The 288,358-nt window shown below is 39.1% G+C and overlaps 4 protein-coding genes and 2 long non-coding RNA genes across 8 annotated transcripts; 4 read left to right on the top strand and 2 right to left on the bottom strand.

Annotated features, from left to right (window-relative positions):
- The first annotated feature begins 24,746 nt into the window (after positions 1 to 24,746).
- Positions 24,747 to 25,465, top strand: LOC145028745 (uncharacterized). The gene is made up of 3 exons (XR_013676161.1): positions 24,747 to 24,788; positions 24,859 to 24,974; positions 25,389 to 25,465. It is a non-coding gene; the product is annotated as an uncharacterized LOC145028745 (long non-coding RNA).
- Positions 25,466 to 28,872: 3,407 nt separating this feature from the next.
- Positions 28,873 to 38,358, top strand: LOC145028743 (uncharacterized). The gene is made up of 7 exons (XM_078977495.1): positions 28,873 to 28,980; positions 35,758 to 35,794; positions 36,194 to 36,680; positions 36,755 to 36,881; positions 36,954 to 37,265; positions 37,669 to 37,776; positions 37,866 to 38,358. The coding sequence occupies exons 3-5, from the start codon at positions 36,199 to 36,201 to the stop codon at positions 37,101 to 37,103; spliced, it is 759 nt and encodes a 252-aa protein (XP_078833621.1). The 5' UTR covers positions 28,873 to 28,980; positions 35,758 to 35,794; positions 36,194 to 36,198; the 3' UTR covers positions 37,104 to 37,265; positions 37,669 to 37,776; positions 37,866 to 38,358.
- Positions 38,359 to 75,448: 37,090 nt separating this feature from the next.
- LOC145030628 (uncharacterized) lies at positions 75,449 to 251,856 on the top strand. Of its 3 annotated transcripts, none has more exons than XM_078979006.1 (9): positions 75,449 to 75,587; positions 76,165 to 76,231; positions 76,859 to 79,559; positions 79,690 to 80,406; positions 81,977 to 82,639; positions 83,304 to 84,035; positions 84,720 to 85,838; positions 251,378 to 251,420; positions 251,559 to 251,856. In XM_078979006.1, exons 3-8 carry the CDS (start codon positions 76,884 to 76,886, stop codon positions 251,399 to 251,401), a joined length of 5,931 nt encoding a protein of 1,976 aa, XP_078835132.1. In that variant the 5' UTR covers positions 75,449 to 75,587; positions 76,165 to 76,231; positions 76,859 to 76,883; the 3' UTR covers positions 251,402 to 251,420; positions 251,559 to 251,856. The 3 variants fall into 3 exon arrangements, with proteins under 3 accessions (XP_078835132.1, XP_078835133.1, XP_078835134.1); XM_078979007.1 differs by lacking the exons at positions 251,378 to 251,420; positions 251,559 to 251,856 and adding exons at positions 85,968 to 86,010; positions 86,149 to 86,446; XM_078979008.1 differs by lacking the exons at positions 75,449 to 75,587; positions 76,165 to 76,231; positions 76,859 to 79,559; ... (2 more) ...; positions 83,304 to 84,035; positions 84,720 to 85,838 and adding exons at positions 218,693 to 219,114; positions 235,412 to 238,127; positions 238,262 to 238,786; ... (1 more) ...; positions 248,981 to 249,724; positions 250,409 to 251,248.
- Positions 130,709 to 131,556, bottom strand: LOC145028742 (uncharacterized). The gene is made up of 3 exons (XM_078977494.1): positions 131,332 to 131,556; positions 130,946 to 131,077; positions 130,709 to 130,872 (listed from the first exon to the last, which is right to left on the bottom strand). Exons 1-3 carry the CDS (start codon positions 131,512 to 131,514, stop codon positions 130,870 to 130,872), a joined length of 318 nt encoding a protein of 105 aa, XP_078833620.1. The 5' UTR covers positions 131,515 to 131,556; the 3' UTR covers positions 130,709 to 130,869.
- Positions 142,484 to 150,041, bottom strand: LOC145030627 (G2/mitotic-specific cyclin-2-like). Its single transcript, XM_078979005.1, has 16 exons — positions 149,934 to 150,041; positions 149,593 to 149,665; positions 147,737 to 147,949; positions 146,413 to 146,563; positions 145,613 to 145,753; positions 145,189 to 145,255; positions 144,921 to 145,068; positions 144,747 to 144,800; positions 144,583 to 144,658; positions 144,210 to 144,347; positions 144,005 to 144,118; positions 143,804 to 143,893; positions 143,492 to 143,713; positions 143,297 to 143,395; positions 142,929 to 143,107; positions 142,484 to 142,814 (listed from the first exon to the last, which is right to left on the bottom strand). Exons 5-16 carry the CDS (start codon positions 145,613 to 145,615, stop codon positions 142,661 to 142,663), a joined length of 1,344 nt encoding a protein of 447 aa, XP_078835131.1. The 5' UTR covers positions 145,616 to 145,753; positions 146,413 to 146,563; positions 147,737 to 147,949; positions 149,593 to 149,665; positions 149,934 to 150,041; the 3' UTR covers positions 142,484 to 142,660.
- On the top strand, positions 215,307 to 216,451 carry LOC145030629 (uncharacterized). Its single transcript, XR_013676668.1, has 2 exons — positions 215,307 to 215,469; positions 216,222 to 216,451. It is a non-coding gene; the product is annotated as an uncharacterized LOC145030629 (long non-coding RNA).
- Positions 251,857 to 288,358: the final 36,502 nt, after the last annotated feature.

The raw sequence follows: 288,358 nt of genomic DNA, 5'->3' as shown, positions 1-288,358 counted from the left end.
TTATCTAAAATGGCGCTTCATAGTTCAACAGAGTCTTCAAAGTTCGAGGGAGTTTTCGAGAGCTACGATTGCTGGTTGGTTCCTGAAGTTATAGGCAAATACAGTTATTAGACTTATCCAAGTGGGAGTCTGTTGGATAAGGTGTCTAAGTCCATAACTTATTTGGTATATACTTGAACCGACCGGCATGGTCCATTTGGGTTGCATCTCATCCAAACTATTATGGATAATTTTATGAGAGTTATACACATATGTTTATTAATATATTATGGGTTATAATATATTAATATGAAGTTACGTTATTTAATTAGTTTTAATCTTAAATTAATTATGAATTAATTTAGAGACTAAAAGGAAGACTAATTAAATTATGGGCTATTTGTTTTATATAGTGTGGGCTAATACTCATTTGCTAATGGGCTAGGCTTATGTGGAAGTCCATGGATATGGATCCTTGGAAAAGGAAAAGACATGGGTTATTAGGGTTTCACCCTAACCATGCACACTATATAAGCATGCTTATGGAGCATGAAATGGAGCCTAAGAGAAAACTAGTGAACTAGTGTGTGTGTGCATGTGTGTGGCCGATTTTATACAAGGTGTATACTCTCTCAAAGTTTTCCAAGAGTTTGTGGTGTTTGTGATTCCATTTGAAGGCATTCACACTATTGGTGCTTGGCCCTCAAACTCCTTAGAACCAAACTCACCAAAAGGTATGTAATCTCTTCTAACTCTTTTATGTTGAAATGTTCCCCATGCCATGTTAGATAGGTTATAAACCTTGGAAAATTATTATTTTGCATGTATTTAGACAAACATAGATCCAAGGTTTATTAGGGTTGCATGCACACTTAGGAAGTGTTAGATTGCTCAAAACCCAACAGATAAACGATAACCAACCTTTTTAAGAAAATATGGGATTTTCTTGGTGTGCGTAACATTTCAGAAACAGAAAGGAAACTTGAACAATTTCACAAACAAAAACCGCTTATGAACTCACCAGCGTTATGCTGATTTTCAAACCGCTTGTGTTCTCAGGTCAACGTTAGAACAGGTACCTGAAGATCCTTTTTTCTTGAAGACGGAGTACTCAGAAGACCCGTTTCATTTTGTTCATATATATATTCTATGTATCACAATTGTACAAACTTTACTTTTGAAACAACTGTAAAACTTTTCTTATGTAATGTAATGGTTGTTTTACTTTACTTACTATATGCATTGGATTTGATACTCAACGTGGAGTCCGCCTCGGAAATGTTTCCGCCTTCGGTTTTCGGGGTGTGACAGATGGGCTTATGGACTCTCAACTAAATATTGGATCGACATTTGGATCCGCCTCATGTTATTGATATATTTTGGTGAGGATGAAAAATTAGGTAAGAACAAAGAAACAAGGTTTCACTTTTTTTTTCTTGATGGATTTGAGTGATTAGTATTTTTATCATTATTATTATAGATGAAATGTAATTTTAATATATTTTTATCAAAACAGGGTTGGCCCAAACAATGAAAACCTAAACGATTGGGCCCATATTTCTAAAAGAGCCAAAAAATTTAGCTACATAGTGGTCATTTTATAAATAAAAAAAAGAACAAATTATTGAAATTGTCCATGTGGTTTGTCAAAATTATGTTTTTAGTCCATATCTTACTTTATGCATTCAGATCGTCCCTATGTTTTGGTTTTGTTACGGTGTAGGTCCTTACCTTATAAAAAATTTACTTCTAGTTTTTTGCCCATAATAGCAACATTCTTATACTTCTTCACCGATAATAACAATTTATTTTATATATTTTTACCAATAACATGCATATTCCACATACTCCACCTCCATCACTGATACAACCACTCATCACCACCTAAACGTTAAAAGCAAATATACCTAACACTTGCAATAAATTAAAATGACAACAAATATATCAAAATATGAAATTAACACAACCTTGAAAAAATCAATTGATTCTTCAACCACCCATCCTCGTCTACATTAGAATTAACCCTTATTTAGAAGAATCTATTCATTTGTTTTTGTGACCTCATGTTTTTCCAAATCACATTGTAGTCAAATTTATGGATTTACATACTTATTGAATAAAAAATGAAAATCAATAGAAAATATAACATCCATTTTGTGAATATGTAACATTTACATTCTCTATGTCAAAATGAACCATTGAGAAAACGGAAAACCATCTATAGAACAAAAGAAGGTGAAAAAAAAATAGTTTATATGGTTGATTCAAGTGTTCTACACGCAGAAACAATCATTTTCCAAATAACATTTGGCATAAACAAGATTGTAACAAGATAGAGTTACGAACATGTAACACTTGGTTCTTGGTATGCATTTAACTCAATAATTTATTCCTTTTAGAAGGGCAACTCGACGAGTTCGTGGCCCTAACTCGTTGAGTAGAGGGTAGAAATTGCACATGTCTTAAGCAGTCTACTCGAAGAGTTGAGAGCCCAACTTGACGAGTAGGGTTGTCAGGGTGATACCCTAATTTCAGGGCTTTGCACCCTATTTAAGCTCCTTAACCCCCACCTCTTAGCCTTATTTCTAGCCTCCAAGTCCCAAACCCAAATCCACGAAAACCCTATAACATTTTGTGAGTGTGTGAGCCATTTTTGAGTGATTTTGTGTACTCTTGAAGCTAGAAGAAAAAAAAGGAGCTAGAAGGTTCAAGGAGAAGATAGTAAATCCAAGGATTTCGTTACATCCTCATCATTTTCTGGTAATCAAGTTTCTATCTTGGTCATTATTTTTGTCCAAGAAGCTTGATTTATGGGACATGGACGTCCCAAGTTGATAATATTTTAGATATAGGATCATTAAGGGCTACTTTGGCATAAAGGTGCAAAATTTATGCCTTTGGAGCCCATGCAAGCCTTAAGGGCGAAATTATGGCCTTTCAAGCCTCAAAAAGACCATGCATGTAAGGAAAAGGGGGACTTTACGTGTCCAAGTAGTGTTAGGGGTTTAGATCTGGGGTTATAAGACTTAGTTTGGTGTAAGGATGGCTTAAGGACCAAGTTCTAGGTCCCAAGGAATTAGGGTTTGAGCTAAACCCTTTAAGAAGAGGTATTAATAGGTAAAGTTGGAAGATTTACCTTTAAAAGGACATTTTTTGGGTTTATGTGAGGTATGAAGCTTGGATCTGAAGTATAAGGGCTTAATCCATTAAGGTAGAAAAAACAGACATGGGAACTCGACAAGTCCAGAGTGGGACTCGACGAGTCGATTCGACTTGTCCCGATCATGTACCTGGTAGAACTCGGCAAGTCTATGAAGGGACTCGTCGAGTTGACTCGGTTTGTCACGAGTCTGAATAGTGTAGGAACTCGACGAGTTAGGAGATAACTCGACGAGTTGCGTCGACTGGGAGTTGACCTCGAATTTGACTTTGACCATGGTGTTGACTTTGACCAGGGGTAAAGTAGTCATTTTACCCTAAGTTGTATTATCATATTTTGACTAAGTGTTTTTGTGAAATCAATAGCCGAGGAGTCGTTGGAGCAGCCGTCAGAGATTCCTCATACGAGATTTCACGTTTAGCATACGAGGTGAGTTTTCTCCTTTAGGAACGAGTCTAAGGCACCAAGTTTGGCCCTTTTATATAGTAGTATTTCCAGATTACAATCAGATGTCAGGCCGGGCCCGATTTAGGTTATATGCTTTGTTGGGTTTCGCTCAGATGCCGGGGCGGTCCTGAGGAATGCTTGTATGCTTGATGTGTTTGTGATTCTTGCATGTGTTTGTGATTCTTGCATGTGTTTGTGTTTGCATGTTTTTGGGATCCGGACTGATGTCGGGGCAGTTCTCGAGGAATGTTCGTATGTTTCCGGATCCTGGTCCGATGTCGGGCAGGGCCTGAGGAAAGCTTATATGTTAGTGATATATGATTATGTTATGTACTAGTTGATATGCTCACATGTATGCCAAGATAGGCTCGATGTCGGGCGGGGCCCGATGCCGAATAGGGTTTGATGCCAGGAAAGTCGATGTCGAGCCTGACTCGATATAGCAGGGGCGGGCCCCAAGATATGTTTATGCGATATGTATATGGCATGTGGTAGTTGGGGAGACGCACTAAGTTTCGTGCTTACAGTTTTCAGTTTTGGTTTGAGGTACTTCCACCAGCAATGAACTTTGGAAGTCAATAAGATATGATTTCTAGACGTTTAGCAGGTTTTTTAATATGTGTTAAAGCTAGTGGGAGCATAAATGTTATGCTGGAATGGATATAATCATCATGTTAGTGGGAGCATGATTATTATTTTAAGTGTTGCAAGTTAGCAATATTAATTATAGAAAACAAAAGTTTCACTTTGCAAAGTTGCAGGGGTTAAAAAATTTGTTTTGCTATATTAAGGGAGATAATGTTATACTTTGTTTCCAATCTAAAAGCTTAGATCGAGAAATTTTAATCAAATTTAGTCAAGAATATATTAACTGCGTTCTCAAAAATTCGATTATGATTACGACATCCCTTTTCATAGTTCGAATTGTGAGAATGTGGCAAATAGGAATATTGTGGCAAATGGCTGATAAAGTATCATACGTTTATGTAAAACATTATGAATCGTGTCTCATACTCTTATGGTATAGGATCGATTGCATATGCTGTAATATTTGACCGTTCTAAAAATTTTTCAAATGCCTAGGGCATTAAGAGGGAAAGGGAGACTAGAACCGGATTGGACTAAAATAATTAAACAACTGTCAACGACAATCTAAGGTTCGCCAAGGATTGGTCGCTTGTGGAACAGTTGGAGGTATAGTCATGGATGGGCCATATTGACATTATTATGAATAGGTAAGATTCTATTTAGAATGATTTGTCATATGGCAAATATGGAAATGTTTCCATATTAGGAGTTGGACGTTAAGAATTTATGTCTAGATTAGAAACTTTTATGCAAGAAGGATGTTCAAAGGAATGTAGTTTGAATGTGAGACTTCACATATATGGGATTGTCTTGTAACAATCTTCAATAGAGTACTTTGTAATTTCATTGGTAAAGTCTTTGTGACTTTGGCGCTGTGACATTACAAAAGGACCGTTACATAAAATGTTAAATGCTAACATATTCTAGTAGTGGCAAGAATTTTGTATTCTTACACTAATGATTAGGATTAGGAATTGTGAAATAAGCATCATTGTAAATGTGTTCATTTGATGTATTTCACAAAGTAAGGACCATAGGTAAACATAGTGTGCATGCTTGATGCATGGACAATTGTTGTTATAATTCAAGTAAGAGGTTGATTACCTGAAACAACAAATAATGAGTAATCAATGTGGAGATTAAATAAAATGTTTTATTTATACCCAATGGTTTGGGGCAATATAGGATTAGTATTATTCTTGTGTTTCACTTTGCATGTTTTGACTTCCCGAATAATAAGATTATTCAAATCCTCCACAGTCGCGCATACTCTGAAAGTAGCTATGAAAGAAGACTGTCATGAATCCGTCTGTAGATTGTCTAAAGTGTTTAGACATAGAACAAGTTTGTTGCAGAGTTCATGAGTGCTGTTATAAGATTAGAGTAGTGGATTAAACCCACGCTCACTTGGATCGCTTCATGGATTTTATCACGAGTGATTGGTGAGATGATAATATCTTATATTCTTAAAACCGAGATTTGTGATTTGTATTCTACAAGTCGGTTGCACCTTGATAATATGTAAACGCACCAGTAAATTGGTGTTATAAAACATATTGCTGTGTGTGATTTGATGAGTAGGTACAAGCGACCATTTGAGTCGAAGTTTATCCGTTCCTTTTACCCAACGTGGGATAAAAGCAATATATGTGGGCCCCTTGATGATTTAGTGATGACACCCTAAGTGCTTGGCAAAGCCAGGACTAAGTTGATGTGTTCAATTGTAGTCTATTGTCAGTCATCATAAATCGGAAATCAGGAAACAACACATGAACAGAGAGTATGATTAAAATCCATGTCTCAGTTTATACGATATCTAAAATGGAGGAATATATGATCGCTTATCTAAAGGACAGGTTACTGATAAGATCAGAGTTCTACAGCGTCTTTGAGAGCTACGATTGCTAATCGGGTTGTACATGCAGTATAGTTACTACACTTATCCAAGTGGGAGATTGTTGGATTAGTGTCTAAGCCCGTAACTATATTTGGTATGTACTTGACCCAGTTATGCATGTTCCTTTTGGGTTGCCTTCACCAAAGAAACTTGATAGAATGATTTATGAAGAAAGAGGATTAATTATGATTTATTAATATATTGTAAGAATAATATATTAATGGAGAAATTGTAACGCCTGTGTTTCTGAGCTTGCCATTTTTAGCAACGTAATAGTCTAGGTTAACCTTTGTAACCCGTTTTGAAATAATAGAAGTGTATTATTTGAGTATTATGTGTTTTGTGCTTAATTGTTTAATTATGTGGTTTGATTAATTAAGAATAAAAATAAGCGCCAAAATTTAAGTGTAAAATAAACTTGATATCTTTAGATAACGTTGTAGTAGTTGAAACAAGGTTTCCGAAGATATAAAGAATGCCGAAATCCGAGTTATAAAGAAGAAGTTATGATCTGTTGAAGTTTCGCGACAGAAGCGGCAACGCTGAATGACGTAAAAAGTGAAATTGACGTTAGAGCGATATTTAGCCTTAGTGATCTAAACGAGAATCGAAGATCTCGTTGTTAGTATCAAAGCGATAAAAAGTTAGGCGAGAACGGACGTCAAACGAAGAAGTTATGAATTTATAACGAAATTTCCTGTCCTAGCCTACTAAAAATAAATAATAAAAATAAATTCAAAATTAGTCGACGGAATCTAAACGAGAGTTGTAGAGCGTAGCCTCACCTTCGCGTGGATATAAAGAAGGTCGAAAACGGAGTTCGTATGAAGAAGATATGATTTTCCGAAGTTTATTAAATAATTAATAATTAAATTTAATTATTAAATCCGGCCTTATCCGAAGGCGAGTCACCGGATTCATCCGGAGTACGCCCCGCGTACAGCGAAGAGTGTCGACACATCGGATGACGCATGCAGTGATGATTTCGGACGCCCGTACGCCCCATGTACAGGCTTACGCCCCGCGTAATCGAGGCTCCCAGCCTCCTATAAATAGGATGCGAGGGCAGCTGACTTCATTGCTATTTTTCTCCATTCTCTCTCCCGTTTTGCCTCGATTTGCGTGCCAGAAATACCCCGAAGCCCCGGTAATATTCCCGAGTCCCGAAGCAAGTCCCGAGATCCCGAAGATCCCGAGAAGCGCGGTTTCCGAGCCGAAGCTCTGCCTGCGAGAAGTTCGATTTTTGTAGAGATCTTCCAGATCTACTACTTTTGCAAGTCATAGTGTTGTCCGATCATCTTCTGATCAAGTGAGTGTATATTACCTTTCATAAACGCAATAATGAACTTGGGTGTTCATTCGTTGTATTCCATCCCCCTCATGGTTGCCTTATTTGACTTATATTGCTGAGGAACCCCTGCAGCATGTGTTGTCACCCCGATGAAAATATTCTTAGATTAGGTCCCTTGTGTTAGTTATTTTAGGGACATAAAGTGAGAATAACGGGAATGGGTAACTGGGTTATTGTTGGTTGATAATAATTAATTTAACTATTTATTGTGGGTTGAAAACCCTATATGCTCACCAGGCTCCCAAGCCTGACCCACTCAGTTTTATTTGTATTACAGGAAGTGGCGCAAGGGCGTAAGATGGATGAACCATCAAGTTGTTTTGTTTACAAGTCTGTATATGTATATATTTGTTGAATGACTTGTAATGTTATCGTTTATGCTTATTGGTCTGTATCGGAACATGACACCCCGAGTATTGATTATATAATGAAAATACATTTCTTTTATGAAATGCTTTGGTAAACATTGTTTTATCATGTTTGGTTTTTGGGAATAAATTCCGCAACTCTTTCAAATCAAAAGGGTTTACTCTGAAATTATTTTAAAAGCATAAATGAAAATCGGTCTTTTCTGGCCGAGATTTTGGGGATGTCACAGAAATCATATTATTTAAATTCATATTCGTCAAGAATTAATGAGAATTAATTATGCATGGTCCTTTTGGATTGCCTTCACCAAAGCAACTTGATAGAATGATTTATGAAGAAAGAGTATTAATTATGATTTATTAATATATTGTAACTTTGTAAGAACAATATATTACTGGAGAAATCATATTATTTGAATTAATATTAGTCAAGAATTAATGAGAATTAATTTTGTGGTTAAAAGAGATTAATTAAATAAAGGGGACTAAAACTGTCAAATGTATGATAGTTGAATTTCGGCTGTGAAATCCAAAGGAATAAGGGTGGATGAAATTTAGGAGGCTAGGCCATCAAATTTCGTCCATAGGGGCCTTATTCCAGAAGGTTCCTTGGACTGCTTAAGGCCTAAGCTATCCATTAGGGTTTTAGACCAAAAACCCTAACAACAAAAGTATATAAGGACCCCTAGGGCTAGGGAAATCGGCTACACTTGATCCTAAGGAACCCTAGAGCCGATTTTGCCTCTTATCCTTTTCTTCTACATCATTCTCTTGTTTGTGGTGTTTGTAAGCCATTAGAGGAGTGACACTTGTGACTCTAAGCTCCAAGACAAGAGCATTCAAGACATTCTTGAAGAGGTAATCATCTAGATCTATTCTTATATGTTAATTTCGAAATTCATATGCTAGATTAGGATTCTTGAGTCTTGGATGAATTGCATGTACAATAGAGAAACCTAGATCCAAGCATTATGGTTTGTATCAGCACGTAGGATGTTCTTTTGTATAAAACTCATCAGTGGTATCATAGCCTTGATTGCTTTCTATTGTATTGATGTCTTGTATGTTCATCTTGCTGGAAATCGTTTTTCTGCCCTCTGCCCGACCTGACTCAGCGAGTCCAAGGTCAGACAGAGGATATTTTGGGATTTTGAGCTATTTTGGCTTGCGATAATTACCAAAAACGTTTTTCATTAATAAAATCCGAATTTTATCAATATTTGGTGATTATCCTTACCAAAATAGAAGATAATTGTCAAAATTAAGATAATTACTTGTTTTATAGGATAAATATTAATTATGTGTAATTTTTTTTTTGAATTATCATGTGAGAAATTTAATTAGGTCAAATTTAGATAATTACCAATTATTTGATTAATTTAATTCTTTGTAATTTGATCTAGGTAGTTTTGAAAAGTTTTAAAACTTGTCCTCAAGTTTTGGAATTTATAAATTTTGATTAAAAGTTTAATTTTGAAATATTAAATTCTTAAACCCTAAGTTTTGAAATGTTTAAATTACACCCTTATGTTTTATTAAATTAATTAAGTGTATAATTAAAAGAGAGTTAATAAATCCATAGTGATATGGTTTACATTTAATTAAATTAAAAGTGTAATTTATCAGATTAGACCACCTAGTATTTTAAAGGGTTTAGGTCATTTTTGGTCACTTAACTTTTGGTTTTGTGTTCATTTGGTCACTTAACTCTTTTTAAGTTTTAAAAGGTCATCAAACTTTTGGCTTTGTGCTCATTTAGTCACTTAACTTTTGTTTTGATCACATTTAGTCACCAAACTTTTAAAATTATGCTCATTTAGTCACTAAACTTTTAAATTTTTTTAAAAGTGTAGTGACTAAGTGAGCATAATTTTAAAAGTTAGGTGACTAAATGAGCACAAATTTAAAAGTTAGGTGACTAAATGTGACCAAACCAAAAGTTAAGTGACTAAATGAGCACAAAGTCAAAAGTTTGATGACCTTTTAAAACTTAAAAATAGTTAAGTGATCAAATAAACACAAAACCAAAAGTTAAGTGACCAAAAATGACCTAAACCCTATTTTAAAAGTGTAAAATACACCCTTATACTATATATAAAATTAAAAGTCTAATAATATGTGTATAACTTAATGCTAGTCTTACCTTTAGTAGGCCTCATTCACGAAGCCGGTCTATAAGGGGGTATAAGGTTATGGCCTATAAAATGGTCGTTTAATGGGTGTCCACTCTCACCCACCGCTTCCTTGATTGGTGGAGGGTCGTTTGCCGAACGGGTAGGATAGGGCAAACCCTTTCCATTAAAAGTATAATGAATTATGAAGTAACTAAATGTTTTTTACAAAATTCCCAATCTTAGTTACATTAGGCAAAAGTGAATTTGATGCAATTCCATGAAATTACACTTTGTACCCTTGCGAAGACGTTAGTGGAGCATGTGTGGTTAACCGACACACTAAATGGTCACTAAGCAAAGGTGGCAAAGGGTGACTCGATGTTTGTCATAATTCGATGGAGCGTTTGTTTTTAACCGGCATGTCGAGTAGGTGACTGTAACATTGGGGGCACCATGTATATTTGTGTGGTTATTCATACCCTGTTTTGTGATCCTCGGCATCCCAATCACATATCGAGGGGCATATCGAGATTTAAACATGCCGTTGAAAAGTTCAATGAATGTCATAGGATCTAGGAGTTTTCAATACATTTAAAACTTAATCTCTTTTTCGTTTTTCATGGTGGAAAATTAGTGAATCGTCATTCACTTACCTTCAAGTGTTCTGCAATTTGGATTAAGGCATCCCTCTTCCAAATTGTAGAATATTATGTTGGGTCCTAGCCTTAATATCTCATTTGGGTGTTTTATTAAGGACTCATTCAATCAACTAACTTGAATTTTCTCCCATTTTGTAGATGTCAAAGTATGACAACTATTGTCTTCCCAAAACCTTGGAACAAGCTTTCCACATGAAAATAATATTCCACGATTCGGTCGAGGAACAAAAGATCATGCTTCACTTCCTCCACCTCCTCCTATTATTCTCCCTAACCCACGTGTTCGAAGACTTGAAAAGTTCAAGCTCACTCAAGCCCTTTTGGCAAGTAAGCACGAAGAAGGAAAATCGTTTTGAATGCATGTCTTAGGGATGAAGATGCACATTGACAGGTTAAGAATGTTGGGAGTCGTTGTCTGTGAGAAGCTGGCTGTTGACTGGGTTCTTCAATCGCTTCCTAACTCATATAGTGAGTTCGTTGGAGAGTACTATATGATAGACCACGACGTAACCTTCATCGATCTCACCTATTTGCTTGTTGCTGCTCACCTATTTGCTTGTTGCTGCTGAATCAGCAATGATTTGGCGCACTGGAGAAGCCAAGTTGATTGGTAGATCTGCCTTCCAAAACTCCATGGACATAGGCAATGGCAACGAAAGGCATGCCACGATCAAAATGTTTGACCATAAGAGAAAGGCAAAGTCTGAGGTAGTTCCGTGTGTTGTTCCAAAGGAGTCAATTTGCTTTTATTGCTAAGAGAAGGGGTATTAGAGATGAAGCTACCCTGTCTACCTAGTAAATCTAAGAGATGGGAGAGTCAAGACGTATGGCTCTACTTCAGGTAAAATCCATTAACTAACTTTGTAAGTTCCTATTTTTTTATTCTTAATACATTATGTGATAAGATTACATTTTTTGATGTTTTGTAGAATCGAAGAAAAGAGAGGAAGCTTAAAGGAAGAAGTAAGTTGAGTCTGGTCACGAAGAAATGGATTTTGATTGCATGATTCGATGATCGGATTTTTGGAGCTGCTACTTTTAGAGTTATGATAGATTTCTTAGGAATATGTAATAGCGTAGTTTTTCATTTAAGTTGCATTGTAAGGACAAGTTTTTCCGCACCTTTTATAAATAAAATAAATTTTGATTTTTGTGTTATTTATTTATTTCCTTGCAACGGCATGTATGAAAAATTGATGTTTGTGCATTTCTAGTTTTAGCAATGTTGAAATGGATGTGATTCTTAGTTATGTTATTTGTGGAAATATCGAGAATTTACCAAATAAGGAAAGATTCTTGTCGCCCAAGTTTCAATTGGACAGAAACTTGGAAATATACAACTTGTATTGTATGATGAATGAAAACCTTCATATTTGAAAATTTAAGACTAATTCCTTGACAAAGAGTCAAATGAAGGACTAGGAGAACTGGTACACAATGTTGTGCACTAGTTAAGCCCACCACATAGAACAATAAGATTATTCATCAGGATTTACTAAAAGTCTGGTAAATATAGTTATGCTTACAAGATTAAGTGTAATTCTGAATCATTGAAAAGTTTCAATGCATGGCAGAATGAATAAGAAGAATCAATTAGGCAGAAAGATAAAAAGTTTCTCCGATCTAAGAAGAAGGGAGAGTACTTTTGTATCGTGTTTTATGATCATCTTGTTGATTATAAAACCATATCACAATTGATCATCTTAGTGAACTAGCATGGCTAAGAAGAGAAATCAGAAATTGTTGAAATGGTTAAATCAAAAGGGTGAGTCATACTTCATTGATATGTGCATAATTAGTTAATTATTTAGCATATATTCTTAGTTATTTTTGATTAATTATGTGAATAATGTGGACAAAAGGTACTTAAAATGTTGTGAATTGTGTTTTCAGTCCAAAAGATATGCTTGGAAGCAAAAAGGAGAAAAGGAAAGCAATTGAAGATTAAAGAGTGAAAGAAGGAGATATACTCGGCGAGTAGATCGACCCTACTCGGCGAGTACACGAGGATATTCTAGAAGATAAATACGACTGCTGATTCAAGACGGATAAGTATGGATCTACTCGGCGAGTTGATTCTGCTACTCGCCGAGTACACCCTGTTTTGGGATATCTATAAAAGACGAATCCTTATCTCATGGGAAGGGACTCCTGGCGATTTTTGAAGGATTAACTGCGACTAAGAGATTCAGAAGGCGCTAAGGAACCCTAGGCTTAAATAGTTGGAAGAATTCAAGAAATTAGGTTAATTCTACCACTTAGACTTAAAAATTGAACATGTTTGCTTTAGTAAACTTTGTTTTTATGTTTGTTTCTACTGCAATTATGAGCTAAATTCGTTTTTGTTTCTGTTTGGGGAATACCAAAGAACTCCTATGGTTTAATTATTGATTTTTGCTTAATTGTCTATTGGTGATTTATTAAATTAAGTTTGTTAAAGAACCTTATGTATTAATCACTACTATTTTCTGTTAATTGGAAGGCAATTAGGTTGCATGAACATCACTTAATTGTTAACCTCATATGTCTATGTGAATGCTAAACCATATGCTTAGAAGTAATGATTATGAAACTAAGATTAATAAGAAAATAGGAAGATTAATGTGTGAGCTTGTTTGAGAAACCATCAACAAGAGGTTAATTGAATTAATAACTTAATTAACCATTACAAATCTTATTTAATCCAAATAATTAATCTAGGGAATTAATTAGTTTAAACACTTGATCAACGCTTAAATTAGTTAATTGTCTAAGGGTTAGGAGTAATGAATATGAACCTAACTATTATAATTGGTAACCAATAGCAATTAATCTACCTTAAACTTAAATAACCATAGGAGTGAATTGGTTGAACCTAAATAGAAACATCTTTATCAAATTTGGTGAATAGTTGTTGCTTTAGTTAATTAGTTAATTTAGTTTGTCTAAGTTTCTAGTCTTGCAAAACTAGAGAAAAACCCTTTACTTTTATTATTTGTTTTAGTTAAAATTAGCTATTAGTTTAATTTTCCGTTCCCTGAGTTCGATACCTCACTTATCAATCTATACCACTTAAAGACAGGTTCACTGCCTTTGTGTGCTCAAATTATTAATAAAAAGTAAGGATAAAACTAGTTGAATTTACACACATCATTCATTCCAAAATCAAGTCTTAGAATCGCACTCCAAGATTGTGAATTGAGTGAAACATCGTAAGAAGTTCTAACACACTCATCAAATGTGAAGTAGAAAATTGTTTTCCTTATTCTTGCGCGTTTGAAATTGGTAAATTGTGATGTCTTGGATAAGACAAAGACCAACCAATACCAATTGTGTATGTTGTTTATCTTGATAAGAATCCGTACTAACTCTTGAATATTTGTTTGTCAAGAAATGTTTTCTTGACAAGAGAATCTTATATGTCAAGAGATCAGTAGGAGTCTAAATGATCTTGAAAAGTTTCAAGAACTAATCAAAAGTAAACCGATTATTAAACACTAGCTCACGACTTGAGATTTGTAATCTATCATGTTGATGTATTCTTGTTTCTATTTCATTCCGGTTTAGCAAACTATGCATATGAGTTCCACAAGCTCTCAATAGACTACATAAGGGCAAGCACCCTGTTTAATGAAAGTACATCGACTAGTATAGGTGAGCTGCTAAATAACTTGGAAGCAATGGTGGGACCCTTGATGGCATGAAATCAAGCATGAAGAAGTTCTTTCCATAAGAGTTTGGATTTGTCACAAACATTATCTTATGATTAAAGTTATGACAAATTCACATGGATATGAACACATACACCATAAAATCTAAGTGTCATAAGGTTTCTCTCCTTCATGAAAATGATTGTGAGGAAACGCTTTCACTAAGAGAGATCTTAAGGAGATAGCGATTATGTAAATTGCATTCTCAAATTTGATTATGATTACGACACCCCTCTTCATAGTTCGAATTGTGAGATTTGGTGATTAGTCTGAACATTTGGGACTTAGTAATATAAGTTTTGAAATAGTTTAGACACACATGTAAGCTATATAAGGGAAGGTGTGTGAGTTTGAGAAGCTTGTATAAAAGCTTATCAAAGGATATCGTAATTGAAACAATGAACTTTGGAAGTCAATAAGATATGATTTCTAGAAGTTTAGCTGGTTTTTGAATATGTGTTAAAGCTAGTGGGAGCATAAATGTTATGTTGGAATGGATATAATCATCATGTTAGTGGGAGCATGATTATTATTTTAAGTCTTGCAAGTTAGCAATATTAATTATAGAAAATAAAAGTTTCACTTTGCAAAGTTGCAGGGGTTAAAAAAGTTGTTTTGCTATAAATAAGGGAGATAATGTTATACTTTGTTTCCAATCTAAAAGCTTAGATCGAGAAATTTTAATCAAATTTAGTCAAGAATATATTAACTGCGTTCTCAAAAATTTGATTATGATTACGACATCCCTTTTCATAGTTCGAATTGTGAGAATGTGGCAAATAGGAATATTATGGCAAATGGCTAATAAAGTATCATGCCTTTATGTAAAACATTATAAATCGTGTCTCATACGCTTCTGGTATAAGATCGATTGCATATGCTGTAATATTTGACCGTTCTAAAAATTTTCCAAATGCCTAGGGCATTAAGAGGGAAAAAGGGACTAGAACTGGATTGGACTAATGTGACATCCCCAAAATCACGGCCAGAAAAGACCGGTTTTGTTTATACTTTATTTCAAAATCAGAGTTATTTTTTTTATAAAAAGGGTTGCGGAATTTGTCCCAAAACAATAATATGATAAAGATTTATCAAAAGCATTTCCATAGAAATGTATTTCATTAAAAGACTCGGGATGTCATGTTCGTACAGATCAAAAGTATAAACAGTACAATATAAGCCTTACTACATTATTTCATATCTACAGGCCTATATCCGTAATCCCTCGTCCAAAACATCACACCTATGCTCATGCGCCACTACCTGTAATGCATAAAACTGAGTGGGTCAGGCTTGGGAGCCTGGTGAGCACATAGGGTTTTCAACCCACAATAAATAAGTTTATTAATTTCATCAATCAACAATAACCCGATTACCCATTCCCGTTATCCTCACTTTACGTCCCTAAACACCTATCATAAGGGACCTAGACTAAGGATCATCATCGGGACGGACACTACTGCTAAGGGGATTCCTTAGCAATAAATGTCCTAATAGGCAACCATGTGGGGGATGGAGTACACCGGTGAACACATCGTTCACAACACCTACAGGTTGCGAGCCTGCTAGTGTTCCACTGGACTGTCGAGAAGAGTCTGTGGTCGTCATCTATACTCCGCTAGATGACTGGATCAACAACAACAACATCGAGGCCTCTCATCATTTTATCACACATCACCTATTACATCTACCCATGTTTTACCCCAACATTTTCGTAGATATAAAATACATATACAGTTTAAATCATTGAAAACATGTATAACAACATTCATCTAACATAGATAGCAAGTATTCAGATAATATGCACACATAGCACGTAATTTATATAAAATACTTCATATCTATGTGTAAGCTGAAAGTAACTATGCACTCACCGGAAAAGGTGGTGATTCCGAACTCAGACAGCGCTTCGCTTCTTAAAAAGAATTTTTCTTCGACGAAACCTAGTATTATTACCACTAGAGTTTAGTTTATTATTCGTCGAGACTAATTAATAGTCTAGCTATTATTATTATTATTATTATATAAGCGTCAAAAAAAATACTTATATAACCCATAATAATAGCCCAAGTATTTATTATAAGTTCCTAATAACGTTACTATAATTAAATAAAAGTTATATTAAAAATAGCGTAGGCGTAGCTCACTTACAGCGGGTTTTATAGAAAACCGGGCTTTGCTTGGAGCAGCGTTCCCGAGCCGAAAAGCTCTTCTTCTCAGAGCCTTCAAGCACTCCGGGGCTTCCGCCTCGTGCTAGGGAGGTTCCCTAGGCTTTTCGGGGGATTTCGGGGCTAGAGAGAGGTTCTAGAGAGAGAGTAAAGAGAAGAAAGAATGGGAAAGGTGTGAAGAAAATGAGGGTGGGAGAGGTGGTATTTATAGGGTGAAATGTGGCTGAACTTAGTGCCACATGTCACCATCTGGTGGCAAGCCTTGGGGAGAAAGCAATGGCCAAGATTGTGCCACATCACCCATTTTCGCACAGCACACTTCCGACTTCTAAAATCCGTAACTTTCACATACGAACTCCGTTTTTGACGTTCTTTATATCCACGCGTAGGTAATAATAAGATCTACAACTTTCATTTTGACACCGTCAGCTAATTCTCGACCGATCTTAAATTTAACAGTACAAGGAGATTATACTGTTAAACGTCTGCGTAAAATTAATAACTTCTACATACGGACTCTGTTTTTGTCTGTCTTTTTACCGTTGAGTTCCTATGAATGAGATCTTCAACTCTCATTTAGGTCGCGTAAGCCAAAAACCGCTCGAACTAAAATTCGAGTTTCGGGTTGTACACTGCTAAGCCGAATCTTAGAAAAATCATAACTTCTTCATACGAAGTCAGATTTGGGCGTTCTTTTTATCGATGTTCTTAGTTTAACATATTCTACGACTTTTGTTTAGATTGCTAAGGCTAAAAAGTCTTCTATCGTAAATTCACTATTTACGTCTCCCAGTGCCGTGCCGGTTTTGCCGTAAAACTTCGGCGGGCCATAACTTCTTCGTTATAGCTCGGATTTCGGCATTCTTTATATGTACGGAAACCTTGAGACATATTTTACAACTTTATGAAGAGATATAGGGATTATCTCACACTTTAATTTTGACGCTCATTTTTATTCTTTATTAATTATATATTTATAATTAAATAATAAACACATAAACACACATAATTCACATAATACTCAAATATTTCATATTTATTACTTCAAAAAGAGTTACAATAGTTGACCTAGACTATTACATTGACAAAAATGCTTAGCCCTGAAACCCGGGCGTTACAACTAAAATAATTAAACAGCTGTCAAGGACAATTTAAGGTTTGCCAAGGATTCGTCGCTTGTGGAACAGTTGGAGGTATAGTCATGGATGGGCCATATTGACATTATTATGAATATATAAGATTCTATTTAGAATGAGTTGTCATATGGAAAATATGGAAATGTTTCCATATTGGGAGTTGGACGTTAAGAATTTATGTCTAGATTAGAAACTTTTATGCAAGAATGATGTTCAAAGGAATGTAGTTTGAATGTGAGACTTCACATCTATCGGATTATCTTGTAACAATCTCCAATAGAGTACTTTGTAATTTCATTGGCAAAGTCTTTGTGACTTTGGCGACGTGACATTACAAAAGGACCGTTACATAAAATGTTAGATTCTAACATATTCTAGTAGTGGCGAGAATTTTGTATTCTTACACTAATGATTAGGATTAGGAATTGTGAAATAAGCATCATTGGAAATGTGTTCATTTGATCTATTTCACAAAGTAAGGACCATAGGTAAACATAGTGTGCATGCTTGATGCATGGACAACTGTTGTTATAATTCAAGTAAGAGGTTGATTACCCGAAACAACAAATAATGAGTAATCAATATGGAGATTAAATAAAATGTTTTATTTATACCCAATGGTTTGGGGCCATATAGGATTAGTATTATTCTTGTGTTTCACTTTGCATGTTTTGACTTCCCGAATAATAAGATTATTCAAATCCTCCACAGTCGCGCATACTCTGGAAGTAGGTATGAAAGATGACTGTCATGAATCCGTCTGTACATTGTCTAAAGTGTTTAGACATAAAGCAAGTTTGTTGCAGAGTTCATGAGTGCTTCTATAAGATTAGAGTAGTGGATTAAACCCACGCTCACTTGGATCGCTTCATGGATTTTATCACGAGTGATTGGTGAGATGATAATATCTTATATTCTTAAAACCGAGATTTGTGATTTGTATTCTACAAGTCGGTTGCACCTTGATAATATGTAAACGCACCAGTAAATTGGTGTTATAAAACATATTGCTGTGTGTGATTTGATGAGTAGGTACAAGCGACCATTTGAGTCGAAGTTTATCCGTTCCTTTTACACAACGTGGGATAAAAGCAATATATGTGGGCCCCTTGATGATTTAGTGATGACACCCTAAGTGCTTGGCAAAGCCAGGACTAAGTTGATGTGTTTAATTGTAGTCTATTGTCAGTCATCATAAATCGGAAATCAGGAAACAACACATGAACAGAGAGTATGATTAAAATCCATGTCTCAGTTTATACGATATCTAGAATGGAGGAATATATGATCCCTTATCTAGAGGATAGGTTACTGATAAGATCAGAGTTCTACAGCGTCTTTGAGAGCTACGATTGCTAATCGGGTTGTACATGCAGTATAGTTACTACACTTATCCAAGTGGGAGACTGTTGGATTAGTGTCTAAGCCCGTAACTATATTTGGTATGTACTTGACCCAGTTATGCATGGTCCTTTTGGGTTGCCTTCACCAAAGCAACTTGATAGAATGATTTATGAAGAAAGAGGATTAATTATGATTTATTAATATATTGTAAGAATAATATATTAATGGTGAAATCATATTATTTAAATTAATATTAGTCAAGAATTAATGAGAATTAAGTATGCATGGTCCTTTTGGGTTGCCTTCACCAAAGAAACTTGATAGAATGATTTATGAAGAAAGAGTATTAATTATGATTACTTAATATATTGTAAGAATAATATATTAATGGAGAAATCATATTATTTGAATTAATATTAGTCAAGAGTTAATGAGAATTAATTTTGTGGTTAAAAGAGATTAGTTAAATAAAGGGGACTAAAACTGTCAAATGTATGATAGTTGAATTTGGGCTGGGAAACCCTAAGGAATAAGGGTGGACGAAATTTAGGAGGCTAGGCCATCAAATTTCGTCCATAGGGGCCTTATTCCAGAAGGTTCCTTGGACTGCTTAAGGCCTAAGCTATCCATTAGGGTTTTAGACCAAAAACCCTTACAACAAAAGTATATAAGGACCCCTAGGGCTAGGGAAATCAACTACACTTGATCCTAAGGAACCCTAGAGCCGATTTTGCCTCTCATCCTTTTATTCTACATCATTCTCTTGTTTGTGGTGTTTGTAAGCCATTAGAGGAGTGACACTTGTGACTCTAAGCTCCAAGACAAGAACATTCAAGCTATTCTTGAAGAGGTAATCATCTAGATCTATTCTTATATGTTAATTTTGAAATTCATATGCTAGATTAGGATTCTTGAGTCTTGGATGAATTGCATGTACAATAGAGAAACCTAGATCCAAGCATTAGGGTTTGTATCAGCACATAGGATGTTCTTTTGTATAAAACTCATCAGTGGTATCATAGCCTTGATTGCTTTCTATTGTGTTGATGTCTTGTATGTTCATCTTGCTAGAAATCGTTTTTCTGCCCTCTGCCCGACCTGACTCAGCAAGTCCAAGGTCAGACAGAGGATATTTCGGGATTTTGAGCTATTTTGGCTTGCGATAATTACCAAAAACGTTTTTCATTAATAAAATCCGAATTTTATCAATATTTGGTGATTATCCTTACCAAAATAGAAGATAATTGTCAAAATTAAGATAATTACTTGTTTTATAGGATAAATATTAATTATGTGTAATTTTTTTTTTAATTATCTTGTGAGAAATTTAATTAGGTCAAATTTAGATAATTACCAATTATTTGATTAATTTAATTATTTGTAATTTGATCTAGGTAGTTTTGAAAAGTTTTAAAACTTGTCCTCAAGTTTTGGAATTTATAAATTTTGATTAAAGTTTAATTTTGAAATATTAAATTCTTGAACCCTAAGTTTTGAAATGTTTAAATTACACCCTTATGTTTTATTAAATTAATTAAGTGTATAATTAAAAGAGAGTTAATAAATCCATAGTGATATGGTTTACATTTAATTAAATTAAAAGTGTAATTTATCAGATTAGACCACCTAGTATTTTAAAGGGTTTAGGTCATTTTTGGTCACTTAACTTTTGGTTTTGTGTTCATTTGGTCACTTAACTCTTTTTAAGTTTTAAAAGGTCATCAAACTTTTGGCTTTATGCTCATTTAGTCACTTAACTTTTGTTTTGATCACATTTAGTCACCAAACTTTTAAAATTATGCTCATTTAGTCACTAAAATATTAAATTTTTTTAAAAGTGTAGTGACTAAATGAGCATAATTTTAAAAGTTAGGTGACTAAATGAGCACAAATCTAAAAGTTAGGTGACTAAATGTGACCAAACCAAAAGTTAAGTGACTAAATGAGCACAAAGTCAAAAGTTTGATGACCTTTTAAAACTTAAAAATAATTAAGTGATCAAATAAACACAAAACCAAAAGTTAAGTGACCAAAAATGACCTAAACCCTATTTTAAAAGTGTAAAAATTACCTAAACCCTAACAACAAAAGTATATAAGGACCCCTAGGGCTAGGGAAATCGGCTACACTTGATCCTAAGGAACGCGATTTTGCCTCTCATCCTTTTCTTCTACATCATTCTGTTGTTTGTGGTGTTTGTAAGCCATTAGAGGAGTGACACTTGTGAGTCTAAGCTCCAAGGCAAGAACATTCAAGCCATTCTTTAAGAGGTAATCGTCTAGATCTATTCTTATATGTTAATTTCAAAATTCATATGCTAGATTAGGATTCTTGAGTCTTGGATGAATTGCATGTACAATAGAGAAACCTAGATTCAAGCATTAGGGTTTGTTTGAGCACATAGGATGTTCTTTTGTATAAAACGCATCATTTTATTATGATGTTCAATGAATCATGGTTTCCTTAATGATTTAAAACAAAAATTATGGACTGTATTTTTGGGATGTTTCGGAACAAGTAAATTCATATGAACTATAGGGATAATCATGCTTAATTTAGAGTTTAGAAAATTGAAAAACTCCTAATGTCACAAAAATGAAAAGCTCGAATTTATCCCAAAAATTAAGTCATGTAATTTAGGGTATATAACTTACATCGTAGATATAAAACATCACAAATCTACTAAAGTAAGTCAAGTAATTTGGTGTTTAAATAAAATTAAACAATGAGAATTAGGTTAACCTACTTGAAACTAGAGACCGAAAGATAGGATATTCAGAGTTCAGAGAGAAAGATATAGGTGAGACAGAGACGTGAGAGAACGAAAAAACTCGTCGAATCTGGAGTCTGTAGGCTTTGTACAGCTTCCTGGAATTGTGGTCAATTGGTCATATAAAAAAGGTTTTTTGACTAATTGTTGATGGGCCTATGGACTCTCAACTAAATACTAGAACGTCATTTGGATCCGCTCATGTTATTAATATATTTTGGCGAGGAAGAAAAATTAGGTAAGAATAAAGACACAATGCTTGGCTTTTTTTTCTTGATGGATTTGAGTGATCAGTATTTTTATCATTATTATTATTGATGAAATTTAATTTTAATATAATTTTATCAAAACAAGGTTGGCCCAAACAGTGGAAAACCTGACCTGGGCCCATATTTCTGAAAGAACCAAAAAATTTAGCTACATAGTGGATATTTTATAAATAATAAAAGAACAAATTATTGAAATTGTCCATTTAGTTTGTCAAAATTTTGTTTTTAGTCCATATCTTGTTTTATTCATTCAGATTGTCTCTAGGTTTTGATTTTGTTACGGTATAGGTCCTTACCCGATAAAAAAATGTATGCCCCGTTTCATAGTTGCTGACTAAGAAAATGCTGACTGGGAAATATATGTCTGGGTAATAAATTCTGACTTAGTAAGAAACCATGCTGCTTTATTACACATGTGACATTATTGCTGACTGATGCAAAATGTCCATTTTGCCCTGATGCTCTCTACGTTTATATGCAAAATAATAATAATAATAATAATAATAATAATAATAATAATAATAATAATAATAAAATTAATATTGATATTAATCAGCATTATACATTATAATAAACGTTTGAACGAATAAAACAAAAAAAAAGCTTCTAGCATAGTGGTAATGATGTTGCCTTGTGAGTATGAGGTCATGGGTTCGTTTCCCATTACCCCATTTTCCTTTTCTAGGCGCCAAACTTTTAAGGGTAGCATTGGAAACCCTTCTTTCTTTCCCAGTCAGCCATCTGCCAACCGAGTCATCCAAAAAACTCGGTCAAATAGAGATCAAACAGGGTCGTACTTCTAGTTTTCTACCTATAATAGCAACATTCTTATATTTCTTCACCGATAATAGCAATGTACTTTATATATTTTTACCAATAACATGCATATTCCCGATACTCCACCTCCATCACTTATTCAACCACTGATCACCACCCAAAGTTAAAAGAAATATACCTAACACTTGCAATAAACTAAAATGACAACAAATATATCAAAATATGAAATTAACACAAATCTGAAAAACATTTGATTCTTCAACCACCCATCCTTGTCTACGTTAGGATTAACCCATATTCAGAAGAATCTATTCATTTTTTTGTGACCTCACGTTTTTCCAAATTACAATGTAGTCAGATTTATGGATTTGCTTACTTATTGAACAAAAAAAAATGAAAATCAATAGATAATATAACATCCATTTTGTGAATTTGTAATAGTAAATCGAGGTGTATATATCCGCTCAAAACACTTGGTTGTATAACAATAACTCTTGTATCTATTGGTAGAATAGTACCATGAAAGGTCGTACTGCTTTGGGAGGAATTGTTGTACTATTAAGGTGTTAGCCTATAGACGATGTTTATCATTATAAAAGTACAACCTAATGAGGTTTAAATGCATATTTGTTTAAAAACAAATACTCACAACAATATAGAATGCATGAGCAAAGGAATCCGCTAAAACGGAGTCCGTATGAGAAAGTTATACATATTTGAAATTGAGGATTGAACTAAATTCGAACTAACGAGAGAAAACACTACCTAAAAGAAATGTTTAGGCAAAATTTGGAAGCACTACCATGCTTTGGTGTCAAGATGCTAAAAAGAGGGTAGAAATGGGTTTTAAGGAAGTACATTCCTATCCTTGGCATGGTTGGCCAAAATACGGTCATGTTTTGGAAAACTTCGCTTATGCTTTGGGTTCATACCCTCTACAACATTATTAATTATTAATACTTTAATTATTAATACTATGGATGACGATGAGTGAAAACCGTCATCAAAATCACAGCCATTCACACCCAGCTCCCGAGTTGTAGCAAAGAAAAGAAGAGAAGAGAAGAGAAAGTAATGAGAGAAAAGAAAAGAAAAGAAAGGAAAAAGAAATTGTCATTTGTGCTCCCGAGTTGGTGAAGAAATAGAAGGAAAGTTAAACATTTTGTTCTTTCTTTTCAAATCCTCCCAAATCGGGAGGAAAGTTAGGAGAGAAAGTTTTCCTTCCATTTCCTTCCACTTCCTTCCTTTAATGAAACTCGGGAGCACCGTTCGCTCTTACTTTCCCTTCATTTTCTTCCATTTCCTTTCTTTTCTCTCTTTAAGTTGAACTCGGGGGCAGGATGTCAAACTCCTCCAACTTTTCATCCCGGCCATAATAACTCAAGTTGCACAACCGCTAGCAGCGGTTCTGCGTCTTCTCCGACTTCTTCTCCCCACGTCCTCACCATCTATCGTTTTCTCCTCCCACGATTATCAGTTTTCAGTTTCCTTCCAAACACACCGTAGTTCTCCTTCAATCATCACGATACGAAGGCTTTTTACTCGGTAACTTCCATAACCACGACCTAGAAATCGGGCCTATATAATGATACGACTATCACTTAATCGATGAACAGAAAATTAGGTGCAGAGAACGACGAAGATAGCCAGTAGGTTTTATGGGGATTTCTATGAGATTTTTTTTGTATTTGTGTGGACATTTAGTCAAACATCTAGCGAGATTTCAAGTTCAAAATTGAATCAAAGTGGAAGACGCATGGCTAGGTTTAATGGTCCCTGACTAAAATAATAAAATTGCTTTCACACATGGAAACCTGCAAACATTTGTATAATGTTTCACGCATCAACTTTGTTTTCTTTAAATTCATCGATCTTAAGGTAATCCAATACATATTTTTGCTTCTGGTTCTTGCTTTCAAATTTATTTAAATTTCAAGTGAATTTGCTTGGTTATGTTCATGAAATCATGGAACCTAATGAAGGATATGGGATTGATTGGTTTATAGGTGCTAAACTAGTAGTTGACTTCACTTCATGTATCCTCTTATTCACTGGGTTGGGCTTCACTTCAGGTATTCCCCGATTTACCAACATGTGTTTTTCTTCAAATTATTATTTGACAGTAAATAGTGGTGATTTCAGGGTCATTATATAATTATTCTTGTGAACCTTTTAGCTCTTGGATGTGGGTATTGAAGGGTTGTGATGGTTAGTTGAATGAAAAATCACTGAAAGAGGCTTTCTCTCCATTTAGCAAGGTATATCATATACAAAGGCAAATACATTCTGATATAAAACAAAAAACATTTGATTTGATCTTGGACAAGAAGTAAACTAAAACCCCAATTTTGAAGATAAATTATGATTGCTTATGATAGGCTTGAAGTGTTTGATCTTGAGCAGTGTGTGATCTCAATCTTTCACACACACACACATTTAGAGAGAGAGAGATGCAAGTTTGGATTTTGACTTTCTTATAAACTTTGTTGATTATTTTTTATTGTTCATGCTTTGAAGTCGAGTTTTTATTCTTCCCTTCCTTCTGAAAGTTGTTTACAAATTTGTGATCATTTACATATACTAATTATTATTTCTTGGTGGAGTGGTTAACACTTAATAATATGTATATGACAGTCTCAATTACCCACTTACCCTTTTATGTTATTTTCTAGGGTCCTATTTTTCAGCATTCCTTGTGGACCTTCTACATTAATGGTGTATGGAGATTTGGATTCGGATGAGTTTCCTGGTTTGTAGCTGGTTTTATCATAATTATTGTTATTCAATATTATTCACTTAGTTCCGTATTGGGGTTCTTAATTAATTTATTTCTAATTGCAGCTAATGGGAATGGGAGAAACTATAAAGATGTTACTGGTAGGATTATCAAACTTTATAGATCTCTTTTGAAGATCTATAAAAAATCAAGTGATTAGGTTTTTTTGGAATTTGTTTTGTTCGTGTGCAGATGGAAAAGGTGTGGATTATATGAGTGAAAGGTTTGGCATGGAGTAGTCAGATGCTTATACATTTTGTCAGCTTGATGCATCTACACAGAACTTCATGATTTCTAATTTGATAGGAGAAGGTTGATTTGGAACTGTTTACAAGGACCAACTAGATTCAAGGAAGGTAAAATATGTACGATCTATCAATTTGTTTTTTCATATGGTGGAAGAATGAATTAGTGGAATTAGATGACTGGAAATTATCTGGTAAAATCATCTGGAGGAGCAGAAAATATGTTGCATGGGATATCCAATTTAGATTTAGGGCTCGGGGTATTATGTTGCTTGGTGTAAACCAGAAGATCCTGACTTTGTTGTTGGACTCAACTATAGTAAAATCATCTCAACCTCCTTCCCACGTTCTTACAGTTATCTTGCCATGGGTGCTACAATTCAGGCAGTTGAGTCTATATATCAAATTTTGGTTGTTTGTTAAATTTGTTAGCCTCAGTTGTCTATTCATGTTGGAACTCAACTCATTCTGCAACCGAAAAAGGTATATATGTTCCTCTTACAGTGGGTATGAAATCAATTTTGTTCCCTATTGGATCATTTTGTGTATGTTAATTTCTTTCAAGGTTGCAAAAGGTAGGGAAGACGCTTTCTTTGCGAGCACTTACAATGGTGGAGTTATTGTTGTTACAGATGGTGTTTCTGGGTATAATATTGCTTCCTTTGTCATGTTAAGCATTTTTGGAGCTCAAAACTTTCAATTTGTTAATAGTAAACATTTTCCCCAATTGCATACAACCATTTGATTTTCAATTCATGATCCTTCTTGTGGTAGGTGAGATGAAAAGGATATGGATCCAACACAATTTTCAAGAGAATAAGTGACTGATGGAACAAATCTTTGATTTGAGTGATAGCAAAAGTATTGGCTCATCTTTGACTAATGGCATTTAGAAATTAGTGGTTATACATAGTTTCATGGATGTTGTGTTGTACTTGTAGAACTTTCTAAAAGCTGAAAGTGGAAGTAGGATATGTACCGATGGTTATATGGTTTCTATGCAAGTGGAAATATGGATGATATAACTGTAATAGTCGGTGGAGTGGTAAGCAATTTATATAATCAATCGTTGCTTTAATGGGTATATGTTCATATCATCATATGTAACAATAATATAGATTTGGACAATGAATGCTTAGGGTACACCCTACATTTATAATCATATATTACAATTTTATTTGTCTTTTTAAGTATAAATTATTTTTTACCTTTTCATTTTATTACTCTTTTTTAGTATCATTCAACACAACATTTGTAGTAGCATTAAGATGAATGTAACGACATGATTTTTCAAAAAAAAATTTCAATTTAAAAACTCATAAACAAATATCTCATCATTAATTCTCAAAACAACCAACAAGTTTTCAACACAATTATTCAATTCCAAGATCCACAATCATAGCTCAATATCAAGAGTGTGTGTACAATCATGTCGGTGCCTTCCCGGCGATCCTTGGAAGTACCGGAAACACATAACGCGGTAAGCAGGAATGCTTAGTGAGTTCCCCAAAATACCACATACAACAATTCACCACTTGAGGCTATACTCTGTACGACCCTCTGGTCAATGTGTATCAGCGGGACCCTCCAGTCCTGTAGCTCGTTGGACCCTTTGGTTCGGTCTAGTTCGTTGGACCCTCCGGTCCGGTCTGGTTGAGGACCCTCTGGCCTCGTAAATCATTGGACCCTCCAGTCCGGTCAGAATAGCACATAGCATACATAATCACAAAACACATAATCTCAAGTAAACACATATGACCTTCTGGTCCACACATAGATACCACCCTAGGTAATGGATAGTGAGAAGACTCACCTCGGGTAACTCGAATGATCTCGAACTCGAAACATTGATCTAGCCTCCACCTAATCACATACAGAAAATATCTCTACTTAATAAAGACTCTCAAAGGCTAGACTAATCCCTTCCTATGCTCTCTCAGAAGGGTAAAAGACCATTCTACCCCTCCAATGGTCCAAAAGCCCATTTGTTGACTAAACCCTAAAAGTCAACTAAAGTCAACCCTAAGGAGTATGCGGCGCGTACCAGATCCATCCCTACATTGGGCGTACTCGACCCACTACAAGAAAAATGCTAAATAGATACGAAAAGTTACTATGGAATCAAAATCCGTTTCTATTTTACTAAGGAATATGCTACGGAACGACTTGTCGTAGCTATTTTGCTATATAAATCGTTACGGAATTGCATTACGTAGCTAAATCTTAAATAGCTACGTAAAGTTGTTACAGAATCGAAATTCATAGTTATTTCAATACGGAATATGTTACAAAATGGTTGGTTGTAACTAATTTGCTACGGAAATGACTACATAATTGCATTCCGTAGCTAAATCTTGAATAGTTGCTACGGAATTAAAATCTGTAGCTAGTTTACTACAAATAATGCTACAAGTTTTTTGGTTGTAGCTAGTTCTCTATGAAACTTGTTACAAAATCCATGTATGTAGCTAGTTGGCTACAAAAATGGCTACAAAATAAAAATCCGTAGCAAGTTAGCTATGGAATTAGGATCCATAGCTATTTTGCTAGGAAATTTGCTACAAAATAAAATTTTGTAGCTAATCTATTATAGAATATGTTACAAAAAAGGTGAATTTGCAAAATAACTACGAAATCAAAATCCATAGGTATTTGGCTACGGAAAATTTCGTAGTGAAATAGTTACGGAATATGTTTCCGTAGCAAAATATAGAAGATTTTTGAAAAGATATATTAAAAATGCACAATTATTTTTGAAAACTCAACAACAAAAACAAAAATGCACAATTATTTTTACATTATAAATATTTTAGCTTCAATTTTTAGATTTTGATGACATACATTTGCTAATTTTCTTATAATAATATTATCCCGACTTTGAAAATTATTACCTCTAAATCAAAATTTATTTACCCTCTATTGTACTAGCTGTTCTAAAAAAAAAGAATTAAAATGTTTTATTTTGACTTTTTAGTTAAAAAAATGGTCAAGTAATTGCCACATAAAGTTTTTTTCAATAATGTTTGAGTTTGTTTCAATAATGTTTCATTAGGGGCAAATTAGTAAATTCAATATCCCCAATTTACTTCCTCACAAATTAGGGGTATTTTTGTTGAGTTCAAATCCATTGCCGGACAATGGTCAAGATCGGATCTCTTCCTCTCTCTCTCTCAACCTGCTGCCGCTGCCGCTGCCGCCCGTTGCTTAGCCACGTCGTCGCTGCTCACAACATTCCGATTTCAAGTACTTCCCCAAACCCTAAACGATTTTATTGGTATTCTTGTATCACTGTAAGCATCTGTTCTTTCATGTTAATTAGGAAGAAAATTCCATAGCTAAAGCACTATTCTGTTTAGAAACAAAGTCTCCATGATTGGCTTCTCTGTCATGCATATAAACTAACATATTGCTAGGCTGGCATAAAAGTCTCCACCACAGTAAAAGACTAAAAGTCCATCCAGGTAGATATGATTTGAAACATGATAAAGAATCCTAGTTTTATCAATCAAAAACAGAAGTTTGATAAAACACGACTTTTAGAAGTATTAACCATCTGAAATCATGAGATTCAGTTTAACCTTAATATAATGGTAACTATTTTAAAAAAATGTATACACGCAATAAACAAAGAAGGAATATTTTTATGTTAATTTATAGAAAGTAGGATCATTTTGTCAATGTGATAAAACCATGCCCCCGAGGCTAGTTCGGCTCCCACATTAATCATTTTGAAGTCCATACTTATCAAAATACAAATTTGACAAGTGTTTATTATGCTGTTAGTAGATATAGCATAACATTCAGTTTTAATTTTCTTTAATAAAAAAATGTGGATTCAAGTACTGAAAGAATGATATGTACAACAAAAATCCTCAATAGACACAAATTTGGTAAAATATATAGGTTAAAATCACCAAATTTGTGGGCTTACTTTAAAATTCTCCATGAAAAGTAAAATCCTGGATGGCATACTCTCGGCCCAAATTTGGTAATAGACACAAATTTATAGCCTACTTTAAAATTCTTACTTTTCAAAACATAAAAGTCTACCGCAATAAAAGACCTTATGACTGAAGCCAATATCATGGGATGAATTTAGGAGTGAACAATTAAATTCATCATCTTTGAAACGACAATTAATTATTATTATTATTATTATTATTATTATTATTATTATTAGTTTCATATTGCACATTCTTGCAACTACTTTATCCTTGTGAAACATATAGTTATTTTAAGAAGATTCAATGGTGTTGTTATTATTGATATCTTTCTTGCTTTTACGTGGTTTTTGCTTGGATATGACTAATGGCATATACTTGTAATCTTTATGTTTTTAAATATTTGTTTATAGTACAAATGATGATCAAATGAAGTTGTCTGTAATAGCTAATCTCTTAAGGGCAGCAACAAGTAACTTGTATAGATATTCTATATTTAGAGCAAAGGGCATAACTAACAATTTTTCAAAGTATGATGTATTATAGGAAAAGAACTTAAAATTAGGATGTTTAATAGAAAAAAATTGAAAGTAGTGTAACACCGTAAATTTCAAAATAATTTTTCGCATTTTTATAAAAACATAAGTCATTTAATATTCATAAAAACACCCATGTTTGAAATACAATTCATGTCATACAAAAATCCCAAGATCTCATAACATAAAATCCCATGTGTGTGTACTGATCAAGTCGGCGCCTTCCCACGGTCGTCACTAGTACCTGAAACAAATAACACCAAACACTGTAAGCACAAAGCTTAGCGACTTCCCCAAAATACCACATATAACACATATTAGCCACTCGAGGCTATAACTCTATGGGTCCGTGCATCCAAACTCTGTGAATCCTCAGGTTCTAACTCTGTAAACATGAACAGCATAAATCACATAGAATAATGCAGCGCAACACATAACACATACATAACATACAAGCACTGTATCACATAACTCTAGTTACCTACTCAAGGTAAAGTATAGTGAGAAGACTCACCTCGTGTATCTCGATAACTCGCAAATCCCTGGAATCACTCGTGCTCGATCCTCCGCACTATAATCTTCCTATAATACAATATATCTCTAATTAACACTTTTACAACAAAAGGTTGACTAGACCTATCAAGTCAACATTGGTCAACTCTGGTCAACGGTCAACTTTGACCGGACTCGGCGAGTCCACCAAAGCAACTCGGCGAGTCTAACGCGTTCACTGACTCCCTCGGATCTTTCTTGGCACGTCAAGCACTCCCTTAACTCGACGAGTTTCCACCTGGCTTGAATCGCAGGGCAACCACAACTCAACTCGCCGAGTCCCAAGAACAACTCGGCGAGTTCCGGCTTGACTCATCCCCATATTAACTCTTCCTGACTCACTGGGTTATCCCCCAACCCGGCGAGTCCACTCACTGAACATATTATGTGAAACCCCAACCCTACTCGCCGAGTCCCAATAACAACTCGGCGAGTTCATGCCATTCACACACTTTTATTGAACTTCTGAGGTCAGATCTGCTTTCCCAAACCCTAGATCTAGCCTTCCCAAGCATGAATGTTACGTAAAGTTCGAAGCTTGATGCTTGTTTAACCCCCACAAGGCATCAAAAGGATATTTTGTCCCAAAAATAACCACCTAGGTCCAAAGACTCCATAATAACCCAAAAAGCTCCATTGGTTAAGGTCTCTGGACCTCTTTGAGTCTAGATCCAAGGCACAAACTCAAAGAGGGACCATTTGCTTCACGTAATCACTCTGCAAAAAGGGGTATAAAACCCTAACTTTAAAGATCAACCCTATAACTGAAGGAGATTCGAACCCTTACCTCAAAATGAAGCCTTTGGACTCTGGATCTGCTGTAATCTCCCCTCCTCCTTGCTCTTGCCACCTTCCTCTTTCTAGACAAGGAATACAAAGGCCCAAAAGTGACTTCCTCTCTCCCAAAACGAATTAGCTCTCTTAGGGTTCTCTCAAGGGACTAATAGTCGCAAATGGGAGGCTATAAGTGCCCTTAAATAGGCTCCAAACCCGAGGAATTAGGGTTTCATTAAACAACGTGGACTCACCGAGTCCACTCCTTGGACTCGCCGAGTCCAGACGCGAATCCTTGTCCAAATCGCGATCCTACTTGGCGAGTTTGAGCTCCAACTCGCCGAGTCTCCTCACAAAATACTAAAAATATAAGAATGAATAATACCTGGAAATCCGGGCTGTTACAATTCTCCCCCACTAGAACAGACTTCGCCCTCGAAGTCTCTCTCTGCAAATAACTCCGGATGCTGCTCGCGCATCTCACGCTTCGGCTCCCAAGTCATATCGGACCCCTTCCGATGCTGCCACTGAACCAAAACCAAGGGTACCTCCTTGTTCCTCATAACCTTGATTTTTCGATCCTTGATTGCCACTGGTCTCTCAGCATAATTCAGGCTCGTATCCACCTGAATATCCTCTAGTGGAACCACTGCCGACTCATCGGTTATACACTTCCGCAATTGTGACAAATGGAAAGTGTCGTGAATCTGCCCCAACTCTGCTGGCAATTCCAATCGATAGGCTACCCTGCCTATCCTCGCGATCACCCGAAATGGACCAATATATCGGGGCCCCAACTTGCCCCTCTTCCTGAATCGAATCACTCCTTTCCAAGGAGAGACCTTCAGGAGCACAAAGTTGCCGACCTGAAACTCAAGCTCGGACTGGTGTCTGTCCGCATAACTCTTCTGTTGACTCTGAGCGATCAATAACCTCTGTCTGACCTGCTGGATCTGCTCCGTCGTCTGAAGTACGATCTCAGTGTTGCCCATAACACGTTGTCCGACTTCTCCCCAGCTAATGGGGGTCCGACACCTCCTCCCATACAACAGCTCAAAGGGTGGCATACCAATGCTCGAATGATGGCTGTTGTTGTAAGAAAACTCTACCAAGGGCAAGTATGTATCCCAACTTCCCCCGAAATCCAATACACATGCCCGAAGCATGTCCTCGAGTGTCTGAATCGTCCGCTCACTCTGTCCTTCTGTCTGGGGGTGATATGCGGTACTAAAATGCAGTCTAGTACCCAGCTCCTCATGAAAATTCTTCCAGAATCTGGAAGTGAAATGTACATCCCGGTCTGAGACAATCGAGATCAGCACCCCATACCGAGATACCACTTCCCTCACGTACATCTCTGCTAACTTCTCTGTGGAGGAGCTCTCACTAATAGCAAGGAAGTGAGCGCTCTTCGTCAATCTGTACACAATCACCCAAATTGCATTGACTCCCCTCGCAGTCCTTGGAAACTTGGTGATAAAATCCATGGTAATCTGTTCCCACTTCCATTCGGGAACCTCCAACGGCTGCAACCTACCATGCGGTCTCTGGTGCTTGGCCTTAACCCTACGACAGGTTAAGCACCTCTCAACAAACCACGCAACATCCCTCTTCATACAGGGCCACCAATACTCCTTCCTCAGATCCAAATACATCTTAGTGGCCCCAGGATGGATCAAGAATTTCGACCGATGAGCCTCTTCCATCAAGATGGTACGCATTCCTCCCACAAACGGTACCCAAATCCGCCCCTGAAATGTCATAAGTCCCCGACCATCGGTAACAAACTCCGATACTAATCCTACAACTTGCTTTTTCTTCTGGTTCTCCGATCTCGCTGCCTCAGCCTGTGCTCCACGAATGGTGTCCAACACCGGAGCCATCACGGTCAAACACAAACAGACACCTCGCAATGGGGCGCTCTCCGCCCTGCGACTCAGGGCGTCGGCTACCACATTAGCCTTGCCTGGATGGTACAGGATCTCACAATCATAATCCTTAACCACATCCAACCACCTCCTCTTCCGCATATTTAGGTTGGGCTGATCCATCAAATGCTTCAGACTCTTATGGTCCGTGTATATCGTACAATGAACCCCATACAGATAGTGACGCCAAATCTTGAGAGCAAACACCACTGCCCCCAACTCTAGGTCATGGGTGGGATACCTCGTCTCATGTGGCTTCAGCTGCCTCGATGCGTATGCTATCACATGCCCTATCTGCATCAGCACCGCTCCCATCCCCAGGATCGATGCATCACAGTACACCACAAAGTCCTCCATTCCCTCCGGGAGGGCTAACACCGGGGCCTCACATAACCTTTGGCGAAGCATCTCAAAGGAGGTCTGCTGCTCGGGGCCCCATGAAAAAGCTACACCCTTCCGGGTCAATCTGGTGAGTGGCACTACGATCTTAGAGAAATCCTTGATAAATCTCCGATAATAACCGGCCAACCCTAGAAAACTCCTGATCTCGGAGGGTGACCTCGGCACCTCCCATCTCATCACTGCCTCAACTTTGGCCGGGTCGACCAATATCCCTTTCTGGTTAACGAGATGTCCCAGGAACTGGACCTCTCGCAACCAGAAATCACACTTGGAGAATTTGGCATAAAGCCTCTCCGATCTCAAAACCCCGAGGATCTCCCTCAAATGTTCCTCGTGCTGCTGTCTAGACCTCGAATATACCAAGATGTCATCGATGAAGACAATCACTGACCGATCCAGCATCGGCCTGTACACTCGGTTCATGAGATCCATGAACACTGTTGGGGCATTGGTGAGCCCGAAAGGCATCACCACAAACTCGTAATGCCCATAACGCGTCCTGAATGCTATCTTCTGGATGTCCTCATCTCGCACCCTCACCTGATGGTATCCAAACCTCAAATTGATCTTGGAGAACCAAGATGCCCCTTGTAACTGATCAAACAAATGGTAGATCCTCGGCAACGGGTAACAGTTCTTGACCGTCAGCTTGTTCAACTCCCGGTAATCAATGCACATTCGGTGTGAACCATCCTTCTTCTTAACAAAAAGGATAGGCGCTCCCCACGGCGAGCTGCTCGGCCGAATAAACCCCTTTCCCAACAGCTCCTGAAGCTGTGAGGACAACTCCTGCATCTCTGAAGGTGCAAGGCGATAAGGCACCTTGGCAATAGGTGCGACTCCCAGAACCAAATCGATACTGAACTCCACATGCCACACGGGAGGCACACCCGGAAACTCCTCTGGAAAGACATATGGGAACTCACGCACTATCGGAAACTCCTCCACTGACCTCGGCCTCTCGAAGTCAACCCGCGTATCCATCACGTACGCCACAAAACCCTTACAACCCTGCTGTAGACACTGCCTCACTCTAGCGGCCGAACAAAACACTGATCCAGAACGGGTACCCTCGCCGTACATCGTAAGAACTCCCCTACTAGGGTCTCGTATGGTCACCAGCTGTCGCTCGCAGTCGATAACCGCACCGAATCTGCTCAACCAGTCCATGCCCACAATGACACAGACATCACCCATCGCAATAGGAACCAAATCAATCGGGAACTCAACACCGAAAATCTCGAGTATGCACCCGCGGATCACCTCTGTGGCATATATCGCCCTCTCGTCAGCTATGGAAACTCTCAGAGGCCGACTCAGTGCCTCGCGACTAACACTAATATGATGACTAAAAGCCAAAGATACAAAAGACCGACTCGCACCCGAGTCAAATAACACCAAGGCAGGTACAGAATTCACAAGAAAAGTACCTACGCATAACATAATATAAGCATAATATCTCAATTATCAAAATAAATACACGAAAGAATACATACCAGCCATGACATCGGGCGCTGCGCGGATCTCCTCCACGGTCAACTGAAAGGCTCTCCCTCGTGCCCTCCGCGCCTCGGCCTTCACTGGCTGACTCTCGGTAGCTCTGATGGCGGCAGGGGCAGATCCCTGAGGTGCTCCCTGAGCTGATCCCCGCAACTGCAGACACTCCACCTTCCGGTGTCCGGTCTGGCTGCAGTGAAAACATACTGCAAACCCCTTGGGGCAATCCTTGGCCATATGCCCCTCCTTGCCACATTTGTAGCAAGATCCAGCTCTGCATACTCCATCATTCTACTGTTCGCATCTCAATTATAAGAAATATCTTTATAATCAGCATTTACCCTTTTATTAGATATATCAATTAATGATTTTTCTTGTTGGATAATGCAGGAGCCAGAGCCGATTGATTGGGAGTACTATAGGAAAGGTCTTTCTTTACCAACAAACAAACCTATTGATTGGTAGTAATTTTAATTGCAGTTTTTGTGCAACCATAGAAATCATTCCATTTGGGTTCCAATTTTTATTGTTTTTCTAACTTTATCTTAGAAAAAATTCAAAATATTTTATAGATAATTTTGAATTTTTGGTCCTATATCTTTTTTGTGTATTAGCACTCTTGTTTAAAATGATTTGAGTAATGGCCTCATTTTGTGTATACTATCTAGACACCCCTTTTTCCCTTCCTAACATTCCTTTGAACTATGTTATAATGTGCTAAGTTGGTGAAGGGTAAAACGGTCATTTATCATACTCAAATAGTCTTTATTTCTATAATATTTGTGATCTAACATATTTATAACTTCTTAAGTTTTTAAAACTTCAGGAAAGATGTCACAATTCTTATTAAGAGACACATTGAAACGAAAGCAACATACAAGTGTACGTTTCATAAACAAACGTACCAATGATGAAAAATCTGTTGGTAATATATCTGTCCCATTATCTACACCAACATTATCTACACCAGCATTGTCGTCATCATCATCTCGTACCACATTATCATCTGTTGGTATTGTATCTGCCCCAACATTTGTTTCACATGTTGGTACTATGGGTGCCACATCATCAACACATTCATCATCCTTACCTACATCATCCAACCAGTCATTTTTACCTACATCATCTACCCAATCATTTGTACCTACATCTATGCAATCATCTACACCTGCATCTACTACATCATCTGTACCTACATCCACAACAAATTGTAGTGAATCGGTTGAGGAAATTGTTGGCGTTCAACATCAAGAGTATTTACTTGGATCTACAGGACTGGATGGGCGTCTATATATTGGAGTGCGAGATAAGGAGTAAGTTAAAATTCTTACATTTTTATCAACATTGAGCTTCATGATTTTTACAATGTTAATTTTTTCTTTTGTAGGTTATTTCCTTCGGGCCCATGTTCTTCCGTTATCTATGAATCCTTTGGTAAAAGAGTTGATTTAAATGGGTATAGTTGGGCAACTTTAAGCGACGAGACAAAACTTCTTTATTGGGACGAGTTTCATGTATGTATCTCGTTTATGCAATTATTAGGTACTCATTAACTTAAAAACTCATCTATATATTTTGTATTGTAGAAAAAGTGCTATTGGGATGATGCAAAAACTCCGTTAGTCCAAGCTTGTTGGGAAAATAAGGCAAAGGAAAGATATAGACAATATATCTACAATATAAGCTCAAATGGAAAAAACCGACTCTTAAAAAAACCTGTTAATGTAACATCATAAGTGTGGACATCCTGGACTGCAAGATGGAATACTGAAGAGTTCAAGAAGAAATCAGAACAAAACAAAAAAAAAAAAAATAGGCGTAGAGGTGTAGCTAATGGACAAGCCCTTTATACGCATACCGGTGGATCGGCTTCTCATTCCAAGATTGCTTCTGATTTAGTAAGTACTCATTTAATTTTATATTATAGCAATCTACTTTCGTTTAGAAATACCATTATTTAGTTCTATTTTGATTTTTATAAGGACTAAGCCTAAATACATAAAATAGCAATCTACTTTCTTTTAGTTGTATGTTATAGTTTTTCTTGTTCCATTTTGATTTTTAAGAGGACTAATCCTAAAAAGTATGTTACTTTATTTTTCATTTTTAAAGAGTGGAGCCTATATGCAAAAAATAGCAATCTACTTTCATTTACTTTTGTATCATAGCAATCTAGTTCCATTTTGATTTTTAAATGGGTTTAGCCTAAAAGTAAGTTGCTATTTTTTCATTTTTAAATATCTAAGCCTAAATGTAAAAATAGCAATCTACTTTAATATTGATTTTTTTGTATATATGTAGAAGAAGCTTTGGGGACATGATCCGGCACACCATGAACTATTCTTGTATACACAGACTAAGAATCACGATGGAGTGACTTTTTTAGTTGACAAAGCTAAAAAAATTCATGTAAGTTTTATTTTTAATAATTTCATGTAAATTTTTTTTTTTTGATTTTTTTTGTATAAGTTTATCTCAACACAATTATAAAATTATAGGATATTTTATGGAACAATGTGATCGCTTGGAAGCAATAGGAGAGGAAATTGATGAGGACAAACTATTTTATGATGTTGTTGGGGGACATGATCGAAAAAAGAGATTATATGGAGTTGGCTCATATGGAAAGCGCATTCGTTCTAGTAAAGGATCTTCTGAAATGCATCGCGAACAATACGAGGATAACAATGCCGAGACAAAAGTCGAGATTGAGAATTTGAAGAAGTTAGTTGAGACACAACGCGAACAATATGAGGATATTCAACAAAAATATGAGGATGTTCAGCAAAAATATGAGGATGCTCAGAAAAAGAATGTGGAGTTTCAAGAGAAAAATGTGGATGTTCAAGCAAAGTTTGAACAACAACTTGCACAAGCAATGAATGTCATTAACACATTGAGTGAACAAATCAAAACTTTTATTAAATAATGATAGAATATTATGTATCGAATAATGTTTTACGTTAAATTTGTAGCGATTTTTAATTTTGAAATATGTATATTTTGATTTATTGGATATTTCTTTTAGTTTCTATAGAAATACTTTATTATTTTTGGTTTTATATTAATTGTATTTTTGTAAATTGATATAATAAGTCAAATTAAATAACCGAATTTTATAGAAAAAATGGTATTGAACGATTGTTATGGAATTGACTACAAAAAATTTGTTATGGAATTTGCAACGGAATGAATGGCTACGGAATTTGTTACGGAACGAATGGCTACAAAATGTGCTACGGAACAATTAGCTACGGAATTTGCTATGGAGCAAATGGCTACGAAATTTGCTACGACCAAATAGCTACGGAATTTGCTATGGACCAAATGCCTACGGAATTTGCTACGGAACAAAATAGATACGGAATTTGCTACAGAACTCATTGTTACGGAATTGTGATGGAAGTGTGTTGTAGTTGAAATGCTACGGATAGACGTCGTAGCAACGGCCATAGCAAAATTGCTACGGAACTATAATTTCGTAGTTAAACATTTTGCTACAAGAAATCTTACTATGGAATCTCATTGGCAAATTCCGTAGCAACTTCCGTAGTTATTTAGGTTTAGCTACGAAATTACATCATTTTGCTACGCAATTTTTCCGTAGTTAAATCGAAATTTTATTGTAGTGACTGTTACGCTGATATTGGGCTGCTTGAACCCTACGCCCCGCGTACTGGGATTTACGCTCAGCGTACGTCCCAATTTCCCTCTTATCTAACTTATGGTCTTAATCAGCGTACGAGGGTTAGGGCACACTTAGGGTTTTGCTCTCTGGAAAGGGTGGCTAAAAGTAAGGCCATAATGTTCCTTATATAGGGCTCACCCCCACAATTAGGGTTTCAATCTGAACCTAGTACGCCCAATGTACACTATGCTACACCCAGCGTATTGGGTAGTCTTCGCATCAAGAATACACTCATGAGTACGTGCAGCGTACTCTCCCTTACGCCCAACATACTCAAAAGCCAAACATTCTTTTCAAGGACTAATTTTGACAACTTGAGGAAATAAAAGGATCAAAGAGATATACCTAAATTCCGAGATGTTACAATTCTCCCCCACTAGAATCTCACTTCGCCCTCGCAGTCTTGCTAAATAACTCGGGGTACTGCTCCCGTATCTCCGACTCTGGTTCCCAAGTCAAATTGGACCCCTTCCGATGCTTCCACTGGACCTGCACCAGAGGCACTTCCTTGTTCCTCAGAACCTTCGCTTTCCGATCTAGGATCGCGATCGGCCTCTCAATGTAATTCAAGCTCGCATCTACCTGAATGTCCTCTAATGGCACTACTGCCGTCTCATCAGCCACACACTTCCGCAACTGGGTTACGTGGAAATTGCTATGGATCTGGCTCAACTCCTCAGGTAGCTCCAACTGATATGCTACCTTGCCTACCCTGGCAATCACCCTGAAAGGTCCAATATATCAAGGCCCCAACTTGCCCCACTTAATGATACTTTATAAGTCTAGAAAGTATTTCTTTTGTGGTTAAAACCATGTTTGATAAAGGAAGAAATCATAAGTAATTTCGTGATTGGAATGTTTGTTAAATAGTTAAACCACAAGTAAATCGATACTTAAAATATTTGATAAATAGATAAACCATAAGTAATCCATACTGAAAATGCTGGATAAGGAGTTAAACCATAAGTAAATCGATACTTAAAATATTTGATAAATAGATAAACCATAAGTAATCCATACTGAAAATGTTGGATAAGGAGTTAGACCATAAATACATCCATACTTAAAATGCTTGATAAAGAGTTAAACCATAAGTAAATTCATACTTAAAATGTTGGATAAAGAGTTAAACCATAAGTAAATCCATACTTAAAATGCTTGATAAAGAGTTAAACCATAAGTAAATTCATACTTAAAATGTTGGATAAAGAGTTAAACCATAAGTAAATCCATACTAAAAAAAATGCTTGATAAAAAGTTAAACCATAAGTAAATCCATACTTAAAAATGCTTGATAAACAGAGAAACCGAATACGTGGTTTCTAGTTAAAGAGTCTGGTTAATGCCTATAGTGAGTCCTATAACCGAGCTATGTGACCCGTTATAATCCCTGCACAACGCTTCATTAGACGTCGTAGTTATACTAAAGATAATTATCACTCGCTTCGATTGATCAGTCGAGGTTGTAGCTAGCAACAGCAGGTGGGGGTGTCAACCCGTATAGATCTATACATGCATATCTCGCTCCGAGGATTAACGGTTATGGTTTAAATGGGAATACTAAGTGGTTAAACTTAGGTAATGAATATTGTCTCACTATAGAGGCCATTAACTAGGTTATACGGTAAAGTTTCACTATAAAATCTGAGTAAGTTCGATAAATCCGTAAAAATGTATGTCACTCGCTTAAATAGATAAAATGTTTCTTCATATGCACGAAAGGTTTTCAAGATATAATTGATAAAATTCTTACGTAAATGATTAAAATATATGTTTGTACATGCTTGATATAAGTAAAAAAAATATTATTCGCAAGGAAGATAATGTTTTTAAACGCATGCATATCGTAAGAAATCGGTTTATAATATATTATTTTAACAATAACAAATATTAAAATTAGATATATGTTTTACATGCGTATTCCATAACCGATATATATAGATTTAGCATGTTTTTAAACACATGTCTAACCGGTAAATATATTTATATATATTTCACATGTATCCCACCCCCCCCCCCCCCCCAAAAAAAAAAAATAATAATAATAATAATAATAATAATAATAATAATAATAAAACAATAAAAAGGGGCCGTAACACTCACCCTTGAAGCGTGAACGAGTATCGAGGGTGAAACTTGTCGTGAAAGTCGTTTCGTTACATCCTGTGCCCTCAAAACGAATCATCGGTTTTATTTATTTTACCTAATAAACCAAATGGGCAGTTTTGGTATTAGTTATTAGGTATGGAGTGGTCTATATTAAAGTAGATAAATTCTAGGGATTTATTTTGTTAAAATTACTCAACAAGGGATTGTTCTTGTAATATATTTGCATGGCAGGGACTAAAAGTGTGCATTCTCAGCCTTAGGTGCGATTTCGGACTCATATTATTAATATTTTTCGAAGAGAGGGACTGTTAATGTCATCTTATTTGGCCGTTTGACCTAAATGGTGATCTATTTTCAAGAAGGGGACTTATTCTGCAAAAGTAACAAACCTAAGGGTTTAAATTAAATAAAATCTAATGAAGTTTTCATCGATCGTCTTCCTCATCTGGACGTGATTTACAGACGAATGGAGGGAAACGAGACCCATCTGCTGGGTCTCTAGGTCTTGGTTGCTCGTAAGGGCTAAAACAAGAATAATGGTGATGGCGGAAGGGCTTACAGAGGGTAGGCGGTGGTCGTGAGTGGTTAGCATCTGCAGCAGCAAGTCCGACGATAGTGGATATCGGCGGCGTTGAGTGGCAGGGGGGTGATCTGGCGACCTTCTGCTGCTTCGTCCTGGCTTATGCTTGACGGATACGGAGAGCGGAGGTAAGGGAGGGGGTGGTGGTGAACGGAAACAGCAGAACTACATAGGAGGGAGCTGTTGGGTGATTTCTTCACCGGAAATGGGTGGTGGGTGGCGATTTCGAGTGGTTATCGGTGGAGAAGCTCCAATAAAACGATAGAGGCAGTGGGTGGTGATGTTTTGAGGGTACTTGGCTGTATGTATGCGCAATAATTTTAGGATGGTGGTTTTCCGGTGGTCACAAAGGTGGCGGCAGTGGGTGGTTCGTTTGCTTCGGTCAACAGATAAGAAATGGGAAACGAAGATGTTGGTGTGACTCCTTGCTTTGCCGGAAAATGAGAAACAACACTTCCACCGGAGGTGTTCTTGAGTGTTACAAACAGAAAGAAGAACAAGAGATAGGATGGAATTGTTTGGGTATTTTTTTGGACAAAACTGCGAATTTGGTCCTTGTGGTTTGCCAAAACCTTTGGATGGGGTCCAAATAGTTTCCAACTTGCACCAAAGGTCCAAAATCAAGGTTTTCTTGGGTTTTTAGTCCATTCCGTCATTGACCGTTTGTTTGGGGCCGTTAGTGCCTACACGTGCCCTCCATGTGAGGGCATTTTGGTCATTTTAGGTACTTATTTTAAATAATATCATATTTCTCCCTTATATACATATACGCAATCCTCTTCCTCTTCTTCATTTTTATTTACAGAGAAGAATCCTCTTCCTCTTCTACTTCGTCTCTTCTTCTTCATCTCTCGTCTACTTCTACTGCTACGAGATTCAAAAATGGTGCTCTGCTTCTGTGGGAATGTTGCTGTTGTGCGAACCTCATGGACTTCACGAAACCCTGGTTGTCGTTTCTATGCATGCCCTAAAATGGTTAGCAAACTGATATTAGGTTACAGAGAAGTCGGTAGTTAAGCAATAACTCTTCTACTTTAATGTATTCTTGTAGGGATCCAGATGTGCATTTTTGGGGTGGTTCGATCCCCCTATGTGTCAAAGATCAACTGTTATCATACCAGGACTGTTGAGAACAATGAATAGGTATGAGGTTGAAGTGGGCAAGCTGAAGATGTGTTTGCTTGTCTCGTGGATTTTGTTTCTATTGTTTGTGCTGTTTTGGAAATAGGAATTAGAGGTTAGGACTTTTTTGTTGGTAGTAACCACTTAAAAATGTTGTCTTTTGGTGCTAGAAGGTTTAATTGTGGTTTATATATGTTTTTGTTGGTAGTAAGCACTTAAAAGTGTTATCTTTTGGATCATTGTATATGTAATGCTTTTATGACAATGGGAAGTGTAATGGTTTTATCCTTTTATGAATATGAAATTATAAAGGTTTGATCTTGACATGATATGCAAGTGTAATGGTTTTTCTCTACGTTTGAATATGCAATTGTAATGGTTTTATATGCATACATTAAGTACATTGCCATAACATCTTCATGCTTTGACAGTACAACATAAACAAATAACAAACAACATTACCAAAAGGGGACCATAACAGATAAATGCCAAAACACAATCATTACCAACAAAGGGCATTAAAGTACATTATCAAAAGGGCATCAAAGTACATTATCAAAATGGAACAAAAAAAAGGCAACAAAGTACCAACTAAAGTGCATTAACAAGTCTTGACAAACATAAAAAGTACTTAAACATCAATTCCCATCTTTGGCCTTGCAGGTCCTGGAATTGTGACCCTTTTGCTTACACTTACTACATGTAACAGTCAAAAACTTCCTGCTCAGTGATTGAGTTTCATTATCATTTTGACTTTGACTGTTTGCTTGCCTCTTACGTTGCTGGATTTCAATCCTTTCCTCTGCTGTAATCCTTCTTTTCTTTTTTGGCCTGCCTATAGCTTTGTTGTGTGGTGGAGGCACAAGAGTTGTTGGGCAGTCACTCTTAGGCCACATGGCTCTACCTTTGATAGGCTCCACCTTGAAGGAGTACATCTCTTTCCATGTATCAAGCCAATACACCTTATGCACATAGGTGTATAGTTCTCCTACCTTTTCATTGTTGTCTGCCATTTCATTTAGGCTTGCAATAGCATGTTTGCAAGGAATTCCAGTAAGCTCCCACTTTCTACAACTACACTCCCTTTTCTCCATGTCCACCACATGTTGATCATTCCATGGACCTTTAACCTGATACTTTTGTCCCCCATTCCATCATGCATGATACTTACTAGCTAGTGTTGTGTTTGCTTCCAAAATCCTAGTACCAGTTGGAGTTAATGGACCTTGACACTTGTTTAACACCTTCATCACATTGCATACTCTCTTCATAAGGTACTCTCTGATGAACTCCAAACAACTGATAATGGGTTTGTCTCTCCCTTTTACAAGTTTGCTATTGAACACTTCACAAAGGTTATTCAATAACATGTCTGAAATTGCCCTTCCTAATAGTTCATTAACAAAACAACAGTTAGTGTATATCTATACTACAATAAAAAATAAGACAACAAATTGAGAAAATACCAGAAAAATGACTTCTAGCCCAATGATGTGGAGGGATTTTCAAGAGCCATTGATATGCTTCTATGTCATAATTCCTTAGCTCTACCATTACAGCTTCAAACTCTGGTATGGTGGTGGCTGTAGCACACCTCCAAAAATACTCCTTGTACTCTGTAGTCTTAAATAACATCCTCATGTTCTGGTATATGTGTCTAATACAGAACCTGTGTTCTGCATTAGGGAACAATTGTTCTATGGCTGGTAGAAGACCCTGTTGTCACCAAAACAAAATAAGAAATTATCATTAGTTTGTAATGAAACTAGTATGCAATATTAAATGTAACTATAGTACCTTCTGTCTATCACTGATAAAGGTGAAGTTGGAATTTGAATACAAGTCAAGATCTTCTGCAAGACACTGAAGAAACCATTTCCAACTTGAAGTGTTTTCACTTTCAGCAACAGCATATGCCAATGGGTAGGTTCCATTGTTGGAATCAACACCAACTGCACTTAGTATTTGACCTGGGAAAGGTCCCTTCATGAAGGCTCCATCTAAACCTAAAAATTCTCTCAAACCTGCCTTAAAACCTTTCTTCAAAGGACCTAAACACACGTATATCCTTCTGAATTGCCTGGTTGGGGATGAAACCACAGGTTCTGAAACCACATCAATCTTTACAGTTGTACCTTCATTTGTCTTTTGTAGCTCTAGTACATAGTCTCTCAAAGCTGCATATTGCTTTACGTAATCCCCTGCAACATTTTTGGTGGCTAATGCTTTTGCCCTAAATGCTTTCTCTTCTGAAATACTAACTCCATAAGTTGATTGGAGTTGCTCTTGTAGGGCACGAACAGGCAGTCCAGGATTAGCTTCAATCTGATCCATAATACGTTTGGAAAGAAATGTTGCTGTGCAAGATCTGATTTTTCGTGTTTGGAGGCAGATGTGTTTCTGATTATACGTCTTAATAAACCAATAGTCCTGTTCACTTGACCTAGATGCATGAAGTTTCCATGTGCATTTAACTTTATCTGAGTTTACATCTTTACCCTTTACCTTTTTCCCAGAGGTAGGTCCACCTACCCCACTTGCATTTAAAACTACAGTTCCATCACAAACAGCTGTTAATCTACTCTTGTCGTTTTTTGTGAATGAGATATTCCTCCTTGTCTCTAAAGCATGCAGGTCAATTTTATCTTTCAATTCTTTCTTGGCTTTATATTTCTGCCCAATATGAAAAGCTACCTTGTGCACCTCACCAGCAGAACATAAGGTTTGTTTCCCCAGCTCTTTGATCATTTCTCTTCTTTTCCTGTTGTCCCCTGAGTCATCACTTAGTGAATCCCACTCGTCATTGTCAATTACCTCCAAATCATCTTCTTCAACACTATCTTCATTTCTTTGACCACCCATTCTTTGACATCCATTGAACTCTGCTTCTATATCAATATTTAGATTGAAATCCTCCATGTCAACGTCAACATCTTCAATTATGTTGTCCTCATCAATCATAAAGTCACTATCTTCATCTTCACTGTTTTGATTCTCAAACTCAATGTCATCAGGCTCCTCTTGTCTGCACTCATCATTGAAAGGAATATTATCTTGGCCTTCAAACCCATTAAATGGGATGCTATCTTCGTCTTCAAACCCTTCAAAAGGTTGAAAGTTTGTCATTAACTCATCATCTATGTTGATGTTAGTTGAAAATTCATTGACTCCTTGAGGATCATTATCCATGACAACTCTATACCCCTCATCTGCAAATCCTTCTACACCCTCACCATTGGATTTGTTCACATCAAGTTCTGCATTCACATCAATCTCTTTGTTTAACTCTTTTTCTGCACCAACTACAACAAATTCATCTACAAATCCTTCTACACCCTTACCCTTATCAACTTCACCACTTGCCATTGTTTTTTCAGCACCTTCCCAATCCAATTTAAGCATTCTACTACAAGACGATGCCCCTTTACTATGTTTCCAACCTTTAGACCTACTAAATTCAGGTGTTGCTGATTTGTATAAGGTTAATGCTAACCCTAAATCACCCTCACCAACATCAATTTGGATTGGAGTTACCACTTCATGAGCAACTACAGGTGATGAGGGTCTAATGCAATCCTGCTTCTCCATGTCTTCTATTATAACCCTTTTTGGACCAGTTGGGGACATAAAATATGTAAGCAAGTTCGTTTGACCATGCTCTGTGTACACTTTAATCATTTTGTTATTATGGGTAACATATCGTGAGAGATTACGCACAACATCATCGTTACCTAATGCTCGGAGTCCAAAGTCAAATCCTTCATTAGGCAAACGGAAATGGTAATACATGATTTCAGTACCATCATACCCTAATTCTCTCATCATCGAGTCTAGTTCATGAACAGAAAATTCATCAATGTCGACAACATCAAAGTACCTTACTTGGCCATTAATATACCTGATATTTGGAAACTTTGTGAAACTCCCTCCGTGATGAAGTTCAATAGAGAATATGTTGGGGTAACCATCTTCAAAACAGAAAGAGACGATTATTAGTTAGAGTTTTTCAAAGTTTGAAGCTTGATCATAAAATACAGAGTTTTTCTAAGTTTGAATCTTACCATAAACTTCTTGAACGTTGACAATCTCTCCAACATTTCTAAGTCCCCACATTTTCAAAGTTTCAGATGATCGTTAGGGTTTTTGCGTTTGAATCAAGAGGTATGAGTAGAAGACGAAGGAGTGAGGAATGAGTAGAAGACGAAGGAGTGAGTACAGTCTGAACTCTTATTAATTGAAGTGGCGGCAACGGAGGCTGACCTAAAATGACCAAAATACCCTCACATGGAGGGCACGTGTAGGCACTAACGGCCCCAAACAAACGGTCAATGACGGAATGGACTAAAAACCCAAGAAAACCTTGATTTTGGACCTTTGGTGCAAGTTGGAAACTATTTGGACCCCATCCAAAGGTTTTGGCAAACCACAAGGACCAAATTCGCAGTTTTGTCTATTTTTTTGCCTTGGTCAGATTATGGTTATGTACACTACCCTTCCCAATACATAGAGGAAAATATGAAGTTTGAATTAGGTTGAGAGGAGTGATCGACAAATGTTGGGTTTCTTTGTTTTTCTTTCACCATTAGAGTATGAAAATTTTGATCAGTGTGTAAAGTCTCCGTGGACATTTCCTAACTATATCTATGCTGCATCCATAACTTTTTTTTTTTTTTTATTTTTTTATTATTTTTTTTATTTATTTCGGTGCATAACATTTCATTTAACCTTAAAAACGGGTTTCGATTCGCATGTCCAATTCCCGACCTCGGGAAATTTTTCTGATACTACCAATTGATAGATTTTAATTGAAGGATTTTAAAAACCCGAACGGATAAATGTTTCGAGTTGTAGAAGACTAGGAATTTGTGTTTAAAGTTCGCGTGTAATTGGTTTGATATGCCTGATTTTTACAAATATTTTACTAAAAATATTGCGAGTAGTAAATAAAATATTAGACCGTAGTCTGAGTTCATAAGCGCTCTCAAACTTTCTATCTGAGGTGTACAAGTGTCTTAACGGATCAATTCGGTTTATGAAATCGGATAAATGTAGTGTTATACAGGTGTGGTTTCTTAAAACGGTCATATCTTTTGCACATGAACTCCGTTTTTAGCATTCTTTATATATTCACGATCAGGGAAACATGTACTACGAGTCTAGAATATTTTCTTTGTTTATAGACGTTTAATACAATATTTTAGTTTTTCAGTCGTTAACCAAAGTTACAATTTGCGTTTTAAGTTTCGGTCAATACTTTCCATAATTTGAGATAAGATATAATTTCATGTATTATTTTATTTGAAATGACACTATATTTCAATTAAAATATGCATTAAAATTTAATCGGTCAAGATACAAAAGGGTCTGTGGTGAACTAACCGTTTACAGATTCAGACCTAAATTCTGGGATGTCACATGCGCTGATCCCTGAAGCAACTGCGGGCACTCGGCCTTCCTATGGCCAGTCTGGTTGCAATGAAAGCAAACCAAAAATCCCTTAGGGCAATGTAACGCCGTAGATCCAGGCTAGTCAATTTAGAGGCAATAGGGGTCGAAAATAACTTTTCGACAAAAGATTATTTAGAATAAATAATCTTAACCAAGTTGTAGAATATGACACAAGCTTTCCGTACATATAAAGAGCGCCGAAATCCGAGTTATAACGAAGAAGTTATGGCCCGCCGAAGTTTTACGGCAAAACCGACACGGTACCGGGAGACGTAAATAGTGACTTTACGATAGAAGACTTTTTAGCCTTAGCAATCTAAACGAAAGTCGTAGAATATGTTAAACTAAGAGCGTCGATAAAAAGAACGCCCAAATCTGACTTCGTATGGAGAAGTTATGATTTTTCTAAGTTTGAGGGCTGATACGCGATAGAGGGTGACGTGGCACCACCAGAATTGGACACGTGGCACCACCAGAAGGCCACCACATGGACTGACTCGACGAGTCATGACTCAGACTCGACGAGTCCATCAGGTTCCTCCCCTATAAATAGAGGTGCCGGGTTCCCTCATTCTTCACACCTTCCTAAACTATTCTTTCTCTCTCTAGACTCTCTCTCTAGCCCCCTAACCCCCCCTAAAAGCCTAGGTAAACCCCCTAGCACCTGAAGGAAGCCCCGAGGCTCCCGGAGTCCTGAGTAAAGAGCCTTTCGGCTCGGGAACGCTGCTCCAGCGAAGCCCGGTTTTCGAGAAAAACTCGCTGTAAGTGAGTTGTACCTATCCTATCTTTAGTTTAGCTTATGTTTTAATATAGGAATGTTATTAGGTCCTTAAAATAATTATTTGGGCTATTATTATGAGTTATATTGAGTGTTATTAACGCTTATATAATAATAATAATAGTCAGACAATTAATTTGTTGCGGTTATCATTAGACTAAACCCTAGTGGCATCGATACTAGGTTTTATCGAAGGAATATCGTTTTGAGAGTATCGAAGCGCTGTCCGAGTGTTGAGTCACCACCTACTCAGGTGAGTGCATGGTCCCTTTCATCTTACACATAGATATGAAGTATTTTATATAAACTACGTGTTATGTGTGCATATTATCTGAATACTTGTTGTCTATGCTGGATGAACGTTTTATACATGTTTTAAAGGATTTAAACTGTATATGTATTTTATATCTACAAAATGTGTTGGGTAAAACATGGGTAGATGAAATAGTTGTTTTGTGATAACACAATGTTGTCAGTGATCCAGTCATCTAGTGGAGTATAGATGAAGACCATGGGCGATACTAGATGGTCCGATAGAACGCTAGTAAGCTCGTAACCTGTAGGTGTTTTTGAACTAGGTGCTCATTAGGTATTTTGAACTGAGTGTGTTCACTACGTATCTTTGAACTGAGTGTGTTCACTAAGTATTTTGAACTGAGTGTGTTCACTAAGTATTTTGAACTGAGTGTGTTCACTAAGTATTTTGAACTGAGTGTGTTCACTAAGTATTTTGAACTAAGTGTGTTCACTAGTTACTTTTGAACTAAGTGTTTACCAGATGTTTCGGACTACGTGTTCACCAGATATATTCTATAAGCCTTGGTAATGATGGACTTCGTGTCGATTCCTTAGGATGATCCTTAGGAATAAATAAACGAGGAATAGTTGATTCTTAGGGTAGATCCTTAAGACTAAAGAAGATAATGGGGATGGGTAATTGGGTTGATTGTTTGATTGTTTAAACATAATAATTATATTATTGTGGGTTGAAAACCCTATGTACTCACCAGGTTCCCCAACCTGACCCACTCAGTTTATTCACATCACAGGTGGCGATATGAAGTGACATTACACTGAGAGATTTAAAGAGATGTAGATCACTAGTGTAAATAATTGTAAGTTCTGTTTATGCTTATGTTTCTGTATTAACGATGACATCCCAAACGTTTTAAGACGAATAAAAATACGTTTCTTCGAAAATGTTTTAATAACGTATTTATAGTGTTTTTCTGGGAACAAATTCCGCAACCTTTTTATAAAATGAAGTACTCTGATTTTTATAAAGCATAAACAAATTCGGTCTTTTCTGGCCGTAATTTTGGGGATGTCACAGTTGGTATCAGAGCATTAGTTTAAGCGAACTAGGAATATGGATTTATTTCTAGACTTAAACTTAGAATGCTAAGCGATGATTGTGAGGAGTGTGTCAAATAGATTTAGGTAATGCACCTGAATAGACACAAGCACTAGCTTATTTAGGCAAAATTCCTAACATGCTTTTATGTGCTAAATGATTTATGATATGCATTATATGATCGGATCTATGGTCTGTTGCCGACCGGATCTGGAAATTTTATGTGCTCAGGTTTCTAAACGTTTAGTTACGATATTAGAACTGACATGTAACTTTTTGGAGTAATAAGGAGGAATACGCATCTAATTCTTCCTCTATCTATATTCTCGTTTCGATACACCAAACGCTTGCTTTGGAGAATAGAATGTCATGATAAGGACTCATAGATAATTGAGTAAGTGGAGGAAATGAAAAGGCTTACGATAGTGAATGACACCTATCAGAAGATATCATAAGAGTGGTATCTTGCCTTTAGAATATGTCATGAGGTACGTTTAGAGGAGTACAGTACGTCCGAAGTACACCTTCGATTGGTAGGATGATGGAATGATTGGCGTAATTCATGAAGTTGACCCATCGTATGGTATTTCCACCGAGCTGAAGCAGAATTGATGATTGAAGATACGCATAGAAGAAGTCCTAGTAGAGTCTAGGGAAAATCTTGTGATTGTTTGGACACATTTTTATGTGTTAAAAAAAATTGTTTTGTGATAATTGTAACGCCTGTGTTTCTGGGCTTGCCATTTTTAGCAATGTAATAGTCTAGGTTAACCTTTGTAACTCAACTTGAAATAATAAGAATGTATTATTTGTGAATTATGTGATTTATGTGTTTATTTTCTTGATTTTTATAATTTAATGAATTAAGAATAAAATAAGCATCAAAATTAAAGTGTGAGATAAGCCCGACATCTTTGCATAAAGTTGTAGTGGTTGAAACAAGGATTCCGGAGATATAAGGAATGCCAAAATCCGAGTTATAACGAAGAAGTTATGACCTGTCGAAGTCTCGAGACAGAACCGGCACGACGCCGAGTGACGTAAAATATGAATTTAAGATAGAGCGATAATTAGCCAATGGAGTCTAAATGAAAGTTGTAGAGTATGGTCAGACCTTCGTGTGGATATAAAGAACGTCGAAAACGGAGCTCGTATGCAAAAGTTACGCAAGTTTGAAGTTTGCTTAATAGCGTACGCCCCGCGTAATTTGGGGTACGCCCAGCGTACTCGTGAACCGCCTCAGCTACGCATGCAATGACGTCACTCGAACACATACGCATGCAATGACGTTGAGTACGCCCCGCGTAATCCCAGACCCAGCAGCCTATAAATAAAACTCGAATTCAACAATTTTTTCTTGTTCAAACCCTTCCCTCTCTCTAAGTTTTGCCTCGATTTGCGTGCCAATCATACCCCGAAGCCCCGGTAATATTCCCGAGTCCCGAAGCGAGTCCCGAGATCCCGAAGATCCCGAGAAGTGCGGTTTCCGAGCCGAAGCTCTGCCCGCGAGAAGTTCGATTTTCGTAGAGATCTTCCAGATCTGCGGAGGATTATTACTTTTGCGAGTCATAGTGCTGTCCGATCATCTTCTGATCAAGTGAGTGTATACTACCTTTCATAAACGCAATAATAATACAAGTATGGTTCGAGGGTATTAAGTTTATTGTCGTTTATACGTGTGAATGCGTTGTTACTTTCTCATAACGTATAACTATGAAGTATTTTATACGAGATACGTGTTATGTGTATATTTTGTTGTTATGTGTGTGAATGTATATTCACTTTCTTCTATCTTACAGATATGATTATTTTTATATGAAATACGTGTTATGTGTGTGTGCCTCATCTGTTATATGGAAAATGTTTTGATCAAGCATGCTATACAGGTTTTGAAAATATGTATAAAAAGTATGTTTTTATCTACTAATATGTTGGGTAGAACATGGGTAGATAGTTGGTGTGTAATAAACAGATGAGAGGCCTCGTTGTTGTTTGATCCAGTCATCTAGCGGAATTTAGATGACGACCACGGACTTTTCTAGATAGTCATGTGGAACGCTAGCAAGCTCATAACCTGTAGGTGTTAATGAACTTGGGTGTTCATTCGCTGTATTCCATCCCCCTCATGGTTGCCTTATTTGACTTATATTGCTGAGGAAACCCCGCAGCATGTGTTGTCACCCCGATGAGAATATTCTTAGATTAGGTCCCTTGTGTTAGTTATTTTAGGGACGTAAAGTGAGAATAACGGGAATGGGTAACTGGGTTATTGTTGGTTGATAATAATTAATTTAATTATTTATTGTGGGTTGAAAACCCTATATGCTCACCAGGCTCCCAAGCCTGACCCACTCAGTTTTATTTGTATTACAGGAAGTGGCGGAAGGGCATGAGATGGACAAACCATCAAGTTGTTTTGTTTACAAGTCTGCATATGTTTATATTTGTTATATGACTTGTAATGTATTCGTTTATGCTTATTGGTCTGTATCGGAACATGACACCCCGAGTTTTGATTATAATGAAAATACATTTCTTTTATGAAATGCTTTGGTAAACATTGTTTTATCATGTTTTGTTTTTGGGAACAAATTCCGCAACTCTTTCAAATCAAAAGGATTTACTCTGAAAATATTTAAAAGCATAAATGAAAATCGGTCTTTTCTGGCCGAGATTTTGGGGATGTCACAGTTGGTATCAGAGCATTAGTTTAAGCGAACTAGGAATTTGTAGGATTTCTAGACTTAAACTTAGAATGCTAAGTGGAATTTTGAGATGTGTCTGTTATGTTTTAAGACACAAGCACTAGTTTATTTTAGGAAAGTTGCCTAAAATGCTTTATGTGCTAAATGTTATATGTTGCCATATATGATATTATTTGTTTTGATCTATGGTCTGTTGCCGACCGGATCTAGAAACCTTATGTGTGTAGGATTCTAAGCGTACGTCTACGATATTAGAACTAGCATGTAAACGTTTCGGAATGATAAGGATGATTGGAATATCTATCGTGAATAAGGATCTAATTTCACCTTATTCGGTGTGTAGATCAAGATGGTGAGAACAAGAAGTGGAGTTGGAAATGTTGATGAAAACAGGAATCAACCACCGGTGATTGAACAAAGACCTGTTGTAGCAGCAACACCTGAGCCAATAACCATGGCTGGTGTGCAATTGATGATTCAGACGATGTTGGATCGTCAGATGGAGGAAACTAGACGGTTGCTTCAACAAAATCGTGAAGAACTGTCGATTCGTGTGGAAGAGCCTGAATTAAATGAAGGGCACTCGGAAGGTGGAAACTTCAGTGGATCAGTTGGTCAAGCCAACCCACCGATAGTTAGGCAAGATAACCGCGATGGAAGGAATGATGGAATGGGATGCAAGTACAAGGACTTTTTGACTTGCAAACCATCGACCTTCAATGGAAAGGAGGATCCGATTGGGGTTATGGATTGGATCTCCGAAATAGAGCTAGCCTTCATGACGTGTGGCTGCAGAGGTAAGTTGCAAACCATCTATGCCGTGCGTCAATTCCGAGGTGGAGCCGTTCGTTGGTGGAACACTCTAGGGAAGACTTTGAGCCCTAATGAGCCACTGCAATTGTCATGGGCAGAGTTCTTGGTGCAGTTTAAGCGCAAGTTCTGCTCGGCTCAAAATCTGTTGGAGTTGGAGAACAAGTTCCTGACATTGACTAAAGGCAGCATGTCAGTTGATGATTACACCAATAACTTCACCGATAAGATGGAGTTTGCCTTGCGTATCGTTCCAGACGAGCTGACGAAGGTGGACCGGTATGCGAAGGGACTTCCATGGGAGTACGAGGTGCCAGTACGTCAGGCACTTACTCTAGAGGCAACTATCTGGGCTGCCAAGTCTGTTGAGAACATGATAAAGGGGAGAACCACCAACAAGGTTGAGGTTGGTGAGAAGAGGAATTTTGAGGGAACATCTGGTTCCGGTAAGAAAAGTAAATTTTCGAAATCTGATTCGAAAAAGTTTGGTGGGGGAAAAGGAGGAGAAGCGAAGTGGTGTGAAAAGTGTAAGAAAAAGCACTTTGGGAAATGTAGCGAGGATGTAACTTGCTACAAGTGTGGAAAGGTTGGACATTTTGCCAATGAATGTCCGAACAACAAAAGGATGTGTTTTGGTTGTAATGAAGAGGGGCACATTTTGAAAGACTGTCCGAAGAAGAAGGAGGCAGCTAAGCCCAACATTCCACCAAAGCCAAAGGCGAGAGCATTCCAGATGACGCTGGAAGCTGCTAAGGATGAAGCTGATGTCGCTTCAGGTACCTTTCTCGTTAACAATTTGCCTGCCCAAATTTTATTTGATTCTGGAGCCAACTACTCCTTTATATCGCATGAATTTGGTAGAAAACTAGCTTTGTCTGTTGATAGACTAGATAATGCTTTATTAGTCGAAGTTGCTAGTGGCAAGTTTGTACCTGTTAGCCATCGTATGAAAAACATCTTATCGACTTGAATGGGAATAAGTTTCACGAAGAATTATTGCCCATCGAACTTAATGGTTTCGACATCGTGTTGGGAATGGATTGGCTTAGTGCCAATGATGCCGAAATTCTATGCAAGAAGAAGATAGTTAAAGTGAACCCGCCTGGGAGGGAATCGTTTATGGTGTATGGGGACAAACGCCGAGTGAATTCTGGAATCATATCCCTAATGAAAGCCAGAAAGTGTTTGACCAAGGGATGTACATCATACTTAGCATTCGTAATTGATGCTAAGAAGGAGAAAAAGGTGATGCAGAGTATTCCTGTGGTGTGTGATTATCCGGAAGTATTTCCCGAAGATCTTCCTGGATTACCACCTGATCGACAAGTGGAATTCCGTATTGACTTGTTACCAGGAACCACGCCAATAGCAAAAGCACCTTATCGATTAGCACCGACGGAGATGAAGGAGCTGATGATGCAACTTCAGGAGTTGTTGGACAAAGGTTTCATTAGACCTAGTTCATCACCCTGGGGAGCTCCGGTGTTATTCGTGAAGAAGAAAGATGGAAGTATGAGAATGTGCATCGATTACAGAGAGCTGAACAAGGCAACAATAAAGAATAGATATCCGTTGCCAAGGATTGATGACCTATTTGATCAATTGCAAGGTTCGAGCTATTTCTCGAAGATCGATCTTAGGTCAGGATATCATCAGCTGAAAGTAAGAGAGCAGGATATAGAGAAGACTGCGTTCAGAACTAGATATGGACACTACGAGTTCTTGGTTATGTCGTTTGGACTAACCAATGCTCCGGCAGCATTCATGGATTTAATGAATAGGGTTTGTAATCCGTTCCTTGATAAATCCGTGATAGTGTTCATAGACGACATTCTGATTTACTCAAAAAGCCAGGAGGAGCATGGCAGACACTTGCGAGAAGTGTTAGAAGTTTTGAAGAAGGAGAAGTTGTATGCTAAGTTCTCCAAATGTGATTTTTGGATTCGTGAAGTCCAATTCTTGGGTCACGTGGTCAACCAGGAAGGGATAATGGTTGATCCAGCAAAGATTGAAGCTGTAATGAAGTGGGAACAACCGAAAAGTCCCACGGAGATCCGAAGCTTTTTGGGATTAGCCGGATATTACCGAAGGTTTATCCAAGGCTTTTCTTCGATTGCTACTCCATTGACAGCTTTGACCCACAAAGGAGCTGCTTATGCTTGGAGCGAGAAGAATAAAGAAGCATTCAAGAAGCTAAAGAAGAAACTATGCGAGGCACCGATACTTTCTCTACCCGATGGAGTTGAAGACTTTGCTGTTTATAATGATGCGTCTGGGGTTGGATTGGGTTGTGTTTTGACCCAAAGAGAAAAGGTGATAGCATATGCCTCTCGACAACTGAAAGAGCATGAAAAGAACTACCCGACTCATGATTTGGAGTTGGCAACGGTAGTTTTCGCTCTGAAGATATGGAGGCATTACCTCTATGGCACTAAGTGCAAACTTTTCACTGATCATAAGAGTCTCCAATATCTCTTTAATCAGAAGGAATTGAATATGAGGCATCGACGCTGGCTGGAATTACTCAAGGACTACGACTGCGGGATACTTTACCACCCCGGTAAGGCTAATGTTGTTGCTGATGCTCTCAGTCGGAAAGTCAATCTTGAAAGGAAAAGGCCAAGAGCGTTGAGAATTGAAGTTGTCTCGACCATTGAGGAAAGTATAAAGAAAGCTCAAGAGGAAGCTTCTGAGAAAAATGACCGAAAGGAGGAACGTTTGGGTAAAACGTTGGTGTTTGGTACAAACGGTCATGGACTGAAGGTATTCCAAGATCGTATTTGGGTACCTAAGTCAGGAGGAATTAGAGATCTTCTGATGGAAGAAGCTCACAAGACCATGTATTCGATTCATCCCGGTAGCACTAAAATGTATAGGGACCTGAAACCCTACTACTGGTGGCCGACGATGAAGCTTGATGTTGCAAAGTATGTGGCCGAGTGTGTGACTTGTGCGAGAGTCAAGACACAACATCAGAAACCGTACGGGAGTTTAGAACCTTTACCTGTGCCTATGGGTAAGTGGGAAGACATTGCCATGGATTTTGTCACTAAACTGCCCAGAACAAAGAATGGTCACGACATGATTTGGGTGGTCGTTGATCGATTCACTAAGAGTGCGCATTTCATAGCAGCCAGGGAGAAATGGTCTATGGAAAAGCTTGCGAATTCTTATGTGAAGGAAATTGTGAGACTTCACGGTGTTCCGCTAACAATTGTGTCGGATCGTGATAGTCGTTTCACCTCAAGGTTTTGGAAAAGTCTACAAGAGGAAATGGGTACCAAGTTATGTTTAAGTACAGCTTACCATCCGCAGACTGATGGTCAGAGTGAAAGAACGATACAAACACTTGAAGATATGCTGAGAGCATGTACCTTGGAATTCCTAGGTAATTGGGATGAACATTTACCGTTGGTAGAATTTTCCTATAACAATAGTTTTCACTCGAGCATTAAGATGGCACCTTACCAAGCTTTGTATGGACAAAAGTGTCGTACGCCGTCTTGTTGGCTTGAGGCTGGGGAAAAGCAGTTTATGGGACCGGAGATGGTTCATCAGACTGCTAAAAAGTTGAAAATAATTAGGGAAAGAATGTTAGCAGCTCAAGATCATCAAAAGAGTTATGCTGACAAAAAGCGAAGACCGATAACTTTTGAGGTTGGGGATTCAGTTTTGCTTAAAGTCTCGCCGTGGAAGGGACTTATAAGATTTGGTAAAATGGGAAAGTTGAGTCCAAGGTTTATTGGACCGTTTAAAGTTATTCAGAGGATTGGGAACCAAGCTTACAAGCTCGAACTACCAGAAGAACTGAGTGGAATTCATAACACTTTTCATGTGTGTTATTTACGAAAGTTCACGGGGGAAGTTCCCGACATGATTCCACTTTCGGAGTTGAGAATCGATGAGAACAAAAGGTTGATTGAAGAACCAGAGGCAATTGTTGACCGAAAGACTAAGAAATTGCGACGTAAGATGGTGGAGTTAGTGCTTGTCCGATGGAAACACACGAATGGGACAAATCTCACCTGGGAGACGGAGAGTGACATGAGGAGTCGCTATCCGCATTTGTTTGTTGATGTGTGATTCTGGGGACGGAATTATTCTAAGGTGGAGAGAATTGTAACGCCGGTGTTTCTGGGCTTGCCAGTTTTAGCAATGTAATAGTCTAGGTTAACCTTTGTAACTCAACTTGAAATAATAAGAATGTATTATTTGTGAATTATGTGAATTATGTCAATTATGTGATTTATGTGTTTATTTTCTTGATTTTTATAATTTAATGAATTAAGAATAAAATAAGCGTCAAAATTAAAGTGTGAGATAAGCCCGACATCTTTGCATAAAGTTGTAGTGGTTGAAACAAGGATTCCGGAGATATAAGGAATGCCAAAATCCGAGTTATAACGAAGAAGTTATGACCTGTCGAAGTCTCGAGACAGAACCGGCACGACGCCGAGTGACGTAAAATATGAATTTAAGATAGAGCGATAATTAGCCAATGGAGTCTAAATGAAAGTTGTAGAGTATGGTCTGACCTTCGCGTGGATATAAAAAACGTCGAAAACGGAGCTCATATGCAAAAGTTACGCAAGTTTGAAGTTTGCTTAATAGCGTACGCCCCGCGTAATTTGGGGTACGCTCAGCGTACTCGTGAACCGCCTCAGCTACGCATGCAATGACATCACTCGAACACATACGCATGCAATGACGTTGAGTACGCCCCGCGTAACCCGAGTACGCCCCGCGTAATTTGAGTACGCCCCGCGTAATCCCAGACCCAGCAGCCTATAAATAAAACTCGAATTCAACCATTTTTTCTTGTTCAAACCCTTCCCTCTCTCTAAGTTTTGCCTCGATTTGCGTGCCAATCATACCCCGAAGCCCCGGTAATATTCCCGAGTCCCGAAGCGAGTCCCGAGATCCCGAAGATCCCGAGAAGTGCAGTTTCCGAGCCGAAGCTCTGCCCGCGAGAAGTTCGATTTTCGTAGAGATCTTCCAGATCTGCGGAGGATTATTACTTTTGCGAGTCATAGTGCTGTCCGATCATCTTCTGATCAAGTGAGTGTATACTACCTTTCATAAACGCAATAATAATACAAGTATGGTTCGAGGGTATTAAGTTTATTGTCGTTTATACGTGTGAATGCGTTGTTACTTTCTCATAACGTATAACTATGAAGTATTTTATACGAGATACGTGTTATGTGTATATTTTGTTGTTATGTGTGTGAATGTATATTCACTTTCTTCTATCTTACAGATATGATGATTTCTATATGAAATACGTGTTATGTTTGTGTGCCTCATCTGTTATATGGAAAATGTTTTGATCAAGCATGCTATACAGGTTTTGAAAATATGTATAAAAAGTATGTTTTTATCTACTAATATGTTGGGTAGAACATGGGTAGATAGTTGGTGTGTAATAAACAGATGAGAGGCCTCGTTGTTGTTTGATCCAGTCATCTAGCGGAATTTATGACGACCACGGACTTTTCTAGATAGTCATGTGGAACGCTAGCAAGCTCATAACCTGTAGGTGTTAATGAACTTGGGTGTTCATTCGCTGTATTCCATCCCCCTCATGGTTGCCTTATTTGACTTATATTGCTGAGGAAACCCCGCAACATGTGTTGTCACCCCGATGAGAATATTCTTAGATTAGGTCCCTTGTGTTAGTTATTTTAGGGACGTAAAGTGAGAATAACGGGAATGGGTAACTGGGTTATTGTTGGTTGATAATAATTAATTTAATTATTTATTGTGGGTTGAAAACCCTATATGCTCACCAGGCTCCCAAGCCTGACCCACTCAGTTTTATTTGTATTACAGGAAGTGGCGGAAGGGCATGAGATGGACAAACCATCAAGTTGTTTTGTTTACAAGTCTGCATATGTTTATATTTGTTATATGACTTGTAATGTATTTGTTTATGCTTATTGGTCTGTATCGGAACATGACACCCCGAGTTTTGATTATAATGAAAATACATTTCTTTTATGAAATGCTTTGGTAAACATTGTTTTATCATGTTTTGTTTTTGGGAACAAATTCCGCAACTCTTTCAAATCAAAAGGATTTACTCTGAAAATATTTAAAAGCATAAATGAAAATCGGTCTTTTCTGGCCGAGATTTTGGGGATGTCACAATAATAACTTGGGAAAACTGCGAGACAATACTTGGGACGAGTATGAGTAGGTGTGAAAGGTAGTAGATGCATATACTACCGGATGCACAGGACTCACGCTTGGATCAGGGAAAGTCACAAGGTTACCAAGGAACTAGTAATTGATTTCGATTTATTGAAGTGTGTTGTTACCATTGTTTCGGTAATGACTAAGACGATTGTTGATATTCCGACCCTAGTGGTCATATCGAATTGAGTCCGACTACGATGAGTATGTTACGTGGTTCAGAGAACCAAGTTTGATGTAGCGTCCGACTTAAACCAAACGATTGAAATCAAAGCGATCAATAGAAGTATCGCGCTCGTTGTTAAAAGAAGATGGTTGCTAGAGATGCTAGCTTTTAAGATGTGACTAGAACATGAAGGAAGGTATAGACTGTTCTGGAATTTGACTCTAAGAGACCTGAGTCTGAGCATTGCAACATAAGATGAGAGGTCATTAGAATATGACACATCGGTCCATTGTATTAATAAAAGAACTTATCTTAAGTTCGTATCCAGTGAGGATCGAGATTGTGACTTGAAGGTCATAATTTGAAGTCTAACGTGAGATAGAGAGCGTATGCAAGATCGAGCACCGCCTGTAGTCAAGGAGTCTAAGAGTTAGATACACGTTCGAAGAAACCTCGAAGTTATGACTTAGGATGAATAGATAACAAATGGAGTCATCATGTGAGCCATGTTTCGTTGATGATTCCGGGACGTAATCATCCTAAGGGGGAGATAATTGTAACGCCCGTAGATCCGGGCTAGTCAATTTAGAGGCAATAGGGGTCGAAAATGACTTTTCGACAAAAGATTATTTAGAATAAATAATCTTAACCAAGTTGTAGAATATGACACAAGCTTTCCGTACATATAAAGAGCGCCGAAATCCGAGTTATAACGAAGAAGTTATGGCCCGCCGAAGTTTTACGGCAAAACCGACACGGCACCGGGAGACGTAAATAGTGAATTTACGATAGAAGACTTTTTAGCCTTAGCAATCTAAACGAAAGTCGTAGAATATGTTAAACTAAGAGCGTCGATAAAAGAACGCCCAAATCTGACTTTGTATGGAGAAGTTATGATTTTTCTAAGTTTGAGGGCTGATACGCGATAGGGGTGACGTGGCACCACCAGAAGGCCACCACATGGACTGACTCGACGAGTCCATCAGGTTCCTCCCCTATAAATAGAGGTGCCGGGTTCCCTCATTCTTCACACCTTCCTAAACTATTCTTTCTCTCTCTAGACTCTCTCTCTAGCCCCCTAACCCCCCCTAAAAGCCTAGGTAAACCCCCTAGCACCCGAAGGAATCCCCGAGGCTCCCGGAGTCCCGAGAAAAGAGCCTTTCGGCTCGGGAACGCTGCTCCAGCGAAGCCCGGTTTTCGAGAAAAACCCGCTGTAAGTGAGTTGTACCTATCCTATCTTTAGTTTAGCTTATGTTTTAATATAGGAATGTTATTAGGTCCTTAAAATAATTATTTGGGCTATTATTATGAGTTATATTGAGTGTTATTAACGCTTATATAATAATAATAATAGTCAGACAATTAATTTGTTGCGGTTATCATTAGACTAAACCCTAGTGGCATCGATACTAGGTTTTATCGAAGGAATATCGTTTTGAGAGTATCGAAGCGCTGTCCGAGTGTTGAGTCACCACCTACTCAGGTGAGTGCATGGTCCCTTTCATCTTACACATAGATATGAAGTATTTTATATAAACTACGTGTTATGTGTGCATATTATCTGAATACTTGCTGTCTATGCTGGATGAACGTTTTATACATGTTTTAAAGGATTTAAACTGTATATGTATTTTATATCTACAAAATGTGTTGGGTAAAACATGGGTAGATGAAATAGTTGTTTTGTGATAACACAATGTTGTCAGTGATCCAATCATCTAGTGGAGTATAGATGAAGACCATGGGCGATATGTGACATCCCCAATTTCACGGCCAGAAAAGACCGATTTGTTTATGCTTTGTTTTATAAATCAGAGTGATCGTTTAAAGAAAACGGTTGCGGAATTTGTTCCCAAAATAAAATATGATAACCATTTATCAAAACATTTCTCAAAGAGAATGTATTTCCATTAAATAATAAAACCTCGGGATGTCATGTTCCGATCAGACCAAAAGCATAAACAATATAAATAGACCTTACAATAGTTATTCAACTACTGATCTATAATCCAAAACCTCTCGTCAAGTCCACCAACTTATACTCTTGTGTCATTACCTGTAATGCAAAGAAAACTGAGTGGGTCAGGCTTGGGAGCCTGGTGAGCATATAGGGTTTTCAACCCACAATAATATAATTATTATAATCAACCATCAACCAATCAACCCAATTACCCATCCCCATTATCTCCTTTATTTCTTAGGATTTTACCCTAAGAATTCAACTACCCGTCATTCATTCATTCCTAGGATTGACCAAAGGAATTAGCACAAAAATCCATTGCTACATAAGGCGCATCTACCAACATCATCCTTTAAGCGCCTCTGCCAGGATTACGTCATACATTATGAGGCGCGACTGCCGGGTTTATGACATTTTCTTTTAGGTGCATCTGTTGACATTATCTTATAAGCGCATCTGCCAAGATTACCCTATAAGCGCATCTGCTATTATTATGACAATCTCTATTTGGCGCATCTGCCAACATTATCCTATAAGCGCATCTGCCAGGATTACTCTATAAGCGCATCTGCTATTATTATGACAATCTCTATTTGGCGCATCTGCCGACATTATTCTCCAGCACATCTGCTAATTTTATGACATTCTTTAATAGGTGCATCTACCAATATCATTCTTAATCATCTTTCATACCTCATCACTTTATCACATACCAACTATCTCATCTACCCATGTTCTACCCAACATATTTGTAGATATAGAATACACATACAGTTTAACTCCTTTAAAAACTATATAAAACATTCGTTCCATACTCATCTCAAATAAGCAACAATATATAAACACATAGCACATATTTTATACCAAATACTTCATATTTATGTGTTAAAAGAAAGTAACCACACACTCACACATATAAACGACAATATACCACATACACTCAAACCATACTTGTATTATTATTGTGTTTATGAAAGGTAGTATACACTCACTTGATCAGAAGATGATCGGACAGCACTACGACTTGCAAAAGTAGTAATCCTCAGCAGACCTGGAAGATCTCTACGAAAATCGAACTTCTCGCGGGCAGGGCTTCGGCTCGGAAACCGCACTTCTCGGGATCTTCGGGATCTCGGGACTTGCTTCGGGACTCGGGAATATTACCGGGGCTTCGGGGTATAATCGGCACGCAAATCGAGGCAAAAAATGAGAGAAAATGAAGGATTTGCAAAAGAAAACTCGGCTGCTTCGGACCTCCTTTTATAGGTGCTGAACCCTCGCACGTACGCGGGGCGTACGAGGCTACGCGGGGCGTACGCCTCGGTGGTCGTCAGCGCTTACGTCATCGGTCCCCTTACGTCACTGCATACGACTTCGGACTACTCGAGTGCCCCTCGCTGTACGCGGGGCGTACAGCAGTACGCGCTGCGTACTTCGGATAGACCGCCTCATCCTTCTTCGGATAATATCGGAGGTTTTAAATAAAAATAAATATTAAATATTTATTAAACTTCAAAAATTCATATCTCCTTCATACGAACTCCGTTTTCGACGTTCTTTATATCCACGCGAAGGTGAGACTACGATCTACAACTTTCGTTTAGACTCCGTCGGCTAATTTTGACTTTTATTTTTATTATTTATTTTTAATAGGCCGGGACAGAAACTTTCGTTAAAAATTCATAACTTCTTCGTTTGACGTCCGTTCTCGCCTAACTTTTTATCGATTCGATACCAACAATGAGATCTTCGATTCTCATTTAGATTGATTCGGCTAAATACCGCTCTTACGTAAATTCACTTTTTACGTTGCATTGCGTCGTGCCGGTTCTGTCGCGAAACTTCGACGGGTCATAACTTCTTCGTTATAACTCGGATTTTGGCGTTCTTTATATGCACGGAAACCTTGTGACATATACTACAACTTGGTTAAGATTAACCCTTCTAGATAATCTTCCATCAAAAAGTCATTTTTGATGCCTATCGTCTCTAAATTAACTAGCCCGGATCTACGGGCGTTACAATTATCTCCCCCTTAGGATGATTACGTCCCGGAATCATCAACGAAATAGGACTTGCATAATGATTCCACACATTATTTATTCATCCTAGGTAATAGCCGTAACTTTTATGTTTTCTCTAAAGAGTATTTAACTCTACGGATTTCCTGATCGCAGAAGATGCCCAAATCTTGCATCTGCTTATCGTACTATGTTGTACTTTCAATCGTAACCCTCGAGTTACCAAATAAGTCGTTATTATGGACTCCTTCTTCTCAGGATAATTACTTTCATTTATCTATTGTAACAAACCGATGGGTCGTGCTCTATCGACCTCTCATCGCACGATGCGACGCTTAGACTCGGTCTTTAATAAAGTTAAATTCCAGAATGGAATATACCTTCCTTCATATTCTAATGTGATATAATCACATTTCAGCATGTAGCATTTATACCTACAAACTTCTTTTAACAATGAGAGCGACACTATCAATCGCTTTAACTTCAACCTTCTGACTTAAGTCAGATGTTACATCTAACTCGGTCCTCTAGACCACGTACATACTCCTCGCCGTCGAACTCAAATTTAAATATGACCACTATGGTCGGAACAAGAACCATATTACTAGTCATTACCGAAACAATGGTAATGACATACCATAATAAAATGGAATCAATCACTAGCTTCTTGGTAACCTTGTGACTTTCCCTGATCCAAGTGTGAGTCCTATGCTTCCGGTAGTATATGCATCTACTATCTTTCACACCTACTCATACTCGTCCCAAGTATCGTCTCGTAGTCGACCAAGTCACCATACATGAAAATCAGACAATCATTCGACACATCAATTATCAAAACTAGGGTTTATATTAGTTCCTTGAAATGATTACACAAAAGTTCAAGTTCACCCTATACTATGCCTCTAATAGGCTATATACATGATACTTTTCATATCGCTACATTATAACTTGATCTTTAGATATAAGATCCTTATTCCTGATTCCTTGCATTGCCATCTGCTTCATCAAGGATCATTTGAAATGCTCTTGCCTTTAGCTTTGGCGGCGCCTCTAGCCTTGCTGCTTGATTCTTCCTTGGGCAATCTTGCTTGAAGTGCCCCTCTTCATTACATTCGTAACACACCTTTTTGTTGAAAATACATTCATCGGCGTAGTGCCCATGCTTTCCACACTTGAAACATGTCACCTCCACGCCACATTTTCCTGAGTGCTTCTTTTTGCACTTATCGCACCACCTTGCCTCATCCCTTCCTCCTCCTCCAGACTTTGAGAATTTTCCTTTCTCATTAGAACCTGAAGTTCCTTCCAACTTTCTCTTCTTGCCAAATTCAACCTTACTGTCAGTCCTCCCCTTGATCATATTCTCAACAGACTTGGCAGCCCAAATAACTGCCTCTAAGGTAGGTGCCTGACGTACTGGCACCGCATACTCCCAAGGGAGTCCCTTTGCGTACCGGTCGACTTTTGTCAGCTCGTCTGGGACGATGCGTAAAGCAAACTCCATCTTGTCTGTGAAGGCATTAGTGTATTCATCCACTGACATGCTGCCTTTCTTCAATATCAGAAACTTATTCTCCAACTCCAATAGATTTTGAGCAGAGCAGAACTTGCGCTTGAATTGCACCAAGAATTCTGCCCAGGTCAGTTGCAGTGGCTCATTAGGACTTAGGATCTTCCCCAAAGTGTTCCACCAACGAACAGCCCCACCCCTGAACTGACGTACTGCATAGATAGTTTGCAACTTGCCTCTGCAGCCACAAGTCATGAAGGCTAACTCCATTTCGGAAATCCAATCCATAACTCCAATCGGATCCTCCTTTCCATTGAAGGTCGATGGTTTGCAAGTTAGAAAGTCCTTGTACTTGCATCCCATTCCATCATTCCTTCCACCATGGTTGTCTTGCCTAACTATCGGTGGGTTGGCTTGACCAACAGACCCACTGAAGTCTCCACCTTCCGAGTGCCCTTCATTTAATTCAGGCTCCTCCACACGAATTGACAGTTCTTCACGATTCTGTTGAAGCAACCGTCTAGTTTCATCCATCTGACGATCCAACATTGTCTGAATCATCATTTGCACACCAGCCATGGTTATTGGCTCAGGTGCTGCTGCTACGACAGGTACTTGTTCAATCACTGGTGGTTGATTCCTGTTTTCATCAGCATTTCCAACTCCACTTCTTGTTCTCACCATTTTTTGATCTATACACCGAATAAGGTGAAATTAGATCCTCATTCACGATAGATATTCAAATCATCCTTATCACTCCGAAACGTTTACATGCTAGTTCTAATATCGTAGACGTACGCTTAGAATCCTACACACATAAGGTTTCCAGATCCGGTCGGCAACAGACCATAGATCCAAACAAATAATAGCATCAATATAGCTATCACACAAAACATTTTGCATGTAATAGCATTTTAGGCATCATTCCTAAAATAAAATAGTGTTTGTGTCAATTTATGGTGTACTACCTAACATATTTTAAACACACTCCTCACAACCATTACTTAGCACTCTAAGTTTAAGTCTAGAAATCCTACAAATTCCTAGTTCGCTTAAACTAATGCTCTGATACCAACTGTGACATCCCCAATTTCACGGCCAGAAAAGACCGATTTGTTTATGCTTTGTTTTATAAATCAGAGTGATCGTTTAAAGAAAACGGTTGCGGAATTTGTTCCCAAAATAAAATATGATAACCATTTATCAAAACATTTCTCAAAGAGAATGTATTTCCATTAAATAATAAAACCTCGGGATGTCATGTTCCGATACAGACCAAAAGCATAAACAATATAAATAGACCTTACAATAGTTATTCAACTACTGATCTATAATCCAAAACCTCTCGTCAAGTCCACCAACTTATACTCTTGTGTCATTACCTGTAATGCAAAGAAAACTGAGTGGGTCAGGCTTGGGAGCCTGGTGAGCATATAGGGTTTTCAACCCACAATAATATAATTATTATAATCAACCATCAACCAATCAACCCAATTACCCATCCCCATTATCTCCTTTATTTCTTAGGATTTTACCCTAAGAATTCAACTACCCGTCATTCATTCATTCCTAGGATTGACCAAAGGAATTAGCACAAAAATCCATTGCTACATAAGGCGCATCTACCAACATCATCCTTTAAGCGCCTCTGCCAGGATTACGTCATACATTATGAGGCGCGACTGCCGGGTTTATGACATTTTCTTTTAGGTGCATCTGTTGACATTATCTTATAAGCGCATCTGCCAAGATTACCCTATAAGCGCATCTGCTATTATTATGACAATCTCTATTTGGCGCATCTGCCAACATTATCCTATAAGCGCATCTGCCAGGATTACTCTATAAGCGCATCTGCTATTATTATGACAATCTCTATTTGGCGCATCTGCCGACATTATTCTCCAGCACATCTGCTAATTTTATGACATTCTTTAATAGGTGCATCTACCAATATCATTCTTAATCATCTTTCATACCTCATCACTTTATCACATACCAACTATCTCATCTACCCATGTTCTACCCAACATATTTGTAGATATAGAATACACATACAGTTTAACTCCTTTAAAAACTATATAAAACATTCGTTCCATACTCATCTCAAATAAGCAACAATATATAAACACATAGCACATATTTTATACCAAATACTTCATATTTATGTGTTAAAAGAAAGTAACCACACACTCACACATATAAACGACAATATACCACATACACTCAAACCATACTTGTATTATTATTGTGTTTATGAAAGGTAGTATACACTCACTTGATCAGAAGATGATCGGACAGCACTACGACTTGCAAAAGTAGTAATCCTCAGCAGACCTGGAAGATCTCTACGAAAATCGAACTTCTCGCGGGCAGGGCTTCGGCTCGGAAACCGCACTTCTCGGGATCTTCGGGATCTCGGGACTTGCTTCGGGACTCGGGAATATTACCGGGGCTTCGGGGTATAATCGGCACGCAAATCGAGGCAAAAAATGAGAGAAAATGAAGGATTTGCAAAAGAAAACTCGGCTGCTTCGGACCTCCTTTTATAGGTGCTGAACCCTCGCACGTACGCGGGGCGTACGAGGCTACGCGGGGCGTACGCCTCGGTGGTCGTCAGCGCTTACGTCATCGGTCCCCTTACGTCACTGCATACGACTTCGGACTACTCGAGTGCCCCTCGCTGTACGCGGGGCGTACAGCAGTACGCGCTGCGTACTTCGGATAGACCGCCTCATCCTTCTTCGGATAATATCGGAGGTTTTAAATAAAAATAAATATTAAATATTTATTAAACTTCAAAAATTCATATCTCCTTCATACGAACTCCGTTTTCGACGTTCTTTATATCCACGCGAAGGTGAGACTACGATCTACAACTTTCGTTTAGACTCCGTCGGCTAATTTTGACTTTTATTTTTATTATTTATTTTTAATAGGCCGGGACAGAAACTTTCGTTAAAAATTCATAACTTCTTCGTTTGACGTCCGTTCTCGCCTAACTTTTTATCGATTCGATACCAACAATGAGATCTTCGATTCTCATTTAGATTGATTCGGCTAAATACCGCTCTTACGTAAATTCACTTTTTACGTTGCATTGCGTCGTGCCGGTTCTGTCGCGAAACTTCGACGGGTCATAACTTCTTCGTTATAACTCGGATTTTGGCGTTCTTTATATGCACGGAAACCTTGTGACATATACTACAACTTGGTTAAGATTAACCCTTCTAGATAATCTTCCATCAAAAAGTCATTTTTGATGCCTATCGTCTCTAAATTAACTAGCCCGGATCTACGGGCGTTACACGATACTAGATGGTCCGATAGAACGCTAGTAAGCTCGTAACCTGTAGGTGTTTTTGAACTAGGTGCTCATTAGGTATTTTGAACTGAGTGTGTTCACTACGTATCTTTGAACTGAGTGTGTTCACTAAGTATTTTGAACTGAGTGTGTTCACTAAGTATTTTGAACTGAGTGTGTTCACTAAGTATTTTGAACTAAGTGTGTTCACTAGTTACTTTTGAACTAAGTGTTTACCAGATGTTTCGGACTACGTGTTCACCAGATATATTCTATAAGCCTTGGTAATGATGGACTTCGTGTCGATTCCTTAGGATGATCCTTAGGAATAAATAAACGAGGAATAGCTGATTCTTAGGGTAGATCCTTAAGACTAAAGAAGATAATGGGGATGGGTAATTGGGTTGATTGTTTGATTGTTTAAACATAATAATTATATTATTGTGGGTTGAAAACCCTATGTACTCACCAGGTTCCCCAACCTGACCCACTCAGTTTATTCACATCACAAGTGGCGATATGAAGTGACATTACACTGAGAGATTTAAAGAGATGTAGATCACTAGTGTAAATAATTGTAAGTTCTGTTTATGCTTATGTTTCTGTATTAACGATGACATCCCAAACGTTTTAAGATGAATAAAAATACGTTTCTTCGAAAATGTTTTAATAACATATTTATCATGTTTTTATGGGAACAAATTCCGCAACTTTTTTATAAAATGAAGTACTCTGATTTTTATAAAGCATAAACAAATTCGGTCTTTTCTGGCCGTAATTTTGGGGATGTCACAGGCAATCCCTCACGATATGCCCCTCCTTCCCGCACTTGTAACACACACCTGCTCTGCACACCCCATCATGGCTTTTGCCGCACTTCCTACAAGTGCGGCCCTTCTGACCTCCCAATCTCGAATCAACGGGCTTTGCCCGCTTGGCCGCCGACTGAGACTATGTCGACCTCCTATCCCTTATCTGAGACTCCGCCTCCTCCCTGGCCTGAGTCTCTAGCTTAATCTCCCTCTTCCGAGCATTTGGCTCGAGCTTAGCAAATGTTCGGTATGTCGAATTCGCCACGAACTCACGAATGTCTCTCCTCAGAATGCTCATATATCGGCTCATACGTGACTGCTCATTAGACACGTGCTTAGGGCAAAACAACGCCCTCTCATGAAACATCCGTGTGATCACAATCACAGACTCAGTCCCCTGCTTGAGGGACAAGAATTCCTGGGCCAACTGTTCCCTCTCCATCCGGGGGAACGTACTCGTCTCGAAACATAGTGGTGAACCTCTCCCAAGTCACCACGGTAAGCTCTGCAGAAGAAAAATCAGTTGTCACAAACTTCCACCAGTCCTTCGCTCCCAAGCGAAGCTGGTTCAGCGGGAACCGTACCCTCAGATGCTCCGGACAAGAACATGTATAGAAGCATCCCTCAATGTCAGAGATCCATCTCATCACTGCTATCGGATCCTAAGTCCCATCAAACTCTGGTGGCTTCGTGTTGCTGAACTCCCGGTACAGCAACGAGTCACCCCCTGTAGCCTAGCAGCGACGACGGCTACGGTGGCCGCAACAACAACATCATTGGTAAGAGTAGCATATCGGTCGTTAAATGTCTCAATCAGCGTGGTCTTGATAGACCCAAACATCTCTGGTATCTCAACTCGAATGGCTGCAACCACCTCATCATGAATCATCCTGTGAATCTCATCATCGCTAACTCCGCTGCTCTATGGAGTGTAGCGTGTACCCACCATGATGTCTCTGAAACGCAACACAAACGAAATCAGAGACTCACTCGAGTATTCTCGCACTCCATCACAAAACCCTACTTGTTCCTTAGTACCCTAAGGATTCTTACTTGGAATGCTCATTGGTCTGGTGTTTCCAGTAGTACGGGCCCTATACTACCTTCCACACCACATCAGTATTCACCCCAAGTCCTCTTTCTAGGATTCTAGATCACAAGTACTCTATATCTCACTGAGTGCAGGCTACCACCCAGTAGACCTCTCATAAGCTCCTCTCTGCTACCTACTCACACTCGAAGTAATTCACAGTAGCAGTAACTCCTAGGCTAAGGCATCACAAATCAGGCCACTCTAGTCCTAAATATGAATACCTAGCCTACTCTAGCATGCATAACACATCTCATAATATCTCATAACACATAACGTAAGGGTATTTTGGGAAATTACCATTCGGGTGTTGGCTGATTATACACACTACTCTGTTCCGCTCTTTTGGAATCTTTTACTCTTTTTAGAAAAATTGTTTCTTTTTGAAAACTTTTCTCAAATCCTCAGTTTGAGTTCAGATATGCCTGAAGGTGTATTTAAATCCCTTAAACCAAGGCTCTGATACCAACTTGTAACGATATCATTTTTCAAACAAAATTTTCAATTTAAAAACTCATAAACAAATGTCTCATCATTAATTCTCAAAACAACCAACAAGTTTTCAACACAATTATTCAATTCCAGGATCCACAATCATAGCTCAATATCAAGAGTGTGTGTACAATCACGATAGTGCCTTCCCGCGATCCTCGGAAGTACCCGAAACACATAACACATAACACAATAAGCACGAATGCTTAGTGAGTTCCCCAAAATACCACATACAACAATTCGCCACTCAAGGCTATACTCTGTACGACCCTTTGGTTAATGTGTCTCAGCGGGACCCTCCAGTCCCGTAGCTCGTTGGACCCTCTGGTCCGGTCTAGCTCGTTGGACCCTTTGGTCCGGTCTGGTTGAGGACCCTCTGGCCTCGTAAATCATTGGACCCTCCGGTTCGGTCAGAATAGCACATAGCATACATAATCCCAAAACACATAATCTCAAGTAAACACGTATGACCTTCCGGCCCACACATAGATACCACCCTAGGTAATGTATAGTGAGAAGACTCACCTCGGGTAACTCGAATGATCTCGAACTCGAAACACTAATCTAGCCTCCGCCTAATCATATACATAAAATATCTCTACTTAATAAAGACTTTCAAAGGCTAGACTAATCCCTTCCTATGCTCTCTCGGAAGGGTAAATGACCATTCTACCCCTCCAATGGTCCAAAAGCCCATTTGTTGACTAAACCCTAAAAGTCAACAAAAGTCAACTAAAGTCAACCCTAAGGAATACGCGGCGCATACCAGATCCCTATGCTGGGCATACTCGACCGTTACGTTGATATCGGGCTACTTGAACCCTACGCCCCGCGTACTGGGATTTACGCTTAGCGTACATCCCAGTTTCCTTCTTATCTCATTTATGGTCTTAATCAGTTAAGACCTTAGCTCAAAATACAGATCTGGACCCCCTATAGTCTCCTAATCCATAAAGTCGAAGACTTTATGCCCTTTCATGGCTTTAAAGGTCATCATCATCCAAATCACACCACTTCCTTCACTAAGGAGCTCATATCTCATGCATGGCTCACTCCTAACGTCCAAGATTGGATTTTTATGGATATAAATCACATTATACACTGAATATGGACATATCAAGGTCTGTGGAGCTCCTTTACTCATAAAGTCTCCACCTTTGGGACGAAAACCCTAGAAATGGTCCATAATGCACAAATCAAAAAGGTTGAGAAAGCTCTAAGCTTTTTACCTCCAACTGATGCTCCAACCTCAGAAAGTTCAGATCCAAGCTTGCCCTCCAACTCTAGCTCCTTCAATGGCACCTCCTTCTCTTCAAAAGCACACAAGAACACTTTCAAGCTCAACCACACTCACACAAGCTCTAGAACGAGGGTTAGGGCACATTTAGGGTTTTGCTCTCTGGAAATGGTGTCTAAAAGTGAGGCCATAATGTTCCTTATATAGGGCTCACCCCCACAATTAGGCTTTCAATCTGAACGTAGTACGCCCAGTGTACACTATGGTACGCCCAACGTACTTGGTAGTCTCCGCGTCAAGAATACACTCATGAGTACGCGCAACGTACTTTCCCTTACGCCCAGCGTACTCAAAAGCCAAACATTCTTTTCAAGGACTAATTTTGACAACTTGAGGAAAGAAAAGGATCAAAGAGATATACTTGAATTCCGGGATGTTACAATGAAGTTGAGACCTTGGCTAAAAAATTAGATTGGTTGTGGAAGCCGTTGGCTGAGCAAGCAACAAGGGTAAAATCCGTAATCTACAAATGGTGTTATTTTCTATTTCTTCTTTTTATTTTACTTGATTTATGGGTAGTTTTTTTTTTCTTACAAAAAATATTAAAGTTGATAAAGTATAGCCACTAAAATTGACTTTTTCCAAAACATAATGTCAAATGGTGCGTATATGTATCATGTTGTATTAGATAATGAATATGATGATTCTGTTCTATTTAATCCGAAAAAATTATCTAATGATTTTATATTGGAAAACAAAGTTGTGATTTTTTGCATAATAAAATCAAGTCCACTTTTGTATGGGAGGTGGATAAATGTGGTAAATTTATAACAAGTGTTTTTACATTGAAGGGTATGGAGAGGTTGAAGAAAGTTAAAATGATAAAATGTTTACACAAATGTTGTATCCGACTGAATATTATGTTTAAGGATGATTGTATTAGATTGTTGATATATGGTAAGCATAGATATTTAGAATTGTGACTTAAATTTATAAGTTATTCAAACTGGATTGAAACATTTTTGATATAGATTAGGAATGAAAATGAGCAACACTAACATACTTATCTTTGGTAGTTTGGTCATTATATTTTTATTAGAATATAGAAACATACATTTATTTTAAACCATATTGTGGACGGACTTGAATAAATGGGAAAAATGTACCTTGCTATTTAGCACAAAAAAATTATAAAAATGTACATTGCTATTTAGCACAAACAAAAAAAAAACTTATCCTTTTTGCATTAGGTCACAAAGAAATATAAAATGGGAAATGTGTTGCTATTTAATGCACTAAAAGAAACTATTTTGCCTTTATTAAACCGGGTAAACCAATAGAAAAATGGAAGTACATTGTCATTTAGCATGAAAAAAATAACTTTCCATTTTTTGCATCCGGTCACAATAATAGAAAAATGAAAGTACGTTGCTATTTAGCGAAACTAACTTCCTTTTTTCTTTTTGGCATCGTATCATAAAATATAGACTAAAATACGTTAGTTTTACATTTTTAATACATTGAAATGTCTAATCGACATGTTATTCTATAAAAAGGGAAATGTAATTTACTTATTCTTTGATTCTTTGGCTTCTTTTTAGTACCCAAAACATCCCTCTATCCATCTATTCCAACTAAAATAATGAAAACTATATTCCTTCCATTGAAGGTATGTTATAAATTTTGTAATTGTTTTTATGCAAAAAAGTGTTTTTTGTTAACTAGATTAACGAGATTCATTTTTCAGCATTTTAGGAGAAGTTCATCCATCTTTTGGATATGAAGTGCAAGCCAAGTTCTTTAACATGGAATATGAGGTCCCTATATGCTCAAAAAATAGCAAATGAGAAATTTTTTAAATTGGATCCCCATAAAAGAAAATTTGTTAATGGTTGTTTTAATATTGGTCAATGTGTCCACCGGATAATGTGTCCACCGGATGAGCATAATACTAGTTTATAAGGGGTAAAGGTGGGTTTGGTGGGCCCATTTATCTTTATTATTTCTAAAAGTCAGAATTAAGTAAAAAAAATTATAAGATAAATACCATAAGGATAAAAAATCATTTTATTTGGACCAAAGACCAAAGTTGTTAAGGGGCTGTTTGTTTTTTTTTTGTGAAGAGCTGTGCAACCACTTTTGTCTGCGCCGCACAGACAACGTGCAGACATATGTCCTCGCAGAGTGTTTGTTTTTTGAAAGTGCGCAGACCAAAAAAACGTCTGCGCGAGGTCATCCTGACGCATATATGTGCCACTGTCTTCAAAGGTCTTCAGACCTCATTTTAACCAAAAAAAAAAGACCACCTGTTTTTTTTTTTTTTTTTTTTTTTTTTTTTTTTTTTTCTCTTTTTGCTAAAAATGCATTTTTAATCTTTATGACATGAAATTAAGTTTGAAAAATTAATTTATTTCAACAGCTGTAGACGTTAAAAACAAACAGTCTTCTTGTTGCAGACTGTGGACATTTGGTCCACCTCTTCTACCGCAGAGACTTGCAGATGTGGTCCGCAGACTGCAGACATTTTGGCTTCAAATAAACAAACATCACCTAATTTGACTACACCACACGGACCTCCAATGTAACAAAAAAAAGGTTGAAACAAAGTTGCCTATTTCTCCATATCCAGGGGCCATTTATGTAAGAGTTATCTAAATTTTAGTTCGGTAGATCAGTTCTCACATTTTAACCGGGTAAAGTGTATGTGTGTACGCGCGCACCTGAAAGGTTTGAAGGTAACTTCCAAACTGAAGCAAGAATCGATATGAAGTATCAAGTTAGAGGTTCAATTGGTGAAGGAATCAGCTGGAGGTTGGGGAATCGAGCTTCCACTATTAAGGTAAAATCCATAACCCTAAATGTTGGTACGCTCATATATCAAATTGCGTGTTTTGTTGAATGAAAAAAGCATGCTCAAAAAACCAGTGTAAGGCACGGTATATGACATATTTATAGTTACTGATAACAAATTATGATAATTTTGTGTTTACATAAGTTAGGATTCGTACTTCAACCAAATGTAATAGTTTTTGTGAGTCTATCTATGTATTTGGGGAATCACATTAGCAACGGGATTGTACTAGTAATTCGAAAAAGTCTTTTAAATAATTTTTCTGTTTATAATTTATGAATAGTTTTAGCGACATCTAATATTAAATAGAATGTATCTGATATTGAATTAATGTCCTTAATGTGAACATAGACCTTTTCCATTTACTAATGCCTAATTATTAGTTTCTAATCAATAAATTTTAATTTCTGTTTTATGCTTCTAAGACAATAAAAATCCATGATTTACCTTTAAATATTAACAAAAATGACCATGAATAAATAAAAAATTAGGATACCAAACCCCCCGCCATGCCCAATGTCTAAATATTCTTGATGCTTTTGCTTTTCCCTCTTTTCCTTGTTAGTCTATTATTCTGGAGAGTTGGAGAGAGTTTCATACAAGAAAATTTCAAGAAGAAAGCAAAGGTCCAGGTATTCTCTTTTCTTAATTATGTATTAACTTACAAGCATTTTTTACACGATCCATGGTTTTTTGTGTATGTTTTTCAAATTGAAACTAGATTGGGACTTTTGCCCTTGATGATTCATAAGATATTGCATGGAGTTGAGATTGTGTAAGAAAAGTGGTGAATAGAAAGAGCAAGTGAATCCAGATATAGTATTGGTAATATATGATGATGAGATAGAGATATGTTAAAACTGGCTAGAAAATTGTTTTAATTTGAAATTTAGGTTGTTGAATTTGAAAGATACCAAGCTAATAACTAATTAGTTATGCTAAATAGTTATAAAGAACAACAAACTCGTAGTTTTTTTTTTCATGATTTTCAACCTCTTCGTACCAAACTAAATTATAACAAAATTGAATATCATTCTCTGCAATCAATCTTAACTTTTGTTATTATCATCATGTCTAAAATTGCCACAAGTTTATTTTCATAGTCATATTGGATTATGAAAGGACTATTTTTACCAATTACATCTTTACTTTATGGGCCAAAGCTAATACAATCCGACTAAACTAAAGGAATCTAGGATGCATATAGTTTGCTTCCCGATTATAGATTTCTATCTAATTTGTCTATTGTACTAATTTAGGTGCCACCACAAGTAAATTCCTGAAATGGATGTCGTTAATGCCATTCTTAAACCAGTTGTCGAGACTCTCATGGTACCCGTTAAGAAACACATAGGGTACCTCATTTCCTGCAGGCAATATATGAGGGAAATGGGTATCAAAATGAGGGGATTGAATGCTACAAGACTTGGTGTCGAAGAGCACGTGAACCGGAACATAAGCAACCAGCTTGAGGTTCCAGCCCAAGTCAGGGGTTGGTTTGAAGAAGTAGGAAAGATCAATGCAAAAGTGGAAAATTTCCCTAGCGATGTTGGCAGTTGTTTCAATCTGAAGGTTAGACACGGGGTCGGAAAGAGAGCCTCCAAGATAATTGAGGACATCGACAGTGTCATGAGAGAACACTCTATCATCATCTGGAATGATCATTCCATTCCTCTAGGAAGAATTGATTCCACGAAAGCATCCACCTCAATACCATCAACCGATCATCATGATGAGTTCCAGTCAAGGGAGCAAACTTTCACAGAAGCACTAAACGCACTCGATCCTAACCACAAATCCCACATGATAGCCTTATGGGGAATGGGCGGAGTGGGGAAGACGACAATGATGCATCGGCTGAAAAAGGTTGTGAAAGAAAAGAAAATGTTTAATTGTATAGTTGAGGCGGTTGTAGGGGAAAAAACAGACCCCATTGCTATTCAATCAGCTGTAGCAGATTACCTAGGTATAGAGCTCAATGAAAAAACTAAACCAGCAAGAACTGAGAAGCTTCGTAAATGGTTTGTGGACAATTCTGGTGGTAAGAAGATCCTAGTCATACTCGACGATGTATGGCAGTTTGTGGATCTGAATGATATTGGTTTAAGTCCTTTACCAAATCAAGGTGTCGACTTCAAGGTGTTGTTGACATCACGAGACAAAGATGTTTGCACTGAGATGGGAGCTGAAGTTAATTCAACTTTTAATGTGAAAATGTTAATAGAAACAGAAGCACAAAGTTTATTCCACCAATTTATAGAAATTTCGGATGATGTTGATCCTGAGCTCCATAATATAGGAGTGAATATTGTAAGGAAGTGTGGGGGTCTACCCATTGCCATAAAAACCATGGCGTGTACTCTTAGAGGAAAAAGCAAGGATGCATGGAAGAATGCACTTCTTCGTTTAGAGCACTACGACATTGAAAATATGGTTAATGGAGTTTTTAAAATGAGTTACGACAATCTCCAAGATGAGGAGACTAAATCCACCTTTTTGCTTTGTGGAATGTATCCCGAAGACTTTGATATTCCTACCGAGGAGTTGGTGAGGTATGGATGGGGGTTGAAATTATTTAAAAAAGTGTATACTATAGGAGAAGCAAGAACCAGGCTCAACACATGCATTGAGCGGCTCATTCATACAAATTTGTTGATGGAAGTTGATGATGTTAGGTGCATCAAGATGCATGATCTTGTTCGTGCTTTTGTTTTGGATATGTATTCTAAAGTCGAGCATGCTTCCATTGTCAACCATAGTAATACACTAGAGTGGCATGCAGATAATATGCACGACTCTTGTAAAAGACTTTCATTAACATGCAAGGGTATGTCTAAGTTTCCTACAGACCTGAAGTTTCCAAACCTCTCCATTTTGAAACTTATTCATGAAGATATATCATTGAGGTTTCCCAAAAACTTTTATGAAGAAATGGAGAAGCTTGAGGTTATATCCTATGATAAAATGAAATATCCATTGCTTCCCTCATCACTTCAATGTTCCGTCAACCTTCGCGTGTTTCATCTACATAAATGCTCGTTAGTGATGTTTGACTGCTCTTGTATTGGAAATCTGTCGAATCTAGAAGTGCTTAGCTTTGCTGATTCTGCCATTGACCGGTTGCCTTCCACAATCGGAAAGTTGAAGAAGCTAAGGCTACTGGATTTGACGAATTGTTATGGTGTTCGTATAGATAATGGTGTCTTAAAAAAATTGGTCAAACTGGAGGAGCTCTATATGACAGTGGTTGATCGAGGTCGAAAGGCGATTAGCCTCACAGATGATAACTGCAAGGAGATGGCAGAGCGTTCAAAAGATATTTATGCATTAGAACTTGAGTTCTTTGAAAACGATGCTCAACCAAAGAATATGTCATTTGAGAAGCTACAACGATTCCAGATCTCAGTGGGGCGCTATTTATATGGAGATTCCATAAAGAGTAGGCACTCGTATGAAAACACATTGAAGTTGGTTGTTGAAAAAGGTGAATTATTGGAAGCTCGAATGAACGAGTTGTTTAAGAAAACAGAGGTGTTATGTTTAAGTGTGGGAGATATGAATGATCTTGAAGATATTGAGGTTAAGTCATCCTCACAACCTCTTCAATCCTCTTCGTTCTACAATTTAAGAGTCCTTGTCGTTTCAAAGTGTGCAGAGTTGAAACACCTCTTCACACCTGGTGTTGCAAACACTTTAAAAAAGCTTGAGCATCTTGAAGTTTACAAATGTGATAATATGGAAGAAATCATACGTAGCAGGGGTAGTGAAGAAGAGACGATTACATTCCCCAAGCTGAAGTTTTTATCTTTGTGTGGGCTACCAAAGCTATCGGGTTTGTGCGATAATGTCAAAATAATTGAGCTACCACAACTCATGGAGTTGGAACTTGACAACATTCCAGGTTTCACAAGCATATATCCCATGAAAAAGTTTGAAACATTTAGTTTGTTGAAGGAAGAGGTAAATATAAATTTTTAATGCTAATACATTACAAAGGATCTTTTCAGTTAAATCTTTCAAAATATATTGTAATTTGATTGTATGGGGTATTATTGTTGGATGGGACTATTAATAAATGATTATCTTGCAGGTTCTGATTCCTAAGTTAGAGAAACTGCATGTTAGTAGTATGTGGAATCTGAAGGAGATATGGCCTTGCGAATTTAATATGAGTGAGGAAGTTAAGTTCAGAGAGATTAAAGTGAGTAACTGTGATAAGCTTGTGAATTTGTTTCCGCACAAGCCCATATCTCTGCTGCATCATCTTGAAGAGCTTAAAGTCAAGAATTGTGGTTCCATTGAATCGTTATTCAACATCCATTTGGATTGTGTTGGTGCAACTGGAGATGAATACAACAACAGTGGTGTAAGAATTATTAAAGTGATCAGTTGTGATAAGCTTGTGAATCTCTTTCCACACAATCCCATGTCTATACTGCATCATCTTGAAGAGCTTGAAGTCGAGAATTGTGGTTCCATTGAATCGTTATTCAACATTGACTTGGATTGTGCTGGTGCAATTGGGCAAGAAGACAACAGCATCAGCTTAAGAAACATCAAAGTGGAGAATTTAGGGAAGCTAAGAGAGGTGTGGAGGATAAAAGGTGGAGATAACTCTCGTCCCCTTGTTCATGGCTTTCAATCTGTTGAAAGCATAAGGGTTACAAAATGTAAGAGGTTTAGAAATGTATTCACACCTACCACCACAAATTTTAATCTGGGGGCACTTTTGGAGATTTCAATAGATGACTGCGGAGAAAACAGGGGAAATGACGAATCGGAAGAGAGTAGCCATGAGCAAGAGCAGGTAAGGATTTCAATTTCACTGTCTTAATTAATGATTAAGCTCCTGCTTTTTGAATAAAAAAGGGACAAACCATTTCATGACTTAATGTAGCAATACAAGTCATGTATAAGAGTGACCAACTCTTTTTTATTTATAAAATGACTACAAAATATTTTTTTTCATTAGAGATCATGTATAAATGTGACTAATTTTTCATCACCTAACTTTAGTTGATAAATCTTTATAAATGTCACTAGTTACTTTTCAGTAAAATAACAAATTTAATAAATTATCAACAAAAAGCATCAACTAAAAAAATCCCACAACCCGTAATAATTTAAAATAAAAGGATTTAACATCTAATACGAACAATTTTTTTTCTAAACATGATTTGGACCAAATATCACCAGCAACTCAAGTTTGGAATCGATTCAGCTTAAAACTTGACCAGCATAATTAGATAGATGAGAGTTGAAGCTAAAGTGCCTATATAAGTTCGTTTCATCTTTTTTCTTGATCTTGATAGCAAGTTGAATGATTTTCTTCTTCAAAATTGATAAAAATCTACATTATAAAGAGACTAGCTTGAAAAAAAATGGTCTAGGTGGGTCTTGGGTCTGGTAGATGAAGATGGAAGGGAGAGTAGATTTCAAAGACACAAACACATCTTCATTTTATTTATTTATTTATTTATTATTATTATTATTTTTTGATATCTTGCTCATATTTGTTACAGATATGTGAGGTCTATTAATCTTTTTAAATATATAAAAAAATAAATACATAAATGAGAAAATTAAATAAAGAATAAATTAATAAGGGCACAATAGTCTTTTTAGGTAAGACAAGGACCAAACACGCAACAAAAATAAACAGTAGGGACCATCCGATTTAAAAAAAATAATTAGGGACCAAAAACATAAATTCCCCCAAACCATAGGGACCATTCATGTAATTTACTCTTACTTTTCGTTTTGTTCATATTTGGGTAACTATTTTTTTTGTACACATCTAGGTAACGAACTTGTTGAAAGTGTTCCCATTTAGGATGTGACCTACTACAACCGATCATAATGGTCATATGTGAACACTTCCAACAACTTTATTACTTAGGTGTGTACAAAAAAACGATAGTTACCATGATGTGAACATACTGAAAAATTAATTACCTTAGCAAGTTATTTTCCCATTTAGGTTGTATGGAAACAGTTCCGTGAGACCGTGACTTGGATGGTAGATAAATTTAGTAAACTTAACCCTTCAATTAACCTACCTTTTTCTTATTAACTCAATTTCAACCTAAATTCGGACTCTTGTTTGAAAGTAAGTTGCATCTTTATGTTTGTATTATCTTGTTGCATAGGATCCTTAGCATCTTTTAATAATTTATTTGAAGGTGAAAGATCCAACTATTTTTAATCTGTTGACATTTTCCATCATTTGCAACTGTTTCTTGAAAAAAAAATACCTAAAATCAAAATAACCATTTTCAAATCCAAAATTATAAGAGAGAATTGTAAATGGACATGGAATCATAAATCATTAACACAGTTCAGTAAACAAGTTGCTAATTACATTTCTTGCTGTGCAGATTGAAATTCTATCAGAGAAAGAGACATTACAAGAAGCCACTGGCAGTATTTCAAATCTTGTATTCCCATCCTGTCTCATGCACTCTTTTCATAACCTCCAGAAACTTATATTGAAGAGAGTTAAAGGAGTGGAGGTGGTGTTTGAGATAGAGAGTGAGAGTCCAACAAGTAGAGAATTGGTAACAACTCACCATAACCAACAACAACCTATTATACTTCCCAACCTCCAGGAATTAGTTCTATGGGAAATGGACAACATGAGTCATGTGTGGAAGTGCAAGAATTGGAATAAATTCTTCACTCTTCCAAAACAACAATCAGAATCCCCATTCCACAACCTCACAACCATAAATATTAAGTATTGCAAAAACATTAAGTACTTGTTTTCACCTCTCATGGCAGAACTTTTTTCCAACCTAAAGAAGGTTGAGATAAGCATGTGTCATGGTATTGATGAAGTTGTTTCCAACAGAGATGATGAGGATGAAGAAATGACTACATCTACCCACACATCCATCTTGTTCCCTCAGCTTGAGTCTCTCACTCTAGATAGACTGTACAATCTGAAGTGTATTGGTGGAGGTGGTGCCAAGGATGAGGGGAGCAATGAAATATCTTTCAATAATACCACTGCAACTACTGCTGTTCTTGATCAATTTGAGGTATGCTTTGTACATATTCAATTATTTATTTAATTTCCTTTTTTCTTTGCAATATTCTATAAATAATACATTTTATACCCACTATACTAAGATAATAATTACCTAGAGGGATGGATGCTATGACACAGCTGCTACACTTCAGAAACTCTAGTAAGGGCAGTTATGGAAGTTCAATAAAATGATAATGGCATCTTTTGATGGGTAATATAGGCAATTTAAGTTTTATTTCTGCTAAAGCAGTATTTAGCAAGTACTGGCCAGTAGGAGAGGAGAATATCACCTTTTGTGAAAATCTGGTCATTGTACCCAGAATTTAGTTAAATGTAACATTTTAGATATTAGGGGACATCAGGTGACAGATATTGTAGAATAGAACAATATATAATATTACCCAAAACTATTTTTTCTAAGGTTATTCTGTTAAATATGTGCTTTCTTGATTTCATTGAATTTGCATTCCTATATTTTAGGTGGTAAAGTGATTGTCTCTTCAATAAATCCCGAAATTAATTAAAAAAAAAAAAAACAAAAGTAAATTTTTGATATGGAGAGCATTGGTATCATTTAGTATATAAAAAAACTAGATTTTGAATTAAGTTTCTTATATAAAAGCTGTGTATATAGTTTAATTAGTTTTACATCATTTTTCCATGTGGTGTTGCAGTTGTCTGAAGCAGGTGGTGTTTCTTGGAGCTTATGCCAATACGCTAGAGAGATGAGAATAGAATTCTGCAATGCATTGTCAAGTGTGATTCCATGTTATGCAGCAGGACAAATGCAAAAGCTTCAAGTGCTGACAGTAATGTATTGTGATGGTCTGAAGGAGGTATTTGAAACTCAATTAAGGAGGAGCAGCAACAAAAACAACAAGAGTGGTGCAGGTGATGAAGGAATTCCAAGAGTAAATAACAATGTTATTATGCTTTCTGGTCTGAAGATATTGGAAATCTACGGTTGTGGGGGTTTGGAACATATATTCACATTCTCTGCACTTGAAAGCCTGAGACAGCTCCAAGAGTTAAGGGTATGGAATTGCTACGGAATGAAAGTGATTGTGAAGAAGGAAGAAGATGAATATGGAGAGCAGCAAACAACAACAACAAGAACAACAACGAAGGGGGCATCATCATCATCATCATCTTCTTCATCTTCTAAGGAGGTTGTGGTCTTTCCTCATCTCAGGTCCATTGAACTGGAAAATCTACGAAGGCTGGAGGGTTTCTTCTTGGGGATGAATGAGTTCCGATTGCCTTTATTGGATAATGTTACCATCAAGGAATGCCCAAAAATGATGGTGTTTGCAGCTGGTGGGTCCACAGCTCCCCAACTCAAGTATATACACACAGAATTAGGCAGACATGCTCTTGATCAAGAATCTGGCCTTAACTTTCATCAGGTATATATATTTCTTTAATTGGCATCATCTAATTAAGAAAGATATCATTCCTGCCAAGTAAATTTACTTCAAACACATTCACACTGGTTTCAGTCTAAGTTTATGTTGTTCTAAGAAGGCCAAAATGGGAAAGCAAGATAGGGAAAAATAGTGTATTTCAGTGGAAAGGGTATTTTAGGTATTTTCTGTCAAAAGTTGTTATTGCAGGCTTTTTAGTACCTGGAATCGTGTGTGGGAGGAGCATTATTATTCTGATTTGCTTGTTTCTTTATCATTTTTTCTTAGCCTCTCGAACAGCTAGAAACCCTTTTAATCTTTTGATTTTCAATGACAAAATTTTTCCCTGTTACTCTATTTGATTGTTGTTCTTCATGGTTCTAAGTGAGTTATTGGCTCATCTGTTACTTCTTTTGATTGTTATTTTCATATCATGTTAGTCACTTGAATCAAGCTTTTTCATTTTCAACCAGGGCAAAAGGTCAAAAGTAACCTACTTTATGAGATCAAAAACAGCAACCCATCGGATAACTTTTAGTTGGAGTTAATACTTACAATTACCATTGTGATTAATAATTATAATATCCTGTATTAATTCATAAAAATTGGTACAGCACGTATATGACATTTCAAAGGTTTTTGTTTGACATATATATGCCTCTGGCGTTTTCTTTATTGGACTTGCAGACATCATTCCAAAGTTTATACAGTGACACCTTGGGCCCTGCTACTTCAGAAGGGACAACTTGGTCTTTTCATAACTTGATCGAATTAGATGTAAAATATAATATGGATGTTAAAAAGATTATTCCATCCAGTGAGTTGCTGCAACTGCAAAAGCTGGAAAAGATTCATGTTGAGTACAGTGATAAGGTAGAGGAGGTATTTGAAACTGCATTGGAAGCAGCAGGGAGAAATGGAAATAGTGGAATTGGTTTTGATGAATCGTCACAAACTACTACTACTACTACTCTTTTCAATCTTCGAAACCTCAGAGAAATGAAGTTGCATTATCTACGTGGTCTGAGGTATATATGGAAGAGCAATCAGTGGACAGCATTTGAGTTTCCAAACCTAACAACACTATATTTATATAGATGTTCAAGGTTAGAACATGTATTTACTAGTTCCATGGTTGGTAGTCTATTGCAACTCCAAGAGCTACATATATCTAACTGCTGGAATATGAAGGAGGTGATTGTTAAGGATGCAGATGTTTGTTTAGAAGACAAAGAGAAAGAATCTGATGGCAAGACGAATAAGGAGATACTTGTGTTACCTCGTCTAAAGTCCTTGATATTAAAACACCTTCCATGTCTTAAGGGGTTTAGCTTGGGGACAGCATTTGAGTTTCCAAAACTAACAAGAGTTGAAATTAGTAATTGCGACAGTTTAGAACATGTATTTACTAGTTCCATGGTTGGTAGTCTATTGCAACTCCAAGAGCTACATATATCTAACTGCTGGAATATGAAGGAGGTGATTGTTAAGGATGCAGATGTTTCTGTAGAAGAAGACAAAGAGAAAGAATCTGATGGCAAGACGAATAAGGAGATACTTGTGTTACCTCGTCTAAAGTCCTTGAAATTACAACTTCTTCAAAGTCTTAAGGGGTTTAGCTTGGGGAAGGAGGATTTTTCATTCCCATTATTGGATACTTTGGAAATCTACAAATGCCCAGCAATAACCACCTTCACCAAGGGAAATTCCGCTACTCCACAGCTAAAAGAAATTGAAACAAATTTTGGCTTCTTTTATGCTGCAGGGGAAAAAGACATCAACTCTCTTATAAAGATCAAACAACAGGTAAATCAGATCTTTGTTGCTTTAATAATTCTTAAACTACATTTGAAAAGCTTCATGCAAGTTTTTTTTGTTATATTGTCAAAAACCGCAACCTACATTTTCAGCTTTATATTTATGTACTTTATGCAGGATTTCAAATAAGACTCTGATTAATGTGAAGTGAATATTAAAGGTAAATTATATTTTCATGTTCCTAGTTGCCTATTAATTAAAGGCCTTTTAGTTCGTGATTTTTGGATGTATTCTTCATGATGATGTCAATCTTCTAATACCCCATTCATTGTTTGGTTGAATGTTGACTCTATGTCAGGATGAATATTCAAGGGAAGAATTGTTCATCATATGAAGGACATTAAAGAACATGGATGCTATGAAGATGTTGGGAAAACATATGTATCAAGTGGCAAGCTGCTTAATGATCTAAGTTTGTTGGTTGAGGATGTTGATTTTAATATTTCAAATTCATTGGTATCATTATATGGGCTTATCAATAGTGTTAATGGGATAATGAGTGACTTAACCTAAATTATGTTGTTGGTAAATGTTGGACAAGTATGGAAAATTAGGAATGACTTGTGAAAAATATATGGAAAAGTATTATGAAACTATATATAGTATATAAATTAATGCAACATATTCTTGGAAGCACATATCATGAGAGTAACTAGAAGTAGAGTTTATTCCAAGGGTGTAGAAAACGTTAGACGTTAGCTAATCGGTGGACTGGGGTCTAGGGATTAACCAGTTAGGCGGGGATTAATCGGGGACCATTAATTATTAATGAAATTATTCAATAATTTATAAATCTAACTTAATCATAAGAATATTAATAAATAAGCATAAAAGTTTAATAATAAGTTTAACAAACACAACAATTTATCATCCAATTAATAAGAAAAATTACTCAAATTTTAATATATCTTAAGAAAAGAAGTAAATTTAGGTATTTGCATATTAGAAAACATAGAAATTTTGACAATTTTGGAAAAAAACTTTAAAATTTAATTTTTAATTTTTTTATATATTAGTTGAACACTAAAATACTATGAATTTTTGAAATTTTGAAAATTTTGGTTTAATATTTAAAAATTTGAAAATTTGGCCAATTAGGCCGCCTAGGACCGATTAGAACATCTAGTTCCGACTTTGACCACCTTTGACCAAAACCGATTAAGCCGACCGATTAGCCTTAATCCTATTCAGTTGAAGACAGCTTAATGATTAATCCCCAATTAATCGGCCGTCTAAACCGATTTTTACAACAATGGTTTATTCCCATCTTCAACTACTTATAGTTTCCATTTCTTACCTGCAAAAATCTGATTAAACTTTAGAGTCATTTCTTTTTTGCCAACCAAGAAAAGAGATTGGTGCAAATTTTCATATAAAGGCCACAAGTAATGGTAAGTATAAAAACGATCACTAAATAGTGACTACAATATACTGATCATTAAATATTTGACAAACTTTTTCGTCATTTAATGTTGTCACTAATCAATGAAATGTTTTACCTAATTAGTGACAACTAAAAGTTGTCACTCTTATCCAATTAGTGACCATAGAAAGTTGTCACTGGTTTATCCGACTTATGACCAAAAAAGTCGTCATTGATTTATCCAATTAGTTACAAAAAAAAACTCGTCATTGATTTTTGTTGTTTTTTGCATTTAACCAATTTAAGTAACAAGCATGGAACTTGGTAAATGGTAAAGATATTTCATGAGCAATTTAAAAATAACTGTCTCATCTGTTTGCAGCCTCTATAAGCAATCCCCCCAAGTCAATCTACAACCTATATAAGATAATTCACATGTATTTGATACCCTACCACAAGCTAAAAGCATCATCACAAATAATTAATGTCAAAATAATATTCAAATGGAGAATCATGTTGCCTATACACTCTCAAACACGGAACACCTAAATAAGGTTATGACAAATAATATTTTTTTAGTTTATAAAAAATTAAAAATTATAGTTTAGCTAAAAGAATTAATTTTCTTTTACAAATATTTAAATCACTAAAAATTACACGGTTAAAACTGGTTATATTGCAATTTTTCATTCCATTCAATGATGGAATGAAAAGAAATCACCCCCTCTAATAAGGATTGAGAAATAACAAAAAGGAAGGAATCACATTTCCTCTATAATGCTCACATTCCATTCCGTCAGCCAATTCAAAATGGTTTTTTCATTCAAAAAGTTTTTTTCATTAAAATGGAATGAACCATTTCCTTTTTTTCTAATTAAGTAAATTTAGAATCTTACATGATTAAGTGGATTATCCTCTAGTGGGCTTGAATAAGCTTTTTCAGCCTCAACCCATGCCCTTTGCTTTAAGTAACATTTCTTCTAACCTTCCTGCAATAATCAACTGGTTAATTTTTTTTAAAGCACAACACCTTAATAAAAAAGAAAGTAGAAAGTAAAGTAATGATTAATTTTTGAGCAGGGGAAAAATGGTTATAAAAATAATTGGAAGTGCAATGCATTTTCACCCAAAAAATATCTTTTATAAACTTTTCTTATGTCAATTGTCAAACTCAACAAATTTGTAAACTGTAAGGATACCCTTTTTTCTAATGAAACCAATCCCCATCAAAGTGCATCCAAAATCAAAATTAACACAACTAGAGGATTAGAATTATAGTTACACCAGGTCTTAGATCCATTAAACTCCAAAAAAAGGACCAAAATACCCCTTGGAATTTTTATTGTACCAGATCTTTAGAACATAAACCAACTCTTTCTAATCCCTTTCCAACCATAGTCACGGTGTTTTATACAGTCTTGAATATACATGTTGCATTTAACAGTAACCTACAAAAGACAACAATGCCCTTTGTTTTTATTTTCGCACCAAGTCATTCATCAGTATTGTACTTTGTTCCAGTAAACCTAAACCCCACAAAATTGCACCAAAGAACAAGGATGACTGATAGGCCCAAAGACACATTTGTCTACAGCAAAAGGAGAAACAGGCCCAAATCCAATCCAGTATAATAAAGGCTTATCCTGGTGGCCGTTTTCTTTTTATATCCGTTATCAAGTTGTTATTGCTTTTCTGTTTTGTAATGCTCTCCCCACGATTATGGTAGTGGAATGGAAGATTCTTCCAGGGGAGGGTAGTGTCAGCTTTTTGTCTTTTGTTCCAGGCTTCTTATATAAGTCCTGATGTCTTTTTGTTTTGGGGTTATGTTGAAATTTAATGAAAAGTTCTCTATGAACTCGGGAGAGCCCTCACCTTTATAATTGTGAGAACCTATCCTTTTATAATTTCTGTATGATTTCTAGTATATTGCAAGTATAAGTTATCATTTGGTATCAGAGCACCCAAACCGATTCCATGGGAGGAGCGTCCAGGGAAGCAGCAGCCGTGAAGAAGGTGGAGGAACAGGTGGGGTTGATGCAAGTTCAACTCCAATCACATGGGACTGAAATCTAGGGGATGAGAGCAAGGATTGACGATATCCTCCAAGGTCAAAGCCAGACAAACCAGATATAGGATGAGATGCAAACAACCCTGGACAAGGTTTTGGAGAAACTGGATGTCATGGCTGGAGCACCAGGAGGAAGAAACCAAACCCCTCATAATCCATCAAGCCATTCAACACCCACAGGTCCATCGATGAACAAAAATAAGGGACCGGCAAGCTCAGTGATCATCGGTTCAGGGCCAGGCGACTCGAATCCAAGCGGAGGAGGAGCACCGAGCGGACCCGGAGGAAACAGTATTGTTTTTGGCTCTCTCTTCCAAACAAACAACAATACGGGGGGTGGAAGATACGAGTTCCAACACAGGAAGATTGACATGCCACAATTTGATGGAACAGATCCAGACGGATGGATTCTTCAAGCGTAGCGTTACTTTGCCATTTACTAATTGTTGGATGAAGAAAAGATAATGGCGGCGGTTCTTAGCTTGAGCGGGGATGCTCTGGCCTGGTTCCGGTGGACCAATCAACGGGCGATAATGAACTCGTGGGAGGAAATGAAGGAAGTCTTCTTGAAAAGGTTTCGTCCCATCCATGGGGGGGATTTATACGAACAATGGGCAGCTCTGAGGCAAACAGGGACGGCGGAGGAGTATGTTCGAAGGTTCATCGACTTGTCGGCCACGTTGGAAGGGGTAACGGAACGCATCACCATGGGAAATTTTATTGATGGGCTTCAAGACCACATCAAGACGGAGCTCAGATTATAGACCCCAGACAACTTGGGCCGCACCATCGACTTAGCCCAACATATCGAAGAGAGGAGCAGGTCTCTTTTTGCTAACGGATTCGAGTCGTTCGTCAATCTGGGTAACACCAGAAAGGTTAGTGGGGCAAACCCGAATCATTCCATTTCTTTCTCACAACCTGATCGATCGATGGGGAAACCACGACTCTAATGCTACCTCACAGAAGCTCGGATACAAGATAAGAGGAATCGAGGAGTGTGCTTCCGTTGTGACGAACGCTGGTTCAAGGGTCATGTGTGTAAATCCCAGGTGAATGTGATCCTCGTAGATGAAGAGGAACCGCTCATCGAAGACCCTCAGGAAGCAACCGACCCTGCCACCTTGGTATCTACATAGGTTCGACCAGAAATCGAGGTGTCACTTAACTCAGTAGCGGGGTTGTCGTCTCCAAAAACGATGAAGGTCCGGGGAGCCATTGGGTCCCAACCGGTGGTAACCCTAATCGATCTCGGGGCCACTCATAACTTCATTGCATCTCACTTGGTAGCTTCTATGGGCATTTCGATTGACGAGACTGAACCCTACGGGGTAAGGATGGGAACAGGAGACAGTGAGCGCGGAACTAGTGTCTGTAAGGGAGTGGTTTTGCACCTTAAGGAATTAGACATCACAGAAGACTTCCTCCCCTTGAGGTTAGGCAGCTCTGACGTGATACTGGGGATGCAATGGCTTGAAACTTTGGGCGTGACTAAAACCAACTGGAAGGAACAAACAATGGAGTTTGAGGTGAATGGGAGAATAGCCCGGATCGAAGGGGACAAGTCGCTCGGTAAGTCCCTGATTTTTCTGAAGGCCATGGCAAGAACCTTGAGCAAAGATCCTTATGGTTACCTAATTGAACCCAGCAACACCGAGTACCAGTTTATACCACCGGACCCTGTGCCCTTATTCTTACAAGACATCTTGAGCCAATTCGAATGCATATTCCAAGAACCCACAGGATTACCACCACCACGAGCCATGGAATACAAAATCATAACCAAGGAGGGTACTACCCCAGTGAGTGTCCGCCCTTACCGGTACCCCCATTATCAGAAGGGGGAAATAAGAATGATCAAAGAGATGCTTCAAGCCAAGGTGATACAGCCCAGTAATAGCCCTTACTCCAGTCCCGTGATTTTGGTTAAAAAAAAGATGGCTCTTGGCGTTTCTACATAGATTATCGAGCACTAAACAGGGTTACGGTGCCCGACAAGTTTCCCATTCCTGTAATTGATGAGTTGTTGGATGAGTTACATGGTTCAACTATCTTCACCAAATTGGACCTCAATTTCGGGTACCATCAAATAAGGGTACGGGTAGCAGACGTGCCAAAAACGGCTTTCCGGACACATGATGGCCATTACGAATTTCGGGTAATGCCATTCGGCCTCATGAACGCCCCGGCAACATTTCAAGCCTTGATGAACGACATATTCCGTCCCTTCCTCCGTAAATTCATCTTGGTATTCTTCGATGACATTTTGATCTACAGCCCCGATGAGAAGCTACATCGCATCCATGTCACAACAGCCTTGGAGAAACTGAAAGAGCATCGGTTGTTTGTCAACTACAAAAAGTGCGAGTTTAGGAAACAACGACTATCCTATTTGGGGCATGAAGTGTCGGCTGACGGGGTGTCGGCAGAAGCAAACAATATTCAAGCAATGCAAGATTGGCCCACCCCAACAAATCTCAGAGGGCTGCGAGGGTTCTTGGGGCTCACTGGATATTACAGAAAATTCGTCAAGGGATATGCCCATATCGCCAAGCTTCTCACAGAGCAACTGAAAAAAGACAAATTTGGATGGAACCCCGACGCCGAAGAGGCTTTCCACCTCCTCAAAAAGGCCATGACTACCGTTCCAGTGCTGGCACTGCCCGACTTCAACAAGACCTTCGTGGTGGAAACTGATGCATCAGGGTATGGACTGGGGGCGGTCTTGATGCAAGATGAACGCCCCATCGCTTACTACAACTCTACCTTGGGAGCGAAGGCCCAATTGAAATCGATATACGAAAAGGAGCTCATGGCAATCGTGATGGCAGTCCTCAAATGGCGACCTTATCTGCTGGGACGAAGGTTCATTGTTCGTACAGATCAATTAAGTCTCAAATTTATTTTAGAACAACGGGTAGTCGGAAGTGAATATCAAAGGTGGGCCTCTAAACTTATGGGGTTCGACTTCGGAATCCAATACCACCCAGGAGCGAGCAATCGAGTAGCTGGCGCCCTCTCTCGTAAGGAAATTTCGACCGATTGTAACAACATCAACACTAGAATTTGGATCTTTTGGGACCAATTAAAGGCAAAACTAACACAGGAAGAGTTCATACAAAAGATCAAGGCAGATTTGGAAGGTGAGGCCAACATCCACAAAGGGTTCTCCATCTTTCAAGGGAACCTGTTGTACAAAGGAAGGTTAGTCATTTCACCCACCTCAGCCTTCTTGGCCCAAATAATGGTCGTTTTTCATGATTCCCCAATTGGAGGACACCTAGGTGAGAAGAAGACGTATTTTAGAGCAGCTGCCGAAGTGTACTGGCCGGGCATGCGCTCTTCCATCATAGAGTATGTGAGAAACTATCAAATCTGTCAAACTCATAAGTCTCTCAATACATCCCCAACAGGTCTTCTCCAGCCCATTCCCATATCCACCCAAACATGGGAAGAAGTAACCATGGACTTCATCAAAGGCTTGCCCAAATCTGGAAATTGGGATACGATATGGGCAGTAGTAGACAGGCTTACAAAATATGCCCACTTCATACCACTAAAACATCCCTTCACAGCAACTAAGGTCGTAGAGATGTTCATCTAAGAAGTTGTAAGGTTGCATGGGTTCACCTCATCCATAATTAGTGATAGAGACAGGATCTTTATCAGTCAATTTTGGAAGGAATTGTTCCGATTGCACGGTGTTCAATTAAAACGGAGCACCGCCTACCACCCCCAAACGGATGGTCAATCGGAGGTGGTGAACCGTGACTTGGAGACTTACTTACGCTGCTTTTGTTCAAAAAAACCTAGATGTTGGTTAAAATGGTTAGCATGGGCGGAATTATACTACAACACCTCTCATCACTCAACCACCAATTGCACTCCCTTCAAAGCCATGTATGGACGAGACCCTCCTCCCTTCATTCGCTATGAAGGGCAACAAACCAACATTGATGCAGTTGATAAGCTTTTGGAGGACCGGGATGCAGTGTTGGATGACCTTCGCATCAATCTGATCAGGGCACAACAGAAAATGGCAGCACAGGCTAACAAACATAGACGGGATGTGGAGTTTAAGGAAGGAGATAAGGTCTTCCTGAAATTGAGACCATACAGGCAGCAGAGCACAACATCAAGGAAATTTGAGAAATTAGCCCCGAGATTTTATGGCCCTTTCACAATTTGTCAAAAGATTGGTAAAGTTGCATACAAGTTGGAACTGCCTCCTACTGCCAGCATCCATCCAGTTTTCCATGTATCACAACTCCGAACAGCCCATGGAACAACAGCCACCAACACGGAGTTGCCCCGACAGCTCAATGCTGAATTGGAGCTAATTATGCAACCACTTCTGTTGCGAGGGGTAAGACCTAGGAAGAGTAAGGAACCAGGCAGGGAAGTCCTCATTCAATGGAAAGGGTTCACAGAAGGAGAGGCGACGTGGGAAGACTTTGACAAAATGAAGATCTAATTTCCAGAATTTAACCTTGAGGGCAAGGTTCAAGTTTGGGAGGCAGGTATTAATAGGCTCAAAGACACATTTGTCTACAACAAAAGGAGAAACAGGCCCAAATCCAATCCAGTCTAATAAAGGCTTGTCATGGTGGTCGTTTTCTTTTTATATCCGTTATCAAGTTGTTATTGCTTTTCTGTTTTGTAATGATCTCCCCACGATTATGGTAGTGGAATGGAAGATTCTTCTAGGGGTGGGTAGTGTCAGCTTTTTGTCTTTTGTTCCAGGCTTCTTATATAAGTCCTGATGTCTCTTTGTTTTGGGGTTACGTTGAAATTTAATGAAAAGTTCTCTAAGAACTCGGGAGAGCCCTCACCTCTATAATCGTGAGAACCTATCCTTTTATAATTTCTGTGTGATTTCTAGTATATTGCAAGTATAAGCTATCAGTGACACAAATAGAACAAGTTTCCTTCATTTAACTCAAGTTTTATACACTACACTACATCCTAAGTCCACATTATATCATATAGCTATATTGATTTGGATGATCTAGCATATACAAATTTCCCATAAGTAAAATACCCTAGAAATAATTCAAAGTGCAAGTAACTTTTAAATTTTATAAGATAGACTTACTTACTTCATCACGAAGGGAAGATGCCTCATGTTGACCTCCCATATCTTTATATACACGTCCAATATCCTTTGCAAACTTAAAAATGTAAACTCATACAGTCACATATTTAATATCTTGTTATAGTTATGATATTACAACATTATAACTATGCATTTGTTACCTATTTTGATCACGTATGTTGCCAGTAGGCAGAATAACTTGTCCTGTTCAACAATGTACTTTTTAAAAAGGTTGAAAGTAAAATGGTGTTATAGAAAAAGAAATGAAAGCTAGATGCTATATACACAAATAAACAAACATGTGTTGCTATTTATTGTGTAACATCCCGGAATATCAAGAGTAGAGTTGAAGGGCTAAAAGTGTAAATTTGAAGGGCAACTCGGCGAGTCCATGGGTGGACTCGGCGAGTAGGGTCACGACTCAGTTCGCGTGTTAAGTGGCCAACTCGGCGAGTCCAAAGCTGGACTCGGCGAGTAGGCGTTGTGCGAAGAAAACCCTAAATTCGGGGGATGAGCCCTATATAAAGGACGTTATACCCTCTCCCCAGCCTCCTTACCTTCCCTTGAAGTCCAGAAACCCTAGATACGCGTTTGTGAAGGTTTTGAGTGCATTTGAGCCTTGGATAAGGAAGTTGGAAGAAGATCTTGGAGAGTTAGGAGGCTTGGAGCAAGGGGCTTTGCTTAGATTCAGATTCCTTGCTGTTGGGGGGCTTCATTTTGAGGTAATATCTCGTTCTTTGGGCTGCTATTCTTTTAGATTCATCATTTTGGGTTATAGGGGAAGTTTGGCTTGTGGTATATGGAGTTTGAAGGTTAGATATGAGGTTGCTACCTCAGATCTAGAATGGAGAAGGTCTAGAGTGCATTAAAGTCCTTGTTAATGAGTGATTGGTGAAGCCATCTTGTCCCAAACCCTAGCCTAGAGTGTAAAATGCCTAGATCTCTTTGGATTCACGTAAAGTTTGCCACTTTACGTGATAGATGGGTTGTAGAAAGGTAGATATTTGTTTTGGATCATCTGCATGGCCTGGAAAGCTTCTGCATGTAAGATCTAGCGGTACTCGGCGAGTCACAAAGGTGTACTCAGCAAGTTGCTTGAAGATGGACTGGAACTCGGTGAGTTGGAAGAACAACTCGGCGAGTAGGTTGAAGATAGCCTCGGACTCGGCGAGTCTGGTCGTGAGGTCCTAATATTCTTCTGGTTAAGTCATGAATTGGCGAGTCAAAGGAGGACTCGGTGAGTTGAGTGCGAGGGGACTCAGAGTTACGAGACTCGGCGAGTCTCGGGGTGACTCGGCGAGTTGAGTCGCGGATTGGGGAAGTTCTAAGCATGGGGACTCGACGAGTCATTGGGTTGAGTCGGCAAGTAGAGTCAGTCAGGAGGTTGACTTTGACTTTGACTTTGACCAAGGGTTGACCAGTTGACTTCCAGAGGTAATTTGGTACTTATTGGTATTTATTGGATTCAATCTTTGGGTATTGACAGTGGTGGAGTTCGGGTCGGAGGTTGCAGCAGCGTGATCTTATCCTTTTGAGTCAGCAGTTGCGAGGTGAGTTATCCTCACTATATCAATAGGGTCTAAGGCACCAAGGCCGGCCCTTTATCGGATTGTAATCCGGGTATTGTTGTTATGTTGCTTTTTTACTATGTTTGCATCCTGGTAGTTAGGATGGTATTCGTTAGAGACCTGGTTGAGGCTGATATTCTGGTATATAGGATGATGCTATGCTAGTGACCGGTTAGGTCGGTATCCTGCTTAGAGTATGTTGTGTTACGTGATCTGCTAGATCGGTTTGATTGAATATGAATTGTTATATGATTGTATTTTTATGCGCACTTGGTTGTTTGATTGGGGTTGGGTTGAGGCGGGACCTGCTTTGTGCTGTAGGCCAACATACCCAGGGCGGACCGGTTATTCCGAAGGCCCAACGAGTGGTCCGGATATGCTGTAGGCCCCACGAGGGCGAACCAGACGTGCCGAGGCTCGGAGAGTGGACCAGGCCGAATGAAGGCCCGGTGCGGGCGGACCAGTCATACTGTAGACTCAGAGAGTGGACCAGGTGGATTGAAGGCCCGGTGCGGGCGGACCAACCACCCTGCAGACTCAATGTATATGGCTAGTCGTGGAGGGTGGACTAGGTGGACTGTTGGCCGGTGCGGAGGACCAGTCACACAGCAGACCCGATATGCATGATTGTTCTGTGATTCGTTATGATATAGCATGTTATGTGTATGGTATATGTGGTTGGTATTTTGGGGTATCTCACTAAGCTTTCGGGCTTACAGTTTTGGTTTAATGTTTTCCAGGTTCTTCAGGAGACTATGGCAAGGCAAAGGCGTGATCCTTCCGCTCCTCGTGTTTATGTTTTATGATATGGACCTGGGAATACTCTGATAATAAATGTATTGAAAACCTTTTTGTAATAACTTAATGAATTGGGATGTTTTTAAAAAGTTTAAATTTTGTTGAAATTTTTGGTCATTACAAGTTGGTATCAGAGCCTTGGTTTGAGTGAATTGGAGGAACACTTGTGTGACTCCAGTCTCAAATCGAGGATGGTTTTTAAAAGAGAATTTAAAATGGTTTTTGAAAATAAGTAAAGGAGGACGCGGAGGTACGATCAGCCGGAGCCAGTAAGTAACCCCAAAATACCATACATGATATTTGTTTTCGAGCTTTGATAGAACAACATGCTAGTACTAGGATAGGGATCTTCAGGATTTCATGATAATGTTGCCTGCTAGCCTAGGGTTTCCTTCTGTATGAGATTTTCAGTGTTCCTCTAGGAGTGAGGATTGAGCGCTTGCTATGTATATTTGTCACTAGAGTGTTGTGGTAGTACTTCATACAAATATGGGTAGGTGTGGAAGGTAGTATGGGCCCGTACTACTGAAAGCACAAGACCCATACGCGTATCAGGGAAACCATGACCTCTAGGGTTGGGTTGAGAGTTGGTTCCCGGGTTAGTGGGAAGTATCTGAGATATTGTGGTGTTTTTTAGTATGGTGGTAACGAGGCATGCTGGGAGCGGATCCGGGTCAGGATCGGGAGCAGGAGAGGGAGGTCAGGGCGGGTCAGTACCGCCCGAGGTTATTGGTCAGACAAGCACAGGAGAGTTGGATGCTAGGATTCGTGAGATCTTGCACGATGAGGTTGCTGCGTTGTTCCGGGCTGAGCTGCCGGAACTGTTTGGGTCAATCAAGACCGCTATGGTTGAGTATTTTGATGAGCGTTATGTGGCTCTCACAGAGAAGGTTGCCACGGCAGCTACATTGGCTGTAGCAGCGGCAAGGGGAGGAGCTGGTAAAGGTTTCCAGTATCGGGACTTCGATAATACGAATCCCCCTACCTTTGATGGAGTTCAGAACCCGATTGTTGCTATGGGATGGTTGTCAGACGTGGAAGGGTGTTTCTTCACGTGTTCATGCCCTGCTGATTAGAGGGTGAGATGTGCTCTGAACCTGTTGAGGCTCGGGGCGAAGGATTGGTGGAAATTGACCACGGGGTCGTATTGGGATGCGTAGAGGGCTGCGGTTTCATGGGATCAGTTAAGAGAGATGTTCAACACTCGTTATGTTCTACGGGTTGAGAGAGAGAGAGATTGGATCAGGAGTTCCTGGAGCTAAAGCAGGGTTCGGAGTCGGTAACTGAGATCACCCGGATGTTCACTGAGAGGGCATGTTCTGCCCTGAGTTCGCTTCGGAGCAGGCTCAGATGTCCTAATACCTGAGTATGCTCAAGAGGGATATCAGACAGTTTGTGTCTACGCAGAGGTGCGAGAGTTTGTTGAAGTTGTAGGAGGCCGCTAGGCGGCACGAGTTAGAGATTGAGTTGCAGTTGCGTGAGCTGAGGCAGGCTCCGGTGCAGTCGCAACCGACGCCGAAACGGTCCAAGACCGTTGATTCTAGGGTGGGAGATCAGAGCAGCCATGCTTGTGGGAAGTGTGGAAGGGGTCACACCGGAGTTTGTAGGTCCGGTGGTGTATGCCGCAAGTGCGGAAAGGAGGGGCACTATGCGAGGGATTGTCGGCAGTCAGCGCCGGTTCGGGATTTGAGGATTTGTTATCATTGTCGTCAGGTTGGGAACTTGAGGGTCAACTGTCCACAGCTTGCTGCAGTACCGGTGCAGGCTCCAGCACTGGCCACGTTGAGGATCACGGTTGGAGTTCAGGGTGGAGCAGAGCCCCCAAGGGATCAGGGTCGTGCTTTTCAGCTTATAGCGGAGGAGGTCAGGGTAGTGCCGGATGCAGCTGCGGGTATGTTCTTCTTGATGTCTTATTATTTTATGATTATTGTGGAATATTGTTTATCTGCTAGTCTCGTTGCGTGGTTTTCAGTATTGTATTCTTTGATTTTGAGGGTTATGGCATGGTTATGGGCTTAGTGTTAGAAATTTCGTTGGTTATCATTCATGAGGGTTATTCGTGTGAATCGGGTGTTGGTCTGGATATCGGGTAGCATCTGCATTCTGAGGAGTGGTTAGCTGAAGATCGAGTTTCTTTCAAGATCGGGATGATCAGTGTTGATGTGTGATTTGTGAAGATTGCTCGTGTTAGTGGGAATTGGTTCGTGTGTAAGTGTTTGTGTCGAGAAGGACTGTTGAGGAAGGTCGGCAATGGCGACCGGTGGTTGATAGTCAATGCTCTATGTCGGGGAGAATTGGGGAATTCTCCGTAAAAATCGATGAGTATGAAGGGTCATTTAGCTGCATGCGATTCAGTAGTGTCTCGGTCGGCCAAAAGCGTGAGCTGGTATGAGTAAGTGGCAGACGTGCGGGGCGGGATACAAACCAAGAGTGATTGATTGTGGAAGGCCTAGGATCGAGCCGGGACTGAGTATATGGGATGGGGGTAGATTTCGGAACCCCTAGAGGGCTAGAACAGTATGCATGGGAGGAGTTTCCCGAAGGAGTAACTCAAAATGTTGATTGCTAGTCGAGCGGTCCGGATAGAATGAAGGTCGGTAGGCGTACTAGTCAGGCCGAAGGCTCGGGGAACGGTCCAGCCAGACTGAAGGCCCTTGAGGGCGGTCCAGGTCTGCTGAAGGTTATGAGAGTGGTCCAGTTTGGTTGAAGGCCTGGTAAGGCGGTCCAGTCATGCTGAAGACTCTACATGTGTCGTTAGATCGGTGCGAGGAAATGGATTGAGTATGTCGCGATATGTTAGCGTTGTAAGGTCTGGCCCCGGATATTGATCACGATCAGTGGAGGTAGTGCATGGACTTGAGAGTCTTCGCGAGTGGATTCAGAGTATGAATGGTGCATGGGATAGTGGCTATGCCATAAGGAAATGGTGTAGTGTTGGGTGAGCACCGGGGCATGTAACGACCGGGTTTCAGGGCTAAGCATTTTGTCAATGTAATAATCTAGGTCAATTATTGTAACTCTTTTTGAAGTAATAAAGATGAAATATTTGAGTATTATGTGAATTATGTGTGTTTATGTGTTTTTTATTTAATTATAAATGTATAATTAATAAAGAATAAAAATGAGCATCAAAATTAAAGTGTAAGATAATCCCGATATCTCTACATAAATTTGTAGAATATGTCTCAAGGTTTCCGTACATATAAAGAATGCTGAAATCCGAGCTATAACGAAGAAGTTATGGCCCGCCGAAGTTTTACAGCAAAACCGGCACGGCACCGGGAGACGTAAATAGTGAATTTACGATAGAAGACTATTTAGCCTTATCAATCTAAACAAAAGTCGTAGAATATGTTAAACTAAGAACATCGATAAAAAGAACGCCCAAATCTGACTTCGTATGAAGAAGTTACGATTTTTCGAAGTTTCGGAATAGCAGTGTACAACCCGAAATTCGAATATTAGATCGAGTGATTTTTAGCCGACACGACCTAAACGAGAATCGAAGATCTCGTTAAGAGTAGCGTAACGAGAAAAAGATGGGCGAAAACGGATGTCGGATGAAGAAGTTATGAGGATTTAACAGACCAATCCTATCCCGGCCCGTTGATAATATAAAATTTAAAATCGATCAAAAATTATCCGACGAAGTCTAAACAAAAGTTGTAGAGTACGTTCCCACCTTCGCATGGATATAAGGAACGTCGAAAACGGAGCTCCTATGCGAAAGTTACGAATTTTTAAAGTTGAAGCATGAAAATGCGAAACCTGTTGCGAAGCTGATGACGTGGCACAATCCCAGCCATCGCTTGCGGCCCACGGTCTTTGCTTCAGATTGAGACACGCACCCTTCACATTACGCCCCACGTACGAGGTCCGGTACGCCCCGCGTTACCTCCAGCCTTATCCGTCCGAGTCCGAGTGCGAGCCAGCTGTTGCAATCTGGCAACCACCTCCGAGCTACGCCCCGCGTAGCACCACTGAACGCCTAGCGTAAATCCGAGGATGCTGGCCTATAAAAGGGGGTGCGAACCCTTCCGAAAAATTTACACCTTTTTTCATTTCTTCTCTCATTACTTTCTCTCTCTAGGGTTTTGAACCCTCCCTAAAGTCTAGGTGAACCCCTAGCACCCTAAGGAAGCCCCGAGGCTCCCGGAGTCCCGAGAAAAAGGAGTTTTTCGGTTACGAAATGCTGCTCCAATTAAGTTTCCGGTTTTCGATCAAATTCACTGTAAGTATGCTACGCTTACGCAATTTTTAATATAGCTTTCAAATAATTATAGGAATGTTATTAGGTCCTTAAAATAATTATTTGGGCTATTATTATGAGTTATATTGAGTGTTATTAACACTTATATAATAATAATAGTCAGATAATTAATTTGTCGCGATTATCATTAGACTAAACCCTAGTGGTATCGATACTAGGTTTTATCGAAGGAATATCATTTTGAGAGTATCGAAGCGCTGTCCGAGTGCTAAGTCACCTCCTAATCAGGTGAGTGCATAGTTACTTTCAACTTACACATAGATATGAAGTATTTTATATAAATTACGTGCTATGTGTGCATATTATCTGAATACTTGCTATCTATGCTAGATGAACGTTGTTATACATGTTTTCAATGATTTAAACTGTATATGTATTTTATATCTACGAAAATGTTGGTGTAAAACATGGGTAGATGTAATAGGTGATGTGTGATAAAATGATGAGAGGCCTCGATGTTGTTGTTGTTGAGCCAGTCATCTAGCGGAGTATAGATGATGACCACAGACTCTTCTAGACAGTCCAGTGGAACACTAGCAGGCTCGCAACCTGTAGGTGTTGTGAGCGATGTGTTCACCGGTGTACTCCATCCCCCACATGGTTGCCCATTAGGACATTTATTGCTGAGGAATCCCCTTAGCAGTAGTGTCCGTCCCGATGATGATCCTTAGGCTAGGTCCCTTATGATGGGTGTTTAGGGACGTAAGGTGAGGATAACGGGAACGGGTAATCGGGTTATTGTTGATTGATGAAATTAATAAACTTATTTATTGTGGGTTGAAAACCCTATGTGCTCACCAGGCTCCCAAGCCTGACCCACTCAGTTTTATGTATTACAGGTAGTGGCGCATGAGCATAGGTGTGATGTTTTGGACGAGGGATTACGGATATAGGCCTGTAGATATGAAATAATGTAGTAAGGCTTATATTGTACTGTTTATACTTTTGATCTGTACGAACATGACATCCCGAGTCTTTTAATGAAATACATTTCTATGGAAATGCTTTTGATAAATCTTTATCATATTATTGTTTTGGGACAAATTCCGCAACCCTTTTATTAAAAGATAACTCTGATTTTGAAATAAAGTATAAACAAAAACCGGTCTTTTCATCCCGTGATTTTGGGGATGTCACAGTTGGTATCAGAGCATTAGTTTAAGCGAACTAGGAATTTGTAGGATTTCTAGACTTAAACTTAGAATGCTAAGCGATGATTGTGAGGTGTGAGCACTAACTTATTTTAGGAATTGTGCCTAAAATGCTTTTATGTGCTAAATGCTTTATGTATGATATGCTGTTATTTTGTTCGGATCTATGGTCTGTTGCCGACCGGATTTGGAAACCTTATGTGTTTAGGATTCTAAACGTACGACTACGATATTAGAACTAGCATGTAAACGTTTCGGAGAAATAAAGATGATTTGAACATCAGTCCTAAATAAAGATCTAAATTCACCTTATTCGGGGTATAGATCAAGATGGCAAGGACCCGTAGCGGAAACGTGAATGCAAATAGGAACAGAAACCAACCCCCAGTAATTGAACAGATACCCGTTGTGGAAGCCGCTGCCGGACCAGTAACAATGGCCGGAGTGCAAGCGATGATCCAAGCGATGTTGGATCGTCAAATGGAAGAAACTAGACGTTTCCTCCAGCAAAATCGAGAGGAAGAGACTATTCAAATCGAACAGCCCGGGTTGAACGAAGGGCAGACTGAGGAAGGAGACTACAGTGGAACTGTTGGTCAAGTCAACCCACCAATAGTCCCACAAAACAACCAAGATGACGAAGTCGCGAGGAATGGATGCAAGTACAAGGATTTTCTGACTTGCAAGCCAACGAATTTCACGGGAAAGGAAGATCCAATCGGGGTCATGGATTGGATCTCGGAGATGGAGTTAGCTTTCATGACGTGCGGTTGCAGAGGAAAGCTACAGACCACGTTTGCAGTGCATCAATTTCGAGGAGGCGCTGTACGTTGGTGGAATACCTTGGGGAAGACTTTAAGCCCCAACAAGCCCCTGCAACTGACATGGGCAGAATTTCTGGTGCAATTCAAACGAAAGTACTGCTCAGCCCAAAACCTGTTAGAGTTAGAGAACCAGTTTCTAACCCTGAAGAAGGGAAGCATGTCAATCGATGAATACACGAACAACTTCACAGAAAAGATGGAGTTTGCCTTGCGTCTTGTTCCGGATGAGCTAACGAAAATTGATAAGTACGCAAAGGGACTTCCATGGGAGTACGCGGTGCCAGTGCGTCAGACACCTACTTTGGAAGCAGCTATCTGGGCTGCCAAGTCCGTGGAGGACATGATTAAGGGAAGAGCTGCCAGCAAAATCGAGGTTGGTGAGAAACGGAAGTTCGATGGATACTCGAAGTCCAACAAGAAGAGTAGATTCTCGAAATCTGGTTCGAGAGGAGGAGGATCAGAAGAAAAGTGGTGTGACAAGTGCAAGAAGAAGCACTCTGGGAAGTGTGATGGAGGGGTCACTTGTTACAAATGCGGAAAGCCTGGGCACTATGCCAATGAATGCACCCTCAACCAGAAGGCCTGTTATGGGTGTAATGAAGAAGGGCACATTTTGAAGGACTGCCCAAAGAAGAAGGAGGCAGGAAGACCCAACATACCACCAAAGCCGAAGGCGAGAGCCTTCCATATGACGCTCGAGGCTGCAAAGGAGGCAGCAGACGTCGCTTCAGGTACCTTTCTTGTAAATGGTTTGCCTGCAAATATACTGTTTGATTCCGGAGCCAACTACTCCTTTGTGTCGCATAAATTTAGTGCGAAATTAGCATTACCTGTAGAAAAACTAGATAATGCCCTGATTGTAGAAGTTTCCAGTGGCAAATTCGTACCTGTTAGTAATCGTATTAGGAACATCGTCATTGACCTAAACGGAAACGAATTCCATGAGGAACTATTACCCATAGAGTTAAACGGTTTCGACATCGTTTTGGGTATGGATTGGCTTAGCGCCAATGATGCCGAGATATTATGCCGAAAGAAGATAGTGAGGATAAACCCACCCAGAAAAGAATCATTTATGGTGTACGGGGACAAACGCAGAGTGAATTCTGGAATCATCTCCCTGATGAAAGCCAGGAAATGTTTGTCCAAAGGATGTGCATCATACTTGGCATTCGTAATCGATGCTAAGAAAGAGAAGAAAGAGGTGCAGAATATACCGGTTGTATGTGATTATCGGGAAGTCTTTCCCGAAGATCTTCCTGGATTACCACCTGATAGACAAGTGGAGTTTCGTATAGACTTGTTACCAGGAACAACACCGATAGCAAAGGCACCTTACCAATTAGCACCAACAGAGATGAAGGAGCTCATGACGCAACTTCAGGAGCTGTTGGACAGCGGTTTCATTCGACCTAGTTCATCACCTTGGGGAGCTCCGGTGTTATTCGTGAAGAAGAAGGACGGAAGCATGAGGATGTGCATAGACTACCGAGAGCTGAATAAGGCAACGGTGAAGAATCCATTGCCGAGGATTGATGACCTATTCGATCAGTTGCAAGGTTCGAGCTACTTCTCAAAGATCGATCTTAGGTCAGGATATCATCAGCTGAAGGTGAGAGAGCAGGATATTGAGAAGACTGCATTCAGAACAAGATATGGACACTACGAGTTCTTGGTTATGTCATTCGGACTAACCAATGCTCCCACAACATTCATGGATTTTATGAATAGGGTTTGCAAACCATTCCTCGATAAATCTGTGATAGTGTTCATCGATGACATTCTCATCTACTCAAAAAGCCAGGAGGAGCATGGGAAGCATCTACAAGAAGTGTTGGAGGTGTTAAAGAAGGAGAAGCTTTTTGCAAAGTTCTCCAAATGCGACTTTTGGATACGGGAAGTCCAATTTTTGGGCCATGTATTAACCAGGAGGGAATAATGGTTGACCCCGCCAAGATCGAGGCTGTAATGAAGTGGGAACGTTCGAAGAGTCCCACGGAGATTCAAAGCTTTCTAGGATTAGCCGGATATTACCGACGATTTATCCAAGGCTTTTCTTCGATAGTTGCTCCATTAACAGCTTTGACCCATAAAGGAGCTACGTATACATGGAGTGAGAAACACGATGAGGCATTCGAGAAGCTAAAGAAGAAGTTATGTGAAGCACCAATACTTTCTCTACCTGATGGAGTCGAAGATTTCTCAGTTTATAGTGATGCATCGGGAGTCAGGTTGGGTTGTGTTCTGACCCAAAGAGAAAAGGTGATAGCATACGCATCTCGACAATTGAAAGAGCACAAAAAGAACTACCCCACTCATGATATGGAGTTAGCAGCGGTAGTATTTGCCTTAAAGATATGGAGGCATTACCTCTATGGCACGAAGTGCAAGCTCTTCACTGATCATAAGAGTCTCCAGTACCTCTTTAATCAGAAGGAGTTGAACATGAGGCAACGACGCTGGCTATAACTTCTCAAGGACTACGACTGTGAGATACTTTACCACCCAGGTAAAGCAAATATTGTTGCTGATGCTCTCAGTCGGAAAGTCAATCTTGAAAGAAAAAGGCCAAGAACGTTAAGAATTGAAGTCGTCTCAACGATTGTGGAAAGTATCAGGAAAGCTCAAGAAAAAGCCTTAGAGAAGAATGACCGAAAGGAAGAATGTTTGGGAAAAACGTTAGTGTTCGGTACAAACAGTCGAGAACTGAAGGTATTCCAAGATCGAATCTGGGTACCTAAGACGGGAGGAATAATATATCTTCTAATGGAAGAAGCACACAAAACCATGTACTCGATTCATCCCGGTAGCACTAAAATGTATAGGGACCTAAAACCCTACTACTGGTGGCCGACGATGAAGCTCGATGTTGTGAAGTACGTGGCCGAGTGCGTAACATGTGCGAGGGTGAAGGCACAACATCAAAAACCGTATGGGAGTTTAGAACCCTTACCTGAACCCATGGGTAAATGGGAAGACATCACCATGGATTTTGTGACTAAACTGCCCAGAACGAAGAACGGACACGACATGATTTGGGTAGTCGTGGATCGTTTCACCAAGAGTGCAAAATTCATAGCCGCCAACGAGAAGTGGTCTATGGATAAGCTCGCAAACTCTTACGTGAAGGAAATTGTAAGACTTCACGTTGTCCCTCTTACGATTGTGTCAGATCGTGATAGTCGTTTCACGTCGAGGTTTTGGAGGAGTCTACAAGAGGAGTTGGGTACAAAGTTGTGTTTGAGTACTGCTTACCATCCGCAAATTGACGGTCAGAGCGAAAGAACGATTCAGACGTTGGAAGATATGCTGAGAGCACGTACCCTCAAATTCCAAGGGAATTGAGCACTTACCTCTAGTAGAATTTTCCTACAACAATAGTTTTCACTCGAGCATCAAGATGGCACCTTATCAAGTCTTGTATGGAAAGAAGTGTCGTACACCATCTTGTTGGCTTAAAGCCGGAGAGAAGCAGTTTATGGGCCCCGAGATAGTCCATGAGACTGCTGAGAAATTGAAGGTGATTAGGGAAAGAATGTTAGCAGCTCAGGATCGTCAGAAGAGCTATGCTGACAAGAAAAGACGACCGATAACCTTCGAAGTTGGGGATTCCGTTTTGCTTAAAGTCTCACCGGGGAAGGGACTTATACGATTTGGGAAACGAGGAAAGTTGAGTCCAAGGTTTATTGGACCGTTCAAAGTTCTTCAGAAGATTGGGAACCAAGCTTACAAGATGGAATTGCCCGAAGAACTCAATGGTATTCATAACACCTTCCATGTGTGTTATTTGAGGAAATTCATGGGAGATGTACCCGACATAATTCCAATTTCAGAGTTAAGGATGGATGAGAATAAACGGCTGATCGAAGAGCCCGAGGCAATTGTTGACCGTAAGACTAAGAAGTTACGACGCAAGATGGTCAACTTAGTGCTAGTCCGATGGAAACATTCGAATGGGCCGAATCTCACTTGGGAAACAGAGGATGACATGATGAGTCGCTATCCACATCTGTTTGCTAATGCATGATTCCGGGACGGAATCATCCTAAGGGGGAGAGAATTGTAACGCCCGGGTTTCAGGGCTAAGCATTTTGTCAATGTAATAGTCCAGGTCAACTATTGTAACTCTTTTTGAAGTAATAAAGATGAAATATTTGAGTATTATGTGAATTATGTTTGTTTATGTGTTTATTATTTAATTATAAATGTATAATTAATAAAGAATAAAAATGAGCATCAAAATTAAAGTGTGAGATAATCCCGACATCTCTACATAAAGTTGTAGAATATGTCTCAAGGTTTCCGTACATATAAAGAATGCCGAAATCCGAGCTATAACGAAGAAGTTATGGCCCGCCGAAGTTTTACAGCAAAACCGACACGGCACCGGGAGACGTAAATAGTGAATTTACGATAGAAGACTATTTAGCCTTGTCAATTTAAACGAAAGTCGTAGAATATGTTAAACTAAGAACATCGATAAAAAGAACGCCCAAATCTGACTTCGTATGAAGAAGTTACGATTTTTCGAAGTTTCGGAATAGCAGTGTACAACCCGAAATTCGAATATTAGATCGAGTGATTTTTAGCCGACACGACCTAAACGAGAATCGAAGATCTCGTTAAGAGTAACGTAACGAGAAAAAGATGGGCGAAAACGGATGTCGGATGAAGAAGTTATGAGGATTTAACAGACCAATCCTATCCCGGCCCGTTGATAATATAAAATTTAAAATCGAGCCAAATTAGCCGACGAAGTCTAAACGAAAGTTGTAGAGTACGTTCCCACCTTCGTGTGGATATAAAGAACGTCGAAAACGGAGCTCGTATGCGAAAGTTACGAATTTTTAAAGTTGAAGCATGAAAATGTGAAACCTGTTGCGAAGCTGATGACGTGGCACAATCCCAGCCATCGCTTGCGGCCCACGGTCTTCGCTTCAGATTGAGACATGCACCCTTCGCATTACGCCCCGCGTACGAGGTCCGGTACGCCCCGCGTACCTCCAGCCTTATCCGTCCGAGTCCGAGTGCGAGCCAGCTGTTGCAAGCTGGCAACCACCTCCGAGCTACTCCCCGCGTAGCACCACCGAACGCCCAACGTAAATCCGAGGATGTTGGCCTATAAAAGGGGGTGCGAACCCTTCCGAAAAATTCACACCTTTCTTCATTTCTTCTCTCACTACTTTCTCTCTCTAGGGTTTTGAACCCTCCCTAAAGTCTAGGTGAACCCTTAGCACCCTAAGGAAGCCCCGAGGCTCCCGGAGTCCCGAGAAAAAGGAGTTTTTCGGTTTCGAAACGCTGCTCCAATTAAGTTCCGGTTTTCGATCAAATTCGCTGTAAGTATGCTACGCTTACGCAATTTTTAATATAACTTTCAAATAATTATAGGAATGTTATTAGGTCCTTAAAATAATTATTTGGGCTATTATTATGAGTTATATTGAGTGTTATTAACACTTATATAATAATAATAATAGTCAGATAATTAATTTGTCGCGGTTATCATTAGACTAAACCCTAGTGGTATCAATACTAGGTTTTATCGAAGGAATATCATTTTGAGAGTATCGAAGCGCTGTCCGAGTGCTAAGTCATCACCTAATCAGGTGAGTGCATAGTTACTTTCAACTTACACATAGATATGAAGTATTTTATATAAATTACGTGCTATGTGTGCATATTATCTGAATACTTGCTATCTATGCTAGATGAACGTTGTTATACATGTTTTCAATGATTTAAACTGTATATGTATTTTATATCTACGAAAATGTTGGTGTAAAACATGGGTAGATGTAATAGGTGATGTGTGATAAAATGATGAGAGGCCTCGATGTTGTTGTTGTTGAGCCAGTCATCTAGCGGAGTATAGATGACGACCACAGACTCTTCTAGACAGTCCAGTGGAACACTAGTAAGCTCGCAACCTGTAGGTGTTGTGAACGATGTGTTCACCGATGTACTCCATCCCCCACATGGTTGCCTATTAGGACATTTATTGCTGAGGAATCCCCTTAGCAGTAGTGTCCGTCCCGATGATGATCCTTAGGCTAGGTCCCTTATGATAGGTGTTTAGGGATATAAGGTGAGGATAACAGGAACGGGTAATCGGGTTATTGTTGATTGATGAAATTAATAAACTTATTTATTGTGGGTTGAAAACCCTATGTGCTCACCAGGCTCCCAAGCCTGACCCACTCAGTTTTATGTATTACAGGTAGTGACCCATGAGCATAGGTGTGATGTTTTGGACGAGGGATTACGGATATAGGCCTGTAGATATGAAATAATGTAGTAAGGCTTATATTGTACTGTTTATACTTTTGATCTGTACGAACATGAAATCCCGAGTCTTTTAATGAAATACATTTATATGGAAATGCTTTTGATAAATCTTTATCATATTATTGTTTTGGGACAAATTCCGCAACCCTTTTATTAAAAGATAACTCTGATTTTGAAATAAAGTATAAACAAAAACCGGTCTTTTCAGGCTGTGATTTTGGGGATGTCACAGGGCACTTGTGGTAGTGTCAAGGCAGCCAAGTGGATCTCGTTGGTAAGGAAAAGGAAAGGAATGTAGCTCCGAGAGGGAGTGTAAGTCACGGAAGTGAAATCAGTAGTGCGAAGTTATGACTGAAGTGTTTCAATTATGGTTATTGCGCAGTGTGAGCGGCGGAAATATAGAATCACATCCGGTTTGGATGTCTGCCGAGGTTACGGAAGAAATTCCAAGGGTGTAAAGTCAAGAGGCTCGGAAGGGATGCAGGGATGGAGTCTTGGATTCCCAACTCGATTTCGGTGAAGGAATTGTGTAGTAGTGGTTCATCTTGAGGGATGTTTTGAGGGTCATCAGTGTGATGGGTTTTCCTAACCCGAGGGTGCTAGAGCTATTTCAGCATGTGCATGTGATTGCAAGAGGATAACTCATGGGAGTTGCTCTGAAGAATGTGTCTTTCTGTCAGCATGGAATGGATAGAGTTGGACTCGGATCGGGAACCCGGTGGTGCATGGTTATTTATAGCTCATATGGGTCAAGTGATGGTTGAGCTTTGAGGAACCTGGTTGGGTTAATGCCAGGAGTTGTAAAGCGAGAGAATTTCTAGAGTTGAGTTGTCGCAGGCTTCGAGGATGAAGCCTAATTTAAGTGGGGGAGAATTGTAACATCCCAGAATATCAAGAGTAGAGTTGAAGGGCTAAAAGTGTAAATTTGAAGGACAACTCGGCGAGTCCATGGGTGGACTCGGCGAGTAGGGTCGCGACTCAGGTCGCGTGTTAAGTGGCCAACTCGGCGAGTCCAAAGCTGGACTCGGCGAGTAGGCGCTGTGCGAAGAAAACCCTAAATTTGGGGGATGAGCCTTATATAAAGGACGTTATACCCTCTCCCCAGCCTCCTTACCTTCCCTTGAAGTCCAAAAACCCTAGATACGCGTTTGTGAAGGTTTTGAGTGCATTTGAGCCTTGGAGAAGGAAGTTGGAAGAAGATATTGGAGAGTTAGGAGGCTTGGAGCAAGGGGCTTCGCTTAGATTCGGATTCCTTGCTGTTGGGGGGCTTCATTTTGAGGTAATATCTCGTTCTTTGGGCTGCTATTCTTTTAGATTCATCATTTTGGGTTATATGGGAAGTTTGGCTTGTGGTATATGGAGTTTGAAGGTTAGATCTGAGGTTGCTACCTCAGATCTAGAATGGAGAAGGTCTAGAGTGCATTAAAGTCCCTGTTAATGAGTGATTGGTGAAGCCATCTTGTCCCAAACCCTAGCCTAGAGTGTAAAATGCCTAGATCTCTTTGGATTCACATAAAGTTTGTCACTTTACGTGATAGATGGGTTGTAGAAGGGTAGATCTATGTTTTGGATCATCTGCATGGCCTGGAAAGCTTCTGCATGGGTTAAGATCCAGCGGTACTTGGCGAGTCACAAAGGTGTACTCGGCGAGTTGCTTGAAGATGGACTGGAACTCGGCGAGTTGGAAGAACAACTCGGCGAGTAGGTTGAAGATAGCCTCGGACTCGGCGAGTCTGTTCTTGGACTCGGCGAGTCTGGTCGTGAGGTCCTAATATTCTTCTGGTTGAGTCATGAATTGGCGAGTCAAGTGAGGACTCGGTGAGTTGAGTGCGAGGGGACTCAGAGTTACGAGACTCGGCGAGTCTCGGGGTGACTCGGCGAGTTGAGTCGCGGATTGGGGAAGTTCTAAGCATGGGGAATCGACGAGTCATTGGGTTGAGTCGGCAAGTAGAGTCAGTTAGGAGGTTGACTTTCACTTTGACCAAGCGTTGACCAGTTGACTTTCAGGGGTAATTTGGTAATTATTGATATTTACTGGATTCAGTCTTTGGGTATTGACAGTGGTGGAGTTCGGGTCGGAGGTTGCAGCAGCGTGATCTTATCCTTTTGAGTCAGAAGTTGCGAGGTGAGTTATCCTCACTATATCAACAGGGTCTAAGGCACCAAGGTCGGCCCTTTATCGGATTGTAATCCGGGTATTGTTGTTATGTTGCTGTTTTACTATGTTTGCATCCTGGTAGTTAGGATGTTATTCGTTAGAGACCTGGTTAAGGTCGGTATTCTGGTATATAGGATGATGCTATGCTAGTGACCGGTTAGGTCGGTATCCGGCCTAGAGTATGTTGTGTTATGTGATCTGCTAGATCGGTTTGACTGAATATGAATTGTTATATGATTGTATGTTTATGTGTACATGATTGTTTGACTGGGGTTGGGTTGAGGCGGGACCTGCTTTGTGCTGTAGGCCAACATACCTAGGGCGTACCGGTTGTTCCAAAGGCCCAACAAGCGGTCTGGATAGGCTGTTGGCCCCACGAGGGCGGACCAGACGTGCCGAGGCTCGGAGAGTGGACCAGGCCGACTGAAGGCCCGGTGCGGGCGGACCAGTCATACTATAGACTCAGAGAGTGGACCAGGTGGATCCGGTGCGGGCGGACCAACCACCATGCAGACTCGATGTATATGGCTAGTCGCGGAGGGTGGACCAGGTGGACTGTTGGCCGGTGCGGCGGACCAATCACACAGCAGACCCGATATGCATGGTTGTTGTGTGATTCGTTATGATATAGCATGTTATGTGTATGGTATATGTGGTTGGTATTTTGGGGGTATCTCACTAAGCTTTCGGGCTTACAGTTGTGGTTTAATGTTTTTCAGGTTCTTCAGGAGACCATGGCAAGGCAAAGGCGTGATCGTACCGCTCCTCGTGTTTGTGTTTTATGATATGGACCTGAGAATACTCTGATAATAAATGTATTGAAAACCTTTTTGTAATAACTTAATGAATTGGGATGTTTTTGAAAAGTTTAAATTTTGTTGAAATTTTTGGTCGTTACATATTGAATCTTTCCCTTTTTATATTACATGTACATAGAATGTATAGTTTTTGCTCTACTTTAGTGATGTCCCCATAAGTACATTTGCAGTAAATTTCATACTTATTACCTTTTTAAACTTCAAAAAGCTCTTAACTTCTTGTTGAGTTTCTAGCCAAAAACATTATGCTCGGTCAAATTTCCCACTCTTGGCATGTCCTTTGCTTTCTTGTGAGTTTTTTGGCAAAGAAATTTCTAGGTTTTTTCCTGTAAATTTTCTCCAATTAATGGGAATAAACAAATTAATAAAATTCAATCAAACATAAAATATTTTTACCTTCCAGGGGTCGTCCTTATCTATTTTACTTCAGCATCTCCTAAGCAAAAAATACAAATTCAAACATGGGAAATCAAAGGAAAAATAGATTCAAATAAAATATTATATAGATGGAAAATGCTTACGGTTTAAACTCTTAGGTCTTCATTTCAATATGAACTAAAATCATAGCTTCCAAAAGAAACATAATTGAGTGCAACGATGAACATTTAAAGATTTTAAACTTGTAAAATAGACAAAAAAAAAAAAAAAAAAAAAAAAAAAAAAAAAAAAAAAACATACTTGCAGGTCTTGATGTTTCTTCATCATTTCAAGAATCAAAAAAATATATAGTTACGAAAAATGCTTATGGGTTCAAACCATGGTCTTCATTTGACATCCTTCATAAAGTTCATGGTGTGATTCATCCATTAATCTTTGGAGGGCTTCAAAATCCTTGTCTAAGGTACATGAAGAATCACCACTAGCTTGCAAATTATCACACCACTTACATTGGCCTATGTTATTTAACATCTCATCAAGGTCATCATCATTTAAGTCATCACTAGCCTCATCAACTTCATCAACTGATATATCATCATCGGACGCATCATATGACTTACCATGATATATCCACCTAACATAACTAACTACAATTCCCATTTGCATCAAATGTGAAAATAAAGTTGTTTGGTTATGATGTTGAAAATTATTGCATATTTTGCAAGGACATGGAACTTTTGAAAACACTTCTCTATCATGTTATGCAAAATTGTGGAATTCATTCACACCCAACTCAAATCGTGGGTTCTTTGTCCTACGAACTATATTCATACAAGACTTTTCCATATGCTGCGATAAAAGAAAAAAAAATCCTGAAAATAGCACAAATGTATAATGAAAATGGTATAGAAAACTCAGTTGGGGTTGTTAAAATAAGCAATAACTTAATCTAAAGTTGAGCAAAGGGAATTGCTCTGGATAATTTAAAGTTATGTTGGTCTAAACAGAGAGGAAACAAGAGTTTTCAGAATAATGACATGTTAATAACATAATCTATAAAAGCATCAGTTGACAAAAACAATAAAACAATCAATAACCACCAAAATAGATTTCCAGAAACAGTTTAGTTTACAAAGTGTAGAACTACATACACAGGTAATGTATCCAATGAAAATGATATTTTGCAAGAGAATATGATTTTCATTTATACCAAAATAGGGAAATTTTGGTTACCCAAATCATAATAGTTTGAGCTAGCTTTTGTATGTGACCTAAACATAGACCACGTTCTTAAATTGATACATAACAAGTCTGATAGCTTAAGGAACTATTTAGGCTGGAGGGAGTCGGCTGCTATGAATGCTCGCCAAGTGCTCGCTAAGCACGTTGCACACCACCCCCTAGCATGTGCTACGGGCTTGCTACCGATGAGTCGCTAGGAGTATAGCGAGAGGAGAGAGAGAGGGTTTGGATTGCAGTGATTGGTGCTAGCGGATCCCACTTCACATTTGACAAATTCATAAAAAAAAATCCCTCCGTTTTTGGATGTTGGGAGGTGTCGAAGCTTTGATTTTTGTTCTAAAATTTAGTGCGGTTTAAACAGAGAATTGGGGAAGAAAGATAAAGAACTTACATATATGGTCCTTAAAGTTTCAGTAATTTGGTATTTTTTATCCCAAAGTTTAAACAACTTGATATCCAAAAATAGAAACCTTTTTATTTAGTATTATATTTTAAATTAGTGTAACCTTTTTTTTTATTTTAATAGTAAGTGTTTGTATTTTAAAAAATAGAATAATGCTTGTGTATTAAAAAAAAAGAATATATGTAATATTAAATATTTGTGTATTAAAAAAATATAATTTAATTAAATTTGAAAAAGAAAATAAAAAAAAAACATGAAATGCTAGTAGTGTTACCACTATATATGAAATGCTAAGACAAAAAAAATAATGTGGCACTCAAAAAGGTGATATGGTAAGAGTGTTACCGCTCCCTCTAGCCTGAAGATAATAAATTTGAAAGCATTTACAATGGATTTCCTTATCTGATTGAAGAATAAATTACAAGAGGAACTAACATAAAACAAATAAACTCACTGTCAAAAGACAAATCATAGAGATTCACAGCCACTTAAAAAGAAAAAAAAATCAGAATTAAACCTAACAAAATCGGAAACATAGAAATACACACAATTAAGAGAGATATCGAGAGAGTGAGAGGGATACCAGAAACACAATGACCATAAATGGTAGATGTGATGAACGTAGAAGGAGAGAGGAATGGAGATATGAATATGGTCTACATATCAGTGTGAATATGAATGTCGTCAACAAAATAGTTGGTTTTGAGATGGCTTGTCGAGCTTTGGGCACGCTTCCTCAGTTTTGGGCTTTCAAATACTACTTCAACTCCTCTACCCAGTCTGGCGTGCATACGTTCTCTTAGCGGTGGGGCATCCATGCATTCATCATAAACCAGAAAGCCCCTAAGAAAAACGGGTATGACAAATAGTGTCACACCCCAAACCAGACAGCGGAAACATCTGAGGGCTATTGTGACTTAGTTGAATACCATCACAATGATTATACATGAATCATAACATCATTCATCACCATGCATTGAAATATTACAACCGATATTGTTTACATTCAGTACATTGTTTTAAAACATTACATTTCCAAAACATAAACCGTTCGATATTAATTAAACAAAACATCATGATATCACTGGATACATTTTCTTCGACTTACCTGTTACCTGAGAATACAAGTATTTTGGAAAAACGTCAACATATGAAATGTTGGTGAGTTCATAAGTAATGTTTGAAAGTTAATGATTTGTATTATTTTGAAAACCACCCAAAAATCCGATATTTTCTGAAAAGAGTATTGTATATAAGAAAAAGTGTGAAGATCCGTAAGTATGCTTGTTGATTTCTGTAAACGTGAATAATTGTTAGACTTTGTATGCATCACATAGGTGAGAGTGTTGAATTCCCTAGGAAAACCCGATGTTTTCCTAGTACATCAAATTACATGTCTTATTTATTGTTATACCGATACGACGTTTGTTTCCGATAATTCCAGGTGACATTGGATTAATTATGGGTTGTGAGTCGTTATAATCACGCATTAATGAAAATAACTAGTTTATAACTACCGATTACAAACGATCCTTTTGGCGTCGTCCGTAAAACTCACTTAATCTAACCACCCTGACTTCTCTTAGCCCCACAACTGAGGAGAAAAGAGAGTATGAAGCCCTCGTTATTTCCATAAGTCGTTCAAGGCTATCGTGAATGCGAAAGGCACTAGGCCCGAATCGCATTTGACTTCTCGACTTTGCTAGCAGTACCAATGGGCCCTTGGGGACCAATAGCACAATAAAGCTATTGAAAGTCGTTTTACATGGAATTAGGTCATAGAAGGCCCAATAACATGTAAGCGCGTTCCCTTCGGGCCTAAAGATCATGTCATTGGGTTAGCTAGGCCCAACAAGCACGATTTGAAACTTCCAAGCCCAAAGATTGAATATTGACTTCTCGTAAATTTTCGCGTGTGTATTTAAGTACTATTGTTTATTGATTTTTGATTCGTTATTGATTCGAGACCGAATCAATTCGTTTGGCAACGATATATTGGTGTTGAAAGTGTATTTGCTATTACGTTTCGCCGGTAGCCGTGGTACTCGTATTTTATCTTAAGGGATTTATTGTTTTAAACATTAGAGTTTTCCTTCTTATGCCCCTTCTTGGATAAAATTTACACTTTTAACCCTTTATATAAAAGAATTTCCATTTTAGTCCTTAAACCATTTTTCTTGACACTTTAGTATCAAAACTTGTTGAAAAGACATTTTCAGCCCAGATTTACTTGATAAACAGTTTAAGTACCTTAAAAATGAAATTTTCTTGGTTGAAACCCCCATTTTTTCAACTTTTACAATTTTGGCCCAAAATGGAAAATTTTCGCATTTTTAGTCCCTTTTTAATTTGAAAAGCATTTTTGGCCTTTGAAATGGTTTCAGTATACTTGTAATCCCCTGTTTTATAGAAATGTGCATTTTCAACCCCTAAATTTCAAAAATCTAACAAATTGGGGAGTTATTGGGCCGAAAAGCCCATTTTAGCCCATTATGTTCAAAATTCACATTTTTAACCCTTCAAAAGTGTTGATATTCAGAAAATATATACTAGAAACTGTTTAGACTCATTTCAAACTTTAGAAATTATCTTTTGTCGTTTTGGGCCCCTTAGTTTTGTATTTTTGGCATTTTGAGTCCAAAAATGTTCATTCTAACCAACTAAACTATTTTTCTAAACTTGATTAGTGTGAAATGGTATAAGTTATACTTATTTCTTTTGGCTAACATAAACATCACAAATCACATAAGATCATACATATAAGCATAAAAATCACATAAGGCATACATTTACTCATTTATCTACACATTTGCTTGAATTCTCCCCCACAAAACTTATAAAAACCGAAAAAGAGGGGATATGAAGCTCACCTTGCGTGTGGTTTCGGTTTTGGAAAGAAAAATGAGAAGAAATTCGATCCTAGCAACCTTCCTTGGAAGATCTCGAACTTGGATGCTTCTTAGGTGCTAGATCATGAGTTTGAATGAATTAAGAGGTGATTTTTTGGATGAAATGAAGTAACTAGCTTATGGATCTAAGAAATTTCTTACCTTAGATGATTATTTTTATGGAAGAAGCCCTTGAACTCTTCTTAGATCTCGAAAATATGGAGGAGAAATGAGAGAGTTTCTTGACAGAATAGTGAGTGAAATGTGTATGTGTGTGCTTGGAATCGGCCGAGAGCAAGAGAGAGAGGGAGAAGAAGAGGGTATTGCATGGAAATATTGGAAATGCATGGAAATCCCTTGAATAATTGTGAGGTGGCACCCAACAAAGTCAACTCTTCCTCTTTGTGGGCTTGGGCCGAGAATGGAGAGGGGAAAGAGGAGATTTTTGGGCTTTTTGCCCCTAAGACCATATTATAGTTAAGTTAGATGATGTTTGACTCAATTAAATCAAATTATACTTTTTATGACCTATTAGGGCTAAGTTAGGTTAATTATGGCCCAAAATGGTTCATATAATTAATTTATTTCATTCTAGGCCCAATATGGCCCAAAATATTGAAATAAATGAAAGTGGGTCCAATTAGAGCCCATTAAAGAGTTTTAAGCCCAATATAGTCAAATTGGAAGCTTATTGGTCCATTGGGCCCAATAAGGAAGTCCTAGTCCAAAATGGACCTAAACAAGAACTTCTAGGGTTTCCAATTGCTTGTTAACTATTTGTAGTGCTTGTATGAAGTGTTTGATTGAAATATTGTTGTCATAGAGTAAGTATTATGCATGCTTTCATGTCTTTGATTCATAATTTGACTTAAGTGTTGTAGTTACAAGGCACAAAAATTTATAGTTGTGACAAATAGCTATGGGTGAACCGCAACTTGGTCGGTTTTGGCTATCCCAATCGAACCAGTTTCTCTGACCGGACGCCTCAACACTTAAGGCAGTTATGCGATGGGATATGCCGAGATCCCCATCCGAGATTAGGAGTTTTATGGGATTAGTTGGATACTATACGAGATTTATCAAGGATTTCTCCAAGATTGCGGTTCCTCTCACCAGATTGACTCGGAAGGGAGATTGTGCGAAGCTCATTCGAGACCTGAGCAGCAGGAATCATTTGAGACCCTTCGCCAGAGATTGTGTGAAGCTCTGGTGTTGGACCTTCCGGAGGGAGTGGAGGACTTCATAGTCTATTGCGATGCGTCTATTTCAGGGATAGGTGCAGTGTTGATGCAGATGGGTCACGTGATAGCATATACGTCGAGGTAGCTGAAGCCTCATGAGACGAGGTATCCCACCCATGATTTGGAGTTAGGGGCGGTGGTGTTCGCCCTCAAGATCTGGCACCACTACCTTTATGGTGTTTGGTGTACTATATACACGAACCATAAGAGCTTGAAGTACCTGATTGACCAGCCCAACCTGAATATGAGACATAGGAGATGGTTGGATGTAGTGAAAGACTACGACTGTGAGATCTTATATCACCCAGGAAAGGCTAATGTGGTAGCCGATGCCTTGAGTGACAGAAGCGAGAGCGCTCCGATCCAGGACGTGTGTATGAGGATGACAGTTATGACTCCAGCCTTAGATACCATCTGAGAGGCTCAGGTGGAGACTACGAGATCGGAGAACCTCAAGAGAGAGCGTGTGATTGGGCAAGTTTTCGAGTTTGTGACGGACAGTCATGGGCTTATGACTTTCCATGAGCGGATTTGGGTGCCTTATATCGATGGGGCTTGCCGTATTCTAATGGAGGAGGCACATAGATCGAAGTTTTCAATCCATCCAGGTGCCACCAAGATGTATTTGGACCTGAAGAGAGACTATTGGTGGCCCTGCATGGCGAAGGATGTGGCATGCGTAGTTAAGAGGTACTTGACCTGTTGCCGAGTTAAGGCTGAGCACCAACGTCCACATGGTCCGTTACAACCTTTAGAGATTCCCTGGTGGAAGTGGGAACAAATCACCATGGATTTCATCACCAAGCTTCCGAGGACCATGCGTGGAGTAGACGTGATATGGGTGATTGTAGATCGGCTAACGAAGAGTGCTCATTTCCTCGCTATCAGCGAGAGTTCGTTTGCAGAGAAATTGGCCAAGATCTATGTTCGATAGGTGGTGTCACGGCATGGAGTGCCAACCTCGATAGTATCAGATCGAGATGTGTGTTTTACTTCTAGGTTCTGCAAGAAATTTCATGAGGAGCTGGGTACCCGGTTGTATTTCAGTACTGCATACCATCCACAAACAGATGTGCAGAGTGAGTAGATGATTCAGACGCTTGAGGACATGTTGCGTGCATGTGTTATGGACTTCAGAGGAAGTTGGGACACTTATTTTCCCTTGGCTAATTTTTCTTACAACAACAACCATCATGCGAGTATCGGTATGCCTCTCTTTGAGCTTCTTTATGGGAGGAGGTGCCGGACTCCCATTTGTTGGGGAGAAGTAAGGCAATGAGTAATGGGGTGGCACTGAGATAGTGTTGAAGACGACCAAGAAGATTTAACAGGTCAGGCAGAGGTTTCTGACAGTCCAGAGTCGCCAAAATAATTACACGGATCGCCGACGATCCGAGCTAGAGCTCCAGGTTGGAGATTTTTTCTCCTGAAGGTATCCCCTTGGAAAGGGGTGATGTAACGCCCACGTTTCTAGGCTAGGCACTATCGTTGATGTAATAGTCTAGGTTAACCCTTGTAACTCTTTTTGGAGTATTAATGATGAAATATTTGAGTATTATGTGAATTATGTGTTTATTTTCTTAATTATTATAATTTAATGAATTAAGAATAAAATAAGCGTCAAATTTGAAGTGTGGGATAATCCCGATATCTTTGCATAGAGATGTAGTGGTTGAAACAAGGATTCCGAAGATATAAAGAATGCCGAAATCCGAGTTATAACGAAGAAGTTATGACCTGTCGAAGTTTCGTGACACAACCGGCAAAGTTGAATGACGTAAAAAGTGAAATTTACGTTAGAGAGATATTCAGCCTTAGTGATCTAAACAAAAGTCATAGAGTTCGTTAAACCGAGAGCGTGCGTAAAAAGAACACCCAAATCTGACTTCGTATGAGAAAGTTACGATTTTTCGAAGTTTCGACTTAGCAGTATGCAACCCAAATACTCGATTTGAGACCGAGCGTTTTTTAGCCGAAACAGAGTATTGAAGATCTCGTTAATTGTAGTGAAACTATGAAAAGATTGGTGAAAACGGATGTCGGATGAAGAAGTTATGAATTTATAACGGAGTTTTCCTGTCCCGGTCTACTAAAAATAAATAATAAAAATAAAATTCAAAATTAGCCGACAGAGTCTAAACGAAAGCTGTAGAGCGTAGTCTCACCTACGCGTGGATATAAAGAACGTCGAAAACGAAGTTCGTATGAAGAAGATATAAATTTTCGAAGTTTATTAAATAATTAAAATTAAAATTTAATTATTAATTCCCGATATTATCTGAAGGAGGGGGGGAGTCATCGATCCGATCCGAACTACGCCGAGCGTACCCCGATGCATGCACCGCCTCGGACTCGAGTGCTTCGATGACGCATGCAGTGACGTTTCCGAGGCATTACGCCCTGCATAGAGCATTACGCCCAGCGTAATGCGAGGCCTCAACATCCTTTAAAAGGCTTGCGAGGGCAGCCGAGAGTTTTGCTCTTTTTCTCTTCTCTCTCTCTCTCTCTCCCGTTTTGCATCGTTTTGCATGCCAGAAGTATCCCGAAGCCCCGGAATTAATCCCGAGTCCCAATGCAAGTTCTGAAGCCCCGAAGATCCCGAGAAGTGCAATTCCTAAGCCAAAGCTCTGCCTGCGAGGAGTCCGATTTTTTGTGAAGATCTTCCAGATCTACCGAAGAATACTACTTCTACAAGCCATAGTGTTGTCCGATCATCTTCTGATCAAGTGAGTGTGTAGTTACTTTCTTCTAACACATAATTATGAAGTATTTTATACGAAATACGTGTTATGTGTATATTTTGTTGTTATATGCGTGAATGTATATTCACTTTCTTCTATCTCATAGATATGATGTATTCTCTATTAAATACGTGTTATGTGTATGTGTCTCATCTGTTATTTGGAATATGTATTGAATGAGAATGCTATACAGGTTTTAAACTATGTATAAAAATATATATATTTATCTACTAATATGTTGGGTAGAACATGGGTAGATAGTTGTGTGATAAGTAGATGAGAGGCCTCGATGTTGTTTTGATTCAGTCATCTAGCAGAGTTTAGATGACGACCACAGACTTTTCTAGATAGTCTTGTGGAACGCTAGCAGGTTCGCCACCTGTAGGTGTTAATGAACTTGGGTGTTCATTCGTTGTACTCCATCCCCCTCATGATTGCCTTATTTGACATATATTGCCGGGAAACCCCCGAATGCATGTGTTGTCGCCCCGATGAAATATTCTAAGACTAGGTCCCTTATGTTAGTTGTTTTAGGGATGTAAAGTGAGAATAACGAGAATGGGTAATTGGATTATTGTTGGTTGGTGGAATTAAATTGTAACAACCAAAAATTTCAACACAATTTAAACTTTTAAAAAACAATCCATTTTAATAACGTTATTACAAAAAGGTTTTCAACACATTTATTATCAGAGTATTCCCAGAATCGTGCCATAAACATAAACACGAGGAGCGGTACGATCACGCCTTCGCCTTGCCACGGTCTCCTGAAGAACCTGAAAAACATTTAAATCACAACTGTAAGCCCGAAAGCTTAGTGAGATACCCCCAAAATACCAACCACATATACGCCCTTCCAGGCTACGACCTTCCGGTCCAAAACATATTGCCTTCTGGCCCATAACATAAATAGCATACATAACATAACAAAACATAGAACAACCATGCATATCGGTCTACTGTGTGACTAGTCCGCCGTATCGGCCTTCAGTCCACCCTCCGTGTCTAGTCATGTCCTTCGAGTCTGCAGTGTGGTTGGTCCGCCCGCACCGGGCCTTCAACCCACCTGGTCCACTCTCTAAGTCTACAGTATGACTGGTCCGCCCGCATTGGGCCTTCAATCGGCCTGGTCCACTCTCCGAGCCTCGGCATGTCTGGTCCGCCCTCGTAGGGCCTATAGCCTATCCGGACCACTCGTTGGGCCTTCGGAACAACCGGTCCGCCCTGGGTATCTTGGCCTACAACACAAAGCAGGAACCACCTCAACCCAACTCCAGTCCAAACAACCATGTGCACATAACATACAATCATATAACAGTTCATAGTCCACAAACCAATCAAGCAGATCACATAACATATCATTACCCTAACCAGGATACCGACCTAACCGGTCACTAGCATAGCATCACTCTACATATCGGGAAATCGACCTTAACCAGGTCTCTAGCATATACCATCCTAGCTACCAGGATGCTGACATATCAAGCAATAACATAACAACCATATCCGAATCTCAATCCAATAAAGGGCCGGCCTTGGTGCCTTAGACCCTGTCGATATAGTGAGGATAACTCACCTCGCGAATGCCGATACTCTAAACTGAAGAAGCAGACTCTCGAACCACCAACTCACTGCAAATCCCGAACTAACCAACATAACAAGCATAAGCATTAGGTCAAACATACTTCCACTTATCGGGCCAAGACCAAAGTCCAAATCTCACACAAAGTCCAACATTGGCCCAATTTACTAAATTAGGCCCACCTCACCAAATGGGCCTAGATCCAATGTCCATAACATTAATTGGGCCCAAAATACTCTATTCATAATTTCCAGACTTGGCCCAAACACCAACAACCCACAAATGACCCAAACTCAAAAGGCCCAAAATAAAAGTCCACAGGAGGAGTACGCTGGGCGTACTGCAATGATCACCAACAGAAAACGGGGTACTGGCCCGCTACGCGGGGCGTACTCGAAGGTTACGCGGGGCGTAACTACGAGATCCATTAAATCTTTCTAACCTCTTAATGGCTTAAGCTCTTAAGCCCAAACTTCAAATCCATAGGTCAAATATGATTAGAATTCATAAAGTCTCAGACTTTATCACTTGGGACGTCCTTAAACTCTTAATCCAAGGTATTAATCCATTAAGACCTATATATCTCATACATGGAACAACTACAGCCCTTGGAACCTCATTTTTATCACTCAAGACCTCTCCAAAGGTCTGAAAGGATAGATAATCTTGACCAAATCGAAATATGCCACAAGGTGAGGACTTTTGGACAAGAATGGTGACAAAGCTTCAAAATACATAGATCTATGCAATATGAAGGTCAAGCAAGAAGCTTTATACCTCAAACAAGCTCCAAAGGGTGGTATCTCTTCAATCTACAAGCCCTACACGTTCTTCTTCTTCTTTGACAACTTCTCTTTTCTCCTTCAAGCCTTTCCTTTGCCAAAAAGAGTTTTCCAAGGTCAAACACACCCAACAATGGAGGAATACGAGTCTTCTAGGGTTTTCTGAGGTTAAGGATGAGTATAAGGAGGCTAAGGGGTGAACCAACATGTTCCTTATATAGTGGCTGACCCTAAATTAGGGTTTGGAGTTTCTGAGAGTACGTTGGGCGTACCTCTATTACGTTGGGCGTACTCACCCGGCCAACTCGCATCATTCACCAAATTACGCTGGGCATACCCAGCCAGACTTCAAAATTAAAAACATGCATGCATGGGACCATTTCCTTCTTATTCCACAAAGAGATACAACAATGATCAACTTCGAAACACCACAACTCCTCTAATCTAAACCCGCTCCCAAATAACTTTACATTCATATGGGGGTGACGGAAGCCCAAATGCTTCTAACACATACACCAGCCCGAAACCTTCTTGGATAGAATCCATTTCCCGAAAAAGGACCAGAATTACCCTTCCTCTAAAATCTCAGGGGCTCATAATTAAACACTTAAAGAACGGGGTGTTACATAAATATAAATATTTATTGTGGGTTGAAAACCCTATATGCTCACCAGGCTCCCAAGCCTGACCCACTCAGTTTTATTTGTATTACAGGAAGTGGCACAAGGTCATAAGATGGATGAATCATCAAGTTGTTTTATTTACAAGTCCGTATATGTATATATTTGTTGAACGACTTGTAATGTTATCGTTTATGCTTTATGGTCTGTATCGGAACATGACATCCCGAGTTTTGATTATATAATGAAAATACATTTCTTGATGAAATGCTTTGATAAATATTATTTTATCATACTTTGTTTTTAGGAACAAATTCTGAAACTCTTTCAAATCAAAAGGATTTACTCTGAAATTATTTTAAAAGCATAAATGAAAATCGTTCTTTTCTGGCCGAGATTTTGGGGATGTCACAGGTGATCCGATTCAGGAAACGGGGCAAGCTGGGGCCCCGATACATTGTTCCTTTCATGGTGATCACCATAGTAGGTAGAGTAGCCTACCGATTAGAGCTACCAGCAGAGTTGAGCCAGATCCATAACACCTTCCATGTGTCTCAGTTGAGGAACTGTGTAGCCGATGAGACAGCAGTGGTATCCCTAGAGAACATTTAGGTGGATGCAAGCCTGAATTACATTGAGAGGCCGATAGTGATTTTAGACCGAAAGGTGGAGGTGTTGAGAAACAAGGTGGCGCCCTTGTTTCAGGTCCAATGGAAACATCGGAAGGGATCCGAGTGGACGTAGGAGCCGAAGTACGAGATGCGCAAGCAGTATCCGGAGTTATTTCCAGAGCATGACTTCGAGGGCGAATTCCGATTCTAGTGGGGGAGAATTGTAACATCTGGGCTCCCAGGTATATTATTTATGTATTTATTTTTGAGAATTTTTGAGTGACTCGACGAGTTGTGAGCCCAACTCGTCGAGTGGAGTCGTTTTAACCTCAGGATTTAATGAGCTGACTCAACGAGTCAGAGAGCCGACTCGCCGAGTTGGTGATGTGTGGTGAAACCCTAAATCCCCGAGGTTGGGGCCTATTTAAGGGGTCTTATACCCTCATTTCCGCCTCACCAGTCACCCTTGTTGGGGTGCAAAGTTCTTCATTCATGACTTTGTAAATGTTTGACTTTTGTAAAACCCACTTGCATGTGGTGCTTTGGCCTTTAGACCCATTTGGTAGTTAGAGTGAGAGAGAGAGACATGTAAACACCTCTATAAATAGTGGGTTTGTTCACTTGTACAGGTGTGCTTTGAGAGATGTAGAAGTGAGTGTGTAAGTGTGTGTTAATTATGTAGTCTAGATCTAGTTCTTTTTTGTAACACCATATACATTCAATATATCTCTTAAACACCCAAATCACCATGTTCAATTGTGCAAGCTTTAATTCCGCATGCCAAACCATGTTCTTTGTCACTACAATTGGTATCAGAGCGGGTCTTCAAGATCAAGGTGATTTTTGAAGAACGATTCTTGGTTTGGCAAATTTTTGTTGCAATTTGATCAATTTTGGTGAGTCTCTCTCTATGATCTTTTCTTAATCGTGTTGAATCGTGTGTAGCGTTTTTGAATTTTGATCGATTTGACTCATTGGATCAAATTTTTCTTGAAAAACCCCATTGTTGATTCAATATTTTTTTTTAAAAAGATCAAATCCAATAAAAAATAATGATATACTGTTCATTTCCGATTTATTCAAAGATCAAATCTCATTATAAGCCCAAATTTGTTTGAATCGTGTTACTGTTCATGATTTTTTTTTTGGCCCATAAAAAATTTCCAATACTATTCATCTAAAGTCCAATTCGTGAAAAGGTGCTCCGATTTTTCTTTTGTTCATACATCTCGATTATTCTTGATCTGTTTGTCTATCTTCTAGTTCGATTCAAGAAAAATACTCACAAAACCGAAATTCAAAATTGATTCATGTTCTTTTTCATATTCTTACTCATCTTGTTTTCTTCTCATGATTCTTATTTCTTAACGATCTATGAATATTGATTATAAGATCGATTGGTGATTTAGAAGCTATACTCGACTGATAAGTCTCTTAAAATCGAAGGCATGCTGTTTCTATTTGAGTTGACTTTTTAAAGTCAAAATTTATTGTTCTTGAGAAATTAGAACTGAAATCGACTGAAGTTCGAACAGATGAGTAGAAGTTGTATGAATTTGTTGAAATCGAATGTTTGAATTTGAGTCTCGTTGCTGAGTAATGAAGGAAGAAGGGTCGGTGTTGGTTTATTGCTTAATATCAACTAGGTTAATCAATTTTTGGAAGTTTACTGTTGATGATTTGGTATTGATTTTGAAGACGGTGTTCAATGTCGATGGTTTTGCCAACAAAGCGTTGAGTTTCTTTCAATACTCAACTGTTAATGGAATGAGATGAATAATCGAAGGTTTTGAATTTGGTTCGTTCATTGATTTTGAGAAACAAAGTATGGGAAATCGATGATTTTGAGTTGATACAGATTTAGAATTGGAAGGATTCAATTTTGGAGTTATGGCCGCATTAATGAATTATGTGATTGAAAAATCGAAGTATTGTGGCTCATAGTTGGAACGACTTGGGAATCAGTATTTGATAGATTGATGTTGATGAACTGAAACTTGTTCGATCGAAGTCTTTGGGATGTCGATGTTTGAAAAAGAAACGAAGTCTGGGAAATTTTGTAGTGGTGTCGATTGCTGTATTAGAGTCGTTTATATCGATTTTAATCGATGATTTGGTATGAACTGTAAGGAACGAAGAGTTGTAAGAAACGAGTGATGTTGATTAACGAAGTCTGTGTTTGTGAATGATTCGAAGGGGTGTTTGTTTTGGGGTGAATATAGGGTTAATACCAAAAAAGCCATAAGTTTTACATTGTTATTCTAAATTAGCCCTAAATGGATTTTTTGTGTCTAATTAGCCTAAATAATTGTGACCCCGTTTCAAAATCGTGTTATCATCCGGTTAACAGCCGGTCAAGGTACGCAGCCGGTCACCACTCTCCTATACTACTTGATAGTTCGTATACCACCTAATATCACCTTTCACAGAAACGTCTTGCATCAAAAAAAGGGTTTCTTGTAGTTGGTCTTACGAAGAAGAAGGGTTTGAAAAGGGTTTATTACACCATTGTTGCATGCAAAAAAGCTTCTATTTTGAAGTTGATAATCACTGAAGTAGAAAGGTACGTGGGGTGCCAATAAGAAATTGATGTGTATGTGTGTTCTTATCTTACATAATCGAGTTCGATAGTGTCACTTACAAGTATAATTTTTCATTTTGAACAGATGGCTTCATCATCTGGAACTAAAAAGGTGAAAGGGCCTGAAAAGGTTTATGTAAGGGACGAGGACTCTGATGATGATCTCATAGATTTCTCTTTCCTGGATTTTGCACCAGAGACCTTTAAACCGACCTCAAACCTGTCTGATGACCCATTTCTTAACATGTTATGTGATGAAAATATGCTAAGGAGGACTCTTGATGGAATGGGAAATGATGATCATGAAGTTGGTGTTAAGGATCCAGAACATGATCATATTGATGATCAAAATGACGGTGAAGTAGGTGTAGAGTACAGGGTTCATGATCCAGACATACATTGGAAACAAATGAAGCCGGTAGTGGGAGAGTGTTACGAGTCCCCTGCTCAACTCAGGTTTGCATTAACTAACTATGCGGTAGCTAATGGATATCAGTTGTGGTTTATGAAGAGTGATAGGCATAGAGTGATTGCTAGGTATGGGAAAATATATAAAAAAGACCCATGTCCCTTTAGAGTTTATGCTGCTTGGAAGTATAATGAACGAACATTTCAGATTAAATCTATATGTGACATACATCTATGTGCCAGAAATTTTAATTTTGGAACTTTGGTTAGTTGTAACTGGTTGGCCAAACATTACTTGAAGGATATTGTTATGAAGCCAAAGATGACATTAACTGAGATGAAGGAAGATGTACTTAGGATGTTTTCAGTAAATGTATCCAAGGGGCAATGTCACAGGGCTAGGACAAAGGCAAGAGAGATGATAGAAGGTAAGTTAGAAGAACATTATGCAAAGGTATGGGACTATGCTGCAGAAATCCTCAGGTCTAACCCAGGGAGCACTTGTAAGGTGGGAGTAGATTCTAATGCAAGTGGCATGAACTATTTCAAAAGGTTTTATGTGTGTTTAAAGGCTTTTAAGGATGGTTGGAATAGGGGTTGCAGACGTGTGATAGGTTTGGATGGTTGTTTCCTAAAGGGTCAGATCAAGGGAGAACTTTTGACTGCTATTGGAAGAGATGCAGACAATCATGTATATCCAATAGCATGGGCAGTGATCGATGTAGAGAACAAAGATAATTGGACTTGGTTTATTGAGTTGTTAGTTTCTGATCTTGACCTTGACTGTGGTAGGGGTCTTGTGGTTATTTCCGATCAGCACAAGGTAAATTATACTATAAATTTGTTTAATTATTATACATTGATAATAATTTTGTTTATTCAATGCCAGGGTCTACTACAAGCTGTTACAGAACTACTTCCATATGTTGAACATAGACAATATGCCAGGCACATCTATGCAAACTTCAGGAAGAAATACACTGGGTTAGAGCTCAAGAACCTATTTTGGGAAGCTGCCAACAGTACTGTGGAGGGGGACTTTATAGCAACAATGAAGAAAATCAAAGACATAACTCTCAGTGGTTATGAATGGCTGATGTCAAACAAACCACATTCTTGGTGTAGGGCATTTTTCTCTCATGGATATGCTTGTGAGGCTATAGAGAATGGCATATCAGAGTGTTTTAACTCGATGATCATTCACATGAGAAAAAAACCAATTCTAACAATGCTTGAAGAAATCAGGATTTATTTGATGAATAGGGTTTATCATCAAGCTGCTATAGTTTCTCAATGGAAAGGTAACTATGGCCCAAACACCTTAGAGAAGATTAAGGAGTTTGGAAAGCATATGAGGTATGCTTATTTGATTTTAATTGTGATCTTAAGTCTATACATTTACATTACTAATTACTTATAATTTTAGGTTCTGGATAGTAATACCAAGTGGAGGGGCATTATTTGAGACAAGGCATGGATATTCAGCTTACAAGGTGGATTTAGATGCTCATTCTTGTTCATGCAGATTATGGGAGATATCAGGGTTACCATGTGTTCATGCTCAAGCTGCAATCAATTTCACACATAGAGATCCAACTGATTTTATTTCCTTTTGGTTCCATAAGGACAAGTTCATAGAGACATACAGGGACAACATCTTACCTGTTAATGGAAGTAATATGTGGCCCTGTACTGAATATTTGAAGCCCTTACCACCCCTTGTTAGGAGAATGCCTGGAAGGCCAAAAACAAAGAGAAGAAGACATGCCTCAGAATGTCAGGATTCTAAGTTCCCTACTCAAAAGGCAAAGGTTAGCAGGACTGTTAGGTGTGGGAAATGTAAGGAACTTGGTCATAATAAGCTGTCTTGTAAGAATGGAGAAGGTCCAAGTGACCCTGTCCCTAAAAGGAAAAATGGTAGACCAAAGGGAGATGGGGGAGGGAATTTAGTTGTGAACATTGCAAAGACACCAAGGAAAGTAGATAAGGGAAAGAAGAAAGTTGTTGAGGACACATCAAAAGAAGTAAATGAAGGACATAATAAAGTTGTTGATCACACATCAAAAGAAGCAAGTGAGGGAAAGATGAAAGCTGTTGAGGGCACATCAAAAGAAGCAGGTAAGATGATAGATGTTGATCAGTCAATTTCTCCTTTGAAGAGAATGAAGATGATGGCAAGGAGGGGAGGTAAGATCAAATATGTAGGGGGAATAGGGGTTGTGCATGGTAGTATAAGTCAAAATGTGGCAAGTGTTGACCATGAAGATTTTGAAACTATTAAAGATCTGCAGGCATCTGGATATGATCATAGGGAAATTGTTGAAGCTTTTAATAAGGTGTGTAGTTATAAATTTAATTATTAACACAATTTTCTTGAACATTATATGATAATATGTTTATGTTAATTTCTTATTCACAGTTGACAAAAGAGAGGAAGGAGATGTTGGCTGAGAGGAAGGAGATGTTGGCTGAGAGTATAGTTGATGAAGAGAGCAGTCAAGAAACACAAGATCCGTTGGTAAAAAAAAGGAAGCCCTCAGAAAGAATTATCAAGATTAAGTTGAAAAAAGCAGTGCATGATCCAGATGGAGGTGGTTCAACAATTGAGAAAGCACTTACATTGGACTGATGTTGTTATGGACGGGGGGTTAATTGGGCATAAATCTTTTGATAGCCCTTTTTTGTGAAAGCATCTTTTGGTAACAAGCTTCCAATTTGTTGACAACATGTTATCTTTTGACTGTAAATTTTAGTAACATTGTCATTTTTGGAAATCATCTTTTGGCTTGTAAACATTGTTGTAAAATTGGAAGTTTGGTTCTGATTGTTACCCTCCATGTATGTATTTGGCTATTATGTTTATAAAGATTGTGGTTTGTAGTAAGTTCAAACTTCTATGTCAGTTTGTAATGGATACTAAATTGTCAATTTCTGGTTAATGCTTTTCATATTAATTGTCCCGTAGGACTATGTATTACAAGGGTATCCATATTACAACCATCAAAATGTTTTCAGATGCTATTACAACTGTGCCAAAATAAGCATCTAATACAATTTCACCTAACCAACAACTTCACAAAAAGACTAAACTTAACTTCCTAACTTCCTATAATCTCACCAGCAATACAGTCCCTGTTACCAACATCACTGCAAATAGCATGACCATGATAAACATAAGCTTCATCATCAACATCAGCCTCCTATTTTGATCCACATTCACCTGTTCCAACCGAGCATTGCCATCAACCATCCCAACCAGAGCTAAATGCATTTGGTACATGAGGTTTTTGTAATCTTCACTAGGCAAAGGTGGGTCCAACCACATGAAGAACTTACAATACCTGGAAGGATCCTGCACATTTTTATGACAAATTTGCCCTTAGTCCCATAACAAAACTTTATAATGCACATTTTTATGACAAATTTGCCCTTAGTCCCATAACAAAACTCTATACTGGATCAAAGAGTGAAGAACAAATGTGCACATTTTTATGATAGATTTGCCCTTAGTCCCATTCAAAAACTTTATACTACACATTTTTATGACAAATTTGCCCTTAGTCCCATAACAAAACTCTATACTGGATCAAAGAGTGAAGAACATACCTTGTAGTTGGTGCATCCCCTAAATTTTCTTCCAGGATTCTTGTCCGTCCATGAAATTGAGAAGCTAGCCTCAACACCACAACGGCACAAAACCATGGGGTTGTTTCTGTTCCTGAAATTGACATTAACATTTTGAAATCCTGAAGTCATTGACCCTGTAGACCCTGTAGATGAACTAGCCATGAAGAAGTTAGATGCGTGGAAGAAGAAGTCGGAGAATGTAGAAGTAGGAGATGGAAGAAGATGGGTTTCTAACGGCAAAACCCTTATTTGTAAAGGGGTAACCGGCTGAAACCGGGGAAACCGGCTAACAGGGTTTGAGGCAAAAGTCAACACATACATAATGGCTAATTAGACACAAAAAAATCCATTTAGGGCTAATTTAGAATTATGGTGTAAAACTTATGGCTTTTATGGTATTAACCCGTGAATATACGAAGGTTTTTTTTGTGACTTAAGGAGCTAAGGTTATTTGGATTGTGAAGATACGAAGAGGTGTTGTGACTTTATACGAAGGGTCTCTGATTGAACGAAGGGTGTTAATTGAGGGTGTTAATTGTTGATTGTTTACGAAGGGGTGAAGTGAAAGGCAAATTTTCGAAACTGGTCCTTATAATTTCGAATGGTTGATAATTTAGAAAAGGCTTCGAATGTTTGGGAATGCTTCGTATGTTTGGCACTCAAATGGCATAATTTTCGAAAACAGCCCTGAACCTTCGAATTTTTGACACTTCGAAAATTAAAGCAAGTTTCATATGTTTGACACTTTTCGCCCAACTTCGAAATTTTTTTGGTCCTTCACATTTTTGGGCATGATCTTCGTATGTTTGGTGCACAAGGGTAGAATTTACGAAGATAGTCCCTGAAACTTCGAATTTTTGGCAGTTTTCACCCAAATTCGAAAAAGAATTATTTTTTGCTGAAAATTGAAGATTGTGCATTTCAGGCCCCTACAGTTTGTGCAAATTGACGCTTTATACCCAGCTTTGAAAAAGGGGGAGAGTTTTGCATATTTTGCTGTTTTGGGTGCAACGGGTCACTGCAGAATTTTGAAATTGACAATTTCTACCCATTTTTGAGAAATTTTGTCAAAGGCGATCCGTGAACGACAATAAAAATTGAATATTTTTTGGGTTTTCCGGATTGAAGCACAAAGTTTATGCCACATGTTAAGGGGGAGTTTTGACACGAAAAATTCCGAATAGAGCACATTCTTTTTCCTTTGGAGTTTTATAATCAAACTTCGATTATAAAAAGGGGGAGAAGTTTTATATGGAAATTCGAACTTGAATTTTTCATATTACACGGATTTGAAGACCGAAGTGATCTTGAAGTTTTGAAGCCACGAGATGATGTAATTGGAAGTTCGGAAGTGATGTATTCGAAATGGGTTTGGATTTATTGAAGATTTTTGGGGTGTGTTTTTATGCGCAACTATTGGGTGATTATTTGGAGTTTGGAATACTCTTAATCATTCATTGCTGCTCGGATTGTATGGTCTCACATCCTAGAGCCCAAATTAAAGAGTTATGGAAGAATTGAAGATTGAAGTTCGTTTCGACATGTGTCACCTTTGAGGCTCGAACCGCGTAGTGCTTGATTTTGGAAGTTTTGAAGTGGGTCATTCATTCCTAACTTTGAGGGGGAGAATGTTGGGTTGCAAAGTTCTTCATTCATGACTTTGTAAATGTTTGACTTTTGTAAAACCCAATTGCATGTGGTGCTTTAGCCTTTAGACCCATTTGGTAGTTAGAGTGTGAGAGAGACATGTAAACACCTCTATAAATAGTGGGTTTGTTCACTTGTAGAGGTGTGCTTTGAGAGATGTAGAAGTGAGTATGTAAGTGTGTGTTAATTATGTAGTCTAGATCTAGTTCTTTTTAGTAACACCATATACATTCAATATATCTCTTAAACACCCAAATCACCATGTTCAATTGTGCAAGCTTTAATTCCGCATGCCAAACCATGTTCTTTGTCACTACAACCCTTCACCCTTGAGAGAAACCCTAATCGTTGGTAGTGAGCTAAGAAAGTTATTGAGATAAACATTGGGTGTTTTAGTGCATCTTTTGAAGAGAAGGGCAACATTTCAAGAAAAGAACGAGAAGGGGCTTTCATATATGTTTTTGTTTCGTCCAGAGCTTCTATAAGAGGTACTAAGTCGACACCTTTCTCATTATTTTGGATAGATCTTGTGTTTATGGAGTTTAGGGCTTTTTCCATCCATTATTTTGGGGCTTTGAGTGTTTTCAATTCATCTAGAGGTTTGGACTTTAGATCTAGACCTTGTGAGGTCCCAAGAGTCCAAAATTCCCAGCTTTATTCATCCATAATAGAGCTCATTAGTGAAAACCCTTATTAGATCATGTTTTTGGGCATTCTAAGTCCTAAGTGCCATTCATGGACGTAAAGCTTGTGGCTTTACGTGATAATTGATCCTTAAGAGGTTAGATCTAGAGTTTGGGGTTGCTTTCTGCCTTAAAAATGTCTGAATAAGAAAAGAGTCTGAAAGGACTCGATGAGTCGATGAACCGACTCGACGAGTCGGTTAGGGTTTATCCTGATAAGCCTTTTTATGCGATAACTCAACGAGTTGGGAGATCAACTCGACGAGCTGAGATGGACGTTCATGAGACTTCTGAGGAAACGAGGGGACTCAGCGAGTTTCATGAGTGTACTCGACGAGTGGGGACAATTTTGACTGTTGACTCGAGTTTGACTTCTGTTAACTTTAGGGTTTTGTCAAATATGAGGAATGGAGACCATGGAGGGGTAAAATGGTCTTTTACTCACTCCAAGAATTAGAGAGATGGAGAGAATAACTTGGGTTTGTTTAGAGTCGTGAATAGAGTATTAACTAGAGATATTTACCCTATGTGTTAGGTGGAGGCTAGTTCGGGATTCGTGTTCGGGTTTATTTGCTAGCTTGCTTACGACGTGAGTCTTCTAACTATACGTACCTAAAGTGGTAATCCTTGTGTGAACTAAGGGTCATATGTGTTATATTGAGTATTGTGATATCCTGCTTTATGTCTTGTAATTTATGTTATCTATTATTCTAAGCCTGTTGAGTTAGGACCAGAGGGTCCACCCGAGTTGTAGGACTGGAGGGTCCCACTAAGACACATTGACCGAAGGTTCTTATTCGATCGTGGCCATGAGAGGCTAATGAGTTAAAGTGTGGTATTTTGGGGAACTCACTAAACTTCGTGCTTACCGTGTTATGTGTTTCACGTACTTCTCGGGATCATAGGAAGGCTTCGGATTGATTGTACACATACAACACACTTATGTTGGGGATCCCGAAGGGTCTTTAAATAAATTATGATCCCATGTTTTGATAATTAGACATTTTGGGATTTTCTTAACTTGTGTTTGATGGGATTTATGAGATTCTAAACATGAAAATTTTGGTTAAAAATTTACGGTGCTACAGATGATGCCTCGGTTCTTTGTAGAGAAGGATTGTGAGTCTACATATCCCCCCCCCTTTGTACATAAATCTCGATAGGGTGAAGTCAGGGCTTTACCGATCCCCTTATATATGATTTGTTTTTTTGTTACAGGTCGCGAGAGGATCATTCCTTTTGATATGGTCCTGCGAGGCAGGTTCCAAGGCTGTTGTTGTGGATTAGGTGTCTAAGACTATAACTATATATGGTATGTACTTGATTTGATAGTAGCATGGTCCTTTTGGGTTGCCTTTACCTTAAAAACTTGACATGATGATTTTTGGAGAGAAAGGTTAAATTTATTATTTGGATTAATAAACTGATTTATTAATGTATTATGAAAATAATATATTAATTAGAAATCATGTAATTTAATTAGTATTTAATCAGAAATTAATTTGGAATTAATTTCGGGATTAAAAGAACTGATTAAAGGAATAGGGGTTGTTTTGGAAATCATTGATAGTTGTGAAACTGGGTTGATGGACTCCTTAATTAGGAATAGACGAAATCGTATAGGGAGGCCCTATAGATTTCGTTCAAGGCCTATTGGAAAGGGTCCATGGGTTGCTTAAGTCCTAAGCAGGAAATTAGGGTTTCCTCCAGAAACCCTAGCAGCCTTCAGCTATATAAGGAACCCCTAGGCTTGGGATTTTTGGCCAATGCTTGCTAATAAGAAACCCTAGCTGAAAATCTAAGAGCCTTCCCTCCTCTCTCATCTCATCCTTTTTCTAATGGTGTTTGTAAGCCATTAGAGGTGCAACATTTGAGGTACTAAGCTTTCAGAAGTCAAGGATCTACATAACAAGTTAAGGTAATCATCAAATACCCTTTTGTCATATGATTTTTCGAAATTGTATGCTAGATCTAGATTTATATTGCTTTGGTATTCAATTACATGTTCAACTAGTGAAAAATTTAGATCTAAAGCAATTAGGGATGCATTAACACATAGTTATGCTCAAAACGCTTCAGTGGTATTAGAGCCTAGGATGTTTTTTAGTTGTATTTGATGCTTCTGTGAATTGTCCAAAGGAGGATGAAACAGATTCGTCGCTCTGTTCATCAGACTCGACGAGTTCCTCATGGGACTCGACGAGTTGAGCCTACTCAATGAGTTCATTGCAATAACTCGTCGAGTCGGGCTGTCAAATCCCTGATTTTTTGATTTCCATATCATGGTTTGATTAGGGTTATTACCAAAATTCGTTTTTAATGCCTAAAATTGAATTTCTGGAATATATATATATATATATATATATATATATATATATATATATATATATATATATATCCTTATCAAATTAAGAGATTTGGTCAAATTTTAAGATAATGAAAAAAATTATTTGATTAATTTAGTTATTTAAAATTTTGATCTTGTATTTTTTGAAAAGTTTCAATAATACCCCTTTGGTTGAAGAATTTAAAATTTAATTAAAAGTTTAATTTTGAAATCTTAAATTCTAGAACCCTAGTATTTTAAAAGTTTAAAATACACCTTGATACTATTATAAAATTAGAAGTTTAATATATATATATATATATATATATATATATATATATATATATATATATATATATAAAAGAAAAGTTAGTCTTACCGTTAGTAGACCTCATTCACGAAGCTGGTCTATAAGGGGTGTTCAAGGAAGTGACCTATAAAATGACAGCCATTGGGTATCCACTCTTATCCACCACACTCTTGACTAGTGGAGGGTCGTTAGCCGAATGGGTAGGATAAGACATTAAATCCTCATTAATAAGTATAATGATAAATATAAAGTAACTAAATGTTTTTATAAAATTCTCAATCTTAGTTACTTTAGGAAAATGTGAATTTGATGTTAATCCATGAAATTGCACATTGCACTTTGGCAAGTTGTTAGTGGAGCGTGTGTGGTTACCCGGTACACTAACTTGGACTAACAAAGGGTGACAATGGGTAACTCGTAAATTATCACTGATCAATGGAGCGTGTATTGTTAACCGACACATTGATTAGGTGGCAAATAACAACGAGAGTACCAAGCTAATTTTCAAGGTTATTCACACCTTATTTGTGATCTTCGGTATCACAGTCACAAATTTAAAGGGCATAATCAAGATTAAACATGCCACTAAATAGTTCATAGAATCTCAAAAGATCTAGAAATTTCATTCAAAACCTAATTCATTTTAAAAATTCGTTTTCATGGTGGAATTGGTAAATCGTCATTTACCTACCTTCAAATAATTTACAATTGGATTACGGCATCCCTTTTCTGAATTGTGAATTATTGTGTCGGGTCCTAGCCTTAATATTTCATTTGGGTGTTATATTAAGGATTTCCTATCTAATCAAAACTTGTTCTTCATTTTCAGATGTCTGGCTCAAACTCAAACAACAACAACTCCTCGAACTCCTTCTCGTTCTTGAACATTTGTTCAAGGGTACTCAGTTGGAGTTTTTGGACCAAAGGGTATTTCGGTAATTTATCAACTCCGACCTTTGTGGAAAGTGGATCTTAGTTCGGAATATTTATGGTAGGCAGGAATTGATAACAGTGTTGAGCATCTTAATACCTTTCTATGGATATATGAATGGTTGGAATCGAAGTTGTATCGAGTAAGTTATAGCCTTCAGAAGAATTAGGGTTTTGGGAAAAGCCCTAGTACGCGGGGCGTACCAAAGTGGTACGTAGGGGGTACCGAAGAGAAGGAACTACGCGGGGTGTAGCTGGAGGAACACGTAGCATATATGCGAGGATTGGATCGGGGTGCACAACCTCGTACGTAGGGGGTACGAGAAGGTACGCTGGGTGTACGAGGGTCAGGTTGAAAACCCTAATTCAAGGGTTGTACCCTATATAAGCATAATGTTAAGCCTCTTTCTTCATTCTAAGTCAACCCTTACCCTCTAAAGCCCTAAAACTCGTCCTTAATCATTCATGGTGGCATTTTGAGATTATGAAGTCCATTTTTGGAGTGTTTGATCTATTTTCAAGAAGGTGGAGTTTGATGCAAAGATAGGGATCGAGGAAAAGCTTATGGATCTGGATTTTGGGACTCATTGTCAGCTCGATGAAGGTATAAAGCTTTGAACTTGATCATTGATATCTTAGATCTCTCATTTGTGAGTTTTAGTTCATTTTGGTCCCAAGGATGAGATCTAGTGGTCTTGATTTCATTCCAGGAGCTTTGAGTTGCCCCTCTTAGTGTTTCTGAGGTTCAAGGTCCATAAAGTTGGTACCTTTAGAGTTTAATACCATCTATGTTGGAGTTTGAGTCATTTCCATGAAAGTAGAATGCTATTTGGTCTTTTTGCGGTATGTAAATTCACCAAGTCAGTGATTTTATGGTTCTAGTCGTTCATTTAGACGTAGATCTGTGATTTGGACTTGTTGGATCGAGCATTAAGAGCTTAATGAGACTTTGGCTTAAAGGAGTAGTACACTGGGCATGCAAGCCAAACAGCTTGTACACTTAGCGTACAGCTGAGTACACCCTGCGTACTTAGTCAGATGGAATTATGAGTATTAGGCTTCGGTGTGGGCCAACTTTTGGGCTTGTACGTCTTAGGCCCTGTTGGGCCATCTAGTTTTGGGTTGTTAGTGATGTTGAAAAGGTCCCGGAAGGATTTGAGCCCAATTGGCTACAAGTGGTTTTTAGCATTTTGGGCTTAAGTGTTTAGACTATTATTGGGACATCAGAATATAAGTGTGTTGGACTGAAAAGAAGGATTGGGCCTCATGGCAAGACCCATGTAGAGGTGTGGGCCCAATTTGGAAAATTGGGCCATTAATAGATTTATGGACATTATAATGTTGGGCCTTTATTTTGGGTTTGGGCCTTACTTTTGGATCATACTAGGCCAGGGGTAGAATGATCATTTTACCCCATGTATGGATTAAGGATTATAGTATGGGACCTTATTACTAATTGGGTATATTGAGTGGTATTGATAGCTCGGGAAGCCGACGGGGTAGTAGCTAAGGATTTCATCCGGGGAGCTTCTGCATTTGAGGTGAGTCTCCTCACCATACCAATGGGTCAAAGGCACCAACGTCAGCCCATTATTTGCTATTTGGTATGCTAGTTGATTATGTGGTATGTGGTATGTGATATTTGCATATTTAGCTCATATTAAGTATAGATTTTTTTTATCATTTATTAGCTAAATTATCGCATATCATGGACAAAAGATACTTAAAAGTGTTTGAATTACGTTTTCAGTCCAAAAGTGAAGCTCGGAAGCAAAAGGAAGCAGGAGAAGCAATTGGGAGCTTGGGAATTGAACAAAGAAGAAAACCACCAAAAACAACACCGACTCAGCGAGTAGGGTCGACTACTCGGCGAGTCCGATCGAATATTCGAGAAGATAAAGACTTAAAGACTCAGAGACTTATCGCATACAGGGATTAAGAGATGGACTCGGCGAGTCGGCAATGGACTCGACGATTCGGTTCGCATTTATAAAGATAACTTCTCAGATCGACAGAAAAAATTCAAAAAACCCTTCTGGAGAGATTAGCTGCGATTGAAGAGCCAGAAGAACCCTAGAGAACGAAGATACAAACTAGAATCCAATTCCGAAGGAGATTTGAGGCCAAATTCTCATCATTCTACTTAATCTTTTGTTTTCCATTATGGCTAGACAATTAGAATTCGTTTATTTGTTGTTATTTACCTCAATCATGAGCTAAAACTCTTAAACTTCTGTTTGGGGATACAAAATTGAGACTATGGTTTGATTATTGGTAGGATTAATTCAATGTTGGTGATTTTTGTTAGTTTTAGCTTGCTAAAGAACCTTGTGTGTGAATGATAATTAATTTTTTGTTAATAGGAAGGTAATTAAATAGTATGAACATCTTTTGATTATCAACCTCATATGTTTATGTGACCACTTTATCATATGTCTAGGATTAATGAACAGGAAACTAGAACTAATAAGAAAATTAGGTAAATTCATGTGTGAGCTTGTGTGATGACCATTAACAAGTAGTTAACTAAAGGACCAAATTAGTTAACTATTGCAAGTCTAAATTAACCCGAATAATTAATCTAGTGAATTTAATTAAATTAGACAACTGATCACTGTTTGAGTTAGTTTGTTCACTAAGGGTTAGTGTAGTGAATGCGAATCTAATCACTTGAATTAGTAACCAACAAAAGAGATAGTCCATTGCACTATTATCATAATATCAACCATAGGATCAATTGAGTTGAACTAAACAGAAGTCCTTCCCATTATTGAATCTAGTAATTCTTGTTTTTGTTTTTTAGCTTTTAGTTTAAGTGATAGTTAGTAAGTTTTCTACTCTTGTAAAACTAGAGAAAACCCTTACTTATTAATTAAATTAGATAAAAATTGTTTTTTAGTTTTAATTTACCGTTCCCTGTGTTCGATAACCTACTTATTTAACTATACCACAATTGATAGGTCCACTGCCTTTGTGTGTTTATTTTATAATTAAAAGTAGGTTTAAAACTAGTTGAGTTTACACACATTAAGTTTTTGATGCCGTTGCCGGGGAACGGTCCTAAATTAACACTAAATTCTAGTTCAATCGATCCTTTGTGTGGGATTTATCTTATAGAAAGTTAATTCTTAGGTAATTTAGTAATTAGTATAAGTTTTAATAGCAATCCGTTTTTAAAAAAGTAATTAGGTTTTTTTTGTTTTTGCCTTCAACTCGCCGAGTGCACTTGTGCCGACTCGACGAGTTCATCGCTGTTCACAGTCTTAATTTTTATTTATTTTTTGTTCTTTTTACACGTATTTTTTTTTCTTTTGTTTACAATTGTTTCATGAACCGGGGATCTGATACACCTCTGGTCCCTCCTCTCGAAGACCCGAAATCCGCATTACGGAAGAGCAAAGGAAAAGCCGTTGGAGAATCCACTTCTTCCAAGAATTCGCCACTAAAGAACCTCAAATCCGTTTTCAGCAAGAAGAGGAGCAGCAAATCAGGAGCATCCAGTGCCTCTTTGACAATCGAAGACCCAATTAAAGAAGACACCGAGTACGAGACCGAGGAAGAAGAAGAACCTACATACGAGGACGAATCCGATTTCGAAGACGATTTAGCTATCACTATGGCTAATATCGATGAAGTCCCCATGGGGGAATCGAAGAAGAGGATGCGCAATGACACTGGCCCGGGACTTGTGCAGCACACAATTCCCGCTAACGCTACTTTCGAGCTAAAGGGTCATATCCTCTCTCAACTCAAGGAAATTTCTTTATATGGAAAAGACCACGAAGATGCCTACAAGCACTTGGATGAAGTTAATGATGTGGCTGACTACTTCAATGTACCCAATGTGTCACGCGAGACCCAGCTACTTTGCATGCTTCCAGTCACATTCAAGGGTGCTGCAAAGGATTGACTCAAGTCACTTCCTCGCGGGTCGGTCACCACATGGGCTAAGATGAAAGAAGAGTTCATAGCATCCTAAGTAAAGACCTCGGGGGGTTCCTGAGGCACTAGGGTGTAATACCTTGGAGGGTTTCCATGGCATCCTTAGTTAATATCTCAGGGGGTTCCCGATGCATTGGGCTAAGACCATGTGGGGGTTCCCATGACACCCAAAGTAAAACCCCGAAGGGTTTCCAAGGCATCCTTATATGTTTGTATGTATGGTTTATATGGTAGTTGGGTTAAGACCATGTGGGGGTTCCTATGGCACCTGAATTAAGACCTTGGAGGGTTTCCACGACTTCCTTATATGTTTATATGCATGGCTTATGTGATTGATATGATTTATGTGATTATGTAGAGTATTCTCTGGGGAACTCACTAACTTTCGTGCTTACAGTTTTATTTATGGTTTTAGGTATCATTGGTTTGGAAAGAAAAAGTCCGACTTGATCGTAGCGCACACACCCGTGTTTTCCACAATGTGTGATTTTGGGAAGTACTCTAATAATTGTTTTTAATTACCAATTTTGTTGGAATGTTTGGATTAAACGATATCTGTGTTTTAACTATACTAAAAACAAAACTTTTACCCTTGATTTTTGGGTCGTTACACCACCACACCCTACCATCCTTCCACCTCTCTCCTTTCCCTTCCACGTTCTCTTCAACGTCTTCTCCACCACCACCACCCAACCTATCATAACCCTTGCTGGAAAATTGATACTAGAAACCAAAATCGTAGAACCAGGAAGTTCTAAAATAAAAATGCAAACCAAAACCTAAAACATATGTATACCAGGAAGTTGTAGCATTTCAAACATTCAGTTGGTTTAGCTCGGCTAGACTAATCAACCCAACTAATAAGAATGTAATTTTGTTTTGATGAAAATTAAGAACAAAAGGTGTATCCAAGTTATGTTGTGGAAAGACGTTACATGCATGCATGAGGGAGGTTAACGGTGCTTGTCAAACTGTGTATGTGTGAGGGAATAAAAATGATGCTAATTTAGTTTGAAATAGGAACCAAACTTCCAACTATCAAAGGTGTGTGTCGAATTGGTAAACACAAACCTCTACAACCATAGTCAAAACGTGTCCCACAAATCCACACTCAATTCAGTTGGAAAATAAAAAGTTCCCAAAATAAATCTAGTGTTTCGATTATATTGACCTCACACCCGTGTGTGTTGCCTCCCTTCCATCCTTCCCTCAAACATTCAACTAGCCACAATAAAAAATGCAGTTCAAACAAAGAACAACATTAATAATAACATATACTTCTCGCATTAAAACAATACTTAGAAACATTGTAAACACAGATAGTTAAGAAATCATCAAACACAAATAGAACAAACGGGTCTAAATAGTTGTAGGAACTCCTAAAAAACCTAAGAGCAACTATACATTGCTCTGAAGACATCAAAAACTTCAGTTTTTCTTTAACATCAACAAACTCCTAAATTTTCATAATCAATCCCAGAATCTTGGCTCCAACATGAAGTGAGCAGGAGACTGGGTTCGTGCCACATGGCCATATTTGGATGTGCCATATTTCTTGAACACTGAAACAAGTTTCCCTGTGCCTGATTTTTGGTGTAAAGCAACCATCATCTTCGAGCATTCCCTACATAAATAAATCATATTTAGTTAAATTACTTTCAAACAAAAAAGGAGAATCTTATACAAAAATGATAAAAATAGGAGCACAAGTTGAAAAAAAGGGGGGAAAAGGTCTTACAAAAGTTGATGCTGAGAATAGTGTGAATGAAGTTGAGTTGTTTTTGTCCATTTCTTTGATCCATTGAGAGTGCATTCTGCAGTGAAAACTGCAGCTGCTGCCAGTAAAGAAGGTGGGAATTTCACCATTTCATACTCCACAAGACACAGATCCATCAAATAGAATGCTAATGCCTCCAACTACATTCAAAAACACCACATACATCAGAAAAAATATATATATAAAAACAAAAAACCAAAATCAAAGAAAAAGAACCTTTTGTTTTCCCAAAACATTAATTCTTTCACAAAAGCATAAAGAAACTTGAAAATTGAATAGTGTATGTATGGAAGATTAACATTTCATGAACACAAAGAAGAACAACAAACCTCTTTCTGAGATTGTGCAGCTTTGAGAAATCTTTTAGTAAACACATATGGAGTGGGAACCGAGAGATTGAACTGAAGGGTATTCACCATTACCTTCTCCTGCAAAATATCAAACAAAAACAAATATCATAATTAAGTACTTTCTTTATATTTTATATAGCCTGTAACAGAAGGTAGATCACTAAATCTAATTACCATGTCAAGAACTTCGGATCTAGTGTAAGCCTTGTCTGAAATTACAATAAAGTCCTCAACAACAGGGACTGAGATTTCTTCATATTTGCATGCAAGAAGCATGGCTGTCACCCCAACAAGCTGCAGTTTCTTCCTTGACACGGTTTGACGTTCCAGGAATCGGTCAATGAGGTTGACCGTTAGATATAACGTCTCTTCCATCAGTTCAAATTTGTAATGAACCTGTTTTCATATTATTATTAGTATTTGCTCTAATTTTGCAATTGGTGTAAATAAATATAACTAAATAGTTGTGTAATATTGTGTTGTTACCTCAACTAGCCAATCGATGAGAATGCCTCTCATCCTGTCTGTTATGTCATGTTGTTGTGACATGTATGTTGGTGAAACACAAGTCAATACCTGCAATTTTGGTCAATCAGAAATGGGAATTCAAATACAAATCTTTCATCAATGAATACATAAAACAAGAATCATAATGACAAAAAAAGAATAAATAAATATTAAATATACCTCTTGTTTTCGGTAGTGGGCAAAAATTTCATCAATGTACTCAACCACAGCAAGGGGATTACCCTTATCAGCATTGTCAATGTCCAAAACTGGCTCCTCGTATACATCTTCATCCTGAAATAAGGATCTAATAATTTTAAGCTATTTTCAACTTCGAAGAAGAAAAGAACAAAAGGATTAGAAAAAAGATGAGAAATCAAATTACCATCTTGTCAATTTCATCCAGCATAGCTTCTGTATGTTGAACAAACATCGGTGCATTAAAATCATCTTCAACATCAATGATGTTCAAGTCTTCAGTGTCAATCTCATCAGGGATAATTTGGACTTTTGGCTTCTTACCCTGTCATCAAAAGGAAGTTTATGTATACATTATAAAAACTTAGATATAACATAATACAAATCAAATAGGCCTCAAAGTCGCTCAAACTGTACTCAAATTCCTACAATCTCTTTTAAACCCATATGTTCAAATTTATGAAGTAAACTATGATTTTATCATCCTAATTGAGAATGATCTATTTTGACATGCACCCTATTGACATTTTTACCCAGTCTTGTAGATAAAAAGTGCATACCTCAGGTAAGGGAAATGATGGTTTGCCAGTGGGCAAGGGAAGTGATGGTTTGGTTGTCGTTTGTGCACTAATAGTCCTGCAGAAACAATAAAATTGGGAATGATGAGTGTTTTCGTTCACAATATATCCACAAATTCAAGAAAAAAAATAGGCCTGTTACTGACCTAGTAATGGGTCGACGAACTGGAACAGGTTTCTTAGTAGCGATTGGTTTTTTTCTAGAAAGAAATAATAGAGAATATCATCAACATGTTTACTTGAGGAAAGAAAAGATTAATTAGTGTTCACAGAGGCTAATAATGGGTGAATAAGAAAGATACATGAGTTGATTTTATTACCCTGGTAATCCGTTAGCAGCATAAGGATATGCTGGTGGAGCTCTGATGATGTTCTTGTTGATATCACTCAATGCCCTCCTGTTTTGACCAAGTGGGGCCACTGGTTTCCCACATCCTGCCTTTAATCCCCCTCCTCCTCCTCCTCCTCCTGTAAAGCATCAAAGTTTTAGAGTTATAAGAATCTTTCGTTATTCAGACATTTTATCAAACAGGTCGTCTACATTTACTGTAGAAAGAACTACTACTTGTGGATCTTTGTTTCAATTACCTTGTTGTGTTCTTGTAGAGCGGATTACATCTGGAAGATTTTCATTTGTACCAGCCATATTCACAATCTACATAGAATCAATAAGCCAAAAGAATCGAATTCAAAACCCTTTGAAAAAGGTTTTAATAGAAAGTTAGAACATATTGTAAAATATTTATCAAATGAACGTTTCCATCAATATCCATCGACTGACATTGAAAAGAAACAAACCCTGGAAAAATTTGGGTGTTTGAATAACTTGAGAAATCTACAGGTTTTCATGAAATCGTAAACCCACGAAAGTGAAAATAATTACTCACGAAGAACATAACTCAACGATCAAGAAACAAAATAAAGACCATCAAGCGATACAAAAATAATTCCATGGTAATACGATCGAAGGGGTCGATGAAATATATGTATTGGGTATCCTTGAAGCACATACCATGAAAGCAAGTAGAAGGAATATATTCTGCCATCTTCAGCTACTCTACTTACTTGCAAAAACCTGATTAAACTTTAGCCTTATTCCTGATCTTTTCCTCCTAATATATAGAAGAGATTGCTGCAAGTTTTCCTGATTGCTCTACATCAGAAATGTGACGATTGATTAATTGTGCTTAAGAGTTCATGGTGAGATACGAAAACGAATACATCTCAATAGTCTTCAACAAGTTTGAAAGAGTTTCAAACTGTAACAGTTAAGAATATCCAGTTACGAATTACAAAAAAAAAAAAAGTACAACAATGTTACTTAACCAATTAAGACATAAAACTATTCAAGTTGAGTTCATCCTGCATTGAGGATCAATAAATTCACAGGTTTTGCACTACTACACAATTTTCATAGATTTGGCTTCTCTGATTTGAGGTATTAAATTTTTGACCTAACTTTCTATATACTGAGTGCAAGTGGTTGAATGTGGCAGTTTGTTTGCATTTCCCCAATATTACTCTTCTTTTTCTGTTTATCAAGTTCATCGTTTGTTAAATATAAGATAAGTGTTATATCAAAACCCAATTTCCCAGTTGGATATTAAAAGTGTGGAATGCATATATCAGCCATGACAAAAAGTTGATTTTCATTCCTCATGAAAATTAAATGCCAAAACAGTAACCAATTTAGTCCGCATTATCTAAATAAAAATTGATTCTAGCTTTCTCAAATATGTTCATTAAGGCATAAAATCAAACACCTAATATGTGTCAAACAAAGGGTGGGTCATTACTCCTTGGCTCATCTACCTTTACTTTACTGAGACATTATTTCAAACACCTGGTGTGAGTGAATAAAAGGGTGGGCACTGCACCGAGGTTTCTATGTTTCCTGTTACGATCATCAGCTCCAAACCCCAAAATAACTATATGCGTGTCACCAAAACCCAAAATCAAATACCTACAAATCACATGAGACTGGATTAACCTGAGGTTAGTGATAACCAATGTTTTAAAACCCGGGTTTTTAGTTGACCCGGTGTGATGACCGGTTCACGGGTCAACCGGTTCAACCGGTTGAACCGCCGGGTCAACCCGGTTTATGATCTTTTTCTATTTTTATATATTTTTATTTTCATGCATAATCCATAAACATATAAAACCAATAATTTGATGTCCACAAAGTTTAAACATTGAAAAACATTAAAGAAATCGCAAACGACTCGTTGTTTTGACCTTCGATACTTGTATCCAACTATCCAAACCCTATTAAAATGGGTCAATCCGGTTTTAACCGGTTCGACATAGGCGGTCGAACCGCGGTTTAGGGGAAACCCGGCCGGTTCGATCCGGTTCGTATTTTTACAAAAAACCGGTCTCAATTGACCCGCTTTCTACACCGGGTCACGGTCCAACCGGTTCAACCGGCCGGGTCAACCCGGGTTTTAAAACATTGGTGATAACCTCTGCAACCAGAAGAATCAGTTTTAGAAGATGCGTATTCATTGAATGGACTGATAGCTTCGTGGACTGCATAGAAGAAAGTGGTAATTAAAATATTATTTTTATAATTGCAAAATAAACATAGAGACTTCATGTTTTTATAAGTTTATTACCAAATACGTTTTGAAAGACATCATCAGCAACTTAAAGTGTAAATGTTAAATAGACGAATTAACTAAGAACTTCCATCGATTTGGTATGCCACCTATGTTTCTTCTAAATACAATATTACACTCTGAAATATCCACCCAATTTAGTAATGTTAGACGAATACAATGCAACTTCTAGATATATAGCTCAATAGACTTTTATCTGAATGTATAATTGAAAGTACAATGCTTTAGTTGAAAGAAATAAAAATAGGATGCTACTTCTTGCATTTATCCGAAAATATAATAAATTGAATGCTAAGAACTGACTTTAATATAAAATCACAAACAAGAACAGGAATACAAGCTTCACTGAATGTATTGATGATACTAAAATACAAGAGAAACCCCTAATGATTTTGCTACAGATATGATAGCCTAGCCTCTCACAAAGGTTCTAAGACCAGATTTGACAAAAGATAATGATACCCTGTTATAATTAAGCACTATGTACGCTGTAACAAACTAAATAGCATATATACCCAAAATACCCCCTGCTAGTAAGATGCTCTGTATTTAGCTGACTTTCCCATCCTTCCTTGATAGCGTTTGACATTAATTCCAAGAATCTGACAATGAGATTGAATAAGCCTTAGAATATAAGGAAAGTTTCCATCAGATTCAGATCAAAATGAAAAAAGTTTCCCTTTGTGCCTGATTTGTGGTGTCAGCTAGCCATTATCTTCGAGCATTCCCTGCTTGAATCATTTCATCAATAAATTACAAGTGATATGGTTTGGTCTGGTTTGTTCGATTCAGATTACACATAAAACTCACCAAAAAGGGGGAAATCTTTTGAAGAAGGAAAAACAGCAACATACTTATAGTTTTTTACCATGATGCCAACATACTCACATTAACTATTAATAGCAATGTACTTTAATGTTTTCCAGCCATTGGTACTTTAAACGAAAAATTAAAAATTTGACATCATCACTAAATTAGTCATAATAGTTTTTATACAAGGAAATTTACACATACAAGTTATATATTAAAATATTTACATAAATTGATTATTGTTGCACGACTTTTTACACTGACACTACTTCCCTGCTCTTTGAGTTGTTTTTTTTTTTTTTTAAGGAAAAGAAGCTCTTTGAGTTGTTACTTACACACAACAGATTAGTACCTTTGTTACTTAATTACATGCTCTACTCTAATTAAATAAGACATAAGTAGCAACAAGATGATTAATTAGTGGATTAAATTCGTTAATAAGCTAAGCTCTGCTTTAACTAAACATATGTTTGAATCTAAATAAGAATAACAGAATATAGAGCGAGTGATAAAGGATTGAAAAAGAATCGGATTTTATAGATAGCTTGTGCAACACAACTTTTGTGGATACCATCACATTTTCAGCACCTCTTTACCCATGCATCAAAAGCCTGTACATCTACTGTTTCTCTTAATAAAAACAAGTTACTACAATAAGCTTCTACAAGAGTAGATCTTTATCTCACATGTAACCATCCTAATTCATATTACCACAAAATAGTCTGACCCATAAAAAAATTAACCAATACATCACATCATGAAATAGATGAAATTAGATTTATCACCCGAGATAGAACCATAACCCATCACTAACAAACCATGTAGTAAAAAAAAATATGCAAGCATTGACAAAGTATCTAGGGTACCAAAAATAAGCTTGATATTGTAGGTCAATGAAAAAAAAATCTCACTTTTTAGGTCCATTGTGATATTCATTTAAGAGAAACTGATTCAAAGAAGGGTAAATCACAATTATTATCATCTTGAGTTTGAGTAGTTGATCAATTAATATGCATTTGTCAACTTCCTTATATCAATGATTTCTAAGATCATCTTTGTTCTTTGAGACAGCCTTGTCATATACAGCCACAGTACCATGGCACTTGTTTAGTTGCAAAATACAGCACAACTCCTGATTTTCTAACAAATTCAGATGAAAGAAATACATGATTCCAACTCAAATTAATTACAGCCGGGCATATGCAATATCTGTTCAAAACTTGTCTGTTTGACTAAAAAGTCAAACATCCATACTGCAACAATCTAATCATCAATCTTAAATGTATTAAGTTTTTTTTAAATTTGCTAAGCGGAATGTATAGATACCCGTCACTGAACCATAATTACCCATTTGTCACATGGCAATCCTCACTTTTGATTCTTAAAATTTGCTAAGCGGTATGTATAGATACTCTTCACTGAATTTTCTCAGTAAGTTACAGTTTTTATGAGAATTTAAGATTTCACATTAAAGGCTCATGTCTATTTAAGCTGTTCTATTTTGGAAGATGACTACATATATCACTTAACCTTCATGCCAACAACAACAGAGCTACATTACCTGCATTTCCTTCATCAAACCATTCACCCAAATTGAAGACGAATCTCCGTAGAAGCATTACATCCCTAATTAACTGCAAAAAAAAAAAAAAAAAAAAAATGAGTAGACAACATATATAATACACTCGTTATATATCAATATTAGTTAGATTAATACAAATAAATATGCGATGAATTTTAATTAGAAAAAAATAAATAAATAAAAAACCACAAGCTGCTGGGTTATCTGAAATGCTGCCACAAAAGGTTTACACTTTAGTTTGAATTAGATGAAAAAGAGCAATAACAGTGATATTTTGTAAGGAACCCTAATAAAAAAGAAACGAATGACGAAGAAAGTGCCTTATTCAATAAATAGCAGGGAATAAACGCGACGAGAGAAGAGATGAAATTGGAGAAAGAGAAAGAATTGGGGGATGGGTCCTGGGAAAGGAAACGAAGAATCTTGGGACATTGTGTTCACATGGGTATACGGGAAATTCTTCACCTTTATTTTATTTTGATGTCATCTTAAAATTAAATTAAATTGAATTAATATTGATTAAATTTGAAAGTTAGTTAATGTTAACGTCATTTATAATCGGAACGTATTCAAATCATTAAAACCTCATTATAATATTTGAAAGTTAATTTTGTTCATTCCTAATTAAAATCACGTTCTTAGCTGTCACCTTTCGTATATTCTATCAATTCACATCTATTATATGAAACGTATCTACAAGATTACGGGATATTGTCGCTCAATTTTAAAGAATCAAAGAATGCAAAAATTGATATATTTTTCATAATCATTGTTGAAAGTTATGTATAAATCATGTGTTGTTGTTCGTACATTATTTTTTCTTTAGACCCTTTGCAGTATCACGTTCGAACAACATCATCCTTTACAGCATCACGTTCGTCATCCAGATTCCTTTTTTAATATGATGTTCTTAATTTTTATTAATTGTATTCGATTTTTTTATTCTCAATAGTGTTGTATTTTGTCTGTGATCTTTGAATGCATGTGATCTTTGAATGCATGAATGATCTTGATTATAAATGTTAGTATTAGTTTTCAAACTTTTACTTTTGTCTTTTTAACCTTGCATTTGATGTTGCACTCTACATGTTTGATAAAATTCCCATGAGAAAAGCACAATGACTTTTGATTAATTGTATGTATGTATGTATGTGTATCTTACGTAATTAAATTTTTCTGAGATTGTTTAGATTGCATGGTAGTTGATGATTGAATATTACCATTTACCCTTCAGTATTTTTAACTATCAATATTATATTGCTATTAATTTGACATATGTGCTCATAACTCTTGGTTTTAACATATTTAGTTAATAGCAATGTACTTTGACTTTAATTTATAATATTTTGAATTGCTATTGCTAAATTTCCTTAGATTTGTCGTAACTGTGTTTAGTGTATACGAAGTGCATTGTAATTTCTTTTTTTTTTTTAACATATTTAGTTACTAGCAATGTGTGTATGTGGTTTTTTTATTTAAAAAGTCAAAGCTCTTATTTCAGCATTTTTCCCTAGTAATATACGTATGTGGTTTTTTTATTTAAAAAGTCAAAGCTCTTGTAGTACATTGTACATTTTGAAAACGATTGGCCTTAGTACATTGTAATGAAATATAAGTACATTGTTATTGGTAGTAAAAAAAAAAAAAAAAAAAAAAAAAGTAAAGTACGTTGTTATATCCTTCAACTTTCCCAAGTAGAAAGTGGTGTAGTTTTCGTGTGATTGTCCAAGAAAATTGCAATGCTTCAATTCACAGTTCAAGAACTATGTTTAATGACTTGCCAAACATCTTAAAATGTCTTCAATACCATTGATTGATTGAGTTGTTGAGGATGGGCAATAGGTGACTTGGCTTGGAATTTTTTTCAAATTTAGAAGTAAATCCTTAATTTTTATGGTTAGCTAGATAAGGGAAGTGGTATAGTTTTGGTGGGAAGGGGAAACTAGTTATGAGTAAGTCCATAAGTGGTCCTTTAAACCTTATAAGCTAGACTATAATCTTATAAACGGTTAAATGTAAAAATAACAACATACTTTCAAATATTGATTTATAATAGCATCACACTTTTATTTCTTTGTATCACAACATTATACTTTGGAAAATCTAACCGAAACATAAAGATGCGATTGAAATTTTACATTTTTCTTATTTCTTAAGCCTTTTTTTATATATACATCATCCGACCATTTACAATTTTCTCTAAACTTTAAGTAAAGGCTCCACCATCCTTTTAATAACTCTTCAGTTCCTAAAAGCACTTCACAAATATCCGGTTCTTCCCTTTTCCACTGTTGCATGTCTTGCACTCTTATTCTCCTAGTACTTTAAGGAGCAACACAACACTTCATTTCTTTACAAGAAATACATACCTCTAAACTAAACCAACACAATTAGATTGTGAACATAATTTCCCATTTATGTTTATATATATTAATGAACAAAATGCATTACTCTAATGCTTTGTTGAGCACTTCTGTAAATATAGTTTACGTACAATAACAAACAAACATCCATCTGCCATATGAAACTAAACAGAATAATGATTGTTTGCCAAACAAAACTCAACACCTTCAATGGTAATTATTACAACTTCAAGCTTAAGCATGTCCAAACCATGTTTTATTTATCATACACATCACAATCATCACCTTTGAAAGGCACAACTAGACATGCTCTCAAAAGGAAACAATTAAAACTTAAAATTAAAGTTGGACATTTTTTTGTTGATAGTGTTCAGTAATTTAAAGATGATTTCAATAAGGGAAGTGTGAGATTTGTCCAAGCTCAACGACCATAAAATATGGTCATGACTTCAATCTTCAGAGAGGATGTTAAGGATATTGTTAAGAAAAATTGAAGTCCTCTGTTACACAGAAATCATTAATAAGATATGCAAAAACAAATCACCATACACAAAATCACTTCATCATCAGGAAGTAGCAACAAATCGACATTAACAGAAACCATCAATTAGAGGGCAATGATTAAGAATAATGTAAAATTAGAATGTAAGGAATTTTTAACCTTGCAAAGTTGCAACGCCGATTCCAACCCTTTGCTTTAGAAATCCTCGATGAAGATGAAATTTTGATGCATAATAGAAAACATCTCAATGCTTTATAAAAATCGAATGTGTTATGGTTGGGCCCTTGGCTCGATTCTCTGCTGATTTCTTGTAATTTGGTTGTACTCATTCCTAATCTAAGATTATTTTGAGCAATTATGTTATTGATGAGGTTAGAATTCGGATCGAATGATTATTTTCTTGTGATTTTCTGGGTTTGTAATCTATCAGTTGAGGGCAAAGTAGGCATTTTTCTTTCAAGGAGGAAAAGTAATGAAACAAAATGAGATTTACCCTCTCCCCATCAAAATCGGAAGCGTAGTCATGATCACTCTAAACATCAGAAGAATGTCTTCCCATTACCGAACTCCAACAATCATTTCCACCCAAATCGCAAAAGATATCAGCCACAATATCACTAAAATAACAAATCATTTTTATAAAGCGTAGGGCTTCATTCGCTTTTTCCGGTACGAATAATCCCACTTGAAGTTGTTCTTTGAAGTTGTTGAATTGTTGAAGTTTTTTGTTCCTATTATTGAAATTTTTGAAGCTTAACATCTTTTCTTTGTAAAAATCAAAACCATTTTAGTTTATCTAGGTATGATTTATCGTTTCAATATATTTGTAATTTTACATGAACTTCAACTGTTTGATGAAATGTGTGAAATATTCTCAATATGCTTAGGTGGTAGACTAGTAGCATTCGTACACCCTTTGGATTTTACAAAAATATCAACTCAAGAGTATACCATAAGTAATTAGGAGTATGTTTAGTAAAATAGATATTAAAAAATTAAACAAGGGTCTATAACTCTGAATTTATTAACGAGGGTGTATGAATAGAATCATCATATTCTTAAAGGTGTATGAATAAAATCACATATTCTTAATACTTGAAAAGGAAGATTGACTTGGAAAGTCATTATTATGCTTCGTAGCTATATGACAATACTATATCATTTAAGCTCATTTGTACTAAATGACAATGACAAAAATATTGTATCTAAACTACTTGGGGTAGCCATAACTTATTCATACATTAATATGAGTATGTAATAAAAGTTATTCATAATTAATAATATGTATTATATATCATCTGTAAGTGAGTTACCAACAAAGAAACACCATAATATAAGTTTTACAACATTCTTTGTAAGCATGAGAAATAATATTGTTTAAAAGAAACATGTAACGTCTGGATCCTAGTATGTATTTAAAATCCTAATTTATTCAATATCATAGAGCAACTCGACAAGTTGGCAGCCCCAAACTCTTAGAGTAGAGATTTCTTGGATCGCGGGTTTTGAGAAACCTACTCGACAAGTTGGTAGCCTCAACTCAACGAGTAGGCTGGTAGAGATGAAACCCTAATCTCGGGGTTTTGCACCCTATTTAAACACCTTAACCCCAAGGGTGTTGGCCTCATCTCCAGCCTCCACTGTCCAAAACCCTAATCTCGAAACCCTAAGCCATTTTTGGTGACTGTGAGCTAATCTTGTGCATTCTGTATGAATTTGAAGGAGGAGCAAGAACGTGTCGGAGGAGAGTATATCCAGAAGTTAAGTTTCATTTTGGATTCATCTAAGGTATAAAGCTTCAACCTTGTCCATGGCATGCTTAGATCTAGTCTTAGGATGTTTTGGTCTAAGTACATAGATGGTTGGATTTTACGTTCTTCTTGGGCAAACCCTTTAGATGTAGGGTCTTTAGGGGACTTCGTGCCTTCGTGGCATAAAGGTGCCAACTTTATGGCCATGAAAGTCCCATGCAATATTTAGACCATCTTTTTGGTCTTTTAAGCCCTATTAGGTCTTAAATGTGAGTAAAAATGGGAGCTTTACGTGATAAAATTATCCCTAGAGTCCAGATCTATCACTCATGGTTTATCTTGAAGTTTTGATGGCCTTTGGATTCGGATCTAAGCCATTTTAGGTTAAGGATTTGAGTTTATGCCTTGGGGAGAGGTTTTTAATGGGTAAAGTTGGAAACTTTACCCTTCTAGACATACTTCCAGGTTGGATCCAGAAGATAGGGCCTTGGTTTGAAGAGTAGTGACTTAATGTATTAAGAAAGGACAAATAGACTGAGGAACTCGACGAGTTCATGGAGGAACTTGACGAGTTGATTTGAAATGTCTCGATTCTGTAGAAAAGGAAGAACTCCCCGAGTTGGGGGAAAACTCGATGAGTTGACTCGGGATATCGCGATTATGTGAATTATGGAAACTCGTCGACTTGAGAACTCGGAGTGTTGACTTTGACTTTGACCTGGGTGTTGACTTTGACTTTGAGCTTTGACCAAAGGTGGGCCTTTAAGGGGTTATGAATATGAAATAGTATTAAAGGAAATCTTTTATAGGGGATTGAGCTGTGTTGATATTTGGAGTCGGGGACTGTTCATCTATTTTCAGTATCCGAGGTGCGTTACCTTCCTAGTAGTAGTGGGTCTAAGGCACCAAGGGAGACCCACTAGTAGGACTTTGTAATTAGATGATTGTCTTTGTGTTAATTTTCTGGTAAGCCACTATTTGATATGATTATGTGCCAGTATGCTACGATATTATGTGATAGTGTTAGGGGTGAAATAGACCCCGTAGCCGGTTGGGATAAACCGGAGGGTAGGTCAGACACCTAGATATGTCTGATAGGGTATGTCGGGAACCCATATATGCCTGACAATATGATTATGTGGTAGTAGTAGGGGTGAAATAGGCCCCGTAGTCAGTTGAAATAAACCGGAAGGTAGGTCAAGCACCCAGATATGTCTGACAGGGTAGGTCGAGCACCCGGATATGGTCAGCAGTATTAGGTCGGATTACACTGAAGGGGTAGTTCGGGCACCCAGATATGCCTGACAGTATTTGGATATGTGTTATGATGGGGGAACTCACTAAGGTTTGTGCTTATTCAGTTTTGGTTTTAGTTACTTCTTCTTCGAGAGGAAAGGAGCCAACATGATCGTAGCGCATCACACTACGATTTCCGCTTTATGAGATCCTAGGGGATTGTACTCTGAGATTGTTTTATGACATGATATGGTTTTTGTGACACTTGGTTTGAGTATGATTTGGATTATGTTTTCAGATTATTTCTTTTCATAAACTACTTGATTAAAAAATGAAATTTTTAGTCTTAATTTTTGGGATGTTACAAGTTGGTATCAGAGCCCTAGTTTGAGGGATTCGGACACACTCTTGGGTGTGTCTTGACTCAAATCTAGGGTTTTGAAATATTTTTACAAGAAAAATAATTTTGCTAAAATTAAAATTAAGGGTTTTGATGAAGAACAAGGGATGTGATGCGTGCAATCAGCCGAGCTTAAGTAAGTTTTCCCCAAGATACCTATACATGTTATGTTATTATATAAATTTTGAATATGTGAACTACATGTTAGATTAGGGGCAAGGATTTAGGAAGGACGCCTTATATTCCTATTGTATGTGCTTATTAAACTGCATGCTAGTATTGATTAGTCAGTAATATAATAGTAATATAATGGCCTGATTAGGATATGCTTGGTTTTGGTTAGTCAATGCTCGAATGTTGCTTGCTTTGTGCTTTTAGGAGTTCTAGTCATCTTTAACTAACTAGTGAACGAATACGCTAAGTTACATATTATAAGGACTGAATAATTTCAGAAGGTTAGGTTTAGCTCTATTTCGCTACTCTTGTCTGAGTCCAGCCATTGTAGGGAGAGACCTCTCATTCGAAGAATTATCTGGTCTCAGTAATATGTAATGGTATTCGTAAGCTAGTTAGGGAAAGGTCGTAGGGACTTCTCACGCAGCTGATGGCAGAGAGTGGGTCGTAGATTACCCTAGGTGATCGAGGTCGTTGTCTCAATCAAAAATAAACCAACTAACCTACATAGATAAGGTAAGTCGAGTCGAATCCAGAAGGAGTTCGTGGTCAAACTATGTATCAAATATTCAATGGAAAATAGATTACTTATAATTTTGACGAAAAGGTTTAAACAAAGATTAACCAAAAGAACTTAAAACTTTATTAAGTTAAAATAAAACTTTAAATGAGAAAAGTGAGGTACTCCCGATTCAGTTGTCGAACATTTCAGATTCACACACTTTCTTCCCTAAAATCCTAGTTCAATTACTTAGATGTAATTGGGGTTTATGATCTTACAACACATAATTTTGGGTACACAATATGTTCATTCAACTAGTTGTCTTACTCCCTATGTCTATTTTAATTAAGAACAATGAGTGAATTGGCAATAAAGTGTCTTGTAACTATCTATTACAATATTAATATTTAATATCACAAGTTGGAATAACACATGTGGATTCAACCAATTGTCTTTGTTTGTTCCTAAACTACTTGAACTTGGAACAATCAGTGAATTGACAATGCACTATTTTAATTATGAAATCAAACAAATTCAGACAACCCAATTTCAATCCTTATTACCAAAAGATTATCATATGAAACATAAATGAACAATTGAAATTAACTAAAACCAAGTAATAATCAAGTGTGCTCATCCAAAAGTCCTAAACATCCCCGGAAGTAACCCTAATGATTTAGCCTTCCATTGAATTAATATAAACAATAACTTGAATGAAATTATTGAAATGCATAGTAGAATTCATAAACAAACTTAAAATCATCCAACAAATGTAACGTAATGATTATCAAAATATCAAACAAATAAACCTTGGGAAGAAGTAATCGTTTCTGAAAATTACTAGAATTGATGAGAATCACTGGTTGAATGATCTTCCAATATAGTTTCTGTTGGGTTTTCTACGAATCAAATACACTCTAAACTAGGTAGCGGAATAATCGAAACTGTGATATACCTAAGTGTAGATGCATCCTATGGATCTATGGCTTCATGCTAATTACATCAACCCTAGAAAACTAGAAACAAAAGAAAACATACCTCATATGTTGCCCTTGATCTCCATGCTTAAGATCTCGAACCTCCATGAAGTTGCTTGGATGAAAGGACCCAAACCAGAATCCCTATAATGGTATCACACCCAATGAAACCAAAGTGTAGAATAAAATAACTAGGAGAAGGGCCAATTTCCCAAACCCAAAGACGGTTAGAACTCGTCCCTATGGGAGGAGGAAGAAGGGTTGGCGAATACTTCAAGCCAAGGTGCAAGGAGGAATGAAATCCCTAAGGCCCTATTTTTAGCATTGGATGCCTCCTAGGGTTTAGTACTCCTTCCCATGTGGGATGGAGGCATAACCACACAATTTCAATCCTTTCTCATGTGGGATGGAGTGATTTTCGTCCAACCCTAATCCCATATGTGACAACCCGAAATTTCTATCTTGCACGTTTTTCATTATTATCCAAGTTAGCCCTCGTTTTTGCTATCTTCTAACACGTGTTCGAGTTTATATGAGTGCTCTAGACTTAATATAACCTAGATATGAGTCTAAGGATGGATTACAAAGTTTGTAGCATTAAGAAATCGGGCCAAACACACCCAAGGAGGTGTGTGCAGCCACACACTCGCGTGTGCGGCCAGCCAGCCGCACACCCAACCGCACACACCCTCCAGCCTCACATTCGACCCTATATATTGAACACTTAGCCAACCTTACACCCATTTCTCCCACTCCTTCAAAGCTGGAACTTTCTCTCTCTAGAATCTTCATCCAAGAATACTCTAAGGGCCTAAAAAACGTGAAGTACTCCATCATTCGGCTTGTTATATTGGTAAGAGAACTGAATCTAAGCCTATAACTCATAGTGTTCTTCGTGTTCTTCATCCTTTGAAGGTGTACGGCCGCATACCCTCATAAGGTGGTCGTACACACCTCAAAACCCTCCAAAGTGAGAGGTTGAACCTCTATCTGCTAGTTGGACTTAGTATTAGCCTTGAAACACCTAAAAATCGACATTTTTGGCATGAATGAGGAGTGTACGGCCGCACACACCCTCTGTACGGCTGCACACTCCTGTGTGCAACCGCACACACAACTTGGCTGCACACCTGGCTGCACACTCACAAAGGTTGAGTTTGGTGGCCTTACACTCAAATCTAAGGCCCTACACTCATTTAGGTACTTCAATAGGTGTTTGTAACACTTAATTTTAAGTGTTTTCATGTCCCTAAGGTGTCTCCATGTGTCTATTAGTGGTTATATACCCTAAGTGTATTCATAAATGTGTTATTACATGTTAAACTAGGATCCGTTTGTGCTCACGACTTCATTCAACACCCGACGATCCTATATCAATCTTCCTTTTGAGTTACTCACTTCAGGTGAGTTCATACCCCTTAATCAACCTTTTAAATGATTTTAAATGCTTTTATGGGGGGGGGGGGGGAATACAAGTTAAACTAGTAAGTTATTAGATCAATCTCATGTGATTAATAACTGGCTAGCAATTAGATTTATGCATGTTAAACTGTTTTTATCCAGCTAAAGGTTTTCAAATCTTGTTTTTATAAACTGACATCAAGTCATAAATTCGTATTTATACTTTTATATTGTCAAACGCATGTCTGTATATGTATAGTTATCTAAGTAATGTTTAAAGGACTTAGGAAGGCTAACTCGATTTTATTCCTTTTCCTTGTTTGGATGTGGCTTTAGGGTAATGGTTATCCGTCATAAGGTCATTTAAATAATGGTTATATATCATGTATACATATATAGTCATAAAAGTTCCATCAAGCAATTCATCACCTTTGGGTAGCAAAGGCATCCAGATAATCTCTCAAGTAAACTATAATAGGTATAGTTTAGAAACCAACCATAACTTTCATAAAGGAGAACTTAGTTATATCTATATTCTAAAAACTTGTACTTTTAATAAAAGAAAGGTTTATAGAAATCAGAACGCGAGATAAATCCTTATGACGTGGATTTTACCGTTGTCGAGTGGTAACCAGAGTCTCCTTGAGGGAGAGCGGGCATTGTGTGTATAGATCTATATAGGACAGACACTCACACATCCTGACTGCTAGCTACAGTCCTGGCTGACCAAGCCAAGGGGTGACAAATGTCACATTCATTCCAACGCCAGCAGGTGGTCAAGTATTCGATTGTCAATCAGTATGGTTACGAGTATCTTTAGAGTTACCTTGTAATTCATGGATTTAAGGTAATAAGTGTCATCATGGTATTTTCTATATATATAAAATTATCCTTGTATATATCTTCCTAGTTATATACTAGGCCACGTGTTAAATCTTTAAATAAACCTACTTACGATTAAAGATTCTTTTTAGACTTTGCTAGAAGTATTGCTCATTCGATATTGTCTGGAGTCTGTACATCACCCTTTTAGACTTTGCGAGACGTATTGCTCATTTGATACTGTCTGGAGTCTGTACTTCTTTCTGTTAGACCTTGTGAGACATATTGCTCATTCGATACCGTTTAGAGTCTGTATTTCATTCTTTTAGACTTTTCGAGGCGTCCCGCCTGGAGTCTATGTTTTATTTACTTTTAGCCAGCAGTGTTACTGCTAAAGTAAAATATTATTTTCCCTATTGCTTTTGCTTGTGATTTCCTCGCATATTCTTTAAGGTATAAACTATATTTTTATAATGATAGTATTTTTAAGGGGAAATACTCCAAAAACATAAAACAGTTGGGTCTTGGTAGAAGACTGCCTTTAGTAGAGATACTCTTTGGTTTAAACACAAAACAATTGGGTCTTGGTAGAAGACTGCTTTTACTTAGAAAATATAAGATTTTCTGGAAAGAATTCTAACACTCTGTAGGTTCTAAACCACCATCTTTTATGAGATTATTTTGAAGATAAACATGTATTTATACCAATGTCATTAAATATTTATGAACTCACCAGCATCTAAAAATGCTGATACTCGCTTTAAAAATAACTTGTATTCTTAGGTCATCCGTAGACAGGTACACTCCGGAAGCTTTTGTGAAGACGGCCTTGTACCGAGCTACATTATATGTTATTCTCTGTATGTACTTTGATGTTGTTGGTAAATGTAACATATGTAAAATTATTACTATAAATGCAATGGTTGTTGTACTTTGATTACTATACTGCATATGTTGTGATACTTGACATGACGTCCTCCACCCCAGAACGTTTCCGCCGTTCCTGTTTTGGGGTGTGACTCCATAAGGGTTCTGGAACATTCCTGATTAACCAACTATAGATTAATGAACATTCAACCCTTTCCCATGTGGGATGGAGAGCACCTAAGACTTCTTTGGCTGTAGAAATGGCTTTTGAAGACTTCTAACACATGCACACACACAAAAAAAAACTCAAAAATATTATTTTTAATTCACATGTAAAATTCAATTTTGGCAGATGGGCATCTACAAATTTTTTTTTTAAATCTATTTTTGGGACCCACATTTTCGCAAATGGCCATATGTGAAAATCCTCAAAACAAAACCATTTCATAGATTTTTGCAGATGGCATACGAAAATCATGGCTATTTTGGTCCAACAACTAATTTTCTGCTTAAACTATGGAAAATGGTTTTCCTTTTTCTCAAATAATAATTATTAACATGATGTATATAATGAGTAAAAATATAAAAAGTTTAGCTTAAAAAAGTAAGTGAGCAGCTTAAAATCACATAAGAAAATATGCAGTAAATAGCAACATACTTTACCCTCACTACCACCATGTGTAATATACTTTACGATTTGAAGTATTTCTTGTATTACCCAAGAAATACACAAAAGAGTGACTATTTATGCTTTAACCCAACTTAAATTATTTCACTTTTCTTGAGTTATTACTTAAACACAATACAATGTCAAAAACAATAATCATCAGCCTGATCTCTGTTTTTCATGAACCTTTTCCCCTCATCCAATGGGCTTGTTATTGTTGATAAATTGACACGTGACTAGGTGTTCAAATCAACTAGACCTCCCACTCGTTTATCCATACTATCCAAAGTGTAATAACATAAATATAATTAAGAAATAAAAAACATAACAACAAAACATGTAAAGATAGGTCCTTGATACCAGATTAAAACAAAACAACTTAATATATAAATGAAATGAAGATTCTCCCCCTACTGATGATCTGCACTACAAATAAATAAGAACAGGCTTTGAGAGGATCTGAACCCTTGTGCTTCATCCAACAAAAAAGCTGCAGTTGGATCTCATCCGCTAATTTCATGGAATTAATTAATAGTTAGAATCACAGACCTAAGATTTCCACATTAAATTATTAACTTTTTTTATAAATTTCACTTGATTCTCATCATCTTTTCAAATAATTTAAACATTATTTATTCAGAGGGCACTTGATAGAAACAAAAATACAGGTTGTTACTTCTTATTCAAAACTATTGCAAACAAAATCAATAATAACTTTCTAAAAGAATCTTGAAAAGAGGAATTGGATTTTAAAAAGATTTAGGACTAAACATAATAGTTCCTCTCTTTCATCAATTCCCTTGGATTCCAATTCCTTTGGTAGATTCCATCACATTCAAAAAGCACTCTGCAAACCAAACGCCTTCTTAATTATCATTTTACATACCTCAAAACTGAATATCATTCGATTCCAAAGCTTTCGGGTACACTATATACTCAAACTTCATATTCAACGTTTCATAAATAACCCGGAATTTCAACCTCAATAATCCCATAATATGTGTGGCATTCTCGTTTTCAGGGTCCAAAATCTAATACTTGGACACCAATTCATCCATCTCTTTAATATTCTTTTGAATCCTTTTTGAGAAGCGTGTGGGTTTAACTCGAATCACAGAGGTCCAAACATCGATGCACCCTCTATAAAACCCTAAGTCCTCACCATTTATGAACCCTGTTTTTAATCCAACTTCACGACCATTGTCTTTTCCAGAGGCAAAGTTGGTGTCATAGCCTTCTTGGAAGCCTTCTTTTAAGTGGGTGTCTTCAAAATTTAGAGACATGCCAAATATGTCACAGAGATCCATGGTTTTCTAGAAGGATGTAACCATGAGAAAATGTGATTTAGTCAATGGGTAAAATGGTCATTTACACTCATTCAAACGGTTTATTCAGTGACTAGAAAGGAACAATATTTGTTCATCCATCCCTCCAAAAAGGCTGGCAAGATATGTCATCAATATCAATCATAGAGAAGAAAAAATGTGATTCAGTCAAGGGTAAAATGGTCATTTACTCTCGTTCAGACGAACTATTGAGTTGAGTCCAACAAACAAACAATTCTAGCGCTCCAAAAAGAGTGCACAAATATGTCATCAAGATCCATACTATTAATGCAAATAATTTCCCATAGCATATCATTATGCCTCTCACGATTAATAAATACTACAAATAATACAAATTGGATACATACAATATTGGGCTGCCTAACTAAATACCAAAGAAGAATACAAGCTAAATATAATACATATATACGTCTAACAGCCCCCTACAGTCGGAACGAGAGGTCGAGAACGAACGTTCAGACTGGATCTGAAGTCAAGAAACAGAGTAGACGGTAACCCCTTAGTAAAAATGTCAACGTATTGGGATGAATAGGGGACATGTAAAACATGAATTTATCCCAAGGCCACCTTATCACGCACAAAATGGATGTCGATCTCAATGTGTTTAGTGCGTTGATGTTGAACAAGATTGGTGGATAAGTAAACGGCTCCGATATTGTCATAGTAAAAAAGAGTAGCTGTGAGTGGTGGATAAAAGAGCTCCCAGAGTAAGTTACGAAGCCAACTGGTCTCGGCAACAACATTTGCAACACCACGATATTCTGCTTCAGCACTCGACTTGCAAATGGTACCTTGGCGTTTGGAGGACCAAGATAGAAGATTCATTCCAAGGAAGACACAATACCCATATATGGATCTTCTAGAGGAGTGACATCCTGCCCAGTCAGGAGAATCATACAACTGAAGCATACAACTGTAAGCCATGTTCAAGAGTGTCACGCTCATATCTAAGGATCCGCTTGAGAGCTGAAAAATGAGGTTCGCAGGGATCATGCATATATAAGCACACCTGTTGAACTACATAAGAGATATTCGGCCAAGTGAAAGTCAAGTATTGAAGGGCACCTGCAAGACTGCGATATAATGTCAGATCAACAACAGGAGGGCCCGAGCCATCAACTTTGGCAGATGTTTCAGCTGGAGTTCGAACGGGTTTGCAGTTAGATATTTTAGCACGGTCTAGAATCTCTGTTGCATATTTTTGTTGAGAGAAAAACATGCCTTGACAGTCTCGAACGACCGCTATACCGATAAAATAATTGAGAGCACCCAAATCAGTCATAGAGAACTCGAAACGTAAGGTGGTGATAATCTACTGTAAAAGATCTATGGATGAAGCAGTCAACACAATGTCATCAACATAAAGTAGAAGGTAGGCAATGCGACCCCCTTTTTTGTAGATGAATAAAGAAGTATCAGATTTGTTGATGGTGAAGCCAAATTGAGTAATATATTGAGCAAATTTGTGGTACCATGCATGTGGAGCTTGCTTGAGGCTATAAAGAGACTGTTGTAATAGAAAAACATGATCTGGTGCAGAGGGGTCTCGGAAAATCGATGATGAGAGATTGAAATGCTGAGAACGGTCCAAATAGTTACAGGTTTAACAATTGGACTAAAAGTTTCATCACAATCAATTTTGGGACGCTAACAACGTCTATTGGCAACCAAACGTGCATTGTATCGAGCTAGAGAGCCATTTGCATTGAGTTTCTTTTTAAATACCCAAATACAATTAACCTCATTCGAATTTTGGGGCCAAGGTACAAGTACCCAAGTTCCATTAGAAATAAGTGCATCATATTCATCTTTCATGGCATTAAGCCAGTTAGGATCTTGGAAGGCTTAGGAATAGTTTTTAGGAAGAGGAGAAGAATTAGAAACTATGTCATTGTGAAGATTGAGACGATCAATGGGTTTATGAATACCTAGCCTAGCACAAGTGGTCATAGGATGTGTGCTAGTAGAACCCAACAACGATGACTGTTTGGTATTTGAAGAGAACGAAAGAGCAGTGGAAGTGGTGGCAGTTGAGGAGGAGGGGGCTATCGCTGGTGTATCATTGACAGAACGATCATGGTCAACGATATTGGATGTGCCGTCGGTCGAGTTGCCACCAGAAGGAATCGGAGATGTGGTAATGGGAGGAGTAGGGTGGAAATTTATGGTTGGATCATTGAAGCAATTGCAAGATTCGGATATATTGAGAAAATCATAGGTGGGAGGATGATTCGGAGTCATTCAGCCGAAAGGAAAAATAGTTTCATCAAAGGTGACATGTCTTGAGATAATTATTTGTTTAGAATGAAGATTGATAAAACAGAATTCTTTGTGATTGGAGGGGTAGCCAATAAAGATACATGGAACCGAGTGATGTTCGAGTTTATTGGTGTTATGAAGGTGAGGGTAGCAAAGGCATCCGAATACCCAAAGATGAGAGTTGGAAAGTTGTTTGTGAAAGGGAGTATCATTTTGGAGAGAAGTAGAGGGAAGGATATTTAAGAGGTGGGCGGACATATGGAGAGCTTCCACCCAATAGGTGGGGGGAAGATGAGCTTGGAAAAGAAGGGTACGGATCATGTTGTTTAAAGCTCAAAGCATACGCTCAGATTTCCCATTTTGTTGAGAAGTGTATGGACATGAGAAATGAATATGTAAGCCATTGCTGTCACAAAGTTTGTGGAAGAGTGAGTTGTCATATTTTTTTTCCATTGTCACATTGGAATGTTTGAATGTCAGTGTGAAACATATTTTTAACATAAGCACCAAAATGAAGGAATTGCGAGAAGTTAAATGTTTAAGAACTGGTTGACCGGGATGACCGAGTCTTTGATGCCACAATGATGAGCTAGCAGTGAGAAAGACCTGGGGATTTGGTTGGGTAACTGGATAAAGATCCCCGGTGGTATCACATCAAAGGAGGGTGTGTTTGGTGAGAAAATCCTTAACAAAAAAACCAAACTCGTCAAATTTGATAGAACATTTATTATCACGAGTAAATTGTCGAACATAAACAAGATTTTTAATAATTTGGGGAGTAATAAAGCCATTTTTAAGGATAAGAGTGCGAAAAGGATTTAGACTAAGGGTAGATTGAGCTATTTTGGTGGCTTGGATATGAGAGCCATTTCTAACTAACACGGATATATTTGAATTAGTGCACTTATTTTTAATGGACGTGAGAGTACATGAATCGGCATGAAGATGAGCAGTTGCCTTGGTGTCCATGTACCAATCTATATTGCCCGAGTCTTGAAGAGTCATGGAACTAAACGCTTGCGGTAAGTTGGTTGGTTGATCCATGTTGGGTGGGTATTAAAACCATTGCCAATTGTTGGGATGAATATTGGGCTAAGGAGCCATAGGATAAAACGCTTGTGGATGGGCTGCACTCAAATTGGACCAAAGCTGATTATTCACATTTGGGCTTTGCTGGGGAGTTGTAGCATCCTGTTTTGAATCGAATCCTAGTATGAGGTTGTGGCCTAAAAATTGGTCATCATAAGGATTGGGGCTTTTGAAAAGGTGAGATCTAGGCCCATTTGGGTGCGGGTGATGTACTAGAAGTTATTCGGGTGTATTTCGGTAAAGTGTTAGTTCGGAATTTTGTGAAAAATGGATTTTTGTTCGGAAGGTTTTAAGAAAGGTATGATTTTATAGAAGTGTAGGGCTTCTCGTTACCTTTTCGTGGATATAAGGATCATCGTAATTGGGTTTATAACGAAGAAGTTATGGCCTTCAAAATTTTCGTGGTTTTCAAGCTTAGCCAAGTACACGGGGCATACACAAAGCGTACATGGGGTGTACTAGTGAAGAAGGTAGTACGCAGGGCATACCTTGGAGTACGCTGGGCGTACTGACCAGGAGGGTCGCGAAGGTTCCCAGGAGTACGCTGGGCGTACCATATGTACGTTGGGCGTACTCCAATCAGATCAGAACCCTATTTTAGCATCTTGGACCCTATTTAAGCCACTTATCTTATAACCTAACCCTAATATCTTCAGCCTCCACTGTAACATCCCAAAATTCGAGACCAAAAATTTCGTTTTTAAATTAAATGGTTTATTAAATAACTTATAAAGAATTTATCAAAATCATGTCAACCACATAACCAGAGTATCAAGTCTCAAAATCATATCATCCGAATAATAAGACATCAGAGTAAAATCCCATAAATCCCCAAACATAAATCATGAATACGTGTGTGATGCGCTGCTACCCTGCCGACTCCTTCCCCTTTGACGAAGAGGTACCTGAAACCAAAACTGAAATCGTAAGCACAAAGCTTAGTGATTTCTCCCATCATACCACATACCACACATGTATCATTGGTATCTTTCAACCGGTAGCCATCATCGTTATCTTTCAACTGGTAGCCACCATCAATATCTTTCAACCGGTACCCATTATCGGTATCTTTCAACCGGTAACCACCATCGGTATCTTTCAACTGATAACTAGGGACTATATTACCCCTTAACACTGACATACAGTAGTAAAGCATAAACATACATTCAGGCATATCGGGTGTAACAGCTCAAATTTTCAAATAAATTTTTCATTTAAAATAAAACATCATTATTCAACAAAAGAGTTTATTCCAAATTTATTTCAAAAGTATAAATAATAAATTCTCAAGATCTTCAACAATGGCAGTGTGTACGTGTCACGCCGGCGCCTTCCCACGGTCATCGCTAGTGCCTGAAAACATAAAACACAACTAGTAAGCATAAATGCTTAGTGAGTTCCCCAGTATACGACTTACCCACATACGCCTTCCGGCTCGGACCTTTCGGTCCACATAACATTGCCTTCCGGCCCGTAACATAATCGCCTTCCGGCCCATAACATGTCGCCTTCCGGCCCGTATTACATTGCCTTCCGGCCCATAGTATTTTGCCTTCCGGCCCATAACAGTATAAACATAACACATATAGCATATCACACATAACACATAAGTCATACATCATACCGTTCTTTCTATCACATAAGTCACGCCTTCCGGCCCGTATAAGCATACATCACATATAAGCATACATCACATACAAAGCATCTACCTCCCTAGACATAGCGTAAATATAACACATACAACCTTCCAGTCACACAGTCAAACCCTTACGGGTGAAGTATAGTGAGAAGACTCACCTCGTAGTATGCAAGCTATAAACCCTTCGAGCTACTCGCACTCGATCCGCTAATCTACAGGTTCCCTATAATACCACATACCTTTATTAATGATCTTATCAAACAAGACAACTGACCCTACTAAATTACATACAGGTCAACGGTCAACTTGACCGGACTCGTCGAGTGCAAAGGCAACTCGGCGAGTCTAGACACCCCGACTCCACTCGCCGAGTCTAAAGAACGACTCGACGAGTTCCAGTAGATCTTCAAGCTACTCGCCGAGTCTGAAGAACAACTCGGCGAGTCCTAGTGAATCTTCAAGCTACTCGCCGAGTCTGATCATTGGACTCGGCGAGTCCTCGCCATGCAGTCAATCCGCTGCCTCCTGTATCTCGCATGATTCCGTAGCATATAGATATGGGGCTTCCTGGACTTTCACATACACTATTACAGGGGTTTAAACACTTGTAACAACACTATAATCTATCAATTCCTTAAATGGGTTTCCTAAACCCTAAATTCGCATACAACATAAAAGCTACAAATATGATCCAAAGATTACCTGGAAACGTGTTCCCTGTGTCCCCAACCTTCAGAACTCAACCCCTTGAACCTCCTTTGATCACCACCTTGCCTCTCCTTGTCTAACAACCTCTTCAAGCTTCCACTAGCCCTCACCCTTGCTCCAGATGCCCACAGACTCCTAAGCTATCTTCAATCGGCCAAAAGACGAGACATGACGGCCCTAAAGACATTATATACGATTCAGAATCAAAACGGCTAGGGTTTCAGCTGAATAGCGTCGACTCGCCGAGTCCCTATTGGACTCGTCGAGTCCAGTCGCGTATCTGTGACCAAGACTGTGGTCCTACTCGGCGAGTCAGGCACCAACTCGCCGAGTCCCCTCCTAAATGTGCCCCAAAAATAATTTAAAGAAATACCTGAAATTCTGGGCTGTTACAACTCTCCCCCACTAGAACTAGACTTCGCCCTCGAAGTCTCATTCTGCGAATAACTCCGGATGTTGCTCCCGCATTTCTCTTTCCGGCTCCCAAGTCATCTCCGATCCCTTCCGATGTTGCCACTGAACCAACACCAGAGGTATCTCCTTGTTCCGTAGAACCTTGATCTTCCGATCCCTGATAGCTACTGGTCTCTCGGCGTAATTCAGGCTCGCATCTACCTGAATATCTTCTAACGGAACCACTGCCGCTTCATCGGCTATACACTTCCTCAACTGTGATACGTGAAAGGTATCGTGAATCTGACTCAGCTCCGCTGGCAACTCCAACCGATAAGCCACCCGACCTACCCTTGCAATTACCCGGAATGGACCTATGAACCGGGGCCCCAATTTGCCCCTCTTCCTGAACCGAATTACCCCTTTCCAAGGAGAAACCTTTAGGAGAACGAAGTCGCCGACCTGGAATTCGAGCTCGGACCGGCGTCTGTCCGCATAACTCTTCTGTCGGCTCTGGGCGGTCAATAACCTCTGCCTCACTCGTTGAATCTATTCGGTCGTCTGAAGTACGATCTCTGTACTGCCCATCACTCTCTGTCCCACTTCTCCCCAGCAAATGGGAGTCCGACACCTCCTACCATACAACAACTCAAAAGGTGGCATACCAATGCTCGAATGATGGCTGTTGTTGTAGGAAAACTCAGCCAACGGCAGATGCGCATCCCAGCTACCCCCGAAGTCTAACACACACGCTCTAAGCATGTCTTCCAATGTCTGAATCGTCCATTCGCTCTGACCGTCGGTCTGGGGATGGTATGCGGTACTAAAATGCAGTTTAGTACCCAACTCCTCATGGAATTTCTTCCAGAACTTGGAGGTGAAACGTACATCGCGGTCCGAAACAATCGAGGTCGGCACTCCATGCCGAGATACTATCTCTCTCACGTATAACTCTGCCAACTTCTCTGCTGATGAACTTTCGCTAATGGCAAGGAAGTGTGCACTCTTTGTTAGCCTATCCACTATCACCCAAATCGCATCGACTCCCCTGGCAGTTTTCGGCAATTTGGTGATGAAATCCATCGTGATCTGTTCCCACTTCCACTCAGGAATCTCCAAGGGTTGCAACTTACCGTGCGGTATCTGGTGCTCGGCCTTAACCCTACGGCAGGTCAAACACCTCTCAACGAACCAGGCAACGTCTCTCTTCATGCAAGGCCACCAGTACTCCTTTCTCAAATCCAAATACATTTTCGTAGCACCGGGATGGATCGAGAATTTCGATCTGTGTGCCTCCTCCATCAAAGTAACACGCGTACCGCCCACGAATGGTACCCAGATCCGACCCTGAAATGTCAGAAGTCTCCGTCCATCCATAATGAACTCTGAAATCAACCCGACGACCCGCTCCTGTTTCTGCATCCCAGATTTCACAACCTCGGCCTGTGCCCCACGAATAGCATCTAATACCGGAGTCATCACCGTCAATCTTAAACATACGTCCCGCAATGGAGTGCTCTCCTCCCTACGACTCAATGCATCGGCTACCACATTAGCCTTGCCTGGGTGGTATAGGATCTCACAGTCGTAATCCTTAACCACGTCTAACCATCTCCTCTGACGCATGTTTAGGTTGGGTTGATCCATCAAATACTTCAAACTCTTATGGTCCGTGTATATGGTACAACGAACCCCGTACAGGTAGTGACGCCAAATTTTGAGGGCGAACACTACTGCCCCCAACTCTAAGTCATGCGTGGGATATTTCGCTTCGTGAGACTTCAGCTGCCTCGATGAATAGGCTATCACATGGCCCCTCTGCATCAACACTGCACCCAATCCTGAAATCGATGCGTCGCAATATACGACAAAGTCCTCCATCCCTTCCGGGAGAGCTAATACTGGGGCTTCGCACAGTCTCTGACGAAGTGTCTCGAAGGAAGTCTGCTGCTCGGGTCCCCATGAAAATGTAACACCCTTCCGGGTCAATCTGGTGAGCGGCACCGCGATCTTGGAGAAGTCCCTAATGAACCTTCGATAGTACCCCGCCAACCCAAGGAAACTCCTGATCTCAGAAGGTGACTTCGGTGCCTCCCAACTCATCACCGCTTCCACCTTGGCCGGATCGACCAATATCCCTGCCTGATTTACAACGTGCCCCAGAAATTGGACCTCCCGTAACCAGAAGTCACATTTGGAGAATTTTGCATATAGCTTCTCCGACCTCAGTACCTCAAGGACCTCCCTCAAATGTCCCTCATGCTGCTCTCTAGACCGCGAATACACCAGAATGTCGTCGATGAATACAATCACAGACCGATCCAGCATCGGCCTGCATACCCTGTTCATGAGATCCATGAACACTGCTGGGGCATTGGTGAGCCCAAAAGGCATCACCACAAACTCGTAATGCCCATACCGCGTCCTAAATGCTGTCTTCTGGACGTCCTCATCCCGCACTCTTACCTGATGGTACCCTGATCTCAAATCAATCTTGGAAAACCAAGATGCCCCTTGCAACTGATCGAATAGATCATCGATCCTCGGTAATGGATAGCGGTTCTTGACCGTCACCTTGTTCAGCTCCCGGTAATCGATACACATCTGGTGTGAACCATCCTTCTTCTTGACGAACAGAATCGGTGCTCCCCACGGCGAGCTACTCGGCCGAATAAATCCCTTTCCCAACAACTCTTGAAGTTGCGAGGACAATTCTTGCATCTCTGGAGGTGCAAGACGATAAGGCACCTTCGCAATAGGCGCAGCCCCTGGAACTAGATCGATACCAAACTCCACTTGCCTCGCAGGAGGTACTCCCGGCAAATCCTCGGGAAAAACATCTGGAAACTCGCGCACCACTGGAACCTCCTTCAGTGTCTTCGGTCTCTCGGAACTCTCCCGCGTATCCATCTCATACGCCACAAAACCGTTACATCTCCGCTGTAGGCATTGCCTCGCCCTAGCGGCCGAACAAAAAGCTGATCCCGAACGGGTACCCTCGCCGTATACCGTAAGAACTCCCCCACTAGGGTCTCGTATAGTCACCAGCTGACGCTCGCAGTCGATAACAGCGCTGAATCGGCTCAACCAGTCCATGCCTACGATGACACAGACATCTCCCATCGCAATAGGAATGAGGTCAATCGGAAACGCGACCCCGAAGATATCTAGCACACATCCCCGAAGAACCTCCGTAGCACAAATCACCCTCTCAGCCACAATAGAAACGCTCAAAGGCCGACTTAACGGCTCACGACTAATGCCGATGTGCTGACTAAAAGCTAACGATACAAACGATCTACTCGCACCCGAATCAAATAACACTAGAGCAGGCATAGAGTTCACAAGGAAAGTACCTACACATACATTAACATAAGCATAGTATTTCGACCTTTAAGTAAATACGTGAATGATAACATACCTACCACAACATCGGGCGCAGCGCGGACCTCCTCCGCAGTCAGCTGAAAGGCTCTCCCGCGAGCCCTCGGGGCCTCGACCTTCGCCGGTCGGGTCTCAGTAGTCCGGGTAGTAGGTGTAGCTCCCTGACGAAGTTGCGGACACTCGGCCTTCCGATGGCCTGTCTGGTTGCAGTGAAAGCAAACCATAAACCCCTTAGGGCAATCCCTGGCAATATGTCCCTCCTTGCCACACTTGTAGCAACCACCAGCTCGACACACCCCCTCGTGACTCCTGCCGCACTTCGCGCAAGTGCGACCCTTCGGACCTCCCATTTTCGAATCAGCGAACTTAGTCCGCTTGGCTGCCGGCTGAGACTGAGCCGGCCGTCGATCCACCTGCCGAGACTCAGCCTCCTCCCTCGCCTGAGTCTCCAACTCGATCTCGCGCTTCCTGGCGTTCGCCTGAAGCTCAGTGAAAGTACGATAGGTGGAGTTTGACACAAACTCCCGGATCTCCCTCTTCAAAACGCCCAAATACCGGCTCATCCGTGACTTCTCTGTAGATACCAGCTCAGGACAGAACATTGCCCTCTCATGAAACTTCCGTGTGATCACCGTCACGGAATCAGTACCCTGCTTAAGGGTCAAGAACTCCTGAATCAATCGCTCCCTCTCTACCGGGGGAACGTACTCGTCCCTGAACATCTCTGTAAACCTCTCCCATGTCACCGCTGAAATCTCTGCCTGAGTGAAGTTCGCTGTCACGAACTTCCACCAATCCTTCGCTCCCAGACGGAGCTGGTTCAAGGCGAACCGTACCCTCAAGTGCTCCGGGCATGAGCAAGTATAGAAGCACCCCTCGATGTCGGCGATCCACCTCATAGCCGCAATCGGATCCTGCGTCCCATCAAATTCAGGGGGTTTCGTGTTGCTGAATTCCCTGAATAGTAATGAATCACCCCCTTGCGGCCTAGCAGCAGCCACAGCTGCGGTAGCGGCAGCAACTGCAGCTTCAGTAAGTGCGGCGTACCGCTCCTCAAACTCCTCCATCAGAGTGGTCTTAATAGACCCAAACATCTCTGGGATCTCAGCCCGAACCGCCGCAGCTACCTCTTCCTGAATAATCTGACGAATCTCCTCGTCACTCGCACCGCTCGAACTCGCCCCATTGCGTGTGATGACCATGATGTCTCTGAAATACAACATAAAATCATCAGAGACTCCACCAAGTACAATGGTACTCGATACGCGCCCTACCCAGTCTCCGATTTCCAGGGATTCTTACTTGGTTCTTCCACTGATCCGGTGTCTTCGGTAGTACGGGCCCAATACTACCGACCACACCGTATCAGTATTCGTCCCAAGTCTTCCTCCCCAAATCCCGAATAATGAGTACTCTACCTCTAGTATGCACTATCTACTTGTATGCTACCAAACATCCCATATAAGCAATCTCCCTAGACAAGGCATCACAAAACAGACCATTCTAGTCCTATCATGTATACCTAGTCTTCTAGCATGCATAACAATTCATAATTCAGTGCATAATATAACATTGTAAGGTATTCTGGGGATCTTTACCGTTCGGGTGCTGGCTGATCGTACACACTGCTCCATTCTTGTTTTACCGCCTTACCATTTATGAAATGTTGTGTCCTTATTATTTAAAAAGGTTTTTCCTCAAATCCCCGGTCTGAGTTCAGTTGCACCCGAAAGTACACCCGAATCCCTCAAACCAAGGCTCTGATACCAATTGTAACAGCTCAAATTTTCAAATAAATTTTTCATTTAAAATAAAACATCATTATTCAACAAAAGAGTTTATTCCAAATTTATTTCAAAAGTATAAATAATAAATTCTCAAGATCTTCAACAATGGCAGTGTGTACGTGTCACGCCGGCGCCTTCCCACGGTCATCGCTAGTGCCTGAAAACATAAAACACAACTAGTAAGCATAAATGCTTAGTGAGTTCCCCAGTATACGACTTACCCACATACGCCTTCCGGCCCGGACCTTTCGGTCCACATAACATTGCCTTCCGGCCCGTAACATAATCGCCTTCCGGCCCATAACATGTCGCCTTCCGGCCCGTATTACATTGCCTTCCGGCCCATAGTATTTTGCCTTCCGGCCCATAACAGTATAAACATAACACATATAGCATATCACACATAACACATAAGTCATACATCATACCGTTCTTTCTATCACATAAGTCACGCCTTCCGGCCCGTATAAGCATACATCACATATAAGCATGCATCACATACAAAGCATCTACCTCCCTAGACATAGCATAAATATAACACATACAACCTTCCAGTCACACAGTCAAACCCTTACGGGTGAAGTATAGTGAGAAGACTCACCTCGTAGTATGCAAGCTATAAACCCTTCGAGCTACTCGCACTCGATCCGCTAATCTACAGGTTCCCTATAATACCACATACCTTTATTAATGATCTTATCAAACAAGACAACTGACCCTACTAAATTACATACAGGTCAACGGTCAACTTGACCGGACTCGTCGAGTGCAAAGGCAACTCGGCGAGTCTAGACACCCCGACTCCACTCGCCGAGTCTAAAGAACGACTCGACGAGTTCCAGTAGATCTTCAAGCTACTCGCCGAGTCTGAAGAACAACTCGGCGAGTCCTAGTGAATCTTCAAGCTACTCGCCGAGTCTGATCATTGGACTCGGCGAGTCCTCGCCATGCAGTCAATCCGCTGCCTCCTGTATCTCGCATGATTCCGTAGCATATAGATATGGGGCTTCCTGGACTTTCACATACACTATTACAGGGGTTTAAACACTTGTAACAACACTATAATCTATCAATTCCTTAAATGGGTTTCCTAAACCCTAAATTCGCATACAACATAAAAGCTACAAATATGATCCGAAAATTACCTGGAAACGTGTTCCCTGTGTCCCCAACCTTCAGAACTCAACCCCTTGAACCTCCTTTGATCACCACCTTGCCTCTCCTTGTCTAACAACCTCTTCAAGCTTCCACTAGCCCTCACCCTTGCTCCAGATGCCCACAGACTCCTAAGCTATCTTCAATCGGCCAAAAGACGAGACATGACGGCCCTAAAGACATTATATACGATTCAGAATCAAAACGGCTAGGGTTTCAGCTGAACAGCGTCGACTCGCCGAGTCCCTATTGGACTCGTCGAGTCCAGTCGCGTATCTGTGACCAAGACTGTGGTCCTACTCGGCGAGTCAGGCACCAACTCGCCGAGTCCCCTCCTAAATGTGCCCCAAAAATAATTTAAAGAAATACCTGAAATTCCGGGCTGTTACATCGGGTACTGGCCTACCCCTTGGTCCTATCAACCTATTCCAGGGAAAACTATTCCCTGTTACTACCACTAGCACATTCATCAAATAAAACATGCATATATCATAACCGAAGCATATAACCAATCCAGATAATTATCACAAAGACAATCATCTACTAAACACCCCTGTTGGTGGGACGGCATTGTGGCCTTAGACCCACCTCTACTAGAAGGTAACTCACCTTGCTCGAGTAGCTGCTGATAACCTGCGCGGGAAATCTCTTACTGCGGCTACTCCTAAAATCCTCTAGCTATAGTCCCCACAACACACTCAGTCAAAATCTAATATCTAATCTTAGGGTAAAATGACTATTTTACCCCTGATCAAGTCTAAGACACAATCCAAATCAAAGTCAAACTTTCAGTTGACTTAACTCGCCGAGTTGGGCCGCCAACTCATCGAGTCCCTACCCTCTCATCTGTCCTCATTCACGACCTTACTCGTTGAGTATAGGAGTGACTCGACGAGTTCTCCTTCTACACGAGTCATTGAAGGAATCTTCATCCAACTTGTCGAGTTGTATGAATAACTCGTCGACTTCATCTCCTTCATAAGAACATGTCCAGTCTATGACTCGCCGAGTTGTATACAACTCGTCGAGTTCATCTTCTTCGGTTGGGAGATTGCCTTAGACTCGCCGAGTTCTAAGAACAACTTGTCGAGTCCTATAAATCCCAGGACTATTGCTTGGCCCAAAATGTTCAGGTTATTTCCCAGTCCTTTCCAAAACCATTCCCACACTCCCTGGGTTCCCTTGAACCCAACAAAGAAAAGATGGCAAGAAGTGGACTCGTCGAGTCCAAGAACGACTCGCCGATTCTGAACATATCCATACTTATTTATCGATTTTTGATGTACAATACTTGTCCAAAAGGTAGATCTAGACTTCTAAGATCAATCTAGCACGTAAAGTTACAAACTTTACGTGCATGTATGGGACTTTGAGCCTAAAAGGCTCTAAAAGATACTCTTAAGTTGCATGGGGGCTTCCATGGGTGCAAAAGCAGCCCCTTTCTGCCTTGACACTCCTTCATGGACCTAGATCTGAAACCTCAACCCCCAACCATGCTTGCAATCATGGTTGGTTGTCATAAATGGCTTATAAAAGCCCTAATTTCCCCAAAAAGGGATCTAGCAAAAGAACAAGCAAGGTATCGACTTTATACCTTCTAGAAACAACAAAAGATGCACAAACTTGAACCCCCTTGATCTCCTCTTGATCCTTCAAGCTTTTCTTCTTCTTCTTATGGCCCAAAATCACCAAAAACACCACAAATGCCTTAGATTCAAGCACAAACGGGTTAGGGTTTGATATGGAGGGTTATGGGAGCAGTAGGAACGAAGGGAACCTGAATGAGATGATTAAATAGGGTGCAAACCCTCAGATTTAGGGTTTCACTCGCCAGCTCCTACTCGCCGAGTCAGCCTACCGACTCGTCGAGTAGGTCACTTAAAATGTACACGGGTCCCGCCCCTACTCGACGAGTCGGGCCTCCAACTCGTCGAGTCCCATAGAAAACATAGAGTTACTCTAATCAAATACGTACCAGGAATCGGATGCTACAAATCTCCCCCACTTGCTTTAGACTTTGTCCTTGAAGTCTGCCCCCGATCCTAGAAAAGTTCCGGATAATGCTCCATCATCTCGTCCAACGGCTCCCAAGTTTATTCTGAGCCCCTCCGGTGCTGCCATTGTACTTTTACCAGCTCGACCCTCTTGTTCCTCAGATCCTTCAACTTCAGGTTGAGGATTGCCACAGGTCACTCAATGTAGTTCAGGCTGTCATCAACCTGAATATCCTCCAAAGGTACCACTGCTGAGTCATCTGCCAAGCACTTCCGTAACTGAGAGACATGAAAAGTGCTATGAATCTGACTGAGTTCGGCTGGTAGATCCAACCTATACGCCACCTTGCCCGCCAGCCTATAACCCTGAAAGGCCCTATATACCTGGGGGCCAATTTGCCCCGCTTCGTGAATCGAATGACATCTTTCCAAGGTGACACCTTCAGGAGTACCATGTCCCCGACCTGAAATTCCAAGTTTGATCACCACCTGTTGGCGTAGCTTTTCTGTCGACTCTAAGCAGTCTGAAGCCTACTTCGAACCTATTGGATCCTCTCGGTCGTCTTGAGTACCACTTCGGTTCCCCCCATAACCTTCTGGCCCACCTCAGCCCAGCATATCGGGGTCCTGCACTTCCTCCCATACAACATCTCGAAAGGAGGACAACCAATACTCGCATGATAGCTGTTATTATAAGAGAACTCTGCCAACAGAAGGTAAGTATCCCAACTACCTCCAAAGTCTAGAATGCATGCCCGCAACATATCCTCCAAAGTCTGGATAGTCCGCTGACTCTGACCATCCGTCTGTGGGTGAAAGGCGGTGCTAAAATGCAAGCGAGTACCCAACTCATCATGGAATTTCTTCCAAAACCTGGAAGTTAACCGCACATCCCTGTCGGAGATCACTGAAACTGGCACTCTGTGCCGAGCCACTACCTCCCTGATATTGATATCAGCCAACTTCTCTGCCGATATACTCTCCTAAATCGGAATAAAATGAGCACTCTTGTTCAATCGATCAACGATGATCCCAATCGAATCCACTCCTCGTGCAGTCCTAGGAAGCTTTGTGATGAAATCCATGGTAACATCTTCCCATTTCCACAACGGTATATCCAATGGTTGGACCTTTCCGTGAGGTCTCTGGTGCTCAGCCTTGACCTTCATGCAGGTCAAGCACCTCTCCACAAACCAAGCCACATCTCTCTTCATGTAGGGCCACTAGTAATCAAGACGAAGATCCGTGTACATCTTCGTCGCCCCGGGATGGATAGAAAACCTGGATTTGTGCGCCTCCTCCATCAATATTTGGCGCACACCCCCACGATGTGGGACCCACACCCTACGGTGCAGAGTCAATAATCCTTGGCTATCATAGTCGAAGGAGGAAACCTGACCCACAATCCTCTCACTCTTCCGATGTTCCTCCTTCATAGCCTCCTACTGAGCCTCACGAATCTGCTCCAGCAGCGGAGTCACCACTATCATCCTCATACAGATGTCTCTGATCGGTGTTGCTTTGCGGCTAAGCACATCGACCACCACATTAGCCTTCCCAGGATGGTAAAGGATGTCACAATCATAATACTTTACCACATCAAGCCACCAACGCTGCCTCGTATTCAGATTTGGCTGATCCATGAGATATATCAGGCTCGTGTGGTCTGTGTAAATAGTACAACGAACCCCATAGAGGTAATGGCGCCAAATCTTGAGCGCAAAAACAACAGCCCCCAGCTCCAAATCATGCGTTGGATAGTTCGCCTCATGAGGCTTCAGCTGCCTCAAAGCGTAAGCGATGACATGCCCTCTCTGCATCAATACTGCACCCAACCCTGAAATGAATGCATTGCAGTATACCACAAAATCCTCCATGCCCTCCGGCAGGGATAAGATTGACGCCTTACACAATCTCTGCCTCAATGTCTCAAACGCGGCCTGCTGCTCAGGCCCCCAGAGAAAAACCACGACTTTTCTTGTCAGCCAGGTCAGAGGCACGGCTATCTTGGAGAAGTCCTAAATGAATCTCCGATAGTAGCCTGCCAATCCTAGAAAACTCCGAATCTCGGATGGAGACCTCGGAATCTCCCACTTCATCACAGCCTCCACCTTGGCTGGGTCAACTGAAATCTCGTTTTGGTTGACAAGGTGCCCCAGAAACTGCACCTCACGCAACCAAAACTCGCACTTGGAGAACTTAGCATACAAGTTCTCCCTCCTTAAAGTAGCCAGAACCTCCCACAAATGCTCCTCATGTTGCTCCCGCGTCCTGGAATAAACCAAGATATCATCGGTAAAAACTATCACAGACCGATCCAACATCGGCCTGCGTACGCGGTTCATGAGGTCCATGAACGCGACAGGAGCATTGGTGAGCCTGAAATGCATCACCACAAACTCATAATGACCGTATCACATCCGAAACACAGTCTTCTCCACATCCTCCTCTCTGACCCTCATCTGATGGTATCATGATCGTATATTAATCTTGGAGAACCAAGATGCTCCCTGAACCTGGTCAAACAGGTCATCAATCCTTGGGAGTGGGTAATGCTTGTTCACCGTTACCTTATTTAGCTCCCGATAATCTATACACATCCGCTGCATCCTATCCTTCTTTTTCACAAACAGAATCGGGGCTCCCCAAGGCAAACTGCTAGGTCTAATGAACCCCTTGTGTAACAGCTCCTGCAGCTGTGTAGACAACTCCTGCATCTCAGGAGGATCCAATCGATATGGTGCATGGGCTATCGGGGCCACACCAAGGACTAAGTCGATCCTAAACTCTATCTGCCTCTCTGGGGGTATCCCGGACAACTCCTTGGGAAATACATCTACGAACTCTCTCACCACCAGCACATCATCCACCGTCTCCTTACCCGCCTCGCGGGTATCCAAAACATAGGCGACATACCCCGCGCAACCTTGTTGTAGGTAGCGCCTAACCCTCGCTACTGAACATAAGGCTGGTCCTCACTGTGGCCTCTCGCCCTGAACCACTAACTCTCCCCCACTTGGGGTCTTGATCCGTATCAACTGTCGCTCGCAATCGATCACTGCCCCATTGGGGCTCAACCAATCCATACCAATAATAACCTTGTTCCCCTGCAACGGCATGGGAACCAGATCTACCAGATAACGCTCCTCGAATAACCTCAAAACACAATCTCAGTAGACCTCCGCCGCTCTCACTGACCGGTCATCCGCAATCTTAACCTCCAATGGACACTCCAAAATGCCTGAAGACTCTGAAAACTTCTTGCTAAGTGCAAGAGAGACAAACGATCGGGTAGCACCCGAATTAAACAATACCTGAATTGGGATACCATTCACATGGAACGATCCTAAACAAAACACATATATGACATATCAATAACGCAACATCAAAACAAAAGAGTATACGAAAGAAATCATACCCGTCACCACATCGGGTGCAACGCGTGCCTCCTCAGCTGTCAACTGAAATACTCGACTCTGCGCCACTAGAACCTCTACCTTGGCCTTCCGGCCCTCCGTCGCTCGCGTCGCCGCTGGAGCTGGCGCCACATCGGGTGCTACTGCTGTAGCTGCTGTGAATCTAGGGCAATTGGCCCTTTTGTGGCCCCTTTGATTGCAATGAAAGCAAATCACGTCTGCTGTCTGAACTACGGGAGTAGGGGCAGTGCAATCCCTACCATAATGTCCTGTCTTGCCACACTTATACCAGTCGGATCCCGACCCAGTTCGACAAACTCCCTCATGTGAACGACCGTACCTCCTGCAACGGTCCCGACCCTACTGGCCCTTCGACTTCATGTCGAATCCCTTGGGTTTCTTCCCCGAAACCCCCACAAACTGCACAGTCTCTAACTTCCTCTTCTTGAGGTGCTCCAAGTCTATCTCTCTCTCCCATTCCCTAGCAATCATGGACTCCAAAGTCGGACAAGCCAAATAGCTGACATGCTCCCTGATATCAGCCCTCAACATATCATGGTAACGGGTCTTCCTCATCTCCTCATCTCCCGCATACTGAGGGACCAACAAGGCCCTCTCTCGAAACTTGGCAGTGATCTCCGCCACAGTCTCCTTATCCTATCTCATATCTAAGAACTCCCTGGCCAACTGCTGAAGCTCCACAGCTGGTGCAAAATCGGCCTTGAACCGAGTCACAAAATCCAACCAAGTCATAGCCTCAATGGATGAGGCCCCCAACAAATCACCAACCAACTCCCACCAATCTCTGGCTCGATCCCTCAAGCATCCTGTGGCAAAACGGACCTTCAACCCTTCTGGGCAGAAGCTCGTTAGTTGCGCAGACTCCATGTCCGCGATCCATCTCCTAGCAGCAATGGGTCCTTCCCCCCATGAAAATCCGGCGCACCACTCCCTCGGAAGTCCTTAAAGGACAGTGTGCACGTACCCGTCTGGCTAGATGCCAGATCACTCTTGAATGCCCGAAGGCGATCCTCCATCAACTCAAAAATCTCCTCCTTGATCGACCCAAAGATAACCGGGGTCGACTCAAGGATACCTCTCGTGATCTCAGAAGCGATGAACTCGCGTAGGCCGTCATCCTTCTGCTCAGATCCTGCACCCGAGCCTGATCCAGAACCGGATCCTGACCCTGAACCTCCTGCTCCATGACGTGTAACCACCATTATGAAAATAATACATGCAATTGTCAGGGTCATAAATACTCATAAGAGGTCTCACACGCTCCCCAAGTCTCTTGGTTCCACCTCGGCCCTCCTTGACTCGAGTACGGATCCTCTGCTTTCAGTAGTACTGGCCCATACTACCTTCCACATCTATCCGTACTTTCCTCAAGGATTGCTTCGATTTCACCAACTCCCATTATCGATACCCTTTTTCCCACTAATCTCATCCTAGGTTTCCCTAGGGCACCCTCCAACCTACTCTCCGCCATCAGCTGTGTTAGGAGTCCCTTCTTACCTTCCCTAACTAGCTTGCGAGTACTGTTACATACCCACTCACTAGTTAGTTACAGTTAGCTGAGGCTCCTATAACACAAAGCAAGCAACATTCGTGCATTGAGCAACCACATCAGGCATAACCTAATCAGGCTATCCTATTGCTGACCTAACAGTCCTAGCATGGAGTTCATATAATCAGGCATATAAGGCATCCTCCAAGATCCTCAACCATAATCTAGCATGCAATTCTCAAAATCATATATCAGGCATACAAGGCATCCTCCTAGATCCTTAGCCCTAATCTAGCATGCAATTCTCAGAATCATATATCATACTACATAACATAACAAATATGGGTATCTTGGGGAAAACTTACTTGAGCTCGGTTGGTCGCACGCATCACACACCTTGTCCTTTTCAAAGTTCCTTTATTCTTCCAGTTTCTTTTCAAACTCTTTTTTTTGTAAAATGAACTTTCTTTCAAAAAATTTCATACCATACTCTCAGTTTGATAACCTGCACGGAAAATCTCTGACTGCGGCTGCTCCTAAAATCCTCCGGCTATAATCCCCACAACACACTCAATCAAAATATGATATCTAATCTTAAGGTAAAATGACTATTTTACCCCTGATCAAGTCTAAGACACAATCCAATTCAAAGTCAAACTTTCAGTTGACTTGACTCGCTGAGTTGGGCCGCCAACTCGTCGAGTCCCTGCCCTCTCATCTGTCCTCATTCGCAACCTTACTCGTTGAGTCTAGGAGTGACTCGACGAGTTCTCCTTCTACACGAGTCATTGAAGGAATCTTCATCCAACTCGCTGAGTTGTATGAACAACTCGTCGAGTTCATCTCCTTCATAAGAACATGTCCAGTCTATGACTCGCCGAGTTGTATGAACAACTCGTCGAGTTCATCTTCTTCGGTTGGGAGATTGCCTTGGACTCGCCGAGTTCTAAGAACAACTCGTTGAGTCCTACAAATCCCAGGACTATTTCTTGGCCCAAAACATTCAGGTTATTTCCCAGACCTTTCCAAAACCATTCCTACACTCCCTAGGTTCCCTTGAACCCAGCAAAGAAAAGATGTCAAGAAGTGGACTCGTCGAGTCCAAGAACGAATCGCCGAGTCTGAACATATCCATCCTTATTTCTCGATTTTTGATTTACAATACTTGTCCAAAAGGTATATCTAGGCTTCTAAGATTAATCTAGCACGTAAAGTTACAAACTTTACGTGCATGTATGGGACTTTGAGCCTAAAAGGCTCTAAAAGAGACTCTTAAGTTGCATGGGGGCTTCCATGGGTGCAAAAGCATCCCCTTTTTCCCTTGGCACTCCTTCATGGACCTAGATCTGAAACCTCAACCTCCAACCATGCTTGCAATCATGGTTGGTTGTCATAAATGGCTTATAAAAGCCCTAATTTCCCCCAAAAGGGATCTAGCAAAAGAACAAGCAAGGTATCGACTTTATACCTTCTGGAAACAGCAAAAGATGCACAAACTTGAACCCCCTTGATCTCCTCTTGATCCTTCAAGCTTTTCTTCTTCTTCTTATGGCCCAAAATCACCAAAAACACCACAAAAGCCTTAGATTCAAGCACAAACGGGTTAGGGTTTGATATGCAGGGTTATGGGAGCAGTAAGAACGAAGGGAGCCTGAATGAGATGATTAAATAGGGTGCAAACCCTTAGATTTGGGGTTTCACTCGCCAGCTCCTACTCGCCGAGTCAACCTACCGACTCGTCGAGTAGGTCACTTAAAATGTACACGGGTCCCGCCCCTACTCGACGAGTCGGGCCTCCAACTCGTCGAGTCCAATAGAAAACCTAAAGTTACTCTAATCAAATATGTACGAGGAATCGGATGCTACATCCACCTTCTAAAACCCTATAAATCGTCATATATCATCCATGGTGGCATTTTGGGGCTTATGGAGTCCATTTTTGGAATATTTTGCCCATTTTCATGAAGATGGTGCTTGTTGCATAGAAGGGAATCAAGGAGGAGATTATGTTTCTGGCTTTTGGGACTCATTTTCATCTTGATGAAGGTATAACGCTTTGAACTTGATCATTCATCTCTTAGATCTACCTTTTGTGGGTTTCGGATCATTTTGGTCCCAAGTATGACTTTCATTCCAAGAGCTTTGAGTTTCCCCTTTTAGTGTTTCTGAGATTTAAGGTCCATAAAGTTGGCACCTTTAGAGTCTTAGACCATTTATGTTGGAGTTTAAGCCATTTCCATGAAAGTAGAATGCTCTTTCATCTTTTGGGGTCATGTTAAGTCACCAAGTCAGTGACTTTATGGGTTTAGATGTTATTTGGGACTCAGATTTGTGGTTTGGACTTATGGCTTAATGTATTAAGTGCTTACTGGCAAAGTGGGAGTAAGAAGGAAGTACTTTGGGCATGCAAGTTGGTACGTGCATCGTATAAGTCGTTAATCGAGTACGCACAACGTACTGCTAAGTACGCCCTGCGTACTCAGTCAGGTTGGACTTCGCATTTGTAGGCCTCGGGTTGGGCAATTTCTTTGACTAGGTGGTTGTGGGCCTTAGTGGGCCAATTGGAAACAAGGTATGGTCTAAGGAAAAATTATTAGACTTTAGGATAAGGCTAATTGGAAAGATTGGGCCCAATTTGGAAAATTGGGCCATAAGCAAGCTATAAATTGGGCTTTGATGATTATGGGTTATTGGACTATCGAATTTATAAGTATGTGGATTGAAAAGAATGTTTGGGCCTCATGGAAAGACCCATGTAGAGGTTTGGGCCCAATTTGGAAAATTAGGCCATCGATGGATTTATGGACATTATAGTGTTGGGATTTTGTTTTAGGTTTACGCCTTAGTTTTGGATCATATTGGGCTAGGGGTAGAATGGTCATTCTACCCCATGAATGGATTAGTGATTATGGTATGGGACCCAATTGCTAATTGGGTATATTGGTTGGTAATGATAGCTTAGGAAGTGGTTAGGGTAGCAGTTGAGGAATTCTTTTGGGAAGCTCTGCATTCGAGGTGAGTCTTATCACCATACCAATGGTTCTAAGGCACCAAGGCCGGCCTATCTTATGATAGTTGGTATGCTTGTTGTGTAGAGTTGTGTGGCATGAGTATGTGGTAATATGCGATAGAGATAGCGTATATGTATGATGGTAGAGATAGCCTCTAGGGATATGGTAGAGATAGATTTTACAGCTAACGGTAGGGATAGCTTTTATGGCTAAGGGTAGAGATAGCTTTTATAGCTAACGGTAGAGATAGCCTTTATGGCTAATGGTAGAGATAGATTTATAGCTAATGTGATATGTGTTATGTGGTAGAGATAGCTTTTGTAGCTAATATGATATGTGGATTGTGTGTGTGGTATGCTCTAGGGAACTCACTAAGCTTCAGGCTTACAGTTTTGTTTATTGTTTCAGGTATCATTGATTTAGAGCAGTGCACACACCTATGATTTCCGCGACAAATGATTTTGGGACGAACTCTAATAAATGTTTTAATTAACGATGCTTTGGAATGTTTGAAACAAATGGTATCAATGTTTTGGCTATATAAAAATGAAATTTTTACCCTTGATTTTTGGGTCGTTACAGGAGTGGGCCATGCATGCAATTGACTTGAGGGCGAAGGCAGCAGCCCACGTTGTTGCTGATGTGGAAAAAAAGGCGTCGTCGATGAGTAATACCCACCCCAAGAACTCTGACCGCGTGCGTATCCACCACCATCGGACCTACCCTGCCGGTTGCCGCCTCTTCCACCACGTCCACGGTGGTTCCGACCACCACCACGATTACCGGAGGTATTGAAACGTTGGTTTGTTGTCGATTTTGATGCTCATAATTCAAAACAGTAACATATGTATGCTGGGCGTACTCCAGTCATATCAGAACCCTATTTTAGGGTCTTGGACCCTATTTAAGCCCCTTATCTTATAATCTAAACCTAATATCTTCAACCTCCACCCTCTAAAACCCTAGAAATTGTCATTTATCACACATGGTGGCATTTTGGAGCTTATGGTGTACATTTTTGGAATATTTGGCCCATTTTCAAGAAGATGATGCTTGTTGCATAGAAGGGAATCAAGAAGGAGATTATGGATCTGGCTTTTGGGACTCATTTTCATCTTGATGAAGGTATAAAGCTTTCAACTTGATCTTTCATCTCTTAGATCTACCATTTATGGGTTTTGGATCATTTTGGTCCCAAGTATGAGATCTAGTGGTCTTGATTTCATTCCGAGAGCTTTGAGTTGCCCCTCTTAGTGTTTTTGAGGTTCAAGGTCCATAAAGTTTGCACCTTTAGAGTCTAAGACCATTTATGTTGGAGTTTAAGCCATTTCCATGAAATTAGAATGCTATTTCGTCTTTTGGGGGCATGTTAAGTCATAAAGTCAGTTACTTTATGGGTTTAGAGGTTATTTGGGACTCAAATTTGTGGTTTTGACTTATGGCTTAATGCATTAATTGCTTAATGTCAGAGTGGGAGTAAGAAGGAAGTACGTTGGGTGTACAAGCTAATACGCGCAACGTACAAGCCATTAAGCGAGTACGCACAACGTACTACTAAACAAGACAACAAAATCAAACACAAACGAATTTCCTATAAAATATCATCATGAAAAATCTAGAAAGGCTTGGTTCGGTTCTCTCTCTTTTTTTTCTTTATTATTAGTTTTTATTATTTTTTTAATTTTTTTTACTAGAAAGCAGCATGGATATGTACAAAGACTCAACTTAAATATTACAAAAGAAATGAAAAACAAACATAAACTAATTCTTTTTTTTAAAACAACTTGATAAATTGACTTTTGAAGAACTCTTTATAAATGACAAATACTTGTTGAGATTTGACTTTGAAATTCGTCATTTTGATGATCTCGCGGGTTTTTTTTTTTTTTTTTTTTTTTTTTTTTTTGATTTTGGAAAACAAATTGGTTTAAAATAACGATAAACTTCTGATATTTACAACTACAAAACTAGAATGAAAATAATAAACAACTTTAACAACTATTCTTTGGACACATTGATTTGACTTTAAAATGCAAAAAAGACTAATATTGAAAAAGTTGCATAAATCCTATTATTATTATTATTTTTTGTTTTGTTTTGTTTATTTATTTATTTATTTTTTGAACCAAGCGAAGATCATGTATAATCCAACAAAAAGTCAATTTGTCTAAACTAAATATTACAAAACAAAATAAAACAAGCATATATACAAACGATTAACAAAATAAACTAAAAACAAAACTAGACAACCAAATGAACTTTTATGTCTCCTTATGCCTTAACGATTCACACAATAACATACTCACGGGTATTTAAAAAAAAAACGCCCTACATTTGATTATCACTTGCTGTGACCCGAATTGCTTAAGAGGAGCTGCTTGTCATAATATACCTCAATGCACCGCCACTAAGTGAATAGCAAATAAGTGTGTTCTCAATAGTTCTAAAGTTTCACAAATTAGTGACACCAAATGTATAAGGGTATAAGCAGACAAAAATTTGAACTTGACTATTTATTGCGACAAAAAGTTAAAGGCATTCTAAAGATGAGAAGAAAGATGAGAGAAAAATTCATGAAATGATCCTAGAAACCTAAATGAAAAAGAAAAAAAATATTTTTGTATTTTTATTTTTATTTTTATTTTTATTTTTATTTTTTTACTCATGCAATGAATGAATATGCAATTTTTTTTATGATACACCCTTCCCCAAGCTTAAAAAAGTTGCATCGTCCTCGATGCTTGGGAAGATAGCGGGACAAATTATTGAGGAGGATCTTGAGGTGGGAATGGAGGGGGATATTGATGTGGAAATTGTGGATTGTATGGTGGGGTAATGTGGATATTGAGGGTAATAAGGTGGTCGTGTAGGTTGACCACCTCAACAAAGTACCCTATGCATGTCGGTCACAAGGGAATCCACATGTTGGTTGCATGCTTGTTGATTGTCTCTAAAGGTATAAAATTCTTCCTTAAACTCCACCATCTCAGTATTTATCTCACAAACACTATCATAAAGTTCAGAATAGTCATGATGCAAACGCCAATTGTCTTCATGCAACCTACGAAATTCTTGCATATACATATCATGATGGGGATGCATAACAAGTTCTTGTTGCACTGGAGCAGCAGCATCAGGAATGGGCTCATCCTCATCACAATCAAAATTAGGCTCGGGCATCGGAACACCTAAATTGGACCTAAGGCGCCAGACAGTGTTGTGGATGGGATTTCACAATCGAAGAAGCTGAGAATTATGATGATCAATGCTAAGGTAATCACGACTATCAACAGCCCAATAAATGGCTTCTGTTTCATAATCGGTATGCAAGAAATGCATGTTTTGAAAGATGTTTGTCGTGAGGTGATTTACTCCTTCAATAACATTGAGACCAGGTGGAAGCGAATGGCAAGAGCTGGGTGTTTGAGGATAATTGTGATTATACCCCCACAAAGTAATTTACCATTGGTGCTACGGGATATTTTGAACAATTTGAAAATGATCCATAATCCAAAATCAGGAAGTTGATTTGGGTTATGAATCATACACCACATAAGCTCTAATTCTTTTTGGCCAGCCTTGCTTATCTCATTTTGTGGAAATACAATAGAAGCAAGGATGCGATGAACGGCCTTAAGAACAGGATGAATGATACCTGATGCTTTGGCAGCACTTGGAAAGTATGTCAATGCTGAAATTCTCACCCAAAAAGCTTTAGCATCCTCTTGAAATGGAAAAATCAATATGTGAAATTGACCGTAAGTGTTAACAATTAGAGCACCAATGAGTTCACATAATTGATTTTTATGCAACTAACAATTGCGGCTAAAAGCACGGAATGAGAGATACTCGGTTCTTCGATTGAAAGAAACAGATGAGAGAAATTCAAAAGCAGGTTGGACATACCCAACATCACGCAATGACAACAAACCTTCCCATCCAATATTTCTAAACAAAACACGGACTTGGTCATGAATGTGGAGGGATTCAAGAGTGGCCATGTCCGCGAATTTCTATGTTGCATGCCTACGACCAAGAAAGTTGTGATACCTAGCTTCTTGTTGAGAGTCTAAGCATTTCAATACACCCAAATTTTGGCGTGGAGGGTTTGGGTGACGTTGACTATCACTAGAGTCAACGACTCTAGAACGCTTGGAATTACCCTTTTTACCACCCCCACGAGATGATGAAGCCATGAGAAAACAAATTAAGCACAAAAAATTGACTCTTAAGCACAATGCATAACCACTTAATATGACCAACACACAATCAACACTCAATATGACAGATTAAGCACAAAAATTAAAGCTTTTTTTGACTAATAATGCAAAGTCAAATAATTGGAAAGAGAATACCCGATTTAGAGCTTGAAACACGAAATTGATGCTTGAAATCACTTGTAATCTCTTCCATAATGCTTCCCCAAGCTTATCCTACAAACAATTTGAAGAAATTAAAACAAAATTTTTGGACCCCAATTTCTAGGGTTCTTCCAAAAATCCGAAAATCACCATGAAAATGGTGTTTGAAGCTTCTTGAGTGTAAGGAAGAAGAAAGAGGAATGAAAAATCATACCTTGCATGCTTAATTCCATGTAAGATCGAATCTTGAGGTGTATGTGTTTGTTTTCGGTGTAAGGGGACGAGAAGAAGAGAGGGTCGCGACTGGATGAAGAAAGAAAGAAAGAAGTTGCGTTGTTTTTATTTTAATGTACAAGCCTCGTTACACAGCCCGTGTAATGGCAATAGTAATGTTACACAGCTGTGTAACGCCAAAAGTTCTGAATCAAGCTTCATTAAACGGCCGTGTTTTGCAAAGGCATTGTCACACCCCCAAAACCACGAACGGCGGAAACGTTCAGGGGTGGAGGACGTCATGTACAGTATCACAACAGTGTAAAATAATAAACAAGCAACAACATCATCCATTGCATTATAAGTAAAGTTTTATACATGTGTGTTCTTTCATTGTAATAAGACACCAAAAATGTACAATCAAAATAAAAGACGAGACTTGTCTGCTGCGTCTTCTCAAAACCTGTCCTCCGTACCTGTCTACTGGCGACCTGAGAATACAAGTTATTTTGAAAGAGAGTATCAGCTTTAAAGCTGGTGAGTACATAAGTATATAAGTGTCATTGCTTTGGTTTTGTGAAAACTTGCTATTAATGCCATGAAAACCTTTACATGAAAATGTTGAGATAAGTATGAAATCCCTAGAAAAACCCTTATTTTCTATAAGTATGAAGTGTAGTCTTCTACCAAGACTCGAATGTTTTGTATGTATAAACTGTAGTCTTCTACCAAGACTCGAATGTTTTGTATGTATGAACTGTAGTCTTCTACCAAGACTCGAATGTTTTGTATGTATGAACTGTAGTCTTCTACCAAGACTCGAATGTTTTGTATGTATGAAGTATTTTCCTTTGTATAGACTAGTACTAAAAGTATTTAGTCTAACCCATCATTTATGTGAAAGATGTCACAAAATAAAGTAAACAGGAAAATATGATACGGTAAGTGTTGTCACTGGGTACTAGGACCTACACTGCATCGCATAAAGTGAAAGTTAGACCCTGAGGAATGTCCGAAGAGCGTCCCCTCATCCTCTGTAGCAGCAGCAGGATGGAAGGAGGGTTAGTCCCTGCATCGATCTCTTGACGTAGATCGTCAACTTAATGATCCTCCGAAGATTCACATCTCGTCCACTGTTGCAACAGCGGGCGGAGGGATAGTTAGTCCCGTCACTGACCATTACTCAAGTGACTACCTTAGACATCCGTAGACGCCATCTCTCACTGGAGCTAATCATTGAGATTCGGAATGGTAAGTCCCGCTGAAAACATCCCCTCGAACGGGAATAGGAAAGACAATTTATACAGTAAATACTAATAAATCATCCTCTTAGATCTAGTTCAAGTATCCAAGGTATGTAAGTACAAATAATGTACATACTAAGAAGTGTCCCTGTCTAGAATTCATGTAAGTGTACTCATGTAACAGATAAGTATATGTAAACATATTCATGTATCATAGAATCCCAAGTACGTGTAATCATGTATCATGTAAGGCATTAGTATAGACTCATGAATGAACTGACTCTTGTTTGATATTCTCTGACTATCCCTATGATAGTTAACTAGAAAGTATATTGTTGTTCAAGTAGGTTTATGCAAGGTATCTAGGAGCTTTGAACAATAATATAAAGTGACTTAAAGTCATTATACAATTCAAAACTAATACTTCTGTTGTCTAAGTATTTTAAGATAGAAAACCCTTTTCGTGACTTCTTTTGAAATATGAGAAATCTACTGAGTGAAAACATAGTTATAAAATACATGAAACTGATTTAATAACATGTTTGTCTCTATTTGTATTCCCCCCCCCCCCCATTAAAGCGTTTAAAATCATTTAAAACATTGATTACGGGGTATGAACTCACCTGTAGTTGGTGATTGGAATGAACTGAACGGTATCGGATGGCTAGGTGTCGAGCGAGGACTGGTGCACACACTACGATCCTAATGAACATATAATCACACATATATGCTCTCAATTAGACACCAAAGACTAATTGATAATGTTTAAGACATCTTAGATATAGATAACACTTTATGTAAGTGTTTTAAGCCGTAAGGACTTCATCTAAGCTATTGTGGGACAGGGTACTTGAGTTTAGGGTTTCCAAAAGACCCCATATGAGAGTGTACTCTCTCTAAACCATCACTCATGGAGTTTACGGTTGTAAACTATGGAGTTTACGGCCGTAAACTCCCAAACATGTGTGTTTGGTGTGTTTTGAAGTCCAATATGCTTTCTAGAATTATTCCAACCTTGTGACTATGTTCTTGGAAGGGTTTAAGGCCTAGAAGTACTCCAAATAGGATTTCACGGCCTAAAGGACATTTCCCTTTGGAGTTTACGGCCGTAAACTCCCTTGGGGTGATTCCTTGGTTGATTTCAAGCCTCTTGTACTAGTGGGATGTGTTCTAGACTTTTAATCCTAGCATATGAAGGCATTAGGCACCACTTAGTGCCCTTTATAGGAGTTTACGGCCCAAGAACTATGCCTTGGCCGTAAACTCACTTGTTCATGTGATTTTGGTGTGGTTTGGTCCTTCCATTTAGTGGGTACAATTTCTTGTGAAGGGCTAGGACCTTAGGTGTCATGAAAACATCATTTGGGACCCTTTACATGGAGTTTACGGCCTAGGAGAGTTCTGGGCCGTAAACTCACTTCCTTTTGTGTCATTTGAAATGTTTAAGACCTTAAGCCACTTGGGGAATTAACTTAGATGCAAGCCTTAAAGTCCTTTAGTCCAAAAACCACCATTTAGGTATGTGAAATGGAGTTTACGGCCTAAGAGTGTTATGGCCGTAAACTCCCAATCTTGGGTGGTTTTGTGTGTGATTCCTTGTCCTTAGTGTGTTTACCTAATGTCCTAAGGCCTTATTCAAGCATCGATGTCGGTTTTGGCCTTGTTTCGGGAGTTTACCGCCCAAGAACACCTTAGGGAGTAAACTCCTAGATCTCATGATTTAGCCATCTAAATCATGTTATGAGTAACTAATATGTGTTATAACACTACTAGAAAGAGTGACTCACATTTTGGTATAAAAACCCGAAGATCCGTCAGAGAGAAAATGGCTTTTCTCTAGTCAGAAATGTGAATAATGAACTAATTTAGTTCAGAAAACTATTTATAGTCCTGAAATATTTTGGCAGAATATATTTTTATTCCTGAAATGATCTCCAATGAATTAGAGTGTTGGAATATCAGTGTTGCACCAAACCCTAGGTGCACACACTCTACTGATAGTTCTTGAAGTGTAAACCATGAATTTCTCAAACTTACGCGAAGAAGTCTGAAAATTAACTGTGACTGCTACAACTTCTATTGAAGTGATATAGTTTGTACAGAATGGAAATTTCGGGTTGTCACATCATCCCCCCGTTAGAAGGAATTTCGTCCCGAAATTAGAATGTAAGCAAATATGAATTTACAAATAACTAAGTAAAAAGGTGAGGGTATTTCAGTTTCATCTGATCCTCATGTTCCCAAGTGAATTCCGGTCCACGCTTTGCGTTCCAGCGCACCTTCACTATCGGGATACGGCTCTGCTTTGTCCGCTTGACCTCTCGGTCCATGATTTCTACTGGTTCCTCCACGAAATTGAGGCTCTCGTTGATCTCGATCTCGTCGAGTGGAGTAACAAGAGTCTCGTCGGATAGACACTTTTTCAAGTTCGAGATGTGGAAGGTAGGATGTACGTTACTGAGTTCTTGCGGTAGATTGAGTTTGTAAGCCACAGGGCCCATTCTCGCAAGAATCTCGAAAGGCCCTATGTATCTTGGATTGAGCTTCCCACGCTTTCCGAAGCGTATCAAGCCCTTCCAGGGTGAGACTTTCAGTAGGACTCGATCGCCCACCTGGAACTCCAATGGTTTCCTACGCTTGTCGGCGTAGCTTTTCTGTCGGTCTCTAGAGGTTTTTAGTCGTTCACGAATTTGAATGATCTTCTCTGTCGTTTCCCGAATGATCTCCGGACCTGTGAGAGTGCTTTCGGGAACTCGTCCCTTAGCTAACTGGGTATCACCCACTTCGGCCCAGCACAGAGGGGATCTGCACTTTCGACCATAGAGGGCTTCGAATGGAGCTGCCTTGATGCTCGTGTGATAACTATTGTTGTAGGAAAATTCAACAAGGGGTAAGTGAGTATCCCAAGGTTTTCCAAAGTCTATCACACAGGCGCGCAACATATCTTCTAAGGTTTGGATAGTTCTCTCACTTTGCCCGTCGGTCTGTGGATGGTAGGCTGTACTCATGTCCAACCTAGTTCCTAGGGAACTTTGTAATGACTGCCAGAACCTCGAAGTGAATCTACTATCTCGGTCTGAGATGATAGATATGGGAACACCGTGCAGTCTTACAATCTCCCTAATGTAAGTTCTGGTAAGTTTCTCCATCTTGTCTGTTTCCTTGATCGGTAGGAAGTGTGCAGACTTGGTCAATCTATCTACGATGACCCATATGGAATCAAGTCCACCCGTCGTCTTGGGCAACTTGGTTATGAAGTCCATAGTAATCCGCTCCCACTTCCATTCTGGTATTTCCGGTTGTTGTAGAAGACCGGAGGGTTTCTGGTATTCGACCTTGACCTTTGCGCAAGTAAGGCATTTACTCACGAAGGTAGCAATATCTGCTTTCATGTTAGGCCACCAGTATAGCTTTTTAAGATCCAGATACATCTTATCTGAACCCGGGTGGACGGAATAACGAGTGTTGTGAGCTTCCGTCATGACCAAGTCTCTGAAGCCACCGTGTTTCGGTGTCCAGATCCGATCCATGAGGTATAAGGCTCCGCCACCCTTGGCTTCCAAGTTCTTATCCATTCCTCTAAGGGATTCACCCGCCACATTTTCAGTTTTCAAAGCGTCGAGCTGAGCCTCCTTTATTTGTGTGGACAAGTGCGAATGGATGGTTAGAGTCAAAGATTTGACCCTACGACCAGTATATTCTTTCCGACTCAGGGATCGGCTACTACATTGGCTTTACCCGGATGATAACGAATTTCGCATTCGTAATCACTAAGTAGCTCGACCCACCGTCGTTGTCTCATGTTGAGCTCTTTCTGGTCGAAGATGTGCTGTAGACTCTTATGGTCTGTAAAGATCGTACTTTTGGTACCGTATAGGTAGTGTCGCCAGATCTTCAGAGCAAACACAACTGCTCCTAGTTCAAGATCGTGGGTTGTGTAGTTAACCTCATGTGTCTTCAGCTGTCTCGAGGCATAGGCGATGACTTTACCTCGCTGCATCAGAACACATCCGAGCCCTTGGTTGGATGCATCGCAATATACAATGAAGTCTTCTATCCCTTCGGGGAGGGATAGTATCGGGGCGGTGCACAAGGCTCGTTTGAGCGTTTGGAACGCTCTTTCATGTTTCTCTTCCCAGTCAAAGGCCACGCCTTTCTGGGTCAGGGTTGTAAGAGGTTTTGCTATGCTGGAGAAGTTCTGAATGAATCTGCGGTAGTAGCCAGCTAGACCTAGAAATTGACGAATTTTGGTAGGTGTTTTTGGTGCTGACCAGTTCTCAATGGCCTTAATCTTGGAGGGATCCACATGTATACCTTCTTCGCTAATCACATGGCCCAAAAATTCGACTCGTCGAATCCAAAATTCGCACTTCAAGAACTTCGCGTAGAGCTTCTCCGCTCGTAGTGTTTCTAGGACTTTACGGAGATGTTGATTATGTTCCTCCTTACTTCGAGAGTAGATGAGTATGTCATCAATGAAGACGATGACGAACTGATCCAAGTAAGGACGACACACCCTATTCATTAGATCCATGAATACTGCGGGCGCGTTAGTTAATCTGAATGGCATCACTACAAACTCGTAGTGCCCATAACAAGTTCGGAAGGCTGTCTTGGGAACATCCTCCTCTAACACTCGTAGTTGGTGATATCCGGATCGCAGATCAATCTTTGAGAAGTAGTTGGCTCCTTGAAGTTGATCAAACAAATCGTCAATGCGGGGCAAGGGATAACGATTTTTAATCGTAAGTTTGTTGAGTTCTCTATAGTCGATGCACATACGGAACGATCCATCTTTCTTCTTGACGAACAAGACCGGTGCTCCCCATGGTGAGAAGCTCGGTCGTATGAATCCCTTCTTGAGAAGTTCGTTAAGTTGACTGGAAAGTTCTTGCATCTCGGCCGGTGCCAAACGATAAGGAGATTTGGCTACTGGGGTAGCTCCTAGCGCTAAGTCGATTCTGAACTCGACTTGGCGTTGAGGTGGCAAACCGGGAAGTTCTTCGGGGAATATGTCGGGAAAGTCGCGTACTTCTGGAATTTTCTGGATGTCTTGCAGTTCTTGACTGGTATCGACGACGTGTGCTAGGAATGCATGGTATTCCTTTCGCAAGCACTTCTGGGCTTGAATGCACGAAATGATACGAAGGTTCGTACTAGGTTTGTCGCCGTAGATAGTTAAGGTTTCATTGTTAGAAAGGTTAAGACGGACTACTTTTTCAAAGCACAGGATATCGGCGCGAAGAAGACTCAACCAATCCATACCAATGATAACGTCGAAACATTTAATTGTGACTGGCATGAGATCTATCTTGAAAGTATGGCCATCTAAAGTTAAGGTACAACCTACGTATATGCAGTTTGTACTCTCCGTTTTCCCGTTAGCCATTTCTACCGTGAATAAATTTTCTAATGCACTTGGTTTTTGTTTAAGCAGGTGTGCGAATTTGTGACTTACAAAACTTTTCTCGGCTCCACTATCGAAAAGTATGCAAGCATATGAGTTATCGAGGAGGAACGTACCAGTAACTATCGTAGGATCAGCTACTGCTTCCTCGTGGCCTAGAGCCATAACTCTTCCCACTCCTCCAGTCGTCCCCGCTTTAGGGCAGTTCCTCTTGTAATGGCCCACATCGCCACATCCGTAGCAGGCTTGGCCCATACCGGCGTTAGGAACTTGGGCAGTTTGAGCTGTTGGCATTTTGCAGAAATGGGCGGTATGTCCCTTCTTGTTGCAGTTAGAGCAATGCATCTCTCTGCAAGGTCCGAGGTGATGGAAGTTGCACTTGGTGCACTTCGGGAGGGTTCCAGCATATGCCCTTGCTGGCAAGAGGTTGGCAGGGGCAACAGGAGTAACTGTGGCAGCATTGATCACAACAAGTTGTTGCTTATTGGAGGATCCTTGCGGAGCTCCTCTTTTCCTCTTATTCCACCGCTTCTTGTGGTAGCCGGGGTTGGACTTTTGTGGTACAGGTGTAGGGATTGACGTGATCTGGGGTTTCCTGTGATCGATGAGGGATTGTGCTAGTTCCTTGGCACTATCGAAGGTAATAGGCCTGGAAGCGATCACACTAGACTGGATCTGGGGCGACAGTCCCCAGATATATCTTTCTATCTTTTTGCTCTGGGAAGCAACCATGTCGGGGCATAAGTTTGCCAGATCACAGAACCTATTCGTGTAGGTACCTATGTCGGATCCAACCATTTGCAGGTTCCAGAGTTCCTGCTCGAGTTTTTGTACTTCTCCTCGAGGGCAATACTCCCTCATCAGCATATACTTCAAGTGTTCCCAGTTGATGGAATACGCCACCACCAGGGTTAGGGATTTGACATGGCCGTTCCACCATGTTAGTGCCCTATCGGCGAAGGTACAAGCTGCAAACTTGACCTTGTTGTTTTCCTGGCACGCGCAGATTTCAAAGACAGATTCCATCTTTTCGATCCACTGCCTTAACACCATAACCCCACCAGTACCATTGAAGCTGCGGGGTTTGGCGTTCGTAAAGTCTTTGTAGGTGCATTCCCGAGGGTGTCCATGGCTTTCGCCGTGGTTTGAGGGTGGTGCACCTGTTCCTGATCCACTAGGGACAGGAGTGTTGATTGCTGACACAGCAGCTGCAACTGCTGCTGTGAAAGCTGCCTGGAACATGTTGGCATCAAAGGGGTTAGGTGGTAGAGGAGGTTGAGTTTGTGGTTGTGGTGGTGGAGGAGGCGGTGGTATTGGTGTTTCGTTGTTTGGATTCCTCCTAGGATTCCTGCGTGGCGGCATCTTTGACTATACGTTTAAAAGATAACCACATGGATAAGAATAAATGATAAATGAATGTGTCTCATGGACTAAATCGCATAGTCCAACAACAGAATGAATAGAATAACTAACTGAAAGTGTCAGCATTTGGATAATAATTTCCATATGATTAGATATCTGTCAAGAATACTGGAATTACAGATGTAATAAGTTCGGGAAAAATGGCCTAAAAGTAGGCCTTACATCAACCAAGCTGGAAAACCTTGACAGACTTAAGACTAGACCATGACCTAACAGGTCTAAGATTTATACAGGTAGGAAATTAGACCAAAGTTTTACATAAACTAGGTTATATCCAAAGGATGAGATAACGATAATCTATCGGCGATGAGAACTACTAGTATGAGTCCTTGATTCCGACAGTAGACGTTCGATATCCCTTATACGCCTGTCCGACCTTGCTTGTTGAGCACGAAGTTCTCTAACTTCAGCTTGGGTTTCAGCAAGTTCTCTTTGCAGATTTGCATTCCGGGCCAGAGTCCTTTCATGAGCAGACTCTAGTTGGCGAATATGGACAGTGTTAACACCAGAGTTAGCATCAACTTCCAAGACTTGATTGATAGCCGCTTGAGTTATGATCGCGTTCCGAGAAATCCTACGCACCATGATTGGTAGTACTCTATCAGCAGAACCTCCTTCAGTGAGGTTGTAGAAACTTCGGTCTCCATTGTAGGGAATGGATTGACCTTGTTCCTGACTCCATTCAGTCAAGTTAGTGGCCCACAAGGGTGTGGGTCCTTGAAACACAGGGCGAGGATTTAGGTTTGGGTTTTGAGCAGCTGGGGGTAGGTTGTTGACTTCCGGCTCCGAGTCGGAACTATCGGAAAAGCCCTCAGCATGGTGATCATCCAAAGGGATTGGGTGATCATCTTCTGGTTCTGCCTCTAGCCAACCAGCATTGCCTTGGTTTGGAAAGTACGGATCGCCGTGGGGAAATCCAGCCATCTTAATCTACGCGAGAAAAGGGATATAAGAGATAACTAAAATAGACGAACTAACTAAGATAATTACAGTAAGATCAAATACCCATATGGTATTTCTTGATGGTTGTGTTGGTAAGTTTTTAGACTTGTTGCAACTTCACAACCATTCTTGGGCATATGCTAATCACCCTTCGGACTAGCATAGTTGATCAGGCTATGCTATTCCTAAGACTGACTATACATCCCCAGGCTCACTTGTGATGTTCAACAATCGTAATACTTTTGTTCTTGTCATTGTGACACTAGTTTTAGTATGAATGCAGGCACGTATACTTTGTTAAATATTTTATTATTTAAAAGTATAACTCTTAGACAGAGTGTTTTAATCCCATGTATTTATAGTTAGTATATCTTTTATGGGTTGATATACTTAATTCACTATAAACAATGCTCTGATACCAATCTGTCACACCCCCAAAATCACGAGCGGCGGAAACGTTCAGGGGTGGAGGACGTCATGTACAGTATCACAACAGTGTAAAATAATAAACAAGCAACAACATCATCCATTGCATTATAAGTAAAGTTTTATACATGTGTGTTCTTTCATTGTAATAAGACACCAAAAATGTACAATCAAGATAAAAGACGAGACTTGTCTGCTGCGTCTTCTCAAAACCTGTCCTCCGTACCTGTCTACTGGCGATCTGAGAATACAAGTTATTTTGAAAGAGAGTATCAGCTTTAAAGCTGGTGAGTTCATAAGTATATAAGTGTCATTGCTTTGGTTTTGTGAAAACCTGCTATTAATGCCATGAAAACCTTTACATGAAAATGTTGAGATAAGTATGAAATCCCTAGAAAAACCCTTATTTTCTATAAGTATGAAGTGTAGTCTTCTACCAAGACTCGAATGTTTTGTATGTATAAACTGTAGTCTTCTACCAAGACTCGAATGTTTTGTATGTATGAACTGTAGTCTTCTACCAAGACTCGAATGTTTTGTATGTATGAACTGTAGTCTTCTACCAAGACTCGAATGTTTTGTATGTATGAAGTATTTTCCTTTGTATAGACTAGTACTAAAAGTATTTAGTCTAACCCATCATTTATGTGAAAGATGTCACAAAATAAAGTAAACAGGAAAATATGATACGGTAAGTGTTGTCACTGGGTACTAGGACCTACACTCCATCGCATAAAGTGAAAGTTAGACCCTGAGGAATGTCCGAAGAGCGTCCCCTCATCCTCTGTAGCAGCAGCAGGATGGAAGGAGGGTTAGTCCCTGCATCGATCTCTTGACGTAGATCGTCAACTTAATGATCCTCCGAAGATTCACATCTCGTCCACTGTTGCAACAGCGGGCGGAGGGATAGTTAGTCCCGTCACTGACCATTACTCAAGTGACTACCTTAGACATCCGTAGACGCCATCTCTCACTGGCGCTAATCAGTGAGATTCGGAATGGTAAGTCCCGCTGAAAACATCCCCTCGAACGGGAATAGGAAAGACAATTTATACAGTAAATACTAATAAATCATCCTCTTAGATCTAGTTCAAGTATCCAAGGTATGTAAGTACAAATAATGTACATACTAAGAAGTGTCCCTGTCTAGAATTCATGTAAGTGTACTCATGTAACAGATAAGTATATGCAAACATATTCATGTATCATAGAATCCCAAGTACGTGTAATCATGTATCATGTAAGGCATTAGTATAGACTCATGAATGAACTGACTCTTGTTTGATATTCTCTGACTATCCCTATGATAGTTAACTAGAAAGTATATTGTTGTTCAAGTAGGTTTATGCAAGGTATCTAGGAGCTTTGAACAATAATATAAAGTGACTTAAAGTCATTATACAATTCAAAACTAATACTTCTGTTGTCTAAGTATTTTAAGATAGAAAACCCTTTTCGTGACTTCTTTTGAAATATGAGAAATCTACTGAGTGAAAACATAGTTATAAAATACATGAAACTGATTTAATAACATGTTTGTTTCTACTTGTATTCCCCCCCCCCCCCATTAAAGCGTTTAAAATCATTTAAAACATTGATTACGGGGTATGAACTCACCTGTAGTTGGTGATTGGAATGAACTGAACGGTATCGGATGGCTAGGTGTCGAGCGAGGACTTGTGCACACACTACGATCCTAATGAACATATAATCACACATATATGCTCTCAATTAGACACCAAAGACTAATTGATAATGTTTAAGACATCTTAGATATAGATAACACTTTATGTAAGTGTTTTAAGCCGTAAGGACTTCATCTAAGCTATTGTGGGACAGGGTACTTGAGTTTAGGGTTTCCAAAAGACCCCATATGAGAGTGTACTCTCTCTAAACCATCACTCATGGAGTTTACGGTTGTAAACTATGGAGTTTACGGCCGTAAACTCCCAAACATGTGTGTTTGGTGTGTTTTGAAGTCCAATATGCTTTCTAGAATTATTCCAACCTTGTGACTATGTTCTTGGAAGGGTTTAAGGCCTAGAAGTACTCCAAATAGGAGTTCACGGCCTAAAGGACATTTCCCTTTGGATTTTACGGTCGTAAACTCCCTTGGGGTGATTCCTTGGTTGATTTCAAGCCTCTTGTACTAGTGGGATGTGTTCTAGACTTTTAATCCTAGCATATGAAGGCATTAGGCACCACTTAGTGCCCTTTATAGGAGTTTACGGCCCAAGAACTATGCCTTGGCCGTAAACTCACTTGTTCATGTGATTTTGGTGTGGTTTGGTCCTTCTATTTAGTGGGTACAATTTCTTGTGAAGGGCTAGGACCTTAGGTGTCATGAAAACATCATTTGGGACCCTTTACATGGAGTTTACGGCCTAGGAGAGTTCTGGGCCGTAAACTCACTTCCTTTTGTGTCATTTGAAATGTTTAAGACCTTAAGCCACTTGGGGAATTAACTTAGATGCAAGCCTTAAAGTCCTTTAGTCCAAAAACCACCATTTAGGTATGTGAAATGGAGTTTACGGCCTAAGAGTGTTATGGCCGTAAACTCCCAATCTTGGGTGGTTTTGTGTGTGATTCCTTGTCCTTAGTGTGTTTACCTAATGTCCTAAGGCCTTATTCAAGCATCGATGTCGGTTTTGGCCTTGTTTCGGGAGTTTACCGCCCAAGAACACCTTAGGGAGTAAACTCCTAGATCTCATGATTTAGCCATCTAAATCATGTTATGAGTACCTAATATGTGTTATAACACTACTAGAAAGAGTGACTCACATTTTGGTATAAAAACCCGAAGATCCGTCAGAGAGAAAATGGCTTTTCTCTAGTCAGAAATGTGAATAATGAACTAATTTAGTTCAGAAAACTATTTATAGTCCTGAAATATTTTGGCAGAATATATTTTTATTCCTGAAATGATCTCCAATGAATTAGAGTGTTGGAATATCAGTGTTGCACCAAACCCTAGGTGCACACACTCTACTGATAGTTCTTGAAGTGTAAACCATGAATTTCTCAAACTTACGCGAAGAAGTCTGAAAATTAACTGTGACTGCTACAACTTCTATTGAAGTGATATAGTTTGTACAGAATGGAAATTTCGGGTTGTCACAGGCATGCATTATACGGCCTGTGTAATGTTCTGAGAGACGCGCCTTGATTTTTCTTATTTCCGCACCCGCTCACTTCCAATCTTCATAAAAATTATTTTTAGACTCCCCTAATTATTCTAAGAACCTTGGAACACAAAAACTTAAAAGAAAATGTTCATACGAAAATTTTACAAAAATGACCAAAATACCCCCGAGTTGCCTCTCGGGTAGCTACCCTTGTTTAAAGTCGGTGGCTCGACATGGACCCCAATTATTTTTCAATCTTGATACTTTGGATCCGCTACTTCTTCCACTTCCTCGTTTTTAACCTCAAATCCTTCATAATAAGGCTTTAAACGATGACTGTTCACTTTAAATATCTTCCCAGTTTTCTGACTTGTGATCTCTATTGCACCATACTCAAAAACATTAGTAACAACAAATGGTCCCACCCAACGGGACCTTAATTTACCTGGAATTAATTTAAAACGAGAATGGTAAAGTAATACCTTTCGACCTATTTGAAATACTTTGCGTGAAATCATCTTGTCATGCTATGCTTTCGTCTTTTCCTTGTAAAGAACTTCATTCTCGTATGCTTCATTGCGAATTTCCTCAAGCTCTTGTATGTCAAGCTTCCTCTTTCTTCCTGATTCATAAAAATCCATATTGAATTGTTTGACTTCCCAATAAGCTCTATTCTCCAACTCAACGGGTAATCGACATGGCTTCCCAAAAACAATGTGATATAGAGACATCTCAATTGGAGTTTTGTATGCAGTGCGGTATGCCCACAAAGCATCATCATGACGTGTACTCCAATCTTTCCTTGTTGTATTCACAGTTTTCTCCAAGATGCCCTTGATTTGTCGATTGCTCACTTCAGCTTGACCGTTTGTTTGTGGATGGTATACTATGGAAACTTTATGAGTAACACCATATTTCTTCAAAACACCCCCGAGCATACGATTGCAAAAATGTGTACCACGATCACTGATTAAGGCCTTTGGAACACCAAATCTGGAAAAGATGTTAGCCTTTAAAAAATCTATCATAATTTTTGAATCGTTAGTACGGGTAGCTTTTGCTTCCACCCATTTGGAAACATAATCCACAGCCAAAAGGATATAAGTAAAACCCGAAGATGATTGAAAAGGTCCCATGAAATCAATGCCCCGAACATCGAAAATTTCACAAACTAAAATGGGATTTAAGGGCATTTGATTCTTTGAATTTAAGAACCCATCTTTTGACACTTATCACAGCTTGCACAAAAAACATAAGAGTCATGGAAAATACTTGACCAGTAAAATCCACTCTCTAATACTTTTCTTGTAGTTCGTTGAGGAACAAAATGCCCTCCACAAGCATAAGAGTGACAAAATGCAAAGATAGAAGATACCTCATGTTGTTGCACATATCATCTAATCATTTGATCAGCAAAATATTTCCACAGATATGGCTCGTCCCATACATACCTCTTGGCTTCTTTCTTGATTTTATCTCTTTGCCATCGAGTCAAATCTGGTGGAAACTAATTTGTGACGATGTAGTTCACAATATCGGCATACCATGGGGTAACTTTTGATGATAATAGGTTCTCATCGGGAAATACATCATGAATGGGAGTTGAGTCATCGGGAGAAACGATCTTGCTAAGATGATCAGCTACAAGGTTTGACTTTCCGCTCTTGTCCTTGATTTCAATATCAAACTCTTGTAAGAGTAATACCCATCGAATGAGTCTAGGCTTCGAATCCTTCTTTGCAAGTAGATATCTAATTGTTGCATGATTAGAATAAACAATGACTTTAGAACCTAGCAGATATTGACGAAATTTATCTAAAGCAAAGACGATAGAAAGCAATTCTTTCTCAGTTGTTGAGTAATTGGCTTGTGCATTATCAAGTGTTTTCGAGGCATAATAAATGACATTAGGAACTTGATCTTTTCTTCGCCCCAACACTGCACCAACTGCATGATTACTGGCATCACACATGATTTCAAAGGGGAAACTCCAATCCAGTGATTGAAGTATTGGTGTTGAGATTAACAACTTCTTCAACTGATCAAAAGCTTGCTTGCACTCCTTGGAAAAATCAAATTCTACATCTTTTTATAGGAGCTCACACATGGGATGAGATATCTTGGAAAAATCTTTGATGAACCTTCTATAAAAACCTACATGACCAAGAAACGAGTGTACCTCACGAACACAAGTGGGATAAGGTAAAGACTTAATGACATCAATTTTTTCTTTGTCTACCTCTAACCCCTTAGAAGACACAACATGACCAAGTATGAGACCCTTATCAACCATATAATGACACTTTTCATAATTCAAAACAAGGTTGGTATTAATACATCTTTGTAAAATCTTTTTCAAATTGTCCAAACACTCATGAAAAGAATTACCTAAAATCTTTTTCAAATTGTCCAAACACTCATGAAAAGAATTACCATAAATTGTGAAATTTTCCATAAAAACTTCAATGATCTCCTCAACATACTCTGAAAAAATACTTACCATGCACCTTTGAAAAGTGGTGGGAGCATTGCAAAGTTTAAAAGGCATCCGCCTATATGCAACTGTTCCGAAGGGACATGTGAAAGTGGTTTTTTCTTGATCCTCGGGTGCAACGGGTATTTGATGAAAATCGGAATACCCATCCAAGCAACAATAGTTTGCTTTTCCTGCTAACCTTTCCAACATTTGGTAAATGAAGGGAAGTGGGAAATGGTCTTTCCGGGTTGAGGAATTGAGTCTTCTATAATCAATGCAAACTCTCCACCTGTTTTGCACACGGGTGGGGACTAATACACCTTGGTCATTCTTTGTAACGGTAATACCTGTCTTCTTGGGTACAACTTGGACTGGGCTTACCCACTTGATATCTGATATGGGATAAATCATCCCCGCATTCAACAACTTCAAAATCTCTTTTTTCACAACCTCCATCATTAGAGGATTCAAACGCCTTTGAGCTTCTCGGGAAGGCTTGTAATCTTCTTCCATAAGGATCTTGTGCATGCAAAGTGAAGGACTTAGCCCTTTGATGTCGGCTATAGTCCACCCGATAGCTTCCTTGTACTCCTTCAAGGTAGTGACAAGCTCTTCTTCTTCTTGTGTTGACAACTTGGTGGAGATGATCACTGGCAAAGTCTCTTTGTCTCCAAGATATGCGTATTTGAGGTGCTCGGGTAAAGTCTTGAGCTCCAACTCTGGTGCCTGCACAATAAACGGAACAAGTTTCTCATTAGGCATTGATAACTTCAGTTTCAGAACATCAAACCCCATTTCCTTTTTCTCATCCATGCAAGACACAACTTCCATAATCTCTTCATCAATTTTAAATTGCTTGGCAAGTTTTTCCACTTTTTCCTTTTGAAGATTTCTGTCTAAAATGAGAGCTAACACATCAAGATTAGACAAATCAAAACACTCCTCTGTCAATGGTTCTATGATATCAACAAAATTCAAAGATGAAATATCACTTGGATATCTCATAGCATCATAGATATTGAAATTTATCACTTCCCCATCAAATTCCATGGACAATGTACCATTATAAACATCAATTTTTGTCCGGGCTATTTTCAAAAAGGGTATTCCTAGAAGAATTGAACTTAAATTCGGTGGGTCATCATCATCCATATCAAGGACATAAAAATTTGCTAGAAATACTAATTCATTCACTTGGACTAGCACATCTTCTAGTACACCTTTTGGGTGTACTAAAGATCGATCAGCCAATTAAATGATCACCCCGGTCTTCTTCAATGTGCCAATATTTAAGGTTTTGAAAGTAGAATATGACAAAACATTGATAGAAGCTCCAAGGTTTAGCATAGCTCGTGGAACATGAAGATTACCTAACTTACAAGGAACCGTGAAAACACCCGGATCCTTACATTTTTGAGGTAATCTTTTCTGTAACACTGCAAACACATTTTTACCTACTTTAATAGTTTCATTCCCTTTCAATCTTTTCTTAGAGGTGCATAATTCCTTAAGGAATTTAGCATACCTAGGGACTTGTTTGATGGCATCAATAAGAGGAATATTTACCTCAACCTTTTTGAACATCTCCATGATTTCATTGTCTTCCCTTCACGCTTTGACTTGCTTAACCTTGTTGGAAATGGAGGAGGAATGACTTTTGCTTCAATGGAAACTTGCTTTGAGAGTGTTTTTGACTTCTCTTCTTCTTTCTCTAGCTCCATCTCTTCTTCTTCAATCATCTTTGGACCTTCATATGCTTTGCCATTTCTCAAAGTGATGGCACATGCACTATGCTTTGGATTCTTTTCGGTTTGTGCGGGTAGTTTGCCTTGTGACTCCAATTTACTCACAAAAGTGGCGAGTTGAGTCATTTGTTGCTCCAAAGTCTTGATGCTCGCCTTGGTCTCATTTTGAAATTTTTGAGTACTTGTGGCTAAACTCTTGACAATGTCTTCCAAAGACATTCCTGACCCGCTTGAATTGCTTCCTTGCTGCATGTTTTGAGGTTGGAATTGAGATTGATGATGAGGTTGATTTGGCTGGAAATGTGGTTGATAATTTTGTTGATGATGCATCTGATTTTGAAATGGAGGTCTTGGTGGATAAGGTGAAAATTAGCATTGGGTTGGTGCCAATTTGGATTGCTTCTTGGCTGAAAGTTCCCTTGATGTTGGCTTGAGAATCCCATAGCTTGAACCGGCTCTACATCTTCTTGTAACATTGGGCACATATCAGTAGGGTTTCCAACTTGGGTACAAATACCACAAGGTCTAACTACTGGTGGTTGCACACCCTTATCCTTAGCAAGCATCATCACTACTTTAGTCAACACAGAAAGCTGACTCTCAATTTTTGGGGTAGAGATTTCTTTCACTCCTCTTGGTGCATCACTGTACTATTCTTCTTCTTGTGTTGTATGTTTGGACTCTTCTTCCATGTTCTTGATAAGAGCTCTGATTTCCATTAGAGTTTTATCATCTATGGATCCACCACTTGATGCATTGAGTAATCTCCTATCCCAAGATGACATTCCCTCACAAAAATATTGCAACAACTGATACTCTGAAATCCCATGTTTTGGACATCTTGAACACAACTTCTTGAACCGTTCCCAATAAGAATGCAAAGCTTCTCTCTTTTGTTGTTTGATACCAATGATTTCCCTGCGTAAGCCCGAAGCTCTCATCTCTGGAAAATATTTGTCCAAAAACATCCTTGCAAGTTCATTCCATGTTGTGTCTGACCCCGGTGGTAAGTCATATAACTACTCCTTGGCTGAATCTTGTAAAGCAAAAGGGAATGCCCTTAACTTGATTTGATCTTATGTAACTTCATGTGGCTTCATACCCACACAGACAACATGAAATTCCTTAAGGAATTTATGTGGGTCCTCATTCTCAAGACCACGGAATGAAGGTAACAAATGGATGAGTCCATACTTGAGTTCGAAGTTGATTGTTGTAGGGTAATTAATGCATAAAGCTTGTTGGGTGACATCTTGAGTGGCCCACTGTCTAAAGGTTTGTTCAGGTGGTGGGTTTAGAGGATTTTGGTTTCCACCATAATTGTCTGCCATGGAAGGAGTATGTGAAGATGGTGGGGTGGGACTTTTGGATGTTGGTGAAGATGTGGTTGATGGATTTGATGAAGAAGCTCCGGATTGTTGTTTCTTTAAAATTTTAGCTTTCTTCCTTCTTTGTTTTGCAGATTTCTATATCTCCAAATCAACTGGTAAAGGTGTACCTGTGCGAAAAGATCTTGGCATAAACAATTAGTACTACCATATCCCCGACAACGACTCCAATTTGTTAGGTTGTCAAACCAACAAATAATGGAATAAAATAATAATAATAAAATTCAAGTCACTGTTACTTCATACACTAGGGATAGTATAGAGTAAGCAGGGTCGGTCCACAGGAATACGGGACTTTTTATTTAGCCATATTCTCACACATCATACAAGCAAAACTTAAAATGGGGGATTGTGTTTGAACTCGAATTAAACTTCATAAATAAGCAAGATTGATAACAAAACGCAGTAATAGAAGTACATTTCCGATTCTGATTCCCATACATGTATTATGTTGAAAGATGTAATATGATTATAACTCATGTTCAATCTAGGTTGGTAATTTAGATATTAATAAACTCTAATATCCAAGTTGACAAAAGTATTTTATTCAAAACAAGTTCTTCAAATAAAACTTCATTTAATTGATTCAATCCAAACAAGCTCTTGGATCAAATCATTAAATGACATTAAGTTCTTGTAACAATTACCAACAATGTTCAACATTCCTCATAAGCTTGGGATATGAACATTTAATCTTTAATTACACTGATTATGATCTAATTACAGCCAATCAAGTGCATGTTACTAACATCAAATCATAAAACATATACGAATTTCACAATTTGATTAACTATATTGATAAGAAACCTAATTCATTGATCAAGTGAAAAGAGAACCAATCAAACATGTAATTAAGTCAAAATCAAAGATTACTAGATAATAAACATAAAGTCAAGTGCAAATTACAACTTAACAACAAACACTTAGGAATCCAGAATCAGAAATGATTTAGAAATTAGCCACACATGTCTAAGTTAACTACAAATCTAACAAGTATGATCTTCAAATTAACTTACAAAAAGCAAATTAAAGTGTTTCCAAAGTGTTAGATGATGATATAAACTCCCCAAAATCGCCCCCTTGAAGTTCCAAGTCGAAGTCCTCTCTGAATGTCCCAAAAATCATAGATAAATCGGAAGTTAAGATTTTGAAATTCCATCAAATCACGTTACACGGCCCGGGTAACATATGCCTTGTCATTACACGGCCGTGTAATGACTCTGATGTGCTGAAATACTTCCAAAGCGCGGTCGTGTAACGTATGCCTTGCCAAAGCGTGGACCGTATAATGAACTGTAAGATAGCCAATCTCTAATTTTCTTCATTTCTTCAATTTAGCTCCGAAAGTTCCGAAATTTCACCGAGAGCTTCCCTTGACCATCCTAAGCATGCTCAAACTTCAAATCACCCTGAAACATCCACAAAAATGGTAAAATATCGATAGATCCTCGATAATGTCATTAAATGCAAAATGAATGAATATTACACCAAAAATTAGGGGTGTTGAACGGGTAATTTTTTCGAGTTTTGGGTAATTCGGGTTTTCCATGTTAGAAAAATTACCCGTTATCCTACCCAAACTAATTTCGGGTAATTCAGGTTTGGGTAATCTGGGTATTACCCGATATATATATATTTGAATTTCACCTGAAAATAAATTTAATAAAATAAATACGTCGTCCTTTATTAGTCTTGTTTATATAAAGAAACGAGACATAAACGAAGTTACTCAAGCTTTGAACATTGAGATTTTTTAGTCAATAATACATGAGATATCAAGTAATTTTTTAACAATTTAATCTAATCAAATAAGATGTTAAAAAAACAAATACCTAAAGATCTTAATTTAAAAGTTTAAAATGTTTAAGATAAATGTAGTCATAAGTTTTGCCATGTTCTGAAGTTTTGTCAAGATAATGAGTTTGTTAGCTGCAATATAATCTAGAAAACAGTTAAGTTTTAAAGAACGTGATGATATATAAAATTACTTTTAATATTGTTAGTGTCGTATTGTCATAATAAATATATTTATGTTTTACAATAATGATAGTTAGTTTAAGCGTGATCAAATACATGCTATATAGTACAAGCTCTACAAATATAAGGAATTTTTAAAATAATTTGGGTAATTCGGGTATACCCGAAACCCAAAAAATGTACTCTTTACCCGACCCGAAAAAAAATCGGGTAACACGATTACCTGGAAAAATTTACCCGATACCCGATTTACCCGACCCGATTTGCCCGATACCCGAAAAAATCAGGCGGGTAATTCGGGTATCGGGTATTTTCAACAGGGCTACTAAAAATGCAATGCAATGCTATAAATAAACATGAAATTAGCTTATGAAAAGGTGCAATTTATGCACCTAACACGCCCTGCGTTCTACTTCGCGTTTGTGAGCCTCGGGTTGGGCCATTTCTTGGACTAGGTGGTTGTGGGCCTTAGTGGGCCAATTGGAAACAAGGTATGGTCTAAGGAAAAATTATTGGACTTGGGGATAAGGACCATTGGAAAGGTTGGTCCCAATTTGGAAAATTGGGCCATAAGCGGGCTATAAATTGGGCTTTGATGATTATGGGTTATTGGACTATCGGATTTATAAGTGTGTGGACTGAAAAGAATGTTTGGGCCTCATGGCAAGATCCATGTAGAGGTCCAAATTGGGCCATTGATGGATTTATGGACATTATAGTGTTGGGCTTTTGTTTTGGGATTGGGCCTTAGTTTTGGATCATACTGGGCCAGGGGTAGAATGGTCATTCTACCCCATGAATTGATTAAGGATTATGGTATGGATCCAATTGCTAATTAGGTATATTGGTTGGTAATGATAGCTTAGGAAGTGGACAGGGCAGCAGCTGATGAATTCTTTCGGGAAGCTCTGCAGTTGAGGTGAGTCTTCTCACCATACCAATGGGTCTAAGGTACCAAGGCCGGCCCATTTTATGATAGTTGGTATACTTGTTGTCTAGAGGTGTGTGGCATGAGTATGTGGTAATATGCAGTAGAGATAGCCTTTATGGCTGACGGTAGAGACAGCCTCTAAGGCTATTGATATTGCCATATTTATACATATTTTTAGGCAATATTTGTTTACATTTTTCATGATATTTTGGTTATTTGCATAGAATTATGGTACTTATTTGGATAAATTGTTATATGCAGCCAAAGTAAAGCATTTTCAAAGAAAGGAACCAAAATTGATAAAACATGGAACATTGGAGGCTTGAAGGAAATAAGATTCAAAAAACTCAATGTTTTGGCTATAATAAAAATGAAATTTTTATCCTTGATTTTTGGGTCGTTACAGGAGTGGGCCAGGCATGCGATTGACTTGAGGGAGAAGGCAACAGGCCACATTGTTGCTGCTGTGGAAAGAAAGGCGTCGTCGATGAGTAATACCCACCCCAAGAACACTGACTGCGTGCATATCCACCACCACCGGACCTACCCTGCCGGCCGCCGCCTCTGCCACCAAGTCCACGGTGGTTTCGACGACCACCACGATTACTGGCGGTATTGAAACATTGGTTTTGTTTTCGATTTTGATGCTCATAATTCAAAACAGTGGGAGTGGAGGCGTTATCCCGATGTGTGGCTTGCAAAAGACGGGTGTGATCCTTGAGCAGTGAGCGTTCTGCGAGAGTAAGCATGGAGCGCATTTCAAGAAACGTTAGAAACGGCTTTTGGTGGCGAATGGTTGTGACAGTGTGAGCATATTTTAGAGACAGACCGTTGGTTGTGTAAATAACAAGGTTGCGTTCGAGCACCGGGGAGCCAATATTGGTAAGCAAATCAAAGATAGATTTGATACGGGTGCAGTATTCCATGATTATGGAGTCTCCAATGGTGATATTTCGAAGCTCATCATCAAGCTCCATGGCTTTTGATTCCTTGTTTTCATGAAACAAGTTTTCGATATCCTTCCAAACCTCGGCAGCAGTGGCGTTGATAGTGCTGATGGATTGAAGAACACTTTCAATTAAGGTCACGTAGAGCTATTGTTTGACGATGTTGTCGACCGTCTCCCATTCCGGATCATCTTTGTTCTTATGAGATCCATCAAGGTGATCATAGACCTTGTACCCAATGCAGTGGGTTTTAAAAAGTTCTTTCCATGAATCGTAGTTCAAACGATCTATATCAAGAAGAAGAGGAACATACAATTTTATGTTGGTTATGTTGTATATTTTATCAGTAGGACGGGGTTGAGGGTTGGACGATCCTTCAAGGCATGGTGAGAGACACAAATAATAGAGATGAGAGGAAGAAGACAGATCAATGGAAGCTTAGAAGAAGAAAACAGGAGGAGATCGTCTACAGAACTTAGGAATCAGCTAGGGTTAAGAAAATAAGGCATGATACCATGTTAATGCAAATAAATTCCCATGTCATAGCATTGTGCCTCTCATTATTTGATACCATGTTAATGCAAATAATTTCCCATGTCATAGCATTGTGCCTCTTACGATTAATAAATACTACAAATAATACAAATGGGCTACATACAATATTGGACCGCCTAACTAAATACCAAAGGAGAATACAAGCTAAATATAATACATATACACGTCTAACACAGGGCATAAAGAAAAGGAAATATGATATACTCAAGGGCAAAGTGGTCATTTACTCTCGTTAAGAAAAATACGACACTTATTCTTGACTCATCATTTATCCATACAACATTTAATAGGGAAAAAATAAAAAAACATGTCCTCGCGTCATTTAGGATAAGTTAACATGATCATGTTTGCAAAGAAGTAGAAACAAGTAGGCAATCTAGAACTAAAATTCCGGAAAAAAAATATCCACACTTGAAATCATAGCTGATCTGCCAGATCATGAATGCTAACCCAATTCTCAAGATTGAAAAGTCAATCATATCATGGATTTGCTTGAACATTTACATTATCTATGTCAAAATGAACCATTGAGAAAACGGAAAATCATCTATAGAACAAAAGAAGGTGAAAAAAGCAGTTTAGATGACATATTCAAGTGTTTTACATGCAGAAACAATCATTTTCCAAATAACATTTGGCATAAATAAGACTGTAACAAGATAGAGTTACGAACAAGTAAATTCATATGAACTATGGGGATAATCATGCTTAATTTAGAGTTTACAAAATTGAAAAACTCATAATGTCACAAAAATGAAAAGCTAGAATTCATCCCAAAAAATTAAGCCATGTACTTTAGGGTATATAACTTACATCTTAGATATAAAACATCACAAAACTACTAAAGTAAGTCAAGTAATTTGGTGTTTAAATAAAATTAAACAACGAGAATTAGGTTAACTTACTTGAAACTAGAGATCGGAAGACAGGATATTCGGAGTTTAGAGAGAAAAAGATAGGCGAGACAGAGATGTGAGAGAACGAACAAACTCACCGAGTTTGGAGTCAATTTGGTCAATTGAGTTATTGCTGATGGGCCTATGGACTCTCAACTAAATATTGGATCGTCACTTGGATCCGCCTCGTGTTATTGATATATTTTGGTGAGGAAGAAAAATTAGGTAAGAACAAAGACACAAGGCTTGGCTTTTTTTTTCTTAATGGATTTGAGTGATTAGTATTTTTATCATTATTATTATTGATGAAATGTAATTTTAATATATTTTTATCAAAATAGGGTTGGCCCAAACAATGGAAAACCTGAACGACTAGGCCCATATTTCTAGAAGAGCCAAAAATTTTAGCTACATAACGGTCATTTTATAAATAATAAAAGAACAAATTATTGGAATTGTCCATGTGGTTTATCAAAATTGTGTTTTTAGTCCATATCTTATTTTATGCATTACTATTTTTAGGTTTTGATATTGTTACGATGTAGGTCCTTACCCGATAAAAAATGTAGGCTCTATTTCATAGTTGTTGATTAAGAAAGTGTTGATCGGGAAATCTTTGTCTGAGTAAGAAATTCTGATTGAGTAAGAAACCACGTTGTTTGACATCTGACTGAATGTGCTGACCGATGCAAAATGACTATTTTACCCCGATGCAAAATGACCATTTTACCCTGATGCTCTCTACGTTTATATGCAAAATAATAATAATAATAATAATAATAATAATAATAATAATAATAATAATAATAATAATAATAATAAAATTAATATTGATATTAATCAGCGTTATACATAAAAATAAACGTTTGAACAAAAAAAAAAAAAAAAAAACTTCTTGCATAGTTGTAATGATGTTGCCTTGTGAGTATGAGGTCATAGGTTCGTTTCCCATTACCCCATTTTCTTTTGCTAGGCACCGAACTTTTAAGGGTAGCATTGGAAAACCCTTCTTTCTTTCTAGTCAGCCATCAACCAACTTCTTTCTCAATTTGATTGAGTCAGCCAAAAATTTATGACTTGACTCGGTCAAATGCATATCAAACTGGGCCGTACTCCACCTCCATCACTTATTCAACCATTGATCACCGCCCAAAGTTAATATATATATATATATATATATATATATATATATATATATATATATATATATATATATATATATACCTAACACTTGCAATAAATTAAAATGACAACAAATGTATCAAAATATGAAACTAACACAAATCTGAAAAACACTTGATTCTTCAACCACCCATCCTCGTCTACGTTAGAATTAACCCATATTTAGAAGAATCTATTCATTTTTTTGTGACCTCACGTTTTTCCAAATTACAATGTAGTCAATTTTATGAATTTACATACTTATTGAACAAAAAAAATGAAAATCAATAGATAAAATAACATCCATTTTGTGAATTTGTAACAGTAAGCCCGGGTGTATATATCCTTTCAAAACAATTGGTTGTATAACAATAACTCTTGTATCTATTGGTAGAATAGTACCATGAAAGGTCGTATTGTTATGGGAGGAATTGTTGACTTAGTACTATTAAGTTGTTAGCGTATAGACGATGTTTATCATTATAAAAGTAGAACCTAATGAGGTTTAAATGCATATTTTTATTGATCTAGTAAAACAGCCAAGACAATATAGAATGTATGAGCAAAGGAATACACTAAGACGAAGTCCGTATGAGAAAGTTATACATATTTGAAATTGATGATTGAACTAAACTTGAACTAATGAGAGCAAACACTACCTAAAAGAAATGTTTAGGCAAAACACGAACGATATTTGGAAGCACAGCCATGCTTTGGTGTCGAGATGCTAAAAAGAGGGTAGAAATGGGTTTTTTTAAGGAAGTACGTTGATATTCTTAGCATGGTTGGCCAAAATGCGGCTGTGTTTTGGAAGACATCGCAGTTTGAACCATCTACAACATTTATAAGAGGTAAGGGTAGGATTGTTGGGGTCATTTATGTTTATCATCTCTAAAAGTAAAAAATAAGTAAAAGAAGTTATAAAATAAATACCATTAGAATGAAAAGTCATTTCACCTACCAAGACAAAAGTTGCTAATTTCACTACACAACTCGGACCACCAATGTAACAAACAAAAGGTTGGAACAAAGTTGCCTATTTCTCCATACCACAGGGACCATTTATGTAAAAGTTCTCTATATTTTAGCTCGGTACACCAGTTCTCATATTTTAACCGGGTAAAGTGTGTGCGTGTGCGCGCTCGTGTGAACGGTTTGAAGAACGAAGAGAAGAAAAGTGAAGGTAACTTCCAAACTGAAGCAAGAATCAATATGAAGTACCAAGTTAGAGGTTCAATTGGTGAAGAAATTAGCTGGAAGTTGGGGAATCGAGGTTCCACTGGTGAGGTAAAATCCATAACCCTAAATATTTGTACGCTTGGGTGTTTTATTGAATGAAATAAGCATGCTCAAAAACCAGTGTAAGGCACGGTATATCACATATTTATAGTTACTGATAATAAAAGGATGATAATTTTGGGTTTTCATAAGTTAGGGTTCGTACTTCAACCAAATGTATGAAATTTTGCGAGTCTATGTATTTGGGGAATCACATTAGCAACAGGACTGTACTAGTAATTGGTTTTGTAAATATTTGGTTGCAAAGTTGTAAATGCAACTGTTGGGCAATGTTGATATTGTTTTAAACCGGAAATTGAAGGCACTGATTTTAATTTGGATCTAAATGTTTTCTGAAATAAAATCCTTAATCTGGTTTCACATCCAAAAGATTTCATTTTTTCAGGTATCCCCAATGATTCATCAAACCCCTCAAATTTTGTCAAGTAAAACATAATTATAGTATTAGGAGGGTAATTCTGACCTTTCATGTCATCTAGTAACTCATTAAATTGACTTTACCAAAGTTGGAGTCTTGACAATATGACTTGATGATTGTTGAATATGTGATAACAGAGAGACTAAACCATACCCTTTCATTTCTTGAATTCTCCAATGTGTTAAATCTACTGATATTGTAAGGAGAATTCGTTGGTAAGTTTGAATTATTTGAAGAATGGAAAGTACAATGTTATTATTAAGGAATTACTCTTATAAGATTACACATTGCCCTAATCGATAAAAGTCATGTTAATTTTTAGTTAGAATACATCATAGTGGGGTGGAAGTAAGTGCTAATGAAGTAGAGATGGAGCTTTCGGGGTTGAAGCTTGGGATTTTATAGACAAAGTCAAAGTACGTTGACTTTTTTGATAAAAGTAGTATCCTAAGTTTATTTATATTTGTTTCTTTATGATTGTAAATTTGAGGAGAATCCTCATTAATATTGTTAGGCATAAAGTTTGTTATATAGATTTCTGTTATGGTATTATATTGAATCCATTTCTATTGCCTCGTCTAGATAAAGTGATTCTTGGATTTGTTTTTCTATGATTGAAAATTTGAGGAAATTTCTGATTGAGATTGTTAGTTAGAAACTTTCTTATAAAGTACATCGCTTTTGTTATGGTATATTGGGCTTCTATTGGAAATGTTAAATGAGAAAGCTATTAGGAATTATGCTGTCGGGCCCTAATGTTTAAGTGTTATATTGAATACCTTTTTAAACCCATTCTTTTGGCCCTTGAGATTAATTAATCACCTAGTCCAGGTGACCATTTTTTTATTATTGTCAAAAGCCCAACCATCCTCGATTTTTTCACCTTTGTATTTATATATTTTATGCAGGAATTTTATGTTTAGAAAAAAAAAATGATGACCAATAATTTCAGGTGCTTATTAAAAGGTAAAATCTATTTTGCACGTCATCCTTGCTGCCTATAACCTTTTTTTTGTGTGCATTAATTCGAGGTCATACTTTTGAGATGATGGTGATGTGAATTCGTGGCTTGGTTTGGATCATGTTTGCTTCCAACCAAGGACACCTTTCAGAATCAAAGGAGATAGGCTATGAAGCATTCCTTTGAAAAATTTGGTTCTCGTTTTCTAATAATTAATTCTTTTCCCTTTTTTTTTCAACCAAAATTGCATGATTGTATATCATGAGTCTTACACATAATTTCAAGATTCATAATACATGTCCTAAATCACATTTGTTATCCTTTAGTTGTGTCCAAAGTGACGGATTACGTCATTAATTTTATTTATTCAACCTCATGTGATTTTAGTTTGTTGTGGTTTTTGTCCATGTCGGAGGCAAAAAGACAATTTTACCCTTATTAGATATTTGTATTACTTTTTTATTATAAATTTAGTACTATATGGTTATTAAAATAAGCGGGCTCCATCCCCCACCCATCCCCAATTATTTTAATAACCATTTAATAATAAATAAATAGTAAAAAAGTAAACAAAAAATATCTATTAAGGGTAAAATAGGCGAAAACTGCAACAAATTAAAATCACAGGGTCGGAGTGAAAATATAGTTTGAGGGATGGAATCCGTAACATGTGACAAAACTCAAGGACAACGAATGTAATTTAGTCTAAAACTTATAATGTAGAAAGTCTATGTAATCAAAATCAAAATTAAAAAATATATATTTTTTCATCCAAATATGAATGATTTTATATACTTATAAAAAAAAGCTTCTAATGAACACCTTGGAACATGTAAAGATTTTTTGCTAATGTCATCAGAAAATAATAAACAATTACTGGTTTAAAGTGAAATCCATCAAATATGAGGGTATTATTCACAATATTTGTTTAACATGTGCAGCCTTATAAATTGCCCCGCTTTTTCCCTATAAAATACCCTTTTCCACCAACCTTACTCAATGAAAAGAATCTAAAGATAAGATGCATGTATTTGCTTTATTATTGATTTCAATCGAATCCCCTTTGGGAAATTGTTTGCTATGCCTATACCATAAGTAAGGATATCGACAGAGTCTCTCCATGGCATCACTAACAACCGGATTTTAGATATTCATAGGATCTCATAAATAGTTTTTTGAAATCAAAACAATTTTTTCAAATTAGAGTGTGTCATAAAGTCTATTTTACAAAACATTTAGTTATTTTATGATAGCTTAGAAAAAAGTTGTTTAGTGATAGTACACATCACATTTTGGCCGTATTTGTGATTTAAGTTTTTAAAGCAGTTGGATTTTCAAAGCTGGAGTCTTTTCAACTTTTAGAAAAAATAAACTCAAAGATTTTCACAGAATTATGTACTTTACTAATATTCTATATAAGTTTAGAAAAATAAACTCATATTAGAAACAACATATATGGTACAATTATTAACAACCCCACACTCCACCTCCCATTTTACTTTATATTACTTTATATCAAACTTTAAGAAAGTTTTTTCCCACTGTCTCAATTTCTCAATAATATATTTTGGGAATATATTACTAAAATAACCAAAATAGGATTCGTTATCATTGCTTTGAAAAATTGGTTTGACTAGTTTTGCAAATTGCTGTTTTTTGGCTAAATTTTAGGTTTCAATAGTGATTCGTGCTCATCAGCCAATTAAGTATGCAAGAGGAACAGGAAAACACTATACCAAACGACAAACATAATACCAAATAGTATCTAAAAACAAATATTTATGCTAAAATTAATTAAGGATTCACAGTCAACAAATATTTTTTACTTAATTAAAAATTTCGTAAATGCGAATATTATTTGACAGAATACCACTTATTACTTTGCAAATATGAATTCTCAATCTGCTCCCCAAATGTTCATATACACAAGGGGTGCACCAATGTGTTCTCTTTCTTGAATGACCAATTATTCTACAGCTACTATATTTCAAATTATTTTTTTATTTAGTAATTGATAAATATTTCTTAGAATGTATCGGACAAAAAACAGTAGGTGTGAACACCTCAAAAGTTAGGTGTGGCCATCTCCAAATTACCATCACGCCCCTTCCCCTCACAAAAGTCTTATATAATTTGGCTTTTGTCATACTTGTATCTTTCACAGTTCTTAGTATTATCCTCAAAAAAAAAAAAAAAAAAAAAAATTCTTGTGTTTACAGGGAAGAAGAAAAGAGAAGCATTCACACTCACACAGGTATTCATTCTCCTTTCTTTACTCATTCACATACACACAATATCTATTTAGTTTTCACAAATAAAGTTGTATTGTTTTGTTTGAAACAATCAGTGGTTTCGTTAACCCACAATGCCTCTTTAGTTTTCTCCTTTGATTTTGGAAATATTGGTTTGTGTAAGAACAATTACTGATGGAAACCGGAAAGAAACATGCACTCACTAAAAACTCGTATTTCTTCATCAAAATTGGAAAAGGGAGAAAGTTGATTGATCCTTTTGAAAATTTTAACGTAGCTTTTGATTGTTGTAAGTATTTTGGATTCAATTTTTTACGTAGTAATATTTCTGTTTTGATTAAATGTTTCATTTTGAGTTTTGTATTTTTGATTTTATAGAAACAATAAATATGATAAAACGGTTAAAAGGCAAATCTGATGGTGATGAGTGGCTGGACAGGTTTTTAACATAACTGATAACATTAATCGTTATTGGTATGAAATATTTTGGATCAAAAGTAAAAATGAACTTGACCACTATAAATTAAAGTTAAACTTGAAAAATATTGAATAATTTAATGATGAAGTGTATCTTGCTTTTATATAGATACATTTGTTTTAAGAGACTATTACACAAACCGACTAAAATAGATAAGAGTATGATAACAAATGGGACAAAACTGCAAATATAATCCTTGTGGTATGTATTTTTTATTCAGGAAAAACGTCCAAACCATTAAAGTTTTGGATTGGTGGTCTTTTTGAGCATCTTTCATTGCATATTTGGTCATCAGAAAACTGAAAAGACTAAATCGCCTTTTTGAAATTTTTTTTTTGCTTTTTTCTTTATAATTTAAAATTTTATTAATCTCTCTCTCTCTCATAAAAGAAAAAAAAACTCACCCTCATTTCATCTTTTTGAACTCACATTGATACAAATGTTTGAAGAAACAATGGATGAAACATGGTAATTAGATTGAGAAATCTTCTTTCACGACTTGTACTCTGTTTCTCTGGGTTGTTCTTGTAACATCCCAAAAGAAATGACCCAAAATTTTTTTTTTTTTTGAATAATTACTAAAAACACCATAATAAAATCATAAGGTAAACTCGTACGTCAATATCTCACAACAATAGTAAAGTGTTATAAGTAAACTGAATCAAGAATGTATTAGTCACATCTATGAAAAACAAAACAACTCCCAGGACAAATGATGTTGTGGTGTGTGTGTGCGATGCCATCAACTTGAGCTCTTCCCTTTGCTTGCGGAAGTACCTGAAACCAAAACTGAAACTGTAAGCACGAAGCTTAGTGAGCTCCCCCAAACTACCACATACCATATAATACATATAATCACATACTGGGCCTTGCCCACTGCATCGGACCGAAGTCCGGAAACTGCATCGGACCAAAGTCCGGAACTAACCAGGGCCTTGCCCTCTGCATCGGATCGGGATCCGGAACTACTGAGGCCTTGCCTCCTGCATCGGACCAAAGTCCGGAACTACTGCATCGGACCGAAATCCGGAACTAACTGCATCGGACAGAAGTCCGGAACATACTGAACATAGCATCACATAAGCATATCAACTAACATGAGTACATACATAGCATACTGCATCGGGATGTAACCCGGAACACATAACACAAAATACTGTCTGAGCCACGAAGGCATCAAACATACTAAAATCTGCATCGAACCGAAGTCCGGATGCTACTGCTAGCTAAACGGGCCGGCATTGTGGCCTTAGACCCGTTCCTACTGAAAGGAAACTCACCTCGTGATCTGACTGCTGAGTGTGTGGCTCCGGGAACTATCTGCTGCTGCTCCGGTATCTCCCAGGCTACAAATCCACAATTACACTCAATCAAATTATTAATAACTGTATTGGGATAAATGACTCCTTTACCCCTGGCTAAAGTCAATTCTCCTGGTCAAAGTCAACTTTACAGTTGACCTGACTCGCCGAGTTGGGCCGCCAACTCGCCGAGTCCCTACTCTCATTCCTCACCCTACTCACCGATACTCGTCGAGTATGGCATCAACTCGACGAGTTCTCTTTCGAATCTAAAACCTCAGGCAATCTGCATCAGACTTGCCGAGCCGTATGAACAACTCGACGAGTTGTTCTTCGAGCTAAGAAGATTGCCTTGGACTCGCCAAGTTGTATGAACAACTCGCCGAGTCCCTCCATTACTGAGTCTAACCACAACTCACTGAATCCACTCCATCACTCACTGGTCTCACTCGGCATCACTCAAAAAGGGAAAAATCGGGGACTCGCGGCTCGACTCGCCGAGTTGTTCTTCCGACTCGCCGAGTCGCTTGCATGCAGCAACTCAAAACTTGATTCTGCTTGAATCTAGTGCATAAAACTTATAGATCTGGACTCCCTTAACTCGATTAGCACGTAAAGATTCTATCTTTACGTGCCCATATGCATTCATGGAGATAAAATGGCTCAAAAAGCATAATAAAGGCTAGATCTAGGGTTTCCATGCAAAGTATCTTCATAAAGGCAATAGATCTGGGCTCTGAAACTTCTCAATGAATAGATCTAAGGATATCTCGACTTATTAGGGCATCCATACAATCATAAGGCTTGGGAAAAGCATCAACTAGATCTAGAAGAGTTCTAATGGAGGTTTAAAGCATAAAACAAGAGGGAAATCCGAAGAATACCTCAAATAACTCTGATTTGCCCTTGGATCTTTGCACTACTCCTCTTCTCCTTGCTCCTTTCTTCTTCTCCTTCTTCAAGCCTTCACAAATCAACACAAGAATACTTAGATCACTCAAGGATGGATTAGGGTTTTCTCACAGCGTTCTGAGGGTGAAGGAGGCGAGAATGGGGGCTATAAGGTGGATTAAATAGTGAGCAACCCGGAGATTTAGGGTTTCAACCTGGCAGGCCGACTCGTCGAGTCCCGAATATGGACTCGCCGAGTCGCCGATCTATACGCTGATCAACAACGCGACCCTACTCAACGAGTCGGGACACAGACTCGCCGAGTTCCTCCATGAATTTCAAAAATAAATACTAAAAACCACATACCAGGGATGGGTCGTTACAATTCTCCCCCACTTGACTCAGACTTCGTCCTCGAAGTCTGCTGCTGCATCTGCAAATACCCCGAGATAATGTTCTCTCATTTCATCTTCAGCCTCCCACGTCCACTCAGACCCCTTCCGGTGCTCCCACTGCACCTTCACTAGCTGAATTACCTTGTTCCTCAAGGTCTTTGCTTTCCGGTCCAGAATCGCGACCGGCCTCTCAATATAATTCAAGCTGCTATCCACCTGGATATCCTCTAAAGGAACAACTGCTAACTCGTCCACCAAACACTTCCTTAACTGAGACACATGGAAAGTGTCGTGGATCTGGCTAAGCTCTGCCGGAAGATCTAACTTATAAGCAACCCGACCCACCCGGGCCAAAACCCTGAAAGGACCAATAAACCTGGGACCCAACTTGCCCCTTTTCCGGAACCTGATAACACCCTTCCAAGGTGAGACCTTCAGAAGAACCATGTCACCCACCCGGAACTCCAAGTTTGAACGCCTCCTATCGGCGTAACTCTTCTGCCGACTCTGCGCAGTCTGCAGTCTACTACGGACCTGCTGGATCAACTCGGTCGTCTTGAGCACCACCTCTGTGCTCCCAATGACTCGCTGACCCACCTCACCCCAACAAATCGGGGTCCTGCACTTCCTCCCATAAAGCATCTCAAAGGGAGGTCGATCGATGCTCGTATGATAACTGTTGTTATATGAAAATTTCGCTAACGGAAGATACGTATCCCAACTGCCACCAAAATCCAAAATGCATGCCCTAAGCATGTCCTCGAGAGTCTGAATCGTCCTCTCACTCTGCCCGTCCGTCTGAGGGTGGAAAGCAGTGCTGAAGTGGAGACGAGTACCCATCTCGTCATGGAACCGCTTCCAGAATCGGGAGGTAAAACGGACATCTCGGTCTGACACCACCGATACCGGCACTCCATGGCGTGCCACAATCTCACGCACATAGATATCGGCTAACTTTTCTGCCGATATACTCTCCTGGATCGGGATAAAATGGGCACTCTTCGTCAACCGATCCACTACTACCCATATCGAATCTACTCCTCGTGCGGTCCTGGGAAGCTTGGTGATAAAATCCATAGTGATGTCCTCCCATTTCCACACGGGAATGTCTAACGGCTGCATCTTGCCATTAGGCCTCTGATGTTCTGCCTTGACCTTCCTGCAGGTCAGACACCTCTCCACATACCAAGCAACATCCCGCTTCATGCAGGGCCACCAATAATCGGGTCGAAGATCTCTATACATCTTTGTTGCCCCTGGATGGATAGAAAATCGAGACTTATGAGCCTCGTCCATCAACACCTGTCGTACTCCGCCTCCGTACGGTACCCACACTCTCCCATGAAGGGTTAACAACCCCCGACTATCATAATCGAACGCAGCTACTCGACCTACAATCCTCTCACATTTCTGCTTCTCTTCCTTGAGGCCCTCAACCTGAGCCTCCCTGATCCGTTCCAACAACGGAGTAATCACAGTCATTCTCAAACACAAATCTCTGATAGGGGCTGCTGTCACCTTCCGACTTAAGGCATCGGCCACTACGTTGGCCTTCCCTGGGTGATAAAGGATTTCACAATCATAATCCTTCAGCACATCCAACCATCTCCTTTGCATCATGTTTAGACTCGGTTGATCCATAAGGTATCTCAGGCTCTTGTGATCCATGTAGATGGTACAACGGACCCCATAAAGATAATGTCTGCAAATCTTGACGGCAAACACCACTGCCCCCAGCTCCAAATCGTGCGTAGGATAATTAGCCTCGTGAGGCTTCAACTGTCTCGAGGCGTAGGCTATCACATGCCCCCGTTGCATCAACACTGCTCCCATACCTGTGATTGAGGCATCACAGTAGACTACAAAATCCTTTATCCCCTCGGGCAGGGAAAGAATCGGAGCCTCGCATAGCCTTTGCCTGATGGTCTCGAATGCCGTCTGCTGCTCAGGCCCCCAACGAAACACCACCGACTTCCTAGTCAGTCGGGTGAGCGGTACCGCAATCTTGGAGAAATCCTGAATGAACCTCCGGTAATACCCTGCCAACCCCAGGAAACTCCGAATCTCGGTTGGAGACCTCGGGACTTCCCACTGCATCACGGCCTCTATCTTGGCCGGATCTACCAATATACCCTTCTGGTTGATGAGGTGACCAAGGAACTGTACCTCACGCAACCAAAACTCACACTTGGAGAACTTCGCGAAAAGCCTCTCCCTTCTCAGCACTTCTAGCACCTCCCTCAGGTGCTCCTCATGCTGCTCCTGAGTCTTGGAGTACACCAAGACATCATCTATGAATACTATCACAGACCGATCCAGCATCGGTCTGCATACGCGATTCATGAGGTCCATGAATGCGGTTGGAGCATTAGTGAGCCCAAAAGGCATCACTACAAACTCATAATGACCATATCGGGTCCTGAAAGCAGTCTTTTGCACATCTTCGCCTCTAACCCGCATCTGGTGATATCCGGAGCGTAAATCGATCTTGGAGAACCAAGACGCTCCCTAAAGCTGATCAAACAAATCATCTATCCTCGGGAGAGGGTAACGGTTCTTCACCGTTACCTTATTCAGCTCCCGGTAGTCGATGCACATATGATGCGACCCATACTTCTTCTTCACAAATAAGATCGGCGCCCCCCAGGGTGAACTACTCGGCCGAATAAAACCCTTGTCCAGCAACTCCTGCAGCTGCGTAGACAACTCCTGCATCTCAGGGGGAGCTAACCGATACGGTGCCTTGGCTATCGGAGCCGCACCAGGAATTAGGTCAATCCCAAACTCGACTTGTCTCTCGGGAGGTATTCCAGGTAAATCCTCCGGGAATACATCCGGAAAGTCTCGCACTACCGGAACATCGTCCACTGTCGACTTGCCCTCCTCCCGGGCATCCATAACGTAGGCTACATAGCCTGCGCAACCCTGCTGAAAATAGCGTCTCGCCCTCGCGGCTGAACAAAGAACTGGTCCACGCTGTGGCCTCTCGCCCTGAATCACTAACTCACCACCACTGGGAGTGCGAATCCTCACTAGCTGTAACTCGCAATCAATCACGGCCCCGTTGGGACTCAACCAATCCATGCCCACTATAACCTTATTTCCTCGCAGGGGAATAGGGACCAAATCCACCAAAAACTGCTCATCAAACAACTGGAGAGAACATCCTCGATGTACTCTGGCAACCCTCACGGTCCTATCATCTGCTATCTCAACCTCTAGTGGACAATCCAGCTCCCCACGAGCTCTACTAAATTTCTTGCTAAGTGCTAGCGATACAAACAATCGGGTAGCCCCCGAATCAAATAATACTGTAGCAGAGATGCCGTTCACAGAGAACGATCCTATACAAAACATATAACCATAAGCAATACTCAATAATAATAACAATAATGTAGAGATGAAGGGAAAAATACATACCCGTCACCACATCTGGAGTCGTTCGCGCCTCCTCTGCTGTCATCTGAAAAGCTCGGCTCCTAGCCACTGGTGTCTCTGCTCGGCCCTGACGGCCATCTGTAATCCTCAAAGTAGCAGGGGCAGGTGCAACCACCTTCCCTGCTGCAGCTAAACTTGGACACTGGGACTTTTTATGTCCCCTCTAATTGCACTGAAAGGAAATCAGATCTGATGCTGCAACAGCAGTAGCAGGGGTCGTACAATCCCTGCTCAAATGCCCAGTCCGACCGCACTTGTAGCAGCCGGAACTCCCTGCCTTGCACATTCCCTCGTGCAATCTCCCACACTTGCCACATCGACCATGGCTCTACTGACTCCTGGACCTGTGATCAGATACCTTGGGCTTTTTGCCCGAACCTCCTGAACCCGAAACCGCCTCCGGTTTCCTCTTCTTCTCCATCTCTAGGTCAATCTCCCTCTCCCGAGCTCTAGCAATCATGTCATCCAGCGTTTTACAGCTGGACCGGCTCACAAACATGCGGATATCACTACGCAACATCTCATGATAACGAGCCTTCTTCATCTCCTCATCGGCTGCATACTGAGGAACAAGAAGAGCCCTCTCCCTGAACTTGGCGGTGATCTCCACCACGGTCTCTGTAGTCTGGGTGAGGTCCTGAAACTCTCGGGCTAACTGCTGTACCTCAATAACTGGTGCAAACTCTGCCCTGAACCTGGTAGAGAAATCGTCCCAGGTCATGGCATCTAACGCTGCATCATCTCCAATGGTATGACCGACCTCCTCCCACCAATCCCGTGTCCTGTCCTTCAGAAGACAGGACGCCAATCTAACCTTGTCCCCCTCGGGACACCTGCTAGTGCGGAATGCGTTGGCCACATCCGCCAACCATCTCGTGCTCGCTATGGGGTCCCACGCCCCATGGTAGTCTGGAGCTCCACATGCCCTGAACTCCCTGAACGTAAGTGTGCGCGATCCCATCATGGCCGCTATCTCGGCACGGAAAATGCCCAATCTCTCATCCATCAGCTCTAAGATACCCTCCTTGATCGAACCGAAGATCACAGGAGTCTGCTCCAGTATGATGCGGGTAACCTCAGAAGAAAGGAACTCTCTGGTCTGCTCATCCATCTGCCCGGCCTCCGGGCCTGATCCCCCTCCGGCATCTGAACTGCCGACTGCTGGTCTCGAACGCAAAACTACCATTCTGAAACATATCATAACAACATCAGAAAACTGAAATATCTCAAGGGATCATGATACTACTACTAGCTTCCTGGTCTTGTCTTGGCCTTCATTGATTCGAGTACGGATCCTCTGCTTTCAGTAGTACGGGCCCATACTACCTTTCACATCTATCCGTACTTTCCTCAAGAACTGCCTTGACTCCACCAAGTCACTTCTACTACTGCTGCTCTCTGCTACTCTCATCCTAGGCTTGCCCTAGGGAAATCTTGACTCTGCTCAAAACAGTCCTCAGCTGCTGAAGGCCTCCTTGAAATGCTAATTAGCCATCACCTGAATACCATCACATGTGATGAGGCTCGGATAATCCTTCGAGAAAAAGGCTCGTCCCTACAACGGTTAGACTCAAACAAGAGCTGTGCAATAGGGCCAAATCCAATACTCTGAGATTATTCAACCCTGATCACATGTGACGTGACGTATTCACCTAGCGGCTAACTCTCATTACTAAGAGTTCTACAAAGCACGAAGCAAGTAGCATTCGGACACCGGAAATTACCCAAGCAATCCTACTCTCATAACGAGAAACCGATCTGGCATACAATGCTAAGCTCGCGCTACCAGGCATAACCTAAATAGGCTATCCTACTGCTGTCTACTTGTTTCTAGCATGCAATCCTCATAAAGCTAAACACATATAACAGGCACATAAGGCATCCTCCTAGATCCTTAGTCCTATACTAGCATGCTGTTCTACTGAAATTGGAACAATTATTCATAATTATAAAACTTGTATGGGTAATTTGGGAGTACTTACTTGAGCTCGGCTGATCGCATGCACCACACCCTTATCTTGTTTAAAACTTCTTTTCTTTCTAAGTGCTTTTTTTCAAAATTTCATTCGAAAACATTTTTCCTTTTTGAAAATCTTTTTATCTCTCCCTTAGTTTGAGTTCAGATACACTCGAGGGTGCATCTGAATCCCTCAAACCAAGGCTCTGATACCAACTTGTAACATCCCAAAAGAAATGACCCAATTTTTTTTTTGAATAATTACTAAAAACACCATAATAAAATCATAAGGTAAACTCGTACGTCAATATCTCACAACAATAGTAAAGTGTTATAAGTAAACTGAATCAAGAATGTATTAGTCACATCTATGAAAAACAAAACAACTCCCAGGACAAATGATGTTGTGGTGTGTGTGTGCGATGCCATCAACTCGAGCTCTTCCCTTTGCTTGCGGAAGTACCTGAAACCAAAACTGAAACTGTAAGCACGAAGCTTAGTGAGCTCCCCCAAACTACCACATACCATATAATACATATAATCACATATTGGGCCTTGCCCACTGCATCGGACCGAAGTCCGGAAACTGCATCGGACCAAAGTCCGGAACTAACCAGGGCCTTGCCCTCTGCATCAGATCGGGATCCGGAACTACTGAGGCCTTGCCTCCTGCATCGGACCAAAGTCCGGAACTACTGCATCGGACCGATATCCGGAACTGACTGCATCGGACAGAAGTCCGGAACATACTGAACATAGCATCACATAAGCATATCAACTAACATGAGTACATACATAGCATACTGCATCGGGATGTAACCCGGAACACATAACACAAAATACTGTCTGAGCCACGAAGGCATCAAACATACTAAAATCTGCATCAAACCGAAGTCTGGATGCTACTGCTAGCTAAACGGGCCGACATTGTGGCCTTAGACCCGTTCCTACTGAAAGGAAACTCACCTCGTGATCTGACTGCTGAGTGTGTGGCTCCGGGAACTATCTGCTGCTGCTCCGGTATCTCCCAGGCTACAAATCCACAATTACACTCAATCAAATTATTAATAACTGTATTGGGATAAATGACTCCTTTACCCCTGGCTAAAGTCAATTCTCCTGGTCAAAGTCAACTTTACAGTTGACCTGACTCGCCGAGTTGGGCCGCCAACTCGCCGAGTCCCTACTCTCATTCCTCACCCTACTTGCCGATACTCGTCGAGTATGGCATCAACTCGACGAGTTCTCTTTCGAATCTAAAACCTCAGGCAATCTGCATCAGACTCGCCGAGCCGTATGAACAACTCGACGAGTTGTTCTTCGAGCTAAGAAGATTGCCTTGGACTCGCCAAGTTGTATGAACAACTCGCCGAGTCCCTCCATTACTGAGTCTAACCACAACTCACTGAATCCACTCCATCACTCACTGGTCTCACTCGGCATCACTCAAAAAGGGAAAAATCGGGGACTCGCGGCTCGACTCGCCGAGTCGTTCTTCCGACTCGCCGAGTCGCTTGCATGCAGCAACTCAAAACTTGATTCTGCTTGAATCCAGTGCATAAAACTTATAGATCTGGACTCCCTTAACTCGATTAGCACGTAAAGATTCTATCTTTACGTGCCCATATGCATTCATGGAGATAAAATGGCTCAAAAAGCATAATGAAGGCTAGATCTAGGGTTTCCATGCAAAGTATATTCATAAAGGCAATAGATCTGGGCTCTGAAACTTCTCAATGAATAGATCTAAGGATATCTCGACTTATTAGGGCATCCATACAATCATAAGGCTTGGGAAAAGCATCAACTAGATCTAGAAGAGTTCTAATGGAGGTTTAAAGCATAAAACAAGAGGGAAATCCGAAGAATACCTCAAATAACTCTGATTTGCCCTTGGATCTTTGCACTACTCCTCTTCTCCTTGCTCCTCTTCTCCTTGCTCCTTTCTTCTTCTCCTTCTTCAAGCCTTCACAAATCAACATAAGAATACTTAGATCACTCAAGGATGGATTAGGGTTTTCTCACAGCGTTCTGAGGGTGAAGGAGGCGAGAATGGGGGCTATAAGGTGGATTAAATAGTGAGCAGCCCGGAGATTTAGGGTTTCAACCTGGCAGGCCGACTCGTCGAGTCCCGAATATGGACTCGCCGAGTCGCCGATCTATACGCTGATCAACAACGCGACCATACTCGACGAGTCGGGACATAGACTCGCCGAGTTCCTCCATGAATTTCAAAAATAAATACTAAAAACAACATACCAGGGACGGATCGTTACAGTTCTTTTCAGCAATAACATAGATCTATTTTGGTTTTGAACTACAAAAAGTACAGAAAAGTAGGATACTTGATACTTGCAAGGATCCATTGCAGAACCAAATGTTTAGGAAGCTATGAACACATTGTATTTTGTTCATCTATTTCAATAACATAACAAGAAAAACCCAAAATTGCAAAACAAGAATACCCAACATTTTCAAATTACAGATGACGATAAGAGACAGAGACATGGATTTGGAACTGGATAAGAGATCAAGAGAAATGAAGCACTTCATATTTGATATTAAAGACAGTGTTTGAGATTGAGCGAGAGAGATGAAACTGAACATGCAAATATAAAAAGCACACCCCACCCGGAGTCCTTAAATGATTAATCAAGGTTGTGTAATTTGCATTATATTTTCATTGCAATCATTCAAGGTTCTTAACCTTTAACCCTTATGTTGATTTACTTTCAAGATTTTTGGACATTCACAATTATATTCCTTCTACATGATTTCATTTGTAGTGGTAGTACATGAAGCCCATCATGAGGTATTCAACAGAAAGACATGATGTAAAAGGAAGATGATAGTGAAAGTTCAAAGGTTTTGAAAGTAAGTTAAGGAAGATAATAGTGAAAGTTCAAAGGTTTTGAAAGTAAGTTTATGCTCATCCAGTAAATTTATGGATAGAAGGATACATAAATTACATGCACGGAAAGGGTGCAACATCCTAAAACAAAAATCACAAAAAATTTAAACTTTTTTAAAACAACTCCAAATCATAGAATGTTTACAAAATCATTGTTTTCAAAGTATTGTTCCATATCAGAGTATCCCATAGATCAAAAGTACATAAAGCAGAGGATGTGTACGGTCATTTTTAAAGCCTTTACAGCTCCTTAGTTTGAGACTGGATTCACACGGATGTTCTTCCAATTCGCTCAAACCAAGGCTCTGATACCAACTTGTAACATCCCAACAAAAAAATCACAAGAAATTTAAACCTTTTAAAACAACCACAAATCATAGAATGTTTATAATATCATTGTTTTCAAAGTATTGTTCCATATCAGAATATCCCATAGATCAAAGGTACAATAAACAGAGGATGTGTACATAAATCGTTATTTTCTAAGTATTGACACAGACCCTCAACATGTCATTCAGTGTCTGAATGGTCCACTCACTCTGGCCATTAGTCTGTGGATGATAAGTTGTGCTAAGATGCAGTCTCGTATCCAATTCCTCATGGAACTTCTGCCAAAAAACGAGATGTGAACCGAACATCCCGATCCGATACAATGGAGAGAGGAATACCATGTCGAGCGACAATCTGGCGTACATATAAATCGGCCAATTTCTTGGCCAAAGAACTCTCTCGAATTGCTAAGAAGTGAGCACTTTTGTTCAGAAGATCCACAATCACCTAATTCGCCTCGAATCCCTTAGTCGTTCGAGGCAATTTGGTGATAAAATCCACAGTGATCTGTTTGCACTTCCACATGGGAACCTCCAAAACCTGTAACTTCCCATATGACCTTTGATGCTCGTTTTTGACCATCCAATAGGTCAAGCACGTCTTGACATATGAGGTCATCTCTCTCTTCATACACAGTCACCAATTGCTTAATCTTGAATCCCGATATATCTTGGTGGCTCCCGGGTGAATAGAAAAGCGAGACTTATAAGTCTCCTCCAGCACTATCTTCCTAATCCCACTGGAAACTGCAACCCAAACCTAACCGCATCGGGTCAAAAACCCCCTCTCTCTTCATACACGGCCACCAATTGCTTAATCTCAAATCCCGATATATCTTGGTGGTTCGCGGGTGAATAGAAAAGTGAGACTTATAAGCCTCCTCCAGCACTATCTTCCTAATCCCACCGGAAACTGCAACCCAAACTTGACCGCATCAGGTCAACAACCTCGAGTATCGGTGACAAACTTGTCGAGGCTGCATCTCCCTAACTATATGACGCCTAGCGTTCGAACGTTGGGCGTTCCCATGCAAACGGTTAGCGTTTGCTCGTTGATTACCAACTTCCAAACCAATATCTTAAAGGCTTAAGATATCATGTCCAAACTTCAGATCCAATCATAATGGAACGTCTAAATCCATAAAGTTGCAAATTTTTTCGCTCCAAAACTGTTGCATGGAAGATTATGAAGATCCAATATTGCATTTTTATGATTCTAGACACACTATTATGCTTGAAAGGACAGTCCAAACCTCTGAAGCATTCCAAACTATGAAAGATCAAGTCTTTGGGACCAAAAAGTACACAAACTAGCCCTAAATCAAGATCTAACAAACGAGACATCAAGATTTGAACTTTAAATGATGCTCCAAGATGTCAATAGTCCAGATCCACAAGTTAGAGAGCAACCACTATACTCCAAAGATCTTCCTTCTCTTATCAAGAACAATAAATGATACCAAAAAGATGAACCAGGGCTTCAAACTCTCATACACACTTAGGGATTTCAAAATGAGGATGGAGGTTGGAGTGGTGAAGGGTTTTGAGACCATAATGTTCTTTAAATAGGGTATGAACTCTACAAATTAGGGTTTGGTCTTTGCGTGCAAACGCCTGGCGTCCATCATAGAACGTCCAGCGTTTTATGCCAAACGCATGGCGTTTGGACCAAAGACTTCATCATCGGGATGTTACAGCTTCATTCTTTCTTACAAAAGAAAGGTGGGTGATGGAAATCTACACGCTTCTGGCACGATGTTTGGCTAGGTGACTTACCACTTAATGTTAGATTCGCAAGATTGTTTTGTTTGTAATTTCAACAAAATTGTTGGTGTGAGTGGTATGATGGGTGGAATTGGTCTTGGTCTCGGCCTATACGTGGAGGGGTCAGTAGCCGTCAACTTGAAGATCTTTTAATGTTGTTGCAAGGCATATGTTTTTCTAATGATCGAGACCATTAGAGATGGTTTTTAGACAAATATGTTTTTTTCTCTATTAAGGAAATCAGGTTGCACATTGACAATTTGACTCTTCCTTATAACATTATGGAAACTAGGTGGTATAAATTCCTTCCTAAGAAGGTTAATATTCTTGTTTGGAGAATTGTACTTAACATGTTCCCTTCTAGATGGAATCTTAGTCGAAAATGTGACGATCTTAACGCCCTCATGTGCGTTGTTTGCTTGTTTGTTCTAGAAGAGATAGACCATCATGGACGATGTTTATTATAACATTTCATTTCAGTGTTTTTTGATATATACTTTTTTTTATGTATAATAAAAATTCATACACTAAAAAATATTGAAGTATCAAAAATAAAAAAATTAAAATCAAAATAAAAAAAAATACAAATTAAAATATTTATATAAAATATGTTTTTGTTTTTTTTAAGATAATTAAGATGTGTTCGGTTCAAAGTTTTTAACAACTTTTAGTTTTTAATTAAAAAAAAATTAAAAAAAAAAAAAAAAAAAAAACTTGTTAAGCAGCAAGAGAGTTTAACTTTTATTTTAAATAAAACATTCATAATCCAAAAACCACTTCAAATATCCTTTTCCATCTTTTTAACTTTTGGTTTTTATATGACTTATACCATTAAAAGTTAACTAACTTTTCCTAACAATAAAAACTATATTCTTCAATTTTCAAATGTCATCTATTAGTTAGTTTGACTAAAACACTCTAAAAACATTAGAATTTCTTAAAACTTAGATTAAATTTTGATGTGGATATTTTTCATGTTAATTAGTTTCTCCATTCTTATGTTTTTCATATTAATTAGTTTCTCCCTTCTTATGTTTGTAACTTGTTAATATTTTGTACATGTAATGTTTCTTTTCTCGCAGACTAGTTCCTTGCTAGTTTTGGCCCTTTTTATATATAATCATTAGCAATTTCAAAAAAAAAAAAAAGTTTAAAATGTCAATTACAGTCATATTAATTTTTCTATAGTATGAAAAACTAGAGGTAGTTGCGTTTCTTTCTAAATTTATAATTTTTTTTAATTGGGTAATTAAATGAAAATTGAAGGTTTATGTATCCACACATAACACATTTACCAATTTGCACTTCTCCCCACTTCCTCGCCACCGCTGTTCATCGACGTCATCGCCAGTCGCACCCTCTTATCCCAAGTTCGGCACTTCATCGCCACTGCCGTTTATTGGCGTCTCTATCTGTACGCACCTCCTTCTACTTAGTCGTCCCGACTGTAATTCAACTATTGTTACACTAAATTCAAGGAAACTGCTCTTCCAATTTGGTAGCATTTGACATCATGGATCAACGAACAACTTTGTTAAACTTTAAAGTATTTAACATGAGGGGAGCTGCTCTTCAATTTGGTAAAAGCATTTGACATCAGAGTTCTTATAATATCTATAGTTCTTTTTTTTTTTCTCGGTTGCAAAGGAATCAACGAACAACCTTATGTTTCAGTCTTGAAATTGATGATTTCTTATTGGGCTTGATTGGTTCGATGCATCTGTTCATTAGATTGTTGGACTTGCTAAAATAATTTATATTGATTTGCTCTGATTGTGAACCCAGTACTTTCTCTGTTTCTCTGATTCACGTATCGTACAATTTGATTGTCTGTTGTGGTGCTTTTGCTAAGTACATGTATTCGTTAACCTGAGGCTTGATTGTTGTAGATAGTGTGAAATAGATTCTCAATTGGTTCTTTTTTTTTTTTATCACTGTCTTTCCCTCCTATTGTTAAAGAAGATGCAAATTCTACGGTCTTGTTGATTTGGTAACATAGTGAAATCAAAATCTGAGTGATTTAATTTGTTAAACTTTTTCTTTCTCATTGATTGATCAAATATAATTGTATCATTATTTATATAAAAAAATGTTATTCAAGTATTTTATAGTTTGTATATTTACAATTACATTTAAGAGAAGTTCTCAAACGAATAATTATTTTCTTTTTCTGCATACTTGTGCATTTGAGGGTGAGGGTATAACAATCATTCACGCTTACTCAAACGGTTCAAGGATTTGGTTGCCAATCGTTATAATCTCTAATGGTATAATATTAAAATAATAGTCTTAGATTTCTGACAATTTAATAAGTTGTAAAGATTGAATATATTTTGTTCAACTTTCGACCTAATTAACATGTTTTATGATTGGGTTAATTGCAAAAAATACAAGATACATTCACCATTTATTATTTCATGCAACATGTTCTTTCAGTAGTTTAATGTAACCAACTACATTTTCTACCATATTATGCAACAACCACACGATTATATTACTGTTTTATTTGATGTTTTATATTAATTGATTAAATGTTAAGAAACATTAAGCTTGTTACAGGAGATAGTTGTATAAATTGGTGTGTGTGTGTGTGTGTATATTCTTTGCAATCAGGACTTAATTTTTACCTAAGTTTTAAATTTTAAATGTCAAAACATTATCTATAATTCATTTTAGTTTATGAGATGGTTCTTTTTACATTTTAGATCATCAATATATGCTAACAACCTTTCTCAGTGAAATGAATCTAGCATATTCTTGTAATTGCTCAGTCATAGATTTCCAATCAAGTTGCATTGAATTCAATTTCTAATTCGGTCGCTTTTATATGTGTAGGGGCAACTAAAAGTAAAAATATTAAGCAATGGCGATTGTGGATTCAGTTGTTGACCCAACAGGGATTGTTGGTGCCATTATTAACCCAATTGCTCAAACGGCCTTGGTTCCCCTTACAGACCATGTAGGCTACATGATTTCCTGCAGAAAATATGTGAGGGACATGCAAATGAAAATGACAGAGTTAAATACCTCAAGAATCAGTGCAGAGGAACACATTAGCCGGAACACAAGAAATCATCTTCAGATTCCATCTCAAATTAAGGATTGGTTGGACCAAGTAGAAGGGATCAGAGCAAATGTTGCAAACTTTCCAATTGATGTCATCAGTTGTTGTAGTCTCAGGATCAGGCACAAGCTTGGACAGAAAGCCTTCAAGATAACTGAGCAGATCGAAAGTCTAACGAGACAAAATTCGCTGATTATCTGGACTGATGAACCTGTTCCCCTGGGAAGAGTTGGTTCCATGATTGCATCCACCTCTGCAGCATCAAGTGATCATCATGATGTCTTCCCTTCAAGAGAGCAAATTTTTAGGAAAGCACTAGAAGCACTTGAACCCGTCCAAAAATCCCACATAATAGCCTTATGGGGGATGGGCGGAGTGGGGAAGACCACGATGATGAAGAAGCTGAAAGAGGTCGTGGAACAAAAGAAAACATTCAATATTATTGTTCAAGTGGTCATAGGAAAGAAGACAAACCCTATTGCTATCCAGCAAGCTGTAGCAGATTACCTCTCTATAGAGCTGAAAGAAAACACTAAAGAAGCAAGAGCTGATAAGCTTCGTAAACGGTTCGAAGCCGATGGAGGAAAGAATAAGTTCCTTGTAATACTTGACGATGTATGGCAGTTTGTCGATCTTGAAGATATTGGTTTAAGTCCTCTGCCAAATAAAGGTGTCAACTTCAAGGTCTTGTTGACGTCAAGAGATTCACATGTTTGCACTCTGATGGGAGCTGAAGCCAATTCAATTCTCAATATAAAAGTTTTAAAAGATGTAGAAGGAAAAAGTTTGTTCCGCCAGTTTGCTAAAAATGCGGGTGATGATGACCTGGATCCTGCTTTCATTGGGATAGCAGATAGTATTGCAAGTAGATGTCAAGGTTTGCCCATTGCCATCAAAACCATTGCCTTAAGTCTTAAAGGTAGAAGCAAGTCTGCATGGGACGTCGCACTTTCTCGTCTGGAGAATCATAAGATTGGTAGTGAAGAAGTTTTTAAAATTAGCTATGACAATCTCCAAGATGAGGTTACTAAATCTATTTTTTTACTCTGTGCTTTATTTCCTGAAGATTTTGATATTCCTATTGAGGAGTTGGTGAGGTATGGGTGGGGCTTGAAATTATTTATAGAAGCAAAAACTATAAGAGAAGCAAGAAACAGGCTCAACAACTGCACTGAGCGGCTTAGGGAGACAAATTTGTTATTTGGAAGTGATGACGTTGGGTGCGTCAAGATGCACGATGTGGTGCGTGATTTTGTTTTGCATATGTTTTCAGAAGTCAAGCATGCTTCAATTGTCAACCATGGTAACATGTCAGAGTGGCCAGAGAAAAATGATACCAGCAACTCTTGTAAAAGAATTTCATTAACATGCAAGGGTATGTCTAAGTTTCCTAAAGACATCAACTATCCAAACCTTTCGATTTTGAAACTTATGCATGGAGATAAGTCGCTGTGCTTTCCTGAAAACTTTTATGGAAAGATGGAAAAGGTTCAGGTAATATCATATGATAAATTGATGTATCCATTGCTTCCCTCATCACTTGAATGCTCCACTAACGTTCGAGTGCTTCATCTCCATTATTGTTCATTAAGGATGTTTGATTGCTCTTCAATTGGTAATCTTCTCAACATGGAAGTGCTCAGCTTTGCTAATTCTAACATTGAATGGTTACCATCTACAATTGGAAATTTGAAGAAGCTAAGGCTACTAGATTTGACAAATTGTAAAGGTCTTCGTATAGATAATGGTGTCTTAAAAAATTTGGTCAAACTTGAAGAGCTTTATATGGGTGTTAATCGTTCGTATGGACAGGCCGTTAGCTTGACAGATGAAAACTGCAATGAAATGGTAGAAGGTTCAAAAAACCTTCTTGCACTAGAATATGGGTTGTTTAAATACAATGCTCAAGTGAAGAATATATCCTTCGAGAATCTTAAACGATTCAAGATCTCAGTGGGATGTTCTTTACATGGATCTTTCAGTAAAAGCAGGCACTCATACGAAAACACGTTGAAGTTGGCCATTGACAAAGGCGAACTATTGGAATCCCGAATGAACGGGTTGTTTGAGAAAACGGAGGTTCTTTGTTTAAGTGTGGGGGATATGTATCATCTTTCAGATGTTAAGGTGAAGTCCTCTTCGTTCTACAATTTAAGAGTCCTTGTCGTTTCAGAGTGTGCAGAGTTGAAACACCTCTTCACACTTGGTGTTGCAAATACTTTGTCAAAGCTTGAGCATCTTGAAGTCTACAAATGCGATAATATGGAAGAACTCATACATACCGGGGGTAGTGAAGGAGATACAATTACATTCCCCAAGCTGAAGCTTTTATATTTGCATGGGCTGCCAAACCTATTGGGTTTGTGTCTTAATGTCAACGCAATTGAGCTACCAGAACTTGTGCAAATGAAGCTTTACAGCATTCCGGGTTTCACAAGCATTTATCCGCGGAACAAGTTGGAAGCATCTAGTTTGTTGAAAGAAGAGGTACATATACATATAGTTTATGTTAATACATTTTAAACAATCTTTTCAACTAAAAGTTTCAGAATATATCTGTATTTTGATTGTATGATGTGTTAGTGTTTGGATGTGGCTATTAAAGGATAATTATTTGGCAGGTTGTGATTCCTAAGTTGGATATACTTGAAATTCATGACATGGAGAATTTAAAGGAAATATGGCCTAGTGAGCTTAGTAGAGGTGAGAAAGTTAAGTTGAGAGAGATTAAAGTGAGAAATTGTGATAAACTTGTGAATCTATTTCCACACAATCCCATGTCTCTGCTGCATCATCTTGAAGAGCTTATAGTCGAGAAATGTGGTTCCATTGAAGAGTTGTTCAACATCGACTTGGATTGTGCCAGTGTAATTGGAGAAGAAGACAACAACAGCAGCTTAAGAAACATCAAAGTGGAGAATTCAATGAAGCTAAGAGAGGTGTGGAGGATAAAAGGTGCAGATAACTCTCGTCCCCTCTTTCGTGGCTTTCAAGCTGTTGAAAAGATAATCATTACGAGATGTAAGAGGTTTACAAATGTATTCACACCTATCACCACCAATTTTGATCTGGGGGCACTTTTGGAGATTTCAGTTGATTGTAGAGGAAATGGTGAATCAGACCAGAGTAACCAAGAGCAAGAGCAGGTATGGATTTCAATTTTACTCTCTTACTTAATTAATGATTAAGCCCCTGCTTTTTAATAAAAAGGGGACAAACCATTTTTTGACTTAATGTTGCAATACAAGTCATGTATAAGAGTGACTAACTTTTTTTTATTTATAAAATAACTACAAAACATGTTTTTTCATTATAGATCATGTATAAATGTGACTAATTTTTTTCATCACCTAACTTCTGTTGATAAATCATTAGAAATGTCACTAATTACTTTTTAGTATTTATAAAATAACTACAAAACATGTTTTTTCATTATAGATCATGTATATATCAACTAAAAATATTGTTCCCTTACACACCAAAAAAAAAAAAGGTTCGAGAAAGCCTGTATTTCGAAATAACTAAAAAGAAAATATTTGACATTCACTAAGAGAAATTTTTTTCTAAACATGATCGCAAATGATTAAAACTTAAATTAAAACTAAAAAGATTTTTATATATGTTATACAAAATTAAAATTTGAAATTAAGTTTATAATTCTTGTATCACAAAGGGATATATATAGTAAAATATTATTTTTTTGCAGTCATGCATAGTTGTATTTTTAAATGATTTATTAACGTGGTAGGAGTGGAAACCACTCAATCTAGTAGACCCACTATCACATATCGCATCAGCTTTACATCTATTTTTCTTTCTCCTTTTTTGATCTTTTTAAACTCATAACACATAAAAATAATATATTTTCCAACACACTCAACTCATTGTCACATTATTATTTTTAATTTAATTAAATTAGAAAATATAAAATTAAATAAAACATAACATTTTTTAATTAAAAAATATTAATACAAATAAAAAAATACACGATAAATAAAAAAAGATAATTAGAAAAAAAAAACATAATAAAAAAAAAGACAACATTAAAAATAAAAAAGCAACAATTAAAATTAAATAATAATCAAGAAAATTTTAAAACTCCTAACCATATTTTTATGTAATTTGTCGTTTCCGTTCAAACACCATTCGTAGAATCCCTTTTGTCAAGTGATCATGCGGGTTGAGAAAAAACTTCATGTCTCTCTCATGTATCTTCAGGTCCAACAATTTAGTTTTCCTTTCTTCATTTTTTTTCGTGTAAGATGCAATTTTTCATCCCTATATCATTTTCTCTCTTTCACCTCTACCTTGTTCACAATGTGGATGCCGATAATTTCGTTGACCGGATCAATGATTTAATTTGGTGTTGATGCTTCAGATGCTGCTTTCTTTCCTTTTCGTTGTCTCCGAGGCGGTGAGTTCAATTTTTGGTGTTGTTGGTCGAACCCCGGTGGAAATTATGCATCTGAAGATGTTGTATATGCATTGGATGAAGAAGTTTTGTACGAAATCATCTTCACCCAAAATTTTCATTCTCTCTCCCCTTTTTCATTCTTTCTCCCCTTCGTACGAAATCATCTTCACCCAAAATTTTCTCTCTCCTCTTCGTATGAAACTTCATTGCACCATATTAACGAATTTTTCTCTTTCAATCTAACGAACACGAAGCATACGAAGCCTATCCAATGAACAGTAATGAACAGTAACCTCTTAGTCATTCATCCAACCTCTGAATCGACTCATCGTATCCAAACACAGGGACCCTTTGTACATTAACACAGTTCTTTCCAAAATCATCTTTCCTGTAGACGCGAATGAACACACATACAGGCACGAAATCAACTCCAAATCATAATTCACACACAGATTCGAACAACAATCCCTTGATTCCAAAATTGAAGATTATTTCGACCATAAGCACTTAATACGATTCCAAAAATCCATTAAAATCGAAACCTTCTTCTATTGTTCGCTTCATTTGCCGGTTCCAAAATAGAATCATTGACTCCAGACGTTCTTTGACTTTCGTTCCTTTCACAAGCAGCTAACTCAATCTTCGGATATAATCGTTTTTCAGTCATCAACCCAAATCAACACTAATTTAGCTTGATTTCGAAATCATGGGTCATATATTGATTCAGATGAACAGTATTGGATCAAATATTTGTTTGGAATGGGCTTGTGTATTGATAATCAACGGATTGTCATTAAATTGGGCTTCAAAATGTTTTGATGAATAGTAGCAAACGTATGTTTTAATTCATTTAGAACTAAAGTTGAATCCAAATGAGCAATTGTAATAATTTGAGAATCGAATCAAATACATGAATATTGGATTGGATTGGGGCTTGATCAGTGAAAAATTATTGGATCATAACAAGTGGGTTTTTAAAAAAAAAATTATTCAACGAGTCAAAATGATCAAAATTTCAAGAATGTAACGCACGAATCAAAGAGATTAAGAGAGATCATAGAGAGAGACTCGCCATAAATTGCTCCAATTGTGACAAATATTGCCAAACCGAGAATCGTTTTTCAAAAAATCAAGTTGATCTTGAAGAGCCGCTCTGATACCAATTGTAGTGACATAAGAACATGGTTTGGCATGCGGAATTAAAGATTGCACAATGAACATGGTGATTTGGGTGTTCAAGAGATGTATTTATTGTATATGGTGTTACACAAAAAGGATCTAGATCTAGACTACATAAATAACACACACTTACACACTCATTTTTACATCTCTCAAGCACACCTCTACAAGTGGTATGAACCCACTATTTATAGAGGTGTTTACATGTCTCTCTCTCACTCTCTATCTCTCATGTGTCACAAGGCTAATACTCCACATGCAAGTGGGTTTTACAAAAGTCAAACATTACAAAATCATTCAAGGAAAACTTTGTACCCCAACACTCATACATTAGGCATATAAGGCATCCTTCCTAGATCCTTAGCCTTAATCTAGCATATAGTTCTCATAATCATATAATATAACATAACATAACATGTATGGGTATCTTGGGGAAAACTTACTTGAGCTCGGCTGGTCGCATGCATCACACACCTTGTTCTTTCTCAAAACTCCTTATTTTTAAATTTTAGAAAACTATTTTCTCATAAAAATCTTTCAAGCCCTCGCTTTAAGTCCAGACACCCCCGAAGGTGTGTCCGAATCCCTCAAACCAAAGCTCTGATACCAACTTGTAACATCCCAAAACCGAGACCGGAAATTTTGTTTTGAATTATGTTACTTATAAAATAGTTCATGGAAAACATCATCGATATCATATCAAACCATAAAATCACAGTCACATGTCTCAAAAATCATATCATCAAATAGTAATAATGTTAGAGTACAATCCCAGGGATCTCAAATACGGAAATCATGTGTGTGCGATGCACTGCTACCCTGTCGGCTCCTTCCCCTTTGACGCAGAGGTACCTGAAAGCAAAACTAAAAACAGTAAGCACAAAGCTTAATGAGTTCCCCCATTATACCACATACCATATAATATACATACTGTCGAGCGATTCTGGGGTGCCCAACCTACCCCTGTCAAGCAGTTCTGGGGTGCTGACCTACCCATGTCAAGCAGTTCCGGGGTGCTGACCAACCCATGTCAAGCAGTTCTGGGGTGCTGACCTACCCATGTCAGGCCATTCTGGGGTGCTGACCTACCCGCCGGTCTATCTCAACAGGCTATAGGGACTCTTTCACCCCTTACTACTACCACACAATAACATATCATAATCATATCGCCAGGCATATCTGGGGTGCTTGACCTACCCTTTGATCCTAACGGCCGAACTTGGGATTATTCCCCTCCTACTACCACTATCACATATAACATATCATGCTAGCACATAAGACACATCAGGTAGTAGCAAACCTAGATAATTATCACAAAGACAATCATCTATCAACACTCCTACTGGTGGGCCAACATTGTGGCAGTAGACCCACCTCTACTGGAAGGTAACTCACCTCAATGTTGTGTATTATCTGCACTTTCCTCGGTACTGGGATCAACTTTTCTAAAATCCTCAAACTCCTACACAACAACCTTTCTTAATTACCATTTCATACTCATAACCCTTTCAAGGGTCAACTCAAGTCCAAGTTAAAGTCAAGGTCAAAACCTTGGTTAAAGTCAACTTTGGTCAAAGTCAACATCTACTTGACTCACCTCACCGAGTTGGTCCACCAACTTGTCGAGTCCCTTAATCCACAAACTTCAAGAACTTCGATCCTACTCGTCGAGTCTTTCAAGAACTCTTCGAGTTTCCCTTACACAGAATCGGGACCTTTTGCTCATGACTCGCCGAGTTCATCCTTGAACTTGTCGAGTCTAGCTTCATACGAGTTGGAGTGTTTAGTCCTTGACTCGTCGAGTTCTTCCTTGAACTCGTCGAGTCCATCTTCGTATAGTTGGGACATTGCCTTGAACTCACCGAGTTCATCATTGAACTCATCGAGTCCTTCGATCTTCAAGTCCATAATCATGTCCATCTTGTTGAGTCCTCTTCTAGACTCAACCAGATTCCTCAGAAACAGAAAAGGTTAGGGAACCATTACCTGACTCGCCGAGTCCCAAGAACGAATCCCCGAGTCCCCCAATGTCCATGACCATACAGTCGATTTTCGTTGGGCTCATTGCATCCAAAGCATAGATCTAACCTCCTAGGGTCCATATTACACGTAAAGCTACGAACTTGACGTCCATGCATGGGGGATTTGGCTCAAATGGCATTAAAATGGGGTTTATCTGATGCATGGGACTCCCATGGCCATAAAGTTAGCACCTTTATGCCATGGGAACCCTCAATGGTTCCATATCTGAAGTTAACACTCTACAATATGTTCTAAACCCGAAGGTGGCTTAGAAATGCCCCAAAATGGCAAGATTCAAGCCTTAAAGGAGATCTAACAAATGATAAGTCAAGGTTCAAGCTTTTTACCTTGAATAAGCTGGAAATGAAGCAAAATCTCTGGATCCACTTGCTTTTTCAAGAACCCCCAAGCTTCCACTTCTTTCTTCAAGCTTCAAACAACTTTAAACACTCAAAAATGGCTCAAGAACACTCAAAAAGCTTTAGGGTTTCGAGTTAGGGCTTTTTGGAAGCGAGAGGGACGATGGAGGCTGAAATGAGGCTAGAAAAAGTGTTTAAATAGGGGGCAAACCCTAAATATTAGGGTTTCATCCAGGCAGCCCTACTCGTCGAGTCGGGCTCCCGACTCGTCGAGTAAGTCACTTAAAACCCGCATCCATAATCCAGTCTACTCGACGAGTTGGGCCTCCAACTCGCCGATTCCCAGTGCAAAACGTTCAATTACTTAAATTTAAATACGTACCAGGAACCGAGTGTTACAGTTGAGACTTTATACCTCCATAAGATAGATCTAGGTGCACATAGCCTGGATCCACAAGCTCCATGTCAACAAGCGACTCTTCAAGAAGTTCATTCTTCCTCCTTAAGCACCAAAAAACACACAAAATCACCATGAAGCTCAAGAAATACTCAAATAGAGGATAGGGTTTCGTTCGTAGGGTTAGAGAGGATGGGGGCTGGAGGAAATGAGGGTTAGAGGCGAGTTAAGGTCTTTAAATAGGGTCCAAGACCCTAAATTAGGGTTTTAATCTGGCCAGACGAACGCAGGGTGTTCCCAAATGCACATGTGTCCAAATTCCCGTGTGCGCCATTCGTACCTCCCTTGTACGCCATGTGTACCGGGTTTGGTCCAAACCCTTCTAACTTCAAATGATCATAACTTGCACCCCTTATCTGTTTTCGATGTTCTTTATATCCACGGAAAGGTAACAAGAAGCCTTATATTTCTATAAACTTTATTTAATCTGAAAACCAACCGAAATTAAATCCAAAATTCATAAAAGTCCCGAACCAACACATTTACCGATACCCTTGGGCTCCATAACACAAATTGAAAACCCGGATCATCCAAACTACATCATCCACCTCCAAATGAGCCCAAACTCAATTATTCAAGGGTTCTAAGCCTGTTAATGCCCACTCCTCGATTACCACCCCGCAATGGGAAACGATTCAAAACAGGGCGTTACATAATTTGTTGTGGTTTTGTATTTTTTATTTCCGGTGACAGGATACCTACCGACGACCTTTTGTATTTTTTAGGAAGAGTGAAGGAATGAATTTTATATTTGATTTTCGAAGAGCTTAATATCTAATTTTTTTAGTAAGCTTAGTCTTGATTGTTTCCATAATTTATGGTTTTTTTTTTTTGTTATTTATTGATTTAGTTCCTAATATATTTGATTTTCTAGGATACATATATTTGAAAACCTCAGGGGCCATGAGATTGGTCCTTTTATTTCTTGGATTTAGTTACATGTATACATGTATTAATAAGGCAAAAAAAAAACAGGGTGGTCATGACCCCTGGCCCCATAGAGGTTCCACCATTACTTAAGTCATAAAGTTCCTGACTTTATGACTTTGCATGGTTTAATGGGGTCTAAACCATAATCTAAGCTTCATAGTCTACACTTCTATCAACTCACTCTTACCATAAAACTTTTCGAACTTTAATCCAAATTTCATAAAAGGTCCGAACTATCACTTTACGGTTATACCCTTAGGCTCCAAAACTCTAACCGAACTCTTGGATCACCTAATCTATATTATCCACACCCAAAGGAGATCTAAATCTCTCCTTCCCCAAGGCCCAAAGCATTATTATAATTAATCTTCGGCTCACGGCTCCGAATTAGGAAATGATTCGAAAGCCGATGACACATTTTTTCTTTTATGTAGTGGCACAATAGTACATAAAAACAAAAACAAAAAATCGAAAAAAATTACATTGCGTCCGAAAAAGACAGGGGTTGTCGATGCCACTATGGGCACTATAGTTGAACTGCCCCTGCGCGCGCGCGCACACACACACACACACACACATATATATATATATATATATATATATATATATATATATATAGAGAGAGAGAGAGAGAGAGAGAGAGAGAGAGAGAGGGATGTGATACTTCTTTTGGGAGAATGGGACAGAATCTTTAATATTGTATTTTTTTAATGTAATTTATATATTTAATCATTTTAGTTTATAAGTTTTATATATTGTTTATATGAAGACAAAAAAAGTCTTTTATATATATTGGATTTAACATAAAAATCTAGCAATGTTAATGAAAGACCAAAAAATGTGGACAATTTGTATCACATTATATCAAAATTTAAGGAAGAACGGTAATAGATTGACAACCACATTAACTAGAAATGTAATTTTTTTTTTTTTTTTTTTGATAATTTTTAATACTTTGTTGTGATCTATGCATTTAAAATTAAATAGCAAACAAAATCCAAAACCCTAAATTGCAAGTCTCACCCAATTTCTCTCTCACTAGTCGTCACTTACGATGGCGTTACGTCGCTCTCTCACTGCCTACGATCCCTTGCTGCTGCTCATTACAATAACGAAAAGTTGAATATCCATATATTTGTAATTTATCGATCACTTCAAAGTTTTTGATCAAAAGGGTGAGTATTTGGAAGTGAAATCGAACGAATCTTGTCAAATTTTTGATTTTGTTGATGGATTTGAGTGGAGGTTTGGGCAGAACGGGAATGTTGGTCTGCAAGTGGTTATAAACATGGTTGAAGATAAAATGGAGGTGTCACCGTTGTATTATAGATCTCTTAGGTTCTTGAGTATGATTTATTACTATAATGCTTGGAATTACAATCCATCCATATACGTAGCCTCTTTACAACGGCCAACGGCCAAGGTTTCTTCCAGGTACCATTTGATCTTTTAGAATCCAGTTGTCTGAAACACCCTGATTTGGATCAAATATTGACCAACAACTCCTAAGTTCTGGATTAATCAATTGTTTTCTTGATCTTGATAACAAGTGGAATGATTTTCTACTTCAAATTGATAAAAATCTACTACATTATAATTAGATTAGCTTGAAAAAAAAAGGTCCAGGTGCGTTTGGTGGGTCTGGTAAAGGAATCTTTTATTTTAAACAAATTTGCTTTCATCCCATTTCTTTCTCTCTTGATCTGTTCATGATGGTTTGTGGGGTGGATAAGTTACACCTGGGAGCGATGGGAAGGGGTATGTGATTTACAAAGGAGGTGACTTGGTTTATGGTTGGCCGAGTTTGATTTATATAAACAAATAAATATATAAAACAAGGGGTAAAATGGTCATCTTATATGTATTTAAGCGACCTCTTTTAATGGTGACCAGTTTTACAGTTTACTCTCTTTGTTTTTTAATTGTGATGCCCAAGACCGAACTCATTCATCTTCTTTTTTTTTGTTATTATTTTTTTATTTTATAATTTTAGAAGGGTACCACCATACTAGTGTCAGCTTCTTATTCCCAAGCAGTCAAATAGGGACTTAGGTTGTATGGAAACGGTTCCGTGACTTGGATGGCAGATAAATTTAGTAAACTTAACCCTTCAATTAACCTACCTTTTTCTTATTAACTCAATTTCAACCTAAATTCTGATTCTTGTTTGAAAATAAGTTGCATTTTTATTTTTGTATTATCTTGTTGCATAGGATCCTTAGCATCTTTTAATAATTTATTTGAAGGTGAAAGATCAAACTATTTTTTAGCTGTTGGCATTTTCCATCATTTGCAACTGTTTCTTGAAAAAAAAAATACCTAAAATCAAAATAACCATTTTCAAATCCAAAATTATAAGATAGAATTGTTAATGGACCTGGAATCATAGATCATTAACACAGTTCAGTAAACAAGTTGCTAATTACATTTCTTGCTGTGCAGATTGAAATTCTATCAGAGAAAGAGACATTACAAGAAGCCACTGACAGTATTTCTAATGTTGTATTCCCATCCTGTCTCATGCACTCTTTTCATAACCTCCATATGCTTGCATTGAGTAATTATGAAGGAGTGGAGGTGGTGTTTGAGATAGAGAGTGAGAGTCCAACAAGTAGAGAATTGGTAACAACTCACCATAACCAACATTCTATATTTCCCTACCTCCAGGAATTGTATCTAAGGAATATGGACAACACGAGTCATGTGTGGAAGTGCAGCAACTGGAATAAATTCTTCACTCTTCCAAAACAACAATCAGAATCCCCATTCCACAACCTCACAACCATAAATATTGATTTTTGCAGAAGCATTAAGTACTTGTTTTCACCTCTCATGGCAGAACTTCTTTCCAACCTAAAGAAAGTCAGGATAGATGGTTGTTATGGTATTGAAGAAGTTGTTTCAAAGAGAGATGATGAGGATGAAGAAATGACTACATTTACATCTACCCACACAACCACCAACTTGTTCCCTCATCTTGATTCTCTCACTCTAAAATACATGCACTGTCTGAAGTGTATTGGTGGAGGTGGTGCCAAGGATGAGGGGAGCAATGAAATATCTTTCAATAATACCACTGCAACTACTGCTGTTCTTGATCAATTTGAGGTATGCTTTGTACATATTCAATTATTTATTTAATTTCCTTTTTTCTTTGCAATATTCTATGAAAAAAATCACCAAATCATAAATAAGAGATTTAAACTTTTATTTCACACCCATGCGGACTCAAGAATGGGATTTGGAGGCATATAAAGTTACATTCATTTGAACAAGTATTACCTTTTATTTGTTATTTATCATTTTCATAACATTTACTGATAACATTTCTTTTTTATTTTTCTAATTAGAAAAGGTCCACATGTCTAATTAGGTTTTCCATTCTATGTGAAACCTCTATTCAGTCTGTAATCAAGCATCTTAGATTATTTATCCATTTTCATAACTATGTTTATTTTGACAGTTTATTATTATTATTATTATTATTATTATTATTATTATTATTATTATTATTATTTTTTATATATATAGTTGTAATTGCAACCTGTTCTATATTCAAGTCTTAATGTGCATTTTATACCCACTATACTAAGATAATAATTACCTAGAGGGATGGATGCCATGACACAGCTGCTACACTTCAGAAACTCTAGTAAGGGCAGTTATGGAAGTTCAATAAAATGATAATGGCATCTTCTGATGGGTAATATAGGCAAAACTATTTTTTCTAAGGTTATTCTGTTAAATATGTGCTTTCTTGTTTTCATTGAATTTGCATTCGTATATTTTAGGTGTTAAAGTGATTTTCTCTTCAATAAATCCCGAAATTAATTAAAAAAAAACAAAAGTACATTTTTGATGTGGAGAGCACTGGTATCATTTAGTATATAAAAAGCTAGATTTTGAATTAACTTTCTTATACAAAAGCTGTGTATATAGTTTAATTAGTTTTACATCATTTTTCCATGTGGTGTTGCAGTTGTCTGAAGCAGGTGGTGTTTCTTGGAGCTTATGCCAATACGCTAGAGAGATAAAAATAGGCAACTGCCATGCATTGTCAAGTGTGATTCCATGTTATGCAGCAGGACAAATGCAAAAGCTTCAAGTGCTGACAGTAAAGTATTGCAATGGGATGAAGGAGGTATTTGAAACTCAATTAGGGACGAGCAGCAACAAAAACAACGAGAAGAGTGGTTGTGAGGAAGGAAATGGTGGAATTCCAAGAGTAAATAACAATGTTATTATGCTTCCCAATCTAAAGATATTAAGAATTGAAAATTGTTGGGGTTTGGAACATATATTCACATTCTCTGCACTTGAAAGCCTGAGACAGCTGGAACAGTTAACGGTAAGATATTGCTTCGGAATGAAAGTGATTGTGAAGAAGGAAGAAGATGAATATGGAGAGCAGCAAACAACAACAACGAAGGGGGCATCTTCTTCTTATTCTTCTTCTTCTTCTTCTTCTTCTTCTTCTTCTAAGAAGGTTGTGGTCTTTCCTCGTCTCAAGTACATTGCACTAGATGATCTACTAGAGCTGGAGGGTTTCTTCTTGGGGAAGAATGAGTTCCAGATGCCTTCATTAGATAAACTTATCATCAAGAAATGCCCAGAAATGATGGTGTTTACAGCTGGTGGGTCCACAGCTCCCCAACTCAAGTATATACACACAGAATTAGGCAGACATGCTCTTGATCAAGAATCTGGCCTTAACTTTCATCAGGTATATATATTTCTTTAATTGGCATCATCTAATTAAGAAAGATATCATTCCTGCCAAGTAAATTTACTTCAAACACATTCACACTGGTTTCAGTCTAAGTTTATGTTGTTCTAAGAAGGCCAAAATGGGAAAGCAAGATAGGGAAAAATAGTGTATTTCAGTGGAAAGGGTATTTTAGGTATTTTCTGTCAAAAGTTGTTATTGCAGTCTTTTTAGTACCTGGAATCGTGTGTGGGAGGAGCATTATTATTCTGATTTGCTTGTTTCTTTATCATTTTTTCTTAGCCTCTCGAACAGCTAGAAACCCTTTTAATCTTTTGATTTTCAATGACAAAATTTTTCCCTGTTACTCTATTTGATTGTTGTTCTTCATGGTTCTAAGTGAGTTATTGGCTCATCTGTTACTTCTTTTGATTGTTGTTTTCATATCATGTTAGTCACTTGAATCAAGCTTTTTCATTTTCAACCAGGGCAAAAGGTCAAAAGTAACCTACTTTATGAGATCAAAAACAGCAACCCATCGGATAACTTTTAGTTGGAGTTAATAGTTACAATTACCATTGTGATTAATAATTATAATATCTTGTATTAATTCATAAAAATTGGTACAGCACATATATGACATTTCAAAGGTTTTTGTTTGACATATATATGCCTCTGGCGTTTTCTTTATTGGACTTGCAGACCTCATTCCAAAGTTTATACGGTGACACCTCGGGCCCTGCTACTTCAGAAGGGACAACTTGGTCTTTTCATAACTTGATCGAATTAGATGTAAAATATAATATGGATGTTAAAAAGATTATTCCATCCAGTGAGTTGCTGCAACTGCAAAAGCTGGAAAAGATTCTTGTAAGCTGGTGTGATGGGGTAGAGGAGGTATTTGAAACTGCATTGGAAGCAGCAGGGAGAAATGGAAATAGTGGAAGTGGAAGTGGTTTTGATGAATCATCACAAATAACTACTACTACTCTTGTCAATCTTCCAAACCTTGGAGAAATGAAGTTAGAGTATCTCAATGGTCTGAGGTATATATGGAAGAGCAATCAGTGGACAGCATTTGAGTTTCCAAACCTAACAAGAGTTGATATCTATAAATGTAAAAGGTTAGAACATGTATTTACTAGTTCCATGGTTGGTAGTCTATTGCAACTCCAAAAGCTACGCATATGGAACTGCAGTCAGATAGAGGTCGTGATTGTTCAGGATGCAGATGTTTGTGTAGAAGAAGACAAAGAGAAAGAATCTGATGGCAAGACGAATAAGGAGATACTTGTGTTACCTCGTCTAAAGTCCTTGATATTAAAACACCTTCCATGTCTTAAGGGGTTTAGCTTGGGGAAGGAGGATTTTTCATTCCCATTATTGGATACTTTGGAAATCTACGAATGCCCAGCAATAACCACCTTCACCAAGGGAAATTCCGCTACTCCACAGCTAAAAGAAATTAAAACAAATTTTGGCTTCTTTTATGCTGCAGGGGAAAAAGACATCAACTCCTCTATTATAAAGATCAAACAACAGGTAAACCAGATCTTTGTTGCTTTAATAATTCTTAAACTACATTTGAAAAGCTTCATGCAAGTTTTTTTTGTTATATTGTCAAAAACCGCAACCTACATTTTCAGCTTTATATTTATGTACTTTATGCAGGATTTCAAACAAGACTCTGATTAATGTGAAGTGAATATTAAAGGTAAATTATATTTTCATGTTCCTAGTTGCCTATTAATTAAAGGCCTTTTAGTTCGTGATTTTTGGATGTATTCTTCATGATGATGTCAATCTTCTAATACCCCATTCATTGTTTGGTTGAATGTTGACTCTATGTCAGGATGAATATTCAAGGGAAGAATTGTTCATCATATGAAGGACATTAAAGAACATGGATGCTATGAAGATGTTGGGAAAACATATGTATCAAGTGGCAAGCTGCTTAATGATCTAAGTTTGTTGGTTGAGGATGTTGATTTTAATATTTCAAATTCATTGGTATCATTATATGGGCTTATCAATAGTGTTAATGGGATAATGAGTGACTTAACCTAAATTATGTTGTTGGTAAATGTTGGACAAGTATGGAAAATTAGGAATGACTTGTGAAAAATATATGGAAAAGTATTATGAAACTATATATAGTATATAAATTAATGCAACATACTCTTGGAAGCACATATCATGAGAGTAACTAGAAGTAGACGTTAGCTAATCGGTGGACTGGGGTCTAGGGATTAACCGGTTAGGCGGGGATTAATCGGGGACCATTAATTATTAATGAAATTATTCAATAATTTATAAATCTAACTTTAATCATAAGAATATTAATAAATAAGCATAAAAGTTTAATAATAAGTTTAACAAATACAACAATTTATCATCCAATTAATAAGAAAAATTACTCAAATTTTAATATATCTTAAGAAAAGAAGTAAATTTAGGTATTTGCATATTAGAAAACATAGAAATTTTGACAATTTTGGAGAAAAACTTTAAAATTTAATTTTTAATTTTTTTATATATTAGTTGAACACTAAAATACTATGAACTTTTGAAATTTTGAAAATTTTGGTTTAATATTTAAAAATTTGAAAATTTGGCCAATTAGGCCGCCTAGGACCGATTAGAACGTCTAGTTCCGACTTTGACCACCTTTGACCAAAACCGATTAAACCGACCGATTAGCCTTAATCCTATTCAGTTGAAGACAGCCTAATGATTAATCCCCAATTAATCGGCCGTCTAGACCGATTTTTACAACAATGGTTTATTCCCATCTTCAACTACTTATAGTTTCCATTTCTTACCTGCAAAAATCTGATTAAACTTTAGAGTCATTTCTTTTTTGCCAACCAAGAAAAGAGATTGATGCAAATTTTCATATAAAGACCACAAGTAACGGTAAGTATAAAAACGATCACTAAATAGTGACTACAATATACTGATCATTAAATATTTACAAACTTTTTCGTCATTTAATGTTGTCACTAATCAATGAAATATTTTACCTAATTAGTGACAACTAAAAGTTGTCACTGTCTTATCCAATTAGTGACCACAGAAAGTTGTCACTGGTTTATCCGACTTGTGACCAAAAAAGTCGTCATTGATTTATCCAATTAGTTACAAAAAAAAAACTCGTCATTGATTTTTGTTGTTTTTTGCATTTAACCAATTTAAGTAACAAGCATGGAACTTGGTAAATGGTAAAGATATTTCATGAGCAATTTAAAAATATAAAACTTGTCCTCAAATTATAAAAACGAAAGGTTGGGGGGTAATTATTTTCCCTTTGGCATTGTCTCAATTATGCAAACTTACATCATGTCCTCAATAAAACCTTAACACAACTTTCCAACAAATTACATAAACAGAAAACGAAAAAAAAAAAATTCAACTCTTCGGGTTATTCAAACAACATGTTTGCTTCAAGACGATTTTTTTTTTCTGCAATAACTGTCTCATCTGTTTGCAGCCTCTATAAGCAATCCCCCCAAGTCAATCTACAATCTATATAAGATAATTCACATGTATTTGATACCCTACCACAAGCTAAAAGCATCATCACAAATAATTAATGTCAAAATAATATTCAAATGGAGAATCATGTTGCCTATACACTCTCAAACACGGAACACCTAAATAAGGTTATGACAAATAATATTTTTTTAGTTTATAAAAAATTAAAAATTATAATTTGGCTAAAAGAATTAATTTTCTTTTACAAATATTTAAATCACTAAAAATTACACGGTTAAAATTGGTTATATTGCAATTTTTCATTCCATTCAATGATGGAATGAAAAGAAATCACTCCCTCTAATAAGGATTGAGAAATAACAAAAAGGAAGGAATCACATTTCCTCTATAATGCTCACATTCCATTCCGTCAGCCAATTCAAAATGGTTTTTTCATTAAAAATTTTTTTTTTCATTAAAATGGAATGAACCATTTCCTTTTTTTCTAATTAAGTAAATTTAGAATCTTACATGATTAAGTGGATTATCCTCTAGTGGGCTTGAATAAGCTTTTTCAGCCTCAACCCATGCCCTTTGCTTTAAGTAACATTTCTTCTAACCTTCCTACAATAATCAACTGGTTAATTTTTTTTTAAAGCACAACACCTTAATAAAAAAGAAAGTAGAAAGTAAAGTAATGATTAATTTCTGAGCAGGGGCAAAATGGTTATAAAAATAATTGGAAGTGCAATGCATTTTCACCCAAAAAATATCTTTTATAAACTTTTCTTATGTCAATTGTCAAACTCAACAAATTTGTAAACTGTAAGGATACCCTTTTTTCTAATGAAACCAATCCCCATCAAAGTGCATCCAAAATCAAAATTAACACAACTAGAGGATTAGAATTATAGTTACACCAGGTCTTAGATCCATTAAACTCCAAAAAAAGGACCAAAATACCCCTTGGAATTTTTATTGTACCGGATCTTTAGAACATAAACCAACTCTTTCTAATCCCTTTCCAACCATAGTCACGGTGTTTTATACAGTCTTGAATATACATGTTGCATTTAACAGTAACCTACAAAAGACAACAATGCCCTTTGTTTTTATTTTCGCACCAAGTCATTCATCAGTATTGTACTTTGTTCCAGTAAACCTAAACCCCACAAAATTGCACCAAAGAACAAGGATGAATGATAGGCCCAAAGACACATTTGTCTACAGCAAAAGGAGAAATAGGCCCAAATCCAATCCAGTATAATAAAGGCTTGTCCTGGTGGCCGTTTTCTTTTTATATCCGTTATCAAGTTGTTATTGCTTTTCTGTTTTGTAATGCTCTCCCCATGATTATGGTAGTGGAATGGAAGATTCTTCCAGGGGAGGGTAGTGTCAGCTTTTTGTCTTTTGTTCCAGGCTTCTTATATAAGTCCTGATGTCTTTTTGTTTTGGAGTTATGTTGAAATTTAATGAAAAGTTCTCTATGAACTCGGGAGAGCCCTCACCTCTATAATTGTGAGAACCTATCCTTTTATAATTTTTGTATGATTTCTAGTATATTGCAAGTATAAGTTATCATTTGGTATCAGAGCACCCAAACCGATTCCATGGGAGGAGCGTCCAGGGAAGCAGCAGCCGTGAAGAAGGTGGAGGAACAGGTGGGGTTGATGCAAGTTCAGCTCCAATCACATGGGACTGAAATCTAGGGGATGAGAGCAAGGATTGACGATATCCTCCAAGGTCAAAGCCAGACAAACCAGAGATAGGATGAGATGCAAACAACCCTGGACAAGGTTTTGGAGAAACTGGATGTCATGGCTGGAGCACCAGGAGGAAGAAACCAAACCCCTCACAATCCATCAAGCCATTCAACACCCACAGGTCCATCGATGAACAAAAATAAGGGACCGACAAGCTCAGTGATCATCGGTTCAGGGCCAGGCGACTCGAATCCAAGCGGAGGAGGAGCACCGAGCGGACTCGGAGGAAACGGTATTGTTTTTGGCTCTCTCTTCCAAACAAACAACAACACGGGGGGTGGAAGATACGAGTTCCAACACAGGAAGATTGACATGCCACAATTTGATGGAACAGATCCAGACGGATGGATTCTTCAAGCGGAGCGTTACTTTGCCATTTACTAATTGTTGGATGAAGAAAAGATAATGGTGGTGGTTCTTAGCTTGAGCGGGGATGCTTTGGCATGGTTCCGGTGGACCAATCAACGGGTGATAATGAACTCGTGGGAGGAAATGAAGGAAGTCTTCTTGAAAAGGTTTCGTCCCATCCATGGGGGGGATTTATACGAACAATGGGCAGCTCTGAGGTAAACAGGGACGGCGGAGGAGTATGTTCGAAGGTTCATCGACTTGTCGGCCACGTTGGAAGGGGTAACGGAACGCATCACCATGGGAAATTTTATTGATGGGCTTCAAGACCACATCAAGACGGAGCTCAGATTATGGACCCCAGACAACTTGGGCCGCGCCATCGACTTAGCCCAACATATCGAAGAGAGGAGCAGGTCGCTTTTTGCTAGCGGATTCGAGTCGTTCGTCAATCTGGGTAACACCAGAAAGGTTAGTGGGGCAAACCCGAATCATTCCATTTCTTTCTCACAACCTGATCGATCGATGGGGAAACCACGACTCTAACGCTACCTCACAGAAGCTCAGATACAAGATAAGAGGAATCGAGGAGTGTGCTTCCGTTGTGACGAACGCTGGTTCAAGGGTCATGTGTGTAAATCCCAGGTGAATGTGATCCTCGTAGATGAAGAGGAACCGCTCATCGAAGACCCTCAGGAAGCAACCGACCCTGCCACCTTGGTATCTACATAGGTTCGACCAGAAATCGAGGTGTCACTTAACTCAGTAGCGGGGTTGTCGTCTCCAAAAACGATGAAGGTCAAGGGAGCCATTGGGTCCCAACCGGTGGTAACCCTAATCGATCTCGGGGCCACTCATAACTTCATTGCATCTCACTTGGTAGCTTCTATGGGCATTTCGATTGACGAGACTGAACCCTACGGGGTAAGGATGGGAACAGGAGACAGTGAGCGCGGAACTAGTGTCTGTAAGGGAGTGGTTTTGCACCTTAAGGAATTAGACATCACAGAAGACTTCCTCCCCTTGAGGTTAGGCAGCTCTGACGTGATACTGGGGATGCAATGGCTTGAAACTTTGGGCGTGACTAAAACCAACTGGAAGGAACAAACAATGGAGTTTGAGGTGAATGGGAGAATAGCCCGGATCGAAGGGGACAAGTCGCTCGGTAAGTCCCTGATTTCTCTGAAGGCCATGGCAAGAACCTTGAGTAAAGATCCTTATGGATACCTAATTGAACTCAGCAACACCGAGTACCAGGTTATACCACCGGACCCTGTGCCCTTATTCTTACAAGACATCTTGAGCCAATTCGAATGCATATTCCAAGAACCCACAGGATTACCACCACCACGAGCCATGGAATACAAAATCATAACCAAGGAGGGTACTACCCCAGTGAGTGTCCGCCCTTACCGGTACCCCCATTATCAGAAGGGGGAAATAAGAATGATTAAAGAGATGCTTCAAGCCAAGGTGATACAGCCCAGTAATAGCCCTTACTCCAGTCCCGTGATTTTGGTTAAAAAAAAAAGCTCTTGGCGTTTCTACATAGATTATCGAGCACTAAACAGGGTTACGGTGCCCGACAAGTTTCCCATTCCTGTAATTGATGAGTTGTTGGATGAGTTACATGGTTCAACTATCTTCACCAAATTGGATCTCAATTTCGGGTACCATCAAATAAGGGTACGGGTAGCAGACGTGCCAAAAACGGCTTTCCGGACACATGATGGCCATTACGAATTTCGGGTAATGCCATTCGGCCTCATGAACGCCCCGGCAACATTTCAAGCCTTGATGAACGACATATTCCGTCCCTTCCTCCGTAAATTCATCTTGGTATTCTTCGATGACATTTTGATCTACAGCCCCGATGAGAAGCTACATCGCATCCATGTCACAACAGCCTTGGAGAAACTGAAAGAGCATCGATTGTTTGTCAACTACAAAAAGTGCGAGTTTGGGAAACAACGACTATCCTATTTGGGGCATGAAGTGTCGGCTGACGGGGTGTCGGCAGAAGCAAACAAGATTCAAGCAATGCAAGATTGGCCCACCCCAACAAATCTCAGAGGGCTGCGAGGGTTCTTGGGGCTCACTGGATATTACAGAAAATTCGTCAAGGGATATGCCCATATCGCCAAGCTTCTCACAGAGCAACTGAAAAAAGACAAATTTGGATGGAACCCCGACGCCGAAGAGGCTTTCCACCTCCTCAAAAAGGCCATGACTACCGTTCCAGTGCTGGCACTGCCCGACTTCAACAAGACCTTCGTGGTGGAAACTGATGCATCAGGGTATGGACTGGGGGCGGTCTTGATGCACGATGAACGCCCCATCGCTTACTACAACTCTACCTTGGGAGCGAAGGCCCAATTGAAATCGATATACGAAAAGGAGCTCATGGCAATCGTGATGGCAGTCCTCAAATGGCGACCATATCTGTTGGGACGATGGTTCATTGTTCGTACAGATCAATTAAGTCTCAAATTTATTTTAGAACAACGGGTAGTCGGAAGTGAATATCAAAGGTGGGCCTCTAAACTTATGGGGTTCGACTTCGGAATCCAATACCACCCGGGAGCGAGCAATCGAGTAGCTGGCGCCCTCTCTCGTAAGGAAATTTCGACCGATTGTAACAACATCAACACTGGAATTTGGATCTTTTGGGACCAATTAAAGGCAAAACTAACACAGGAAGAGTTCATACAAAAGATCAAGGCAGATTTGGAAGGTGAGGCCAACAGCCACAAAGGGTTCTCCATCTTTCAAGGGAACCTGTTGTACAAAGGAAGGTTAGTCATTTCACCCACCTCAGCCTTCTTGACCCAAATAATGGTTGTTTTTCATGATTCCCCAATTGGAGGACACCTAGGTGAGAAGAAGACGTATTTTAGAGCAGCTGCCGAAGTGTACTGGCCGGGCATGCGCTCTTCCATCATAGAGTATGTGAGAAACTATCAAATCTGTCAAACTCATAAGTCTCTCAATACGTCCCCAGCAGGTCTTCTCCAGCCCATTCCCATACCCACCCAAACATGGGAAGAAGTAACCATGGACTTCATCGAAGGCTTGCCCAAATCTGGAAATTGGGATACGATATGGGCAGTAGTAGACAGGCTTACGAAATATGCCCACTTCATACCACTGAAACATCCCTTCACAGCAACTAAGGTCGTAGAGATGTTCATCTAAGAAGTTGTAAGGTTGCATGGGTTCACCTCATCCATAATTAGTGATAGAGACAGGATCTTTATCAGTCAATTTTGGAAGGAATTGTTCCGATTGCATGGTGTTCAATTAAAACGGAGCACCGCCTACCACCCCCAAACGGATGGTCAATCGGAGGTGGTGAACCGTGACTTGGAGACTTACTTACGGTGCTTTTGTTCAAAAAAACCTAGATGTTGGTTAAAATGGTTAGCATGGGCGGAATTATACTACAACACCTCTCATCACTCAACCACCAATTGCACTCCCTTCAAAGCCATGTATGGACGAGACCCTCCTCCCTTCATTCGCTATGAAGGGCAACAAACCAACATGGATGCATTTGATAAGCTTTTGGAGGACCGGGATGCAGTGTTGGATGACCTTCGCATCAATCTGATCAAGGCACAACAGAAAATGGCAGCACAGGCTAACAAACATAGACGGGATGTGGAGTTTAAGGAAGGAGATAAGGTCTTCCTGAAATTGAGACCATACAGGCAGCAGAGCACAACATCAAGGAAATTTGAGAAATTAGCCCCGAGATTTTATGGCCCTTTCACAATTTGTCAAAAGATTGGTCAAGTTGCATACAAGTTGGAACTGCCTCCTACTGCCAGCATCCATCCAGTTTTCCATGTATCACAACTCCGGACAACCCATGGAACAACAACCACCAACACGGAGTTGCCCCGACAGCTCAATGCTGAATTGGAGCTAATTATGCAACCACTTCTGTTGCGAGGGGTAAGACCTAGGAAGAGTAAGGAACCAGGTAGGGAAGTCCTCATTCAATGGAAAGGGTTCACAGAAGGAGAGGTGACGTGGGAAGACTTTGACAAAATGAAGATCTAATTTCCAGAATTTAACCTTGAGGGCAAGGTTCAAGTTTGGGAGGCAGGTATTAATAGGCCCAAAGACACATTTGTCTACAACAAAAGGAGAAACAGGCCCAAATCCAATCCAGTCTAATAAAGGCTTGTCCTGGTGGTCGTTTTCTTTTTATATCCGTTATCAAGTTGTTATTGCTTTTCTGTTTTGTAATGATCTCCCCACGATTATGGTAGTGGAATGGAAGATTCTTCCAGGGGAGGGTAGTGTCAGCTTTTTGTCTTTTGTTCCAGGCTTCTTATATAAGTCCTGATGTCTCTTTGTTTTGGGGTTACGTTGAAATTTAATGCAAAGTTCTCTATGAACTCGGGAGAGCCCTCACCTCTATAATCGTGAGAACCTATCCTTTTATAATTTCTGTGTGATTTCTAGAATATTGCAAGTATAAGCTATCAATAACACAAATAGAACAAGTTTCCTTCATTTAACTCAAGTTTTATACACTACACTACATCCTAAATCCACATTATATCATATAGCTATATTGATTTGGATGATCTAGCATATACAAATTTCCAATAAGTAAAATACCCTAGAAATAATTCAAAGTGCAAGTAACTTTTAAATTTTATAAGATAGACTTACTTACTTCATCACGAAGGGAAGATGCCTCATGTTGACCTCCAATATCTTTATATACACGTCCAATATCCTTTGCAAACTTAAAAATGTAAACTCATACAGTCACATATTTAATATCTTGTTATAGTTATGATATTACAACATTATAACTATGCATTTGTTACCTATTTTGATCACGTATGTTGCCAGTAGGCGGAATAACTTGTCCTGTTCAACAATGTACTTTTTAAAAAGGTTGAAAGTAAAATGGTGTTATAGAAAAAGAAATGAAAGCTAGATGCTATATACACAAATAAACAAACATGTGTTGCTATTTATTGTGTAACATCCCGGAATATCAAGAGTAGAGTTGAAGGGCTAAAAGTGTAAATTTGAAGGGCAACTCGGCGAGTCCATGGGTGGACTCGGCGAGTAGGGTCACGACTCAGTTCGCGTGTTAAGTGGCCAACTCGGCGAGTCCAAAGCTGGACTCGGCGAGTAGGCGTTGTGCGAAGAAAACCCTAAATTCGGGGGATGAGCCCTATATAAAGGACGTTATACCCTCTCCCCAGCCTCCTTACCTTCCCTTGAAGTCCAGAAACCCTAGATACGCGTTTGTGAAGGTTTTGAGTGCATTTGAGCCTTGGAGAAGGAAGTTGGAAGAAGATCTTGGAGAGTTAGGAGGCTTGGAGCAAAAGGGCTTTGCTTAGATTCAGATTCCTTGCTGTTGGGGGGCTTCATTTTGAGGTAATATCTCGTTCTTTGGGCTGCTATTCTTTTAGATTCATCATTTTGGGTTATAGGGGAAGTTTGGCTTGTGGTATATGGAGTTTAAAGGTTAGATATGAGGTTGCTACCTCAGATCTAGAATGGAGAAGGTCTAGAGTGCATTAAAGTCCTTGTTAATGAGTGATTGGTGAAGCCATCTTGTCCCAAACCCTAGCCTAGAGTGTAAAATGCCTAGATCTCTTTGGATTCACGTAAAGTTTTCCACTTTACGTGATAGATGGGTTGTAGAAGGGTAGATCTTTGTTTTGGATCATCTGCATGGCCTGTAAAGCTTCTGCATGGGTTAAGATCTAGCGGTACTCGGCGAGTCACAAAGGTGTACTCGGCAAGTTGCTTGAAGATGGACTGGAACTCGGCGAGTTGGAAGAACAACTCGGCGAGTAGGTTGAAGATAGCCTCGGACTCGGCGAGTCTGGTCGTGAGGTCCTAATATTCTTCTGGTTAAGTCATGAATTGGCGAGTCAAAGGAGGACTCGGTGAGTTGAGTGCGAGGGGACTCAGAGTTACGAGACTCGGCGAGTCTCGGGGTGACTCGGCGAGTTGAGTCGCGGATTGGGGAGGTTCTAAGCATGGGGACTCGACGAGTCATTGGGTTGAGTCGGCAAGTAGAGTCAGTCAGGAGGTTGACTTTGACTTTGACTTTGACCAAGGGTTGACCAGTTGACTTCCAGAGGTAATTTGGTATTTATTGGTATTTATTGGATTCAATCTTTGGGTATTGATAGTGGTGGAGTTCGGGTCGGAGGTTGCAGCAGCGTGATCTTATCCTTTTGAGTCAGCAGTTGCGAGGTGAGTTATCCTCACTATATCAACAGGGTCTAAGGCACCAAGGCCGGCCCTTTATCGGATTGTAATCCGGGTATTGTTGTTATGTTGCTGTTTTACTATGTTTGCATCCTGGTAGTTAGGATGGTATTCGTTAGAGACCTGGTTAAGGCCGGTATTCTGGTATATAGGATGATGCTATGCTAGTGACCAGTTAGGTCGGTATCCTGCTTAGAGTATGTTGTGTTACGTGATCTGCTAGATCAGTTTGATTGAATATGAATTGTTATATGATTGTATGTTTATGTGCACATGGTTGTTTGACTGGGGTTGGGTTGAGGCGGGACCTGCTTTGTGCTGTAGGCCAACATACCCAGGGCGGACCGGTTGTTCCGAAGGCCCAACGAGCGGTCCGGATAGGCTGTAGGTCCCACGAGGGCGAACCAGACGTGCCGAGGCTCGGAGAGTGGACCAGGCCGAATGAAGGCCCGGTGCGGGCGGACCAGTCATACTGTAGACTTAGAGAGTGGACCAGGTGGATTGAAGGCCCGGTGCGGGCGGACCAACCACCCTGCAGACTCGATGTGTATGGCTAGTCGTGGAGGGTGGACTAGGTGGAATGTTGGCCGGTGCGGAGGACCAGTCACACAGCAGACCCGATATGCATGATTGTTCTGTGGTTCGTTATGATATAGCATGTTATGTGTATGGTATATGTGGTTGGTATTTTGGGGTATCTCACTAAGCTTTCGGGCTTACAGTTTTGGTTTAATGTTTTTCAGGTTCTTCAGGAGACTATGGCAAGGCAAAGGCGTGATCCTACCGCTCCTCGTGTTTATGTTTTATGATATGGACCTGGGAATACTCTGATAATAAATGTATTGAAAACCTTTTTGTAATAACTTAATGAATTGGGATGTTTTTGAAAAGTTTAAATTTTGTTGAAATTTTTGGTCATTACAAGTTGGTATCAGAGCCTTGGTTTGAGTGAATTGGAGGAACACTTGTGTGACTCCAGTCTCAAATCGAGGATGGTTTTTAAAAGAGAATTTAAAATGGTTTTTGAAAATAAGTAAAGGAGGACGCGGAGGTACGATCAGCCGGAGCCAGTAAGTAACCCCAAAATACCATACATGATATTTGTTTTCGAGCTTTGATAGAACAACATGCTAGTATTAGGATAGGGATCTTCAGGATTTCATGATAATGTTGCCTGCTAGCCTAGGGTTTCCTTCTGTATGAGATTTTCAGTGTTCCTCTAGGAGTGAGGATTGAGCGCTTGCTATGTATATTTGTCACTAGAGTGTTGTGGTAGTACTTCATACAAATATGGGTAGGTGTGGAAGGTAGTATGGGCCCGTACTACTGAAAGCACAAGACCCATACGCGTATCAGGGAAACCATGACCTCTAGGGTTGGGTTGAGAGTTGGTTCCCGGGTTAGTGGGAAGTATCTGAGATATTGTGGTGTTTTTTAGTATGGTGGTAACGAGGCATGCTGGGAGCGGATCCGGATCAGGATCGGGAGCAGGAGAGGGAGGTCAGGGCGGGTCAGTACCGCCCGAGGTTATTGGTCAGACAAGCACAGGCGAGTTGGATGCTAGGATTCGTGAGATCTTGCACGATGAGGTTGCTGCGTTGTTCCGGGCCGAGCTGCCGGAACTGTTTGGGTCGATCAAGACCGCTATGGTTGAGTATTTTGATGAGCGTTATGTGGCTCTCACAGAGACGGTTTCCGCGGCAGCTACATCGGCTGTAGCAGCGGCAAGGGGAGGAGCTGGTAAAGGTTTCCAGTATTGCGACTTCGATAATACGAATCCCCCTACCTTTGATGGAGTTCAGAACCCGATTGTTGCTATGAGATGGTTGTCAAACGTGGAAGGGTGTTTCTTCATGTGTTCATACCCTGCTGATTAGAGGGTGAGATGTGCTCTGAACCTGTTGAGGCTCGGGGCGAAGGATTGGTGGAAATTGACCACGGGGTCGTATTGGGATGCGCAGAGGGCTGCGGCTTCATGGGATCAGTTAAGAGAGATGTTCAACACTCGTTATGTTCTGCGGGTTGAGAGAGAGAGAGAGAGATTGGCTCAGGATTTCCTGGAGCTGAAGCAGGGTTTGGAGTCGGTAACTGAGATCACCCGGATGTTCACTGAGAGGGCATGTTCTGCCTTGAGTTCGCTTCGGAGCAGGCTCAGATGTCCCGATACCTGAGTATGCTCAAGAGGGATATCAGACAGTTTGTGTCTACCCAGAGGTGCGAGAGTTTGTTGAAGTTGCAGGAGGCCGCTAGGCGGCACGAGTTAGAGATTGAGTTGCAGTTGCGTGAGCTGAGGCAGGCTCCGGTGCAGTCGCAACCGACGCCGAAACGGTCCAAGACCGTTGATTCTAGGGTGGGAGATCAGAGCAGCCATGCTTGTGGGAAGTGTGGGAGGGGTCACACCGGAGTTTGTAGGTCCGATGGTGTATGCCGCAAGTGTGGAAAGGAGGGGCACTATGCGAGGGATTGTCGGCAGTCAGCGCCGGTTCGGGATTTGAGGATTTGTTATCATTGTCGTCAGGTTGGGAACTTGAGGGTCAACTGTCCACAGCTTGCTGCAGTACCGGTGCAGGCTCCAGCACCGGCCACGTTGACGATCACGGTTGGAGTTTAGGGTGGAGCGGAGCCCCCAAGGGATCAGGGTCGTGCTTTTCAGCTTATAGCGAAGGAGGTCAGGGTAGTGCCGGATGCAGCTGCGGGTATGTTCTTCTTGATGTCTTATTATTTTATGATTATTGTGGAATATTGTTTATCTGCTAGTCTCGTTGCGTGGTTTTCGGTATTGTATTCTTTGATTTTGAGGGTTATGGCATGGTTATGGGCTTAGTGTTAGAAATTTCGTTGGTTATCATTCATGAGGGTTAGTCGTGTGAATCGGGTGTTGGTCTGGATATCGGGTAGCATCTGCATTCTGAGGAGTGGTTAGCTGAAGATCGAGTTTCTTTCAAGATCGGGATGATCAGTGTTGATGTGTGATTTGTGAAGATTGCTCGTGTTAGTGGGAATCGGTTTGTGTGTAAGTGTTTGTGTCGGGAAGGACTGTTGAGGAAGGTCGGCAATGGCGACCGGTGGTTGATAGTCAATGCTCTAAGTCAGGGAGAATTGGGGAATTCTCTGGAAAAATCGATGAGTATGAAGGGTCATTTAGCTGCATGCGATTCAGTAGTGTCTCGGTCGGCCAAAAGCGTGAGCTGGTATGAGTAAGTGGCAGACGTGCGGGGTGGGATACAAACCAAGAGCGATTGATTGTGGAAGGCCTAGGATCGAGCCGGGACTGAGTATATGGGATGGGGGTAGAGTTCGGAACCCCTAGAGGGCTAGAACAGTATGCATGGGAGGAGTTTCCTGAAGGAGTAACTCAAAATGTTGATTGCTAGTCGAGCGGTCCGGATAGAATGAAGGCCGGTAGGCGTACTAGTCAGGCCGAAGGCTCGGGGAACGGTCCAGCCAGACTGAAGGCCCTTGAGGGCGGTCCAGGTCTGCTGAAGGTTATGAGAGTGGTCCAGTTTGGTTGAAGGCCTGGTAAGGCGGTCCAGTCATGCTGAAGACTCTGCATGTGTCGTTAGATCGGTGCGAGGAAATGGATTGAGTATGTCGCGATATGTTAGCGTTGTAAGGTCTGGCCCCGGATATTGATCATGATCAGTGGAGGTAGTGCATGGACTTGAGAGTCTTCGCGAGTGGATTCAGAGTATGAATGGTGCATGGGATAGTGGCTATGCCATAAGGAAATGGTGTAGTGTTGGGTGAGCACCGGGGCATGTAACGCCCGGGTTTCAGGGCTAAGCATTTTGTCAATGTAATAGTCTAGGTCAACTATTGTAACTCTTTTTGAAGTAATAAAGATGAAATATTTGAGTATTATGTGAATTATGTGTGTTTATGTGTTTATTATTTAATTATAAATGTATAATTAATAAAGAATAAAAATGAACATCAAAATTAAAGTGTGAGATAATCCCGATATCTCTACATAAAGTTGTAGAATATGTCTCAAGGTTTCCGTACATATAAAGAATGCCGAAATCCAAGCTATAACGAAGAAGTTATGGCCCGCCGAAGTTTTACAGCAAAACCGGCACGGCACCGGGAGACGTAAATAGTGAACTTACGATAGAAGACTATTTAGCCTTATCAATCTAAACAAAAGTCGTAGAATATGTTAAACTAAGAACATCGATAAAAAGAACGCCCAAATCTGACTTCGTATGAAGAAGTTACGATTTTTCGAAGTTTCGGAATAGCAGTGTACAACCCGAAATTCGAATATTAGATCAAGTGATTTTTAGCCGACACGACCTAAACGAGAATCGAAGATCTCGTTAAGAGTAGCGTAACAAGAAAAATATGGGCGAAAACGGATGTCGGATGAAGAAGTTATGAGGATTTAACAGACCAATCCTATCCCGGCCCGTTGATAATATAAAATTTAAAATTGAGCCAAAATTAGCCGACGAAGTCCAAACGAAAGTTGTAGAGTACGTTCCCACCTTCGCGTGGATATAAAGAACGTCGAAAACGGAGCTCGTATGCGAAAGTTACGAATTTTTAAAGTTGAAGCATGAAAATGCGAAACCTGTTGCGAAGCTGATGACGTGGGTCTTCGCTTCAGATTGAGACACGCACCCTTCGCATTACGCCCCGCGTACGAGGTCCGGTACGCCCCGCGTTACCTCCAGCCTTATCCGTCCGAGTCCGAGTGCGAGCCAGCTGTTGCAAGCTGGCAACCACCTCCGAGTTACGCCCCGCGTAGCACCACCGAACGCCCAGCGTAAATCTGAGGATGCTGGCCTATAAAAGGGGGTGCGAACCCTTCCGAAAAATTCACACCTTTCTTCATTTCTTCTCTCACTACTTTCTCTCTCTAGGGTTTTGAACCCTCCCTAAAGTCTAGGTGAACCCCTAGCACCCTAAGGAAGCCCCGAGGCTCCCGGAGTCCCGAGAAAAAGGAGTTTTTCGGTTTCGAAATGCTGCTCCAATTAAGTTCCGGTTTTCGATCAAATTCGCTGTAAGTATGCTACGCTTACACAATTTTTAATATAGCTTTCAAATAATTATACGAATGTTATTAGGTCCTTAAAATAATTATTTGGGCTATTATTATGAGTTATATTGAGTGTTATTAACGCTTATATAATAATAATAATAATAGTCAGATAATTAATTTGTCGCGGTTATCATTAGACTAAACCCTAGTGGTATCGATACTAGGTTTTATCGAAGGAATATCATTTTGAGAGTATCGAAGCGCTGTCCGAGTGCTGAGTCACCACCTAATCAGGTGAGTGCATAGTTACTTTCAACTTACACATAGATATGAAGTATTTTATATAAATTACGTGCTATGTGTGCATATTATCTGAATACTTGCTATCTATGCTAGATGAATGTTGTTATACATGTTTTCAATGATTTAAACTGTATATGTATTTTATATCTACGAAAATGTTGGTGTAAAACATGGGTAGATGTAATAGGTGATGTGTGATAAAATGATGAGAGGCCTCGATGTTGTTGTTGTTGAGCCAGTCATCTAGCGGAGTATAGATGATGACCACAGACTCTTCTAGACAGTCCAGTGGAACACTAGCAGGCTCGCAACCTGTAGGTGTTGTAAGCGATGTGTTCACCGGTGTACTCCATCCCCCACATGGTTGCCCATTAGGACATTTATTGCTAAGGAATCCCCTTAGCAGTAGTGTCCGTCCCGATGATGATCCTTAGGCTAGGTCCCTTATGATGGGTGTTTAGGGACGTAAGGTGAGGATTACGGGAACGGGTAATCGGGTTATTGTTGATTGATGAAATTAATAAACTTATTTATTGTGGGTTGAAAACCCTATGTGCTCACCAGGCTCCCAAGCCTGACCCACTCAGTTTTATGTATTACAGGTAGTGGCGCATGAGCATAGGTGTGATGTTTTGGACGAGGGATTACGGATATAGGCCTGTAGATATGAAATAATGTAGTAAGGATTATATTGTACTGTTTATACTTTTGATCTGTACGAACATGACATCCCGAGTCTTTTAATGAAATACATTTCTATGGAAATGCTTTTGATAAATCTTTATCATATTATTGTTTTGGGACAAATTCCACAACCCTTTTATTAAAAGATAACTCTAATTTTGAAATAAAGTATAAACAAAAATCGGTCTTTTCATCCCGTGATTTTGGGGATGTCACAGTTGGTATCAGAGCATTAGTTTAAGCGAACTAGGAATTTGTAGGATTTCTAGACTTAAACTTAGAATGCTAAGCGATGATTGTGAGGTGTGAGCACTAACTTATTTTAGGAATTGTGCCTAAAATGCTTTTATGTGCTAAATGCTTTATGCATGATATGCTGTTATTTTGTTCGGATCTATGGTCTGTTGCCGACCGGATCTGGAAACCTTAAGTGTTTAGGATTCTAAACGTATGACTACAATATTAGAACTAGCATGTAAACGTTTCGGAGAGATAATGATGATTTGAACATCAGTCCTAAATAAAGATCTAAATTCACCTTATTCGGTGTATAGATCAAGATGGAAAGGACCCGTAGCGGAAACGTGAATGCAAATGGGAACAGAAACCAACCCCCAGTAATTGAACAGATACCCGTTGTGGAAGCCGCTGCCGGACCAGTAACAATGGCCGGAGTGCAAGCGATGATCCAAGCGATGTTGGATCGTCAAATGGAAGAAACTAGACGTTTGCTCCAGCAAAATCGAGAGGAAGAGACTATTCAAATCGAACAGCCCGGGTTGAACGAAGGGCAGACTGAGGAAGGAGACTACAGTGGAACTGTTGGTCAAGTCAACCCACCAATAGTCCCACAAAACAACCAAGATGACGAAGTCGAGAGGAATGGATGCAAGTACAAGGATTTTCTGACTTGCAAGCCATCGAATTTCACGGGAAAGGAAGATCCAATCGGGGTCATGGATTGGATCTCGGAGATGGAGTTAGCTTTCATGACGTGCGGTTGCAGAGGAAAGCTACAGACCACGTTTGCAGTGCGTCAATTTCGAGGAGGCGCTGTACGTTGGTGGAATACCTTGGGGAAGACTTTAAGCCCCAACAAGCCCCTGCAACTGACATGGGCAGAATTTCTGGTGCAATTCAAACGAAAGTACTGCTCAGCCCAAAACCTGCTAGAGTTAGAGAACCAGTTTCTAACCCTGAAGAAGGGAAGCATGTCAATCGATGAATATATGAACAACTTCACAGAAAAGATGGAGTTTGCCTTGCGTCTTGTTCCGGATGAGCTAACGAAAATTGATAAGTACGCAAAGGGACTTCCATGGGAGTACGCGGTGCCAGTGCGTCAGGCACCTACTTTGGAAGCAGCTATCTGGGCTGCCAAGTCCGTGGAGGACATGATTAAGGGAAGAGCTGCCAGCAAAATCGAGGTTGGTGAGAAACGGAAGTTCGATGGATACTCGAAGTCCAACAAGAAGAGTAGATTCTCGAAATCTAGTTCGAGAGGAGGAGGATCAGAAGCAAAGTGGTGTGACAAGTGCAAGAAGAAGCACTCTGGGAAGTGTGATGGAGGGGTCACTTGTTACAAATGCGAAAAGCCTGGGCACTATGCCAATGAATGCACCCTCAACCAGAAGGCCTGTTATGGGTGTAATGAAGAAGGACACATTTTGAAGGACTGCCCGAAGAAGAAGGAGGCAGGAAGACCCAACATACCACCAAAGCCGAAGGCGAAAGCCTTCCAGATGACGCTCGAGGCTGCAAAGGAGGCAGCAGACGTCGCTTCAGGTACCTTTCTTGTAAATGGTTTGCCTGTAAATATTCAGTTTGATTCCAGAGCCAACTATTCCTTTGTGTCGCATAAATTTAGTGCGAAATTAGCATTACCTGTAGAAAAACTAGATAATGCCCTGATTGTAGAAGTTGCCAGTGGCAAATTCGTACCTGTTAGCAATCGTATTAGGAACATCGTCATTGACCTAAACAGAAACGAATTCCATGAGGAACTATTAACCATAGAGTTAAACGGTTTCGACATCATTTTGGGTATGGATTGGCTTAGCGCCAACGATGCTGAGATATTATGCCGAAAGAAGATAGTTAGGATAAACCCACCCAGAAAAGAATCATTTATGGTGTACGGGGACAAACGCAGAGTGAATTATGGAATCATCTCCCTGATGAAAGCCAAGAAATGTTTGTCCAAAGGATGTGCATCATACTTGGCATTCGTAATCGATGCTAAGAAAGAGAAGAAAGAGGTGCAGAATATACCGGTTGTATGTGATTATCCGGAAGTCTTTCCCGAAGATCTTCCTGGATTACCACCTGATAGACAAGTGGAGTTTCGTATAGACTTGTTACCAGGAACAACACCGATAGCAAAGGCACCTTACCGATTAGCACCGACGGAGATGAAGGAGCTCATGACGCAACTTCAGGAGCTGTTGGACAACGGTTTCATTCGACCTAGTTCATCACCCTGGGGAGCTCCGGTGTTATTCGTGAAGAAGAAGGACGGAAGCATGAGGATGTGCATAGACTACCGAGAGCTGAATAAGGCAACGGTGAAGAATCCATTGCCGAGGATTGATGACCTATTCGATCAGCTGCAAGGTTCGAGCTACTTCTCAAAGATCGATCTTAGGTCAGGATATCATCAGCTGAAGGTAAGAGAGCAGGATATTGAGAAGACTGCATTCAGAACAAGATATGGACACTACGAGTTCTTGGTTATGTCATTCGGACTAACCAATGCTCCCGCAACATTCATGGATTTGATGAATAGGGTTTGTAAACCATTTCTCGATAAATCTGTGATAGTGTTCATCGATGACATTCTCATCTACTCAAAAAGCCAAGAGGAGCATGGGAAGCATCTACAAGAAGTGTTGGAGGTGTTAAAGAAGGAGAAGCTTTTTGCAAAGTTCTCCAAATGCGACTTTTGGATACGGGAAGTCCAATTCTTGGGCCATGTTGTTAACCAGGAGGGAATAATGGTTGACCCCGCCAAGATCGAGGCTGTAATGAAGTGGGAACGTTCGAAGAGTCCCACGGGGATTCAAAGCTTTCTAGGATTAGCCGGATATTACCGACGATTTATCCAAGGCTTTTCTTCGATAGTTGCTCCATTAACAGCTTTGACCCATAAAGGAGCTACGTATACATGGAGTGAGAAACACGATGAGGCATTCGAGAAGCTAAAGAAGAAGTTATGTGAAGCACCAATAATTTCTCTACCCGATGGAGTCGAAGATTTCGCAGTTTATAGTGATGCATCGGGAGTCAGGTTGGGTTGTGTTCTGACCGAAAGAGAAAAGGTGATAGCATACACATCTCGACAATTGAAAGAGCACGAAAAGAACTACCCCACTCATGATATGGAGTTAGCAGCGGTAGTATTTGCCTTAAAGATATGGAGGCATTACCTCTATGGCACGAAGTGCAAGCTCTTCACTGATCATAAGAGTCTCTAGTACCTCTTTAATCAGAAGGAGTTGAACATGAGGCAACGACGCTGGCTATAACTTCTCAAGGACTACGACTGTGAGATACTTTACCACCCAGGTAAAGCAAATATTGTTGCTGATGCTCTCAGTCGGAAAGTCAATCTTGAAAGAAAAAGGCCAAGAACGTTAAGAATTGAAGTCGTCTCGACGATTGTGGAAAGTATCAGGAAAGCTCAAGAAAAAGCCTTAGAGAATAATGACCGAAAGGAAGAACGTTTGGGAAAAACGTTAGTGTTCGGTACAAACAGTCGAGAACTGAAGGTATTCCAAGATCGAATCTGGGTACCTAAGACGGGAGGAATAATAGATCTTCTAATGGAAGAAGCACACAAAACCATGTACTCGATTCATCCCGGTAGCACTAAAATTTATAGGGACCTAAAACCCTACTACTGGTGGCCGACGATGAAGCTTGATGTTGTGAAGTACGTGGCCGAGTGCGTAACATGTGCGAGGGTGAAGGCACAACATCAAAAACCGTATGGGAGTTTAGAACCCTTACCTGTACCCATGGGTAAATGGGAAGACATCACCATGGATTTTGTGACTAAACTGCCCAGAACGAAGAACGGACACGACATGATTTGGGTAGTCGTGGATCGTTTCACCAAGAGTGCAAAATTCATAGCCGCCAACGAGAAGTGGTCTATGGATAAGCTCGCAAACTCTTACGTGAAGGAAATTGTAAGACTTCACGGTGTCCCTCTTACGATTGTGTCAGATCGTGATAGTCGTTTCACGTCGAGGTTTTGGAGGAGTCTACAAGAGGAGTTGGGTACAAAGTTGTGTTTGAGTACTGCTTACCATCCGCAAATTGATGGTCAGAGCGATAGAACGATTCAGACATTGGAAGATATGCTGAGAGCATGTACCCTCGAATTCCAAGGGAATTGGGACGAGCACTTACCTCTAGTAGAATTTTCCTACAACAATAGTTTTCACTCGAGCATCAAGATGGCACCTTATCAAGTCTTGTATGGAAAGAAGTGTCGTACACCATTTTGTTGGCTTGAAGCCGGAGAGAAGCAGTTTATGGGCCCCGAGATAGTCCATGAGACTGCTGAGAAATTGAAGGTGATTAGGGAAAGAATGTTAGCAGCTCAGGATCGTCCGAAGAGCTATGCTGACAAGAAAAGACGACCGATAACCTTCGAAGTTGGGGATTCCGTTTTGCTTAAAGTCTCACCGTGGAAGGGACTTATACGATTTGGGAAACGAGGAAAGTTGAGTCCAAGGTTTATTGGACCGTTCAAAGTTCTTCAGAAGATTGGGAACCAAGCTTACAAGCTGGAATTGCCCGAAGAACTCAATGGTATTCATAACACCTTCCATGTGTGTTATTTGAGGAAATTCACGGGAGATGTTCCCGACATAATTCCAATCTCAGAGTTAAGGATGGATGAAAATAAAAGGCTGATCGAAGAGCCCGAGGCAATTGTTAACCGTAAGACTAAGAAGTTACGATGCAAGATGGTCGACTTAGTGCTAGTCCGATGGAAACATTCGAATGGGCCGAATCTCACTTGGGAAACAGAGGATGACATGATGAGTCGCTATCCACATCTGTTTGCTAATGCATGATTCCGGGATGGAATCATCCTAAGGTGGAGAGAATTGTAACGCCCGGGTTTCAGGGCTAAGCATTTTGTCAATGTAATAGTCTAGGTCAACTATTGTAACTCTTTTTGAAGTAATAAAGATGAAATATTTGAGTATTATGTGAATTATGTGTGTTTATGTGTTTATTATTTAATTATAAATGTATAATTAATAAAGAATAAAAATGAGCATCAAAATTAAAGTGTGAGATAATCCCGATATCTCTACATAAAGTTGTAGAATATGTCTCAAGGTTTCCGTACATATAAAGAATGCCGAAATCCAAGCTATAACGAAGAAGTTATGGCCCGCCGAAGTTTTACAGCAAAACCGGCACGGCACCGGGAGACGTAAATAGTGAATTTACGATAGAAGACTATTTAGCCTTATCAATCTAAACAAAAGTCGTAGAATATGTTAAACTAAGAACATCGATAAAAAGAACGCCCAAATCTGACTTCGTATGAAGAAGTTACGATTTTTCGAAGTTTCGGAATAGCAGTGTACAACCCGAAATTCGAATATTAGATCAAGTGATTTTTAGCCGACACGACCTAAACGAGAATCGAAGATCTCGTTAAGAGTAGCGTAACGAGAAAAATATGGGCGAAAACGGATGTCGGATGAAGAAGTTATGAGGATTTAACAGACCAATCCTATCCCGGCCCGTTGATAATATAAAATTTAAAATTGAGCCAAAATTAGCCGATGAAGTCCAAACGAAAGTTGTAGAGTACGTTCCCACCTTCGCGTGGATATAAAGAACGTCGAAAACGGAGCTCGTATGCAAAAGTTACGAATTTTTAAAGTTGAAGCATGAAAATGCGAAACCTGTTGCGAAGCTGATGACGTGGCACAATCCCAGCCATCGCTTGCGGCCCACGGTCTTCGCTTCAGATTGAGACACGCACCCTTCGCATTACGCCCCGCGTACGAGGTCCGGTACGCCCCGCGTACCTCCAGCCTTATCCGTCCGAGTCCGAGTGCAACCCAGCTGTTGCAAGCTGGCAACCACCTCCAAGCTACGCCCCGCGTAGCACCACCGAACGCCCAACGTAAATCCGAGGATGCTGGCCTATAAAAGGGGGTGCGAACCCTTTCGAAAAATTCACACCTTTCTTCATTTCTTCTCTCACTACTTTCTCTCTCTAGGGTTTTGAACCCTCCCTAAAGTCTAGGTGAACCCCTAGCACCCTAAGGAAGCCCCAAGGCTCCCGGAGTCCCGAGAAAAAGGAGTTTTTCGGTTTCGAAACGCTGCTCCAATTAAGTTCCGGTTTTCGATCAAATTCGCTGTAAGTATGCTACGCTTACGCAATTTTTAATATAGCTTTCAAATAATTATAGGAATGTTATTAGGTCCTTAAAATAATTATTTGGGCTATTATTATGAGTTATATTGAGTGTTATTAACGCTTATATAATAATAATAATAGTCAGATAATTAATTTGTCGCGGTTATCATTAGACTAAACCCTAGTGGTATCGATACTAGGTTTTATCGAAGGAATATCATTTTGAGAGTATCGAAGCGCTGTCCGAGTGCTGAGTCACCACCTAATCAGGTGAGTGCATAGTTACTTTCAACTTACATATAGATATGAAGTATTTTATATAAATTACGTGCTATGTGTGCATATTATCTGAATACTTGCTATCTATGCTAGATGAACGTTGTTATACATGTTTTCAATGATTTAAACTGTATATGTATTTTATATCTACGAAAATGTTGGTGTAAACATGGGTAGATGTAATAGGTGATGTGTGATAAAATGATGAGAGGCCTCGATGTTGTTGTTGTTGAGCCAGTCATCTAGCGGAGTATAGATGATGACCACAGACTCTTCTAGACAGTCCAGTGGAACACTAGCAGGCTCGCAACCTGTAGGTGTTGTAAGCGATGTGTTCACCGGTGTACTCCATCCCCCACATGGTTGCCCATTAGGACATTTATTGCTAAGGAATCCCCTTAGCAGTAGTGTCCGTCCCGATGACGATCCTTAGGCTAGGTCCCTTATGATGGGTGTTTAGGGACGTAAGGTGAGGATTACGGGAACGGGTAATCGGGTTATTGTTGATTGATGATATTAATAAACTTATTTATTGTGGGTTGAAAACCCTATGTGCTCACCAGGCTCCCAAGCCTGACCCAATCAGTTTTATGTATTACAGGTAGTGACCCATGAGCATAGGTGTGATGTTTTGGACGAGGGATTACGGATATAGGCCTGTAGATATGAAATAATGTAGTAAGGCTTATATTGTACTGTTTATACTTTTGATCTGTACGAACATGACATCCCGAGTCTTTTAATGAAATACATTTATATGGAAATGCTTTTGATAAATCTTTATCATATTATTGTTTTGGGACAAATTCCGCAACCCTTTTATTAAAAGATAACTCTGATTTTGAAATAAAGTATAAACAAAAACCGGTCTTTTCAGGCTGTGATTTTGGGGATGTCACAGGGCACTTGTGGTAGTGTCAAGGCAACCAAGTGGATCTCGTTGGTAAGGAAAAGGAAAGGAATGTAGCTCCGAGAGGGAGTGTAAGTCACGGAAGTGAAATCAGTAGTGCGAAGTTATGACTGAAGTGTTTCAATTATGGTTATTGCGCAGTGTGTGCGGCGGAAATATAGAATCACATCCGGTTTGGATGTCTGCCGAGGTTACGGAAGAAATTCCAAGGGTGTAAATTCAAGAGGCTCGGAAGGGATGCATTGGATTCCCAGCTCGATTTCGGTGAAGGAATTGTGTAGTAGTGGTTCATCCTGAGGGATGTTTTGAGGGTCGTCAGTGTGATGGGTTTTCCTAACCCGAGGGTGCTAGAGCTAGTTCAGCATGTGCATGTGATTGCAAGAGGATAACTCATGGGAGTTGCTCTGAAGAATGTGTCTTTCTGTCAGCATGGAATGGATAGAGTTGGACTCGGATCGGGAACCCGGTGGTGCATGGTTATTTATAGCTCATATGGGTCAAGTGATGGTTGTGCTTTGAGGAACCTGGTTGGGTTAATGCCAGGAGTTGTAATGCGAGAGAATTTGTAGAGTTGAGTTGTCGCAGGCTTCGAGGATGAAGCCTAATTTAAGTGGGGGAGAATTGTAACATCCTGGAATATCAAGAGTAGAGTTGAAGGGCTAAAAGTGTAAATTTGAAGGGCAACTCGGCGAGTCCATGGGTGGACTCGGCGAGTAGGGTCGCGACTCAGGTCGCGTGTTAAGTGGCCAACCCGGCGAGTCCAAAGCTGGACTCGGCAAGTAGGCGCTGTGCAAAGAAAACCCTAAATTTGGGGGATGAGCCTTATATAAAGGACGTTATACCCTCTCCCCAGCCTCCTTACCTTCCCTTGAAGTCCAAAAACCCTAGATACGCGTTTGTGAAGGTTTTGAGTGCATTTGAGCCTTGGAGAAGGAAGTTGGAAGAAGATCTTGGAGAGTTAGGAGGCTTGGAGCAAGGGGCTTCGCTTAGATTCGGATTCCTTGCTGTTGGGGGGCTTCATTTTGAGGTAATATCTTGTTCTTTGGGCTGCTATTCTTTTAGATTCATCATTTTGGGTTATATGGGAAGTTTGGCTTGTGGTATATGGAGTTTGAAGGTTAGATCTGAGGTTGCTACCTCAGATCTAGAATGGAGAAGGTCTAGAGTGCATTAAAGTCCCTGTTAATGAGTGATTGGTGAAGCCATCTTGTCCCAAACCCTAGCCTAGAGTGTAAAATGCCTAGATCTCTTTGGATTCACGTAAAGTTTGCCACTTTACGTGATAGATGGGTTGTAGAAGGGTAGATCTATGTTTTGGATCATCTGCATGGCCTGGAAAGCTTCTGCATGGGTTAAGATCCAGCGGTACTCGGCGAGTCACAAAGGTGTACTCGGCGAGTTGCTTGAAGATGGACTGGAACTCGGCGAGTTGGAAGAACAACTCGGCGAGTAGGTTGAAGATAGCCTCGGACTCGGCGAGTCTGTTCTTGGACTCGGCGAGTCTGGTCGTGAGGTCCTAATATTCTTCTGGTTGAGTCATGAATTGGCGAGTCAAGTGAGGACTCGGTGAGTTGAGTGCGAGGGGACTCAGAGTTACGAGACTCGGCGAGTCTCGGGGTGACTCGGCGAGTTGAGTCGCGGATTGGGGAAGTTCTAAGCATGGGGACTCGACGAGTCATTGGGTTGAGTCGGCAAGTAGAGTCAGTCAGGAGGTTGACTTTCACTTTGACTTTGACCAAGCGTTGACCAGTTGACTTCCAGGGGTAATTTGGTAATTATTGATATTTATTGGATTCAGTCTTTGGGTATTGACAGTGGTGGAGTTCTGGTCGGAGGTTGCAGCAGCGTGATCTTATCCTTTTGAGTCAGAAGTTGCGAGGTGAGTTATCCTCACTATATCAACAGGGTCTAAGGCACCAAGGCCGGCCCTTTATCGGATTGTAATCCGGGTATTGTTGTTATGTTGCTGTTTTACTATGTTTGCATCCTGGTAGTTAGGATGGTATTCGTTAGAGACCTGGTTAAGGTCGGTATTCTGGTATATAGGATGATGCTATGCTAGTGACCGGTTAGGTCGGTATCCTGCCTAGAGTATGTTGTGTTATGTGATCTGCTAGATCGGTTTGACTGAATATGAATTGTTATATGATTGTATGTTTATGTGTACATGGTTGTTTGACTGGGGTTGGGTTGAGGCGGGACCTGCTTTGTGCTGTAGGCCAACATACCTAGGGCGTACCGGTTGTTCCAAAGGCCCAACAAGTGGTCTGGATAGGCTGTTGGCCCTATGAGGGCGGACCAGACGTGCCGAGGCTCGGAGAGTGGACCAGGCCGACTGAAGGCCCGGTGCGGGCGGACCAGTCATACTATAGACTCAGAGAGTGGACCAGGTGGATTGAAGGCCCGGTGCGGGCGGACCAACCACCATGCAGACTCGATGTATATGGCTAGTCGCGGAGGGTGGACCAGGTGGACTGTTGGCCGGTGGGGCGGACCAATCACACAGCAGACCCGATATGCATGGTTGTTCTGTGATTCGTTATGATATAGCATGTTATGTGTATGGTATATGTGGTTGGTATTTTGGGGGTATCTCACTAAGCTTTCGGGCTTACAGTTGTGGTTTAATGTTTTTCAGGTTCTTCAGGAGACCGTGGCAAGGCAAAGGCGTGATCGTACCGCTCCTCGTGTTTATGTTTTATGATATGGACCTGAGAATACTCTGATAATAAATGTATTGAAAATCTTTTTGTAATAACTTAATGAATTGGGATGTTTTTGAAAAGTTTAAATTTTGTTGAAATTTTTGGTCGTTACATATTGAATCTTTCCCTTTTTATATTACATGTACATAGAATGTATAGTTTTTGCTCTACTTTAGTGATGTCCCCATAAGTACATTTGCAGTAAATTTCATACTTATTACCTTTTTAAACTTCAAAAAGCTCTTAACTTCTTGTTGAGTTTCTAGCCAAAAACATTATGCTCGGTCAAATTTCCCACTCTTGGCATGTCCTTTGCTTTCTTGTGAGTTTTTTAGCAAAGAAATTTCTAGGTTTTTTCCTGTAAATTTTCTCCAATTAATGGGAATAAACAAATTCATAAAATTCAATCAAACATAAAATATTTTTACCTTCCAGGGGTCGTCCTTATCTATTTTACTTCAGCATCTCTTAAGCAAAAAAATACAAATTCAAACATGGGAAATCAAAGGAAAAATAGATTCAAATAAAATATTATATAGATGGAAAATGCTTACGGTTTAAACTCTTAGGTCTTCATTTCAATATGAACTAAAATCATAGCTTCCAAAAGAAACATAATTGAGTGCAACGATGAACATTTAAAGATTTTAAACTTGTAAAATAGAAAAAAAAACATACTTGCAGGTCTTGATGTTTCTTCATCATTTCAAGAATCAAAAAACTATATAGTTACGAAAAATGCTTATGGGTTCAAACCATGGTCTTCATTTGACATCCTTCATAAAGTTCATGGTGTGATTCATCCATTAATCTTTGGAGGGCTTCAAAATCCTTGTCTAAGGTACATGAAGAATCACCACTAGCTTGCAAATTATCACACCACTTACGTTGGCCTATGTTATTTAACATCTCATCAAGGTCATCATCATTTAAGTCATCACTAGCCTCATCAACTTCATCAACTGATATATCATCATCGGACGCATCATATGACTTACCATGATATATCCACCTAACATAACTAACTACAATTCCCATTTGCATCAAATGTGAAAATAAAGTTGTTTGGTTATGATGTTGAAAATTATTGCATATTTTGCAAGGACATGGAACTTTTGAAAACACTTCTCTATCATGTTATGCAAAATTATGGAATTCATTCACACCCAACTCAAATTGTGGGTTCTTTGTCCTACGAACTATATTCATACAAGACTTTTCCATATGCTGCGATAAAAGAAAAAAAAATCCTGAAAATAGCACAAATGTATAATGAAAATGGTATAGAAAACTCAGTTGGGGTTGTTAAAATAAGCAATAACTTAATCTAAAGTTGAGCAAAGGGAATTGCTCTGGATAATTTAAAGTTATGTTGGTCTAAACAGAGAGGAAACAAAAGTTTTCAGAATAATGACATGTTAATAGCATAATCTATAAAAGCATCAGTTGACAAAAACAATAAAACAATCAATAACCACCAAAATAGATTTCCAGAAACAGTTTAGTTTACAAAGTGTAGAACTACATACACAGGTAATGTATCCAATGAAATTGATATTTTGCAAGAGAATATGATTTTCATTTATACCAAAATAGGGAAAGTTTGGTTACCCAAATCATAATAGTTTGAGCTAGCTTTTGTATGTGACCTAAACATAGACCACGTTCTTAAATTGATACATAACAAGTCTGATAGCTTAAGGAACTATTTAGGCTGGAGGGAGTTGGCTGCTATGAATGCTCGCCAAGTGCTCGCTAAGCACGTTGCACACCACCCCCTAGCATGCGCTACGGGCTTGCTACCGATGAGTCGCTAGGAGTATAGCGAGAGGAGAGAGAGAGGGTTTGGTTTGTAGTGATTGGTGCTAGTGGATCCCACTTCACATTTGACAAATTCATAAAAAAAATCCCTCCGTTTTTGGATGTTGGGAGGTGTCGAAGCTTTGATTTTTGTTCTAAAATTTAGTGCGGTTTAAACAGAGAATTGGGGAAGAAAGATAAAGAACTTACATATATGGTCCTTAAAGTTTCAGTAATTTGGTATTTTTTATCCCAAAGTTTAAACAACTTGATATCCAAAAATAGAAACCTTTTTATTTAGTATTATATTTTAAATTAGTGTAAATTTGTTTTATTTTAATAGTAAGTGTTTGTATTTTAAAAAATAGAATAATGCTTGTGTATTAAAAAAAAGAATATATGTAATATTAAATATTTGTGTATTAAAAAAATATAATTTAATTAAATTTGAAAAAGAAAATAAAAAAAACATGAAATGCTAGTAGTGTTACCACTAGATATGAAATGCTAAGAATTAAATGCTAAGACAAAAAAAATAATGTGGCACTCAAAATAGTGATATGGTAAGAGTGCTAGCGCTCCCTCTAGCGTGAAGATAATAAATTTGGAAGCATTTACAATGGATTTCCTTATCTGATTGAAGAATAAATTACAAGAGGAACTAACATAAAACAAATAAACTCACTGTCAAAAGACAAATCATAGAGATTCACAGCCACTTAAAAAGAAAAAAAAATCGGAATTAAACCTAACAAAATCGGAAACATAGAAATACACACAATTAAGAGAGATATTGAGAGAGTGAGAGGGATACCAGAAACACAATGACCATAAATGGTAGATGTGATGAACGTAGAAGGAGAGAGGAATGGAGATATGAATATGGTCTACATATCAGTGTGAATATGAATGTCGTCAACAAAATAGTTGGTTTTGAGATGGCCTGTCGAGCTTTGGGCACGCTTCCTCAGTTTTGGGCTTTCAAATACTACTTCAACTCCTCTACCCAGTCTGGCGTGCATACGTTCTCTTAGCGGTGGGGCATCCATGCATTCATCATAAACCAGAAAGCCCCTAAGAAAAACGGGTATGACAAATAGTGTCACACCCCGAACCAGACGGCGGAAACATCTGAGGGCTATTGTGACTTAGTTGAATACCATCACAATGATTATACATGAATCATAACATCATTCATCACCATGCATTGAAATATTACAACCGATATTGTTTACATTCAGTACATTGTTTTAAAACATTACATTTCCAAAACATAAACCGTTCGATATTAATTAAACAAAACATCATGATATCACTGGATACATTTTCTTCGACTTACCTGTTACCTGAGAATACAAGTATTTTGGAAAAACGTCAACATATGAAATGTTGGTGAGTTCATAAGTAATGTTTGAAAGTTAATGATTTGTATTATTTTGAAAACCACCCAAAAATCCGATATTTTCTGAAAAGAGTATTGTATATAAGAAAAAGTGTGAAGATCCGTAAGTATGCTTGTTGATTTCTGTAAACGTGAATAATTGTTAGACTTTGTATGCATCACATAGGTGAAAGTGTTGAATTCCCTAGGAAAACCCGATGTTTTCCTAATACATCAAATTACATGTCTTATTTATTGTTATACCGATACGACGTTTGTTTCCGATAATTCCAGGTGACATTGGATTAATTATAGGTTGTGAGTCGTTATAATCACGCATTAATGAAAATAACTAGTTTATAACTACCGATTACAAACGATCCTTTTGGCGTCGTCCGTAAAACTCACTTAATCTAACCACCCTGACTTCTCATAGCCCCACAACTGAGGAGAAAAGAGAGTATGAAGCCCTCGTTATTTCCATAAGTCGTTCAAGGCTATCGTGAATGCGAAAGGCACTAGGCCCGAATCGCATTTGACTTCTCGACTTTGCTAGCAGTACCAATGGGCCCTTGGGGCCCAATAGCACAATAAGGCTATTGAAAGTCGTTTTACATGGAATTAGGTCATAGAAGGCCCAATAACATGTAAGCGCGTTCCCTTCGGGCCTAAAGATCATGTCATTGGGCTAGCTAGGCCCAACAAGCACGATTTGAAACTTCCAAGCCCAAAGATTGAATATTGACTTCTCGTAAATTTTCGCGTGTGTATTGAAGTACTATTGTTTATTGATTTTTGATTCGTTATTTATTCGAGACCGAACCAATTCGTTTGGCAACGATATATTGGTGTTGAAAGTGTATTTGCTATTACGTTTCGCCGGTAGCCGTGGTACTCGTATTTTATCTTAAGGGATTTATTGTTTTAAACATTAGAGTTTTCCTTCTTATGCCCCTTCTTGGATAAAATTTACACTTTTAACCCTATATATAAAAGAATTTCCATTTTAGTCCTTAAACCATTTTTCTTGACACTTTAGTATCAAAACTTGTTGAAAAGACATTTTCAGCCCAGATTTACTTGATAAATAGTTTAAGTACCTTAAAAATGAAATTTTCTTGGTTGAAACCCCCATTTTTTTCAACTTTTACAATTTTGGCCCAAAATGGAAAATTTTCGCATTTTTAGTCCCTTTTTAATTTGAAAAGCACTTTTGGCCTTTGAAATGGTTTCAGTATACTTGTAATCCCCTGTTTTATAGAAATGTGCATTTTCAACCCCTAAATTTAAAAAATCTAACAAATTGGGGCGTTATTGGGCCGAAAAGCCCATTTTAGCCCATTATGTTCAAAATTCACATTTTTAACCCTTCAAAAGTGTTGATATTCAGAAAATATATACTAGAAACTGTTTAGACTCATTTCAAACTTTAGAAATTATCTTTTGTCGTTTTGGGCCCCTTAGTTTTGTATTTTTGACATTTTGAGTTCAAAAATGGGTTTTAAGTCCAAAAATGTTCATTCTAACCAACTAAACTATTTTTCTAAACTTGATTAGTGTGAAATGGTATAAGTTATACTTATTTCTTTTGGCTAACATAAACATCACAAATCACATAAGATCATACATATAAGCATAAAAATCACATAAGGCATACATTTACTCATTGATCTACACATTTGCTTGAATTCTCCCCCACAAAACTTATAAAAACCGAAAAAGAGGGGATATGAAGCTCACCTTGCGTGTGGTTTCGGTTTTGGAAAGAAAAATTAGAAGAAATTCGATCCTAGCAACCTTCCTTGGAAGATCTCGAACTTGGATGCTTCTTAGGTGCTAGATCATGAGTTTGAATGAATTAAGAGGTGATTTTTTGGATGAAATGAAGTAACTAGCTTATGGATCTAAGAAATTTCTTACCTTAGATGATTATTTTTATGGAAGAAGCCCTTGAACTCTTCTTAGATCTCGAAAATATGGAGGAGAAATGAGAGAGTTTCTTGACAGAATAGTGAGTGAAATGTGTGTGTGTGTGCTTGGAATCGGCCGAGAGCAAGAGAGAGAGGGAGAAGAAGAGGGTATTGCATGGAAATATGGGAAATGCATGGAAATCCCTTGAATAATTGTGAGGTAGCACCCAACAAAGTCAAGTCTTCCTCTTTGTGGGCTTGGGCCGAGAATGGAGAGGGGAAAGAGGAGATTTTTGGGCTTTTTGCCCCTAAGACCATATTATAGTTAAGTTAGATGATGTTTGACTCAATTATACTTTTTATGACCTATTAGGGCTAAGTTAGGTTAATTATGGCCCAAAATGGTTCATATAATTAATTTATTTCATTCTAGGCCCATATGGCCCAAAATATTGAAATAAATGAAAGTGGGTCCAATTAGAGCCCATTAAAGAGTTTTAAGCCCAATATAGTCAAATTGGAAGCTTATTGGTCCATTGGGCCCAATAAGGAAGTCCTAGTCCAAAATGGACCTAAACAAGAACTTCTAGGGTTTCCAATTGCTTGTTGACTATTTGTAGTGCTTGTATGAAGTGTTTGATTGAAATATTGTTGTCATAGAGTAAGTATTATGCATGCTTTCATGTCTTTGATTCATAATTTGACTTAAGTGTTGTAGTTACAAGGCACAAAAATTTATAGTTGTGACAAATAGCTATGGGTGAACCGCAACTTGGTCGGTTTTGGCTATCCCAATCGAACCAGTTTCTCTGACCGGACGCCTCAATACTTAAGGCAGTTATGCGATGGGATATGCCGAGATCCCCATCCGAGATTAGGAGTTTTATGGGATTAGTTGGATACTATACGAGATTTATCAAGGATTTCTCCAAGATTGCGGTTCCTCTCACCAGATTGACTCGGAAGGGAGATTGTGCGAAGCTCATTCGAGACCTGAGCAGCAGGAATCATTCGAGACCCTTCGCCAGAGATTGTGTGAAGCTCTGGTGTTGGACCTTCCGGAGGGAGTGGAGGACTTCATAGTCTATTGCGATGCGTCTATTTCAGGGATAGGTGCAGTGTTGATGCAGATGGGTCACGTGATAGCATATACGTCGAGGTAGCTGAAGCCTCATGAGACGAGGTATCCCACCCATGATTTGGAGTTAGGGGCGGTGGTGTTTGCCCTCAAGATCTGGCGCCACTACCTTTATGGTGTCTGGTGTACTATATACACGAACCATAAGAGCTTGAAGTACCTGATTGACCAGCCCAACCTGAATATGAGACATAGGAGATGGTTGGATGTAGTGAAAGACTACGACTGTGAGATCTTATATCACCCAGGAAAGGCTAATGTGGTAGCCGATGCCTTGAGTGACAGAAGCGAGAGCGCTCCGATCCAGGACGTGTGTATGAGGATGACAGTTATGACTCCAGCCTTAGATACCATCTGAGGGGCTCAGGTGGAGACTACGAGATCGGAGAACCTCAAGAGAGAGCGTGTGATTGGGCAAGTTTTCGAGTTTGTGATGGACAATCATGGGCTTATGACTTTCCATGAGCGGATTTGGGTGCCCTATATCGGTGGGGCTTGCCGTATTCTAATGGAGAAGGCACATAGATCGAAGTTTTCAATCCATCCAGGTGCCACCAAGATGTATTTGGACATGAAGAGAGACTATTGGTGGCCCTGCATGGCGAAGGATGTGGCATGCGTAGTTAAGAGGTACTTGACCTGTTGCCGAGTTAAGGCTGAGCACCAACGTCCACATGGTCCGTTACAACCTTTAGAGATTCCCTGGTGGAAGTGGGAACAAATCACCATGGATTTCATCACCAAGCTTCCGAGGACCGCGCGTGGAGTAGACGTGATATGGGTGATTGTAGATCGGCTAACGAAGAGTGCTCATTTCCTTGCTATCAGCGAGAGTTCGTTTGCAGAGAAATTGGCCAAGATCTATGTTCGAGAGGTGGTGTCACGGCATGGAGTGCCAACCTCGATAGTATCGGATTGAGACGTGTGTTTTACTTCTAGGTTCTGCAAGAAATTTCATGAGGAGCTGGGTACCCGGTTGCATTTCAGTACTGCATACCATCCACAAATAGATGTGCAGAGTGAGTAGATGATTCAGACGCTTGAGGACATGTTGCGTGCATGTGTTATGGACTTCAGAGGAAGTTGGGACACTTATTTGCCCTTGGCTAAGTTTTCTTACAACAACAACCATCATGTGAGTATCGGTATGCCTCCCTTTGAGCTTCTTTATGGGAGGAGGTGTCGGACTCCCATTTGTTGGGGAGAAGTAGGACAGTGAGTAATGGGGTGGCACTGAGATAGTGTTGAAGATGACCAAGAAGATTCAACAGGTCAGGAAGAGGTTTCTGACAGTCCAGAGTCGCCAAAAGAATTACACGGATCGCCGACGATCCGAGCTAGAGCTCCAGGTTAGATATTTTTTTCTCCTGAAGGTATCCCCTTGGAAAGGGGTGATGTAACGCCCACGTTTCCAGGCTAGGCATTATCGTTGATGTAATAGTCTAGGTTAACCCTTGTAACTCTTTTTGGAGTATTAATGATGAAATATTTGAGTATTATGTGAATTATGTGTTTATTTTCTTAATTATTATAATTTAATGAATTAAGAATAAAATAAGCGTCAAATTTGAAGTGTGGGATAATCCCGATATCTTTGCATAGAGATGTAGTGGTTGAAACAAGGATTCCGAATATATAAAGAATGCCGAAATCCGAGTTATAACGAAGAAGTTATGACCTATCGAAGTTTCGCGACACAACCGGCAATGTTGAATGACGTAAAAAGTGAAATTTACGTTAGAGAGATATTTAGCCTTAGTGATCTAAACAAAAGTCATAGAGTTCGTTAAACCGAGAGCGTGCGTAAAAAGAACGCCCAAATCTGACTTCGTATGAGAAAGTTATGATTTTTCGAAGTTTCAACTTACTAGTATGCAGCCCAAATACTCGATTTGAGACCGAGCGTTTTTTAGCCGAAACAGAGTATCGAAGATCTCGTTAATTGTAGTGAAACTATGAAAAGATTGGTGAAAACGGATGTCGGATGAAGAAGTTATGAATTTATAACGGAGTTTTCCTGTCCCGGTCTACTAAAAATAAATAATAAAAATAAAATTCAAAATTAGCCGACAGAGTCTAAACGAAAGCTGTAGAGCATAGTCTCACCTACGCGTGGATATAAAGAACGTCGAAAACGAAGTTCGTATGAAGAAGATATAAATTTTCGAAGTTTATTAAATAATTAAAATTAAAATTTAATTATTAAATCCCGATATTATCTGAAGGAGGGGGGAGTCATCGATCCGATCCGAACTACGCCCAGCGTATTTGAGTACGCCCAGCGTACCCCGATGCATGCACCGCCTCGGACTCGAGTGCTTCGATGACGCATGCAGTGACGTTTCCGAGGCATTACGCCCTGCGTAGAGCATTACGCCCAGCGTAATGCGAGGCCTCAACATCCTATAAAAGGCTTGCGAGGGCAGCCGAGAGTTTTGCTCTTTCTCTCTTCTCTCTCTCTCTCCCATTTTGCATCATTTTGCATGCCAGAAGTATCTCAAAGCCCCGGTATTAATCCCAAGTCCCAAAGCAAGTTCCGAAGCCCCGAAGATCCCGAGAAGTGCAATTCCTGAGCCAAAGCTCTGCCTGCGAGGAGTCCGATTTTTTGTGAAGATCTTCCAGATCTACCGAAGAATACTACTTCTACAAGCCATAGTGCTGTCCGATCATCTTCTGATCAAGTGAGTGTGTAGTTACTTTCTTCTAACACATAATTATATAGTATTTTATACGAAATACGTGTTATGTGTATATTTTGTTGTTATATGCGTGAATGTATATTCACTTTCTTCTATCTCATAGATATGCTGTATTCTCTATGAAATACGTGTTATGTGTATGTGTCTCATCTGTTATTTGGAATATGTATTGCATGAGAATGCTATACAGGTTTTAAACTATGTATAAAAATATATATATTTATCTACTAATATGTTGGGTAGAACATGGGTAGATAGTTGTGTGATAAGTAGATGAGAGGCCTCGATGTTGTTTTGATTCAGTCATCTAGCGGAGTTTAGATGACGACCATAGACTTTTCTAGATAGTCTTGTGGAACGCTAGCAGGCTCGCCACCTGTAGGTGTTAATGAACTTGGGTGTTCATTCGTTGTACTCCATCCCCCTCATGATTGCCTTATTTGACATATATTGCCGGGAAACCCCCGAATGCATGTGTTGTCGCCCCGATGAAATATTCTAAGACTAGGTCCCTTATGTTAGTTGTTTTAGGGATGTAAAGTGAGAATAACGAGAATGGGTAATTGGATTATTGTTGGTTGGTGGAATTAAATTGTAACAACCAAAAATTTCAACACAATTTAAACTTTTAAAAAACAATCCATTTTAATAACGTTATTACAAAAAGGTTTTCAACACATTTATTATCAGAGTATTCCCAGAATCGTGCCATAAACATAAACACGAGGAGCGGTACGATCACGCCTTCTCCTTGCCACGGTCTCCTGAAGAACCTGAAAAACATTTAAATCACAACTGTAAGCCCAAAAGCTTAGTGAGATACCCCCAAAATACCAACCACATATACGCCCTTCCAGGCTACGACCTTCCGATCCAAAACATATTGCATTCCGGCCCATAACATAAATAGCATACATAACATAACAAAACATAGAACAACCATGCATATCGGTCTACTGTGTAACTAGTCCGCCGTATCGGCCTTCAGTCCACCCTCCGTGTCTAGTCATGTCCTTCGAGTCTGCAGTGTGGTTGGTCCGCCCGCACCGGGCCTTCAACCCACCTGGTCCACTCTCTAAGTCTACAGTATGACTGGTCCGCCCGCATTGGGCCTTCAGTCGGCCTGGTCCACTCTCCGAGCCTCGGCACGTCTGGTCCGCCCTCGTAGGGCCTATAGCCTATCCGGACCGCTCGCTGGGCCTTCGGAACAACCGGTCCGCCCTGGGTATCTTGGCCTACAACACAAAGCAGGACCCACCTCAACCCAACTCCAGTCCAAACAACCATGTGCACATAACATACAATCATATAACAGTTCATAGTCCACAAACCAATCAAGCAGATCACATAACATATCATTACCCTAACCAGGATACCGACCTAACTGGTCACTAGCATAGCATCACTCTACATATTGGGAAATCGACCTTAACCAGGTCTCTAGCATATACCATCCTAGCTACCAGGATGCTGGCATATCAAGCAATAGCATAACAACCATATCCGAATCTCAATCCAATAAAGGGTCGGCCTTGGTGCCTTAGACCCTGTCGATATAGTGAGGATAACTCACCTCGCGAATGCCGATACTCTGAACTGAAGAAGCAGACTCTCGAACCACC

The sequence above is a fragment of the Lactuca saligna genome, chromosome 2, assembly GCF_052625555.1.
Source record: "Lactuca saligna cultivar CGN05327 chromosome 2, ASM5262555v1, whole genome shotgun sequence".
In the NCBI taxonomy this organism is placed as follows: domain Eukaryota; kingdom Viridiplantae; phylum Streptophyta; class Magnoliopsida; order Asterales; family Asteraceae; genus Lactuca; species Lactuca saligna.
The sequence above is the reverse complement of the archived record's forward strand: the minus strand, read 5'-3'. Positions and strand labels throughout refer to the sequence as shown.

Excerpts from the sequence above, each read along its gene's own strand:
- LOC145028743 (XM_078977495.1), top strand. The coding sequence starts at position 36,199 with ATGTCACAATTCTTATTAAGAGACACATTGAAACGAAAGCAACATACA. Across the intron at positions 36,681-36,754 it reads ATTGGAGTGCGAGATAAGGA|GTTATTTCCTTCGGGCCCAT; the intron begins GTAAGTTAAAAT and ends TTTCTTTTGTAG. Across the intron at positions 36,882-36,953 it reads TTTATTGGGACGAGTTTCAT|AAAAAGTGCTATTGGGATGA; the intron begins GTATGTATCTCG and ends TTTGTATTGTAG.
- LOC145030628 (XM_078979006.1), top strand. The coding sequence starts at position 76,884 with ATGGATGTCGTTAATGCCATTCTTAAACCAGTTGTCGAGACTCTCATG. Across the intron at positions 79,560-79,689 it reads TTAGTTTGTTGAAGGAAGAG|GTTCTGATTCCTAAGTTAGA; the intron begins GTAAATATAAAT and ends ATTATCTTGCAG. Across the intron at positions 82,640-83,303 it reads CTGTTCTTGATCAATTTGAG|TTGTCTGAAGCAGGTGGTGT; the intron begins GTATGCTTTGTA and ends GTGGTGTTGCAG.
- LOC145028742 (XM_078977494.1), bottom strand. The coding sequence starts at position 131,514 with ATGGCTAGTTCATCTACAGGGTCTACAGGGTCAATGACTTCAGGATTT. Across the intron at positions 131,078-131,331 it reads GGGGATGCACCAACTACAAG|GATCCTTCCAGGTATTGTAA; the intron begins GTATGTTCTTCA and ends AAAAATGTGCAG.
- LOC145030627 (XM_078979005.1), bottom strand. Across the intron at positions 143,894-144,004 it reads CCCACTACCGAAAACAAGAG|GTATTGACTTGTGTTTCACC; the intron begins GTATATTTAATA and ends CCAAAATTGCAG. Across the intron at positions 143,714-143,803 it reads TCATCGATTGGCTAGTTGAG|GTTCATTACAAATTTGAACT; the intron begins GTAACAACACAA and ends ATATGAAAACAG.